Source organism: Salvelinus alpinus, chromosome 28 (assembly GCF_045679555.1).
Source record: "Salvelinus alpinus chromosome 28, SLU_Salpinus.1, whole genome shotgun sequence".
Taxonomy (NCBI): Eukaryota; Metazoa; Chordata; class Actinopteri; order Salmoniformes; family Salmonidae; genus Salvelinus; species Salvelinus alpinus.
The window spans coordinates 1,038,149-1,326,506 of NC_092113.1; the positions used below are offsets into that span (position 1 = coordinate 1,038,149).

At 42.9% G+C, this 288,358-nt stretch overlaps 5 protein-coding genes, 1 long non-coding RNA gene and 2 pseudogenes across 12 annotated transcripts; 3 read left to right on the plus strand and 5 right to left on the minus strand.

The window, feature by feature from the left end:
- Positions 1-6,555: 6,555 nt before the first annotated feature.
- On the minus strand, positions 6,556-9,428 carry LOC139556914 (uncharacterized). Its single transcript, XR_011671306.1, has 4 exons — positions 9,294-9,428; positions 8,829-8,990; positions 8,484-8,723; positions 6,556-8,034 (listed from the first exon to the last, which is right to left on the minus strand). It is a non-coding gene; the product is annotated as an uncharacterized lncRNA (long non-coding RNA).
- Positions 9,429-29,362: 19,934 nt separating this feature from the next.
- On the plus strand, positions 29,363-34,370 carry LOC139556916 (14-3-3 protein beta/alpha-2-like). The gene is made up of 6 exons (XM_071371045.1): positions 29,363-29,704; positions 31,418-31,719; positions 31,814-31,937; positions 32,121-32,284; positions 32,618-32,713; positions 32,917-34,370. Exons 2-6 carry the CDS (start codon positions 31,426-31,428, stop codon positions 32,971-32,973), a joined length of 735 nt encoding a protein of 244 aa, XP_071227146.1. The 5' UTR covers positions 29,363-29,704; positions 31,418-31,425; the 3' UTR covers positions 32,974-34,370.
- Positions 34,371-45,952: 11,582 nt separating this feature from the next.
- Positions 45,953-50,488, plus strand: LOC139557997 (embryonic polyadenylate-binding protein-like; annotated as a pseudogene).
- A 701-nt stretch (positions 50,489-51,189) lies between these two features.
- or90j1 (odorant receptor, family 90, subfamily J, member 1) lies at positions 51,190-52,178 on the minus strand. Its single transcript, XM_071370960.1, has one exon. It carries the CDS (start codon positions 52,176-52,178, stop codon positions 51,246-51,248), a length of 933 nt encoding a protein of 310 aa, XP_071227061.1. The 3' UTR covers positions 51,190-51,245.
- Positions 52,179-53,295: 1,117 nt separating this feature from the next.
- LOC139556931 (RNA-binding protein 39-like) lies at positions 53,296-73,041 on the minus strand. 3 transcript variants are annotated; one of them, XM_071371086.1, is made up of 15 exons: positions 72,626-73,041; positions 70,104-70,160; positions 68,451-68,503; positions 67,634-67,828; positions 62,985-63,038; positions 59,183-59,300; positions 58,879-59,031; positions 58,629-58,766; positions 58,477-58,542; positions 58,193-58,397; positions 57,830-57,931; positions 56,208-56,322; positions 55,951-56,056; positions 54,199-54,277; positions 53,296-53,936 (listed from the first exon to the last, which is right to left on the minus strand). In XM_071371086.1, the coding sequence occupies exons 2-15, from the start codon at positions 70,152-70,154 to the stop codon at positions 53,836-53,838; spliced, it is 1,536 nt and encodes a 511-aa protein (XP_071227187.1). In that variant the 5' UTR covers positions 70,155-70,160; positions 72,626-73,041; the 3' UTR covers positions 53,296-53,835. The 3 variants fall into 3 exon arrangements, with proteins under 3 accessions (XP_071227187.1, XP_071227188.1, XP_071227189.1); XM_071371087.1 differs by having other exon boundaries at positions 70,104-70,174; positions 72,626-72,965; XM_071371088.1 differs by lacking the exon at positions 62,985-63,038.
- Positions 73,042-76,752: 3,711 nt separating this feature from the next.
- LOC139557969 (ammonium transporter Rh type B pseudogene) lies at positions 76,753-99,243 on the minus strand (annotated as a pseudogene).
- A 5,938-nt stretch (positions 99,244-105,181) lies between these two features.
- On the plus strand, positions 105,182-108,908 carry LOC139556917 (myb/SANT-like DNA-binding domain-containing protein 4). Of its 4 annotated transcripts, XM_071371050.1 has the most exons (11): positions 105,182-105,560; positions 105,856-105,926; positions 106,014-106,190; positions 106,281-106,342; positions 106,425-106,511; positions 106,599-106,640; positions 106,709-106,882; positions 106,962-106,997; positions 107,096-107,650; positions 107,932-108,043; positions 108,138-108,908. In XM_071371050.1, the coding sequence occupies exons 1-8, from the start codon at positions 105,403-105,405 to the stop codon at positions 106,995-106,997; spliced, it is 807 nt and encodes a 268-aa protein (XP_071227151.1). In that variant the 5' UTR covers positions 105,182-105,402; the 3' UTR covers positions 107,096-107,650; positions 107,932-108,043; positions 108,138-108,908. The 4 variants fall into 4 exon arrangements, with proteins under 4 accessions (XP_071227151.1, XP_071227148.1, XP_071227149.1 ...); XM_071371047.1 differs by having other exon boundaries at positions 106,709-106,997; XM_071371048.1 differs by lacking the exons at positions 107,932-108,043; positions 108,138-108,908 and adding an exon at positions 107,720-107,869 and having other exon boundaries at positions 106,709-106,997.
- Positions 108,909-126,604: 17,696 nt separating this feature from the next.
- LOC139556932 (solute carrier family 12 member 5-like) lies at positions 126,605-235,941 on the minus strand. 2 transcript variants are annotated; one of them, XM_071371090.1, is made up of 26 exons: positions 235,362-235,941; positions 186,800-186,903; positions 186,411-186,554; positions 182,148-182,294; positions 161,148-161,202; positions 160,496-160,626; positions 159,612-159,859; positions 151,273-151,484; positions 150,953-151,120; positions 150,020-150,118; positions 145,901-145,958; positions 144,861-145,035; positions 143,945-144,063; positions 143,728-143,826; positions 143,236-143,355; positions 142,648-142,752; positions 139,505-139,673; positions 139,192-139,387; positions 138,911-139,080; positions 138,559-138,690; positions 138,330-138,437; positions 137,593-137,715; positions 135,406-135,587; positions 135,119-135,133; positions 134,876-135,009; positions 126,605-134,672 (listed from the first exon to the last, which is right to left on the minus strand). In XM_071371090.1, the coding sequence occupies exons 1-26, from the start codon at positions 235,414-235,416 to the stop codon at positions 134,581-134,583; spliced, it is 3,360 nt and encodes a 1,119-aa protein (XP_071227191.1). In that variant the 5' UTR covers positions 235,417-235,941; the 3' UTR covers positions 126,605-134,580. The 2 variants fall into 2 exon arrangements, with proteins under 2 accessions (XP_071227191.1, XP_071227190.1); XM_071371089.1 differs by having other exon boundaries at positions 135,406-135,614.
- Between the last annotated feature and the right edge of the window lie 52,417 nt (positions 235,942-288,358).

Below are 288,358 nucleotides of genomic sequence, written 5' to 3' on the forward strand. Positions count from 1 at the left end.
TTCTGGTAATCCGTCTGGCCCTGCGGCCTTGTGAATGTTGACTTGTGTCTTACATCGGCTGCAGAGAACGTGATCACACAGTCGTCTGGAACAGCTGATGCTCTCAAGCATGTTTCAGTGTCACTTGCTTCGAAGCAAGCATAGCAGTAATTTAGCTAATCTGGTAGGCTCGTGTCACTGGGAAGCTCTCGGCTGTGCTTCCCTTTGTAGTCTGTAATAGTTTGCAAGCCCTGCCACGTCCGACGAGCGTCGGAGCCGGTGTACTACGATTCGATCTTAGTCCGCTATTGACACTTTACCTGTTTGATAGTTCGTCTGAGGGCATAGTGGGATTTCTTATAAGCTTCCGGGTTAGAGTCTGCTTGGAGCTCTACCCTTTAGCTCAGTGCGGATGTTGCCTGTAATCCATGGCTTCTGTTTGGGGTATGTACGTACAGTCACTGTGGGGACGAAGTCATTGATGCACTTATTGATGAAGCCAGTGACTGGTGTGGTGTACTCCTCAATGCTATCGGAACAAATTCCAGTCTTTGCTAGCAAAAAAGTTCTGTAGCTTAGCATCTGCTTCATCTGACCACTTTTTTATTGACTGAGTCACTGGTGCTTCCTGCTTTAATTTGTGCTTGTAAACAGGAATCAGGAGGATAGAATAATGGTCAGATTTGCCAAATGGAGGGCGAGGGAGAGCTTTGTACGCGTCTCTGTGTGTGGAGTAAAGGTGGTCTAGAGTTTTTTTCCCCTCTGGTTGCACATTTGACATGCTGGTAGAATTTAGGTAAAACGGATTTAAGTTTCCCTGCATTAAAGTCCCCGGCCACTAGGAGCACTGCCTCTGGATGTGTGTTTTCTTGTTTGCTAATGGCTGTATGCAGCTCTTTGAGAACGGTCTTAGTGCCAGCATCGGTTTGTGGTGGTAAATAGACAGCTACAAAGAATATAGATGAAAACGCTCTTGGTAGATAGTGTGGTCTACAGCTTATCATGCGATACTCTACCTCAGGCGAGCAAAACCTTGAGACTTCCTTAGATATTGTGCACCAGCTGTTTACAAATATTCATAGACCGCCACCCCTTGTCTTACCAGAGGCTGCTGTTCTATCCTGCCGATACAGTGTATAACCCGCCAGCTGTATGTTATTCATGTCGTCGTTCAGCCACGACTCTGTGAAACATAAGATATTATAGTTTTTAATTTCCCGTTGGTAGGTTATACGTGCTTGTATGTAGGAAGGAGAGAAGAGGAAGAAGCGGAGAGGAGAGGGGTGAGGAGGAGGAAAGGACAAGAGAGGAAGAGGAAGCATCTCATTTCATGTCACGATTTTCAAGCATGGTGGTGGCTGCATCATGTTATGGGTATGCTTGTCATCGGCAAGGTCTAGTGAGTTTTTTTCCTCTCCTGCAGACACTGGGAGACAAAATCACCTTTCAGCAGGACAATAACCTAAAACGAGGCCAAATATACGCTGGAGTTTACCAAGACGACATTGAATGTTCCTGTGTGGCCTAGTTACAGTTTTGAGTTAAATCGGCTTGAAAATCTAAAGCAGTACTTGAAAATAGCTGTCTAGCAATGATCAAAAAACAACTTGACAGAGCTTGAAGAATTTTAAGAAGAATAATGTGCAAATGTTGTACAATCCATGTGTGCTTAGAGACTTACCCAGAAAGACTCACAGCTGTAATCGCTGACAAAGGTGATTCTAACATGTATTGGCTCAGGGGTGTGAAGTCTTATGTGAATGAGATATTTCCGTATTTCACTTTCAATCAATTTGCTAACATTTCTAATGTTTTCAGTTTGTCATTATGCGGTATTATGTTGAGATTGTAGTGTTCTTAAACTATTTTGAATTCAGGCTGTAACACAACACACTGTGGAATAAGTAAAGGGGTATGAATTCTTTCTGAAGGCACTGTAACCCTGTTTTAATGTTACTCCTGAATCACTATGGTCAATAAAATACTTTCTTGAGTGTACTTTTAACAGAGCTGAGATTTATTTAAAAGTGCGTTTCAAGAAGATGATGGAGAGATGTTCAGCTATATAGAATGAATTAATACTGATCATTTTTGAGAGGTAGTGGACATGTGGTCATAATTTGTGCTCAAGGGGTAATTCTAACTTTCATTGAGAAACTGATTTTAATTAGATCAGTTAGGGGCGTTGTAAATGTTGCCAAATAATGACAAAGATATTGCTAAGAATCGGAGAGTAGTGTGATTCCCCTAGCGGGTCTCGAACTCAGGCCACCAGCACCAATTATGAATGCCCTAACCACTGTCCCAACAAGGGATATCCTTGGGGCATGGCGTATAGACGGGTTGGCTGACAACATCACGAAAATGATGCACTGGCACATCGATGTGGCCGGATGGCATGCACTGTTATGATTGTGAACGGTCAGATAGCTAGCAGCAATGACAAGAAGCTGCCATGTGGGGAATCGTAGGTGTCTTCTTTCAGCTTGTTATATCTTGTTATTGTTATCTGTAAATAGCCCATCCAATCTACCTCATCCCCATACTGTATTTATTTATTTATCTTGCTCCTTTGCACCCCAGTATCTCTACTTCCACATTCATCTTCTGCACATCTACCTTTCCAGTGTTTAATTGCTATATTGTAATTACTTCGCCACCATGGCCTATTTATTGCCTTTACCTCTCTTATCCTACCTCATTTGCACATGCTGTATATAGATTTTTCTACTGTATTATTGATTGTATGTTTGTTTATTCCACGTGTAACTCTGTGTTGTTGTATGTGTCGAACTGCTATGCTTTATCTTGGCCAGGTCGCAGTTGCAAATGAGAACTTGTTCTCAACTAGCCTACCTGGTTAAATAAAGGTGAAATAAAAAATATTTAAAAAATTGATTGTTTTCAGGTGTTTTGACTGATGTCTATGCTAATATGGATCAAATTCGCTAGCTAGCTAACCAACAACTGTAACAATGTATTTGAGAGACAACAAGGGCTCATTGTGCAAATATCTTTATGTTTTCAATAAACATTTGGAAACGAAACATTGTTTACATATTGTCAACAGTCTATGCCAACCCCTGCTATAATAATATACTGCAGTTGATTGACTGGTTCCCCGAGTGACGTCAAAGTCCATTGTTTCAGAACACCAAACGTCCAGAACGTTCAAACTACTTTGCAAACTGTTGGTTTAAACTTCTTGTAGTTTATTTTTGGGGTTCAAATGTTAATAGTGGTCAAAATAATACTATGGTACCTGGTGAAGTGTTTCTCCATGATCCCTTGTTTCATATACACCCTTTAACATTTTATTACATTTATTTCCATTTTTACAAAGTTCGATCGTGAGAAGAAACGTCAGTTGGCCGGAGCGATGTGGATGGGTAGCCAGGCAAGAATCTGATTCGATTTATCTGTATAACATTTTTTGAACAAACTTAAATGTCTTTATTTAAGAGTTTTCAGTGTTGTTTTGAAAGCTCTAGCCTATATTGCATTATCTGACATTTAGAACTATTCGTAAAATATTTTCTAACTATGAAATTTATATTTACACTATGTATACAAAAGTATGTCGACACCCCTTCAAATGAGTGAATTTGGCTATTTCAGCTACACCTGTTGCTGACAGGTGTATAAAATCGAGCACACAGCCATGCAATCTCAATAGATTAACATTGGCAGTAGAATGGCCTTACTGAAGAGCTCAGTGACTTTCAACGTGGCACCGTCATAGGATGCCCCCTTTCCAACAAGTCAGTTGGTCAAATTTCTGCCCTGCTAGAGCTGCCCCGGTCAACTGTAAGTGCTGTTATTGTGAAGTGGAAACGTCTTGGAGCAACAACGGCCCAGCCGCGAAGTAGTAGGCCACACAAGCTCACAGAACGGAACCGCAGAGTGCTGAGGCGCATAGCGTGTACAAATCATCTGTCCTCAGTTGCAACACTCATTACCGAGTTCCAAACTGCCTCTGGGAGCATCGTCAGCACAGAACTGTTCGTCGGGATCTTCTTGAAATGAGTTTTCATGGTCAAGCAGCCGCACACATGCCAAAGATCACCATGCGCAATGCCAAGCGTCGGCTGGAGTGGTGTAATGCTCGCCGCCATTGGACTCTGGAGCAGTGGAAACGCATTCTCTGGAGTGATGAAGTGGTTTGGTGAACCATGTTTGCGTGATGACTAGTAACTTTGCCTGGAACCTAAAGACTTCCGTTAACACGCTTCACCATCTGGCAGTATGACGGACGAATCTGAGTTTGGCGGATTCCAGGAGAATGCTACCTGCCGCAATGCATAGTGCCAACTGTAAAGTTTGGTGGATGAGGAATAATTGTCTTGGTTCCAGTGAAGGGAAATCAAAAAATATATATATGTATTGAATATTTAAAACATACAATCTACTTCCAGTAAAGCCGCTCAACATCTACATCACATTAGTCATCTAACAGGGCACGTCAACCAATGTCCCACAAGGTCAAAAACGGGTACCCGAATGAGCGATCCATGGGACCCGAACCAGTGATTCATCAGCCACCGGCCCAAGCTCCGCGAGGCCTCCAGCCCTCCAAGATCCCTCCCACAGTTCCCCAAGAGCTGCCCTGAACCATCCGAGAACCCCCCCCCACTTCATCTGAGACCCCCCTCGAGAAAAATTCGATAATTCCATTCCCAAGACCCCAAGCCCCCGTCCCCAATACACCAACAACCAACAAAATTAACAAAAGACAAAAAAGAGAAAGACAAAGGAAAACAGAACACAACAATGCAAAAAACAAGACATCAAGGACAACAAAAATCATAACAGCAAGGCCATCTGAATATGTTTGAGTGCATGTGTGGCACTATTTACATGTGTGTGTGTCCGTGTATGTGCATGTGTGTGCATTTGAATGAGAGTGTGTGTATATGCATGTGTATAAACACCTGCACAGCATCAGCCTCAGGCAAACCGGCATTAGCTGTAACAACACTGCCCCCTCAGTGTCATACAAACATACTTTTTGTTCTGTTCTTACTTTTATCTTTGACCGTCATTCTATCCCTCGCACAGCAACTCCACTCCCACTTGTCTCCAATTCCACATCCCAACGTAATATTGTACACTTATCATAATTAGGTTTTAGTCCAAAGAGTCCGGAAGTGGTTTGGTGAACCATGTTTGCGTGATGACTAGTAACTTTGCCTGGAACCTAAAGACTTCCATTAACTCTATGATCTAAAGCCTAGAGAGGCTCACATAGTCTTGTGACACACAGGAGACATGGGTTCAAATCCAGTTGGACACACTAACAGCAATAACTAATAATGATATATACCTAGTTGTCACGACTTCTGCCGAAGTCGATGCCTCCCCTTGTTCGGGCGGTGTTCGGCGGTCGACGTCGCTGGTCTTCTAGCCATCGCCGATCCATTTTCCATTTGTTTTGTCTCGTTTTCCCACACACCTGGTTCTCATTTCCCTCATTATGTGTTGTGTATTTAACCCTCTGTTCCTCCCATGTCTTTGTGTGGTATTGTTTGTAAGTGCTAGTGCACATTATGTTTGACTGGTGCGCTTCGGGTTAATTGTGCCCATACTTTGTATTTCTTATGCCATTAGTTTTACTATTAAACTGCACCGGCTATTATCAAGTTCTGCTCTCCTGCGTCTGACTTCCCTGCCACCAGATACGCACCCCTAACACTAGTGCCGTTCATAAGCTGTCACTATAAGGATATATATTATGACTGTTAAGATATTTGGAAGTACACATCAGGGACAAACTGAATTGGTCCACCCACACAGATAGCGTTGTGAAGAAGGCGCAGCAGCGCCTCTTCAACCTCAGGAGGCTGAAGAAATTCGGCTTGTCACCAAAAGCACTCACAAACTTCTACAGATGCACAATCGAGAGCATCCTGTCGGGCTGTATCACCGCCTGGTACGGCAACTGCTCCGCCCACTACCGTAAGGCTCTCCAGAGGGTAGTGAAGTCTGCACAACGCATCACTGGGGGCAAACTACCTGCCCTCCAGGACACCTACACCACCCGATGTCACAGGAAGGCCATAAAGATCATCAAGGACAACAACCACCCGAGCCACTGCCTGTTCACCCCACTATCATCCAGAAGGCGAGGTCAGTACAGGTGCATCAAAGCGGGGACCGAGAGACTGAAAAACAGCTTCTATCTCAAGGCCATCAGACTGTTAAACAGCCACCACTAACATTTAGTGGCCGCTGCCAACATACTGGCTCAACTCCAGCCACTTTAATAATGGGAATTGATGGAAATTATGTAAAAATGTATCACTAGCCACTTTAAACAATGCCACTTAATATAATGTTTACATATCCTACATTACTCATCTCATATGTATATGTATATACTGTACTCTATATCTACTGCATCTTGCCATCTTTATGTAATACATGTATCACTAGCCACTTTAAACTATGCCACTTTATGTTTACATACCCTACATTACTCATCTCATGTATAGACTGTACACTATACCATCTACTGCATCTTGCCTATGCCGTTCTGTACAATCACTCATATATCTTTATGTACATATTCTTTATTCCTTTATACTTGTGTGTATAAGGTAGTAGTTGTGGAATTGTTAGGTTAGATTACTTGTTGGTTATTACTGCATTGTCGGAACTAGAAGCACAAGCATTTCGCTACACTCGCATTAACATCTGCTAACCATGTGTATGTGACAAATAAAATTTGATTTGATACCAATTTAAATGATAGGCTAACAGCTTTAAATGTGTGCAAATTGTAGTTACACTTTATGTACATTTATCAGCCATTATTACTTAAAATGTTGATCAATGCAATTGATACAATATCCATATGCTATTGGAAATATAAAACAATAGAGGAAAAACAGTGTAAAGAGTATTGTGCATATAGTTATGTCGTTTAAGATAACAATTTAACAAATCATGAACTTGACAAGACATCCTAAGAGACTCAATTGTAACTTACAAAACAAACACATTTCTCATTTCTGGAGAGGTGGAGGAGCGGACGAGAGGATCGGTAACTGACAGACTGAATGAAAGGAGGATGAGAGGATAGGTCACTGAGGTCCTACAGAGGGGGTATAGAGGGTATTGGGTAGATATCAATGAAAGACAGAGGGTAGAGACGGAGTGGGGGAAAGAGGGAGGACAGGAGAGCGGTGACAGACAGAGAGGGAAGAGAGACGGAGTGGGGGAAAGAGGGAGGAGATGAGAGCGGTGACAGACAGAGAGGGAAGAGAGACGGAGTGGGGGAAAGAGGGAGGAGAGGAGAGTGGTGACAGACAGACAGTTCTCTCCTCTAACTCTTTAATCTCTGAGCCACAGGCAGAAGCAAGGACTAGTCAGCACCTCTGCTGCCAACTTCCCCTTTCCCTCTCCCCCTCTCTCTCTCCTATCCTCTCCCTCCCCTATCCTCTCCCCCTCTCTCTCTCCTTTCTGCTCTCATATTCTATCACTCTACATCTGACCTTCTCTCATCCTTTTTCTCACTCAAATGTTTACCCTCTATTTCTACCCTCTGACCCACTCTCACTCTATTTCTCTCTCACTATACCCACTCACTTATTTATTTTGTCTCCCTCTCCACCTTCCTCTCCTTGTCTTCCTTGATGGTAGTCTGGAACCAACAGGACACTGAACAGCTTCTACCCCCAAGCCATAAGACTGCTACACAAGACTAAAATGTATCAAATGGCTATCCGGACTACCTGCATTGACCATTTTTTGCACTAACTAGATATACACACACACTGGACTCTACCCTGCGCTATTATCTATTGACCTGTGTATTACATTAGTTAGCCCTTGCCACAAGGGAACCACTCACTGTAGTATTTTGGTCCTCTATATCCCACTGGTTCAGTGGTACGGTCCAATGGGCATGGCCCTAAGGCAGACAAAGCTGTTGGGATGCTTGGCCAGCATTAGAGGGTTGCCATCCAGTCTCACCTCCTCCATGTTGGCTCTGATGTACTGAGTATTGTTGCCTTGGCAGAAGGTCTCATCCGATAGCGTGGTGATATTACTGTTCTGCAAGGGGAGTGCATTAGAAGACAGATGTTGGCTTGTAATGACTTTTTTGTTCTGTTATATATAATTCTGCATTTACCTGCACATACATGTATACTCTAAAATGTGTTAGGTGAAAGATACATATTTGTCCAAATGTTATTGCTGTGGGAGGGATAGTTGTAAACAGACATATAGGTGCACAATGTGGAGACTCTCTGGAAGTTGTGGTATCGTCTCCAGCTCGTTATTGCCAAGGTAGAGGTACGCCATTTTAGTGAGTTTCAGAGAAAATATGTTTGTTGTATGTTTACATGCTGCAGGGTATTGCAGGTAAGATTAATGTTAGCCATGGAAATTGTTGTTCAAATTATATTGACATTCAAGGCAACCATTACTCAGACTGTACATATTTACTGTATGTAAGAAGAATGTATGCTCCAGGATCTTGGACTGACTTCCTGGCTTACCTTAAAAGCAGTTGATTTTACACCCTTGGTTGTAAGTTGGTTGTTATTGTCATTGAAGGACACGAGTTTGGCAGGTAACATGGGTAGTTTGGCCAGCTTGTTCTGAGATATTGAGCTCTTCAAGGAGTGCAAACTTTGAGAAAGCTCCATCTTCTATCTCAGAGATTAGGTTCCCAATCAGATCGATTCTTCTCAAGGTTGCAGTAAAACGTTAAAGACCATCAACTTTAGAGATGTTCACTGAAAAAGGAAGTGAGAAGTGAATAACATCTTACATTTGGTCAAAGAAATGTCCACAGTGTTACAAAGTTACTCTAATAGATAAAGGGACAGTGTTCCACTAACCAATGTCTGCATAGTCTTTGTTGGTGGTTTTGGTCATTTTGTTGTAGCGTGCGTAGAGATATGCAGTTTCCTTGGGCAGGGATGGAACTGCAGTCATCTCAGGGGAGACCTCACAGTACACCGACCCAGTCAGACATACACACAGCAGGCACGTGGGCAGCTCTGAAAAAAATAGCCATGTCCCTTAAATGCATTCTCCTTAAGGACTTACAGGTTTTCCTATCGATCAGCCAAGTAATCCCTCCCTGTATTCATCTCTCTTCATTCTTATAGAAACCTAACATATGATTGTGCCATGGTAGTCATCAGGACACAACGTTTAACATTCCTGCTGTAATGTGTTTTTTTTATTCTTTTTTTCTGCATTCACAAATTGAATGAAAAAGAAATGGCTCATCAGACCTAGCGTATGGTATTAATAAATAAGTGGTTGTGAATAGCTTGAATTTGAGTAAATAAACTCACCACCCTCTTCTTTAGGAGCTGCTTCTGGGCTTGTATCTGAGTCTCCAGTAGTGTCATAGTCTGGGATGGTCACAACCTCTTTGTGGAATTGTTTAGAGAAAAGGTCTCCAGATCGCCTCACAAGAAAGACATAAGCTGGGTAATTTAATTCACACCAATTATGTTTTACAAACAGTTTCATCATCTGCTGAGCAAGTGTTTTTGTATTCTCAGACTCCCAAGGTATACTCTTCACAAACTAAAAGTACTCTGTTGACACATCATTTATGCAGGGATAGGGTTTGGCACCTTGACACATCATTTATGCAGGGATAGGGTTTGGCACCTTGTACATGGGACTTTCATATGCAAACCTTAAGCTTCAAAATTGTCGAACAAATTCTGCTAAGAAAGTTTAGAGGTATGGGATCGTGCCCCCAAAAAACATGTTCATAAACCCTAAACAAAAAATTGGTACAAACATTTACAAAAGATATTACCTTAGGTTTCCTTGCTTCCATGTATTGCTGCAGAAGAGAGCATCCACGGCACCAGAATGATGGTGAAAAAGAACCTCAGGTTCATCATTGTGTCTAACAGCTGGGAAGGGGGCAGAGCAGTACTGAGGAGAGCGGGCTAGGGCTGTGAGTATAGAGCTGAGATCTGAGTGAGCAGGAGGATCATTTTCCATCCAGTTTTAAAGAGAAGCTGCCACTGTAGTACTGAGGCTACTTTGCTGTCAAAGTAGCCTTCTCATCTCTGTCACGGCTGTTGAAGGAAGAGGACCAAGGCGCAGCGTGGTGAGCGTACATTTTCTATTTCTTTGAAAAGACGCCGAACAAAACAATAAACACTACAACCCGTGACGCTAAAGGCTATGTGCCATAAACAAAGTCAACTTCCCACAAAGACAGGTGGGAAAAAGGGCTACCTAAGTATGGTTCTCAATCAGAGACAACGATAGACAGCTGTCCCTGATTGAGAACCCTACCCGGCCAAAACATAGAAATACAACTAATATAATATAGAATACCCACCCCAACTCACACCCTGACCAAACCAAAATAGAGACATAAACAGGATCTCTAAGGTCAGGGCGTGACAATATCTTCCGTTTTGACAGCTTCGTTGTATAAAATTGTGAAAGCTGACAGTAGGCCGTGGATGCATGTCATTTCAACTAAACCATACTGGTTCATAAAATTTGAAAACAAAAGATTTAACTGTAATGATTTTTATTGTAAAGTACCGTTGAAATTATAAAATGTCATGGAGGAGAACGTTTTAGAATGTGATGAAAAGATGAACATGAGTAAAATGCATATCACACCCACTTGTTTGCCATTTTTTATGCTGTAGCATGCCCAACCTGTTGGCACAGACACCTGCATCCCCATGAAATCAACCATTATGTTGGAAAGGTTCATTTTGAACGAAAAATAAGACCTTTGTCCATATTGGATGGACTGACAAACCCGCTGTGCTATGTATGTCGGAAAAAAGTTAATGGAAAAAGGCTGGCTTTTAAAAATAATAACTGTTTATCTGGAAAATACTGAATGGTGTGGACAGAGTGGAGAGAAATGGAACCTGAAAGTAAAGAGCAATGGGATATGATTACTGGAATTTTGAACAGAACCCTTTTGCATGAAGTGATTATAAAATCTAATGCCAAAGCAAGCAATGAAAATGTCATGTTTTGTCATTGATTATCATGTCTTGTCCCTGTGCTTCCCTTCTATTCGTTTCCCTCTGCTGGTCTTATTAGGTTCTTTCCCTCTTTCTATCCCTCTCTCTCCCTCCCTCTCTCCCTCTCTCGCTCTCTCTCTCTATCGTTCCGTTCCTGCTCCCAGCTGTTCCTCATTCTCCTAACTACCTCATTTACTCTTTCACACCTGTCCCCTATTTTGCCCTCTGATTAGAGTCCCTATTTCTCCCTCTGTTTTCCGCTTCTGTCCTTGTCGGATCCTTGTTTGATGTTTGCTGTTCTGTGTCCTTGTTCCGCCCTGTCGTGTTTTTGCCTTCTTCAGATGCTGCGTGTGAGCAGGTGTCTATGTCAGCTACGGCCTGTGCCTTCCCGAAGCGACCTGCAGTCTGTGGCCGCGTCTCCAGTCGTTCCTCTCTACTGACGAGAGGATTTCAGTTTTCCTGTTTTGGATTTACCTAAGATAATATCCAGGAGTATCGGTTTTTGTTTAAGACTGGAATAAAGACTCTGTTTCTATTAAGTCGCTTTTGGGTCCTCATTCACCAGCATAACAGAAGGATCCGAACAAGAATGGACCCAGCGACTACGGATTCTCGCAACACTGCCGTCGAGTTCCAGGGAGCAATGCTCGGCAGACACGAGCAGGAATTGTCTGCTGCTCGTCATGCCGTTGAGACCCTGGCCGCTCAGGTCTCCGACCTCTCAGGACAGTTTCAGAGTCTTCGTCTCGTGCCACCAGCTACTTCCTGGTCTTCCGAGTCTCCGGAACCTAGGGTTAATAACCCACCATGTTACTCTGGGCAGCCCACTGAGTGTCGCTCCTTTCTCACCCAGTGTGATATTGTGTTCTCTCTCCAGCCTAACACATACTCAAGAGAGAGAGCTCGGATCGCTTACGTCATATCACTCCTTACTGGTCGGGCTCGGGAGTGGGGCACAGCTATCTGGGAGGCAAGGGCTGAGTGTTCTAACGATTATCAGAACTTTAAAGAGGAGATGATACGGGTTTTTGATCGTTCAGTTTTTGGGAAGGAGGCTTCCAGGGCCCTGGCTTCCCTATGTCAAGGTGATCGATCCATAACGGATTACTCTATAGAGTTTCGCACTCTTGCTGCCTCCAGTGACTGGAACGAGCCGGCGTTGCTCGCTCGTTTTCTGGAGGGACTCCACGCTGAGGTTAAGGATGAGATTCTCTCCCGGGAGGTTCCTTCCAGCGTGGACTCTTTGATTGCACTCGCCATCCGCATAGAACGACGGGTAGATCTTCGTCACCGAGCTCGTGGAAGAGAGCTCGCGTTAACGGTGTTCCCCCTCTCCGCATCTCAACCATCTCCTTCCACCGGCTCAGAGACTGAGCCCATGCAGCTGGGAGGTATTCGCATCTCGACTAAGGAGAGGGAACGGAGAATCACCAACCGCCTTTGCCTCTATTGCGGTTCTGCTGGACATTTTGTCATGTCATGTCCAGTAAAAGCCAGAGCTCATCAGTAAGCGGAGGGCTACTGGTGAGCGCTCCTACTCAGGTCTCTCCATCAAGATCCTGTACTACCTTGTCGGTCCATCTACGCTGGACCGGTTCGGCTGCTTCCTGCAGTGCCTTGATAGACTCTGGGGCTGAGGGTTGTTTTATGGACGAAGCATGGGCTCGGAAACATGACATTCCTCTCAGACAGTTAGGGAAGCCCACGCCCATGTTCGCCTTAGATGGTAGTCTTCTCCCCAGTATCAGATGTGAGACACTACCTTTAACCCTCACAGTATCTGGTAACCACAGTGAGACCATTTCCTTTTTGATTTTTCGTTCACCTTTTACACCTGTTGTTTTGGGTCATCCCTGGCTAGTATGTCATAATCCTTCTATTAATTGGTCTAGTAATTCTATCCTATCCTGGAACGTTTCTTGTCATGTGAAGTGTTTAATGTCTGCTATCCCTCCTGTTTCTTCTGTCCCCTCTTCTCAGGAGGAACCTGGTGATTTGACAGGAGTGCCGGAGGAATATCATGATCTGCGCGCGGTCTTCAGTCGGTCCAGAGCCAACTCTCTTCCTCCTCACCGGTCGTATGATTGTTGTATTGATCTCCTTCCGGGGACCACTCCCCCTCGGGGTAGACTATACTCTCTGTCGGCTCCCGAACGTAAGGCTCTCGAGGATTATCTGTCTGTTTCTCTCGACGCCGGTACCGTGGTGCCTTCTTCCTCTCCCGCCGGAGCGGGGTTTTTTTTTGTTAAGAAGAAGGACGGTACTCTGCGCCCCTGCGTGGATTATCGAGGGCTGAATGACATAACGGTTAAGAATCGTTATCCGCTTCCCCTTATGTCGTCAGCCTTCGAGATTCTGCAGGGAGCCAGGTTCTTTACTAAGTTGGACCTTCGTAACGCTTACCATCTCGTGCGCATCAGAGAGGGGGACGAGTGGAAAACGGCGTTTAACACTCCGTTAGGGCATTTTGAATACCGGGTTCTGCCGTTCGGTCTCGCTAATGCTCCAGCTGTCTTTCAGGCATTAGTTAATGATGTACTGAGAGACATGCTGAACATCTTTGTTTTCGTTTACCTTGACGATATCCTGATTTTTTTCACCGTCACTCGAGATTCATGTTCAGCACGTTCGACGTGTACTCCAGCGCCTTTTAGAGAATTGTCTCTACGTGAAGGCTGAGAAGTGCGCCTTTCATGTCTCCTCTGTCACATTTCTCGGTTCTGTTATTTCCGCTGAGGGCATTCAGATGGATCCCGCTAAGGTCCAGGCTGTCAGCGATTGGCCCGTTCCTAAGTCACGTGTCGAGTTGCAGCGCTTTCTCGGTTTCGCTAATTTCTATCGGCGTTTCATTTGTAATTTCGGTCAAGTGGCTGCCCCTCTCACAGCTCTGACTTCTGTCAAGACGTGCTTTAAGTGGTCCGGTTCCGCCCAGGGAGCTTTTGATCTCCTCAAGAAGCGTTTTACATCCGCTCCTATCCTTGTTACTCCTGACGTCACTAAACAATTCATTGTCGAGGTTGACGCTTCAGAGGTGGGCGTGGGAGCCATTCTGTCCCAGCGCTTCCATTCTGACGATAAGGTTCATCCTTGCGCTTATTTTTCTCATCGCCTGTCGCCATCGGAACGCAACTATGATGTGGGTAACCGCGAACTGCTCGCCATCCGCTTAGCCATAGGCGAATGGCGACAGTGGTTGGAGGGGGCGACCGTTCCTTTTGTCGTTTGGACTGACCATAAGAACCTTGAGTACATCCGTTCTGCCAAACGACTTAATGCACGTCAAGCTCGTTGGGCGTTGTTTTTCGCTCGTTTCGAGTTCGTGATTTCTTATCGCCCGGGAAATAAGAACACCAAGCCTGATGCCTTATCCCGTCTCTTTAGTTCTTCTGTGGCTTCTACCGACCCCGAGGGGATTCTCCCTGAAGGGCGTGTTGTCGGGTTGACTGTCTGGGGAATTGAGAGACAGGTAAAGCAAGCACTCACTCACACTGCGTCGCCGCGCGCTTGTCCTAGTAACCTTCTGTTCGTTCCTGTCTCTACTCGTCTGGCTGTTCTTCAGTGGGCTCACTCTGCCAAGTTAGCTGGCCACCCCGGCGTTCGGGGTACGCTTGCTTCTATTCGCCAGCGGTTTTGGTGGCCTACTCAGGAGCGTGACACGCGCCGTTTCGTGGCTGCTTGTTCGGACTGCGCGCAGACTAAGTCAGGTAACTCTCCTCCTGCCGGTCGTCTCAGACCGCTTCCCATTCCTTCTCGACCATGGTCTCACATCGCCTTAGACTTTATTACCGGTCTGCCTTCGTCTGCGGGGAAGACTGTGATTCTTACGGTTGTCGATAGGTTCTCTAAGGCGGCACATTTCATTCCCCTCGCTAAGCTTCCTTCCGCTAAGGAGACGGCACAAATCATCATTGAGAATGTGTTCAGAATTCATGGCCTCCCGTTAGACGCCGTTTCAGACAGAGGCCCGCAATTCACGTCACAGTTTTGGAGGGAGTTCTGTCGTTTGATTGGTGCTTCCGTCAGTCTCTCTTCCGGGTTTCATCCCCAGTCTAACGGTCAAGCAGAAAGGGCCAATCAGTCGATTGGTCGCATATTACGCAGCCTTTCTTTTCGAAACCCTGCGTCTTGGGCAGAACAGCTCCCCTGGGCAGAATACGCTCACAACTCGCTTCCTTCGTCTGCTACCGGGCTATCTCCGTTTCAGAGTAGTCTTGGGTACCAGCCTCCTCTGTTCTCGTCCCAGCTCGCCGAGTCCAGCGTTCCCTCCGCTCAGGCTTTTGTCCAACGTTGTGAGCGCACCTGGAGGAGGGTCAGGTCTGCACTTTGCCGTTACAGGGCGCAGACTGTGAGAGCCGCCAATAAACGTAGGATTAAGAGTCCTAGGTATTGTCGCGGTCAGAGAGTGTGGCTTTCCACTCGTAACCTTCCCCTTACGACAGCTTCTCGCAAGTTGACTCCGCGGTTCATTGGTCCGTTCCGTGTCTCTCAGGTCGTCAATCCTGTCGCTGTGCGACTGCTTCTTCCGTGACATCTTCGTCGCGTCCACCCTGTCTTCCATGTCTCCTGTGTCAAACCTTTTCTTCGCGCCCCCGTTCGTCTTCCCTCCCCCCCCCCCCGTCCTTGTCGAGGGCGCACCTATTTACAAGGTACGGAAGATCATGGACATGCGTTCTCGGGGACGTGGTCACCAGTACTTAGTGGATTGGGAGGGTTACGGTCCTGAGGAGAGGAGTTGGGTTCCATCTCGGGACGTGCTGGACCGTTCGTTGATTGATGATTTCCTCCGTTGCCGCCAGGGTTCCTCCTCGAGTGCGCCAGGAGGCGCTCGGTGAGTGTGGGGGTACTGTCATGTTTTGTCATTGATTATCATGTCTTGTCCCTGTGCTTCCCTTCTATTCGTTTCCCTCTGCTGGTCTTATTAGGTTCTTTCCCTCTTTCTATCCCTCTCTCTCCCTCCCTCTCTCCCTCTCTCGCTCTCTCTCTCTATCGTTCCGTTCCTGCTCCCAGCTGTTCCTCATTCTCCTAACTACCTCATTTACTCTTTCACACCTGTCCCCTATTTTGCCCTCTGATTAGAGTCCCTATTTCTCCCTCTGTTTTCCGCTTCTGTCCTTGTCGGATCCTTGTTTGATGTTTGCTGTTCTGTGTCCTTGTTCCGCCCTGTCGTGTTTTTGCCTTCTTCAGATGCTGCGTGTGAGCAGGTGTTGTTTGATGTTTGCTGTTCTGTGTCCTTGTTCCGCCCTGTCGTGTTTTTGCCTTCTTCAGATGCTGCGTGTGAGCAGGTGTCTATGTCAGCTACGGCCTGTGCCTTCCCGAAGCGACCTGCAGTCTGTGGCCGCGTCTCCAGTCGTTCCTCTCTACTGACGAGAGGATTTCAGTTTTCCTGTTTTGGATTTACCTAAGATAATATCCAGGAGTATCGGTTTTTGTTTAAGACTGGAATAAAGACTCTGTTTCTATTAAGTCGCTTTTGGGTCCTCATTCACCAGCATAACAGAAAAGGGAATGTATTCTTCTTACTAACACCTCCCTTTCTGACTTAAAAAAAAACAATCAAAAAGGTTTCCCCTGGTCTCTTGTGGTTTTATTTGCACGTTTTGTGTAGAAGTGTTTGTTACAAGTCAGCATCTACTGTCTAGCATCTCCTATAATGTTTTCAGACTCTGCAGGTGTCCACATCCAGAGATGCTCATACTTGGTTCATGTGATGATAACAGTTTACTTGAGAGCGTGTCCAACTAAGGGAGAAGCCAATATTAAGACAAATGCGTACCTAAAAGTATATGTAAGGCTTGTTTAAACTGTTGTGCTCAAACTAGGCTGTAGACATAAATGATTCAACTATCTCTCATTTGCTTTAACACAAATTAAAACCATTCCTCATCCTGAGTACCTTGACAGTTTTCCTCCATTTTCCTTGAAAATGTATACAGTACAAGGTTCTCCTCTGGCATGGTTTATGTGGCATGGTTTATATCCTTATTTGTTCTTATGTTTTTCCATGCCTCATTATTCCAATTGGCATGGTTTATGTGAGATATCTAAAATAATTTTTATGCAATAACAAGATGGTGTAATTTCCATTAAGTCACGCTCGTCGTAATGAGTAGACCAAGGCGCAGCGTGAGTAGAGTTCCACATATTTTTAATAAACCGAAACTCAGCAAAGCAAAACAAGCACAAAACTAAACGTGACGCTACTGTTGTGCACTCAGGCAACTACATGTAGACAAGATCCCAAAAACACACATGAGGAAATGGCTAGCTAAATATGATCCCCAATCAGAGACAACGATAAACAGCTGCCTCTGATTGGGAACCATATCAGGCTACCATAGAAATCCAAAAACACCTAGATGACCCACCCAAGCCCAACCAACACAGAGAATAAACAGCTTACTATGGTCAGGGCGTGACACATTATTAGTCATTCATTTATAATATTCATCATACTGTCAGCATACTTTTGCAAATCTCACTTGTACATATTCGAAGGTGATGAGATGAGGTCTTTGGTAAATGTTTTATACAGCAGATGTGTGGTCCTAGAAGTGAAATTCCCAGAGACAATATACACTCACCGGACAGTTTATTAGGTACACCCATCGAGTACCGGGTCGGATGCTCCTTTGCCTCCAGAACAGCCTGAATCCTTCGGGGCATTCTACAAGGTGTCGGAAACATTCCACAGGGATGTTGGTCTATGCTGATACGATGGAATCACACAGTGCTTGCAGATTGGATGGCGGTACATTCATGCTGTGAATAGCCCGTTCCATCCCATCTCAAAGATTCTCTATTGGGTTGAGGTCTGAGGACTGACCAGGCCACTCAAGTAAACTGAACTTACTGTCATGTTCCAGGCAATGTTTTTCCACTCCTCAATTGTCCAGTATTGGAGATCGCGTGCCCACTGGAGTGGCTTCTTGTTTTTAGCTGATAGGAGTGGGAACCGGTATGGTCGTCTGCTGCAATAGCCCATCCGTGACAAGGATCGACAAGTTGTGTGTTCCGAGATGCTGTTTTTTGTTTCAGGACAGTGGATCATTTACAGATGAAATTCACAATAAACTATTTGGGTTTAGGCAGTAATACTAAAATCTTAAATGTCAGAATTAATTACATCAAAATGTTAGGCAGAAATGATACACAAGTGCCCAGGTAAAGCTCTGAACATAAAATAACATGATAACAGCCTGAGACTGTTATCATGTTGAACGACTTGGAGGGACTTGACCTCCCGAATCTAATTTCTTCCTTGCAGCTGATCATGTCTGTTGTGTTGGCATTAGTTGGCACCGGTGGAGTGGACTCGTAGAGGACACAGATGGAGCCATCCTCTCCTATCCGAAAGGACACCTCAAATGGATCGACCCACATTGTCAGTTCACTGGGCAGCAGGGAGATGAGTTGTTCTCGAGTGAGTCCAAGCTGCTTTGCCAATCAACGGGTCCATTTTGTGGTTGATCCTGAGACATCAAATCAAATAAAGATATTGGTCACATACACATGGTCAGCAGATGTTAATGCGAGTGTAGCGAAATGTTTGTGCTTCTAATTCCGACTATGCAGTTTAATATCTAACAATATCTAACAAGTAATCTAACAAATTCACAACAACTACCTTATACACACAAATGTAAAGGGATGAATAGAATATGTACATATAAATATATGGATGTGTTTAGTCCCAGAGTCCTTAGCTTAGTGATGAGCTTCGTGGGCACTATGGTGTTGAACACTGAGTTGTAGTCAATGAACAGCATTCTCATAGATATGTTCCTTTTATCCAGGTGGGAAAGGGCAGTGTGGAGTGCGATTGAGATTGCATCATCTGTGGATCTGTTTGGGCGGTATGTGAATTGGAGTGGGTCTAGGGTGTCCGGGAGGATGCTGTTGATGTGAGCCATGACCAGCCTTTCAAAGCACTTCATGGCTACAAGCATGAGTTCTATGGGGGGGGTAATCATTTAGGCAGGTTACCTTCGCTTCCTTGGGCACAGGGACTATGGTGGTCTGCTTGAAACATTTTGGTATTACAGGCTCGGTCAGGGAGAGGTTGAAAATGTCAGTGAAGACACTTGACAGTTGGTCCACGCATGCTTTGAGTACACGTCCTGGTAATCCGTCTGGCCCTGCGGCTTTGTGAATGTTGACATGTTTAAAGGTTTTGTTCACATCGGCTACCATGAGCGTTATCACACAGTCATCCAGAACAGCTGGTACTCTTGTGCATGCTTCAGTGATGCTTGTCTCGAAGCGAGCATAAAAGGCATTTAGCTCGTCTGGTAGGCTCAAGTCACTGAGCAGCTCGTGTCTGGGTTTCCCTTTGTAGTCCGTAATAGTTTTCAAGCCCTGCCACATCCGACGAACATCAGAGCCGGTGTAGTAGGATTCAATCTTAATCCTGTATTGACGCTTTGCTTGTTTGATGGTTCGTCTGACGGCATAAAGGGATTTCTTATAAGCGTCCGGGATTAGTCTCCCGCTACTTGAAAGCGGCAGCTCTAGCCTTTAGCTCGATGCGGATGTTGCCTGTAATCCATGGCTTCTGGCTGGGAAATGTACGTACGTACGGTCACTGTGGGGACGAAGTCGTCGATGCACTTATTGATGAAGTCGATGACTGAGGTGGTGTACTCCTCAATGTCATTGGATGAATCCCGGAACATATTCCAGTCTGTGCTAGCAAAACAGTCCTGTAGTGTAGCATCCATGTCATCTGACCACTTCCGTATTGAGCGAGTCACTGGTACTTCCTGCTTTAGTTTTTGCTTGTAAGCAGAAATCAGGAGGATAGAATTGTGGTCAGATTTGCCAAATCGAGGACAGAGGAGAGCTTTGTATGCATCTCTTTGCGTGAAGTAAATGTGGTCCAGGATTTTCCTCTAGTTGCACATTTGACATGCTGGTAAAAATTTGGTAAAACTGATTTAAGTTTGCCTGCATTAAAGTCCCTGGCCACTAGGAGCGCTGCTTCTGGGTGAGCATTTTCTTGTTTGCTTAGGGCCTTATAGAGTTGGTTGAGAGCGGTCTTAGTGCCAGGTTCGTTCTGTGGTGGTAAATTGACGGCTACGACTACTATAGATGAGAACTCTCTTGGTAGATAGTGTGGTCTACAGCTTATCATAAGGTACTCTACCTCAGGCGATCAATACCTCGAGACTTCTTTAATATTAGACATTGCGCACCAGCTGTTATTGACAAATAGACACACCCCCACCCCTCACCTTACCAGACGTAGCTTCTCTGTTCTGCCGGTGCATGGAAAATCCCGCCAGCTCTATATTATCCGTATCGTCGTTCAGCCATGTCTCGGTGAAACATAAGATATTACAGTTTTTAATGTCCCGTTGGTAGGATAATCTTAATCGTAGGTCATCAATTTTATTTTCCAATGATTGCACGTTAGCAAGAAGAACGGATGGCAGTGGGAGTTTATTTGCTCACCTACGGATTCTCAGAAGGCAGCCCGATCTGCGGCTCCTTTTCCTGCGTCTTTTCTTCAAGCAAATGACGGGGATCTCGGCATGTTCCAGTGAAAGCAGTATATCATTCTTGTCGGACTTGTTAAAGGAAAAGGTTTCTTCCAGTCCGCGGTGAGTAATCGCTGTTCTGATGTCCAGAAGTTATTTTCGGTCATAAGAGACGCTAGCAGCATCATTATGTACAAAATAAGTAACACAAAACGCAAAACAACTAACAAAATAGCACAATTGGTTGGTAAAACGTCTGCCATGTTCTTCGACACCATCTTTCCAACTTGTTGTGTAATCTTTATGTCCAATGGCCGATGAGCACCGATACGTTTTTTCTATAATTTCTCTACATTATTTCTCTTCATATGACAAGGATTTGCCAGTAGATTGTCGACTTGATTCATGATGATGACTGCTAGCTAAGACTTTGAAAGTAAGATGTTGACATGATCAGTCCAATCAAAGCTACTCTACATATAATGTGATTTGAGTCATTTTATCTGTGGCCAATGACCTTGAGCCTTTTTGAAGGGAACTTGTAATTTAACTCTATGGCAAGACCCAAAGGGCTGAAATTTTGGATGTCTACCCTTACTAAGGATTTAAACTTGGCGATGACGTAGTGTCCCCATGAGTGACGGAACACTGAGCCAATCATGGCGCAATGCTCCTATTTTCTGCTGGCTCGCCCCACCACCATAGAAAGCACTGAACTAGGCTGAAACACCTGCATTTTGGAGCTAGTCCAAAATTACTCAAGAAAACAAAAAATAGACCATGTTTGTACGTGGCTTTATTAACTCAGTTATATTTTTTCCCCCTCATTGTTTGCAAACTGATATGTGACACGTATTAATGCCAAAATGTACATGCAAAACAGGCAAGCCCCCCCCAAAAAATGCATATACATATCTTTTATGATTTAGATATTTTGCTAAAAATGTGGGGCTCAAAACAGGTGGGTCTCTCACATGTCATCAGGACAATAAACTAAAACAAGGCCAAATCTACACTTCTTATCAAGAAGACAGTGATCGTTCCTGAGTGGCCTAGTTACAGTTTTGATTTACACAGAACAAAAATATAAACGCAACATGCATCAATTTCACAGATTTTACTGAGTTACAGTTCATATAACGAAATCAGTCAATTGAAATGAATTCATTAGCCCCTAATCTTTGGATTTAACAAGACTGGGAATACAGATATGCATCTGTTGGTCACAGATACCTTAAAAAAAAAGGTAGGGACCTGCATCAGAAAACCAGTTAGTATCCAGTCTGACCACCATTTGCCTCATGCAGTGCTACACATCTCCTTCGCATAGAGTTGATCAGGCTGTTGATTGTGTCCTGTGGAATGTTGTCCCACTTCTCTTCAATGGCTGTGCGACATTACTGGGTCGTTGGGTCGTCGGCCAGCCTGTCCTCTGGGTTTCATCCTCAATCCAACGGCCAGTCGGAGCATGCCAATCAAGACCTGGAGATGACTCTTCGGTGCCTCATCTCGGCCAACCCCACCACCTGGAGCCAGCAACTCGTGTGCGTGGAGTACGCCCGGAACACACTTCCCTGCTCGTCCACTGGGCTCTCGCACTTCAAGTGCTCCGTGGGTTATCAGCCCCCGCTCTTCCCGGAGCAAGAGGAAGAGGTTGACATACCCTCGGGCCAGATGTTCGTCCGCCACTGTCGGCGTACCTGGCAGAGAGCTCGGTCCGCTCTTCTCAAGACCACCTCCAGGACCGCCACCGGACACCGGCTACCCGCTATCATCTTGGGCAGAGAGTATGGCTGGCCACCTGGGATCTGCCCCTCCAGGTAGAGTCCCGCAAACTTCCCCCCCATTTTATCTTCCCTTTCCCTATCTCCAAGATCCTTAGCCCCTCTGCTGTTCATCTTCTGTTGCCGCCCACCGTCTGTATACATCCCATGTTTCTTGTATCAAGGATTAAACCTTTGTCTCACAGCCCTCTGTTTTCTCTTTCTGTTTGTCTGTTGCAGTCCATCTTGTCTCGTCAAGCCTACCAGCGTTTTTTTCCCCGTAGTCCTGTTTCTCGTCAGTTCCTGTTTTCTAGTTCTCCCGGTTTTTGACAGTTCTGCCTGCCTGACCCTGAGCCTGCCTGCTGTTCTGTATCTCTTGACACTGCCTTGGATTACTGCCCTCTGCCTGCCCTTGGCCTGTCGTTTGCCTGCCCACTATTTTGTAAATAAACTTTTGGTTATTTCGAACTGTCTGCATCTGTGTCTTATCCTGAGGTCTGATATCAATGGGTGACATGTCTGTTGAGTATGCAGCCATGGAAGAACTGGAACATTTTCAGCTTCCAGGAATTGTGTACAGATCCATACAACATGGGGCTGTACATTATCATGATGAGGTGATGGCGGCGGATGAATGGCACAACAACGGGCAAACTGCTCGCCCACACGACGCCATACACGCTGAATGCCATCTGCCCGGTACAGTTGAAACTGGGCTTTATCCATGAAGAGCACAGCTCTCCAGCGTGCCAGTGGCCATCGAAGTTAAGCGTTTGCCCACTGAAGTCGGTTACGATGCCGAATTGCAGTCAGGTCAAGACCCTGATGAGGATGACGAGCACAGAGATTAGCTTCCCTGATACGGCTTCCGAATGTTTGTGCAGAAGCGTTACACCGAGGCCTGTACTCTGGAGCGGGATCGATTTGGAGGTGGAGGGTCCGTCATGGTCTGGGGCGGTGTGTCACAGCATCATCGGACTGAGCTTGTTGTCATTGCAGGCAATCTCAACGGTGTGCGTTAAAGGGAAGACATCCTCCTCCCTCATGTGGTACCCTTCCTGCAGGCTAATCCTGACATGACCCTCAGCATGACAATGCCACCAGCCATATTGCTTGTTCTGTGCGTGATTTCCTGCAAGACAGGAATGTCAGTGTTCTCCCATGGCCAGCAAAGAGCCCGGATCTCAATCCCATTGAGCACATCTGGGACCTGTTGAATTGGAGGGTGAGGGCTAGGGCCATTACCCCCAGAAATGTCAGGGAACTTGCAGGTGCCTTGGTGGAAGAGTGGGGTAACATCTCACAGCAAGACCTGGCAAATCTGGTGCAGTACATGAGGAGGAGATGCATTGCAGTACTTAATGCAGCTGGCGGCCACACCAGATACTGACTGTTACTTTTGATTTAGACCCCCCCTTTGTTCAGGGACACATTATTCCATTTCTGTTAGTCACATGTCTGTGGAACTTGTTCAGTTTATGTCTCAGTTGTTGAATCTTGTTATGTTCATACAAATATTTACACATGTTAAGTTTGCTGAAAATAAACGCAGTTGACAGTGAGAGGATTCTTTTTTTGCTGAGTTAATGTTGCATTCATATTTTTGTTAAGTATAAATCTGCTTAAAAATATATTGAAAATGCCTGTCTAGCAATGATCAACAACCAACTTGATAGAGCTTGAAGATTTTTTTCAACTAATAATGTGCAAATATTGTACAATCCAGGTGTGCAAAGCTCTTATAGACTTACCCAAAAAAGACTCACAGATGTAATCACTGGCAAAGGTTATTGTAACATATATTTACTCAGGGGTGTGAATACATATGTAAATTCATATTTCTGTATTTCATTTTCAAGAAATGTGCTAAAATGTCTAAAACATGTTTTCACTTTGTCATTATGGGGTATTGTGTGTAAATGTGTGAGAGAGAAAAACATATTTAATACATTTTGAATTTCAGGGCTGTAACACAACAAAATGTGGAATAAGTCATGAATACTTTCTGAAGGCACTGTAAATTGAAAACACCATGTTAAAAACTGTGTTTGTGTGAGTATCCCTTGCCAAAAGACAAAAATAGCTATGAATGGATCAGTGATTCACAACTTGATGGGCCTGGCAACTGTAACACGCCGTAATGTGTAATGAAACCATATTCATGAACATCAGGAAACGTCTTGACAACTGGAACACAGAATTGTTCTTGCAACTTTCCAATGAAACATGTCTATAACAATATGTTACATTCTGAGAAAATGGCAACCGTGTTTGGTGGGACGTTTGGTGGGATGTTGATGGAATGTTCTCCTAACCCTCAAAAAAACTGGATGCAGGAATGTTCTCGCAGCGTTCTCATGAAACGTGTCTACAACATTAATATCTAATATTGTGAGAACATGGAAACCATGTCCTGTGTATGTTCGGTGGGACGTTGATTAAATATTCTCCTAACCCTCAGAAAACTGGACACATGAATGTTCTTTCAACGTCCCATGAAACTTGTTTAGAACATTAATATTGTACTGTATATTCGGAGAACATGGCAATCATATTCTGTTTATGTTTGGTGGAACGTTGATGGAATATTCTCCTAACCCTTCAGAAATCTGGAAACATAAATGTTCTTGCAATGAAAACGTGTCTAGAACATTAAAGTACTGCTTGACATTAAGGGAATGTTCTAATAACTTTCACACCTCAACATGCTAAAAGGGTTCTGAGAAGGTTTTTGCTAACATTGATAGAATCTTCCCCTAACTAACTGAATACTGGACTGTCAAACATTAGGGACATTTGGCTTCCGAGTGGCGCAGCGGTCTAAGGCACTGCATCTCAGTGCAAGAGGCGTCACTACAGTACCTGGTTCGAATCCAGGCTGCATCACATCCGGCCGTGATTGGGAGTCCCATAGGGCGGCGCACAATTGGCCCATTGTCGTCCGGGTTTGGCCGGTGTAGGCCGTCATTGCTGGCCTTCACAGCAGAGTTGCAAAGAAAAAGCCATATCTCAGACTGGCCAATAAAAAGAAAAGATTAAGATGGGCAAAAGAACACAGACACTGGACAGAGGAACTCTGCCTAGAAGGCCAGCATCTCGGAGTCGCCTCTTCACTGTTGACGTTGAGACTGGTGTTTTGTGGGTACTATTTAATTAAGCTGCCTGTTGAGGACTTGTCTGTTTCTCAAACTAGACACTCTAATGTACTTGTCCTCTTGCTCAGTTGTGCACCGGGGCCTCCTACTCTTCTTTCTATTCTGGTTAGCGCCAGTTTGCACTGTTCTGTGAAGGGAGTAGTACACAGCGTTGTACGAGATCTTCAGTTTCTTGGCAATTTCTCGCATCTTATAGCCTTCATTTCTCAGAACAAGAATATACTGATGAATTTCAGAAGAAAGTTCTTTGTTTCTAGCCATTTTGAGCCTGTAATCAAACCCACAAATGCTGATGCTCCAGATACTCAACTAGTCTAAAGAAGACCAGTTTTATTGCTTCTTTAATCAGGACAACAGTTTTCAGCTGTGCTAACATGATTGCAAAAGGGTTTTCTAATGATCAATTAGCCTTTTAAAATGATAAACTTGGATTAGCTAACACAATGTGCCATTGGAACACAGGAGTGATGGTTGCTGATAATCGGCCTCTACCCCTCTAGATATTCCATTAAAAATCAGCCATTTCCAGCTACAATAGTCATTTACAACATTAACAGTGTCCACAATGTATTTCTGATACATTTTATGTTATATTTATGGACGAAAAAATTGCTTTTCTTTCAAAAACATGGACATTTCTAAGTGACCCCAAACTTTTGAACGGTAGTGTAAATATTTGGACAAGGAATGTCGGAGCGGCATAGACTAAAATACAGTAGAATAGAGTATATACAGTGAGGGAAAAAAGTATTTGATCCCCTGCTGATTTTGTATGTTTGCCCACTGACAAAGAAATGATCGGTCTATAATTTTAATGGCAGGTTTATTTGAACAGTGAGAGACAGAATAACAACAAAAGAATCCAGAAAAAAGCATGTCAAAAATGTTATAAATTGATTTGCATTTTAATGAGGGAAATAAGTATTTGACCCCTCTGCAAAACATGACTTAGTACTTGGTGGCAAAACCCTTGTTGGCAATCACAGAGGTCAGACGTTTCTTGTAGTTGGCCACCCGGTTTGCACACATATCAGGAGGGATTTTGTCCCACTCCTCTTTGCAGATCTTCTCCAAGTCATTAAGGTTTCGACATTTGGCAACTCGAACCTTCAGCTCCCTCCACAGATTTGCTATGGGATTAAGGTCTGGAGACTGGCTAGGCCACTCCAGGACCTTAATGTGCTTCTTCTTGAGCCACTCCTTTGTTGCCTTGGACGTGTGTTTTGTGTCATTGTCATGCTGGAATACCCATCCACGACCCATTTTCAATGCCCTGGCTGAGGGAAGGAGGTTCTCACCCAAGATTTGACGGTACATGGCCCCGTCCATTGTCCCTTAGCAGAAAAACACCCCCAAAGCATAATGTTTCCACCTCCATGTTTGACGGTGGGGATGGTGTTCTTGGGGTCAAAGGCAGCATTCCTCCTCCTCCAAACACGGCGAGTTGAGTTGATGCCAAAGAGCTCCATTTTGGTCTCATCTGACCACAACACTTTCACCCAGTTGTCCTCTGAATCATTCAGATGTTCATTGGCAAACTTCAGACGGGCATGTATATGTGCTTTCTTGAGCAGGGGGACCTTGCGGGCGCTGCAGGATTTCAGTCCTTCACGGCGTAGTGTGTTACCAATTGTTTTCTTGATGACTATGGTCCCAGCTGCCTTGAGATCATTGACAAGATTCTCCCGTGTAGTTTTGGGCTGATTCCTCACCGTTCTCATGATCAATGCAGCTACATGTTCAACTCTTTTTCCTAACGACATCTCTCCACAGGCACCCCAGCCACTATGAACCAGGTGATGGGCAGCGGAACCTAAGCACGATCAGAGGAAGCAAATGGGATTGGAGGTGTGTGGATCTCAATTTTACTCCTTAACCTGCCTACGTTTTTGGGCATCTAAGTAATAAAACGTATCTAATGTCGTTGATACTTCTGATGGATGCCAATGATGGTACTTTTGCTATTTCTCTTCTCTACAGCTATTCATGGAGTCTGCAATTTTGGTACCATTGGTCTTTTACATGAAGAGAGACAGGTGGTGAGACCAAAATAAGACAACTTCATCCAATGCTTTTGATCCCTCTGGTGGCAACGCTGCACTTTTGATTGACTACCGGAATACTCCTTACTTCAGAATTATTCACATTATTCCTGTTTCTTTAATCTACCCATTTCATCCGCTGATATTTAGCTAAGTATTTCACCCATTGATATTTAGTTTAATATTTGTCTTAAAAAAAAAAAAAATACTGTGATCAATAATTTCAAGCAGTTCTTCCCTCACTGATAATGACTCCTTTTAGGTCAGGCTTCATGATCGACAGCACTATATCAACATGGGGCAGGTGTTAGGAAAACTGGCCCATTATCTCACAAACATTCTGTAGAACTGTTATGTGTAAATACTTGAGTCGTTCCAACAATTCGGTGCCTTTGGAGAAGTGTAAGTTTGCAAAGAAAAAAAAAAAAAATCGAATTCACCAAATTATAACATTGTCATAAAGAGCACATGTTCAAAAAAACTAGTTTTCCCATTTTAAGAAGTTAAATAAATAAAAAAGTGCCTATTAAGTGTCAAATAAAGTAACAGGGTTGACAATTTCATCTTAAATCAGCCATAAATCCCCCTGTGACAGAAAGCTTGTGTGCAACCGGGAGTGGCAATTAAATGCAAGCTTCACAAAAAATGAAATTGTTAAAACAGTTCTAGCCTATCTATGGGTAACAGGGTTGACATGTTATGCTTGACCTGCTCAGTTTTCCTCCACAAAACACCAGAAAATGGCCAAATACAGAACCAGCTCCCCTGCCTTTACACTATGATTTTACTATTAAAAAAAATCAAATTTTATTGGTCACATACACATATTTACCAGATGTTACTGCAGGTGTAGCAAAAAGCATTTCACTATTAGATGTCCAATGTTTCTTTAAAAAAAATCATTTAAAAATGAACCATTTCACCACATTAAAGCAAGCATTCCGTTCATGTAACAGGGTTGAACTTTAAAATAAAGTACAAAACCAATACTGACTGAGGTACTGAGGGCTAAATAAAGGGAGAGTAATCAAGGTGATAATGAGGTCCAGGTGTGTGTAATGATGGGGAGCAGGTGTGCGTAATGATGGTGCCAAGACCGGTGGTTAGTACACCGCTGACAGCTAGCATTGGAGAGGGAGTAGGTGTGACACTTGGAGACATTTTGGGGTTAAGAGGTGACACAAAGTTGATGGAGCGACATATCAAAATGCTGAATTTTGGCACTTCAAGTCTTTATTCATATTAAAAATGAGATTTGTTGAATTCTCCATGTTGTCTAAATTACAGAGCACTTCATATAATATAACAGGCTTTTAAAATGCAATATTGGTGCACAATTTCTACTTAAAATATCAAAGGGACGGAAAAGGAACCCATTTCGTGGAACGACCCACTTAATGTGTAATAAATCCAATGCATTTTCAATGACTAGATGTGTGTTTTTTGGGGGTAAGGAAGGGGAAGGGTGATTAATTACTTTCTTCATAATGTATATGAATGGAAGTTGGGAATTATGGGCCCCTGAAACATGCAATGACTTGGGGCATGTGAATGCATGCACAAAACAAAAAACTGGATGAACAGCACTGCATTAATGCAATGTACATATGTATGAGTCAACTGTATTGTTTGAAAGGAAGTCATTGTAAGATACAGAACACTACTCTCTCTGCTCATCTTCCTACTGGCTCAACATACTCACTGTAAAATGTCCTGATCGTCAACTGCACGTTGCATTGAGTAGAGAAAAAGTATTCCAGTAGCTAGGATTTTGAAAGCAAAGCCCATCTATACTGCAAGTACACACCTGAACTTTGCATATCTTAAAACACTGCCCAAGTGCATTTGTTTTTCACGCTATCTTCAACAATATTTCAACGCTGTGATGAGAATTGTCCCCCAACTATATTAGTAATATTGAAATATAATTGCTTAATATGTTCAGGTGCATCCAACATGCATTGCAATCAGTGCTAATTTGAAGATACTGTATGTGTATAGCTGTTCCTCTTACTACCCAAAACACACTGCATTGTCCTGGTTTAAATAAGGATTTGAATGTCTCGCATTGAGTGTTTTGACAATAAAACATAGTAGGTAGCTGAATATAAATGATTAAACCCAATCGATGTCATGTCTGTTATAGCGTGAAGTATTTTGTTGACATGAAGCTAACTTTAGCTAGCTAAAGGAAACAGAAGTGTCAATGTAGCGGAAGTGGTACTGCCCTGAACGATTCGAGGAGAGAGACGGAGGACGGAGGCTGCATCGTCCAGAGAAAAAGCAGGAATTAGAGCCGTAAAAATTGTGAGTTTGCATACTCGGGGACCCGAGAAAAGTTCATTTATGTCTTATGTTTTTATTTCGTGTGTTCAATATTACACAGTATATCCGTTTCGGTGTAATTATATTCGTTAGCCATCATGCTAGCTCGCTAACTTAAATTATACAACGCTCCTCGGTGAAGTGTGCTGAACAAGGACTTGTTTTCTAGGTGGCTAGTAAACTAACTGAGCTCATGCCAAACTAGCTAGCTAGGCCATGTACGTGAATTGAAAATGGTTAGCTAACTTATCAGCTAACTGATAAAACGGGTAACATTAACTAAATCGTAGTAGAAAATAACCATTGACTTATTCCTACTGAAATGCACATTCGAAAAGTCGATAACCGCAAACATCGTATTTTACAGATAGCTAGCTACTCCTAGCCATTTGACCGACCCTCCACTATTCTGAGGTGGTGTGCTACAGCTAGCTGTCGACTAGCATCTATAGCTAGCTTCTAACAGGCAGAACACAGGCCTTTGCGGCTAATGTAATGTCACAAGCTGACCCGCAACGTTAGCCGGATAATTGTTTCGATTCAATAAGAACACATATGTCTAAGCCAGCTAGTTAACTACTTTAAATTATATCGTTTGACAAGGATAGTAACCAACGTTACCGTTTGCGAGTTAAAGTTAGTTACATCAAGCCTCTTTCCGCAACGTTAACTAGCTAGCAAATGCCCCGCCATTCAACCACCGTTTTAATATCGCATTAAATTGGCTAACGTTAGCTAGTAATAACCAACACGTTAACGTTAGATGGCAAAACAATATACATAACATATGCCCCATAACATAAAGAGCTTAGGTAGCTTATATATATATATACCAATCGACATTAACCTTTCTATATATTTATTTATTGAAATGAGCTACTATATTTATTGATTTCAAACGGGGTAGCTAGCTAGGGGCGGGTGAAGACACATCGAAAGGTTATTAATGTCGATTGATTGTTCTGTCAGAGTTGGATAGCAGTAAAGTTAACTAGCTTCTAGATAACTCAACGATATGTAAAGGTAGCTTGCTAAATTGATTAAATTAACAACCCATTAATATATATCCCTGGTTAGCAATTTTATGCATGTAGTCTTACAAGTTATGTAGTAGGTGGTGCCGCCCTACGGCCCCACAACGCATTACTGCAACTACTATCTAGTACAAGCTTGCGTGCAAAAACACAGGACATGAACACTAATGCCTAGTTGTATGGAACTCGTACAATGGCGGCCATGCACCAGTAAAACATTAAGGCTAAGTGTAGTTCTACATAGCTACCTGTTTTAGCTAACATTCAATTGCAATCATTCAAATTCATAGAAAATTGCATAATCATGGCGCAAATCGCAGAAGTAAATGATTTAGCTATATTTCAAATGGCCTTAGTCCTGGTAATATGAAAGTAGGCAATATCAGAGTCCCCTAGACATTAATTCATAAGAATGGCGTAATCTAACCAATCTATCTAAAAACCAAAAGAAGGAACATGAACATTAATCAGTTAGATTAACCTACTGCCCTGTCACCTCTCAGCAGTTTAAATAAATGCTGTAATTGACTAGTCATATGTAGGGTGCTATAGGTATATCTAATATCAATAGTCCTTTCCTTCATCTGCACAGATATGAGAAAAAGGCCCACCAGACTATTTCGATACACTCCTAACATTCTGCTCTCTTTTCTTCTCACAGACTGAAAAATGGACAAGAACGACCTGGTACAAAAGGCCAAGCTCGCTGAGCAGGCTGAGCGCTATGACGATATGGCTGGGGCCATGAAGTCTGTGACGGAGCAGGGTGGGGAGCTCTCCAATGAGGAGCGCAACCTGCTGTCAGTGGCCTACAAGAACGTTGTGGGGGCACGCCGCTCATCCTGGCGGGTCATCTCCAGCATCGAGCAAAAGACAGAGGGCAACGAGAAGAAGCAAGCCATGGCCAAGGAGTACCGGGAGAAGATTGAAACCGAGCTGCAGGACATCTGCAACGATGTGCTGGTAAGAACTTTTGTGGTCCACCCTCTGAATTATAACTTAAAATTTCTCTCTGGGTAGGTATGCTGATTTCAATCATTTTTGTCTTCTCTTACAGGGACTTCTTGACAAGTACCTGATTGCCAATGCAACTGCAGCTGAGAGCAAGGTGTTCTACCTGAAAATGAAAGGCGATTATTATAGATACCTGTCTGAGGTAGCAGCTGGCGACGCAAAAAAGAGTAAGTAAACAAGACAGAGTTTATTTAGTTATATGAAATACACCAAATCACATCAAATCACTGCTAATGGATCAGATGTGTGGATAGAGGAATATGTTAAAATATTCCCTAAAGATGTGATGAATTGTACTGCTACACACTAAGTGCTCAAATTCATCCTCTCCCTTCTTGTTGCCTTTAAAGCCACCGTGGATAATTCCCAGCAGGCATACCAGGATGCTTTCGACATCAGCAAGAAGGAGATGCAGCCAACACACCCCATCAGGCTCGGCCTGGCCCTCAACTTCTCTGTATTTTACTATGAAATCCTCAACAACCCTGAGAAGGCCTGCACCTTGGCCAAGACGGTGAGAGAGCGACTTCAAGTGCCAAATCATGCCGCCTCAGCTTTCACCCCCAAGACAATCAAAAAGTGCTTCACTCAAAGAATGCAGAGCCATTGTGACATGTCTTATCTTGCCAGTTTCTGCATTTGTAAGAAGGCACTTTGGCTCAGTTTGCAAACATGAAATTGGATCTAAAAATGTACCCATCCTGCAGTTATTTCAGCATACCACTATTTTAACAAATGACTGGCGTGACAATAACTTAATGCATTTGTATAGCAAAGGGATAGCTGTGTACTGGAATAACTGGTGGCAATTTAGCATTCTATTCTTAGTGTAATTTCCTCTTTACAGGCATTTGATGAAGCCATCGCTGAACTCGACACCTTAAATGAGGATTCCTACAAAGACAGCACCTTGATCATGCAACTACTAAGGGACAACCTGACTGTAAGTATTTTCTTTTTCTTTTCTTTTTTGTATAATTATTAAATGGCTTGACACCAATTCTTCTTATTGTAATTTCTTCAAGTCGACCCATTGATGCTTCCAGTTACATGCATGTTTTGTTCATTTATATGGCATGGTGTAGAAGATACCAAATTCAGTTTGGGGAGTATAATGTAACAAACATGATTTAATTTTTTTTGCAGCTGTGGACATCGGAAAACCAGGGAGATGAGGGAGAGACCGGAGAAGGGGAAAACTAATGGAATTGCACTGTTAATCTACCTACACTCTTAAACACAAACAGCTTATAAACATCCCCCTCCACTCCATCAACCCCTCCCCCTCTGTATGACAAGCAGCCGGAATTGTTCCTGACCAACTAGTTTATCCCTCTCAGGTCACTGAGGCGACAGGGTAATGTCCAGTTGTTAGCAGGTTGTCATTTTGTTTGTGAAAATAATGTGGTTGTATTGAGTAGCGAGTCCATGTTGCTGTTATTTTTTGTGTGTGTATGTGTGTGCTAAATTGGGTGTGTGAATGACTGACTGTGTTGGGGGCGGGGGTTGTTAATTCTAATCGTCCTTAATTCCTTTGTCCCACCTAGCTGGTTGTGCATTTTTCATCACTTTTGTTACGGTCATTTTTTTTGTGTGATTTGTCATGGTATTGCAGGTTTAACATGTGGTTATTAAACTGGCAGTTCATTTTCACCAACACTGTGATGCTAAGTGTTATATTTTCTTCCCCACGTCACTATTGCTTGCTTTTGAAATTCAGACACAGTACAATCCTGTATTTAACTAACAGTGCAATTCTGCTGTGGGCTCATACAGAAAGGAGGCAGGCTGTATTGTGACACTGGCATCTGGGTGTTTTGCTCTATAATCACTTTCACAATTTCAAGGTTTGATTAAGAGACCCCTTCGCCATGTTAGATTTCCTCCATTATAAGACATTCCACCAGAATTGTATTAGGCTTTATGAAAGGCAGAACTCTTTTTGAACAAAGTGGATTATTGTCCTAATGGTATAACTCACTGTTCAAGATCAAGCGCTGCTTGAACTCAATACAATGAAAATTGTATGTGCTTAAATGTTGTTCCATGTATTTTGCAAGATTGACTATCTTTCTGTAAAACCTAAAGTAACTGAACCTTTTTTCGAAAATGTCTTATCACACTGTATCAACCCTGCTTGCAAAAATATTCCTCTTAAAGCGGTTGTTTTCTCCAATGAATCTGCCTGGTTTTCTATGAGACACTTCAAAATGGAAGACGGTTTATGTTGCTTGTTTGACTGCCAAGAAGTTGAAATTAAGCTTAGACCGTCTTCTGTTCTCTCTTAGAATCTCAACATATTTGTTATGTTTGTTCTATGGTTTGTAAGGTATGATGTCATAATTTGCTCTCATGCCCCTAAACTCCACTGCTTTGAACATAAGCCTCTGAAGCCATTGCTGTACAATTTATTGTGAAGCAGCACATTGGAGACCCAACCCATACCACAACCCAAGTAAGAAGCGGTGTCACAAATTCACAATATCAACACCACCATTACATCCCACATAGAGTAAGAAACCCATCTACATATAGCGGCCAGTCTGCTTTCTTAGAGTCAATTCTCATCTTTATCTGAATAAATAAAATGTGGAACAGGCTATCTTGCTTTGTTTTTACTGACCAGTATTCTTTCTGGCCAAAAATGTGCTCCTATAACCAGGTTTTTATCAAACCTTTTCATGCGATTTAAAGTACATGTTGGAGAATTGGTTTTAATGACGGGCCTGATGGAAACAGCTGATTTGTTGGTAAACTTTCCAAATTTCGACAAAACAAAATATGCTAGACAAGGAGGGCTCTTTTTGTGTTGGTAAAATATATTATACGAGAAATGCTTTTATACATATCGACATAAGCATTATATCGAAGTAAACTTGCAGTCTCACGATATGCTGTGTGGTACTCCCACTGACTCGGGAAAGATATGGTTGATGCTTGGCTGCCTTTTGACAAATGCAAATTTCATGTAGTATAGGCTATCCTACTTGCACTGTATCTGCGAGCTGTTGTTTAGAGCACACTTGCCAAGAACACAATATAGCTGAAAATGTTTTGTGACAAAATCATCAGTAAAGTTAATCATTCGATGGAAACCCATTTAACTTAGTCATTATTTGGTACATGGGAATTTAACAGCAAAGTCGTTTTTATGTGTACTACGTTATTGTGTACTACGTCATCACGCACGTCAATTTGATGGGAAAATGCACATTGTATTTATGTTTTTTTTATAATATTGTTATGAAAATCTGTGGCCAATTGGATGGAAACCTAGCTTGAGACAGTCTATTTGCACAGTGTGCACATGGTTGTCAAAAGTTAGAATAGCTAAAAGTAGCTATTAATGAAATTGGGAAAACAGGTTATAGATAAAATGTTTGTCTTCCAAAAAACATCCCAGTTTCACTTAGGTAATAATTTGTAAACTGTCAAAGTCCAAGTGAAATAAGGTTGTGTTTAAGATTTTTTTTTAAAGGCAGAATGTCTTCATCTTTATTTTTCAACAGTATTTACAAAGTACATTACTGTACAATTGTACAATCATTGGTTTTTGCCAATTATCAACCTGGTCTCTGAGCATTTCGTATTATTCTGTATGTAAATCCGAGATAACATAGTAAATAGACTATATTTCATATGGCATGTATTAATTTTGTGGATGTCCATCTCCCATTTCGTATGATATGTTATGAATTCTAGCAAGCTGGCTAACATTAGCTAGGCTAGGGTTAAGTTTAGGAGTTACATTAATAAGGGCAAGGGTTAGATAAAGGGTTAGAGTTAGAAAATATAAGTAGTTGCAAAGTACCTACTTGCAACAATTTCAAATATTTTACTAAGTTACAGTTCAAATCAGTCAATTTAAATAAATAAATTAGGCTCTAATCTATGGATTTCACATGACTGGGAATACAGATACTGTATGAATCTGTTGGTCAGATACCTTTAAAAAAATAGGTAGGGGCATGGATCAGAAAACCAGTCAGTATCTGGTGTGACCACCAATTGCCCCATGCAGCACTACAAATCTCTTTCGCATAGAGTTGATGAGGCTGTTATAATTGTGGCCTGTGGAATGTTGTCCCACTCTTCTTCAATGGCTCCGCAAAGTTGCTGGATATTGGCGGGAACTGGAATACGCTGTAGTACACATCAATCCAGAGCATCCCAAACATGCTCAATGGGTGAAATGTCTGGTGAGTATGCAGGGAATGGAAGAATTGGGACATTTTCAGCTTCCAGGAATTGTGCATAGATCCTTGCGACATGGGGCCGGCCACGCATTATCATGCTGAAACATGAGGTGATGGCGTCAGATGAATGGCATGACAATGGACCTCAGGATCTCGTCACGGTTTCTCTATGCATTGAAATTGACATTGATAAAATGCAATTATGTTCATTGTCTGTAGCTTATGCCTGCTCATACCATAACCCCACTGCCACCATGGGACACCAAATTCATAACGTTTACTTCAGCAAACCGCTCGCCCACACAACACAATACACGTGGTCTGCGGTTGTGAGGCCAGTTGGACATACTGCCAAGTTCTCTAAAGCGACGTTGGAGGTGGCTTATGGTATAAAAATGTACACATTTTCTGTCAATAGCTCTGGTGGACATTTCTGCAGTCAGCATGCCAATTGCATGCTCCCTCAAAACTTGAGACATCTGTGGCATTGTGTTGTGTGACAAAACCACATTTTAGAGTGGCCTTTTATTGTGGCCTTATATTTTTGTTCAGTGTAGTTGAAAAGTTGCTAATTAGCTAAAATTATGAGATTCAAACGCTCAACCTTTTATACACCCACCCATCCACCCTACTTTTGTTTTTTGCCTAAAGTAACCATCTGTCTTATGTAACCATACAGTACCAAACATAACATATTCTAATTTAGTATAACGAATTTACATTTACGCTACGTCTAGTATATGAGACGAGGCTGCAGTGATGTATACACCTGTCACTCATTTGTTTTAACAAATGTTGGACTTTTACTAAGTGCATATGATTAACAATGTTCCATTGTACATTTCCTTATCCTTTAACTGTTTGCAAAAACAAGTGTCGGGGACCCAGTTTTCTATTTTTTCGAATCCCAGAATGTAGCTTTTCAATGTACGTGGACTACTTTTTCACGCAGAACATTTAGTCTGGCCGCGTCGACATAGTTTATAATATTGTAGCGAACCGCACAGACAGCAGTGTGTTATGTGGTAGGCTATTAGTGTTGTACTTACCACTTTTCGCTTGGTCCGACATGCCAATCAACCTGCTATCTGCCAATCACGGGGATGCCTGGAATGTTCTGATGCCGGGCATCCTGGTGTTTGGCGGAGTGGTGTGGAGGGGATTTTGGCAGGGGTATGGAGCATTGGAAGTTAATACCAGGTTTAGCCATTGTTCTCTCTCTTACGTTTGGGCTTCACAAGAGAAGGTCGCGGTTGGCTTGTGGGGTATATTTTGTTTATTTGGCGTGGGCTACGGCCAAACAGTAGCCTGTGTAAAGTTGGGTTAATAAACCGTCAATTCAGTAACTCAACCCTCTGTCTGGACAATTGTTCCTTTGTGATCTAGTCAGGTCATTACAATATTCATGGTCACGGAGTGACAAGGTTGGTGATTCACAAGGGAACGCCGTTGGGGTCTTTGAGTGTCAAAAAAGATACACGTCAAAGAACACTATTTGAGGAGTCAATAAGCTTTTAATTTGATACGTCAAATAACACACTTCTATTATAGAATGTTGTGTGTGCTGAATTTGCACTTGCAAGCCAAGTGCTGCCACTACTATTAGTAGCACTGTCAAAGCTGTACAAAAAAAGTCTGCGAACAACACAGGCGAACGATGTGTTTACAATACCGAGTTGGTAAAAATGCCTTATTTGTTCCACCAAATGGGAAAACGTATGTGTGAGCATTTGGAATAAGATCAGGATAAAAAAAGGAAATATATTTGATACAGATGTTATTAGTGTTATGTTTGTTGATAAAACGTTTACAGGAGACAGGAGATCAAGTAGAGACAATAGGACGAGGTGGATAATTTTATAATAAGGCCGTTTTATTTAAGTGTAAAGATATCAGGCAAAAACGTGCACGGCCCCTTTCTGTCTAATTCTTATGGAATCGTCGGAGAAGAGGCCGCTCTACACAGTACATACAGATTATATAGACAACTAGCAAAGTAGGTTGATCTTGAAGTCTGGCCTTCCGATTGGTCGATCTGGGTCGTGGGTAGTCCTGTTCGGCCTGATGTCGACGTTTCCATTGGCCCTTCCCACAGTTCATTGTCTTATAGTCTCATCCTTGAGCATAATGCATATGCCTCTGTTTTAACAGAGTCCTATTCATGGGGGAGGGTTGAGTATGTGGGTCTGTGGTTACTTAACAAGGTACAAAAGTGGGGGTATAGTGGGGGATGGGTGGATGTTGTGTCAAGTTATAGCTTATGTTGAGAAGTGGTTAAAACAAGTTACCAGTATCTTATACAATTTCTTACATTAGCAACATCTGGAGTAGCTAGCTAGCTTTAGCTTGGTAACGTTACCTAGCTAGCGTCAATGCAACCAGCCTGAAACTGCAGTCACTTTCAATATTCTTAGCAATGATGTATGAATCGTTGTAAGTATTAGCTAGGTAGCCACTTGTTGTTCGCCTATTGAAACTGAATTTAAGTTCATGAAAATAACTAGCTAGCCATCTACTTAATCCTGTTGCCCATAGCTAAAATGATAAGCAGCCAGCTAGCTTCGTTCGTGGACGGTGGGTGCTTGTTTGAATAATTTTTTAGTACAGCTTTGACAGTGCTACTGATAGTAATGGTGGCGCTTGGCTTGCACGTGTAAATTCAGCACACACAACATTCTACAATAGAATTGTGTTATTTGACGTGTCAAATTAAAAGCTTATTTGAAGCGTCAAGTGGTGTTATTTGACATATCTTTTTTGACACGCAAAGACCCAAACGGCGTTCCATACTGTAGTTTAATGACAAAAACATGTTTTTTTTTATAGGCCAGCACTTTGTAAATTAAGTAATCTGACTGAGCTCTGTTTCCACCTTGGGCATTTGAATAAGGTCAGTCATTCTCCAATAATATAGATTTATAAATGCTATTTTCTGGAATTTATTTTGATTTCATTAGTGATGCTGGAATTGATTGGCAATCACGAGTCCGCCAACTTGGCTAGTAACCGTACCTAGCTAGCTGACATTAGCCTAACGTTAGGCTTATAACAGTTAGGATCAGCTTGATCTCCCCCTTTAATAAATAAAGGACTAACCGTGGCTGCCTTCCAAGCAATGGGAATCTCCCCAGAGAGAAGACAGGTTAAAAAGGTCAGGGATAGGCTTGGCGATGACAGGGACAGCAACCTTAAAGAAGAAACGGTCTAAACCATCTGACCCAGATGGTTTTTTGGGGTCAAGTTTAAGGAGCTTCTTTAGCACCTTGGACTCAGTGACCGCCTGCAGGGAGAAACTTTGTAGCGCGGCAGGGGAAAAAGAGGGAGCGTCACCTTTGGCACCAGTTGTGAAACTGGGCTGCACTGGTCCGGGTTTCCATCAACCCAGCTCGAATTTCAGAATTCCATTTGAGCCAGCTCAAAACTTGGCCCTAATTTTAAATGCCAATGGAGACAAGGCTTTGGAGTCACGCTATGGCATGTTGTGTGGTCCTCCCACTACAACTCTTCAGGAAAGCGTGCTGTTTATTAGGCTACAGATTAATAAGGGCTAATAAATTATGAACTTCCCAGGGTGCTGAAAGTGCAAGGTGATTTGCTTGATGCTCCTTTCGTATACAAATCTAAAATCTTATTCTGGTGACATGATCATCGATGCTTGGTACGCAGTGAGTTAAATTAACTACTGTAGCTAACTAGCAAATCGGTATTGCTTACTAGTTCGTCGTTGAAACAGATTGCAGATTTCTAGCAGGTAGCATTCAAACGGTCCGGTCATTTGTTTGAAATACAATTTGTTTGCTTAGCTACATGGCTTACTAGCTAGCTATTTAGCTACGTACATAGATAGCTAGTTATCTATTTCTATTTTGCCCTGTTTATCAAACGTGTTGGAAAAAGTTGTAAATAATCAACTGACTGGCTTTCTTGATGTCTAGTTTTCTCTCTGGTATGTAATCTAGTTTCCGCTCAGGTTATGGATGTGTTACCATTGCCCTTGATTCTAAGCAATGTTGTCCTGCTCTTTTTATTGACTTGGCCAAAGCTTTTGATACGGTAGACCATCCCATACTTGTGGGCTGGCTAAGGAGTATTGGTGTCTCTGAAGGGTCTATGGCCTGGATTGCTAACTAACCCTCTGAAAGAGTGCAGTGTATAAAGTCAGAACATCTGCTGTCTCAGCCACTGCCTGTCACCAAGGGTGTACCCCAAGGCTCAATCCTAGGCCCCACGCTCTTCTCAATTTACATCAACAACATAGCTCAGGGAGTAGGAAGCTCTCATCTATTTATATGCAGATGATACAGTGTTATACTCAGTTGGCCCCTCTCCGGATTTTGTGTTAAACTCTCTACAACAAAGCTTTCCTAGTGTCCAACAAGCTTTCTCTGCCGTTAACCTTGTTTTGAACACCTCCAAAATAAAGGTAATGTGGTTTGGTAAAAAGAATGCCCCTCTCCCCACAGATGTGTTTACTTCTTCTGAGGGTTTAGGGCTTGAGGTAGTCAGTCACCTCATACAAGTACTTGGGAGTATAGCTAGACGGTACACTCCTCTCAGCACATTACAAAGCTGCAGGCTAAAGTTAAATCTAGACTTGGTTTCCTCTATCGTAATCGCTCCTCTTTCACCCCAGATGCCAAACTATCCCTGATTCAGATGACCATCCTACCCATGCTAGATTATGGAGACATAATTTATAGACCGGCAGGTAAGGGTGCTCTCGAGCGGCTAGATGTGCTTTACCATTCGGCCATCAGATTTTCCACCAATGCTGTTGCTGCTTTGCGTGATGTATTGTTGTCTCTACCTCCTTGCCACTTGTGCTGTTGTCTGTGCCCAATAATGTTTTGTACCCTGTTTTGTGCTGCAACCATGTTGTGCTGCTGCCATGTTGTGTTGCTACCATGTTGTTGTCATGTTGCTACCAAACGCTATGTTGTTGTCTTAGGTCTCTCTTTATGTAGTGTTGTCTCTTGTCGTGATGTCTGTTTTGTCCTATATTTTATTTAATATGTTTTTATTTTTAATCCCAGCCCCTGTCCCCACAGGAGGCCTTTTGCCTAGTTAAATAAAAAATAAAAGATGCTGTTACTATGCAACCACTATGTTGATCACTGCTGGATGCTGACACAACATTAGCTAGCACGTCTGGGCTTGTTGCTGTTAGCTAGCACATGGACAAGCAGTACTGCGGTAATCCCACATTACACAAATTACCACCATAGCTGTTGGTTCATTTTTGCACTACACAAATGTTTTTGTGAGAACAGTCAGCCCTCAAATGCTAGCTACCTAACATTAGCTAGCAGGAATTTTAGCTGTCCAGGTCATATTGAAAGCTAGCTAGGTACATCATATCAAACCTGTCGTCTGGTTTGCTTGGTTAGCTTGCTAGCTGATAATCAACTCCATGGCAAGCAAGGTAGGAATTAAGATAGCTAGCTTGTAATGCTAGTGAAGACGCTAACCGTTTAGCTAGATAGCTAACGTCAGCAAGCTAAATATATGGCTCTGGCTGGCACCCTGCTGTAATGTTAGTTACAGCATGGTGAGGTTGAATAAAATTCTTCAACATGCTAGCTAGCATCATTAGAGAAGCCGACTGCAGTCACACAATGGCTACTTAGCAACATTACATAATTTGTCATTTCTGGAGGCAGTGGAAATGCAATTTGAGCCAGCCCACCAAGGCCTGCCAAACCTGGTTTGACTTTAAAGTGATAATGGAAACGGGCCTCAGGTTTACTCCAAGTTTACTTCGATATAATGGTTGTTATATTTACAGACACAAAATGAGCTTGTCTACCGTATTTAGTTTTGTCGACATTTGGAAAGTTTATCGGAATTTATAGGCCTGTCATCACTTTTTTTTAAAATCCAGCATGTAAATTACTTTACTTGCATAAAAAGGTTAACATAAACTCACCCCATTCCGTACAAATGTGCGCAACCGCAACATTCAAACGAGGCTACAAAGAAAACTAATGGGACTGTAGCGACTGTGTTGACTTCAAAATCGGGGGTGTGAACTAGGTTTCTATTTAAGCGTTGATCGACATGGTAATGGCTCTATAGTATTGGAGAAAAGTAGAAAAAACGGACCCTCCGTTACATCGTGACGTGTCATGTCGTAACGTACAGCACGCATAAAGCAACTATTTCTGTCTTACAATCTCTCTCTACCAGGTGTAGCACTTCTGTCATAGTTTAAAAACAAGAAATGGACAGTGACGGGAGTAAGGGGGGATACCTAGTCATTTTTTGCGTCATCATTGCATGCGATCATCATTCTCAAAGCCGCTGTTTACTTCTAAGATCACTTTAGCACCGCCCTAAAAACCCGATTCAAATTCGACACAGACCTTAAAATAGGTATGTAATCACACATTATATAAACTCTTTATAGTGTTTTATTTACATTTTAGAGGCGATAAGGTGATAAGTTGGACAGATCGAGTGAAAAAAAGCAATTTTCCCACACAACATCTCTCCTTCTCACTATCACGCATTAGTTTCGCTTCCCCACCCGCCATTTTTAAAAAGACCCGACGGGGCTCATTGAATTATGCTTGAATTATGCAGAAACGGGCAGCGTTTAGGTCATGTAATTGATTCTGTTGGAAAGGGGAGAAATTGTGCTTTACAATGGTATTGACATTACAGTTGATCTGGAAGTATTACGTTTTTGGGGCGCTAAAATAAGGGCAATTGTACGGACCAAGGGGATGTACGAGTTTACGTTAGATGGAAACCTGGTTACTGTGCCAAAATGGATGAACAAATTTTCAAGTCTGACATGTTAAAATGATCTTGGCAACCGGGGCTCTCAAATTATGGATAAAAATATACAGTATCAGTCAATAGTTTGGACACACCTACTCATTCCAGGGTTTTTCTTTATTTTTACTATTTTCTATATTAAAGAATAATAGTGAAGACATCAACACACTGAAATAACACATGGAATCATGTAGTAACCAAAAAAGTGTTAAACAAATCAAAATATACTTTATATTTGAGATTCTTCAAAGTAGCCACCCTTTGCCTTGATGACAGCTTTTCACACTCTTGGCATTCTCTCAACCAGCTTCATGAGGTAATTACCTGGTGTTCTTTGTTAAAAGTTAATATGTGGCATTTCTTTCCTTCTTAATGCGTTAGAGCCAATCAGTTGTATTGTAACAATGTAGAGGTGGTATACAGAAGATAGCCCTATTTGGTAAAAGACCAAGCCCATATTATGGCAAGAACAGCTCAAATAAGCAAAGAGAAACAACATTCCATCATTACTTTAAGACATGAAGGTCAGTCAATCCGGAAAATTTTTATAACTTTGAAAGTTTATTCAAGTGCAGGGGTAAGCCAAGACATAACACTACTGAACAGGTAGACAAATGGCTACCCGGACTATTTGCATTGTGTGCCCCCCCCCAAACCCTCTTTTACGCTGCTGCTACTCTCTGTTTATCATATATGCATAGTCACTTTAACTATACATTCATGTACATACTACCTCAATTGGGCTGACCAACCAGTGCTCCCGCACATGGGCTAACCGGGCTACCTGCATTGTGTCTGGCCACCAACCACCCGCCAACCCCTCTTTTACGCTACTGCTACTTTCTGTTCATCATATATGCATAGTCACTTTAACCATATCTACATGTACATACTACCTCAATCAGCCTGACTAACCGGTGTCTGTATGTAGCCTCTCTACTTTTATAGCCTCGCTACTGTTGATAAAACAAGTTTACTGGAGAACTGAGACGAAGTAGAGACTCTGGACAGGGTGGATTAGGTTTAATTAAAAGCAATTTATTCAGAGGTAAAAATATCTGAAATAGCGTGCACGGACCCTTTCATCAAGCTCAAATGGAACTCTCTGAAAGAAGCCCAGATAACAGAGTGCATATACATTTTATACAGTACAGAAAGTAGGTTGAGTCTGGAAGTTCTGGTCCTCTGGTTGGTTCTGATGAGTTGGGCGAGGTCTCCTTCAGGCCAGTATCACTGTCCCATTGGCTCTGAGTAGAGTTCTTTGTCTTCAGAAATGTTCAGCTAAAACAGGAGATTAGGTGTGTGCGTAGATGTTCCTATTTTGACATTTCTGTGTGTCTCTGTAAAATGTTCAGACTGAAGAGGAGTTTTTGTGTGTGCGTAGATGTTCCTGTCTTATCTGTGTTTATGAAAGGTTTACGTCAGCCCTCTGTCCTTGGGTATGTGTGTGTCTCAGTTTCTCGTGATCTGCAGTACCAGGCACCACTTTTCTTATCAGTCTTTATGAAAAGGCCTGTGTCAGCCATCTGTCTCTGGGTGTGTGGGTCTCCGTATCTGCTATGAGTTTGTGAGAAACCCTGTTTGGAAAGAAGTTAGTTATAACAATGTATTAGCAAATATGCTTGTGTTATAATAAATGATATTTATTACACTACTGGATATAGCCTGTCTTTTTACTGTTGTTTTATTTCTTTACTTACCTATTGTTCACCTAATACCTTTTTTGCACTATTGGTTAGAGCCTGTAAGTAAGCATTTCACTGTAATGTCTACACCTGTTGTATTCGGCGCACGTGACAAATAAACTTTGATTTGATTTGAAAAACCATCAAGCGCTATGATGAAACTGGCTCTCATGAGGAACGCCACAGGAAATGAAATCTGTCCTTTGGTCTGATGAGTCCAAATTTGAGATTTTTGGGTCCATCTGCTGTGTCTTTTTGAGACGCAGAGTAGGTGAACGGATGATCTCCGCATGTGTGGTTCCCACCGTGAAGCATGGAGGAGGAGGTGTGATGGTGTGGGGGTGCTTTGCTGGTGACACTGTTTGTGATTTATTTAGAATTCAAGGCACGCTTAACCAGCATGGCTACCACAGCATTCTGCAGCAGTACGTCGCCCTATCTGGTTTGCGCTTAGTGGGACTATCATTTGTTTTTCAACAGGACAATGACCCAACACATCTCCAGGCTGTGTAAGGGCTATTTGACCAAGAAGGAGATTGATGGAGTGCTGCACAGATGACCTGACCTCCACAATCACCCAACCTCAAGCCATTTGAGATTGTTTGGGATGAGTTGGACCGCAGAGTGAAGGAAAAACAGCCAACAAGTGCTCAGCATATGTGGGAACTCCTTCAAGACTGTTGGAAAAGCATTCCTCATGAAGCTGGTTGAGCGAATACCAAGTGTGTGCAAAGCTATCAAGGCAAAGGGTGGCTACTTTGAAGAATCTAAAATACATTTAGATTTGTTTAACACTTTTTTGGTTACTACATGATTCCATATGTGTTATGTAATAGTTTTGATGTCTTCACTATTATTCTACAATGTAGAAAATAGTAAAACATTAAGAAAAAACCCTTGAATGAGTAGGTGTGTCCAAACTTTTGACTGGTACTGTATATATGATTTGTATTTTTTTTGTATAAGATACAAACAGCCGAGGAAACTGGGGAGGGGGGACTCTTATGACATTGCCAGCAGTAAGATATGAGTTCGACTTCCAAAAAGACAAGGAATGTAGCTTTCAAAAAATGTCACTTTCACCCCAAACTCACTGGAAACAACCACTGAGTTAAATAGGTTAATGAGGTAGTCTTTGGTGATTTGTGAGGTTCAGACATTGTTGTGTAACATGACAAACATTTTTATGGAGGGCAGGTGCTAGCATAGACCTCACACAACCAGTTCAGACGGAACAGAGTTGCCACACTGGGCTTGATAGGCCATTCTGATCCTCAGCTCGTCAATTCCGTTATGTGCCACAGGTGACACCTCCCCTTCCACCCCCACCCAAGAGACAGACCATGTGTCTCAAGTCCCAGGTCAGATAAACTAGCCTAAATCTGTAAGAGACTTGGCAACGTCATAAGATAGCAGTCAATGAAATGGTGCAAAACAATAGTCTCCAACTCAACGTTAGTTTGTATTCTGCTGTCTGCCATTTTCAGTCTCTATCATCTTCACTCTCTCTGTGTTTGCAGGATGAACAGCAGTGGTTAATCATACCCGTTGTCCTCCCAGTACATAGGGGACCTGCACCCTGATGTCACAGAGGCCATACACTACCAGAAGTTCTCTCCTGCTGGGCCCATCATGTCCATCTTCATCTGCCGTGATGTCATCACTCGCAGGTCCCTAGGATAAGCCTACATCAACTTCCAGCAGCCCACTGATGGTAACATTATTTTTGTATTCAGATTTTTACTACGTATCAATCATGGACAAATAGACATAAGCTGATGGTAACTCACACCATATGAGAGCTTTGTCTCTAGAGCCACTCCAAAGGTCAACTACATTGAAGTAGACTTTGCTATTTGCTTTGATCAACTGGATGGCAAGATTAATCCTGCTAATTGATTAATATTCCAATGATTAAACCAATTAAATATATATTAGTTTATTCATGGACATTTGTGTGTTGAGCTGATGTCTGAGTGGATGTCTTTACTCGTAATTTCTTTTCTGCAGGAATGTGCTCTGGATACGATGAACTATGAGGTCCTCAAGGGTCGACCTACCAAGGCTACCGGAAGTCTGGAGCTGGAAACATTTTTATCACGAACATGGACGAGTCCATTGACAACAAGGCCATGTATGACACATTCTCAGCCTTCGGGAATAGTCTCTTGCAAGGTAAGGTAGACAGACATTCTATTCTTGTCTGAGTGTCAGGGTATCATTTTTCTGCACCTAATTTCCAGCATTAACTTTTAAATTTCAGGTTGTGTGTGATGAGAATGGCTCCAAAGGCTACAGCATTGTTCACTTTGAGACTCAAGAGGAAGCCAATCGATACCATGAATGGAATGCTGTTGAATGACCGGAAAGTGTGAGTGAACAAATTCCTACCAAGAGCTATTTATTCTATCCATATGGTACTTCTATTTAATTTTTGACATTTATTTCAACTGGTCTTTAAACCACCTGGAATTTGATGAGATGTAAGTGGGGAAAGTGCAAAGAAAATCTGTAATGGTTAGGGAGGAGGGAATATTGATTTGTTCAACGTTGTATCATATTCAGACCGTGATAAACGTTTTTGCAGATACTATTTTCATGTTCTTTGCTCAGGCTAGAGACAGGCAGTGACTAGCAATGCAGACCCAAAGGCCCATTTCCTGTGGGAAAAATGTCAGTTTGCCACGATTAGGTGAAGGAAGTGGTAGACAGTTGTTCCTGTCCTTTTTTTTCTTTAAATAAGGTTTGGTCTGATGGCCACAAAGTTGAGACTTGCAGTATTTTCTAAATCAAGCATTGAAAACATGCTTATGCTGAATGATAATCAACTGCCTGTCAAGAATTTGTCAAATCAAAGGTTGATGTCAGTCACTTGTCTCTTATCTTGCCATGTGTTCATCAAGGTGAGAGAGTCAATGTAAGTCTCCACACTTAAACTGCTCCACATCCCAGCATATGAGTTTATTCTGTAGTATATTTGCATCATCCTCTGTTTTCTATAAAGATCATTTTCATTTTCTTTCTATTTCTATCGTTCAACTGTCCCTGGTGATGGGTGTGGTGTTCAGTTTTGTTGGCCACTTTTAAGTCCTGAAAGGAATGACAGGCTGAGTTTGGTGCCAAAGCCATGAAGTTCACCAATGTGTACATCAAGAACTTTGGCGAAGAATATAGCGATGACAAACTCAAGGAGGTCTTTTCTGCATTTGGTAAGAACATTGTGAAAGTAGGACTTATGACTAGCTTTGACATTACTTCATATCCCTTTCTTTGGGAACTACTATAAACTGGTGGTTGATGTTGTATTTGTAATCTGATGTGGGGGGTGAATTGGCATGAAAGCTTATGAAATACAGTGTCTTCAGAAAGTATTCAGACCAATTGACTTTTTCCACATTTTGTTACGTTACAGCCTTAATCTAAAAATAATGACATTGTTTTTTCCCACGTCAATCTACACCCTGTAATGACAAAGCAAAAACATTTTTTTTGAAATTGTTGCTCATTTATATATATAAAAAAAAAATGATATCACATTTACATAAGTATTCAGAGCCTTTACTCAGTACTTTGTTGAAGCACCTTTGGCAGCGATTACAGCATCGATTCTTCTTAGGTATGACACTACAAGCTTGCCACACCTGTATTTCGGGAGTTTCTCCCTTTCTTCTCTGCAGATCCTCTCAAGCTCTGTCAGGTTGGATGGGGAGCGTTACTGCACAGCTATTTTCAGGTCTCTCCAGAGATGTTCGATCGGGTTCAAGTCCTGGTTCTGTCTGGGCCAGTCTAGGACATTCAGAGACTTGTCCCGAAGCCACTCCTGTGTCGTCTTGGCTGTGTGCTTAGGGTCGTTGTCCTGTTGGAAGGTGAACCTTTTTTGGTACCCTTCCCCAGAGCTGTGCCTCGACACAATCCTGTCTCTGAGCTCTACGGACAATTCCTTCGACCTCATGGCTTGATTTTTGCTCTGACATGCACTGTCAACTCTGGGACCTTATATAGACAGGTGTGTGCCTTTCCAAATCATGTCCAATCAATTGAATTTACCACAGGTGGATTCCAATCAAGTTGTAGCAACATCTCAAGGATGAACGACGGAAACAGGATGCACCTGAGCTCAATTTCGAATCTCATTGCAATGGGTCTGCAATACTTATGTAAATAAGGTATCTGTTTTTATTTTTAAACATTTGCAAAAACGTCAACCTGTTTTCGCTTTGACGTGATTGGATATTGTGTGTAGTTTGCTGATGATTTTGTTTTATTTAATCCATTTTAGAGTAAGGCTGAAACATAACAAAATGTGGAAAAAGTCAAGAAGTCTGAACAGGCTTCTTGTCTGTTCTTGGTATCCCAGGCAGGACCCTCAGTGTGCGGTTGATGATGTACGAAAGGGGCCGGTCTCTTGGAAACCACTACTACTCTGAAGTTGCTTCCTTATGTGTCATCTCATCAACCAGCATGATGTCATTATAATGTGAACATTTGGGAACATGACATTTAAAATTGGGCTTTTCTGAGTTGACTTTGGCTGCTTTTAGGCAGTTGAGGAGATTAATGGGAAAGAACTCATTCCTGGTCGAGTTTTGTACGCGAGCCGCACTCAGAAGGGGATTCCGCGACAGAGGGAGCTGAAACGGAAGTTTGAGCTGACGAAACAGGAACGCATCCACCGCTATCGGGTACTATGGGGAAATGCACACACCTGTGTCATGAAGAAAAATGTCTTTAACGTAAATTCATTGGAAGAAGTGTTTTGTGTTGTTTCAGTGGGTCAATTTGTACGTCAAGAACTTTGATGATAGGTTAGAAGATGAGAAACTCAGGAAGGAGTTTGCCCCTTACGTCACCATCACAAGTGCCAAGGTAGTAATACCCATACTTTTTCATAAGCCATCCAATGATGTATCACAAAGGTGAACGAGATGAACGGTGACTGAGAAGAACGGCCCCATCATGGCCACCAAGCCGCTGTACGTGGCTCTAGCCCAGTGCAAGGAGGGGAGCAATGCCATCCTCACCAACAAGTACATGAAGAGGCTGGGCACCGTCGGGACCATGCCCAGCCCAGTTATCGACTCCTACCAGCAGGCAGGCTACTACATGTCTGCTGTGCCTCAGGTCCGTAGTACAGTTGGAGGGAGGAGGTAATCACTAGATAGCTCACAGGCTTGCTAATTTTGTCGGTTACCTTTAGTCTTTTATCTTAGGACTGGCCCGGAAGAGGCGACTCTGGGATGCTGGCCTTCGCGGTAGAGTTGCAAAGAAAAAGCCATATCTCAGACTGGCCAATAAAAAAAAAGATTAAGATGGGCAAAAGAACACAGACACTGGACAGAGGAACTCTGCCTAGAAGGCCAGCATCTCGGAAGTCGCCTCTTCACTATTGACGTTTAGGCTGGTGTTTTGCCGGTACTATTTAATGAAGCTGCTAGTTGAGGACTTGTGAGGTGTCTGTTTCTCAAACTAGACACTCTAATGTACTTGTCCTCAGTTGTGCACAGGGGCCTCCCACTCTATCTATTCTGGTTAGACACAGCGTTGTATGATTTCTTCAGTTTCTTGGCAAGTTCTCACATGGAATAGCCTTCATTTCTCAGAACAAGAATAGACTGACGAGTTTCAGAAGAAAGTGCTTTGTTTCTAGCCATTTTGACCCTGTAAGCGAACCCACAAATGCTGATGCTCCAGATACTCAACTAGTCTAAAGAAGGCCAGTTTTATTGCTTCTTTAATTAGCACAACAGTTTTCATCTGTGCTAACATAATTGCAAAAGGGTTTTCTAATTATCAATTAGCCTTTTAAAATTAAACTTGGATTAGCTAACACAACGTGCCATTGGAACACAGGAGTGATGGTTGCTGATAATGGGCCTCTGTACGCCTATGTAGATATTCCATTCAAAATCTGCCGTTTCCAGCTACAATAGTAATTTATAACATTAACAATGTCTACACTGTATTTCTGATAAATTTTGTTATTTTAATGGACAAAATTCTTTGCTTTTCTTTCAAAAACAAGGACATTTCTAAGTGACCCCAAACATTTGAACGGTAGTGCATATGTGAAAATAAAATCATGCTGTTTGCAGTGGGTTATGTTTATTCTACCAGTGTTAAACATTTAAAGGAAAAGAAAAAGTCAGATTTTTGTGCTTTAAACCTGTCTATCACGTCTCATTTGTTATAGATCAATGATTAGTTCAAAACAACAGAATATGAAGTGTGAAATTGTGGTAAGGATTGTGATGTAACTGTAATTCCTTGGAGAAGTAGTTAATGTTGATAATAGCCTAATACCCCAATGGGATCTTTGAAAGGTGAAAACAAACTAGAGGCAAGAGGGGATCATATTGAGATGGGAATAGTTTCTGAATGTTCCAATAATAACAACATATTATGATGGAGACATTCAAACTAACCGGTAGGTACAGGTACCAATTGAAACATCTTGGCTCATGCTGAATTTAAAACTAATACATAGTACATTAATGGTCAGTAACACAATTTAATCAAATGTTCTATATGTAAGCAATAAGCATTACCTGCTGTGCTTGAGAAAGGGCAATACCAGATTGCAGAGCAGATGGTTTATTACTTAGATGTGCAGTATAGCAAATAATTGCTGTTATTGTACACGTTTAAGCTCAGACTACGTTATTTCACCATTGGCTCTTTCAACTGCAGGTATCATGCAACAAGTGTAGCACTGCACCTGACAACATTCATGTAAGTGCAGTAGAAATTTCTAGTAGCAATGTTCTACATGTTGCACTGGTTTACCCCACTGAAAATTCCCCCAGTGCTTTACGTTTCAGTTAGGTTTCACTACCGGATTGGTTTTCATAGAAAGAAGAGAACCCTTCATGTACTTCTTAAACTTCTGATCTCTCAGACCGTAGATGAGAGGGCTGAGCAGCTGGGGTAACATGTTAGTTATGATGTTATTGCAGAACAGTATGATGGAGCGGAACTTGGGGAAGAGGATGATGAGGGTAGTGTCCATGACAGGAGTGATGTAGGACAGCATACAGAGCAGCAGCTGCACCCCATGCAGTAGTATAGTAATCCGGGCTTTTCTGGCTGAAACTGGATCTGAGGTTGCAGCTTTGGCTGAAAGCATCACTCTAAAGTAAGTGTAGATCAATGTGATCCACACAAAGCACATGTAAAGGATATTGGTGGCATAGTTGTTGTTGTAATTGTGAACTGAGTCAAAGACATTCTGATGATAGCACATCCTACCGGTAGAGAAAAATGACAAAGGCTTAAAGACAAAGGCGATAATGACATCTATGAACCCAGGGATGGCCCCTACAACCCAAATACAGGCGATGAGCACATAGGTCCTACTCACTGTGCAGATCAGAGGGTGCTGTAAAGGATGACAGATGGCTACAAAGCGTTCAATAGACATGATTGCCAAGTTCAGAGGAGTGTTCTTATGAGTGTTGCCTCCTATTAGAATCAGAATTATACACACAGACACATTTAGGAAAGGGCAGACATAGGACATGACAAGCAAGAGCACAATGAAAGACATCTTGATGCTGTCATTGATGATCAGCTGCATGTACAGGATGTACCTGGAGTCGCTGTGGAAGGTCACATTGGTGAAGAAGGTGTACAACAGGGTCCCATTGATATAGTTAATAACAAGGCCTAACAGAACCACTGTGAGGTTCTTGAACAAAGCCTCCTCAAAGAAGTCTCTTCGCCCGCTGGGGGAGGAGAAGTTGCTAGTCATCCCTGTGGCCTCTGGTGCAGAATCAAACACCAACGATGAACCTGTTATCTATCTCTCACTGCTACCGCTAAGGTGTGTGAAGAGCAGACACTATAGTAGCTTTGTCTCCAAAACACGACAAAGGAAGATGCATTAAGTACAGATGTGCTATGAAATGAATCAAGAAAAAGATAAGGAACACATGGCTACTGTTAACCATTGCAGTTCCTTGAAAATGGATACATTCAGTACTGAATATCTGTTCTGTTGAATGGATGAGAGATGTCTTACCCCTCTTTGAAGGGGGCTAGAAGAGTTTCTTATAGTCACTGGTGTGGAAAACAAGTCACCCACTGGTGATAGAACATAGGATGATGTACTCAAGGGTCCCAGCCTAATGTCAAGAACCAAGGTACAGTAAAGGGACCAACGTTTGGGTATGAGTTCATGTTTATTGGTGAAGTCTGCAGGCTCTCAACAGATCACTGCTGACTTGGGACTTGTAGAGTTCTACAGATAAACATCTTGTCATGGGGGCTTAGGGGACCCAGTGACATTTCACATTCTCCTCAGAGTCAAGCCCAAGCGATTCCTAAAAAGGTTATTACCAGAATGCATCACTGTCAAGCAATTCTCATGAGATGCTGATGACACAAGTTAGGAATGATTTGATGCAGGTTTCATAATTGGCATTCATGGGAGTTAGTGCTGTCCTAAGGGATTGAATTGTGAGTTCGAGAAAAGTCAAGACTATCTGAAGCGCAAAACTTCTAAATCTATTGACCAGTTCTGTACTGCTAAATGTATTGATTTATCAAATCAGTACCATACCCATGGTGTAACTGTGTAGGATTACAATTTCTACAGATGCAGGCTTACTGCATATTTAAACAGTATAATTATAAAGCAGGACATGGGGTTGCGTAAACACCAACTCAGAGAATAAGACCAGCTGTTGTAAACCAGGTTATGACAAATGCATATGACTTTGGATTGTTTCATCTGGAATGGAGGGCAAAGTCATTAAGATGACAAAATGCATCACATTGACCCACCCGAATCAAGTTGATTACAAAATGTTAACGTAAAGTAGTCTCAAAACAATGAATATCTTGGAGTTGTAAAAAAGAAAAAACTATTAGTAGGCATCGTTTTTTTATTTAACACATTAACTGACAAAAAAAACGTACATGGCAAATGAACATTTCTAAAGCACAACGGAATGACTAAATGTACAATATAAATGCCCTAATGGGATGACAGCATAGGGCAAACTGCAATTCGAGTCACAGGTTAATTTGGTTGGGCTGTCCAAAAAGGGGTCGTTCTTCTGGGGTCAGTTTCAACAGAAATATACGCAGACTTCCCACTGTAAAACAACTCCGTACCCTACGTTCCCCTCCCCCACCAAAACCCCAAAAGGTAGTATTTTCACAATGCAGGTTGAAACAACGTAATTTGCTCAAGTGCAGCTACAGAAATGTGTGGCTACAGAGGAACTCAAGCTTAGCCTCTAATAGCTGTCAGACTGAACAAGAAAACATTGCGTGATGAAGATAGGGTGGAACTGGTACAGTAATTTGCTACTGCGTTCAATAAGATCCCAACATATTGGCAAAAATGATGTACATTATTGAAGCCAACGGGCATTGTGACATCTACTCCATGCATGGTAGAATCATTGCCGCACAGGCATCAATAACTGGGCTGCCGTTAACGAATCAGGGAAAAGGTTATGGTAGGTCGGGAAAGGTACGTACGCTGCAGTGATCATTTTACCTACAGAGAGAAAAAAAAACATTTAATCAATACTTGTCAAATACATATGCATTAGTCATGTATTAAATGTAGAAACCTGAGTTCTAAAGAACACAATCTAGCTACAGATGACAAATCAGCAGCACAAATTCCCTAAACATGGTACTATTTCATTTTGGTTAATTCCCACCATCCCTAACCACAAACATAACTGATTTAAAATGCAAGGTATATAAATATCAAATAATGACCATACATAATCCATTGGTAGAAGGATACACACCTGCAAACCACCGCCCATGTAGCGCATTCACTGCAGCCATTGCTGTTGGGATTGTGGGGCATTTTATGTACACTTTGCCCTATAAAGGAAAGGAAGAAGTAATAAGGTAAGGGTAAACTATCAATCTGCAACAGACCATTTGATGGGTAAAAAGGTAGAAACATATACATTTGTACATTAAACCATAATAGAAAACAAAGAAATGGTAACTGCATTTATAATTTATTTGCAAAGTGCACAATTTCCTGGACCACCTTAGACCTATCCACTTCTATAAAGTTGTCATGAAGTTGCCCTGTTGTAGGAGGTTTATGACCCCCATACATACATTTCTCCCTTTTCTCTCCACCCTACAGAATGGACACTTGGAAAGCCCTTTGTTAACAACGTATGGTAACATCAAAAGGTTGGGGAAAGGTACAATATTTCTGTAATCCAACCAGTTGAAAGTGTCCGTTGGTACGACAAATTGTCGGATCTGGGAAAGTCTACACGTTCCTAGTTAACAGATTCACATGGAATTGTGCAATTTAAAATGTTTAAATATGAAACTATTTGTGAAAAGATTAAATGTAATTTTAAGATTCTAAATGAGAGAATTGTTTTCCTAAGTAAACTATGCTCAGTGGCCACGCCCAAGTGAACAGACATTGGTTGAGAACTATGAAACACACCCCCTTCTCTCCCCCAATACAAAAGCCCGTTGATGGAAGTCAACTTGGGTTCGACGACTTGAGGACTGGTGTTCATACGTTTAAAACTTGTAAGTCGCTCTGGATAAGAGCGTCTGCTAAATGACTTAAATGTAAATGTTAAATGTAAAACGGCTAATTTCAACGTGGAGGTGACGATCACCACGCTGGAAGGATGAATTTCTACTAGAATTCAGCGTGAGCTAATTATGGCAAAATGAACTTTGAACTCTTATTCACTAAAGAAGTGATGCATCCTAGAAGTCGAGTTATCAGCTGCAGCTGTAAACGTACGTGGCCTAGGAAGGGACAGAATCTCTTAGTAAGAACGACAGGGTACAACGTATCCGCTCTACAACCAGAAATATTCTTCAAAGGACAAGGGCGATCTCTGCTGGGCAAACCAGTCTTCCATCTATCGAAGCGCAGTTCAGTGTAAATATATATCTTGCATTTTCCTTATCTGAATGGGCGGTTAATAGAATTCATAAGATTCTGTATTTATGGCAGCATAGCTTCTCAAGGACCAATAGAGACCCAATCCTTTTGTTCCTCAGTCTTCCCGCTCTTTCATTCAAACCCAACCCCCTTTATTTGTGTAATCAGCTGTCATATCGGTTTCGTCCGCTAGGGACTTTCTTTTATGACATGATTTGAAATCAATGTATGATCCATCCTGTGTATATGTAATTCTGTGTGATCATTTAGGTATTTAGTAAATAAACAATTAAGCCAATTTTTGTAATGCTGATTCAACTTGTTAGCCAGGGTTCAATAACCAAGGATTTTACGACGTTCAGATGAGACTGAATAAGGTGACGATTAATAATTGACTGCTATTGATATATAAGATCTTCAGATGTTTAAGAGTTTATTCAGGAAGCCAGCAGCTCTATAATCATTCTTATGTGGTGCAGAAGGTTATTAACGAGTTAATTGTTGCATGGTTTAATTCAATCACGTAATCAATAAAACGTTAGGTAATCGATTTGATAAAGTAGCCTGTCATATAATTTAATCAGTCAGAGACACAACAAAGTGCATTTCAAAAGTTGTTTACCTGAGGGGAGTCCTTGTCGAGGTATATGTGGACAATTCCACCGTGTTTGTTGCACTCCTCAATGACGTCATCTTGAATCTCAACATCCCAGCCGGGTTCATTTTCCCTGGAAAAGAGGCAGGTAATTTCAAGCCATTCATCATTCATTCATTCCCTAACCCAGCTTAAGGAAATGATCAGTTACATTCATTTAATTAAAGATCAAAAACAATGCTTCCTTTCATCATGAAACGAAAAGGTTAAAAGTAGTGTCTCACAACTGTGGGTTGAACATGTTGGACAGCTGTAGGCAGAGAGTAGCCAGTGGCTGCGTTGAGAGGTTCATGGCTTGGTTCCTGCTTGGAGCCAGGTTCAGTGAATGGGTGGCAGGAGCTGTAAAAGGAGATGACAGTATCATTAACAGAGGTCCTTCTCACCAGAGCTGCTGTCAAGTGCAGATTAATTCCTGTCTGTTGAATTGAACATCGGTTCCCGAACTGACTGGAATTTCAAATGGCATTAATTGACCCCAACCCTGCTTCCAACTGAGAACATCAGACTGACAATCCTTTCCATTCCCTCCCCCCAATGAATACATCTCAAAGTACAGGACTAGTTTTTCATGTGTTGTTTCAATGCACATTTAGACACAATGTAGTTACACACACAAGAAAACCAGAGAAGATGAAAACGGACAGCTTGAGAATCTTATCATTTGGCTTAAACCAAAATAAAATGTGGGTATGCATGACGGCAATGATTTCAAACCAATACAAGAAAAAAGGACCATTGGAGAGCTCTTTCCGGTTTGAAACATGAGAAATTTAAACAAAAGGATTTATTTTAGATGAGCATTAAATAATGTGCAGATTTGAGAAGCTGTACACTTTCACGTTCACCTTCAGGGGGTGGGTTCAGGCTGGCTTGTATGTCTAAAAGATTAGAAGAAGAGAAATTAAAGACGCACTTCAGTTAGAAAAGGTTGTGAGGATGGAACGATGCACAATGGATGAAGACCATTGACTTACTACACTGCAGTGCACATTAAGCCTATGTGCTAGAGGGGGGACAGCCATAGCATTAGCCACACAATATGAGAGAAGCAATGGTTATCTGCATGCTAGTTCAATATCAGCATTCACATCTAACATGGTACTGTGATATTGAAGTGTGTTACAAAAGTTTGAAGAGTCCCTTCACCTAGCAAGACAAACTGCTGGCTTTGGCAAGGCAAAACACACAGGTTGACTTGAATGATGTTAACTCATTTCTGGGTTTCGTACCAGTTGCCCATGATATTCAATGTGCTCTTTTCAAGCAGGGCCATAGTGAGTGAAAAAACAGCTTTCACATAGACATCTCAGAGACCGGCAGGTTGTTGAAGTGATTAACATACCTCATAATGAGTGTTGGTGGCAATGCCAGATTGGCCTTTAGTGTTTACATGTGGATCTATTGGATAAATGTGGAAGAGATCATTAAAAGGAGAAATGATAGTGAGAAAAGAGAAGTCTTACGGCGGTTCATTTGAGATTATCATATACTGGTGGTCATGGATGCAGATCATGTTAACACATTTAATCTCCAGATAATGTTCGCCCTCTTTGCACTGTTTTCTGACATCACAGACCAAATTAAGGGAGGAGCAAAAAGGTAACTGTAAATCATCCTGCCAAAGCAGGTGTGACAGCTTTCCTTTGCTACCTACCTTTGGCTATTGATCATGAAACTCATTCTAAAGGAAACGTAGTGGTGAATTTTACATTTGCACGAGGTATCAAAAAGCTCAAACTTCAAATGCCTCTCCTTTGAGGAGTCTGCAGTGTTCTTAGATGAGGCCAGTGAGTAGTTCATTCCACAATATGTAGTATGATACGTTACACATGGATAATGAGCCTACCTGTACCAGCTGCCATGTTGACGAAGTGGATTTGAGTCGAGTGGATGGATCCACTCATCTGTAGAGCCTGCTGTGCAGCCGGGGGGATCTGAAGACCAGTACCTGAGGGAAACAAACTATTCATTAGCATCAAGTCTGTTCAAAGCTATTCAAAACAACTCGAGCACACACTGGAGCGATTCTAGAAGTCAACTGGGGTAACACCTTGGTTGACCAAATCAGTTTTAGATTTCAGCACAAAAGTAGACATATCGAATACTAAGCTCAACTTTCCCTTACTGCTGACAAATAAACCTAAATGGCAATTTTGAGCACCAAAAAGACCAAACTACATTCACTCAAAAACAGCAGCTAATATCTCACCCTCTGCCAGCCGGGCCATGAGCTGCAGGCGCCCGGTGGTGCCCAGGTCAATGCCTGTCCTCTCCAGCTCGTCGTTGTCCAGGAAGGAGCTGGCGTTGGAGGGGTCGGTGCGTTCCGTCACGTGACCAACCTTCATGGGCCGTCCGGCCAGCTCAAAGCCATTCAGCTGCTCCATGGCCTTCTTAGCGCACTCTGCATCTGCAAACTACAATAATACAGTGTGAATCAGCTAACTAAAATGGCACATACCCTAATCTATTGTAAGTCTAAAATCAGGAACTTACTGAGATGAAACCATATCCTTTGGATCGTCCAGTTTCACTGTCATTCATCAGTTGTATGCTCTCAATCTGTTAAGGAAAACAGTTAGATACAAGAGAGTTAGTGTAAAAGGAAGTTAAAATGTAATTGATAAGTGATGGTGTTTCCTCCTTACCCTTCCGAAAGGCTCGAAGACACCTCGCAGCATCTCCTCTGTGATGTTGAAGTGCAGAGAGCCCACATACAGCCGCATAGGGCCAGCATTACCCTTCTGAAGGTTGTGGGCCATTGCTGCAGCTCTGTTCTTCTCAGCCTGCACACACACACAAAATGGTGAGTCTATGCCATCTGCCAAGTAAGCGGTGAAAGGTGACATCACATTTACTGATTCCATCAATGCTAAATATTATAGTTAAATCAACTACCTGAGGGGCCTGTACGATGATGGGCACTCCTAGAAGTCTCTGACCAGTTAAGCCAATAGCCAGCGGGACTGAATTCACTTCCAGAAACTCAATGTAGGCAATGCCCTTTGACTTCCTGGAGTTTCTGTCAGAGATCATCCTCACGTCTCTCACCTACAGGGGATAAAATAGTAATAGTGTGTCAAGAGTGAGCACCTTCCTAATGACCATGAGCTAAATTCTGTCACAATAAAGTCTGTTGAATTATTTCATACGGCAAAGATAATGCAATCTACTTTTATGTTTGTAAACTGCGAATACTGACTTTCCCCACGGCTGAGAAGAAGTCCTCCAGGTCTCGTGGTTTGATTCTGGCTGCCAGCTGCATACAAAAAACAGTGCGGGTATCCCTCTCCTCTGGGGTCAGGTTGTCAATTGGTTTCCTTGAAAAAAAAGTGCAAACAGAGTTTAACACATATCATTTTCAGGGATGGTGAGCAAAGAGTCCAGTTCACAAAACCGAAACCACGATAGAGCTTATAAATCACATCAAAGTTTATTGGTCGCATACACAGATTTGCAGAAGTTATCGTAGGTGCAGCAAAATGCTTATGTCCAGCTCCAACAATCTAGCAATACAACACACAAGTAAAAATAACAACGAGCAGTATCTGAACGATCAATGTCCAGAATATAAATATACAGTATATGAATAGAAAAGGTGTGTACAGCAGTAGTTATATAGGATAAGCCATGACTAGAATACTATATATATATATATATATATACACACACACACACACAAACACAGTCGTGGCCAAAAGTTGAGAATTACACAAATATTAATTTTCTGCTGCCTGCTGTCTGCTGCCTCAGTTTGTATGATGGCAATTTGCATATACTCCAGAATGTTATGAAGAGTGATTAGATGAATTGCAATTGCCTGCAAAGTCCCTCTTTGCCATGCAAATGAACTGAATCCCCCAAAAACATTTCCACTGCATTTAAACCCTGCCACAAAAGGACCAGCTGACATGTCAGTGATTCTCTCTCTCGTTAACACAGGTGCCAGTGTTGACGAGGACAAGGCTGGAGATCACTCTGTCATGCTGATTGAGTTCGAATAACAGACTGGAAGCTTCAAAAGGAGGGTGGTGCTTGGAATCATTGTTCTTCCTCTGTCAACCATGGTTACCTGGAAGGAAACACGTGCCATCATCATTACTTTGCACAAAAAGGGCTTCACAGGCAAGGATATTGCTGCTAGTAAGATTGCACCTAAATCGGATTATCAAGAACTTCAAGGAGAGTGGTTCAATTGTTGTGAAGAAGGCTTCAGGGCGTCTAAGAAAGTCCAGCAAGCGCCAGGACCGTCTCCTAAAGTTGATTCAGCTGCGGGATCGTGGCACCAGCACTACAGAGCTTGCTCAGGAATGGCAGCAGGCAGGTGTGAGTGCATCTGCACGCACAGTGAGGCGAAGACTTTTGGAGGATGGCCTGGTGTCAAGAAGGGCAGCAAAGAAGCCACTTCTCTCCAGGAAAAACATCAGGGACAGACTGATATTCTGCAAAAGGTACAGGGATTGGACTGCTGAGGACTGGGGTAAAGTCATTTTCTCTGATGAATCCCCTTTCCGATTGTTTGGGGCATCTGGAAAAAAGCTTGTCCGGAGAAGACAAGATGAGCGCTACCATCAGTCCTGTGTCATGCCAACGGTAAAGCATCCTGAGACCATTCATGTGTGGGGTTGCTTCTCAGCCAAGGGAGTGGGCTCACTCACAATTTTGCCTAAGAACACAGCCATCAATAAAGAATGGTACCAATACATCCTCTGAGAGCAACTTCTCCCAACCATCCAGGAACAGTTTGGTGATGAACAATGCCTTTTCCAGCATGATGGAGCACCTTGCCATAATGCAAAAGTGATAACTAAGTGGCTCGGGGAACAAAACATCGATATTTTGGGTCCATGGACAGGAAACTCCCCAGACCTTAATCACATTGAGAACTTGTGGTCAATCCTCAAGAGGCGGGTGGACAAACAAAAACCCACAAATTCTGACAAACTCCAAGCATTGATTATGCAAGAATGGACTGCCATCAGTCAGGATGTGGCCCAGAAGTTAATTGACAGCATGCCAGGGCATATTGTAGAGGTCTTGAAAAAGGGTCAACACTGTAAATATTGACTCTGCATCAACTTCATGTAATTGTCAATTTGACACTTGTAATTATACTTCAGTATTCCATAGTAACATCTGACAAAAATATCTAGACACTGAGGCAGCAGACTGAAAATTTATATTTGTGCCATTCAAAACTTTTGGCCACGACTGTGTGTGTGTGTGTGTGGCCAGGTGGTGCCAGAACAACAACTTATCCATCAACGTAACCAAGACTAAAGGAGATGATTGTGGACTACAGGAAAAGGAGGACGGAGCACGCCGCCATTCTTATCGACGGGGCTGTAGTGGAGCAGGTTGAGAGCTTCAAGTTCCTTGGTGTCCACATCAACAACAAACTAGAAAGGTCCAAACACACCAAGACAGTTGTGAAGAGGGCACGACAAAGCCTATTCCCCCTCAGGAAACTAAAAAGATTTGGCATGGGTCCTGAGATCCTCAAAAGTTTCTACGGCTGCAACATCAAGAGCATCCTGACTGGTTGCATCACTGCCTGGTACGGCAATTACTCGGCCTCTGACCACAAGGCACTACAAAGGGTAGTGCGTACGGCCCAGTACATCACTGGGGGACCTCTACACCAGGCGGTGTCAGAGGAAGGCCCTAAAAATTGACGAAGACCCCCGCCACAGACTGTTCTCTATTACCGCATGGCAAGCGGTACCAGGGGCCCAAGTCTAGGACAAAAAGGCTTTTCAACAGTTTTTACCCCCAAGCCATAAGACTCCTGAACAGGTAATCAAATGGCTACCCAGACTATTTGCATTGTGAGCTCCCCCCCCCCCCTCCCCGAAAACCCCTCTTTTTACGCTGCTGCAACTCTGTTTATCATATATGCATAGTCACTTTAACTATACACACTACCTAAATTGGGCCGACCAACCAGCGCTCCCGCACATTGGCTAACCGGGCTATCTGCATTGTGTCCCACCACCAACCCCTCTTTTACGCTACTGCTACTCTCTGTTCCATCATATACGCATAGTCACTTTAACCATATCTACATACTACCTCAATCAGCCTGACTAACCGGTGTCTGCATGTAGCCTCACTACTGTATATAGCCTGTCTTTTTATTTCTTTACCTACCCACTGTTCACCTAATACCTTTTTTGCACTATTGGTTAGAGCCTGTAAGTAAGCATATCATTGTAAGGTCTACACCTGTTGTATTCGGCGCACGTGACAAATAAACTTTGATTTCTCACACAGACAAACGTGGTTAGAGCGTTGGGCTAGTTACCGAAAGGTTGCTAGATCAAATCCCTGAGCTGACAAGGTAAAAAAATCTGTCATTCTGCCCCTGAAAAAGGCAGTTAACCCACTGTTCCTAGGCCGTCATTGTAAATAAGAATTTGTTCTTAACTGACTTGCCTAGTTAAATGAAGGTGAATTTTCACATATATATATATAAAGTGGGTTAAAACAGTATGTAAACATTATTAAAGTGACCAGTGTTCAATGACTATGTACATAGGGCAGCAGTCTAAGGTTCAGGGCAGGGTACCAGCTGGCTAGTGAAGGCTGTTTATCAGTCTCTCAGTCCAGCTTTGATGCACCTGTACTATCTCCACCTTCTTAATGATCTTTCTTGCCTTCCTGTGACACCGGGTGCTGTAGATGTTCTGGAGGACAGGAAGTGTGCCCCCGATAATGCACTGGCTGACCGCGCCACCCTATGGTTGCGGTCGGTGAAGTTGTTGCGGCCGTACCAGTCGTTGAGACAGCCCGACAGAATGCTCTCGATGGTGTATCTGTTGAAGTTTGTGAGGGTCTTGGGGGCAAACGCCAAATTTCTTCAGCCTCCAGAGGTTGAACCTTCTTCACCCCGCTGTCGGTGTGCAGGAACCATTTCAGGTCCTCTGTGATGTGCATGCTAAGGAACTTGAAGCTTTTGACCCGCCCCACTGTGGCTTCTAAGACAATCCGGCTGTGTATCTCACCTTACTGGACTCTTGTCTTTCTTGAAGGGGCTACGACTTCTTGAGCGTTTCCGACTGAAAAAAGGAACAATCACAAGGTTTAGTTCTTACCCAGACTTTACATACATACTTTATTGACAAGACATCCAACAGGCAAACACCAACACATGATAAAAAACTTAGTTTGTTGGCATGTTGTGGACCAACCTTCCCTCCCGGAACACCACAACATTTCATCTCCAAACTAGGGTGTAAAACAAGGTTCAGCTCAGTATGTATGCCTACTATGCCAAACTGTATGTTTTTTTTAATACATAAGTATTATTCTATTCAACTTAGTTTCCTTCCCTCATTTGGGCCTACTTTGTGTACTCAGCCCGGTCATCAGCCCGGTCACAAACAGGGAGGGGATTGACCTGAGGACACAAAACCAGGGCTATGGCTTCAGTTATCCGTCTCATCCGTGAACTTCAACATAGAACATAGGCCAAGCACGCCTCCAACTCAATCATCAAGTTCAGGCGACAACAGTAGTAGGCTTGATTACCAACGATGACTAGACAGCCTACAGGGAGGAGGGGATGTCTCTGGGAGTGTGGTGCCTGGAAAACAACGTCAACAAAACAAAAAGGAGATGATCATGGACTTCAGGAAACAGCAGAGGGTGCACCCCCCTATCTACATCGACGGGACCGCAGTAGAGAAGGTGGAAAACTTCCAAGTTCCTTGGCGTACACATCACTGACAAAGTGAAATGGACCATCCACACAGACAGTATGGTGAAGAAGGCACAACAGAGCCTGTTCAATCTCAGGAGGTTAAGAAATTTGGCTTGTCACCTAAAACCCTCAAGCTTTTACAGATGCACAATTGAAAGCATCCTGTCGGGCTGTATCACTGCCTGCTATGGCAACTGCACCGCCCGCAACTGCAAGGATCTCCAGAGGGTGGTGCGGTCTGCCCAACTCACTACAAGGGGGAAACTACCCGCCCTCCAGGACACCTACACCACCCAATGTCACAGCAAGGCCAAAAAGATCATCAAGGACATCAACCACCCGAGCCAATGTCTGTTCACCCCGCAACCATCCAGAAGGCGAGGTCAGTACAGGTGCATCAAAGCTGGGACTGAGAGACTGAAAAACAGCTTCTATCTCAAGGCCATCAGACTGTTAAACAGCCATCACTAGCAGATTAGAGGCTGCTGCCTATAGGCAGAGACTAGAAATCACTGGCCACTAAGGAATGGAACACAAGTCACTTTAATAATGTTTACATAACTTGCATTACTCAGCTCATATGTATACACTGTATTCTATACCATCTTTACCAGAAACAAGTCTCTCACCGTTGCTGCTTGTTATAGACCCCCTTCAGCCCCAGCTGTGCCCTGGACACCATATGTGAATTGATCGCCCCCCATCTATCTTCAGAGTTCGTACTGTTAGGTGACCTAAACTGTGACATGATTAACACCCCGGCCGTCCTACAATCTTAAGCTAGATGCCCTCAATCTCACAAATGATCAAGGAACCTACCAGGTACAACCCTAAATCCGTAACCATGGGCACCCTCTTAGATATCATCCTGACCAACTTGCCCTCTAAATACACATCTGCTGTCTTAAACGAGGATCTCAGCCTCATTACCTGCGTGTGTAATGGGTCCGCGGTCAAACGACCACCCCTCATCACGGTCAAACGCTCCCCAAAACACTTCAGATAGCAGGCCTTTCTAATCGACCTGGGCCGGGTCCCCTGGAAGGATATTGACCTCATCCCGTCAGTAGAAGATGACAGGTTGCTCTTCAAAAGTGCTTTCCTCACCATCTTAAATAAGCATGCCCCATTCAAAAAAAAATGTAGAACTAAGAACAGATATAGCCCTTGGTTCACCCCAGACCTGACTGCCCTTGACCAGCACAAAAACATCCTGTGGCATTCTACATTAGCATCGAATAGCTCTCGCGATATGCAACTTTTCAGGGAAGTCAGTACCCAATATACTCATTTAGTTAAGCTAAAGTTAGCTTTTTCAAACATAAATTTGCTTCCTGGGACACTAAAGTCCATGGAAAATAAGAGCACCTCCACCCAGCTGCCCACTGCACTTAGGATAGAAAAAACTCACCACCGATAAATCTATGATAATCAATAATTTCATTAAGCATTTTTCTACAGCTGACCATGCTTTCCACCTGGCTACCCCTACCCCGGCCAACATCTCAGCACCCCCTGCAGCAACTTGCCCAAGCCACCCTCCACCACTTCTCCTTCACCCAAATCCAGACAGCTGATGTTCTGAAAGAGCTGTAAAATCTGGATCCCTACAAATCAGCTGGGCAAAACAATCTGGACCCTCTCTTTCTAAAATTATCTGCCGAAATTATTGCAACCCCTATTACTAGCCTATTCACCTCTTTCGTATCGTCTGAGATCCCCAAAGATTGGAAAGCTGCCGCGGTCATCACTCTAGACCCAAACTGTTATAGACCTATATCCATCCTGCCCTGCCATTCTAAAATCTTCGAAAGCCAAGTTAACAAACAGATCAACGACCATTTCGAATCCCACCGTACCTTCTCCACTATGCAATCTGGTTTCCGAGCTGGTCATGGGTGCACCTCAGCCACGCTCAAGGTCCTAAACGATATCATAACCGCCATCGATAAAAGACAGTACTGTGCAGCCGTCTTTTTCGACCTGGCCATGGCTTTCGACTGCCAATCACCGCATTTTTTTAAATCGGCACTCAATAGCCTTCACTTCTCAAATGACTGCCTCGCCTGGTTCACCAACTACTTCTCAGATTTCAGTGTCAAATCGGAGGGCCTGTTGTCCGGACCTCTGGCAGTCTCTATGGGGGTGCCACAGGGTTCAATTCTCGGGCCGACTCTTTTCTCTATATATATATATATATATCAATGATGTCGCTCTTGCTGCTGGTGATTCTCTGATCCACTTCTACGCAGACGACACCATTCTGTATACATCTGGCCCTTCTTTGGACACTGTGCTAACAAACCTCCAAAACGAGCTTCAACGCCATACAACACTCCTTCCGTGGCCTCCAACTGCTCTTAAATGCTAGTAAAGCTAAGTTCATGCTCTTCAACCGATTGCTGCCCGCACCCTCCTGCCAGACTAGCATCACTAAGCTGGACTGTTCTGACCTAGAATATGTGGACAACTACAAATACCTAGGTGTCTGGTTAGACTAAACTCTCATTCCAAACTCACATTAATCATCTCCAATCCAAAATGAAATCTAGAAACGGCTTCCTATTTCGCAACAAAGCCTCCTTCACTCATGCTGACAAACATACCATCCTACCGATCCTTGACTTCGACGATGTCATTTACAAAATAGCCCCCAACACTCTACTCAGCAAACTGAATGTAGTCTATCACAGTGCCATCCGGTGTCACCAAAGCCCCATACACTACCCACCACTGCGACCTGTATGCTCTCGCTGGCTGGCCCTCACTACATATTCGTCGCCAAACCCACTGGCTCCAGGTCATCTATAAATCTTTGCTAGGTAAAGCCCCGCCTTATCTCAGCTCACTGATCACCATAGCAACACCCACCCATACCGCACGCTCCAGCAGGTATAATTCATATTTCACTTGTCATCCCCAAAGCCAACACTTCCGTTGGCCACCTTTCCTTCCAGTTCTCTGCTGCCAATGACTGGAACGAATTGCAAAAAAAAACGTATAAACAAAAAGCACTGAAGCTGGAGTCTTATATCTCCCTCTCTAACTTTAAGCATCAGCTGTCAGAGCAGCTTACCGATCACTGTACACAGCCAATCTGTAAATAGCACACCCAACTACCTCATCCCCATATTATTACTTACCCTCTTGCTCTTTCACATCCCTGTATCTCTTCTTGCACATCATCATCTGCACATCTATCACTCCAGTGTTATGGCTAAATCGTAATTATTTCACCTCTATGGCCGATTTATTGCCTACCTCCATACTCTTCTACATTTGCACACAATGTACATAGATGTTTCTACTCTGTTATTGACTGTATGTTTGTTTATGGGTAACTCGTGTTGTTTATGTCGCACTGCTTTGCTTTATCTTGGCCAGGTCGCAGTTGTAAATGAGAACTTGTTCTCAACAGGCCTACCAGGTTAAATAAAATACTAATAAAATTCTACTGTATCTTAGTCCGTTCCGCTCTGACATCGCTTGTCCATATGTATATAGTCTTAATTCATTTTGCTACACCCGCAATAACATCTGCTAATCACGTATGTGACCAATACAATTTGATTAGAAAGGCAACAAACTAAACCACTTTTAAAAACAAAACCAGGTTTCATTTCATCATCAACAGAAAGTTTCTATAGACAACAGCTTTCACAGTGGAAAACACGAATTATGTTCAAGGAGGAGATATAGCAGATTATTCCAACCCATTTGTCTGTAGACAAAATAAGGAAGCCCAAAAATTGTGACACAGGAAAAAAAATACATAAGCGTTTCCCAAACTCAGTCCTCAGGAACCAAAGAGGTGCCCGTTTTGGTTTTTACCCTAAACAGCTGACTAAAATGATCAAAGCTTGATGATCAGTTGATTATTTGAATCAGCTGTGTAGTGCTTGGGCAAAGAATTCAACGTGCACAGAGTTTGGAAAACCCTGCAATACGTACAAGGGGCTCCGGCGTCCTCTGTAGCGTCCAGCATGTTCCCTGCTACGGGAAGCACTGCGCCGGCGCTCTTTACTGCGGCTCCGTTTCTTCTCCGGACTCTTGCTCCTTTTCCGATCCTGGCTCTTCTTCCCAACTTTGCTCTTGCACTTGTCAGAGCTCGGGCTCCGACTACTCCTAATGTGGCTCCTCTTTTTCCTGGAACACAGGATGACATTACCACGGTGCAGTCACAGAATACAATTGTAAACGGATACTTTAGACATCTATCCATCACTGATGCAGTTTCCAAAAGGTTACACGATTGAAACATGACTAGTAGCAACTGACAAGATAAATCAAAATTTATTTTTCACATGCGCCAAATACAACAGGTGTAGACCTTACAGTGAAACGCTTACTTACAAGCTAACCAACAACGCAGTTAAGAAAAATAAACAAAATAAATAAATAAAAGTAACAAATAATTAAAGAGCATGAGTAAAATAACAATAGCGAGGCTATATACATGTGGTACCGGTACGGAGTCAATGTGCGGGGACAACGGTCAAGGTAATATGTACATGTAGGTAGAGTTATTAAAGTGACTATGCATAGATAATAACAGAGTAGCAGCAGCGTAAGGGGGGGGGGGGGGCAATGCAAATAGTCTGGGTAGCCATTTGATTAGATGTTCAGGAGTCTTCTGGCTTGGGGGTAGAAGCTGTTTAGAAGCCTCTTTGACCTAGACTTAGCGCTCCCGTACCGCTTGCTGTGCGGTAGCAGAGAGAACAGTCTGTGTGGAGATGGTTTAGCAAAGAGTTTAAAAATCAGTACTTACTTCTTACTACTGCGCTCTTCGTGTCCATTAGCACTAGAGGACTTTATCTCATCCTAAGCAGGGTTGATAGAAGAACATCATGAGGATGTAGAGGAAACATTGCAAGTCGTCAGGGGTGAGGGAGGGAACAAGAAAATACGGAACATAGCCATTAGGTTAAAATACTGTTAACATTAATATGTTTGGACAAGTATGTAAGGGGGTCCTTCTACAGCCCATGTAGAGTTCCACTCCAATTACTCCCCCTGCTGTTATAACTACATATTATACAGTACTCAATCCAACCAAAAGTCAAAGTCTATTGGAAAAATATATACTATTTTGGCATGATACAGTTTGGTCATCTCAACCCCACCCCTCCTTTGTCGTACCCGTACCACTATCTGTTCCTAAGCCCACTGAGACCATGCTTGGCCCACAGCCGCTAAAAGAGATCCTGTGGTTGATGTCAGTCCAGTGATCTTCACCCATTTTCCTTCTTGGACTGTAAGAGTTCGATGCCACCTCTGTCACACATCTCGCCCTGAAGCAAACAGGGAGTCACACTGCTTAGTAATATGGACTCCCAAGTAAAACTGAAGCAAAAAAAATTCTACTAGTTTAGCCTCATGTTAAATGTCCTATATATTTTTTTGTGCCAGCTGAATGGAGATGTTTGTATTTGAATGGTTTGAATTTTATGAGGGGAAAAATACTCATACTGGTGAAATCATTAACTAAATGTATAATAGAAATTAAATCTTGAAATAAATCTTACAAATAAATTGTGGTAAGAAAATAAACGTAAAGTATTACTGGTGTTAAAAGGCATGCAAAGTCAAGATGCTGATTTACAAAATCAGAAACCATCACAATAGACTTGGGCAGGGAGACAGTATTCATATTTTAAAATAATCAATAGCTTGTTTTGTTGACCGTGGCAAAATCATGACTACACATTTAAGCCTTATTTGTTAAAGTATACTATAGAGAAGGCTAATCTACTAAAGCCAAATGTAAGGGTAAAATAGGTACTAACACATGTAAGGCCTATTTTAGGTCAGACTTACTTGATTGACACTGACGCATAACAAAAGAATATGTGCTACTGGTACCACAGTAATTATATTTCTATGGGTCGATCCAACTGTAACATTAGGTGTAAACATTGTGAAAATGCCTTTAGCTACCATATCAACAGAAAATGTGAATATTGTCTCCTTTGCATGTGGGGTAAAATGTGCTGATTATCATCCATTTGCATTCACCTTGTTGCAACCAAACAGGTGATAGGATGTTCTAAGATGAAGCTCTTTTTGTCCTAGGGGATCACAGTACATCAATACATTGCGCAATTACTACCTTAACCTCCCTCCCTCCCTCCCCCCCCCCCCCCCCCCACCCCCCACAGTTCACACTCGAATCAAAAGGTGAGAGAAGAGGGGAGATATCGTTAGGCAAGTCTACAAAGAGAGAGATGGGTGTTTATTCAGAATTTTTGATTATGTCAATGCATCACACACCTCATTCAAACATTGAGAGGCACAACAACCATTTAACTATAAATAATAGCAACATATCTCTGAGCAGCAAGATGATACAAGACCAGCAAATAGAGAATGCGCAAAAAAAAAAAATAACATAGCTACAAGGCTGGCAATTCTAGCTACCCACCTTTCTGTATGGAGCCTCTAGCATAGCCTCAACATCAAAGTCGTCTGCCATGGTCTCCTGAAAGAGAAAACCTGATACAATCAAGTCAGAACATCAGTCATGAGATAAAAGCAGAAATATGTCTAATATAGATAGCTAGATACTACAACTGGCACAGAATATTGGGGTTAGCTGACAACATCACGAAAACGATGTGCACACTTCATTGGGGCAGAAGTCTGTGCTGTTGTGATTCTGGACAGCCAGATAGCTAGCAACAATGACAAGAACCTGCCATGTGGGGAATCGTAGGTGGCTTGTTTCAGCTTGTCCTTGATACCATGTCTTGTTTTGACTGGTGTCACGTCTATGTTAATATTGCTAAAATTCGCTAACCAACTAACGATGTATGAGAGACAAGTGCTCATTGTGAAAATGTATTTATGTTTTCAATAAACATTGGAGACAAAATATTGTTGACATGTTGTCAATCTAAGCCAACCCTGTCTGTTTTGCGCCATAGTTGTGCACGCGTCGGTTTTATTGCTCAACACCCAACCCATCTATATACCTAGTAAATTAGCACTAGCTACTTAACGTTAGCCAAGCCGATAGCTTGCCTAGCCTGTTGGTCTAATTTGAATAATATACTAGCCAAAATAGATTCCGACCCTGCTTGCTTACAGCTGCACCGAGTTGGACAGGCTTCCTGTTTAAATTAAGACACCACGGAGCCGGTGTTGTGCCGAAAATCCCCCCCACCCTTCACGTGAACGCGCACACACTTCATTTCAGTGATCTTGGTAGCAGAAAGCATGTTTTATTTGTGTCCTTCAAGGCAGCTGTCAATGATCACGTTAGGCTGCCTTTCATTTTATTTTTTTATAGCGGTTTGATCACGGGGGAGGCACTAGTAATGTCTGCAGTTTTCAGTTTGGCTATTTGTTTAATGTTTATTAGTCTATAAATACATATTGGCCAAAATTCATTCTCTCTTCCATGTCTTATTCGACTAGTATAATGAGTGGCACCTTACTCCTCAGTGTAAACTCCCAGTTCTGCATAAATATGTAAACAATATGGCCACCTTACTTTATATGAATGGGCGTAACATGCGGTAATTTTTTATTCCGTAGACGAATTACCACATTACTTATCTGATTTGCATAAAGTAGTATAATTTTTTTAATTCTAATTTCATAAATGGTTACAAACTCAGTTTTGCATAAAACATTTTGATTTGTTAATATGACCACCCTACCTTAAATTGGGCTTAAATTACTGTAATTGTGTATTCCATACTGCCTAATTTGTGTAACAGTATAACTTACGTCCGTCCCCTCACCCCGACCCCTCTGCACACATCGACAACTGACACCCACGAAGCATCGTTACCCATTGCGCCACAAAAGCTGCGGTCCTTGCAGAGCAATGGGAACAACTACTTCAAGGTCTCAGAGCGAGTGACGTCACCGATTAAAACACTATTAGCACGCACTAGATGTGAAACTAGCTATTTCACATCGGTTACATTTGTATAATATTGCATTTTACTTTATTTGAATAATCTGTGTTCTACATTAGCTCTGAAAATGGCAAAACAATATGACCACCCTATCTTGAGATATTGGACAAAACGTGTTGAATTTTTGAACCCAGACAAGTGATTTGGTGCCATTGTTGACTAGGGATTAACATTGACCTGTCCGCAACCTTTTTGACCTTTTCTGATCATTTGAAAATAAGATCTCAGCAATGGTAAATCCTATTCTCATGGAATAAACTGTTCTGTGTTACCATAACATGGAATATAAAGTATAACACCAGAACCAAAGTTTAATTTTGTCCCCCAACACCCTAGGAAGCCTGTCCGACCCCAGTGCAGCTGTAAACAAGCATAGGGTCAGAATCTATTCTGGTTAAAATTATACCAAACAGTACAGTATGAAGACAGGCCAAAACTGCTTCTCCAATAGAAATCCCCGATCATACTTGTAGGCGAATCCATGGCGAAGCTAAGCTCATATTTAGTAACACGTCACCGGGTATAACAGTCGTCATGTGCAAGCCGTTAACTGTCAGTCTTTCAATAGAAAATAGTTTGACAAATTAAAACGTGTCAGTATGTCACTTTCACGAGGTTGGAGTAATAACACGTTCAACTACTTAAGACATTGGCTCATATCTATGTTGTGCATTTTAAGATTTCGAGAAGAACTAAGGAAGAATTTCAATGTCTTCTCAATCCCCGGTCTGTGTCGCAAGCGTTCCCGGAAGTCTCGCCTCTAGGTTTAGAAACTATGACAGTACGGAGCCTCTCATTACATTAGCCCTTTACAATCTGCTAGCTAGCGCATTACTGTCCCTTTTATAGACCAACACTCCTGCAGCTTCCAACTAGCTTGAGCAAGAACCACATGGAACTTAACTAGCTTACTACCAATATGTTTTCTAGTAACGCTAGCTAGCTAGACAACGTTAGCCAAACTCTGTGAGGAAGATGTGCCTGTGGCGATTTGTAATGGTAACGTTATCTAACTTACCGCAGGGATTTGTCCCAACGTCTGCTTCTTCTGTGACCAGAAACAATTAAGTTAGCTTGCAAACTTATCAAATCAGCCAGTGAACTACCGTTAGCCAACTACGCCTTCAGGATAAAATTGGCCCAATTTGACCTCGGATTCGCCTGCTGCTGTTCTTCCCAACAACACACAACAGCTTAAAAAGAAATGCTCTCGTTCCGCGCTACTGTACAGTAGTATGCAAACGAAATTATTAACAGCAGCCAGTAATGAATTCAGCCTTATATTAGCTAGCTATAACGTGTATAACTTTTTTTGTTGCGTTTAACAACTTCATTAGCGTCTCTAAAATGGCGTTCTCTCGTTTTATCAACACGCGACTTGCGATGAGCGTGGTCCTATCCAGTGTTGCCAACTCCTCAGTAAGGAAAGCAGCTATTGGCTGTCCTAGAAGTCGCTAAAAGACGTCATCACCAATTTGCATAAGTGGCCATGTACTTGTAATTGTGATGGACGCTGTAGGAGAGATAACGAGAGACAAAAAGTGAGTAAAAAACACCCTAAATATGTTTAGAACTACAAATGAACTTTCTTCTGTCGATTCTTGTCTTTTTTATGTCACAATTCCGACCCTCTTCCTTTATCTGAGCTTGGGACCGGCAAAAGTAACCCAAAAGAGAAACTCTGGCGGAGTCACTTAGTTTTTTATTACATTTTTAGTTTTTTAGTTTAGTTTTCTTAATTTGGTTTGGTTTTTAACCTTATGGTCCACTTAGGAGCCTACAACAAGTCACAGTAAAACATGAACATTTTTAATCATAACGTTTTTTCATTTTTTTTGTATACAATCTACATTAACAATCTAAATGGACCAAAAAGAGACAATAGAAAAAACTGTCAATAGCAATGTGAGAGAATTATGGTAACTAGTCTGGCCCTAATTCAGGTTAATTGTTAAAAAAAAAAATGTAAGCCAGGGTGGGATCAGCCAGCAGCAGCTTCCCACATGCGTGATTCATTTGCAGTCTGGACGCGGAGGGGTGAACATCTCCTGCTCTGACTGCAGCTAGGAGGGACTGCTGTGCGAGGACTGGGCCGCCTACGTGCTTTCAAGTCAGAGTCTCCAATAACTCCAGAAAAAGTCCCTAGATTTGTCGCTAGAGGGGTCTGAATACTCGCTAAATATAGCGACAAAGTCACTAAATTGGCAACACTGGTCCTATCTAAAAACGGATTAGTGCAATCCGGGATCCTTTTAATTTACCTTAACCCCCTACTACTTATTCTATGGTATATTGGCGATCACACAATGTAATATGCATCCCGCCACCTACTTTGCGGGATGGAAACAGGATTCCCTCAAACTGAACTACCAAAAAATAAAACATATCTGATCCCTACACAGGCTCAAGGGGAACCTGGGAAGGCGGGTCTTCCAGTACCCCTTGCAAGTCTTCCAAGGTTAAGTCTTGAGTCCCGAAAACTTTTCTGCTGCAGCCACAATAATGTCTAGTTTCTTCGAATTCTGCTGTACAATTTATAACTGTGGCAATGAACACAAAACCCCCCTTTTTGAGGCATAGGGTGTCTTTTGTCTGTCAGCGAACATTTACAACAGGCTGTGGGGTATCCACTACCATCTCTTCACTAGCATTACTTGTTTTCTCAAACCTTTTAATCGCCTCTGCATAGGAGATTCGATTGACCGCTCTAACTTTTGCCACCTCAATTTCCTTCACCCTTACAGGGCACTCCAGGAACTCAGGATCATGATCCCCACCACAATTGCAACACCGTCGTCCTCTACATACCTTTCTTCAGTATACACTTTTCGTCTGCACGCGCTTGAAACATGGCCAAATTCTTTACAATTCTTACACTGCAGTGGTTTGGGGACGAAAGCTCGTACGTCGTATCTTACACAACCAAGCTTCACATGCATAGGTATTTGCTCTTTATTTAAAAAACAACAGGACTGACAGACTTTCGTCTTTTTCTCCACTCACCCAGCGGGTCAGACGCCGGGCACCAACCACACCAGGAATTCTCTTCAAGTATTCAACCTGAACATCCGTCGGCACCCCTGAGATGACTCCTTTGACCGGTGCTCTACTCCAAAGTTCAAAACACAAAACTTCTGTTCTCCGGATCCTTTTGAGGCCCACAGCAATCTTCCTCTGCTCTTCAGAAATACAATTAATTAAAATAAGACTACTCCTGGTCACTCTGAAAGACTCTTCCAAGCGCGTACTTCACAATTTGACACCTGAAACGGGTTTCCCACATATGCATCCCAACAAGAAGCGATTCATTATCATTTACACACGTATTCTTCACTCCAATTTTACACAGACTAGGGATCAACTCCTGGAGCTCCAGAAGCTTAGGGTCTCCTTCCATAGGTGCCCTGTGGCTAAAGATCTCATACATACTGGGTCCATACACCTCCTCAGTGGCTGTCACGATGGCACATATGCCCACAGCGCTTTTTTGCCATTCTCATTGCAGGAGGTACATAAAACCCTGAAGTCCTTAGATGAGAGAAAGCCTGCAGGTCCTGATCTTCTTGATCCCTGCTTTTTAAAACTGGCAGCTGATTTCATAGCTGAACCACTTACCTACCTGTTCAATCTAACCCTGGAATTTAATGAAATTCCAAAGATCTGGAAATCAGCATTTGTCCTACCACTTTTAAAGGGGACTATCCAACTCTTTGAAATAATTATAGGCCAATCTCAAAGCTGTCACCCCTGGCGAAAATACTTGAAACCCTTTAGTCTATAGTCTATAAAAACTATTTTTATCTGTTCACTAACTCTCTTTTATCAACGTACCAATCGGGCTTCAGAAAGAAGCATAGCACAATTACAGCAGCCATGAAGGTTTTAAATGATATCACTGAAGCCCTTGACAAAAAAACAGCACAGTGTCTCACTTTTTATTGATCTCTAAGGCTTTTGATACAGTTGATCATGCTATACTGAGGCAGAGATTGTCGAGTGTAGGTCTTCCGGAGCATGCCGTTGCATGGTTTGCTAACTATGTGTCTGATAGAATAACTCAATTTGATGGGCTCATGTCTGTTAAATTGTCTGTCTAATGGTGTGCCCCAGGGCTCTGTACTTGGTCCCCTCTCTTATTCACTATTTATATAAGTAATTTAGTCAAAAATGTGCAACTTCACTTTTATGCTGATAATACTGTTATTTATTGTTGTGCCTCATCTCTCACAAAAGCTTTCCAGAACTTGCAAACTGCTTTTTATACTTTTCAACATACCTTGTGTCAATTGAAGCTTATCCTCGATACTGACACCTAAACTAATGGTGTTTGTTTCCTAAGGCAAGAAATAGACCTCTGAACCTTTCACCTATTACTACCTGTCAGGGCAATGAGATTGAGACTGTAACCTCATATAAATATATTGGAATTGAATTGATGATGGCCTCTTTTAAATTGCATATTCAACAACTTACAAAACAATTTGAACCTTTGTTGGGATTTTATTTTAGGAATAAGGCCTGTTTTTCTTTTGAAGCCAGAAGGAGCCTAGTATCAGCTACATTTATGCCTTTACTAGACTATGGGGATATGTTATATATGAATGCTTCCGCACGGAGCATTGAGATCTATTTTAAACTGCAAAACCCTTACGTCCAATGCACTTTATATACAAGGGTTGGCTGACCTTTTCTAGTCAATCGTAGTCACTGGTATACTTTTATTTAAAAAGCCATTTTGGGTTTACTACCATTTTATTTGGGAATTTTTATTGTTCAGAAATGTGGTACTCTTCGTTAGCAGGACTTTATCCTGCTAACTGTTCCAAATGTCCGAACTGAGTTTGGTAAAAGGGCTTTTATGTACTCTTGGAACACCTTACAAAATACTTTTAAATTGGAAGAACTTGTCCCAATTGGTGTTTTTAAATCATTGATGAAGGATTTTGAGACGGATTCCCTGACATGTCAATGTTTTTAATTTGCTGTTTAATGATTTTGAAATACTCTTGTGAATTCTATGGTTTCTTCCTAGGTTACCTGTAGTTGTTCATGTTGTCTGTCTGTAATTGTGTAATGACTTTGTCTGTAATTGTGTAATGACTTGGTGCTGCCTATTTTGGCCAGCACGCTCTTGAAAAAGAGATTTCAAATCTCAATGAGCCCTTCCTGGTTAAATAAATCAAATATGAGTCCTGTGAGGCCATGCAGGTTATGGACACCACACTGGTCCTGGATCCGGAAGTGGCGGGCCAGAAAGGGGCTGAGATAGTTGTATCCCAAGCGGTGCAGCCCATCACACCCAGCACGTATGCTGCTGCAGGAGTGATCATCATGTCCACCGACAACTCCACCGCCACCCCGCCTGCCAGTGTCACGTTCTGGATGTCGGCCATGGTGATCTTGCCGTTCTTGTTGAGCATGGTGGATAGGGCAAACGCCGTGAGGATGGAGGAGCTGAAGCCTATGAAGGTGTGCAGGATGGCCCTGTGCTGATCATCTCCCTTCAGTGTTAGAGCAAAGTTCAAGGAGGGCCAGAACACCCAGAGGAATAAGGTGTCCATAACTGACAGGATGTCTGACTGGTAACTGGTGTACTCCTTGCCGTGGCCCTCGTTCAGATGTGGCCTTTACAGGACAAATGTTACACCCAGGCCGAAATAGCAGGCTAACAGGTGGATGAGGATGGATCCCCCTGCGTCGTTGATCTTCAGGTACTTGAGCACAGCCCATTCATTGACTGAAAACACTAGGATCTCCAGCAGGGCTTTGACTAGGAGCTGCACTAGGCTGGTCTTCCCCAGGACGGCCCCCGAAGGAGATTAGCACCACGGCACAGGTAAACTCTGCATTGATCAGGTTGATGACCCCCAGGTTGATATTCCCATCATGGCTGAACTGGAAGTAGCCCTGCACCAGGATGTCCCACTGGATGGTGAAGGTGGCTGTCAGAAAGTTGAAGACCGTCCCACTGAAGCCGTAGAGGCAAAAGAAGGCCAGAAGGCACCCGAAACCGATTAATATCACCTGAATGTCAGCAAAGAATGGGTAATATCTGTAAAGTGCGTTGTCCATGGGTTTGATCTCATTGTTCTGCAGTTTAGCATCATCGTCATAGCTGACAAAGGCAGCATAGAGGGATAGGAAGAGCACCTCCAGGACCAGGACAGGCATTCTCACCCTCAGATTGGTGGAATGCTTCTTCACGCTGACCGCTGTTTCACAAATATGACCAGCATTACTTTTTCTTGCCATTATATTATCTCTCCCTAGATAAGAAAAGCATAGAAACACTGCTACTTGTACTTTGGCTTTTACAATAAGCCATCTCAGGGTCAGTGTTGGAGAAGCTACTCTATAAAATATATCTACCAATTACTTCACATTGGAAGAAGTTGAGCTACAGTAAAGCTACCCTGAAAATAGATATAAACGCAACATGCAACAATTTCAAAGATTTACAGTTTATATAAGAAAATAAGTCAAATTAAATAAATTCATTAGGCCCTAATCTACGGATTCCACAGGACTGGGACAACAGATATGCATCTGTTGGTCAGATACCTTAAAAAAAGTTAGGGGTGTGTGTCAGAACCAGTCGGTATCTGGTGTGACCACCATTTGCCTCATGCAGATCTCCTTCGCATAGACTTGATCAGGCTGTTGGTTGTGGCCTGTGGAATGTTGTCCCACCCCTCTTCAATGGCTCTGAAAAGTTGCCTGATATTGGCGGGAACTGAAACATGCTGTCATACACGTTGATCCAGAGCATCCCAGATGTGCTCAAGGGGTGACATGTCTGGTATGCAGGCCATGAAAGAACTGGGACATTTTCAGCTTTCAGGAATTGTGTACAGATCCTGGTGACATGGGGCAATGCATTATCAGACTGAAACATGAGGTGATGGCGATGTATGACTGGCACGACAATGGTCCTCAGGATCTCGTCACGGTATCTCTGTGCATTTAAATTGCCATTGATAAAATGCAATTGTGCTCGTTGTCTGTAGCTTATGCCTAACCATACCATAACCTCCCCTGCCAAAATGGGGCACTCTGTCACAACGTTGACATCAGCAAACCGCTCGCCCACACAACACCATACACGTGGTCTGCGGTTGTGAGGCCGGTTGGACACATTGCTAATTACGGTGTAGTTCGGTTCAGCGTAGTTTTAGGTTTTCGCTCCAACCATAAAAATTAGCTGGTTGATAAGATAAATCAGGTTAGTTACAACTGGGGCTGTAGTGAAAACCTACAGGAGGGTAGCACTCCAGGAACAGGGTTGGAGAGCCCTGGACTAGACCTTGTCTGGTGAGTGGCACTTATTTTTTATGTTTTTTGTTGTTGCAGCTAACCAGTGCTCCCGCATGTTGACTCTCTGTACCGGTACCCCCCTGTATATAGTCTCGCTATTGTTATTTTCAGGGGTGGAAAGAGTACTGTAAAATCCTACTCAAGTAGAAGTACTGTTACTTTTAATGAAATTGTAATCAAGTACTGGTGTAAAAAACTACTCAAGTAAAAAGCACATTTAAAAAGTTACTTTTACTCTGAGTACTGTTACTTCTAAAATTTGCTATTTAAAATTTGATGGTTATTTTTACTCTCCTTTTACAATAATGGAAGTTTGAATGCAAGCTTCACAAACAAATGAATATCAAAAACATTTACTTTTCTATATACTACTGTATATTGTGGCGTACAGCAGGTCAGCCACCAGGGGGAGACTCGTCGAGGCCTGGTGACAGACGGAGTATACATCACGAGGCGATGGCTCCATCTGCTGGACGTGCCAGGTTTCGACGGGCTCTCCGGCCAGGACTAATTGGGGTTTGGTGAGTAATCAAGGGCTGATTACTCAAGTCCCATAAAGCTGCCAGAAGGGCAGCACACAGGGGAGAGACTGGGGGAGGAAAGGACTCCTGTATAGTTGGGGACAGTACCAGAGGTAACAGGAGGGAGTTCAGTTTTTGTTTCCCACAGGATACACCAAGACCCGGAGCCCAGAAGACGGTATCCCAGAGAGGGTCTCTTGGGGGAGACCTATTTTCTTTTGGACTTTTATTTTAATAAACACCTTTGAAACTGAGCTAATCCTACTCTGTCCGTGTCTGATCTGTGTAAACGTTTTGACCCAACCCCCTGGTCTGCCACAATATGTAATATTGTTTACATGTAATGCTTGACAGGCTAAATTTTCCATGAAACACCAGAAAATAACCAACAAGATAAAATCCAGCACAGCTGATTTTAATATTAAATCTTCAACTTCACATATACAAATGTTCAAAAGGCATATTTTCTTTGTGGAACTACCTATCGAGCACTTAACTCACTTCACTTCTCTCTGAATTTGCCATTCAGTTTCAGTAGGAGCTGATTTTCTAACTTAATTGAGTCTGCCCTGGCTCGCTTTGCAGTGAAGAGTAGTCCAGCACAGATAAAAAGACGCTCGCAGGCGACAGATGCAGGCAGGTCTGTGTTGAGTTTGAGGGACAACTTCTTTATGTACGGAAACAAATGAAGTAAATCTATTTTGTCCGATGGACTAGCAAGATACCCATCCAGCTCACCTGTACCGTCTGACCGTTTGGTTGTCAGTGATGAGAAGAAATCCTCTTCATCAGATGAATTCTGCCTTAGATGCTCAGTCTCGTCCTGTGTAACTGTGTCAAAATTATTCTTCAGGTACGCCAAACTTGTACATTGGAAACAGCACAAAATTCACATATTCAGTGCTTCAGCAAACTGTTGTATGTGGCTGGCAACACAATCATATTATTGGCATTGCAGTAGCTCTAACACAGACTTACACACTTGTTATTCTCAGATACTGAGATTGATTTGAGTTGTTCAAATGCATTCAGACCTAACACATTCTCTAATGTTGAGTTGAGGCCATGTCTGGCTGTACCCAAACATAGTTATACGCAAAGGTTATTGTCCAGCACCTGTAATGAAACTTAAACAGAAACATAACAAAAAACAATTAAAGAAAAGACTCAAATATATCATATGGACAATGAGGTTAAAACCTTTTGGAGTAAAGAAATCATACCGCCTGTGATGACATCAGCTTTGTCAGTCCAAGACGTCTTGAACTTTGGCAGAAGGATTGCAGCAGCAAAAAGCTGTGGCTCCTCCATCATTTCTCCAAAGAACCTTTGGAGACCGTTCTGAATGGCTCTGATAAATGGTTGGCACATTTGGCAAGATGCTTCCGGCCTTTGAAGTTTTGTTTTTTGAAAGAAATCACTGGCAGCAGCCACCCCATATGCGTGTTGGTCTCGGACTGTAGAATGTTCAAAGCTGCATGTTCAAGGCTTCATCACTTTGCAGTACTCATTCAAGAAGGACGTTTCTGCCGGGCTCAGCCTGAAAGGTAAGGTAAATGTAATACCTCTTAGAATTCTAACATCTCATGGACAATAAATATTACTGTAATAGGAAAACATTACAATGATTCAAAGAATTGCTACTCACATTTTCACTTTTAATTCTTCACACACATTTCTTATGGCATCCTCCCCCTTCTCTTGTATGATACGCGTGATCCTCTCCACAGCCAGGTAAGTTGAGTTCCAACATGTCTGATTTGGACGGATCAACTGCAGATTGCACTCGTTCTCTACAACTTCAGCAGCTAAGGTTGACCGGCCCGTTTCATTCCGCTTGGCATTTGGCAAAAGACGACCCTTTGTAGCCATTACTATTTGTTTCTGCCAACGCAGAACCTGTTGTTGCAATGAGGTTCAGCAGGTGACATGCACACCGTTGATGCTGAGGGAGTTGATATTCTAGGCCACTGTCATTTTCTAGGATGGAATAGGTTTCTTGGTATTCAACCTGCTCTGCTGGCTCTTCAGCATCCGAGTCTCGGTCTGCTGACTCGACTGCCTGGCTCTGCTCACCAAAAACATTGAATGCTTTGATGAAGTTTGATCCACTCTCTGTTGTGGTTCTTACCACTTTCCCCCTGATCCTGTATGCACAATGGATGTCATCGAGGGCATCTGCAAGCACATCAAATGTGTGGGAACCTCTCAATCTCTTGCATGCGAGTGCAGCAGAACGTCTCACCAGAGTTTCTTCATATATCCTTTGATGAGCTGTCCAACAATCAGTGGTGGTGGCAACATAATTTACCCTGCCAAGGTGTGCCATAACTCTCTTCTTCATGTGATTGGCAGCTTCATGTATTCTTGAATGAACAGTAGATCTGGAGATCACTTTACATTGAGGATGCAGGGTGGTTACCAACTATTTAAAAGCTGGTTGTTTGACCAGAGAATAGCTGATGGCCCTCACAGATCAAATTATTGACAAGCTTGTCAACGGTTGCCTGTGAGACGCACCTGGCTCCTCCCACTGCCATTATTTCAGACATCTTTGTTTTCTTGCAAGTTGAAGAGGTGTTTGATAGTTCCTTGGTTCGCTTGTTTGTGGTTGCAGAGGTGAGCATATTGTAGTTTGTCATCTTTAAATGGATGTTTCCTCTGTGGACAAAATTATTGCATCAATATGGGCAAAATGTATATAGCCTGACCAGTTTGGTTTTATACAAATTAACTTAAACCAGCACATAAAGTGCAATCTGTAAGTATTTGGGCAATGACAACATTTTTGTTTTGGCTCTGTAGTCCAGCACATTGGATTTTAAAAGATACAATGACAATGGGGTTAAAGTGCAGACTGTCAGCTATAAGGTGTTTTTATTCATATCAAATGAACCATTTAGAAATTACAGCATGTTTTGAACATTGTCACTGTCCAAATACATACGGATATTGGGGAATATTGTTCTTTCTTTTCCCCAGTTATAAGAACTATAGTTTTACCAAACATGATTTTTGGCTATTATTCGAAACAATGATCCAAACAGATATAGCTAGGTAATAAGCAAGCAAAAAAAGATAATGTACAAACCTAAAAATCCCAGGTCTCAAAATGATTTATTTATTTTATCTTCACAAGTTCATTAATTTCACTTTTAGCTATCCCCAACAACTTACATTATGGGGATGGCTAACGTAAACTCACCCCATTTCGTACAAATGTGCGTAACCGCGACATTCAAACGAGGCTACAAAGAAAACTAATGGGACTGTAGCGACTGTGTTGACTTCAAAATCGGGGGTGTGAACTAGGTTTCTATTAAAGCGTTGATCGACATGGTAATGGCTCTATAGTATTGGAGAAAAGTTTAAAATATTGACCCTCCGTTACATCTTGACGTGTCATGTCGTAACGTACAGCACGCATAAAGCAACTATTTCTGTCTTACAATCTCTCTCCACCAGGTGTAGCACTTCTCTCATCGTTTAAAAACAAGAAATGGACAGTGACGGGGGTAAGGGGGGATACCTTGTCATTTTTTTCGTCATCATTGCATGCGATCATCATTTTCAAAGCCGCTGTTTACTTCTAAGATCACTTTAGCACCGCTCTAAAAACCCGATTCGAATAGGTATGTAATCACACATTATATGAACTCTTTATAGTGTTTTATTTACATTTTAGAGGCGATAAGGTGATAAGTTGGACAGATCGAGTGAAAAAAGCCATTTTCCCACACGACATCTGTCCTTCTCATTACCACGCATTAGTTTCGCTTCCCCACTTTTAAAAAGACCCGACATGGCTCATTGCCTGCTTGAATTATGCAGAAACGGGCAGTGTTTAGGTCATGTAATCGATTTTGTTGGAAAGGGGAGAAATTGTGCTTTACAATGGTATTGACATTACAGTTGATCTGGAAGTATTACGTTTTTGGGGCGCTAAAATAAGGGCAATTGTACGGACCAAGGCGATGTACGAGTTTACGTTAGCTACTAGCCACCATAATGTCAATGCGGTAATAGCCCGCACTACAGTTTATAGTTCCTTCAGCTTAATAAAGACGTTGGTCAGGGTTAGCTTCTAACTAGCTAGCAACAGGATTAGCTAGCTAACGTTAGCATTATGCTACAGATTGAATGCAGCTGGCTAGTAGCAACACTTTGTTAGCTACATTACATAGCCTACACAACAAACGCCATTCATGGCGATAAAATATATTTATAACTTTACTTTTTGTACCACTACATGTTTTCTCAAGTTTGACGCAGAGTTTTTGTAGGCAGCCACCTCCACCATCTTTGGTAAGCAGAGTTTACATTCCATAATTAAACTGATTCCTCTTTTCTGCTTGAGGCTGAAGTGTTCTTTGAGATGCGGCCAGGGATTTCCTTCTTCATGGTCTTCAGAAGATCTGCCACTGGCTCTGTCTGTATTGTGTATTGTCTCCTGAACCTGCTTAATCTCGTTAGGCTCCATTTATTTTTCAAGTTGATTAGGAAACCTTTTTTTTTCATGGCATGTAGCTACCTTTTTTGTACTGTTAGAAAATCCTGCTACCGATCATCATTTGGTTTGCATACACAGCTATGATTGGGCCATTTTGGCGCGATGCGTGAAATTGTATTGGTCCATCTGGTCACGTTACTTGTCACTGACAAACAAGTGAACAGTTCTAGCCGCTACAAAATGCTCACTTTATGTGCTTGCCATGATGATGTGTATCCCTTTTCTAGATTGTACTCTGTGTAACGTGTGGCAGCCCACTTTCCAGCTCCAGATCCCATTCACAGGAATTCTAATCACCTGTTCACAGACCTGCATGTCATCATCCCACACTATTTAGTTCAGTTCCTTGCACCCCATCACTGTGAGGTATTGTTTGTTTTGATAGACACTTTTTCGGAGCACAGGGTTTTCCCCGTCTGTCTCTCCTCCCATCTATGATAGTTTTTGCCTGCCTACCTGCCTCACTCACGACGCCTTTTGCCTATTCCCTGCCTGTACTGTTGCCATTTTTGGACCTACCTTGTATGACCTTCTGCCTGCCCCTGGACCCAGCTACCTGCCTCCTCCTAAAGGAGGAGATTTTCTCAATTTTTTAGTTTGATACAATGTATTGGAAGATTTTTTGTCCCTCTGAAGGCCTAGGTCCTATAGTCACGATTTGCCACTGTGACTACCGCATCTCTGTACCCCACACCTACAATTATCTGTAAGGTCTCAGTCAAAATTTCAAACACAGATTCAACCACAAAGACCAGGGAGGTTTTCCAATTCCTCACAAAGAAGGGCACCAATTGGTAGATTTCAAATGATAGCCATGTGCTCAATAATCAGTTTAAAACTTTTACTTTGATTTATATAACACTGAAGCCTCTGGAGATTCCCAGTTGACAGACACTTTCCCCTCAAGTTTACCAATACAGAAGCTAAACGACAAAGTGAGAATGGATCTTAATAAACCACTTACCTCTTCAGAAATTTTACAAGCCATAAAGTCCTGAAAGAATGGCAAAGCACCGGGACCAGACAGGTTCTCAGCTGAATTTTTTAAAGAGATTTGCTAAACAACTCGTACCGCTTTTAGCCTCAGCCTTCTCCCACCCGTTTGATACCAAATCTCTACCCCAGACTTTTTACCAAGCCACTATATCAATAATTCTAAAGAAAGATAAGGATCCCATTGAGTGTGCCTCCTATAGACCTATTAAGCTATAACATATTGTATAAAACCCTATCACCTCTCCTTGAGACTGCCTTACCTTCTATAATCAACCCCGATCAGACAGGGTTTATTTAAAAACAGGGTTTATTTAAAAACAGACACACTTTTTTTTTGTTTTTTTTGATAAGGCTGTTTAATATTATATATATATATACTCCACCCTCTGCAAACTCAGAAATAGTTATTTCGATGGATGCAGAAAAAACATTTGACCATATAGAATGGGATTATTTATTCCAAGCATTAAAGGGCTTTGGTTTTGGAGATGCATTTATTTAATGGAGTAAATGTAACGATCTTCGTTGGGAGAAAGAGAGGAGGACCAAAGCGCAGCGTGGTAAGTGTTCATGATGAAACTTTAATAGAACAAATTGAACACTGAAATACAAAACAATAAAGTGAACGAACTAAAACCGAAACAGTTCCGTGTGGAACACACAGACACGGAAGACAACCACCCACGAAACCCAGGTGAAAAAAGGCTACCTAAGTATGATTCTCAATCAGAGACAACTAACGACACCTGCCTCTAATTGAGAATCATACCAGGCCAAACAAAAAAACCAACATAGAAAAACGGCGTCCTTGGCGGCGACCCTCGCCGCCGACCTTGTCCTGGCAACCCTACTAAAGGACCCCACTGGACTGAGGAGCGCCTCTGGACTGAGGGGCGTTTCTGGACTGAGGGGCAGCTCCGGACTGAGGGGCAGCTCCGGACTGAGGGGCAGCTCCGGACTGAGGGGCAGCTCCGGACTGAGGGGCAGCTCCGGACTGAGGGGCAGCTCAGGACTGAGGGGCAGCTCAGGACTGAGGGGCAACTCCGGACTGAAGGGCAGCTCCGGACTGACGGGCAGCTCCGGACTGACGGGCAGCTCCGGACTGAGGGGCAGCTCCGGACTGAGGGGCAGCTCCGGACTGAGGGGCAGCTCCGGACTGAGGGGCAGCTCCGGACTGAAGGGCAGCTCTGGACTGAAAGGCAGCTCCTGACTGGCGGGCGGCTCTGAAGTTCCTGACTGGCGGGCGGCTCTGGCAGTTCCTGACTGACGGGCGGCTCTGGCAGCTCCTGACTGACGGGCGGCGCTGGCAGCTCAGGACAGACGGACGGCTCAGGCGGCGCTGGACAGACGGACGGCTCAGGCGGCGCTGGACAGACGGACGGCTCAGGCGGCGCTAGACAGACGGACGGCTCAGGCGGCGCTGGACAGACGGACGGCTCAGGCGGCGCTGGACAGACGGACGGCTCAGGCGGCGCTGGACAGACGGACGGCTCAGGCGGTGCTGGACTGGAGGAAGACTCTGGCAGCGCTGAGCAGGCGGGAGCACCTGTAGTGCGGAGATGGAGAGACAGCCTGGTGCGGGGGGCTGCCACCGGAGGGCTGGTGCGTGGAGGTGGCACCGGATAGACCGGACCGTGAAGGCACACTACAGGTCTCGAGCCCCGAGCCTGCCCAACCCTACCTGGCTGAATGCTCCCCGTAGCCAAGCCAGTGCGGCGCGGTGGAATAGGCCGCACTGGGCTGTGCTGGCGAACCGGGGACACCATACGTAGGGCTGGTGCCATGTACCCCGGCCCGAGGAGACGCACTGGAGACCAGATGCGTTGAGCCGGCTTCATGGCACCTGGCTCGATGCCCACTCTAGTCCAGCCAATAGGAGGCGCTGCTATGTACCGCACCGGGCTATGCCTGCTCACCGGGGACACCGTGCGCCTCACGGCATAACACGGTGCCTGCCCGGTACCTCTCTCTCCACGGTAAGCACGGGGAGCTGGCTCAGGTCTCCTACCTGACTTAGCTATACTCCCCGTGTGCCGCCCCCCAATAATTTCTTGGGGCTGCCTCTCGTGCCTGTTGCGCTGCCGTGTGCGTGTCGCCAACTCCATTCTCCTGTAACCCTCCTCGCACTGCTTCAGAGAATCCCAGGCGGGCTCCGGCACTCTCCCTGGGTCGACCGACCACCTTTCTATTTCGTCCCAAGTTGTCATATAGTCCAGATCACGCTGCTGCCCGATACCACGCTGCTTGGTCCTTTGGTGGTGGGTGGTTCTGTAACGATCTTCGTTGGGAGAAAGAGAGGAGGACCAAAGCTCAGCATGGTAAGTGTTCATGATGAATATTTAATGGAACAAAACTGAACACTGAAATTCAAAACAATAAAGTGAACGAACTAAAACCGAAACAGTTCCGTGTGGAACACACAGACACGGAAGACAACCACCCACGAAACCCAGGTGAAAAAAGGCTACCTAAGTATGATTCTCAATCAGAGACAACTAACGACACCTGCCTCTGATTGAGAATCATACCAGGCCAAACGAAAAAACCAACATAGAAAAACCAACATAGATAACCCACCCAACTCACGCCCTGACCATACTAAAACAAAGAAATAACAAAAGAACTAAGGTCAGAACGTGACAGTCAAATAATATACAAATTTCCACTGGCTTCTGTTCGAAGTAATGCCATCCTTTCTGAATACTTTCCTTTACAACGTTCAACTAGGCAGGGCTGTTCAGTGTCTCCATTACTTTTTCTTTAGCCAAAGAGCCACTAGCCATCGCTCTACGTAGCAGTGAGGTTGTGAAAGGGTGATAAGAGGTCTCAAACACAAAATCTCACTTTAGCTGATTATATACTTTTATTTATCTCTGATCCAATGTTATCTGCACCAATGGTTTTGAATACTCTTGAAACCTTTGGGGAAATATCTGGGTATAAACTGTGTTTCCTATTCTCCCGCATGATGGATCCACCAGTTTGGCTACACTTCCATTCAAAAGAGTCACAAGCAAATTTACGTATCCAGGTGTTTCAGTTACCCGCCATTTGAAAGACTTCCGAAAGGCAAACTTTACAAAGCTACTAGAACATATTAAACTTGACTTTGAGCGTTGGTCTCTTCTCCCCCTTTCACTATCTGGATGCATAAACACTGTGAAAATGAATGTCTTGCCCATGTTTACCCACCTATTTCAATGTGTTTTTGGGGATATTTTTTTCAGCTCATGAAACATGGGACCAGCACTTTACATGTTGCGTTTATTATATTTTATCTATCTATCAATAAAAAAGTGGTCAGATGAAGCGGATGCTAAGCTACAGGACTGTTTTGCTAGCACAGAATGAAATATGTTCAGAGATTCTTCCGATGGCATTGAGGAGTACACCACATCAGTCACTGGCTTCATCAATAAGTGCATCGATGACGTCGTCGATGACGTCGTCCCTACAGTGACTGTACATACATACCCCAACCAGAAGCCATGGATTACAGGCAACATCTGCTCTGAGCTACAGGGTAGAGCTGCCGCTTTCAAGGAGCGGGACCAGGAAGTCTATAAGAAATCCCACTATGCCCTCCGATGAATCATCAAACAGGAAAAGCGTCAATACAGGACTAAGATTGAATCATTCTACTGTACATTGGCTACGACACTTGTTGGATGTGGCAGGGCTTGCAAACTATTACAGACTACAAAGGGAAGCACAGCCGAGAGCTGCCCAGTGACACGAGCCTACCAGACGAGCTAAATTACTTCTATGATCACTTCGAGGCAGGTAACACTGAAACATGCATATGAGAGCATCAGCTGTTCCAGACAACTGTGTGATCACGCTCTCCGTAGCCAATGTGAGTAAGACCTTTAAACAGGTCAACATTCACAAGGTCGCAGGGCCAGACGGATTACCAGGACGTGTACTCAGAGCATGCGCTGACCAACTGTCAAGTGTCTTCACTGACATTTTCAACCTGTCCCTGACTGAGTCTGTAATACCATACCAACACATTCAAGCAGACCACCATAGTCCCTGTGCCCAAGAACACTAAGGTAACCTGCATAAATGACTACTGACGACCTGTAGCACTCACATCTGTAGCCATGAAGTGCTTTGAAAGGCTGGTCATTGCTCACATCAACACCATCATCCCAGAAATCCTAGACCCACTCCAATTTGCATACCGCCCCAACAGATCCACAGATGATGCAATCTCTATTGCACTCCACACTGCCCTTTCCCACCTGGACAAAAGGAAAACCTATGTGAGAATGCTATTCATTGACTACAGCTCAGCATTCAACACCATAGTGCCCTACAAAGCTCATCACTAAGCTAAGAACCCTAGAACTAAACACCCCCTCAGGAGACTGAAAAGATTTGGCATGGGTCCTCAGATCCTCAAAAGGTTTTACAGCTGCACCATCGAGAGCATCCTGACAGGTTGCATCACTGCCTGGTATGGCAACTGCTCGGCCTCCGACCACAAGGCACTAAAGCGGGTAGTGCGTACGGCCCAGTACATCACTGGGGCCAAGCTTCCTGCCATCTAGGACCTCTTACCAGGCGGTGTCAGAGTAAGGCCCTAAAAATTGTCAAAGACTCCAGCCACCCTAGTCATAGACTGTTCTCTCTGCTACCGCACGACAAGCGGTACCGGAGCGCCAAGTCTACGTCCAAGAGGCTTCTGAAACAGCTTTTACCCCCAAGCTATAAGACTCCTGAACATCTAATCAAATGGCTACCCAGACTTTTGCACCCCCCTACGCTGCTGCTACTTTCTGTTATTATCTATGCATAGGCACTTTAATAACTCTATCTACATGTAAATAATTATGTCAATTACCTCGACACCGGTGCCCCCCGCATATTGACACATTGACTCTGTACTGGTACTCCCTGTATATAGCTCCGCTGTTGTTATTTACTGCTGCTCTTTAATTATTTGTTATTCTTATCTCTTACTTTTTGGGGGGGATTTTCTTAAAACTGCATTGTTGGTTAAGGGCTTGTAAGTAATCATTTCACTGTAAGGTCTACACCTGTTGTATTCGGCGCATGTGACAAATAAAATGTGAATTGATTACCCCCAAGCCATAAGACTTCTGAACAGCTAATCAAGTGGCTACCCTGACTATTTGCATTGTCCCCCCCCCCCTTTATGCTGCTGCTACTCTCTGTTATTATCTATGCATAGTCACTTTAACTCTACCTACATGTACATATTACCTCAATTACCTCTACTAACTGGTGCCACCGCACATTGACTCTGTACCGGTACACCCTGTATATAGCCTCGCTATTATTATTTTACTGCTGCCCTTTAATTATTTGTTACTTTTATTTAACATTTTTTACTTAACACTTATTTTTCTTAAAACTGCATTGTTGGTTAAGGGCTTGTAAGTAAGAGTTTCACTGTATGGTATTCTGTTGTATTCGGCGCATGTGACAAATAACATTTGATTTGACCTATCTAGCTATCTATCTATCTATCTATCTATCTATCTATCTATCTATCTATCTATCTATCTATCTATCTATCTATCTATCTATCTATAAAGCAGGCATTGAATATCCCTTTAAGCATAGCAAGGCTATTAATTACACTTTGGATGGTGTATCAATATACCCAGTCACTACAAAGATACAGGCATGCTTCCTAACTCAGTTGTCGGAGAGGAAGGAAACAGCTCAGGGATTTCAGCATGAGGCCAATGGTGACTTTAAAACAGTTACAGAGTTGAATGGCTGTGAGAGGAGAAAACTGAGGATGGATCAACAACATTGTAGTTACTCCACAATACTAACTTAATTGACAGAGTGAAAAGAAGGAAGCTTGTATAGAATAAAAAAATTCCAAAACATGCATCCTGTTTGCAATAAACAAATAAAGTAAAACTGCAAAAGAATGTGGCAAAAAATATAAAGATGAATACAAGGCTTTATGTTTGGGGCAAATCCAACACAACACATCACTCTTCATGTTTTAGCAATGATCAACAACCAACTTGACAGAGCTTGAAGAATTTATTGTACTATATATTCATTCAGCAAACACATGCTCTCAATATAATTAACACAAGTCATCACAACCTAAACTCAAAGAGCACAACTTTCTCCAGGTGCAAACACTAAGCCTCAAAATTGTTAACACACCAATCAGAATTGCAGGATCAATAAATAGGGCCTAGAGGCATGTCCATGTGCTTTGGAACAATGGATCCTTACAGTGCTGAAGTTGCAAGACAATAGCGAGGATGAAGACGAGGACAACAACGACAACAACAACAAAGACAAGTAATCTCAGATGAAAACCGTGCGACCCTAGTTCATCATGTGCTCATACATGGGAGGACTATGAGAGAAGCTGGACAGCTAGTGCAACCCAACCTAAGCCGTTACACGGTTGCATCCATTGTCCATACTTTCAGAAAGGAAAACAGGTCATTTGCCTTGTTGTTACTGTGATCCATGTAATGTTGTAGTGCATATACACTGAATCTCCACTTTGTTCTCAGTGTAGTTTTTACCACAGTAAAGGATGACCACAGGTCAGTAATGGTCAAATTTCATTTTTGCAGAACTAAGAGGCGGCCATCAATTGGAGGTGGGCGGAGACTTCTCACAGCTGAGCAGGAGACTGCCCTAGTGAATATGGTAATTGCCAATACTGCCATCCGTTTGAGGGAAATTCAAACCCAAATAGTTGAAGACCAGGTAATCTTCCAAGGAATTGACAGCATCAGCATTTCCACCATTGACCAGATCATTCAGAAGAACCACATAAGGACAAAGCAGCTATACCGTGTGCCTTTTGAAAGGAATTCAATCAGAGTTCAGGCGCAACGACTCCAATATGTGCAGGTAATTGCTATAATGCACAGCATTTTTACAGTATGTAGAGTATGGCCCATCTCTCCAGCATATCAATACAGTACTGTGTACTGCAGTTACTGTAACACATTACTATAAATCTTTCATTCCAGTACAGTAGTACACTACAGTACTGTATTTGTGGTACAGTAAAATGTGTGTTTTCTTTACTTCTGTAGATACTATTTGAACTGGATGCCATGGTTGACCCACTGTAGTACGTCTTCATCGACGAGGCAGGGTTCAACCTAACAAAAAGGCGCGAAAGGGGGCGCAACATCATTGGTCACAGTGCCATCATACAAGTTCCTGGCCAGAGGGGAGGCAACGTCACCCTATGTGCAGCCATCAGCAATCGTGGCGTCCTCCACCGCCATGTCAAAGTGAGTCCATACAACACGGCACAACTCCTTCAATTTCTAGATCCGCTACACAATAACATTCTTCAACAGGAAGGGGAGCCAGGGCAACCAGAGCAAGCCCAATATGTTGTCATTTGGGATAACATGAGTTTCCATCGGGCTGCTCTGGTTCGCGACTGGTTCAATGACCACCCCAGGTTCACCGTTCTTTTTTTGCCAGCATATTCCCCATTTCTGAATCTGATTGAGGAATGTTTTCTCAGCATGCCGGTGGAAAGTGTATGACTGCAACCCCTACGCACAGCAAAACCTCCTGGAGGCAATGGTGGATGCCTGTGGTGATGTGCCAGTGGAGTCTATCCAGAGTTTTCTAAGGCATTTTTCCCACGCTGTCTGGTAAGAGCAAACATAATGTGTGATGTTGATGGCCTGACCTGAGACAAGATGATGAGAACGCTGATGCTGAGTAACCTGTACAGTTGCTGCATTTGGAAATAAAGCTTTTGGAAATGTGGTATTTTACTGTGCATGGACTCTTCCTTGCATGTTTTGTCAGTGTGACATTTCAAAGGTCAGGTTTTTGACCAAAACAGCATATACAGTAGTATTCCCTCATCCACTCATGTAAGAGGTATTTATTACAGTGCTGTTTTGAATTTCTCTCGCCAGGGTGTTCCTGAAAGGGTTATCTGGATAGTCAGTGCTGTGATTTTACAAAGTTCCAAATTATTTATCTGAAAACCTATTCTAAACATTTTGATAGCAGTGTTTTGAATGAATCCCTTCACTGTGTAGCAAACAGTCATGTAGTCTGTGTTTTTGACAGCTTGTGTGTGTTGTCTGAGGGCAAAGTTAGATGTTTGTGCCGGGTGTGAGTTTTTAAAATTGTGTGTGAAGATTTGAGAAAATGGTGAGTTGTTCCAGGAATTGTTTCTAAGCAATTGAGAAACTGTAATCCATTTTGAATTCAGGCTGTAACAACAATGTGCAATAAGTCAAGGGGTATAAATACTTTCTGAAGGCACTGTAGTTTAATTACTCGCTGAATTACATGTAGTGGAACTTCTCCTCACAATCAGCATCTTTGTTGCAAATTTACAACACAAGCTCCAATAAAATGATATCCTATCATGAGAACAGTGTATACACCTGACTTCAGGATGATCGTTGAACTCCAGAGAAGACGGGTCTCGTTGTTGGATCTCAGTGTATGTGTGAGAGAGAATATAGTAGACGGCATGTGTCAAAGTGATTGATCATCTATTTTTAGTGTCATGTGTTTATGCCCTTTTATGGTCATATCCTGTCCCGTGAGCGCTTATGTAACATGATAGTGCAGCTGTTCCTTTGAAGTAAAGCAAATGTTTGCAATAAAAATGTCCTGGTGATTGATGTGTAGTGACCTTGTTGAATGTGTTTGAACATCTGAAACAGTAGGGAATTTTTGTAGTGAAGGTCTGCCTGAATATAAGTAAGTGTAAGACTTGTCCTATGACAAAACTACAGAAAACATGTCTCCTAGACCAATTCTAGGTGCATTGTGATTTACCTTCAATGAATGACATCTCTGTCTCTCTACCCCCTTGGGGTGTGTGTGACGCCTGGTTGCATGGGTGTTGTCAGGTTACAATCTGTGGGGTTACAAGCAGAGTTTGTGTCGGGGGGCTAGGGTCAGTCTGTTATATCTGGAGTATTTCTCCTGTCTCATCCGGTGTCCTGTGTGAATTTAAGTATGCTCCCTCTAATTCTCTCTTTTCTTTCTCTCTCCTCTCTCGGAGGACCTGAGCCCTAGGACCATGCCTCAGGACTACCTGGCCTGATGACTCCTTGCTGTCCCCAGTCCACCTGGTCATGCTGCTGCTCCAGTTTCAGCTGTTTTGCCTGTGGCTATGGAACCCTGACCTGTTCACTGGACATGCTACCTTGTCTCGGACCTGCTGTTTTGGACTCTCTCCTACCGCACCTGGTGTCTCTAACTCTGAATGATCGGCTATGAAAAGCCAACTGACATTTACTCCTGAGGTGCTGTCCTGTTGCACCCTCTACAACCACTGTGATTATTATCTGACCCTGCTGGTCATTTATGAACGTTTGAACATCTTGGCCATGTTCTGTTATAATCTCCACCCGGCACAGCCAGAAGAGGACTGGCCACCGCTCATAGCCTGGTTCCTCTCTAGGTTTCTTCCTAGGTTCTGGCCTTTCTAGGGAGTTTTTCCTAGCCACCGTGCTTCTACATCTGCATTGCTTGCTGTTTGGGGTTTTAGGCTGGGTTTCTGTACAGCTCTTTGTGAGATCGGCTGATGTAAAAAGGACTTTATAAATACATTTGATTCATTGATTCATTGCCAGTAGTCATGTTAAGTTTTTCAATGTTTTATTGGTGGAGTTTATGGATTTGCATGTGGCTGTGCATTATATGATGCCTGAAAAAGAAAGAGGATCTGATCATGCCTATTAGTATTCTTGATCCAAAAAGGCACATCTGTTTGCATTGCTGGTAGTGTATCAGCATGGTATGAGACAACATAAATAATACAATTTAAGTGAGAACAAAAAGAAACAGTATTATCCTAAATTGAGACATGAATAAAAATTGTTATCACATCAACAACAAAATATTTCAGAATGTACCTTCTCAGTATAGAATGACATGTACACAGTTTATATTACAACTTTTTGTGTTTTGTCTTAATGGTTGTTCTTTAGTAAATAGGAAACTCAACAGTGCGTTAGCCCGAGAAACATTAACTAGATAGTTGTTTTATGTTTGTGAAACCTTGAAATGTACACAGTGAGAAGTGATTTTGTAACATCAGTTTTGAATGGGTAATTGTATCAAATATATATCATTGTATGTTTGAATTAGTTCTCATATAAAATCATTTCATCACTGCCTTGTAAACCCATTTTTGTAAGTTGGAGATACTCTACATGATTGTCTGGGGATGCTGTACAGATTTGAGCACTTGACAAGACGTTGACATTTCTGGGTATGTCTCACCTGTAACATAATACAGACTATGATAATAATACTATTGTTATATTATTTTTTATAATAATACAAATCTGTCAATCAACCAAATGTATTTCTTAAAACCCCTTTTAGCATCAGCAGTTGTCACAAAGTGTTTTACAGATACCCAGTCTAAAAATCTAAGACCCATCAATGCATAAAGCAAAGCATCTAGGAAACACGTCCTAGAAGTTATAAACCTAGGATTAAAATTAGAGAGGAACCATGCTCCGAGGGCTCTGCTGAGAGGACATTTAAGAGTACATGAGCTCCTTATTGTTATTCAAGATGTTCCAACATCCGTAGATGACCATCAGGGTCAGATAATAACCAGGGTGGCTATAGAGTGGGCAAACACTCAGTGGTCAATGTCATGTCTTTTGTCTTTTTCATAGCCAGAGAGTGAGAGAGAGGATATATTACATACAGTTATGTCATTGTCTTTCATACCTGTTGTAAAACATTGAAACGTTGTTAAATATTTGTTACTCTGGCATACACTACCATTCAAAAGTTTGCGGTCACTTAGAAATGTTCTTGTTTTTGAAAGAAAAGCATTTTTTTGGTCCATTAAAATAACATCAAATTGATCAGAAATACAGTGTAGACATTGATAAATGTATTGTTTGTTTTTAATATTAATAAAAATAAAAAATAAACAGAAAGGCTTAAGTATTCAGACCCTTTGCTATGACACTCAAAATTGAGCTCAGGTGCATCCTGTTTCCGTTGATCATCCTTGAGATGGTTCTATAACTTGATTGGAGTCCACCTGTGGTAAATTAAATTGATTGGACACGATTTGGAAAGGCACACACCTGTCTATATAAGGTCTCATAGTTGACAGTGCATGTCAGAGCAAAAACCAAGCCATGAAGTCGAAGGAATTGTCTGTAGAGGTCTGAGACAAGATTGTGTCGAAGCACAGATCTGGGGAAGGGTACAAAGAATGTCCCCAATAACACAGTGGCCTCCATCATTCTTAAATGGAAGACGTTTGGAACCACCAAGACTCTTCCTAGAGCTGGTCACCTGGCAAACTGAGCAATCAGGGGAGAAGGGCCTTGGTCAGGGAGGTGACCAAGAACTAGATGGTCAGTCTGACAGAGCTCCAGAGTTCCTCTGTGGAGATGGGAAAACCTTCTCTACAGCGCTCCATCAATCAGTCCTTTACGGTAGAGTGGGTAGACGGAAGCCACTCCTCAGTAAAAGGCTCATGACTGTCACATCTGGAGGAAACCTGGCACCATCCCTACGGTGAAGCATGTTGGTGGCAGCATCATGTTGTGGGGATGTTTTTCAGCGGCAGACAGGATCGAGGGAAAGATGAACGGAGCCAAGTACAGAGAGATCCGTGATGAAAACCTGTTCCAGAGCACTAAGGAGCTCAGACTGGGGCGAAGGTTCACGTTCCAACAGGACAACGACCCTAAGAACACAGCCAAGACAACGAATTAGTGGCTTTGGGACAAGTCTCTGAATGTCCTTGATTGGCTCAGCCAGAACACAGACTTGAATCCAATTGAACATCTCTGGAGAAACCTGAAAATAGCTGTGCAGCGACGCTCCCCATACAACCTGACAGAGCTTGAGAAGATCTGCAGAGAAGAATGGGAGAAACTCCCCAAATACAGGTGTGCCAAGCCTTTAGCATCATACCCAAGAAGACTCGAGGCTGTAATTGCTGCCAAAGGTGCTTCAACAAAGTACTGAGTAAATGGTCTGAATACTTATGTAAATATGATATTTCCGGCGTTTTCGAAAAACCTGTTTTCATGGGGCATCGTGTGTAGATTGGTGAGGGGAAAAACTATTTCATCCATTTTAGAATAATGCTGTAACGTAACAAAATGTGGGAAAAAGTCAAGGGGTCTGAATTCTTTCCGAATGCACGATAGATAGATAGCGGAAAAAATATAAACGCAACATGTAAATTGTTGGTCCCATGTTTCATGAGCTGAAATAAAAGATCCCAGAAATTTTCTATCATGATTTGTGCACACATTTTTTTACATCCCTGTAGGTGAGCATTTCTCATTTTCCAAGATAATCAATCCACCTGACGGGTGTGGCGTATCAAGAAGCTGATTAAACAACATGATCATTACACAGGTGCACCTTGTGCTTGGGACAATAAAAGGCCTCTCTAAAATGTGCAGGTTTGTCACACAACACAATGCCACAGATGTCTCAAGTTTTAAGGAGCGTGCAATTGGTATGCTGACTGCAGGAATGTCCACCGGAGCTGTTGCCAGATAATGGAATGCTCATTTCTCTACCATAAGCTTCCTCCAACCGCAGACCACATGTAACCATGCCAGCCCCGTAACCTCGACATCCTGCTTCTTCACCTGCGGGATCGTCTGAAACCAGCCATCCGAACAGCTGATGAAACTGAGGAGAATTTCTATCTGTAATAAAGCTCTTTTGTGGTGAAAAACAAATTCTGATTGGCTGGTCCTGCCTCCCCAGTGGCTGGGCCTATAACCTCCCAGGTCCACCCATGACTGCACCCCTACCCAGTCATGTAAAATCCATAGATTAGGGCCTAATGAATTTATTTAAATTGACTGATTTCCTTAAATGAACTGTAACTCAGTAAAATCATTGAAATCGTTGAAATCGTTTCATGTTCGTTTATATTTTTGTTCAGTATATATGGCCTAACATAGAGGCAGAGTAGAATCCTAGCAGATTGAATAGAGATTAACCCAAATGATGGCAAAGGCTTTGTGCTGAATTCAAGTAGCCACCAAACTGGAAAATCGTTAAAGACTCCAACCACTCAAGCCTTAAACTGTTCTCTCTTCTTCCTCACGGCAAGCGGTACCAGAGCTCCAAGTCTGACACCAACTGGCTCCTGAACAGCTTCTATCCCCATGCCATAAGACTGCTAAATAGCTAACAAAATGCCTACACTGACTATCTAAGTTGACCTGTAATTTATTATACACTTATTATACACTATACACGTATGCACTGTCTCTACACACACTAACACTCCAACACACACAGACACACACAAACACTCACTCTATCATTTGCTCACACACACACACACACACACACACATACATGTATACTCACTCTACACACTCTACACACACGCACGCACGCACGCACGCACGCACGCACGCACGCACGCACGCACGCACACACACACACACACACACACATTCAGTCTCCATATAAGCTGCTGCTATTCTGTTTATCATATGTCCTGATGCCTAGTCACCTTCCCATTATACATACAGTATCTACCTCTATCGATCCAGTTTCCTGCATATTGTAAATATGGCACTGGAACTGACCCTGTATATAGTATGCTTACTTACTTTATCGTGTTCTTCTTATTTCTATTTGATTTTGTTCTACATAGTTTTTGTGTAATACCTTGTTATTGATTACTGCATTGTTGGGTTTAGAGCGTGCAAGAAAGGGATTTCACTGCATGTGACATTAACTTGGAACTTGAAACTAACATGTTAAGGTTTTCCTATCAATCTTCCAAATGTTTCACGATGGTACTGAGCTGTGGACTGAAGAGGCCAACGGACCTTGCGTTCCTAGAGGACACGGTGGTTGACCAAGCTGAGATCTTGGCAAATAGCCTGGACTACGGAGGGACGAACATCCAAATAACGGTTCAATGCTTTGTGTGTAATGCGCCAGCAAGATCCATGGTCAAGAATACCAAATGTTATTCTGGGTACTATGGGTGTGAAAGATGTACCCAAAGAGAGGACTGGTTCAACTGAGTGACATACCAGGAGACAACTAACCTAATCTTGCGCACAGATGCGTCATTCCGCGCTCACACGCAGCCAGAGGACCACCATGGCAACACACCACTGTCTGACCTCCCGGGTGACAAGGTGCTGTGTTTCCCCATCGATTACATGCACCAGCCCTGCCTGGGGTCACCAAGAAACTCCTGATGGCCTGGTGTGGCGGGGAGAAAGGCATGAGAATTTCTGCCGTCCCTGTGCAGGAGGTGAGCAGCAGATTCCTACATTTGAGGTCGTCGATCCCCTCCATCTTTCCTCGCACCCCCAGAGGCCTTGATGAGCTTGAGAGATGAAAGGCAAGAGAGTTCTGTCAGTTTCTCCTGTACATGGTAGAAACTGGTGCTGAAGGGAACATTTTCATGTTTGAAAACCACCTGCAGACAATCAAGAAGATGGTGCTATCTGTGAAGAGACAGAATACCATTTTTATTGCAGTACTACATCTGAAGATGCCTGCTGTGGAGACTAACACACTGACACAAACACAAACAAACATGGTGGCTGACCTAGCTGAGATCTTGACACATGGAAGATGTTCCACTGCCACTAGTGGCACAAACATTTGGTGAGAACACAAAAACCGTATGTCACAGTGCCATGGTAGTGGTCATTGATCTAAGTTATCTTTCAAATCAAATCAAATCACATTTTATTTGTCACATACATATGGTTCGCAGATGTTAATGCGAGTGTGGCGAAATTCTTGTGCTTCTAGTTCCGACCGTGCAGTAATATCTAACAAGTAATCTAACAATTCCCAACAACTACCTAATACACACAAATCTAAAGGGGTGAATGAGAATATGTACATATAAGTGTATGGATGAACGATGGCCGAGCGGCATCGGCAAGGTGCAGTAGGTGGTATAAAATATAGCATACAGTTGAAGTCGGAAGTTTACATACACTTAGGTTGGAGTCATTAAAACTCGTTTTTCAATCACTCCACAAATTTCTTGTTAACAAACTATTGTTTTGGCAAGTCGGTTAGGACATTTACTTTGTGCATGACACAAGTAATTTTTACAACAATTGTTTACAGACAGATTATTTCACTTATAATTCACTGTATCACAATTCCAGTGGGTCAGAAGTTTACATACACTAAGTTGACTGTGCCTTTAAAAAGCTTGGAAAATTCCAGAAAATTATGTCATGGCTTTAGAAGCTTCTGATAGGCTAATTTACATCATTTGAGTCTATTGGAGGTGTACCTGTTGATGTATTTCAAGGCCTACCTTCAAAGTCAGTGCCTCTTTGCTTGACATCATGGGGAAATCAATAGAAATCAGCCAAGACCTCAGAAAAAAATGGTAGGCCTCCACAAGTCTGGTTCATCCTTGGGAGCAATTTCCAAATGCCTGAAGGTACTACGTTCATCTGTACAAAGAATAGTACGCAAATATTAACACAATGGGACCATGCAGTCGTCATACCGCTCAGGAAGGAGACGCGTTCTGTCTCCTAGAGATGAACGTACTTTGGTGCGAAAAGCGCAAATCAATCCCAGAACAACAGCAAAGGACCTTGTGAATATGTTGGAGAAAACAGGTACAAATGTATCTATATCCACAGTAAAACTAGTCCTTTATTGATATAACCTGAAAGGCTGCTCAGCAAGGAAGAAGCCACTGCTCCAAAACCACCATAAAAAAATCCAGACTACGGTTTGCAACTGAACATGGGGACAAACATCGTACTTTTTGGAGAAATGTCCTCTGGAAATGTCCATCGTGACCATAGGTTATGTTTGGAGGAAAAAGGGGAAGGCTTGCAAGCCGAAAAACACCATCCCAACAGTGAAGCATGGGGGTGGCAGCATCATGTTGTGGGGGTGCTTTGCTGCAGGAGGGCCTGGTGCACTTCACAAAATAGATGACATCATGAGGGAGGAAAATTATGTGGATATATTGAAGCCACAGCTCAAGACATCAGTCAGGAAGGTAAAGCTTCGTCGCAAATGGGTCTTCCAAATGGACAATGACCCCAAGCATACTTCCAAAGTTGTGTCAAAATGGCTTAAGGATAACAAAGTCAAGGTATTGGAGTGGCCATCACAGAGCCCTGACCTCAGTCACATAGAACATTTGTGGGCAGAACTGAAAAAGCGTGTGCGAGCAAGGAGGCCTACAAACTTGACTCAGTTACACCAGCTCTGTCAGGATGAATGGGCCAAAATTCACCCAACTTATTGTGGGAAGCTTGTGGAAGGCTACCCGAAACATTTGACCCAAGTTAAACAATTTAAAGGCAATGCTACCAAATACTAATTGAGTGTATGTAAACTTCTGACCCACTGGGAATGTGATGAAAGAAATAAAAGCTGAAATAAATCATTCTCTCTACTATCATTCTGACATTTCACATTCTTAAAATAAAGTGGTGATCCTAACTGACCTAAGACAGGGACTTTTTACTCTGATTAAATGTCAGGAATTGTGAAAAACTGAGTTTAAATGTATTTGGCTAAGGTCTATCTATGTAAACTGCCGACTTCAAGTGTGCATGTGATATGAGTAATGTAAGATATGTAAACATTATTAAAGGTGCATTATTTAAAGTGACATTGTTTAAGTGATCCATTTATTAAAGTGTCCAGTGATTGGGTCGCAATGTGGGCAACAGCCACTCTGAGTTAGTGATTGCTGTTTAGCAGTCTGATGGCCTTGAGATTGGATCTGTTTCTCCATATCTCGGTCCCAGCTTTGATGCCCCTGTACTGACCTCACCTTCGGTATGATAGCGGCGTGAACAGGCAGTGGTTCGGGTGGTTGTTGTCCTTGATGATCTTTTTGGCCTTCCTGTGTCATCGGGTGCTGTAGGTGTTGTGTCATGGAGGGCAGGTAGTTTGCCCCCGGTGATGCATTGTGCAGACCGCACCACCCTCTGGAGAGCCTTGCGGTTGAGGGTGGTGCAGTTGCCGTACCAGGCTGTGATACAGCCCGACAGGATGCTCTCGATTGTTCATCTGTAAAAGTTTGTCAGGGTTTTGGGTGTCAAGCCAAATTTCTTCAGCCTCCTGAGGTTGAAGAGGCAATGTTGCGCCTTCTTCACCACACTGTCTATGTGGGTGGACCATTTCAGTTTGTCTGTGAATTGTACGCCCAGGAACTTGAAACTTTCCACCTTCTCCAATGCTGACCCTTCGATGTGGATAGCGGTTGCTCCCTCTGCTGTTTCCTGAAGTCCACGATCATCTCCTTTGTTTTGTTGATGTTGAGTAAGAGGTTGTTTTCCTGACAACACACTCCGAGTGCCCTCACCTCTTCCCTGTAGGCTGTCTCGTCGTTGTTGGTGATCAAGCCCACTACTATTGTGTCATCTACAAACTTGATGATTGAGTTGGAGGCGTGCATGGCCACGCAGTCGTGGGTGAACACGGAGTACAGGAGAGGGCTGAACACACACCCTTGTGGGGCCCCAGTGTTGAGGGTCAGTGAAGTGGAGATGTTGTTTCCTACCTTCACCACCTGGGGGCGGTCCGTCAGAAAGTCCAGGACCCAGTTGCACAGGAAGGGGACGCGACCTATGGCTTCCAGCTTGATGATGAGCTTGGAGGGTACTATGGTGTTGAATGCTGAGATGTAGTCAATGAACAGCAATCTTACATAGGTATTCTTTTAGTCCGGATGGGATAGGGCAGTGTGCAGTGCGATGGCGATTGCGTCATATGTGGACCTATTGGGGCGGTGTGCAAACTGAAGAGGCTCTAGGGTGGCCGGTAAGGTGGCGGTGATATGATCGTTGACTAGCCTCTCAAAGCACTTCATGATGACAGAAGTGAGTGCTATGGGGCGGAAGTCATTTAGTTCAGTTATCTTTGCCTTCTTGGGTACAGGAACAATGGTAGCCATCTTGAAGCATATGGAGACAACAGACTGGGATAGAGAGCGATTAAATATGTCTGTAAACACACCAGCCAGCTGGTCTGCGCATGCTCTGAGGACGCGGCTAGGGATGCCATCAGGGCCAGCAGCCTTGCGAGGGTTAACATGTTTAAATGTTTTACTCACATCAGCCACTGAGAAGAGGGGGGGGGGGGGCACACTCTTTGCTAGCGAGCTGCGACGGTGGCACTGTATTATCCTCAAAGAAGGGAAAGAAAGTGTTTTGTTTGCCTGGAAGCGTGACGTCTGTGTTTTTGTTTTTGTAGTCCGTGATTTCCTGTAGACCCTGCCACATACTTCTCGTGTCTGAGCCGTTGAATTGCGACTCCACCTTGTCCCTGTTCCGGCATTTCGCTTGTTTGATTGCCTTGCGGAGGGAATAACTACTCTTTAATATTCAGCCATATCACCAGACCTCTTTCCATGGTTAAATGCGGTGGATTGCGCTTTCAGTTTTTCGCGAATGCCGGCATCCATCCACAGTTTCTGGGTAGGGTAGGTTTTAACAGTCACAGTGGGTACGACACCTCCAATGCACTTATTTATAAACGAACTCACCGAGCCAGCGTATAGATCAATGTTGTTCTCTGAGGTTGACTGGAACCTGTTTGAGTTTCTGCCTGTTCGAGAGTATTAGCCCTACGTGTCGTGCAATCAATACGCTGATAAAATTTAGGTAACATTGATCTCAAATTTGCTTTGTTAAAATCCCCAGCTACAATAAATGCAGCCTCCGGGTATATAGTTTACAGTTTACATAGAGTCGAGTGAAGTTCCTTGAGTGCCGTCTTGGTGTTCGCTTGATGGGGGGGGACGAGAATTCTCTTGGTAGATAGAATGGCCGGCATTAGATTGTAAGGAATTCTAGGTCGGGTGGGCAGTAGGACTTGAGTTCCTGTGTGTTGTTATGATCACACCATGAGTTGTTAATTATGAAGCATACACCCCCGCCCTTCCTCTTCCCAGAGAGGTATTTATCTCTGTTGGCGTGATGCATGGAGAAGCCCAGTGGCTGGACCGATTCCGACAACATATCCCGAGAGAGCCATGTTTCTGTGAAACAGAGAATGTTACAATCTCTGATGTCTCTCTGGAAGGCAACCCTTGCTCGAATTTCGTCTACATTGTTGTCAAGAGACTGGACATTGGCGAGTAGTATACTCGGGAGCGGTGAGCGATGTACCCGTTTACGAAGCCTGACCAGAAGACCGCTTGTCTGCCCCTTCTGCGTCGCTGTTGTTTTCGGTCAGCTGCTGGGATTAGATCCATTTTCCTGGGTGGTGGTCCGAAGAGAGGATCTGCTTCGGGAAAGTCGTATTCCTGGTCGTAATGTTGGTAAATTGACATTGCTCTTATATCCAATGTCTTGTATTTCACCTGTGTTCGATTTAGGGTAATTAAGGGTGTATTTTAATCTCGCCATACCCTCTGGGTTTTGTGCGGGATTGTTACGTTGGCTGTCATTTTGTTTGGGTTGCGTTTTCTTGTGTTCCGTTGAACAGGTGTTTTTTTCTGGACGGTGTCCGGTTGTTTTGAGGCTACTGTTGTAGTCCTGTTCCTGTTCTTTGGACTTGTATAATAAAACGCCTTTTTTCGAAGTTTGCTCTCTCCTGCGCCTGACTCCACACCCACTTCTCCTTGGGAGATACTTGACACGTGTGGATTTTCTGGGTGAGGAAAGTGTTGGATTAGTGGCAGAATATTGGCTATATCAGAAAAAGTAGGTATTGTATTCTCTCATCATATTTCTTAGTGCAATTAAAATGTGTTTGTTTACATGGCCTTACATTAGATGTAGTGTGTTAACTTATATTTACGTACTTCACATGTCACAAATGCTGTTGAAATGACAACTGTGATATCTTTGAGTACATTTCGTCAAAAGTTTTGTTACTGGCCACGGTAAAACCCGACTAGCAAAGCCAAGAAAATGGAGGTGCCTGATGAGGAAGCTGGAGTGTGAGGAGAATCAAGAGCTTTGCCTGGACAGTTACTGGACCCATTTGTTGTCATTTTGGCCTCCATTTAATGAATTAACAGTGCCCCTGAAACAATCCTAGTCATGTAGAAAGCTTATGAATTTGCACATTTTACTAGCTATTTAATGTTCTTCTATCTTTTTAGATGAATTTACAAAAAATGTGAAGTGGTCTAAGGTTGTGGAAGTGAAGTCAGCAGTTGAAAGTGTGGACGAAACATTGTGAAAAGACAGAGGAAATTACAGAGACAGCAGCTGTGATGAGGGTATGACACAGACTCATCTGGAAACAGATCAACAAACCCACTAAATCTGATCTGGGGCCTGTTGCACAAAAGTAGAATTAAGACATCCGGGATAAATGACTCAGCTGAGCTCAATGAAGCCAAAACATGTGCGTCCAGGCTTAATTGGTTGCACAAAGACCAAGCCAGGATGAGCAGACACGGATTCATTAAGCCAGGTGAAACCAATCCTGGATAGGTGCGCGCTCACGGCTCACTCAAATAGACCCCGCCACAGATCACAGATTAACTGATTTACCATGGCAACTAGAGCCGCGTACTTTTCCCCGTCGGAAGCACAAATCCTCATGGAGGCATACGAGGAGGTAAAAGATATAATTAAGAAGAAAGGCAACACCGCCACAGTGATAAAGCAAAGAGAAAAAGCGTGGCAAAGTATTGCAGACCGCCTGAATGCGTAAGTAGTGCACAATTACACACTCACCGCTCCGCTGAAACATCACAATTACAATTCAAATATTTAATTCACATCTCCAAAAATGCAGTTGTACTGTAATTATGAAACGGTTAAATTTTTTATTGAAATGCACTGCAGATATGAGTGAAATTGTGTAAAGTAACTCCATCACACTGTATAAAGCTATGATACATTTTTTGATATTTTTACTGAAAACAAGACAAAAATACCAAGTAATTTTTTGCAGTGTGACTCCATTAAATGTGTGTGTGTGTGTGTGTGTGTGTGTGTGTAGATTAAACATGAACGGGCCAAAACGGACATGGCAGCAGGTCAAAATCAAATACAAGAACATTCTGCAGAATGGTATGGTCCCTGACTAATATTTAACAAAGCACAAGCATATATTGTACCCAGAAGGTGCCTGCTCACACATTGTCTGTACTGTTTTAGCAGTGAAAAAGAATACCCACAGACAAGGCACGGGTGGTGGGTCACCAAAGGCTGACCTTACCCCAGCAGAGGACATGGCCTTGGAGCTAAATAAAGGCAGGCCCGTCTTAGAGGGGATCCCTGGGGGGAAAGAGACGAGCATAGGTTCCTCCCAAGATGCCACCCGCTTCATTCAAGGTATGTCCTTCCATCTCTACATGGGATACAACCACATTCATATTGAATCAATTTGGACTGTCTGACTTTGGTTTACCTATTGCCTTGCAGTGTCTGGCAGCACTGTGTTCCTGTTAGAGCCACCAGCACAAGCACCAGACGATGCTGATCCAGTGAGTACTCCATCAAAGGCATACTGTAGGCCTGGCATGTCTTGTCTACTAGCTTCAATATGAATCCGATTAAATGTGATAGGGTGAAGGCCCCAGTGCAGCAGCAACAGCACATGATGGAGACGATGATGAGGAGGAGACCATCTCTCTGGATTCCAGAAGGCATGAGGTATCATGTTAAGACTGTGAAAGTACTATTTACTCTACAATGGTGAGGAGTCCTCATCAAAATCAAAAAATCTAATTTCTTTTACAGGACCCAGATGCTATACAGTGGGAAAACCAGCCTGGCAACATAGTGCGTATTAATAAAAGGACACCACATCCTGCCAAATTCCAGCTGCGCTAATTGTATTGTGTTCACAGAGCTCACAAGCTATCAGAAAGTTGTATGGCAACCACCTCCGGCGCCAAATAGAACTGGCAGACATAGACATTCAGTACAAGAAGAAAAAGATGGAAAATCTTGCACTGGAGTCCGAAATAAAAAAGAGGACAATTAGGAAACTGGACCTTGAAATAAAAAAACTTGAGAGGGAGGTGAGATATGCCTTCAATGTACACTGTATGCTAACTGTAACACAAATGTATTAATCATTATTTTTCTTTCCTCCCCCAGCTCCAAGAAGATGACACAGCTCAAAATAAAAATTAGGTATATTCTCGTAAAGTCAAGTGAGCCATGACATATGAGCTCTTATTGTGAGCACACAGGACGGTGGCATCTTTCTAAGTTTTCTTTTATTTTCCCAGCAATCAGTACAACCAAGTCATCGTTATAAGGCATCGCCCTCTTTTGCCCACCCCCCCAGCACCAGGTGTGGCCACTAGCCTATATGAAGGCCCAAAATTGTGTGTTCCTTTCTGCTCTGACAATGGCATGCCCATTCGTGCGAGATGTGGTGGATGAAGAAGCACTTGTGCTGAGGAGAGCCTTCAGGCGAGAAAGGGTCTTCAGGGACCGGTTGGACCCACTGGCCTTCCCTGATGACCATCTATATGAAAGATACAGGTTTTCTGCAGATGGCATCAGGTATCTATGCAGACTACTGGGTCCCAGGATTAAGCACCGCACTGCACGGAGCCATGCACTGAGTGTGGAGCAAATGGTTTGTGTGGCCTTGCGCTTTTTTGCTAGTGGAGCCTTCCTGTACTCAGTGGGGGATGCAGAACAGCTGAACAAGGCCACAATTTGCCGCACAATAAGGAGTGTGTGTCTGGCTATCAAAGCATTAGCAGATGTCTTCATCTCCTTCCCTGGCCACAGAAGACTCTGTGACATCAAAGAGGAGTTCTATAGGATTGCAGGTAAGAGGATCTACAAATTACAGGACAACTGTTAACACATAGTAGGATACTCATTACTTTGTGTGACAGGTTTCCCCAATGTCATTGGTGCAGTGGACTGCACACACATAAGGATAAAAGCCCCCTCAGGTGCCCATGAGGCCGATTTTGTGAATAGGAAATCCTTTCACAGCATTAATGTTCAGGTGAACATAACTTTTTGATATTGTCCATTGACGAACACTCTGCATTGCCAGTGATGTGCATTGATTGGTGTAATATTCCTCATCTTATGATTTCAGATGGTCTGCAATGCTGACTGTGTGATCAGCAATGTTATGGCAAAATGGCCTGGCTCAGTCCATGACTCCAGAATCTTTCGGGCCTCTGAAATCTATCAGTGCCTATCACAAGGTAAGCCACACAACCCCTATTTATAACCATCATGGCTGTGTCAAGAATATCACTGTGTTTATGAGGTAGTAATGATGAGATTTTGTGTTGACAGGTGAATTCTCTGGTGTGTTGCTGGGAGACAGGGGGTATGGCTGCCAGCCTTTTCTCCTGACACCTTTCACAGACCCCCAGGAAGCACAGCAGGCCTACAACCATGCCCATGCCAGGACCAGGGCCAGAGTTGAAATGACCTTTGGCCTCCTGAAGGCACGCTTTCACTGCCTTCACAAATTAAGGGTCAGCCCTGTTAGGGCATGTGATATTACTGTGGCTTGTGCTGTCCTCCACAATGTGGCCTGCCTGAGGAAGGAGAGGGCCCCCAGAGTGCCACCAGCCATGGACTGGGACAATCCGGCAATCTTCCCTGATGACGACAGTGGTCGGCTGCTGAGGGACCAATATGTGTTGAATTATTTTAGTTAGTATGTGTGCTTTCAATTTTGGTTAAATATGTCCTGCGGTGGCAGAGGAATTTGGTTTTTTTGGGGTTCGTTTTTTGACGAATTTGGCCTCTTATGATGTTTGTGCGGTATACTGTGTGTAATACAAGGCTGCAGGGAGGCTACTGCATCCATTCATTTGTCTGTTCAGTTGATGTGTATGGATTTGTCCTGCATTTATTTTAGTGTGCAGACATGCAGGGTGTGTTATATACAGACCTTTGAATGTGTATGTATCATTTTGTATAATATGCTTGGATTCTGTGCTTTCCATCTTGTAGAGTCACTGTGACTTCAGTTTCGAAAGGAGCTGATGGTTTACCTGCTTTGTTTTGTCCTTATTCAATAAAGGAACATAATGTTACACATTGTGTTTTTATATTCATATGGAATGTGTATTTGTTTATATGACAGAGTACTAGGGCCACACTGAAGAAAAAGGATAAAGTCATAAATTTATGAGGCTGGTTCTTTCTGCAGAAAAGCTACATATTGTTTTTACAGTTTTGATACTTATGACAATGTGATACTTAATATTCTGGCACATCAGCATGTCTTTGTTTATGAAACCATACTGAAGTACAATTTCACGAAATGCCCCACATCTGTCATTTTAACAACTGTCCTCCTTTAAAACAACTGGTTACAATATTATGACTTGTGTTTTTTTCCCCTCTGTGGCCCTAATATTCTATAATTTTATATATAGCCTTATAGTCTATGGGAAACTGTAAATTATCTAATGATAGCAACATCATCTAAAAATCATTTTTTATCCAAAATCATTGAAATTAATGATCACAAACGTTTAAATAATAACAGTGGGTCTAGTTATATGTGATAACAATGTATAGTGAGCAGTGAAATAACTATTGGTTTCCATTTGTGGTGACTGCTGACTGACATTAGGGATGAGATTAAATAGATCCTGGAATTTAGCCTGGTCTGGAGCAGGCTAGCTCCACAGAATAAATCTCCATGGTAATTTATACCATAACATATCCTCCTGCCCCCTATCCATCTTTAGTGCAACCGGATTACGGATCAATTGAGCCAGGATCACCAAGATATCCTGGCTTAATCCCTTATCCTAGTTTTGTGCAACAGGCCCCTGGTCTCTGTAACCCTTAACCCTGACTGCCTTTTTGACCACAGTATATTGTATGCTATTTAGATGAGGGCTCTGAACTGAGCACAAAAGCAAAGGCCACAATGGAACCCTACTGCAAAAAGACAAAAAAAAACTAGAGGTATGATTGTAAACATTTATCTTCAACATTTCTAAACGCATCGTTGGTGTTAATCACAGCTAATTTTTTTAATTTTATTTTTTTAAATTTTATTTCACCTTTATTTAACCAGGTAGGCTCATGCTTCAGTGGAGACTGTCACAGTTTAAGAAAATAACGTACACAAACATGAAATATTGCATTTTAAATATCAGATTAAATGAAAGAGGACCCATTGCCTTTAATTCGATGTACACATACTTATGACCTAACAGCAAAATGGGTAGATCTGGGCTTAAAAATAATCCACGCTTCCCTAGTGGAATCAGAACATGATTTTGTGCATATGTGTGTCACGGTTTGGGGTTTAGCTTGCTCAAAGCCTGATGAATTTCTAATGAGCTTATATGAACATATTCTTCATAAACATTGAGACACCTCACCAGTGATCACATATAACCTAAGGATCTTCACTATGAACTCACCAAAAGGGATTCACCTTGACATTAGATACAATTCTGAAAGTAATCAAATGATCATGAAATAATGGAAATGCACACTCATTTATTTTGATTGTCCATGATCAGGCGCAGTGGGTCCTGGAGGCGGAGGAAGGCGGGCACCATCAGCCAGAGACTGACAACACACTCGTCTTGTTCCAGGACAGAGAAGAGAGTGACTAAATGCCACCAATCGAGGAGTTTTTGTATGGAGGTCAATGAGAGAGTATTGAATTTGGTCAGCAAAAAAATGTAATTGCTTATTTACTACATGAGGTGAGGCTTATTTGATGTTTAAGTTTTACGAATGTACTGATACAAGTAGACAAGGTTGGAATTCTGCCATTATCTACTGTAAGTGTCATGTGTGTAGCTGGTGTAGAGAGTCAGGAGCAGGACAGCAGATATGAGTAATCAACGTACTTTACTCAAAAAGACAAATTTACAAAGTAACATCACAAGCCCACAAAGACGGACCGAATTACAATAAACAATCACTCACAAACACAACGTGGGGAACAGAGGGTTAAGTAATAAACAAGTAATTGGTTGAGTGAAGCCAGGTGTGTAAGACAAAGACAGAACAAATGGAAAATGAAAAGTGGATCGGCGGTGGCTAGAAAGCCTGTGAAGTCGACCGCCAAACGCTGCCCGAACAAGGAGAGGGACCGACTTCGGCGGAAGTCGTGACATCTACCTGTCACAGTGGATAATGACTTGATCTCAAACTTTAAAGTGTGGAACTTCACAGCTTGCATTTTGTCTACTTGTATACTGTATGTGCTCACAGATAATGACAAACCCTCAACACCATTCTCAGATGGAGTGTACACAGCCGCCCAGCAAACAGCTCCCTCCCTGGCACCAGAGATTAAATTAATTCATGGTATTTTAACCTTTTATTTTAGGTTTATTTTAACCTGAAACATTTATTTTTTACTTCTCAATTACTGTATTTTTATTAATGTGACTTGCAACATTGAAAATGTGACTCTACATCCACCTCCTTTCACGTGCCTTCCATATTTTTCAAAGTTTGAGGACATGTATATCCGTTGTTAAGGCTAAGTTCGTTGTTAGAACCTTTGTAGGATGGCATCTTTAAATCTCCAAGCTGTTTCCAAGCTATTTCCAAAAACCATCGTTACTAATGTTGCACTTGAAAATGCTCTTTATTTACCGACTGCCTCTGTGTGTAGTGACCTTGTTGAACTGTTGAATGTGTTTTAACATTTGAAACAGTTGGGAACTTATGTAGTGAATGGGGGAGGCCTGAGTTTGAACATTTGAAACAGTTGGGAATTTTTGTAGTGAACTTAAGGAGCTGCTGTTTAGGGAGCTTGTGAAATGAAAAAGTATATTCCGGGTAGGTCTGCCTGAGTATAAGTAGGTGTTAGGCATTCTAGGCAGAGTTGCAAAGAAAAAGCCATATCTCAGACTGGCCAATAAAAAGAAAAGATTAAGATGGGCAAAAGAACACAGATACTGGACAGATGAACTCTGCCTAGAAGGCCAGCATCCCGGAGTCGCCTCTTCACTGTTGACTTTGAGACTGGTGTTTTGTGGGTACTATTTAATGAAGCTGCCAGTTGAAGACTTGTGAGGCATCTGTTTCTCAAACTAGACACTCTAATGTACTTGTCCTCTTGCGCAGTTGTGCACAGGAGCCTCCCACTCCTCTTTCTATTCTGGTTAGAGACAGTTTGCATTGTTCTGTGAAGGGAGTAGTAGACAGCGTTGTATGAGATCTTCTGTTTCTTGGCAATTTCTCGCATGTAATACCCTTCATTTCTCAGAATAAGAATAGACAAGGTAAAGTGGTAGGTAAAGTGACTATGCATAGATAATAAAAAGAGAGTATAAGCAGCGTAAAAATGGGGGGAGGGGGCAATGCAAATAGTCCGAGAGTCCATTTGATTAGCTGTTCAGGAGTCTTATGGCTTGGGGGTAGATGCTGTAAAGAAGCCTTTTGGACCTAGTCTTGGCGCTCCGGTCCCACTTGCCATGCGGTAGCAGAGAGAACACTCTATGACTAGGGTGGCTGGAGTCTTTGGCAATTTTTAGGACCTTCCTCTGACACCGCCTGGTATAGAGGTCCTGGATGGCAGGAAGCTTGGCCCCAGGGATGTACTGAGCCGTACACGCTACACTCTGTAGTGTCTTGCGGTCGGAAGCCGAGCATTTCCCATACCAGGCGGTGATGCAACCAGTCAGGATGCCCTCAATGGTGCAGCTGTAGAACCTTTTGAGGATCTCAGCACCCATGCCAAATCTTTTTAGTCTCCTGAGGGGGAATAGGCGTTGTCGTGCCCTCTTCACGACTGTCTTGGTGTGTTTGGACCAATATAGTTTGTTGGGTATGTGGACACCAAGGAACTTGAAGCTCTCAACCTGCTCCACTACAGCCCTGTCGATGAGAATGGGGACGTGCTCGGTCCTCCTTTTCCTGTAGTCCACAATCATCTCCTTAGTCTTGATCATGTTGAGGGAGAGGTTGTTATTCTGGCTCCACACTGCCAGACCTCCTCCCTATAGGCTGACTCATTGTTGTCAGTGACACTGTTGTGTCGTCGGCAAACTTAAGGATGGTGTTGGATGCATGGTGCTTGGCCATGCAGTCATGGGTGAACAGGGAGTACAGGAGTGGACTGAGCAACAGGGAGTACAGGAGGGGACTGAGCATGCACCCCTGAGGGGCCCCCGTATTGAGGATCCGCATGGCAGATGTGTTGTTACCTACCCTTACTACCTGGGGGTGGCCCGTCATGAAGTCCAGGATCCAGTTGCAGAGGGAGGTGTTTGGTTCCAGGGTCCTTAGCTTAGTGATGAGCTTTGAGGGCACTATGGTGTAGAATGCTGAGCTGTAGTCAATGAATAGCGTTCTCACATAGGTGTTCCTTTTGTCCAGGTGGGAAAGGGCAGTGTGGAGTGCAATAGAGACTGCATCATCTGTGGATCTGTTGGGGCGGTATGCAAATTGGAGTGGGTCTAGGGTTTCTGGGATCACGGTGTTGATGTGAGCGATGACCAGGCTTTCAAAGCATTTCTGAGAATGGTGTGAACATGCATATTCCACACATTGGGCCCTATAACACCCAACTTCTCCTGGCCTTCCTAAATACACTTTTCCTTGCTCGAGACCTAATACCAGAACGTGAAAGAGGTTTAGTTAGACCAGATTTGCCAAATTATGTAATTGTGTGGGATAATGTCAGCTTCCAATGATCCAACATTGTTAGAGAATGGTTTGCTGCGCATGAAAGGATAACAATGGAGTTCCTTCCACTATACTCCCCATTCCTGAATCCAATAGAAGAGTTTTGTTCAGCATGGAGGTGGAAAGTATATGACTATCAGGCACAAGATCAGATGTCTCTGTTAGATGTCATGAATGCTGCTTGTGAGGACATCACAGAAGATCATTGCAGAGGATGGTTGCGCCACGCAAGGAGATTTTTCCCCCGGTGCATCGCAAGGGAAAACATCCGATGTGATTCTGACGAAAATCTCTGGCCAGACCAACAAGAGCGACAGGATGTCCACCAAGAAGATGGGAACTTGTAGTGTTACGTAGTGTGAGGAGGTACAATTGATTGTTTTTTACAGAACTACCGCATGTTTTTTCAATGTTGCGGGTTTCTTTTTTGTTGTTGCATAGATGTGAATTTGTAGCAAATTTTCTGTTCAATATATATGACTTTACATGTAAGAAATATGTAAAAATGGACATGCAAATGTGAATTTTCTGTTTACATGTAACACATTGCTATAAAAATAAATGTACTGTATACATACAAATGTGCATATCCTTTTTGTACTACAGTATTGTACAGTATTGACTTTTCCCAGTAAACTTTGACCTACTGTTGAGATCGGTATCTAAACAGCTCAGTGTGATACACCATAGCATTCAGCGAGACACAACTGACATTCTGGTAAGCAGTCAGTGTCAACAAAAAAGTAGAACAAAACTGAAATGTGTATATAACAAATATTTCCAGGGTTGACTGCCATGGTGAAAAAACATCTAAACATTTTGACCAGTACGGCTCACACGATGACAAAAAAAGTTTTATTTTGGTGGTGTTGGTCAATTTACTGACACAATAACTAGGTTTTGAAGCACAAATTAAATATTTTGGGTGAGTTACTACATTTTGCAGACATGCAATAGAGTTGTGATGTCCCATAAAACAGTTGTGACAATTGCACTTATAGTTTAGAGAATGTTAATAAGACTGTTTCAAAAAATGAGCCAAAGCAATTGAGGAACAACTGTAATTATTTATATATATATTAACTTGTTTATACACTAGGGGGCACTATATGTTAGGGTCATTGGTCACTAGGCAACTACAGTTGCCTGGCCCATTGTACAGTATGCTGTTACAATCAAAATGTTTAAGGCTATACAAGTTATAGCAGAGCTAACATGTATAAAGTAGTTCTTCATCTATGTTATTTTTGTGTTTCATATTTATCATCATTGCTTGGTATGCTATTTCTCTGTCTCTCTGCAGAAAACCATACATGCAAGACAAGGATCACAGACAAATTCCAACAGAACTGTCAACTCAATCATGTTATCTAACGCTAATGTACTGTGATTCATTTAGAACAACACAAATGTCCCAACACAAAAAAACACATTTCCCTGACAGATGGACAAAATAATGGATGACTAGTTGATAGCATTGAGCCCTGGGCTGAAGTTTTGTAAGGGCTACTGTTTTAGAGAGTAGCACTCTATTAGACGACCATAAGAGTGTTTTAACCTTTCCAACTAGTGCTCCCAGTCTCTGGCAAGGTCTTTCAGAACATGCAAGGTTCTCCCCATTCATTTCTGACAAGGTGGTGCTGATGTAAAGCATGGGGAGGGGGGAAGCTGGAGTAAATGCCATTTCTTGAAATGTAGAGCATCAAATTATGGGTGCGTTTGTAAATCCACTCTGGCTATCTATTCCGATTTCAGAGCACTCTCGTCTGTGAGCGCAGAATAATTTGAGAATTTATGAACATGCAAAACCATATATGATCTGTCAGCTAAAAAATGTATTAAATTGTTGCCAGCTGCACAGTTACAGTCACCAACGCTCTAGATAACATGAAAACAGCCTAACCAGCTCTGCTAGGGTCAGTAAAATGTGTGTGATGTGATGTGTTCTCTCATTTGTGTCTGGAAGTAACTAGTAAGCTAGCCAACTTTAGCCGTTAGCTTGGGTGCTTCACTGCCGTTGTGAGGTCAGAACGCTCAAATCTATCCTACTCCTCTGCCAGAGGGTCCAGTGCGCGTTCTGAACGCCCCGAGAGCAAAACGCTCAGAATTTACAAAGGGACAATCTGACAACGCTCTAAATTTACGAACGCCCAGAGCACACTGAGCGCACAAGAATTTATGGACACACCCAATATAAAACAATGTAGCTAATATAAACTCAGCAAAAAAAGAAACTTCCCTTTTTCAGGACCCTGTCTTTCAAAGATAATTCTTAGAAATCCAAATAACTTCACAGATCTTCATTGTAAAGTGTTTAAACACTGTTTCCCATGCTTGTTCAATGAACCATAAACAATTAATGAACATGCACCTGTGGAACGGTCGTTAAGACACTAACAGCTTACAGACGGTAGGCAATTAAGGTCACAGTTATGAAAACTTAGGACACTAAAGAGGCCTTTTTACAGACTCTGAAAAACACCAAAAGAAAGATGCCCAGGGTCCCTGCTCATCTGCATAAATGTGCCTTAGGCATGCTGCAAGGAGGCATGAGGACTGCAGATGTGGCCAGGGAAATAAATTGCAATGTCCATACTGTGAGATGCCTAAGACAGCGTTACAGGGACACAGGACGTACAGCTGATCGTCCTCGCAGTGGCAGACCACGTGTAACAACACCTGCACAGGATCGGAACATCCGAACATCACACCTGCGGGACAGGTACAGGATGGCAACAACAACTGCCCGAGTTACACCAGGAACGCACAATCCCTCCATCAGTGCTCAGACTGTCCGCAATAGGCTGAGAGAGGCTGGTCTGAGGGCTTGTAGGCCTGTTGTCAGGCAGGTCCTCACCAGACATCACCGGCAACAATGTTGCCTATGGGCACAAACCCAGCGTCGCTGGACCAGACAAGACTGGCAAAAAGTGCTCTTCACTGACGAGTCGCGGTTTTGTTTCACATGGGGTGATGGTTGGATTCGCGTTTATCGTCGAAGGAATGAGCGTTACACCGAGGTCTGTACTCTCGATTTGGAGGTGGATGGTCTGTCGTGGTCTGGGGCGAGGTGTCACAGCATCATCGGACTGAGCTTGTTGTCATTGCAGGCAATCTCAACGCTGTGCGTTACAGGGAAGACATCCTCCTCTCTCTCTACCCTTCCTGCAGGCTAATCCTGACATGACCCTCCAGCATGACAATGCCACCAGCCATACTACTCGTTCTGTGCGTGATTTCCTGCAAGACAGGAATCCCATTGAGCACGTCTGGGACCTGTTGGATCAGAGGGTGAGGGCTAGGGCCATTCCCCCCAGAAATATCCGGGAACTTGCAGGTGCCTTGGTGGAAGAGTGGGGTAACATCTCACAGCAAGGACTGGCAAATCTGGTGCAGTCCATGAGGAGGAGATGCACTGCAGTACTTAATGCAGCTGGTGGCCACACCAGATACTGACTGTTTCTTTTGATTTTGACCCCCTTTTGTTCAGGGACACATTATTCAATTTCTGTTAGTCACATGTCTGTGGAACTTGTTCAGTTTATGTCTCAGTTGTTGAATCTTGTTATGTTCATACAAATATTTACACATATTAAGTTTGCTGAAAACAAACGCAGTTGACAGTGAGAGGACGTTTCTTTTTTTGCTGAGTCACTAGTTGCCTAATTGACAGTGTTTTATCCTGAAATAACTAGGCCAATTATTGACTCCAAACTGGATGTTGAGATAAAGGAGCGATAGTTTTAAAATTTCACATGGTGGCGAAGCAAAGAGAACATGGTGGTGCAGTGCTGCTATTGGATTCTTTGGGGAGAACACCAGTGGAGGCCAATCCTCCTCAGTGAATTTCATTTAAAAAAATAATAGTGAAACATTCAAAAAGTTATCCTTTTTAGATAAAACTATACTAAATATATTCACTGATTATTGATTAAAACATAGCACTCTGTAGGGAGGCACCATGTCGTAGCCGGAGGACAACTACCTTCCTCTGGATACATTGACTTCAATATAAAACCTAGGAGGATCATGGTTCTCAAACCCTTCTATAGACTTACACACTAATTACGACAACTTCTGGAGGACATCCTCCAACCTATCAGAGCTCTTGCAGCATGAACTGACATGCCTAGTTAAATAAATAAAAACTGACATGTTGTCCACCCATCAAGTTGTCCACCCATCAAGGATCAGAGAATAAATATAGTACTGGAAGCATAAGCTACAGCTAGTTAGCACTGCAGTCCATAAGATGTGGTAAGTAGTTGACTCAAAGAGAGAGAAAGACAATAGTTGAACAGTTTTGAATAAATAAATGTATTCAAAAATGAAGGATTAGCAAAAGAGAGTGAAAGAAAGAGCAAGCTAAGAAGAGCCCTCACTGCTGCTCGATCAGCCTACTTTTCCAACCTGATTGAGGAGAATAAAAACAATCCCACATTTATTTTGGATACTGTCAGAAAGCTAACTAAAATGCAGGATTCTGTAATGAGTCCTGTGTGTAGCTGGTGTAGAGAGTCAGGCGCAGGACAGCAGATACGAGTAAATAAACGTGCTTTACTCAAAAAAGATAAATATACAAAGTAACATCTAGAGCATACACAGACGTACCGAAATTACAATAAACAATCACTTACAAAACCCATGGGGGGAACAGAGGGTTAAATAATAAACAAGTGACTGTGAGATTGAAAACATGTGTGAAATACACAGACAAAACAAATGGAAAAATGAAAAGTGGAACGTCGCCCGAACAAGGAGAAGGACCGACTTTGGCGGAAGTCGTGACACATTCCCCAATAGAGGATGGCCTTCACTTCAGCAGTGATGAATTCATTAATTTATTTGATGAAAATATCATGATCATTAGAAAGCAAATTATAGACTCCTCCTTGAATCTGTATATTTCTCCAAAACTCAGTTGTCCTGAATCTGCACAGAACTGCCAGGACCTAAGATCAATGGAGACACACATTTTTTAATCCTGTATCTCTCAAAACATACACGAAAATAGTCAGGGCTTATCTGTCGAAAAGATATCAGTTCGTCTCTGTGGATGGTTTGTCCTCTGACAAATCAATTGTATACTTCGGTGATCGCCAAGGTTCCATTTTAGGACCACTATTGTTTTCACTATATACAATGCATTTGAAAAGTATTCAGAACACTTGATTTTTCCCAATTTATTACGTTACAGCTACACACAATGCCACATAATGGCAAAGCAAAAACATTTTTTTACAGATTCTTGCTGATTTATTGAAAATAAAAAACAGAAACACCTTATTTACATAAGTATTCAGACCCTTTGCAATGAGACTCGAAATTGATCTCAGGTGCATCCTGTTTCCATTAATCATCCTTGAGATGTTTCTACAACTTAATTGGAGTCCACCTGTGGTAAAATCAATTGATTGGACATGATTTGGAAAGGCACACACCTGTCTATATAAGGTCCCAGAGTTGACAGTGCATGTCAGAGCAAAAACCAAGCCATGAGGTCGAAGGATTTCTCCGTAGAGCTCCGAGACAGGATTTTATTTTTGTATTTGTATTTATTATTGATCCCTATTACCTGCTGCCAAAGCAGCAGCTACTCTTCCTGGGGTCCAGCAAAATTAACCTGTTTGGGATAGGGGGAAGCATTTTTACGTTCGGATGAAAAGCGTGCCCAGAGTAAACTTCCTGCTACTCAGGCCCAGAAGCTAATATATGCATATTATTAGTAGCATTGGATAGAAAACACTCTGAAGTTTCTAAAACTGTTTGAATGATGTCCGTGAGTATAACAGAACTCATATGGCAGGCAAAAACCTGAGAAAAATCCAACCAGGAAGTGGGAAATCTGAGGTTTGTAGTTTTTCAACTCATTGCCTATCGAATATACAGTGTCTACGGGGTCATATTGCACTTCCTAAGGCTTCCACTAGATGTCAACAGTCTTTAGAACGTTGTTTGAGGCTTCTACTGTGAAGTGGGGGTGAATGAGAGCTGATTGAGTCAGGGGTCTGCCAGAGTGCCATGAGCTGATCATGCGCGAACACGTGAGAGCGACCTGCGTTCCATTGCAATTCTAAAGACAAAGGAATTCTCCGGTTGGAACATTATTGAAGATTTATGTTAAAAACATCCTAAAACTTCCTCTATACATCGTTTGACATGTTTCTACGAACTGTAATATAACCTTTTGAACTTTTCGTCTGAACTTTCGCCTGGACTTGCCCGCGCCTCGTGAGTTTGGATTTGTTTACAAAACGCGCTAACTAAAGGAGGTATTTGGACATAATTGATGGACTTTATCGAACAAAACAAACATTTATTGTGGAACTGGGATTCCTGGGAGTGCATTCTGATGAAGATCATCAAAGGTAAGTGAATATTTATAACGTTATTTCTGACTTTTACTGACTCCACAACATGGCGGGTATCTGCATGGCTTGTTTTTGTGTCTGAGCGCCGTACTCAGATTATTGCATGGTTTGCTTTTTCCGTAAAGCTTTTTGAAATCTGACACAGCGGTTGCATTAAGGAGAAGTATATCTATAATTCTGTGCATAATACTTGTATCTTTTATCAACGTTTATTATGAGTATTTCTGTAAATTGATGTGGCTCTCTGAAAATTCGCCGGATGTTTTCGAGGCACAACATTACTGAACGTATAGCGCCAATGTAAACTGAGATTTTTGGATATAAATATTTACTTTATCGAACAAAACATACACGTATTCTGTAACATGAAGTCCTATGAGTGCCATCTGATGAAGATCATCAAAGGTTAGTGATTAATTTTATCTCTATTTCTGCTTTTTGTGACTCCTCTCGTTGGCTGGAAAATGGATGTGTGTGTTTTTGTGACCAGGCTCTGACCTAACATAATCCTATGGTGTGCTTTCGCTGTAAAGCCTTTTTGAAATCGGACACGATGGGTAGATTAACAAGAAGTTAAGCTTTAATTTGGTGTATTGCACTTGTGAATGTATGAAAGTTACATATTTCAAAACAATATTTTTTAATTTCGCCCTCTGCCTTTTCAGCAGAATGTTGTCGAGGGGTTCCGCAATAAGAAGTTTTAAGTCAGTTTATACAATTTTAAAACATTGCAATATATTCACAGATTTCACAACACACCGTGTGCCCTCAGGCCCCTACTCCACCATTAGCACATATCCTACAGTACTAAATCCATGTGTATGTATATTGCGTATGTTATTGTGTGTGTGTGTGTGTGTGTGTGTGTGTGTGTGTGTGTGTGTGTGTGTGTGTGTGTGTGTGTGTGTGTGTGTGTGTGTGTGTGTGTGTGTGTGTGTGTGTGTGTGTGTGTGTGTGTGTGTCTGTGTGTCTGTGCCAATGTTTGTGTTGCTTCACAGTCCCCGCTGTTCCATAAGGTGCTTTCTTATCTGTTTTTTAAATCAAATTTTACTGCTTGCGTCAGTTACTTGATGTGGAATTTGAGTTCCATGTTGTCATGGCTCTATGTAGTACTGTGTGCCTCCCATAGTCTGTTCTGGACATGGGGACTGTGAAGAGACCTCTTGTGGCATGTCTTGTGAGGTAGACATGGGTGTCCGAGCTGTGTGCCAGTAGTTTAGACAGACAGCTCGGTGCATTCAGCAACTCTCATAAATAAAAGTAGTGATGAAGTCAGTCTCTCCTTCACTTTCTGCCAGGAGAGATTGACATGCATATTATTAATATTAGCTATCTGTGTATATCCAAGGGCCAGCTGTGCTGCCCTGTTCTAAGCCAATTGCAACTTTTGCAACTTTCCTTCTAAGCCAATTGCAACTTTCCTTTCCTTCTAAGTCCTTTTAACACTTTTTCTTTGGTTACTATACGATTCCATATGTGTTATTTCATAATTTTGATTTCTTCACTATTATTCTACAATGTAGAAACATTTTAAAATAAATAAAAACCCTTTAATAAGTAGGTATTCTAAAACCTTTGACCGGCAGTGTATATACAGTTGAAGTCCTGAAGTTAATCCCATACAAAATCCCTGTCTTAGGTCAGTTAGGATCACCACTTTATTTTAAGAATGTGAAATGTCAGAATGATAGTAGAGAGAATGATTTACAGCTTTTATTTCTTTCATCACATTCCCAGTGGGTCAGAAGTTTACATACACTCAATTAGTGTTTGGTAGCATTGCCTTTAAATTGCTTAACTTGGGTCAAACGTTTCAAACGGCTCATGGTTCTCACCCCCTTCCATAGACTTACAAAGTAATTATGACAACTTCCGGAGGACGTTCTCCAACCTAGCAGGGCTCTTGCAGCATGAACTGACATGTTGTCCACCCAATCAAAGGATCAGCGAATTCATCTAGTACTGAAAGCATTATCTACAGCTAGCTAGCGCCGCAGTGCATAAAATGTAGTGAGTAGTTGGCTCAAAGAGAGAGAAATAAAATAGTTCAACAGTTTTGAACAAATTAATTTCTTCCTAAATGAAGGAGAAGCAAGAGAGAAATAGTTTTTTTCACTTTCACTTAAAAAAAATGTCACTTTCAGTATAATTTACTTAGCTAGCAAATGCAGCTAGCTAGTTTAGCCTACTGAAACACCCTGCTCAAACAGAGGGATGCTATGTTAGCTAGCCAGCTATTACTATCCAATACAACACTGGATTTCTTCCAAGTCAAGGTAAGCTTTTGGTTTGACTAATTTATTGCCAATGTGGCCCACCTATGAAACTGCTTACTGACTACACTGTAATATTACTGCATGATGTTAGCTGGTTTACTAAGTTCTATTAGCTATGCTGACTCTGACATTAATTTAGCTAATATGGTGACAATGGTTTGGCTTGGAAATGTTTTTTTAGCCTTGTCACATACAGCTGATGTGTTGTGCATTGAAGTCCAGAATCGAAGGGAAGAGGTGAAGGGAGGAGACTGCATAACGTAGATGCGTGAACTATGAACTGTGTTTATGCGTGATCAGAGGTGTATTCATTCCCCCAATTCTGTTGAAAAACATTTCTAAAACAGAAGCAAATGGAACATAACGGGGATAAACATACCTGAATTTGTTTCATAGAAACTCTCTTTTGCAACTGTTGGACTAATGATTACATCTAGATGCAGGCAACAGTGTGCAAAGCGGTATTGAATGCCACTGTCTGTCCATGTGTCACTGTGTGTAACATCAAATTTGTCTCTCGACCTGTGTGCACCTACGTTGAAAACTTTCATTCATAGGCTAGGTTGTAGCAACCTCACGATGGGTATAGGGAACATTTGAGTATCATATAGTAGCCTAAAGCTATCGCTGTTACATTTATCTGGGTGAATGGAATATAAATGACAGTCATCCAATATGCTGTAATAGAAATAAGGCTATGCTCATGAAAAAAAAATTTGTCCTCTCTCATTTGAAACGGCACTGACCGCCACTGATATATAAACAGTGCCTTCGGAAAGTATTCAGACCCCTTGATTTTTTCTACATTTTGTTACGTTACAGCCTTATTCTAATATTAATTAAATTGTTTGTTTTCCCCCCTCATCAATCTACCCCACAATGACAAAGAAAAAACAGTTTTTTAGAAATATTTGTTAATTTATTTTTAAAAAATTATATCACATTTACATAAGTATTCAGACCCTTTACTCAGTACTTTGTTGAAGCACCTTTGGCAGCAATTACACCATCGAGTCTTCTTGGGTATGACGCTACAAGCTTGGCACACCTGTATTTTGGGAGTTTCTCCCATTCTTCTCTGCAGATCCTCTCAAGCTCTCTCAGGTTGGATGGGGAGTATTGCTGCACGGCTATTTTCAGGTCTCTCCAGAGATGTTCGATCGGGTTGAAGTCAGGGCTCTGGCTGGGCCACTCAAGGAATTTCAGAGACTTGTCCCGAAGCCACTCCTGCATTGTCTTGGCTGTGTGCTTAGGACTGTTGTCCTGTTGGAAGGTGAACAATCGCCCCAGTCTGAGGTCCTGAGCGCTCTGGAGCAGGTTTTCATCAAGGATCTCTCTTTACTTTGCTGCGTTCATCTTTCCCTTGATCCTGACTAGTCTCCCAGTCCCTGCTGCTGAAAAACATCCCCACACCATGATGCTGCCACCACCATGCTTCTCCCATCTCCACAGACGACATCTAGAGCTCTGTCAGAGTGACCATTGGGTTCTTGGTCACTTCCCTGACCAAGACCCTTCACCCCTGATTGCTCAGTTAGGCCAGGCGGCCAGCTCTTGGAAGAGTCTTCGTGGATACAAACTTCTTCCATTTAAGAATGATGTGTGCCTTTCCAAATCATGTCCAATCAATTGAATTTACCACAGTTAGAAACATCTCAAGGATGATCAATGGAAACAGGATGCACCTGAGCTAAATTTTGAGTCTCATAGCAAATAGACTGAATACTTATGTAAATAAGGTATTTCTGTTTTTATTTTTAATACATATGCAAAAAAAACTAAAAAAATGTTTTCGCTTTATCATTATGGGGATTGTGTGTAGATAAACAACTATGTTTTAGAATCTGTCTGTCTGTCTGTCTGTCTGTCTGTCTGTCTGTCTGTCTGTCTGTCTGTCTGTCTGTCTGTCTGTCTGTCTGTCTGTCTGTCTGTCTGTCTGTCTGTCTGTCTGTCTGTCTGTCTGTCTGTCTGTCTGTCTGTCTGTCTGTCTGTCTGTCTGTCTGTCTGTCTGTCTGTCTGTAGTTAGTCGATTAGTTGATTTCGATCAGTTGATCCGCTAATAGTATACAGGTCTCAGGGGAAAAAATATAATATTTGAAAGTATTTTAAATACTTCTCAGAAAAAGCAATGGAAATAACAGATCACATACTATTTCACTGTCCATTCACTTTTAATAGGAAAAACATCTACGTTTTATAATTATAGTTGCAAAGGGAGGGTATGATGAACATGTCATCTTCAGATTGCAAAGATATACATATGCTTATACATAGTACAGACCTGAGATGGCACATAGAGAAAAAAAACGTTCTCTGTCTGAAGAATTGCATTGTGCGCATGCAGTAGAAAAACTCAGAACATCCCCCCTCTACTGGTAGCATATTTGTCTTTTCAATATAGTGTTTAATATAGCTAGTGTCGTTGTATATTGTGTAGTTTTTAAGCTGTGGTTAACATTTACTTTTAACAAATTGTGCAGTTAACAAATTTCTATAGTTTTACAAATAGGTCGTTTTAACAAATTGTGTATTTGTTAGAGTAATTTAATTGTGCAAGTTAAAGTTAGATACCAAATTGTGTTGGCTAGGGTTGTGAAGTTGAAGTGAAGTTTACATTAGCTAGCTAACAAATAGTGCAACTAAATGTCACTGTTGGTCTAGAGTAGTTAGCTAGCTAACGTTAGCTGGTTAGCACCACCAGCTAGGCCGAGTCACCGGCATAATTTCTGTATAAAGAAACACAGGTGTGCTAACCTCAACCGTACGCAAACGTTAGCTCAGCTAGTTAGCTACTAGACAGCTCCTAGCTAGCTAACGTATGCTGCTAGTTTACACTCACTGAATGTTAAGTTCTCAACAGAAAATATAAGGTCTCAGAGCTAGCTAACTTTAGCTACACATTTTGTATTTAGCGCGGGAAAGAGTCAATGAACTTCTGACCTAACTACCCCTTTTCAGACTGCTGGTAAAGTGTTTGTAGCTGGTGCTGTTGGCAGAATTCCATAAGCATGTTGTCATTGCTCGTTGTCCATTCATGTCACGTTCAAAACACCTCGGAAATCTCTATCTTCCGTGCGTTCAAGACAACTAGGAAATTGTGGGAAAAAAACTAGCTTAGACTGGGAAAAATTGTGTTGAATTTAGTATTTTGTTTTATGTAACCTTTATTCAACCAGGAAAAGCCCATTGAGACACAGAGTCTCTTTTTCAAGGGAGACCTGGCCAAGAAGGCAGCAACAAAAATACAACACTTTCACGATTTAATTTCAAATGTCAAATGTGTAGCCTACAGTTTAAAAAAAAAAGTTTTATTTATTTATTTCAGATTTTGCAGGATGAAATCTCTTGAGATGCACCATCTAGTTATCAAGAGGTTCCAAATGAAAAAACGAAAAATAAACAAACAAGGCTACCTATACAAATATGGCAACTACTGTCTAATAATAATAACAAATAAATAATAATAATTAATAACAAAAACTTACATTAACAGCAAAAATATACAACTCTGGTACTCGACCAATGGTTGCCATCGCCACAGTTAATTTTTTAGTTTCCTCATTCCTTGTAGGTCCTGTTGGTTAAGGGCTTGTAAATTAGCATTTCACGGTAAGGTCTACACATGTTATATTCGGCACATGTGACAAATAAAGAATGACTTGATTTGATTTGTATTCCTTCATTTTCAGAATTTTCTTCTAATCCTTCACTTTATCCATTTCAGAAGTTTCTGCAATTTATCATTCTCTGCACATTTGTAATAATGTACACACTGTGTTACGTTTCCTCTTTCGTCTTTTTAATTTTTACAATATTTCTCCGCTGAGATCGCCTATTTTCAATGGGTTCAAGGAAAGTTCTTACTTTATCTACCAGCGGGCAGTGTCGCTATTCTGGACTCCAATAGGCTTGCTACTTGGCAGCTCCTCGAACACTGTGCCTGCTAGCAGCGCTTAGAATAAGCAGTCTTCTACTGACGGAAAAAAAACAACTGACGATTTACATAATGATATTGAGTTTCATTACTCTCGCAACATTCTTCCCTTCAAGCAATGTTCGCTTAAGAAGCTTAATCAACTCGTCGTCACTGTAATATGTGTGTTGTGGAGAAAATTACCAGGCAGGAGACGGGAGTACAGTTAGTGCAGTTTAGTAAGAACCACTCGTGTCCCACAGCCTCTGGCCCTTAAAAATGCCTTACAAGTATTGTATACCAAACAAATTTAAGGAAGTGCACTTTAAAATTTTACATAAGATATATCCATGTAATTATATGTTGTCCAAATTTGTGGCTATTGATGCGTTTTCTGCGTTTTCTGTGAAAAAGAATGTGAAAATCTGACTCATTTGTTCTATGAATATAGATCTGTGATGGAATTTTGGGATAACCTTGCAGAATAATTATTTTCCATTTTGAACACTACCCATGTTTTGACATGAAGGATATAATATGTTATTATTGCAATGATAACAAGACCATTGAAAGGATTGTGAATTGTTTTATTCTTGTTGCCAAATACTTTATACACAAACAAAGATTTCAGAATTCTTTACCAAAATTACAAATATTTTTGATGGAATTTAATCATCTTAAGACATTATCCCAAGTGAATAACAAAAAGAATAACAGAATCATTATAATGAGATTTTTCAGAGTGAATACAATTGCACTAGAATTGTGGTTATTGTTTCTTTATTTTTTAATATATTTAATTTTTCGTATTTAATATTTTCTTGTTCATACCTGTGTTTTGTTTTGTTAGACATGTTTGATGTAAAGTTGTTGATAATTTTGTATTATAAAAAAAACAAAAAACAATTTAACAAATTAAACAAAAAATAAATGAATCAAAAAGGGAAATACGGCCCCCAGCCCAATAGTGCGCATGTGCACTTCCTATTCGGTGTTGTAACATAACACTTTTGTAATACATTACTGCTTAGTAACAGCATAGTAACTAATATAGACAGATATAGATCACCGATACTGCACATAGCACAAGTCAAAGTATTTCTCTGTCTACGAAATGTCACTGGACTAAAGATGAGCATTTTTTGTGTTTAGTGAGATTATAGTTTGATAATAAACAAAGAATATACCTGCAAGCAAAGTTGTAATAAAATTACTTTAGTTTATTGCATTTTGTACAGACAAATCTATAAAATGGTTTGAGGAAACCATTAACCATTGTTGATGTATAAGCCTTTGACATGGTAAAACAACATGGTAAAACAACTGTTTATATATCCTTATTGAACACAATAGATAATACATATGTCTATATCTGTAAAATATTCAACTTGCATTGACACACAAATTAAACATCTAAGTTCTACTTTGATAGTTATTGATGTATTTACAGATGTTATGTCTTTATCCTTTCCTTACAGGTACATACACCGTCATCTCTAACACACACACACACACACACACACACACGCACACACACACACACGCACGCACGCACGCACGCACGCACGCACACACACACACACACACTACATTTTTACTCTACATCATCACTTTTTTTGCTAGGAGTGTGAACATAAAATTGTGAACACAAAACACCTACTAATCAATATATCTATCTTTAGAACTACATCAATTTCTACATTTAAAAATGCATTACAATGCTCCTATGGACCAAGTATAAATACAGTATCATAAGTGAAGATTTAGAAACACTAGTTCTTGTTTTTTCTTTTCTTGCTCGCATTAAGTGCTCACACTTCTCGAGATGATGAAGGAGTCATGAGGGTTGCACAAAAAAATCTACCTTCTAAAAAAAGGAGGCTTATTCAACATTAATACAACGTGGTGAGGTTTACTTTACTGTCATGAAAACGACACACCTACATGCATATACTAGGTTCTAAAGTCTGAGGGAACTAGAATACTGAACACACAGTAGTGCATTCTCAGTAAAAGCTACCAAATCCCCCTCACACTATGTATCATCCTCAGTGAAAAAAACAACAAAAAAGTTCCTTGCTTAAATCAAGAATCGGTCTGTATGCTATTTTAGAAGAATATGGGGTGGTTGTGCAGTACAGCAGTTGGAATTAGTACATAAAATGGGAGCATGGGGTATATTTCAAAAGTCCAAATATGCACATAATTGCAAATAAAGGGTGTCATTTGAGACACAGATATGGAGGAACGTTCTCCCAAAATAATTATGTTACTAGATTTCCTTGGACTGAATAGCCCTTCAAATGTTATTGTTGATTTAAGTTTTATTTCCCTTGTGGCTTTAATGATTACACTACACTGGAAGTAGCTGACGTATGCAACCTAACATAATTGTTTTGGTGGGGCAAATTATCTGTGTTGTAGTTAAATAATTGCATAATAATACATGTTCAATCTAAATCAACATGTATAAACAGGTAGGCCTACTGAGAAAATATTCTCAGGAGGACCATTCTATTTATATGACCCCTGTGATTAGTTTCACCCTGTTAATGAAATACTTGTGGCCAAATTCTTTATCTAAATTGTAAAATAAATAAATGAATATTACATTGCAGAAACAAACTGTAGAATGCACTGAGTGGACAAAACATTAAGAACACCTGCTCTTTCCATGACATAGAGTGACCAGGTGAATCCAGGTGAAAGCTATGATCCCTTATTGATTTCACTTCAATCAGTGTAGATGAAGGGGAGGACACAGGCTAAAGTATGATTTTTAAGCCTTAGGACAATTGATACATGGATTGTGTATGTGTGCCATTTCAGTGGGTGAATGGACAAGACAAAATATTTAAGTGCCTTTGAACAGGGTATGGTAGAAGGTACCAGGCACACCGGTTTGTGTCAAGAACTGCAACACTGCTGGGTTTATCACGCTAAACAGTTTCCTGTGTGTTTCGAAAATGGTCCACCACCCAAAGGACATCCAGCCAACTTAACATAACTGTGGGAAGCATTGGTGTCAACGTGGGCCAGCATCCTTGTGGAACACTTTCGACACCTTGTAGAGTCTATGCCCTGCCGCATATTCTTTATGTTTTGTACACTCAGTGTACATTACTTGCATGCATTGAACAAATCACAGTTATTCACATTTGTGCACATATGCGCTAGAACTATCACAGTGCAATGCCTGTATCTGCTTTGGACTGACACAAATAGCCTCGCAGCAATATAACATGTTGGATTCTACATTAATTAAGCGGTGGTCTAATTAAATTGGTCAAGTTATTTTACAGGGTTGTAAACAGAAGTGCATTCCTGATTAACACTTTCATATCTCACGGTTTCAATGTAGTCAGCAAGGCAAGGTCCAATGTAACATGGTAAGAATACATGGATTCGAGAGCCCTTTTCACACCATGTTAAAAAATGGATGTAAATTCTCTGACATCTTTGTTGCTGTAGGGAAGGATTCTAATGTATATTGGGACATGATACTTTGGAAACACCTGAAGGACGGCAGCTTTACTGCAACAATTCTGTCACTGAAATCCCTTTCACTTCTAGAGATAGAGTCATCAAACATGGGAATGTGATACCGTTCTGTAAAGGTCTCTCTGACCGCTGCCAATGGTGGAAGCCATTGTTTTGTTGTCTTTGATAATATTGATAACTACCACAGTCACACTGCTTGCTGGTGGATCAGTAGATTGGGGGTTATAGGGGAAATCTTATGTGTCTTTAGAAACCACATATCTAAGAGCCATGCTGTAGCCAAACATACACAGTATCTGCACAACATACATCCGTGTGCCAACACACAGTCATTTTCCGACCATAGGTATTTAAGCTCTATAGTTCTACGGCTCCAGCACTTGCCATCTCATGTACCCAATAACCCCACGCACAAAAATGGATAGATCTACTTGATTCAGAAGAATGAGGCAATTTAAACATCGTCCTCACGCAATAACAGTAGGCTCATTAGTGTACTCCCAAGGCCGGACAACATTTTTCGTCCATGTCAAACTGTTGATATGGGGATGGACACAGCTGAACTCCTATTCTGACAAAATATACATTTCCAATAAATATATACACTACCGTTAAAACATTTGGGGTCACTTCGAAATGTCCTTGTTTTTGAAAGAAAAGCAAAAAAAATTGTCCATTAAAATTACATAAAATTGATCAGAAATACAGTGTAGACATTGTTAATGTTGTAAATTACTATTGTAGCTGGAAACAGCAGATTTTGTATGGAATATCTACATAGGCGTACAGAGGCCCATTATCAGCAACCATCACTCCTGTGTTCCAATGGCACATTGTGTTAGCTAATCCAAGTTTATCATTTTAAAAGGCTAATTGATCATTAGAAATCCCTTTTGCAATTATGTTAGCACAGCGCAAAACTATTGTCCTGACTAAAGAAGCAATAAAACGGTCCTTCTTTAGAGTAGTTTAGAATCTGGAGCATCAGCATTTGTGGGTTCGATTACAGTATCAAAGTGGCCAGAAACAAGTAACTTTCTTCTGAAACTTGTCAGTCTATTCTTCTTCTGAGAAATGAATGCTATTCCATGCGAGAAATTGCCAAGAAACAGAAGTTCTCGTACAACGCTGTGTACTACTCCCTTCACAGAACAGCGCAAACTGTCTCTAACCAGAATAGAAAGAGGAGTGGGAGGCCCCGGTGCACAACTGAGCAAGAGGACAAGTACATTAGAGTGTCTGGAATGATGGTTTCTGATAATGGGCCTCTGTACGCCTATGTAGATATTCCATAAAAAATCCGCCATATCCAGCTTCAATAGTTATTTACAACATTAACAATGTCTACACTGTATTTAGATCAATTTTATGTTATTTTAATGGACAAAAAAAATTGCATTTCTTTCAAAAACAGACATTTCTTAGTGACCCCAAACTTTTTAACGGCAGTGTATGTCCAAGAAATGTCTTGTGTTTTAGGTTTACAGTAGGTTTGTATTGCATATATACCAGAGTTTTAACACTCAAATCGTATTCCACAGTTCCAAATCTCCACATCTTTTCATGTTTTCTGTAGTTAAATGATGACTGAGGCCAAACATATTGACTCAATTACTAGTTTCCCTAGAAAGACAATGTTCCAGCTCTTGCCCTAGGTCTGGGATATCTGAGACATATCAACTACCTATTTTGAACTCAAAAGATAAACTTTGGACAATTTTCTTCATGCATTAATTTATCCGAAAAAAAAACAGTTGAGTGAGAAGAAAAGTGACACAACTGTATGCTAAGTGTCTTGTCCTCCATGACAACTAACCAACTCCTGTCTAAAAGGATACCATATGAAACTACTGTTACAAACACCATGCCAACAGTAATATAAATAAATACATTGTTTTCAACCATCAACTTTTAAACAAGTCATATCATATTCATATGTCCAGTTACTGTATATACGTTATAGTATTTATATATTACTTCAATACTATTATAGATTGTATAGTTAAATATTTCCAAGATTATATTATTTTGTATTTTCTGTAGTATTTGTGTGCCACTTAAAAAGTGTGCTGACTGAAGATAACTATCTACCACTATCTAACCCCAGACCTCATCACCTCTCCCTCAGCTTAGAGCTGTCAACAAATCCAGAGTGTCTTACTGGTATCTATGGGACCTGTCAAACACCTAAATAGGTCTGTCCCCTCACTGATTTCAGCATACTTTGAAGTATATTTGGGTAACAACTGAATATTTAATAATATCTCAAATAAACTCCATGAAGGATTGTATATATTTTCATCTGCCCTTAGACCTGCCCTTCAATTTTAAGTTCAAAATATCGTTTTGTGGCTTGAATCTACATTTTCTCCAACTAAACAATGCTCAGTGGAGATGTTGATTGACTAATGTCAGCTATGAATTCTTTCATGTTTTTTTCACAAAGAAAACAGTGTCATGTCCAGGTCAATAACTTCATGAACTATGTGATTTGCTGGAGCAAACTGTAGCTGATTGTTGAACCTCAAGGACAGTGTTGAAAACCACTGACTAGTGTCAAACATCCCTGCCTTGCTACCCAAGTAACTCGAACCCTGTATACCCTTCCTAGTCCCCAATCTGATTTATAGATTTCTTTACATTTTTGTTTTTGGTTCAATATTTACACATCAATCAGAATAGCAGCTTTTAAAATTTTTGAACATCTATAATATGTCATAATATGTTAGATAAAGAATATCCTTCACAGAATACAGTGTACATCACACACAAAATATATTGTTTTTACGTAAACTATTCAATAAATTTAATTCAATAATTTTCTTCTGAAAACAATATCATACAAATGTATATCATATATCCTATGTTTCTATCACATGTTCAACAGTGCCATCCAGTGCACAGAAACGAACATGTTAAATATTTGCAAATATGAGGTCTACCTGTATGTACATATATCTGTATAATATTTGTTTACAAAAATAATTAATACGATTCATGTATTATTCCAGGGTTGATTCTTTAGACATACCTTTGTAAATATGCAGAACATAGGGATTCATTTACATTTACATTACATTTAAGTCATTTAGCAGACGCTCTTATCCAGAGCGACTTACAAATTGGTGCATTCACCTTATGATATCCAGTGGAACAACCACTTTACAATAGTGCATCTAACTCTTTTAAGGGGGGGGGGGTTAGAAGGATTACTTTATCCTATCCTAGGTATTCCTTAAAGAGGTGGGGTTTCAGGTGTCTCCGGAAGGTGGTGATTCACAGTCATATTCTATTTAGCAAATAAATAGGTGTGCCACACTGAAAATAAATTGTTTCTTCCCATTCTAGTCCAAGGTTGTGAAGATTTCCGATGGGTTCAAAACTACTCATTCAAACCAGTTGTAATTTCACTGCTAATTTCCATCTAAAGCATAGTTTGTCTATTCACTACACCGTTTTGCCTTTGTACTAAAAAGAGGTTTGTATCAAAAAGTTATTTATTGTCCTATGGCACGATTTGTATATTTGTATTTGGCAAGAATTGTAGAATTCACATTTCTAGACTGGAATTAGTGTAAACCAAATGATGATAAAGAAAAACAGAGGTATTTACTCAAATATATCAGTGTATCACAAACATTATATATTTATGAGTGTCTCTAAATTAGAAATTTACATTTTCTAATGTAGACTACATGGTAATATATTCAAATTGTTGCCATGGTATTATAGTTTCAAACACATGGACTTTTGTTTTAGATTATAACACAGTAGTTTCTTGACATCTACTTTATATCAATACATTTTCAGGGTTTCTCCTTACAGTTGTATAACTGTAATAACAATAGTTTATGCCACCTAAAAGTCTTGTCAGCACTAGTCACTGATCAGGAGGAGCATCAGGTGCAGCTGGTAACAGTATGTATTAAATGATAGGACAAAGCACACTATTTACGGTAAACAACACCAACCATCAGTATTCAGTGAGTTCAGTGAGAAATGTAATTCATTCGATTAATCGATTACATTTCAACTCCCGTCTGTGAACGGACTGGTATGAAGTTGACCTTGACAACAGCATCCTAGTAGCAGTTTGCCTGTCTCCTCCACACGTCACTGTGTGCTGTGCCTATGCATGCAGTTATCCTTCCTTCCTTCAAATTGATATAGACTGTGCTGCTGCTCAGGATTCGTCGACTGACCTTGTCCCCGAGGTGAAAATCCATAGGAAGACATGTTGATGATGATTGATGAATTCTCAACCCATCCCCTTCCCTCAACACATCATGCCGTACATTACATTTAAAATAAGCTAATGCGCAACAACAAAAAGAGAAAAAGATATGAAGTGTATCCTCTAAATACATGAACAGATGAATAAATCAAAGTGCAAAATCAAATAGACCAGCAATGAGAAGATATCAATCCCTCTCTTGCAAGTAACCCACATCCCTACAAAAAGAAGAAGAAAAGCAACAATATTGACAGACAGGTCAAATAAAACACAAGGACAAACAGAACAAAAACATTGGGTCTACCAAACAGAAATTATTTGTCTTTGGGATATGTTCACTCCTCAGCATAAGAAGAAAGTCATGTGCCATTTGGCATCTAGTGATCTGATAGCCATAAAATAACCTAAACAGGTTGATGCCACAGCTTTCTAGATGATGGGAGGAGCAGCCATAATGCTGGTAGGGGTGACTCGGGGAGAATTTAGCCAGTGCGTTTAGGGGGCTCGGGGGGGGGGGGGGTACTAACTACATGGTGCAAAGTGAGCTGATATGTTGTGTGTGTGTGTGTGTGTGTGTGTGTGTGTGTGTGTGTGTGTGTGTGTGTGTGTGTGTGTGTGTGTGTGTGTGTGTGTGTGTGTGTGTGTGTGTGTGTGTGTGTGTGTGTGTGTGTGTGTCTGGGGAGGGGTGTTAGTGGGATGTGAGGGATGTGACGGGAGTAAAAGTGTAGAGGGAATAGAAGCAGGGGCCATAAACCATTAAGATGCTAGGTGAGTGGGTGGTGGGGGGTTGATGTTTTGATTTGAGGTTGTTTTCTCAGGAGTAGATGGTGATGACCTCACGTCCACCCCCACGTACTAGGAGGACCCGGTTGAGACCCTCGGTGAGGACCTCGAGGAACTCCATATCTGACAGATGATTAGATTTAAGGAATATGCAAGTTTTCACAACTGGCGTTCATAGCCTATTCATGAAAGCTATTTGCTATCTTGTATAGCTCTTTGGTTTCACTTACTTAAATGACAGTATAAGCCACATAATGTTATAATATAATATCATATAATACGGTAGGCTATAATATGATACATCATGCCAAGAAGTGATAGGATACAGTTTTCCTCTCCCATGCGGTTCTTGGGTGGTCCGGGCATGTTCAGCAGAACCAGTTTGGCATCCTTGGACTTCTTCATGATGACCTCGTTGAGCCTCAGAGCTGTGTGCATGCGCCTCACGTTGGACTGGTTTCTAATGGGACAGACAGGCGAGGAAGGAATACAGTACAGGGTGGATGTTGAGTCATTACTGCTATTTTTGCATGAAAGAAATGTAAACCTCATGACAATGTAATACTTACAGGCTCTCCCACTCCCTGCAGCATGGTAAGAAGAGAATGACAATGCAAAGAGGACTCTTTACAATACTGAAGATACATTGAGAAGTTGTGCTGTGCGAATGACACTAAAAGCCTTTCAAACTTTTGGGCCATTACTCCTGAAACTAGCTTTTAAACCACTGCCACTCCCCAACAGCAACAACCTATAAATACTTTCTCCTTATCTTCTGTTTACTTTGGAAGTAGCTGATGTCCACATAAGCCTTTGGACACAATGTGATTGAAAGTGAAAGTGAAAGCAGACTCACGGCTTCATGTTGAAGATGTCTTTGACCCCGCCCTGCTCTGGGTGGGCTGCCGCGGCCTGGTGCTCAGCCTTGTCTGTCCAGGTCATCTGCACCCCCGACCCGGGGGTGGCAACTCCCCCTGCAGGCGTGATGGGAGACGTGGGGCTGGTGGGGGTAGCGTTCTTATTGTGGATCAGCTGCACCTGTTTAGGGCGGGAGACAGCCACAGACTAAGAGGAGGGCACCGCACGACAACGTGAGAGGGTGAAGGAAAGAAAGAGACATCTGTCGGTTGGGGTGACACATCAAAAACACCAGACCGCCACTAGGCAGTGAGTTGAAAGCACAATTGGGTCATTTATAGCAAAGCAAGTATGTAAGATGCTGCTCTGTCATATCCCTTCTTTATGCTGCGGAGGAAAAGGTCCCCTTAAAATGCTACACGCCGGAGGACAATGTCAAAGTGAGAGAATTGGCATTTTGACAGAGGACAGAGGATTAGGTAATGCAGTAGGCCTAGAGATGAGAAAGAGGATAGACTGTAGAACAAAGAAAAATGCAGTGGATGTGAAAGATGGTGTGAAATAAGAAGAAAGTTTAAACAGCAGAATGAAGGACTGATAGAGTCATCTTCTGCACCTCAGTTGGCTGAGCATGGCACTTACAACACCAGGATAGCAGGTTTGATTCCCAGGACCACCCATATGTAAAATGTATCCACGCATGGATGTAAGTCGATTTGGATAAAAGTGCCTGCTAAATGGCATATATTATTAAATTATATTATTATACTACAAAGGGTTATCAAAGAGCAGTGGAAGCTCCTCAGAGGAGAAAGGGGAGGGCCATCCTCCTCGGTGAATTTAATAAAAAGAAAATTAATTAAATTACTTTTTAGATAAAACTATACTAAATTTATTCACATCACTAAATAATTGATTAAAACACACTGTTTTGCAATGAAGGTCTACATTAGCATCAACAGCACTCTGTAGGGTAGCACCATGGTGTAGAGACGAAGGTCAGCTAGTTTCCGCCCTCCTCTGGGTACATTGGTTCTCAACCCCTACCATAGACTTATACAGTAATTATGTCAACTTCCGTAGGACGTCCTCCAACCTATCAGAGCTCTTGCAGCATGAACTGACCCAATCCACCCAATCAAAGGATCAGAGAATGAATCTAGAACTGAAAGCATAAGCTACAGCTAGCTAGCAGTGCAGTGCAGAAAACGTGGTGAGTAGTTGACTCAAAGATAGAGAAAGAAAATAGTTGAACAGTTAGGAACTAATTCATTTATTCCAAAATGATAGCTAAACTAGCTAGCAAAATGCAACTAGCTAGTTTAGCCTACTCAAACACTCTGCTCAAAGAGAGGGATGTTATGTTAGCTAGCTGGCTATGACTATCCAACACAACACTGGAACTCTTCCAAGTCAAGGTAAGCTTTTAGTTTTACTAATTTATTGCCACCAGGGCCCGCCGGTGTAAGGGCTAAACTTCTTACTGAATGTAAACTGTAATATTGCTTCATGATTGTAGCGGGTTTACTAATGCATTCGTTCTATTAGCTATGTTGACTATAACGTTACTTTAGCTAATATGGTGACAACGATCTAGGCTGTGTGTAGCGGATATGGTTTGGCTTGGAAAGGTTGTTCACCTGGTCACATACAGCTGATGTGTTGTGCATTGAAGTCAACAAGCAAAGGGAAAAGGTGAGAGGAGGAGAGTGCATAGATGCGAGAAGGAACACGACGTGGCTAATATGAAAGTGAAACGTGTTTACGCGTGTATTCATTCCACCGATTCTGTTAAAAAACTTTTCTTAAATGGAAGCAAATGGAACGAAACAGGGATAAATTTGAACAATAGAAACTCTCGTTTGCAACTGTTGGACTAATGATTACACCCTAGATCAGCTAGAAACAGGCAAATGTTTCTCTTGACCTGTGTGCACCTAAGTTGCAAACTTTCACTCATAGGTTTGGTTGTAGCAACCTTATGATAGGGAAAATTTGAGCATCGTGTAGTAGCCTTAACCTATCGCTGTTACATTGAACTGGGAGAATGGAATATGAATGAAAGTCATCCAATATGCTGCAATAGAAACAAGGGCATGCTCATGAAAAAAAGTATAATCTTCTCTAATCTTAAACGGCACCGACCGCCACTGTCAGTGAGTTAGGTAAGATGACACTGCTGTACCTCCTCCTCCGGTTTCTCCACCACGCTGACTCCAGCCGGCTCCTCACTGCTCTGCTGAGACCGCAGGTTAGACGGGTTCTTACGACGGATAGAACCACGGGATGAATCAGTGATGCTCTGGATCTGCGGTAGTCAAAGCAACAAGGGATTTGAACTTTTAACAGATACAATGAGTTCAAACATGAGCGTTTGAGTCGAGATATGAGGGTGCTGTTGCAACACTTCAGGAAATCACATAAAAGAAATGTGTCAACACTTGACATATTATAATTTGCTCAACACAAAGCAGATTTGATGCATATTTTAAGTCGATTTTCTAGAAATGGATGACATTATAGAATGAAGACTTCTTTGTAAGATCACACAGGTTTGTTCTGTAAATCCTCGCGGGGTATCTTAGATTCCCTGATATGTTATTGTTGCTTAGTCTGCTTTCTTGATTAACGAGACAGATCAAACTGGGCAAGTGCAGACGCACAGATTACATTTTAAAACCAGCTCAGTAATTATAATCATTCACACGCTGCATTGCTCTGTTGCTGGCATTTAAAATTGGGTGAGTGATGATGGCTGGTAATGAAGGGTGTTAGAGAAACTACTTAGGAGCTTTTTTTGGACACTATGGGCTTTGTTTGGTGATCGCTAACAACTACACTGATCATATAAAATCATATTCAGTTACCTATGTATGAGTTATACTGTACATATTACATGGGATGTGTCAGGGCTTTACCTACCTCTCTCTCCATCTCGTTTTTGGTGAGGTGCATCTGTTTGAGGATCTGTGAGCGCTGCTCCATCACTAAAGTCTTCTCATATGTATAAGCCGAGATGTCACTGTCATGCTAAAAAGGGACATGGGTGTTAAAACACATATCCATGCACAGTATTCGACTGAAATGCTATTTCTCTCACCAATAAATCAATTTATAGAGCATATAATAGTTTTTCGTTTTTGTCTCTCACCATTTCCACCACCTCGACCTCAGCATCGATACGCAGGTGATACAGGAAGGTGATCAGGTCTTTCTTCATCTGGATGCTGTTGTCGTCCATCTGGGCCACGGTGAAGATACGCATCTTACACTTCCTCCACACCTGTCAACACATGGAAGTCTACGACTGATATCTCAATAACCAACACTGAAAAACATCCCAATGGGCACACACTGGTTGAATCAACATTGTTTCCACGTTATTGCAATGAAATTCAGTTGAAACAACGTGGAATAGACGTTGAATTGATGTCTGTGCCAGGTGGCATGTGCTATCTCTCCAAATCCCCAAATGGGGTCCAAATAGGGCCGTTGGTTCCCACCTTGTGCTGGCGCAGAAGGAAGGGCAGCAGCATCAGCATGCCTCCGTCATGGACGATCCACCACACGTCAATATGGCCTTCAGTGAAGCGCTCTCCATTGGACGGGTAGGCCGCAATGTTCTTAGGGACCAGCAGGGCCATGCTGGCTGCAGTCGTCTCCCTAACCACCTCTTCAAATAGATTGAACAGGAGTTGGCATATAATGATGATAACACACAAAACCATCCAAAGCATAGTTAGCCTATGGAAAAACTTCTCCTCTGACCACTTCTTTAACTCACCAATGAAGTTCCTGAAGCGCAGGTTGTCCTCAGCCTGTTTCCAGGTGCGTGGCCAGCTGACCAGCACAGTGTTGTGCTTCAAGCCTCCCAGCCCCCCGACCTGGATCAGGTGGGAGGTTCCGTCCCTCAGGTTGGAGGAGATCACCACCTGGGAGAAACCCTTCACCTTCTCGGTCTCCATCAGCTTCCTCAGAACCTGGAGCACACAGTGGGAGAGGGGGCAGGGCCAGAGACCAGGGTGTTATAAATTATTAATCAATGATTCATCAGTGTATGTGTCTGTGTCTGTGTGTTTGTCTCAGACAATACTGACCTGGTCTGCCTGCTGGGCCTCTGCATGGTTGTTGAGGTATGTGCCCACCACCGAGGTGCCCACAATGGTCAGGCCTTTTCCTGCTTTCAGCTGATTGGTCAGGGACAGCAGACGGGGCTGCTCTACATTATGTTCTGCATCCATGCTCACCAGGACCATGATCTGAGGCCTAACCAGGAGGAATATCAAATCACATTCAGACTTACAGAGAAAGTAACTAAAGCTGGAAACCGACAGAAAACATGGGATAGACATGGCCTGTTGATGTAATGTCTGTTTTTGAACACACTTGAAAATGCATGTGTTACCTACAAAACAAATACAGTACCAATCGAAAGTTTAGACACCTACTCATTCAAGGGTTTTTGTTTATTTGTAATATTTTCTACCATGTAGAATAATAGTGAAGACATCAAAACTATGATATAACACATATGGAATCATGTAGTAAGCAAAAAAGTGTATTTTATATTTGAGATTCTTCAAAGTAGCCACCCTTTGCCTTGATGACAGCTTTTCACATTCTTGACATTCTCTCAACCAGCTTCATGAGGTAATTACCTGGTATTCTTTGTTACAAGTTAATATGTGGCATTTCCTTCCTTCTTAACAGACGCGTTCTGTCTCCTAGAGATGAATGTAATTTGGTGCAAAAAGTGCAAATCAATCCCAGAACAACAGCAACGGACCTTGTGAAGATGCTGGAGGAAACGGGTACAAAAGTATCTATATCCACAGTAAAACGAGTCCTATATCGACATAACCTGAAAGGCCGCTCAGCAAGGAAGAAGCCACTGCTCCAAAACCGCCATAAAAAAGCCAGACTACAGATTGCAACTGCACGTGTGGACAAAGATCATACTTTTTGGCAAAATGTCCTCTGGTCTGATGAAACAAAAATAGAACTGTTTGGCCATAATGACCATTGTTATGTTTGGAGGAAAAAGGGGGAGGCTAGCAAGCCGAAGAACACCATCCCAACCGTGAAGCACGGGGGTGGCAGCATCATGTTGTGGGGTTGCTTTGCTGCAGGAGGGACTGGTGCACTTCACAAAATAGATGGCATCATGAGGGAGGAAAACTATGTGGATATATTGAAGCAACATCTCAATACATCGCAAATGGGTCTTCCAAATGGACAATGACCCCAAGCTTACTTCCAAAGTTGTGGCAAAATGTCTTAAGGACAACAAAGTCAAGGTATTGGAGTGGCCATCACAAAGTCCTGACCTCAATCCTATAGAACATTTGTGGGCAGAACTGAAAAAGCATGTGCGAGCAAGGAGGCCTACAAACCTGACTCAGTTACACCATCTCTGTCAGGAGGAATGGGCCAAAATTCACCCAACTTATTGTGGGAAGCTTGTGGAAGGCTAGCCGAAACAATTTAAAGGCAATGCTACCAAATACTAATTGAGTGTATGTAAACTTCTGACCCACTGGGAATGTGATGAAAGAAATAAAAGCAGAAATTAATAATTCTGTCTACTATTATTCTGACATTTCACATTCTTAAAATAAAGTGTTGATCCTAACTGACCTAAGACATGGAATATTTACTAGGATTAAATGTCTTGAATTGTGAAAAACGGAGTTTAAATGTATTTGGCTAAGGTGTATGTAAACTTCCGACTTCAAACTGCATATCGTTATTACATGTTCGTTGCGCAGAACTGTCAATGTGATAATGGCCCTGTCATTGTCAGTTACAATCGGGTAATTACCACACCTGAAGATGTTACGCAATTGGGTAGCTTTGACAATCAAATGGGTGGGTATAAAATGGCATGCAATTACAATGTGTAATGATGCACAATGGCTGCTTTGGCACTGTTGGAAGATTTGGCGAATGGAAGAATTTGGAGAGAGCGAATTTTCAGACACCAATGATGATAAGTGGCTTATGAGCCGTGCTTCTACACCTGCATTGCTTGCTGTTTGGGGTTTTATAATGGGTTTCTGTACAGCACTTTGATATATCAGCTGATGTAAGAAAGGCTATATAAATACATTTGATTTGATTCCGATTACCAAGAGCTGTTCTCTTGGATCTCTGTGCTGTAGTGGGCCCAGCTTCACAGAGAAGCACCCACAGAAACCAAGCCTTGCTTGTCCCACTTCAACTCCTTGGAAACCTCGTTAAGAGCGTTGACGGTGCCTCTTTTTGGCCTCCACTTTTATGTCAGGATCACGTCTTTTTTTATTTCTGAGATGGTCCGACCTTCTGAGCCAGCAGTATTCACAGCGCCTGCCACATGCTGCCGCTCTAACGCCTTTTTGGCTTTTGTAATGCCCACACTGTGTCCACCAAGCAACATATTTTTCCTTGCTTCAACCTCCCCTACAATAACTTCTATTTCACACTGGGTGAAATTTCTTTTTTTTAGCTGTCATTGTTGTCATGCAGTCAGTATGGAGGAATATTAATTGGGGGTGTTTCACTGACTATTCATAGGCAACTATGGGCGTTAAAAGTGTGGGACAAGACGCTCGCTCACGTGCACCAAATTTCGAGTTGATTGTGGTTTATAAAGGGAAACCGGCGTGGGATGTGTTATAAATCAGAATATTTTTGTGCGTAAGCACTTTCTGTGTTTCTTTTGACGTGAATGACGTGAATCCTCCGTACAGTTTTATAACAGTTCCTCCACAATCACCCAACCTCAACCCAACTGAGATGGTTTGGGATGAGTTGGATGGCAGAGTGAAGGAAAAGCAGCCAACAAGTGCTCAGCATATGTGAGAACTCCGGCAAGACTGTTGGAAAAGCATTCCAGGTGAAGCTGGTTGAGAGAATGCCAAGAGTGTGCAAAGCTGGCATCAAGGCAAAGGGTGGCTACTTAGAAGAATCTCAAATATAAAATATATTTTGATTTGTTCAACGCTTTTTTGGTTGCTACATGATTCCATATGTGTTATTTCATAGTTTTGATGTCTTCACTCTTATTCTACAATGTAGAAAATAGTAAAAAAGAAATAAAAACCCTTGAATGAGTAGGTGTGTCCAAACGTTTGACTGTAACTGTACTGTAATCTCCCTTGAGTTCAGTATGGTACAGATGATGAATAAAGCTTGTGCAATAATAGAAGTCTATTTTATAGATGTGAGTAGATGGCATTTAGCCTCTCTGTGAGTCACTGACCTCCAGTTCTTGGTGTGAGGCGGTCCCTCCTCCAGCCTCATGAGGGCAAAGCGAGCAGCGCTGAGCGAGATGCCACGTATACCATCTCCCCATTCCTTCTCCGCCCTGTCACACACCACCACGCAGAGAGTTCGATTCAATCAACCATTAATAAACTGAAATGTTCACTGATACTAAGTGTGTGGGTTTAATAACCTGCGAGTGTGAGTTACTAATGAATATAAGGACATCCCAACAGTGTTTAACCATTGTATTTGAAAATCTCCAGTTTGATTTATATTTCATTCAAATTTATTTTTGGATGGCCCATGTGTGAGAATAACATAAGTGCTGGTACATCAATATAGACTCCCTGTTTTTCTCAAGCAGCCACATTAATCAGTGTGACTAAGTTAATACAACTTGATAACCCTCTGAACAGAATCAGGATAAATTGCTAAGAAAACAGAGAAAGACAACTTTTCTCTCTAGACTCAGCCAAGTCTGTTATGGGTCTTGGCTCTGGGAAAAACCCATTTGAAGGGATTTATTATTTCTTAGTTGCAATTTTTCTCTGCTTTGTAGTCCAAGGACTGGAAGCTCACTCACCCAGCGAACTCAATGTATTTGTAGATGCAGGTAGCGATCACCATGGCAACAATGGCGTAGTACCAGGAACAGATGAACATGAGTGACAGACACAAGCTCATGCCCAGGAAGGAGAGAGCCCTGTGGGGGGCAGAAGAACAGGAAGTCACATCCTCAGTCTGTTGTTTGTTGCTGCTAGAGTCACACCACTTACTGATCATAATAATGGCCAGAGATTAGAGACAGGAAATCTTGTCTGCTGTTGTTGTGGTCTTGCCAACAGAGGATTAATATAGGCTAAGACAGGCTCCGGATTCCCACAGTGTCTCTGGCAGACTACTCAGGTAAGTAACAGCTTCCTAACAGAAACCTACTTGGCCTGACCAGATATCCGGTGCCAGACATAAATGCTATAGTAGACTGTTTCACACCTGGGAATATTAACACTCTTTGGTGATGATCCCACAGCTAAGATCTAGAGCTATGCTTGCTATGTTGAGTTGTTCAATTCACCAGTGGTAGAACTTGAAGCGAGGCCTCCAGTTGGGGGTTCTCAGTAGAGTCTGCAGGGCACAGGCCAGGTTGACAAACATGTAGCACATCAAGAAGAACCTACACAGACAGAAATGAGAACTCAGTCAGAACAGCTGTACTTGCTACCAAGACATAACCATCTCCACAGTGTGTTTAAGGTGAAGCAAAATTAATATTAGATGTGGGATTGTCTTACATGGAGAGGATGGGGGCAACAGCGTCCAGAGAGGCGATGATTATGCCAATCTCACAGATACCAGCTGTGAGAAGCAGGGCCCAGGTAGGCTCTCCGTTGGCCTTGCCATGCCCAAACACCTACAGACAACACACAACAGTGAGATACAATGAACTATTAACTATCCCGAGTGGTGCAGCGGGCTAAGGCACTGCATCTCAGTGCTAGAGGTGTCACTACAGAGCCTGGTTTGATTCCAGGCTGTTTCACAACCGGCTGTGATTGGGAGTCCCATAGGGCGGTGCACAATTGGGTTTGGCCGGGGTAGGCTGTCATTGTAAATAAGAATTTGTTCTTAACTGACTTGCCTAGTAAAATAAAGGTTAAATAAAATTAAAAAATAACACACATGCATGCACACACACACACACACCTGAACCTAAATCACAGCACATTGTAGTATAAAATTGAGTGGACAGTAGGAGTTTCAGTGTCTCCTTTTCTCTCATTCAGGTCACACTGGTCCCTGCTGCAGGGTGATTAATCACTATCTACCCACAAGCTGCAGACGGTGGGTTTGGCAGGGGGGGTAAAGACAGCTTCCATCACAGCAAGTCAACCTGAGCCTGGACTATAGTAGGGCCATGCATAAGTAATCACTGCTAGCTCCTACACACTTGAGAGGTATTTGAATAGAGTGGACTTACATTGCTCGGAACAAACAGATACAATCTCTATGTGGTATTAAAACAGTAGTAGCTGTGGTTCTGGTAATAGTATACAGTAAATTTACTATACAGATCATTACCAATGTTGTGTGTGCGTGTTCGCTGATTGACCACTCCAAGAAATAGCTGTGCTAGCGTGGTTGTGAAAGAGTGTTTTATTTGCCTTTATATGAATGTGTGTGTGTGTGTGTGTGTGTGTATGTACTCACTTTAAGGAAAGGGATGACGCTATCGCGAGAAATGGCCTGCAGGAGGCGTGGCGCTCCAGTCAAACTCTGAAGCCCAGCCCCACAGGTGGAGAAGAAGGATCCAATCACGATGACCCATGGAGATGGCCAAGCCAACGTACCAATCACAAGGTTACCGTTCACCCCCTCACCGAACCTGAGGTCAGAGTGATAGATTTCTAAGTTGCCTTTTTCAATTCATGTTTTTGCTATAACAACTGGCCTCTTCCATTGCATAATACATTCAGTGTACACAACTGTTTTTTGGATTCTCAGTGTTTTGAAAGTTATTTGTTGTTCTATGTTTTGTATCTGATTACATAGACAATTAGTGGGAGTATGTTAGTTACAGTCGCTAGTGAAAGTCTACACACCCCTTGCGCAGTCTTCACATTCTGCTGCCTGAAAATTACATCTAAAAAGGGATTGATGTATTGATTGCGTATGTCTTCATGCCCCAGAGTTAATATGGAGCAAAGCCCAGGTAATAACTTACCTAACCCTGGGACAGAGTTTTATTTTTCAGCAAGACAACTGTACACATTTTAATGCCAATGTCACACCAGAATGGCTTTCCAAGAGGTGGTGAGGTTTCCTGAATGGTCCAGTCTCAGTCCTCACTTTAATCTACTTGACAATCAGAGACAAGGTTTGAATATTGCTGTCCATCAATTATTCACAACCAAGTTTACTGAGCTTGATCAATTTAAATAAAAGCAATGGATACATTGCACTTAGAGTTGTGCAAGGTTGATAAAATCTTATTCAAAATGATTCACATCTGTAATGGCTGCCAAAGCTGCTTCTATCAAGTATTTACTCTACGGTGTGAAAACGCATGCAATCAAGACATTTATTATTATCTTTATTATTCATAATTTGGAGGAAAAAAGTAGGTTGTGTAGATCTGTAAAAAAAAGGCAGAAAAATGGGAAGACTGTGCAAGAGGTTGTAGACTTTCACTAGGCACTGTATAGTAATAATGAAGGCAATGGATGTATAGGAGAATACTAATGACTCACTTGTCCCTCAGGACCACCCCTTCAATACAGGCCCCGAACAGGACCACTGCAGACATGTCTGAGAGAAGCAGTGAAGGAATACACCTGCAGACTGTCTCCCAAACAAAGTTAGCTGAGCATTTACAAAAGCTCAAAGAAATATAAACCTAAATAAAGGATCAAATGCTTCATATTGTTTATTCAAACATTCAAACAAAGTATAGTTACTATTCCAGCGTATTATCGTCAGCAGTCCCTGAGAAAGTACAAATCAGATTTCAGCACAATGGACAGCATTGCTTCAGTAATACTGGCAGTGGACCATGTTTCAGAACCATGGACAGCTCCGCTTCCAGTAGAACTGCCAGGGGTAGTACAGTGCATTCAGAAAGTATTCAGACCCCTTGACTTTTTCCTCATTTTGTTACATTACCGCCTTATTCTAAAATGGATTAAATAAAAATGTTTCATCAAGCTACACACAATGCCCCATAATGACAAAGCGGAAACAGGTTTTTAGAAATTTTAGCAAATGTATTACAAATAAAAAACTTAAGAATTAACATATTATTCAGACCCTTTCCTATGAGACCCAAAATTGAGCTCAAGTGCATCCTGTTTCCATTGATCATCCTTGGAATGTTATGTTTCTATAACTTGATTGGAGTCAACCTGTGGTAAATTCAATTGATTGGACATGATTTGGAAAGGCACACACCTGTCTATATAAGGTCCCAAAGTTGACAGAGACAGGATTTGCTCGAGGCACAGATCTGGGGAAGGGTACCAAAAAATTTAGGCAACATTGAAGGTCCCCAAGAACACATTGGCCTCCATCATTCTTTAATGGAAGACGTTTGGAACCACCAAGACTCTTCCAATAGCTGTCCGCCCGGCCAAACTGAGCAATCGGGGGAGAAGGGCTTTGGTCAAGGAGGTGACCAAGAACCTGATGGTCACTCTGACAGACCTCCAGTGTCCCTCTGTGGAGATGGGATAACCTTCCAGAAAGACAACCTGCAGCACTCCACCAATCAGGTTTTTATGATAGAGTGGCCAGACGGAAGCCACTCCTCAGTAAAAGGCACATTACAGGCTGCTTGGAGTTTGCCAAAAGGACTCTCAGACTATAAGAAACAAGATTCTCTGGTCGGATGAAACCAAAATGAACTCTTTGGCCTGAATGACAAGCGTCACATCTGGAGGAAACCTGGCACCATCCCTACGGTGAAGCATGGTGCTGGCAGTATCATGCTGTTGGGATATTTTTCAGCGGCAGGGACTGGGAGACTAGGCAGGATCGTGGGAAAGATAAATGGAGCAAAGTAAAGAGAGATCCTTGATGAAAATCTGCTCCAGAGCGCTCAGGACCTCAGACTGGGGCGATGGTTCACCTTCCAATAGGATAATGATCCTAAACACACAGTCAAGACAACGCAGGAGTGGCTTCGGGAACGGTCTCTGAATGTCCTTGAGTGGCCCAGCCAGAGCCCAGACTTGAAGCCGATCGAACATCTCTGGAGAGACCTAAAAATAGCTGTGCAGCGACGCTCCCCAACCAACCTGACAGGTTTTGAGAGGATCTTCAGAGAAGAATGGGAGAAACTCCCCAAATACAGGTCTGCCAAGCTTGTAGCGTCATACCCAAGAAGACTCGAGGCTGTAATCGCTGCCAAACGTTCTTTAAAACCTTTTCTCAATAGGGGGGGGCGCTGTTTTCACTTTGTAAAAAATCGTTCCCAAATTAAACTGCCTCGTACTCAATTCTTGCTCGTACAATATGCATATTATTATTACTATTGGATAGAAAACACTCTCTAGTTTCTAAAACCGTTTGAATTATATCTGTGAGTAAAACAGAACTCATTTTGCAGCAAACTTCCTGTCAGGAACTGAAAAATCTGAAGTCGGGGGCTCTGTTCCAGGGCCATCCTATTCATTTGCATGAAATCTATGGGTCTACATGCACTGCATACGCCTTCCACTAGATGTCAATAGGCAGTGAGAGGTGGAATGGGGTGTATAGCTTTATCTGAGGCCGAACAAGACCTGTTGGAATGACGTGACCAGTTTTTTCATTGTTCAGCATGGCGCGAGAAGGACCTCTGGATTGCGTTCTGAAAAGCTTTCGTTATAGACGTTAGATATCTCCGGCTCTGGTTTTATTTGATATATGTGTTAAAAACATCATAAAGTAGTTATTTTAAACCGAGTTATATCAGTTTATATCAGTTTATTGCGATTTTCGGTATTTTCTTTGTTTTGCGTTATGGTGAGTTGGACTCTCCTGCGCCACATGGCTAGCTTTGGTTGCTAATTCGACAGATGAAGAGGACATTCTACAACCGAACAACGATTATTCTGGACAAAGGACACCTTGTACAAGATTCTGATGGAAGCTCATCAAATAGTAGGAACCATTTATGATGTTATTTTGTATTTCTGTCGAAAATGTTTAGACGTATTTTCTGCCCTGATTTTGGGCGCTGTCTCGCTATAACGTAAGCTGTATGTCGTACTAAACTTATTTTTAAAAATCTAACAGCGGTTGCATTAAGAACTAGTGTATCTTTCATTTGCTGTCCAACATGTATTTTTTAGTAAAGTTTATGATTAGTTATTTGATTAGATTAGGTGCCTCTCCAAGATTTCTCCGGACAATATTTCTGCATTTTGACTACGTATTCACATTGTAAAACCACGATTTGTGCCGCTAAATATGCACATTTTCGAACAAACCATATATGTATTGTGTAATATGATGTTATAGGACTGTCATCTGATGAAGATTGTGAAGGTTAGTGAAAAAATGTATATCTTTTGCTGGTTTATTCGCTATCGCTAACATTGCGTTGAATGAATGCGGTTGTGTGGTAGGCTATTGTAGTAAGCTAATATAATGCTATATTGTGTTTTCGCTGTAAAACACTTAAAAAATCCGAAATATTGTCTTGATTCACAAAATGTTTGTCTTTCATTTGCTGTACACCATGTATTTTTCATAAATGTTTTATGATGAGTATTTAGGTATTTCACGTTGGTCTCTGTAGTTATTCTAGCTGCTTTGGTGAGATTTGTGATGGTGGCTGCAATGTAAAACTATGATATATACCTGAAATATGAACATTTTTCGAATAAAACATATGCTATACAATAAATATGTTATAAGACTGTCATCTGATGAAGTTGTTTCTTGGTTAGTGACTATTTATATCTTTATTTGGTCGAATTTGTGATAGCTACCTATGCGGTAAATTTTTTTTGAAAATATGCGGTTGAGTCTTTTGCTATCGTGGTTAGCTAATAGAAATACATATTGTGTTTTCGCTGTAAAACATTTTAAAAATCGGAAATGATGGCTGGATTCACAAGATGTGTATCTTTCATCTGGTGTCTTGGACTTGTGATTTCATGATATTTAGATGCTAGTATTTACTTGTGGCGCTATGCTAGGCTATGCTAGTCAGCTTTTTTACTGATGAGGGTGCTCCCGGATCCGGGATTGTGACCAAGTAGAAGTTTTAACAAAGTACTGATCGGGTCTGAATACTTATGTAAATGTAATATTTATGTTTTTTATTTGTAATAAACTTGCAAAATTGTCTAAAAACCTGTTTTTGCTTTGTCATTATTGGGTATTGTGTGGAGATTGATGAGGGGAAAAACTATTGAATCAATTTTCGAATAAGGATGTCGTGTAACAAAATGTGGAAAAAGTCAAGGTGTCTGAATACTTTCCGAATACACTGTATATACTGTATTATAAACCGGGTGGTTCGAACCCTGCATGCTGATTGGCTGACAGCCGTGGTATATCAGACCGTATACCACAGGTATGACAAAACACTTATTTTTACTGCTCTAATTATGTTGGTAAACAGTTTATAATAGCAATACGGCACCTCTGGGGTTTGTGATATATGGCCAATATACCATAGGCTAAGGGCTGTGTCCAGGCACTCTGCGCTGCGTCGTGCTTTAGAAGAGCCCTTAGCCTTGGTATGTTGGCCATATACTACACCCCCTCGGGATTTATTGCTTAATTATAAACCGGGTGGTTCGAGCCCTGAATGCTGATTGGCTGAAAGGCGTGGCCATCTACCACACCCCCTCACGCATTATGGCTTAAGTAAAGGATACACACTATAGAAGTTGTGGTGATGGCTGCTATGGTGCCTATGGGGATGGACTTCTGGGCATCACGCAGGTCTCCAGAGCGGTTGGAGCCAGCCATGATGCCTGGGAGGCAGAGGAACAGATATAAACAGGATTAAACAGGACCAATTCCCATCCTTCACACTTGATGTGAAATGGCTTGTCCTCTGTTTCACACGTTTTACTTTTTTCATTATACTGTGCTAGGGAGTGCTTTTTGGAAAGTGAAAAAGTGGAGGCACAACAAAAAAAAACATAGAATTTTCGATAAAAGACCTTAACAAAACGTATTCTTTACTTGTAGCAACTGTGTTTATAAAAATGATCCAGCAAACTGGTGCTGTGTTCAACAAACCAGGAGCAGCTCTCACAAAACATGAGTACTGATAATACTATACTGTATGTCACAGAGCAAATGTTCATACACAATGGGCATTTTATTCAGCTGTTATGCCATTGGGATGATAGTGGGAATGTGACTCATGTATTCCCCAGAATTTCTGCTGATGTGGTTTTTGGCAGAAAATCTACTTCCTCTCATTTCGCCCTATTCAGCTCCTTTTGTGTCATCAGTTGTGGAATGTATTTCTCTCTCTCTCGCTCTGCATTTGGGCCTGTGGAGAGACTCTCACGGCACTATTTGTCACCATGAAGTGGATATTACAACAGGAATAATGTTTCTCGCTGGTTTCCTTGGGTCTAGGAGTGGTGCTTTTGATCTGGTATTTACTTTGAATTCATAAGGTAAGATCTTTAAATGTAATTATAATAACTTAATATACGTTATTAGATAAATCAGGTTACTGCTTGGCTGACACAAAAGCCTGTCTTTTTGGGATAAGCTTGACCTAGTCGGTCCCCAGCAGTGACTCCTGACCCTTGACCCAGTGACTGACCTGTTTCCCAGTAGTGACTAACCTGTGACGGAGGGGAAGTAGATCCCCACCAGCAGGGTGAAGAAGCTGGTGATGTCAGCCAGGACGTAACGGTTGGAGTTGGTGACGATAGCTTCAGGATCCTGCATGGCAGAGATCCCCCGCTTCTCCAAGAAATCTCCCTTCTCCAGGTAGTAACCAAACAGATTCTCTGTGTGAGAGAGAGAGAGAGTAGAGAGAGAGAATAGAGAGAGAGAGAGAGACAGAGAGAGTAGAGAGATAATTACATACCTCTTGTGGAGTACCAGTACATCGCTCTACTACAGACTACATTCGATTACGTTCTGAATGGGCACCTCTTACCAGCCAGTATACCACTGCTGACCCCTGGGATACCCTGGATCTCAGAAACGTTGTTGTTTACAAAGTATTCGTCACAGGTAGCATTGAGGAACTCGGAGTCACAGAAAATCTTCCACAGTTTGGTGGTGACTGTGCCGTTGTCCCGCTCAATGACCTTGGCACAAACGTCAAAACCCTTGGAGATCAGAGTGCGGTTCCCCAGGATACACACGCTGTAGCGGGTAGGACAGACATGACATAATCATTAGCTCCTTATTTATTTAGAGGTTGGGGACAGCACAACATAAATCAACATAACTATGCAAGGCACATGGCTTGATTGAGTGAATGGAGTAAACATTAAACAAACAAATCAAAATCCGCTGGTTGCTTTGTGCTTATGGCTAGAGACAAGGTCATCGTGGTTTTGTTTGTTTGGTTTGTAAAGCTCCGAAAGCTTTAAAGCTGGAATCCTTAACAGCGAATATTGTTTTTTCCCCCTCAGACATCATTGCACGAGGACAGCAGGATATGCACTGCAATTTATTTTACCACGCTGCCGAATGCTCCTCTCGTCCGTTTTCATAAACAAAACAAAAATAATAACAAATACACTGGGGTGAACAGTGGCACTGTTTCCCCTAATGCGGATTCGATCTTTAAGGGACAGTTTGAAAATTACTGGGGTGAGGGGGGAGTCAGAGACCACTCAGAGGTCAGAGAAGTAAGTGAACGTAATGGTCATCTCGTTTTTGGCATGCTGGATGCCCTAAGCCACAGTGGCCTGGTACATCTTTACCAATCAAGGAACCAACTGCAGCCCTGTCATGATGACCATCCCAACCTTCTTTGCCAAGAGTGCTGTCCTCTACAACCCAGTCATCTATACTGAGTGTACAAAACGTTTTGAATCTGCTCTTTCCATCACATAGACTGACCAGGTGAATCCAGGTGAAAACTATTATCCCTTATTGATGTCACTTGTTAAATTCACTTCAATCAACACAGATGAAGGGGAGGAGACATGATAAAGAAGGATGTTTTAACCTTGAGATAATTGAGAGATTGATTGTGTCTGTGTGCCATTCCGTGGGTGATTGAGCAAGACAAAAGATTTAAGGGCCTTTGAATGGGGTATGGTACGTAGTAGGTGCAAAACGCACCGGTTTGTATCAAGAACTGCAACGCTGCTGGGTTTTTGTCTTTCCCATGAGTATCAAGAATGGTTCACCACCAAAAGGACATCCAGCCAACTTGACACAACTGTGGGAAGCATTGGAATCAACATGGGCCAAAAAAAGGGTGCAACTCAATATTAGGAATGTGTTTCCTAATGTTTTGTACACTCAGGTGTTCTTAATGTGTTTTATACTCAGTTACTAGGGTGGAGGGTGGTCCAAAATAGGTGGGTTTTCTTTTAGCTTTTGGGAGTATTGAGTGTGTTTTTTATTAGGCACGGGAGGGTAGTGCATTTTCCTCCTGGTTTACATTCACTATTTTGCAGGCGTTACTATATAATAGATTCCATCTTTGGCAAATTTCCTTCGTCTGCTTCCCTTATGCACTATGCTAACCATACCACATGTCAATATAGTCTACCTTGTCCTCTATCCACCATTCATAGTGGCAGAAGTGGTAGGTGGATTGTTTGTCCAGATCTGCAATAGGTTAACTAGCAATCATACCACACGTAAAATAATTTAAGCTGCGCCAATTTTATATATACTGTAAATCCACAAGAACGAGAAGGAATTGCTGATAAGCAGGGAAGAGGCCAGGTGTGTCATGATGCACGAAAGAACAACGAGACATGCAGCTCAAAAAGCTCCCCTATTGATTTTGTTTATGGACAATAAAATGATATAGACAACACCACAATGAAAATGAATAATTCCATTATTGTTTTCAAGTGAGTACAAAATCCCGACACTAGGCTGTAAACTGCAATGAAAATGTCATTTGAGTAATGGCGCAAAAGCGCTGTCATTTGAACGTTTCATTCCATTCCTTCCATTTGGATCAGTCGTGGGTCTACTCCCGATAGTTGATACAACATAGAAATGCACAGTGGAAGGCCAGTCTGGCTGTATTTTTTATGATGATACTGAGATGAGCTGTCTGTTGCGGTTCACCATTCTTCCAAGTCATCCTATAATAATGTGGCCACATATGATCCCGGCAGGCCCAGTTATACAGCAAAGTTTAACACGCACTCTGCCTCTTCTCCAATTCCGAGTGGCTATTCCTCGGCACCTAGAACCTAACGCTTCAACACAGCCTACATATTTGTCTATTAACTTTATGTTAAGTCACAATGTTTTAATCTGATTAGGCTACTTCAAATGAGTCCTGTAGGCTACCTGCGCACGTTTGTCCAAAATATAATTCCAGCATCCAAACTGTGCACCGGCCACTCCATTTGATGAACGTATATCTGCTACAAAACACCAAAAAGTGTAATGACATTCGAAGACTGTCAAGCCTAAACTTAGATACCGGGTACAAGGTAGGGACGGATTTATTTTCTGTTTGTCGATATTGACATAGTCTATTTGATTATGATGTTGAAAATGCAAACCATGACATGGGAAGCACCCGAAGTTGGTAACACACAGGTTAAAATATCAAAATCAATTTAATTAATTTGGGGGCATGTCGAACACACATGAAACATTCATTGACATTTTGCTAGCTTGCAATTGCTAGCTAATTGTTCCTGGGAGATGAACATTGGGTTATTTCACCAGAAATGCATATGATCCTTTTTTTCTGGATCTTTGAAGAACTCGCTGTCACGACTTCCGCCGAAGTCGGCTCCTCTCCTTGTCCGAGCGGCGTTTGACGGTCGACGTCACCGATCTTCTAGCCATCGCCGCTCCAATTTTTTTGTTCCATTTGTTTTGTCTTGTTCCCCGTACACCTGGTTTACATTCCCTAATCACACTGCATATATATATTCCTCTGTTCCCCCCATGTTTAGTGTGGAATTGTTTTTGTATTGTGTTTATTGTATCACGCCAGTCTGTTTTTTTCACCCTGGGCATTGCCTGTACCCTATTGAGGAACTTTTGGTGAAACTTATAGTTGTATTCTTGACGGTATTTTGCGCTTGTCACTTTTGCTGGTTGGCTGGAGTTGTGTAGCTGTTTGCGCCCGTCTGTTATTGCTCTCCTGCACTTGACTTGAATGACCAGCAGCGAAAACCCCGACACTCGTATGTTTCTCTATTCTGACTATTAACTCTAGAAAAGCTGGGCATCGAGCAATGCGTTCTGAGCCAAAGTCAAAACAGTCAAATTAATACGTCATACATACATTATGAAGGTTAGAATATTAGAATACATTAGAATACGAAAAAAACTTTCTTTAGTTTAAGTTACTGTAAAAAAACTAAAAACACCACAATTCAAGTGTTATACAACATCACAAAGAAATGAATTTTAATTTTGTTACGGGAGGACTTTAGAAGCATAAAAAATGAATACATTTTATTTCAAATGAACATAATATTATAGTTTTATTATGTTACTAGTCTGTGCTTAGTGGCCTATGGCTATGCTGCTGCAAGTTCTCACTTGTAGAATGCATGGAACAACGGACGTAATATTCTACAAAAAATGACATTTTGAAATAGAGCGCATCCCTTAATTTTAAGAGTTGTTTGGCAAATGAACAGTACCAGTCAAAAGTTTGGACACACCTACTCATTCAAGGGTTTTTCTTAATTTTTTACTATTTTCTACATTGTAGAATAATAGTGAAGACATAAACACTATGAAATAACACATATGGAATCATGTAGTAACCAAAAAAAGTGCTGAACAAATAAAGATATATTTTATATTTGAGTTTCTTCGAAGTAGCCATCCTTTTGCCTTGATGACAGCTTTTCACAGTCTTGGCATTCTCTCAACCAGCTTAATGAGGTAGTCTCCTGGAATGCATTTCAATTAACAGGTGTGCCTTGTTAAAAGTTAATTTGTGGAATTGTTTTCCTTCTTAATGCATTTGAGCCAATCAGTTGTGTTGTGACAAGGTAGGGGTGGTATACAGAAGAAAGCCATATTTGGTAAAAGACCAAGTCCATATTATGGCAAGAACAGCTCAAACAAGCAAAGAGAAACGACAGTCCATCATTACTTTAAGACATGAAGGTCAGTCAATATGGAAAATTTCAAGACATTTGAAAGTTTCTTCAAGCGCAGTCGCAAAAACCATTCAGCGCTATGATGAAACTGTCTCTCATGAGGACCGCCACGGGAAAGGACAACCCATCCTCTGCTGCAGAGGATAAGTTCATTAGAATTACCAGCCTCAGAAATTGCAGCACACTTAACCAGCATGGCTACCACAGCATTCTGCAGCGATACGTCATTCCATCTGGTTTGCGTTTAGTGGGATTATCAACTGTTTTTCAACAGGACAATGACTCAACACACCTCCCGGCTTTGTAAGGGATATTTGAACAAGAAGGGGAGTGATGGAGTGCTTTATCAGATGACCTTGCCTCCACAATCACCCGACCTCAACCCAGTTGATATGGTTTGGTGTGAGTTGGACCGCAGAGTGAAGGAAAGGCTAGCCAACAATTGCTGAGCATATTTTGGAACTCCTTCAAGACTGTTGGAAATGAATTCCAGGTGAAGCTGGTTGAGATAATGCCAAGAGTGTGCAAAGCTGTCATCAAGGCAAAGGGTGACTACTTTGAAGAATCTCAAATATAAAATATATTTTGAGTTGTTTAACACTATTTCTACTATTTTCTACATTGTAGAATAATAGTGAAGACATCATAACTATGAAATACGACAAATGGAATCATGTAGTAACCAAAAAAAAGAACATTCCTTGAATGAGTAGGTGTGTCTGTCACACCCTGATCTGTTTAACCTGTCTTTGTGCTTGTCTCCACCCCCCTCCAGGTGTCACCCATCTTCCTCATTATCCCCAGTGTATTTATACCTGTGTTCTCGGTTTGTCTGTTGCCAGTTCGTCTTGTCTTGTCAGATCTTACCAGTGTGTTTTCCCGGCTCCCTGCTTTCTCAAGTTCTGTTCCCTAGTTTCCCTGGTTCTGACCATTCTGCCTGACCTGACCCCGAGCCTGCCTGTTGAGCTCTACCTGCCTGACTGACCCGTTTACGAACTTCTGCCTGTCCTGACCCCGAACCTGCCTGCTGTTCTGTACCTTTTTGACTCTGCCCTGGATTACGGACCTCTGCCTGCCTTTGACCTATCTTTTGCCTGCCCCCTGTTTGGGTCAATACATCTGTGACTCTAGCTGTCTGCATCTGGGTCTTATTGTGAGTTCTGATAGTGTCCAAACTTTTGACTTGTACTGTATGTGTTTTAGAAACCTTGTAAGAACCTGCTCTTTCCGTTATGAAATCAAAACGTCTTACCTCCATGAAGGATAATTTTAAAAAGTTGCTTCTTGGTAAGCTCTGTTCCCTTCTTTGTCAATTACCCATGCTTTTCTGCTGTCTCTGTCACGCCCTGACCGTAGAGAGCTTTTTATGTCTCTATTTTGGTTTGGTCAGGGTGTGATTTGGGTGGGCATTCTATGTTCATTTTCTATGTTTTCTATTTCTTTGTGTTTGGCCGGGTGTGGTTCTCAATCAGAGGCAGCTGTCTATCGTTGTCTCTGATTGAGAACCATACTTAGGTAGCCTTTTCCCACCTGTGTTTTGTGTGTAGTTATTTTCTGTTTAGTGTTTTGCAGATGACAGGACTGTTTCGGTTTCGGTTATTCTCTTTGTTATTTTGTTATTATTGTTCAGTTTCAATAAAAAGCATGAACACTTACCACGCTGCGCTTTGGTCCGATTTCTGTTCTTCAGACGAAGAAAACCGTTACAGAACTACCCACCACAAGCGGACCAAGCAGCGCGGTATGGAGGAGCAGAGGGTTCAGGACTCCTGGACATGGGAGGAGATATTAGACGGACAGGGACCCTGAAGACAGGCTGGGGAATATCGCCGCCTGAAAGAAGAACTGGAGGCAGCTAAAGCTGAGAGGCGGCGATATGAGGCAAGGCAGCAGGCACGAGAGGCAGCCCCCAATTCTTTTGGGGGGGGGGCACACGGGGCGATTGGCGGAGTCAGGCGATAGACCTAAGCCAACTCCCCGTGCTTACCGGAAGCAGCGTGGTACTGGTCAGGCACCGTGTAATGCGGTAAAACGCACGGTGTCTCCAGTGCGTGCGCATAGCCCGGAGCGCAATATGCCAGCCCCCCGCAAGTGCCATGCGAGAGTGGGCATCCAGCCAGGGCGGATTGTGCCAGCTCAGCGCGCTTGGTCTCCGGTGCGCCGTTTCGGCCCAGGGTATCCTGCGCCGGCTCTGCGTACTGTGTCTCCGGGGCACTGGGACGGTTCAGTTCGTCCTATGCCTGTGCTCCGCCCGTGCCGGGCTAAAGTGGGCACTGAGCCAAGTAGAGAGGTGCAAGTGGTAAGCACCAGATCTCCAGTGCTCCCCCACAGCCCGGTTCGACCTGTGCCTGCAGTCTGGAGCGGCCGGGCTAAGGTGGGCATTCAGCCTGGAGGAGTGGTGCCAAGGCTGCGCACCAGAGCTCCAGTGCTCCCCCACAGCCCGGTTCATCCTGTGCCTCCTCTACGCACCAGGCCTCCTGTAGGTCTCCCTAGCCTGGTGGGCCCTGTGGCAGCCCCACGCACCAGGCTGTCTCTGCGTCTCCTCCCTCCAGCGACGCCCTCCAGTCCGGAGCCTCCAGCGACGCCCTCCAGTCCGGAGCCTCCAGCGACGCCCTCCAGTCCGGAGCCTCCAGCGACGCCCTCCAGTCCGGAGCCTCCAGCGACGCCGTCCAGTCCGGAGCCTCCAACGAGGGTGCCCAGTCCGGGTCCCGCTACTAGGGTCCCCAGTCCGGGGCCCGCTACGAGGGTGCCCAGTCCGGGCCCGCTACGAGGGTCCCCAGTCCGGGGTCGGCGGCGAGGGTCCCCGCTCTAGAGGCACCACCTAAGTGGGCCAAGCCAGAGGTGTGGGTAGTTATTTTCTGTTTAGTGTTTTGCACCTGACAGGACTGTTTCGGTTTCGGTTATTCTCTATGTTATTTTGTTATTAGTGTTCAGTTTCAATAAAAAGCATGAACACTTACCACGCTGCGCTTTGGTCTGATTCCTGTTCTTCAGACGAAGAAAACCGTTACAGTCTCTTCATTCACATTTTAGCGCCGGGCTCTGCAGATGCGCGCAAGGAGTGTGGATGAAATGATTGAATAACATGTACAAGTCAATTTATTTTGGAACGCTCGCACAAGCAACATGTCGCTGAAATCCAAACAAATAAAATGTTATTTGTCTCATGCTTCGTAAACAACAGGTGTAGACTAACAGTGAAATGCTTACTTACGGGCCCTTCCCAACAACGCAGAGAGACATTTTTTAAATAATAGCAAATTAATAACATGAGGGATAAATACACAATGAGTAACGATAACTTGGCAATATACACGCGTTCGAGTAACGAGTCAATGTGCATGGGTACGAGGTGTTTGAGGTAGATATGTACACAGGTAGGGATAAGGCGACTAGGCAACAGGGTAGATGATAAACATTAGCAGCAGCAGCATATGTGATGAGTTAAAAGAGTTAGTGCAAAAGGGTCAATGCAGATAGTCTGGGTAGCTATATTTGGTGAACTATTTGACAGTCTTATGGCTTGGGGGTGGAAGCTGTTGAGGGTCCTGTTGATTCCGGACTTGGTGCATCGGTACCGCTTGCCGTGCAGTAGCAGAAAGAACAGACTATGACTTGGGTAGCTGGAGACAGGTCTTTCTCTGATGGTGCAGCTGTATAACTTGCTGAATTTTTTCAGTCCTCCTGAGTGGGAAGAGCCTTTGTCGTGCCTTCTTCACGACTGTGTTGGGGTGTGTGGACCTTAGTGATATGGACTCTGAGGGACTTGAAGCTCTCAACATGCTCCACTACAGCCCATCAATGTGGATGGGGGTGTGCTCGGCCCTCCGTTTCCTTTAGTCCACGATCAGTTCCTTTGTGTTGCTGATGTTAATGGTGAGGTTGTTGTCCTGGCACCACACTGCCAGGTCACTAACCTTCTCTGTATAGGCCGTCTCATCGTCGTTGGTGATCAGCTCAACCACCGTTGTGTCGTCAGCAAACTTAATGATGGTGTTGGAGTCGTGTGCGGCCATGCAGTCGTGAGTGAACAGCGAGTACAGGATGGGACTTTGCACGCACCCCTGAGGGGCCCCCATGTTGAGGGTCATTGTCTGGTTTGGGTGTAAGTGAGCAACAGCAGGAAAAGGTTTTGGAAGCACCAATGTGTATGGGAGAGCATGTAAAGGACACCAGCATGCACCAGCACAAGGCTCAGTCAGGTCAAACTTACGGGAAAACAGGGGGTTCAAAGGCCGTCTTGATGACCCCAGCATAGACAGCCAGGATGGACAGAATGACGCAGGCCAGGAAGACCAGAGCCAGCTTGTTGACATATTTGACCCCCACAAACACCACCGTGGCCATGAAACTGAGCACAATGGTGCCGTATACACGCATGTTGTTCAGCATCGCTGCCTCCATATCAGCCCCCTCCAGACCCTCCATCTTAAAAATGGCTGCCTGGGGGAGGATGTAGATCTGGAGAAGGGAAAGATGGAGGGAGAGAGAGAAAGGGAGGTGGAGGGAAAAGGAGAGAGGAAGAGAAAAGAGAGTAAGAATAGGATGGAGGGAGAGAAAGGGTGTGTTAAAAATGACAGATGGTGGGACGAGGATGGAGGGAAAGTGGGAGCGAGCGACAGAAAAGGATGAGGAGAAAAAAGGAAGCAGGGAGTGAGTGAGAGGGTGTGGGAATAGAAATCAGATATTATCTCAAACATTGTCGAAATCATATAAATGTAGTGGATAATGGATTTCTTTTATATCATTATAATGGCAGAGACAAGGCACTAACAAATGAACAGTTTGCTGTGAGTGTGACAGCTTGCTGGATTAATCAATTATAATTGAGATATTATCAGGAATTGCAACAACGTTTCAAATTTGTCTAAAATGAAAAGATATCAACATAATTGATTGTATTTAATGGATAATTTTTGGCATAATCTATTGCACCACAATCTGTAGGCAGAAGAACAAACATCCTCCTAGGGTCCTGCATTCATCAATGTTGCATGTGGTCTCGCCCCCAAAATAAAACGCCGGACACAAGGCACGGGGGGAAAGAAAAAAGATAGCAAATAAAACAATAAAATAATAGCAATCATCTTTCCTTACCAGCAGAAGTTCGATGGCACCAAGGATGTACATTGCACCTGCAAAAGTAGTTCCCAGATAGAAGCAAATTCCGACAGCTCCGCCAAACTCAGGGCCAAGGGAACGGGAGATCATGTAGTAGGAGCCTCCGGCTGAAAGACACAAACACAAACACAACCATTGGCATTCCTCTTTCGGCTCTATCTCAGCAATATTGTTTTCAATGATAAACCCCAGGTCTGCACATAAGTCTAAAGACTTCGGGCTTGAATATGCAGAAGTAGTAGTTTGTCAACAGAAACATAGTGCTGCATAAACATTGCTTAGGCATGTTAGATAGAGCTTATCAGGAAAAAAGCCCTAGCCTTTCTATACAGTATCATGCCTCTATGGATAGGCACAGAATAGTTTGAGTTTCCGAATAGAAATAGAAAGGTTTCTGATGTTTCACACTTTCCCACTTCAACACTTTCATACTTTGTACAGACGATAGAAGGGGTGCTAGTACAGTGTGGTTCTGATTTAGCCATGCTAGCATTAACTGTCCTATCACAGACCAGAGCCATATCAGATGTGAAAACCTAACTGGTTGGAAAAAACAACAAGATTGCCATGCGTCACCCAGACCTTCCATTCATGCACGCACCAAGGTGTGCCTGTGATACACACTCACCTGGCACCACTCCGTTTGTTGCGATAGCACTCATGGAGATAGCTGTCAGCATGGTCTGAGAGGAGACAGAGGGGAGAGAACACTATTATAAAATGGAGCAGTTACATCTATTTTAGCCCTCAGCTGCAGAGTGATGATTCTTAGTTAAATAGTTTAAGGCAAGGCACCACACCCTCATAGGGTAATTACACCCCTTTAATCATATCACAGTCAACTTTTACCAGTTGAATGTGGACACAAATGTAATACTTTTTTGCATTACAAATTCTTCTGAAATATTGTATTAAAATAGGAAATGACATCTCATGAAATATGCATCTACAGTATTTGCACAGCACTCAAATAAATGTTTCAGCCTTTTGGTTTCATTTTGTTAAGACACTCCAGGACTTACACATAGCAGATTGTGGATAATTACGTTTTTTCATCTTTCTAATTGTAAAATACAAAAGAAAGGTATGTAAATTGCACTTTGGGTGCTTTAAAAAAAAAGAAAATGTAATCTAGAATAAAACTTTGACATCATATCAACAAATCAAATACATTTTTATTTGTCACATACACATGGTTAGCAGATGTTAATGCGAGTGTAGCGAAATGCTTGTGCTTCTAGTTCCGACAATGCAGTAATAACCAACGAGTAATCTAACCGAACAATTTCACAACAACTACCTTATACACACAAGTGTAAAGTGATGAAGAATATGTACATGAAAATATATGAATGAGTGATGGTACAGAACGGCATAGGCAAGATGCAGTAGATGGTATAGAGTACAGTATATACATATGAGATGAGTAATGTAGGGTATGTAAACATATAAAAGTGGCATTGTTTAAGTGGCTAGTGATACATGTATTACATAAAGATGGCAAGATGCAGTAGATGGTATAGAGTACAGTATATACATATAAGATGAGTGATGTAGGGTATGTAAACATTATATAAGTGGCATTGTGGCTAGTGATACATTTTTTTCATCAATTTTCCATTATTAAAGTGGCTGGAGTTGAGTCAGTATGTTGACAGCAGCCACTCAATGTTAGTGGTGGCTGTTTAACAGTCTGATGGCCTTGAGATAGAAGCTGTTTTTCAGTCTCTCGGTCCCTGCTTTGATGCACCTGTACTGACCTCGCCTTCTGGATGATAGCAGGGTGAACAGTCAGTGGCTCGGGTGGCTGTTGTCCTTGATGATCTTTATGGCCTTCCTGTGACATCGGGTGGTGTAGGTGTCCTGGAGGGCAGGTAGTTTGCCCCCGGTGATGCATTGTGCAGACCTCACTACCCTCTGGAGAGCCTTACGGTTGTGGGCGGAGCAGTTGCCATACCAGGCGGTGATACAGCCCGACAGGATGCTCTCTATTGTGCATCTGTAAAAGTTTGTGAGTGTTTTTGATGACAAGCCACATTTCTTCAGCCTCCTGAGGTTGAAGAGGCGTTGTTGAGCCTTCTTCACAACGCTGCCTGTGTGGTTGGACCATTTCAGTTTGTCCGTGATGTGTACGCCGAGGAACTTAAAACTTTCTACTCTCTCCACTACTATCCCGTCGATGTGGATAGCGGGGTGCTCCCTCTGCTGTTTCCTGAAGTCCACGATCATCGCCTTTGTTTTGTTGACGTTGAGTGAGAGGTTATTTTCCTGACACCACACTCCGAGGGCCCTCACCTCCTCCCTGTAGGCCGTCTCGTCGTTGTTGGTAATCAAGTCTACCACTACCATCTGCAAACTTGATGATTGAGTTGGAGGCGTGCATGGCCACGCAGTCGTGGGTGAACAGGGAGTACAGGAGAGGGCTCAGAACGCACCCTTGTGGGGCCCCAGTGTTGAGGATCAGCGGGGTGGAGATGTTGTTACCTACTCTCACCACCTGGTGGCGGCCCATCAGGAAGTCCAGTACCCAGTTGCACAGGGCGGGGTCGAGACCTAGGGTCTTGAGCTTGATGACGAGTTTGGAGGGTACTATGGTGTTAAATGCTGAGCTGTAGTCGATGAACAGCATTCTCACATAGGTATTCCTCTTGTCCAGATGGGTTAGGGTAGTGTGCAGTGTGGTTGCGATTGCGTCGACTCTGCTTTGTCTCTATACTGACGCTTAGCTTGTTTGATTGCCTTGCGGAGGGAATAGCTACACTGTTTGTATTCGGTCATGTTTCCGGTCACCTTGCCCTGGTTAAAAGCAGTGGTTCGCGCTTTCAGGTTCGCGCGAATGCTGCCATCTATCCACGGTTTCTGGTTTGGGAATGTTTTAATAGTTGCTGTGGGTACGACATCGCCGATGCACTTGCTATTAAACTCGCTCACCGAATCAGCGTATTCGTCAATGTTGTTGTTTGACGCAGTGCGGAACATATCCCAGTCCACGTGATCGAAGCAATCTTGAAGCGTGGAATCAGATTGGTCGGACCAGCGTTGAACAGACCTGAGAGCGGGAGCTTCCTGTTTTAGTCTCTATCTATAGGCTGGGAGCAACAAAATGGAGTCGTGGTCAGCTTTTCCAAAAGGAGGGCAGGGGAGGGCCTTATATGCGTCGCGGAAGTTAGAATAACAATGATCTAGGGTTTTACCAGCCCTGGTAGCACAATTGATATGCTGATAGAATTTAGGGAGTCTTGTTTTCAGATTAGCCTTGTTAAAATTCCCAGCTACAATGAATGCAGCCTCAGGATACGTGGTTTCCAGTTTACATAGAGTCAAATAAAGTTCGTTCAGGGCCATCGATGTGTCTGCTTGGGGGGGAAAATATGCGGCTGTGATTATAATCAAAGAGAATTCTCTTGGTAGATAATGCGGTCGACATTTGATTGCGAGGAATTCTAAGTCAGGTGAACAGAAGGACTTGAGTTCCTGTATGTTGTTATGATCACACCACGTCTCGTTAATTATAAGGCATACCCCCCCCGCCCCTCTTCTTACCAGAAAGATGCTTGTTTCTGTCGGCGCGATGCATGAAGAAACCAGCTGGCTGTACCGACTCCGATAGCGTGTCTCGAGTGAGCTATGTTTCCGTGAAGCAAAGAACGTTACAGTCTCTTATGTCTCTCTGGAATGCTACCCTTGCTCGGATTTCATCAACCTTGTTGTCAAGAGACTGGACATTGGCGAGTAGTGTGCTCGGGAGCGGTGTGCGATGTGCCTGTCTCCGGAGCCTGACCAGAAGACCGCTTCGTCTGCCCCTTTTACGGCGATGTTGTTTTGGTTCGCCGGCTGGGATCCGATCCATTGTCCTGGGTGGTGGGCAAAACAGAGGAACCGCTTCGGGAAAGTCTTATTCCTGGAATGATGGTAAGTTGCTCTTATATCCAGTAGTTCCTCCCGACTGTATGTAATAAAACCTAAGATTACCTGGGGTACCAATGTTTTTTATTTATTTTTATTTAACCTTTATTTAACCAGGTAGGCAAATTGAGAACACGTTCTCATTTACAATTGCGACCTGGCCAAGATAAAGCAAAGCAGTTCGACACATACAACAACACATAGTTACACATGGAGTAAAACAAACATATAGTCAATAATACAGTGAAAAAAAAATAAGTCTATATACAATGTGAGCAAGTGAGGTGAGATAAGGGAGGTGAAGGCAAACAAATATATGTATAAATAAATAAAAATATAAAAAGGCCATGGAGGCGAAGTGAGTACAACACAGCAAGTAAAATAAAAACTAAAAAACACTGGAATGGTTGGTTTGCAGTGGAAGAAAGTGCAAAGTAGAGACAGAAATAATGGGGTGCAAAGGAGCAAAATAAATTAATAAATAAATACAGTAGGTAAAGAGGTAGTTGTTTGGGCTAAATTGTAGATGGGTTATGTACAGGTGCAGTAATCTATGAGCTGCTCTGACAGCTGGTGCTTAAAGCTAGTGAGGGAGATAGGTGTTTCCAGTTTCAGAGATTTTTGTAGTTCGTTCCAGTCATTGGCAGCAGAGAACTGGAAGGAGAGGCGTCCAAAGGAAGAATTGGTTTTGGGGGTGACTAGAGAGATATACCTGCTGGAGCGCGTGCTACAGGTAGGTGCTGCTATGGTGACCAGCGAGCTGAGATAAGGGGGGACTTTACCTAGCAGGGTCTTGTAGATGACCTGGAACCAGTGGGTTTGGCGACGAGTATGAAGCGAGGGCCAGCCAACGAGAGTGTACAGGTCGCAGTGGTGGGTAGTATATGGGGCTTTGGTGACAAAACGGATGGCACTGTGATAGACTGCATCCAATTTATTGAGTAGGGTTTTGGAGGCTATTTTGTAAATGACATCACCGAAGTCGAGGATTGGTAGGATGGTCAGTTTTACAAGGGTATGTTTGGCAGCATGAGTAAAGGATGCTTTGTTGCGGAATAGGAAGCCAATTCTAGATTTGACTTTGGATTGGAGATGTTTGATGTGGGTCTGGAAGGAGAGTTTACAGTCTAACCAGACACCTAGGTATTTGTAGTTGTCCACATATTCTAAGTCAGAGCCGTCCAAAGTAGTGATGTTGGACAGGCGGGCAGGAGCAGGCAGCGATCGGTTGAAGAGCATGCATTTGGTTTTACTTGTATTTAAGAGCAGTTGGAGGCCACGGAAGGAGAGTTGTATGGCATTGAAGCTCGCCTGGAGGGTTGTTAACACAGTGTCAAAAGAAGGGCCAGAAGTATACAGAATAGTGTCGTCTGCGTAGAGGTGGATCAGAGAATCACCAGCAGCAAGAGCGACATCATTGATGTAAACAGAGAAGAGAGTCGGTCCAAGAATTGAACCCTGTGGCACCCCCATAGAGACTGCCAGAGGCCCGGACAACAGACCCTCCGATTTGACACACTGAACTCGATCAGAGAAGTAGTTGGTGAACCAGGCGAGGCAATCATTAGAGAAACCAAGGCTGTCGAGTCTGCCAATGAGGATGTGGTGATTGACAGAGTCAAAAGCCTTGGCCAGGTCAATGAATACGGCTGCACAGTATTGTTTCCTATCGATGGCGGTTACGATATCGTTTATGACCTTGAGCGTGGCTGAGGTGCACCCATGACCAGCTCTGAAACCAGATTGCATAGCGGAGAAGGTGTGGTGTGATTCGAAATGGTCGGTAATCTGTTTGTTGACTTGGCTTTCGAAGACCTTAGAAAGGCAGGGTAGGATAGATATAGGTCTGTAGCAGTTAGGGTCAAGGGTGTCCCCCCCTTTGAAGAGCGGGATAACCGCAGCTGCTTTCCAATCTTTGGGGATCTCAGACGACACGAAAGAGAGGTTGAAGAGGCTAGTAATAGGGGTGGCAACAATTTCAGCAGATAGTTTTAGAAAGAAAGGGTCCAGATTATCTAGCCCGGCTGATTTGTAAGGGTCCAGATTTTGCAGCTCATTTAGAACATCAGCTGACTGTATTTGGGAGAAAGAGAAATGGGGAAGGCTTGGGCGAGTAGCAGAGGGGAGGGCAGTGCTGTTGTCCGGGGTAGGGGTAGCCAGGTGGAAAGCATGGCCAGCCGTAGAAAAATGCTTATTGAAATTCTCAATTATAGTGGATTTGTCGGTGGTGACAGTGTTTCCTATCTTCAGAGCGGTTGGAAGCTGGGAGGAGGTGTTCTTATTCTCCATGGACTTTACGGTGTCCCAGAACCTTTTTGAATTTGTGTTGCAGGAAGCAAATTTCTGCTTGAAAAAGCTAGCCTTGGCTGTTCTAACTGCCTGTGTATATTGGTTTCTGGCTTCCCTGAAAAGTTGCATATCACGGGGGCTGTTCGATGCTAATGCAGAACGCCATAGGATGTTTTTCTGTTGGTTAAGGGCAGTCAGGTCAGGAGAGAACCAAGGGCTATATCTGTTCCTGGTTCTAAATTTCTTGAATGGGGCATGCTTATTCAAGATGGTGAGGAAGGCATTTAAAAAAAATGACCAGGCATCCTCTACTGACGGGATGAGATCAATATCCTTCCAGGATACCCCGGCCAGGTCGATTAGAAAGGCCTGCTCGCTGAAGTGTTTCAGGGAGCGTTTGACAGTGATGAGTGGAGGTCGTTTGACCGCTGACCCATTACGGATGCAGGCAATGAGGCAGTGATCGCTGAGATCTTGGTTGAAAACAGCAGAGGTGTATTTGGAGGGCAAGTTTGTTAGGATGATATCTATGAGGGTACCCGTGTTTACGGAATTGGGGTGGTACCTGGTAGGTTCATTGATAATTTGTGTGAGATTGAGGGCATCAAGCTTAGATTGTAGGGTGGCTGGGGTGTTGAGCATGTTCAAATTTAGGTCGCCTAGCAGCACGAGCTCTGAAGATAGATGGGGGGCAATCAGTTCACATATAGTGTCCAGAGCACAGCTGGGGGCAGAGGGTGGTCTATAGCAGGCGGCAACGGTGAGAGACTTGTTTTTAGAGAGGTGGATTTTTAAAAGTAGAAGTTCAAATTGTTTGGGAACAGACCTGGATAGTATAACAGAACTCTGCAGGCAGTCTTTGCAGTAGATTGCAACACCGCCCCCTTTGGCCGTTCTATCTTGTCTGAAAATCTTGTAATTGGGGATGAAAATGTCTGAATTTTTGGTGGTCTTTCTAAGCCAGGATTCAGACACGGCTAAAACATCCGGGTTGGTAGAGTGTGCTAAAGCAGTGAACAAAGCAAACTTAGGGAGGAGGCTTCTAATGTTAACATGCATGAAGCCAAGGCTATTACGGTTACAGAAGTCATCAAAAGAGAGCGCCTGGGGAATAGGAGTGGAGCCAGGTACTGCAGGGCCTGGATTCACCTCTACATCACCAGAGGAACAGAGGAGGAGTAGGATAAGGGTACGGCTAAAAGCTATGAGAATTGGTCGCCTAGAGCTACTAGAGCAGAGAGTAAAAGGAAGTTTCTGGGGGCGATAAAATAGTTTAAAGGAATAATGTACAGACAAAGGTATGGTAGGATGTGAATACAGTGGAGGTAAACCTAGGTATTGAGTGATGATGAGAGAGATATTGTCTCTAGAAACATCATTGAAACCAGGTGATGTCATCGCATATGTGGGTGGTGGAACTGAGAGGTTGGATATGGTATAGAGAGCAGGGCTAGAATCTCTACAGTGAAATAAGCCAATAAACACTAACCAGAACAGCAATGGACAAGGCATATTTACATTAAGGAGAGGCATGCTTAATCGAGTGATCAATAAGGGTCCAGTGAGTAGAGGTTGGTTGGGGTCGTGGCGATCCAGACAGCTGGCCGGGTATATGGCTATCGGTAGCAGCATAGGATGGAGGTCTGTTTGTAGATACCTCGTGCGTTTCCGTCGGTAGGTTAGTGGGGTTCCGTGTAGTGGGGTTTTGTTCAGATAGCAGCCGATAAGACAGCTAACGATTAGCGGGCCTCAGATGAGCGTTCAGGTAACGTCGGGACGGAGGTGCCGGTTGGATAAATCCCTCGGGCAGATAACGTCGGCAGTCAGTCGCGGCAGTCAGTCGTGAAGGCCCGGTGGGGTTCCGTATCTGCAGCAGCAACAAAAGAAACGGGTCCGGATGGTGATGGAACTCCTCAGCTGGCTAGCTCCAGCATGATTTGAGTTTGCTCCGGGGTCGACGTAAGCCAAAAGTTCACACGGTTTGCAGCTAGCTAGCTGCGAAATCAAGGTGCAAGTGTCCAGAGCCTGCGGCTGGAATCCGGGGAAACTGAGAGAAAAAAGTCCCGGAATGCTCCGGTCCGAGTCGCGTTGCACAAAAGTGCCGGTAGATTATCGAGCTAAAGGAATAGCTGATGACCACAAAACGTGGGCAGCTGAAACACCAACGCTAGCCAGCAAACCGGCTAATTTCGGGGCAGCTACAGATTAGCTTCTGGCTAGCTATCGGAGTAGCTTCTGGTTAGCTTTCAGGCTAGCTTCTGAATTAGCCCCTGGCTAGCTTCCACGATGGATTTTCAGATTGAGGTAAATAATACTTTTTGTAATTGGTGAAGCGGGTTGCAGGAAAGTTTTTGCAGGAAAGCGTTTGTAGTTGAGTTCTTGGATAATAAAATAAATAAAAGATATGCGAAGAAAAGGTGTAAATATATATATATACAGGACACGACACGACAATACGGAAAAAGACGTCTGAACTGCTAAGCCACCTTGGATGATGTAAGAAATAACACGTAAAAAAACAAAATACTGCATAGTTTCCTAGGAACGCGAAGCGAGGCGGCCATCTCTGTCGGCGCCGGAACAATTCCCTAAGTGTAAGTCTGGAGAACATGTCTAATGAGAAATACACAACATTTGATGAATGCAGATGGTTCTGAGGCTGAGAAAAATTTGTTGGCATGTGGGAAGAGTCTGCCTTTTGGAAAATGGCAGTTAAAGATAAGTACACTGAATTTAGACTACCAAATGATAAACACCTATTTAGACCCAATCACCATCTCTCCAAACTAAGTTACTACATAATGAGTTCGTAACATTCTCTATGAAATGATGTGTGATTCAATGTAGTGAGCTTTGAAATTATGCATGTATGTCCATTTACAGGTGGTGACACTTCAATAAATTTTTTTGAGAGTAGTATAATTAAGCAACAAAAGTATACACTTTCATAAATTTTTGACATTTTTACTTCTACTTTTTGAAAATACTAATATTAATGGACCAAAATATCCCAAAATCTCAAAATTGTAATTTTAGCATGTGGTGCCTGATCTTAATAATATATTGTTTGTGATGCTCCATCCTTATGCCAAACTTCCGTATGAATATGAACTTTGGGAGGATGGTTCCAAACAGTTTCTTAGCTATTTGGCTGATGATCGATCATGACAACATACACAATGCAACCTTGAACTAAACTGACGCCTCATCAATCTAATCAACATCCTTGATGAAGATCACAGCAATCAATAGTTTCAATATTTATATCTAAGGTGTGAATAATCTGCAGGCTTGACATAGAAGTTTCCCTTAACCACAGATCTAGGATCAGATGACACTACCTCCAAATAACCATACCCGTTCGATGGGTGAAAAAATAGCTGACCCTGGATCAGTGGTTTATGTATACCCAATCTGTGTTGCTTATTTAATCTGCCCTTTCAGCTGGGTGCCAAAGCCCCAGAGGAGAAAAGGGCATCAGCTAAATAAAGGATTAATCATTTATATGTTTGGGCAGGCAGACCAACCATCTCTGCTAAAGCTCATTGCAGGTAGGGCATTTCACAAAACCACAAGGCAGAATGACAATGAGGAGAGAGAGAGGGGGAGAGGCAGGAAGACAGAGAGGGCAGGAAGGGGGGTGAGAATGGAGAGTGGAGAGAGAATGAAAGGGACAGATATGGAGAGAGGTGGGAAAAGAAGGAGGGGGAATTACGCTCGTAAGAATGGAATCATGAGAGATAGAGAATGAGAGGAGTAGAAGGGTGCCTGTGAGAGGGGAAGGGGACAGTAAATAAACAAGACAGAAGAGAGAGAAAGTTGTGGGGTGTCAGGAAGAAGGCGAGAAGGACAAAGTAAAAAAAAGGAGGTAGAGCATGAGGGATGGTATTAGAGAGAGGCAATCATTAAAAGAGAGAGGGGTAGTTAGCCAAAGAAAGATAGAGCTAGTCATGGGGAGAGAGAGAGATGGCTAGATAGAGACAAATACTGAACAGATCAGGGAAGAGTTGAACGGAGAGAGAACAAGATATCTGGAGAAAGGGAAAGAGATGGATACAGAGAGACACTGAAGAAAATAGATCTCAGGACAGAGGGAGAGAGAAGAAGTCACGGAGAGACAAAAAAAGTGTGACATAACAAAAAAGAGAGATGATTGAGCTCAAACAATAAATCAAATCAAATGTTATTTGGCACATGCGCCGAAAACCGTGAAATGCTTACTTACAAGCCCTTAACCAACAATGCAGTTGAAGAAATAGAGTTAAGATAATATATACAAAATAAACTAAAGTATAAAATAAAAGTAACACAATAAAATAACAATAAAGAGGCTACAGTGCATTTGGAAAGTATTCAGACCCCTGGTATTTTCCCACATTTTGTTACGCTACAGCCTTATTATAAAATCGATCAAATAAAAATAAATCCTCATCAATCAACACACAATAAATACCCCACAATGACAAAGTGAAAACAGAAATTCCTTATTTACATAAGTATTCAGACTCTTTGCTATGAGACTCGCAATTGAGCTCAGGTGCATCCTGTTTCCATTGATCATCCTTGAGATTTTTCTAAAACTTGATTGGAGTCCACCTGTGGTAAATTCAATTGATTGGACATGATTTGAAAAGTTACACACCTGTCTATATAAGGTCACACAGTTGACAGTGCATGTCAAAGCAAAAACCAAGCCACGAGGTTCAAGGAATTGTACATAGAGCTCTGAAACAGGGTTGTGTTGAGACACAGATCTGAGGAAGGGTACTAAATAATGTCTGCAGCATTGAAGGTCCCCAAGAACACAGTGGCCGCCATCATTCTTAAATGGAAGAAGTTTGGAATCACCAAGAATGTTCCTAGAGCTGGCCGACTGGCAAAACTGAGCAATCGGGGGAGAAGGGCCTTGGTCAGGGAGGTGACCAAGAACCCGATGGTCAGTCTGACAGAGTTCCAGCGTTCCTCTGTGGAGATTGGTGGAGTGCTGTCCTTCTGGAAGGTTCTCCCATCAGGCCTTTATGGTCGAGTGGCCAGACGGAAGCCACTTCTCAGTAAAAGGCCCATGACAGCCCGTTTGGAGTTCGCCAAAAGGCACCGAAAGACTCTGACTATGAGAAACAAGATTCTCTGGTCTGATGAAACCAAGATTAAACAATTTGGCCTGAATGCCAAGCGTCACATCTGGAGGAAACCTGGCACCATCCCTACAGTGAAGTATGGTGGTGGCAGCATCATGCTGTGGGGATATTCTTCAGCGGCAGGGAAGACTAGTCAGGAATGAGGGAAAGATTAACAATTTAGAATAAGGCTGTAACGTAACAAAACGTTGAAAAAGTCAATGTGCAGGGGTACAGGTTAGTCGAGATAATTTGTACATGTAGGTAGGGGTAAAGTGACTCTTCCGTTTGTGTTTCCAGTGTATATGCCTGGAGCTGTGCGTGTGCGTGTGCGTGTGCGTGTGCGTAATCTGGTGAGTAGTAAGTGCAGAGGGGACCCTCTCAGGGCCCAACAGTAGTGAAGGGAAATTCGTCTCTCTGACAACTAATCGTCTCTCGTTCACATGTCGTTAACCATAGGGTGCTTACTGGATTTGTCATTTGTGTATGAGACTTGTAAAAGTGTGCTTTAAACAATGTACATTTGTTGATTGCTCGGCATACAAATAAGATGATGTATTGATCTATTTCAAACAAGATCTAGTTGTGGCCGCAACTAGACTAGATTGCGAATGACTTTTGGCGGAATGCATTTCTTGCCGTGAGGGTGATAGGTACAATATCATTTGTAGCCCCCCAAACAATTTGTTCCCAAGTTCAAGTTTGTTGAGCAGAGGCTATATATGTTTTTGTTCTACAAAGCTATGTCCATAACATTCAATAATCAATTAATTGCATACATTCATGCACCATGGGATCAATTATTAGTTTTAAACATGTATTTTTGTTCTCTATGCTCAGTTGTTGGTCAGAGCACGTCTCTGGAGCCGCTAAGCCGGAGGAGCGTGTGCGGCCAGCAGGTCAAACGAACGACTAAAATGAACAAATCACTCAGAAAAACAAATCATGACTCTCGAGTCAGTGAAAAGAGTAGTTCAAAAAGAAGGAATCGTTTGATAACTGCACATCACTATCCAAAAGGCGTGGTGGCGTGGCACTGCTCAGTGACTCCTAATCAGTTGGTAATGCTACCTGAGGACCACAGATAAGGCCCTAATTAATGGGACTTGTGACAGCAAACGTCCCACTTTAAATCTACATCATACTTCTTCTTATTATTTGGAACGCTACTCCTCTTACACCGTTTTAGCTAGAAACTCTGTGCAGACTTTAAAACTTGTAGACCGGTTGTCACGCCCTGGCTATAGAGAGGCTTTTTATTCTCTATTTTGGTTAGTGTTAGGATTTATGTTTATGCACTATAGCCTGCTACCATATTGTATGAAGATGAATATTGTTTTGTTATACACACACACAAACAATGCAGATGTGTGTGTGTGTGTAAAGACTGAGCAACAGAGTGACTTGCTACAAAAGCTGTGGTCAATCTGGAGAGGGGAGGGGTGCATATCTCTAAGCCAACCAGGGAGGGTAGGGCACTGGACAATACCATATTAGGAACTGTTTGAGTGTAGAATCGACGGGGAGACACAAGACGGATCTAATCTACCCAACAACCAGATGTGGACAGATGTGAGCACCAAGGGACTTGGACAAGTCTGAGTGCCAGCGATAGGCTGAGCAAAGTTTAAACCGCGCTCAGCCTCTACTATGATAGGCCAACGGACGGGTTGGAACTAAAGCTGTCATAGTATAAAAACTGTTGTTTGAGCACATTCCACAGTTCTCTGATCTACCCTGCGCGGTGATACAGTGAACCCGTATATACGAAAATTGCATTTACCATTTATCACTTGAGTTTAATTAAAATACTTAAAGTATATTCGGTGACTCTGAATCACATTTTGTCCTGATACCAGATTTGAACAGACACAAATCTCTTTCATTAGGCCAGGGTGTGACTAGGGTGGGGAGTCAATGTTCTTTTTTCTATGTTGTTGTGTTTCTATGTGTTTGGCCTGGTGTGGTTCCCAATCAGAGGCAGCTGTCTATCGTTGTCTCTGATTGGGAGCTATACTTAGGTAGCCTGTTTTCCCATTTTGAGTGGTGGGTGATTATTTTCTGTTTAGTGTTTTTCGTCACCTTACAGGACTGTTCGTTTGACGTTTTGTTGTTTTGTTCAGTGTTCAGTTGTTTTATAAAAAATATGAACACTTACCATGCTGCACCTTGGTCCTCCTCCCTTTCTCCAGACGACGTTCGTGACACCGTTCTGGATTAAGTTGCTTGTATACAATTTATTGATTTATTATCAACTTTTTAAACTATTAAGCTTTTTGTCAATCTTTCATGGGATTTCCTCAACATTGTACAGGGCTCATTGTGACATTGTGTCTCCCAGCATTCTATTCTATTGTCACGTTCCTGACCTGTTTTCTCTTGTTTTGTATGTGTTTATTGGTCAGGGCGTGAGCGGGGTGGGCATTTCTATGTGTTGTGTTTCTATGTTGGGTTAAAGGGTTGCCTGGTATGGCTCTCAATTAGAGGCAGGTGTTTGGCATTTCCTCTGATTGAGAGTCATATTAAGGTAGGTTGTTCTCAATGTTTGTTTGTGGGTGATTGTCTCCTGTGTCTTTCGTGTCTGTGTATGTGCACCACACGGGACTGTCTTGGCTGTTCGTTCGTTTGATGTAGTCTGTTCCTGTTCGTGAGTTCTGCGTGTAGTTATGTAAGTTCCATGTTCAGGTCTGTCTACGTCGTGTTTGTTATTTTGTAATTTCCAAGTGTTTTCGTATTTCGTCTTCGTGTTTCAATAAATATCATTTATGTCTAATTACCTCGCTGCGTATTGGTCCACCGATCCTTCTCTCCTCTCCTCGTCCGAGGAGGAGGAGGAAGACGACAGCCGTAACAGAATCACCCACCTAACTAGGACCAAGCGGCGGGGGAGAGCTCAACAGAGCAACCAGGACTCATGGACATGGGAGGAGATCCTGGACGGCAAAGGACCCTGGGCTCAGCCAGGGGAATATCGCCGTCCCAAGGCGGAGCTGGAGGCAGCGAAGGCAGAGAGGCGCTGGTATGAGGAGGCAGCGCGGCGACGCGGTTGGGAGCCCGAGAGTCAGACCCAAAAATTTCTTGGGGGGGGGCACACGAGGAGTGTGGCAAAGCCGGGTAGGATACCTGAGCCAACTCCCCGTGCTTACCGTGGAGTGAGAGGGCGTCGTACTGGTCAGACACCGTGTTATGCGGTAAAGCGCACGGTGTCCCCAGTACGCGTGCTTAGCCCAGTGCGGGCTATTCCACCTTGCCGCACTGGGAGGGCTAGGTTGGGCATCGAGCCGGATGTCATGAAGCCGGCCCAACGTATCTGGCCTCCAGTACGTCTCCTCGGGCCGGCGTACATGGCACCAGCCTTACAGGTGGTGTCCCCGGTTCGCCTGCATAGCCCAGTGCGGGTTATTCCACCTCGCCGCACTGGCAGGGCTACGGGGACCATTCAACCTGGTAAGGTTGGGGAGGCTTGGTGCTCAAGAGCACGTGTCCTCCTTCACGGTCCGGTATACCCGGTGCCACCTCCAAGTACCAGTCCACCGGTGGCAGCCCCCCGCACCAGGCTGTCTCTCCGGGTTCTCTCTCCAGCTGCTCCCACCTGTCCAGCGCTGTCAGAGCTTTCCTCCTCTCCAGCGCAGCCAGTGCCTATACCACGCACCAGGCTGTCTCTCCGTCTCCTCCCTACAGGTGTGCCCGTCTGCCCAGCGGCGCCTGAACTGCCCGTCTGCCCAGCGGCGCCTGAACTGCCCGTCTGCCCAGCGGCGCCTGAACTGCCAGTCTGCCCAACGCAGCATGAACTGCTCGTCTGGACTGAGCCGTCGTCCAGCCAGGACCAGCCAGAGCCGTCCAGCCAGGACCAGCCAGAGCCGTCCAGCCAGGACCAGCCAGAGCCGTCCAGCCAGGACCTGCCAGAGCGGTCCAGCCAGGACCTGCCAGAGCCGTCCAGCCAGGACCTGCCAGAGCCGTCCAGCCAGGACCTGCCAGAGCCGTCCAGCCAGGACCTGCCAGAGCCGTCCAGCCAGGACCAGCCAGAGCCGTCCAGCCAGGACCAGCCAGAGCCGTCCAGCCAGGACCTGCCAGAGCCGTCCAGCCAGGACCTGCCAGAGCCGTCCAGCCAGGACCTGCCAGAGCCGTCCAGCCAGGACCTGCCAGAGCCGTCCAGCCAGGACCTGCCAGAGTCCGTCCAGCCAGGACCTGCCAGAGTCCGTCCAGCCAGGACCTGCCAGAGTCCGTCCAGCCAGGACCTGCCAGAGTCCGTCCAGCCAGGACCTGCCAGAGTCCCTCAGCCCGGACCTGCCAGAGTCCCTCAGCCCGGACCTGCCAGAGTCCCTCAGCCCGGAGCTGCCGCCCCTTATCCCGGAGCTGCCCCTTATCCCGGTGCTGCCCCTTATCCCGGTGCTGGCCCTTATCCCGGTGCTGCCCCTTCATTTAGGTGGGTTTAGTTGGAGGGTGGTCATTGGGAGGGGGATACAGAAGCGGGGAGTGACTATGGTGGTGTGGGGACAGCGTCCGGAGCCTGAGCCACCACCGTGGTCAGATGCCCACCCAGACCCTCCCCTAGACTTTGTGCTGGTGCGCCCGGCGTTTGCACCTTAAGGGGGGGGTTATGTCACGTTCCTGACCTGTTTTCTCTTGTTTTGTATGTGTTTATTGGTCAGGGCGTGAGCGGGGTGGGCATTTCTATGTGTTGTGTTTCTATGTTGGGTTAAAGGGTTGCCTGGTATGGCTCTCAATTAGAGGCAGGTGTTTGGCATTTCCTCTGATTGAGAGTCATATTAAGGTAGGTTGTTCTCAATGTTTGTTTGTGGGTGATTGTCTCCTGTGTCTTTCGTGTCTGTGTATGTGCACCACACGGGACTGTCTTGGCTGTTCGTTCGTTTGATGTAGTCTGTTCCTGTTCGTGAGTTCTGCGTGTAGTTATGTAAGTTCCATGTTCAGGTCTGTCTACGTCGTGTTTGTTATTTTGTAATTTCCAAGTGTTTTCGTATTTCGTCTTCGTGTTTCAATAAATATCATTTATGTCTAATTACCTCGCTGCGTATTGGTCCACCGATCCTTCTCTCCTCTCCTCGTCCGAGGAGGAGGAGGAAGACGACAGCCGTAACATCTATTCACTCTAAACAACGTAACTTTTGACACAAATCAGCTATTTTGACCACTTTCCCAACGACTTCGATAAAAGGTAGAGTATATGAAATATTCCTCTACTTCTCTGCTATTCATATCCGAAATGAGAACAAAAATATATTCTACTAATCTGTTGATACAGCTGTTTTAGTAACCACATTAACTACCCCCCCTAACTTTTTACGACTTTCCCAGCACTTTAGACAACAATATTAGTTTAAAAAAAAAAAATTTGGGGGGGGTTGCGGTGGATCAGCTTTAATATTGCAGATAGATTGTAGCTTCCATCAATGTAATTATCTCCATTTCCAATCCCCCATATATTTTTGGGGTAAATATATCTATCTATCTACATACAGTTGAAGTCGGATGTTTACATACACTTAGGTTGGAGTAATTAAAACTCGTTTTACAACCACTCCACAAATTTCTTGTTAACGAACTATAGTTTGGGAAGTCAGTTAGGACATCTACTTCGTGCATGACACAAGTAATTTTTCCAACAATTGTTTACAGACAGATTATTTCGAGTGGGTCAGAAGTTTAAATTCCAGAAAACGATGTCATGGCTTTAGAAGCTTCTGATAGGCTAATAGACATACTTTGAGTCAATTGGAGGTGTACCTGTGGATGTATTTCAAGGCTTACCTTCAAACTCAGTGCCTCTTTGATTGACATCAAGGGAAAATCAAGAGAAATCAGCCAAGACCTCAGAAAAAAACCTCCTCAAGTCTGGTTCATCCTTGGGAGCAATTTCCAAATGCCTGAAGGTACCACGTTCATCTGTACAAACAACAGTACGCAAGTATAAACATCATGGGACCACGCAGCCGTCATACCGCTCAGGAAGGAGACGCGTTCTGTCTCCTAGAGATGAATGTACTTTGGTGCGAAAAGTGCAAATCAATCCCAGAACAACAGCAAAGGACCTTGTGAAGATGCTGGAGGAAACAGCTACAAAAGTATCTATATCCACAGTAAAACGAGTCCTATATCGACATAACCTGAAAGGCCGCTCAGCAAGGAAGAAGCCACTGCTCCAAAACTGCCATAAAAAAAGCCAGACTACAGATTGCAACTGCACATGGGGACAAAGATCATACTTTTTGGAGAAATGTCCTCTGGTCTGATGAAACAAAGATAGAACTGTTTGGCCATAATGACCATCGTTATGTTTGGAGGAAAAAGGGTGAGGCTTGCAAGCCAAAGAACACCATCCCAACCGTGAAGCATGGGGGTGGTAGCATCAGCACCGAGACCGCGAAACGTTCCCAAAGCTAGAAAGTGCACGACAAATAAATTCCTCAGAATCGCACTAAACGGATATAAATTGCTATAAAACGGTTCAAATTAACTACATTATGATGTTTTTAACAACTATAACGACTGAAAACATGACCGGAGAAATATCACTCTCTAAAAAACGATTTGGAAGGAGGCAGGTCTGATGTCCATTTGGCGCATGACGCATGCAGGGAGAGAGCGGTACTTCTACGTTTTCGTGTGTTATAGTGGCTGTGATTGTGCAATCGACTCCATTCAAAACGTGATGACGTACAGACACCCAGAGGAAGACGTAGGCAGTGTCGGTTTCTTCATAGCATTCACTGTCGCCTTAAAAACAGACTCCAGATCAGGGGTAAAAATTTCTGAAATCTGACCCCTGTCATGAAAAGTGCTGTAGATATTGTTCTGTACCACTCAGAGACAAAATTCCAACTTCTATAGAAACTAGAAAGTGTTTTCTATCCAATAATAACAATAATATGCATATTGTACGATCAAGAATTTAGCACGAGGCAGTTTAATTTGGAGACCCAAATATGCTAATGCAGAACAGCACCCCCTATAGTTCCAAGAAGTTAAAGCTTGGTCGCAAATGGGTCAACAATTTAAAGGCAATGCTGCCAAATACTAATTGAGTGTATGTAAACTTCTGACCCACTGGGAATGTGATTACAAAATAAAAGCTGATATAAATAATTTTCTCTACTATTATTCTGACATTTCACATTCTTAAAATAAAGTGGTGATCCTAACTGACCTAAAACAGGGAATATTTACTAGGATTAAATGTCAGGAATTGTGAAAAACTGAGTTGAAATGTATTTGGCTAAGGTGTATGTAAACTTCCGACTTTAACTGTATATGCACACACATACATACAGTGGGGCAAAAAAGTATTTAGTCAGCCATCAATTGTGCAAGTTCTCCCACTTAAAAAGATGAGAGAGGCCTGTAATTTTCATCATAGGTACACTTCAACTATGACAGACAAAATGAGAAAAAGAAATCTAGAAAATCACATTGTAGGATTTTTTATGAATTTATTTGCAAATTATGGTGGAAAATTTGGCCACCTACAAACAAGCAAGATTTCTGGCTCTCACAGACCTGTAACTTCTTCTTTAAGAGGCTCCTCTGTCCTCCACTCGTTACCTGTATTAATGGCAACTGTTTGAACTTGTTATCAGTATAAAAGACACCTGTCCACAACCTCAAACAGTCACACTCCAAACTCCACTATGGCCAAGACCAAAGAGCTGTCAAAGGACACCAGAAACAAAATTGTAGACCTGCACCAGGCTGGGAAGACTGAATCTGCAATAGTTAAGCAGCTTGGTTTGAAGAAATCAACTGTTGGGAGCAATTATTAGGAAATGGAAGACATACAAGACCACTGATAATCTCCCTCGATCTGGGGCTCCACGCAAGATCTCACCCCATGGGGTCAAAATGATCACAAGAACGGTGAGCAAAAATCCCAGAACCACACGGGGGGACCTAGTGAACGACCTGCAGAGAGCTGGGACCAAAGTAACAAAGCCTACCATCAGTAACACACTACGCCGCCAGGGACTCAAATCCTGCAGTGCCAGACGTGTCCCCCTGCTTAAGCCAGTACATGTCCAGTCCCGTCTGAAGTTTGCTAGAGAGCATTTGGATGATCCAGAAGAAAATTGGGAGAATGTCATATGGTCAGATGAAACCAAAATATAACTTTTTGGTAAAAACTCAACTCGTCGTGTTTGGAGGACAAAGAATGCTGAGTTGCATCCAAAGAACACCATACCTACTGTGAAGCATGGGGGTGGAAACATCATGCTTTGCGGCTGTTTTTCTGCAAAGGGACCAGGACGACTGATCCGTGTAAAGGAAAGAATGAATGGGGCCATGTATCGTGAGATTCTGAGTGAAAACCTTCCATCAGCAAGGGCATTGAAGATGAAACGTGGCTGGGTCTTTCAGCATGACAATGATCCCAAACACACCGCCCGGGCAACAAAGGAGTGGCTTCGTAAGACGCATTTCAAGGTCCTGGAGTGGCCTAGCCAGTCTCCAGATCTCAACCCCATAGAAAATCTTTGGAGGGAGTTGAAAGTCTGTGTTGCCCAGCAACAGCCCCAAAACATCACTGCTCTAGAGGAGATCTGCATGGATGAATGGGCCAAAATACCAGCAACAGTGTGTGAAAACCTTGTGAAGACTTACAGAAAACGTTTGACCTCTGTCATTGCCAACAAAGGTTATATAACAAAGTATTGAGATCAACTTTTGTTATTGACCAAATACTTATTTTCCACCATAATTTGCAAATAAATTCATAAAAAATCCTACAATGTAATTTTCTGGATTTTTTTTTCTCATTTTGTCTGTCATAGTTGAAGTGTACCTATGATGAAAATTACAGGCCTCTCATCTTTTTAAGTGGGAGAACTTGCACAATTGGTGGCTGACTAAATACTTTTTTGCCCCACTGTATATACACATACACACTGTTTTTAGAATATACCTTTATTATTCCCCACAAACCCTACCACCCCTCCCCCAATTGGAGTGAACTAAATAACAATAACACTTAGACTTCTACCTTCAGTTTATACATACTATACACATTTTACAGAAACAATATATTTTAAAATAATTATATTTTGTTTGTTGTTAGTCCTGGCCTTCCTCTATTTCTGATGTCCATCCAGTTGATTTATATTTGTAACTGTGCTATTTCAAAAATGTTCTGAACCTATACACATTTTACAGACCCAGTGTGTTTTACATTTGTTATCTTGTTGTTATTAGTCTCACCCTTCAGCTCCATTCAACCACTCCCATCTATTGCTTAACACCATCCATTTTGGATATTTTTCAACTGTGCTGTGATGCTTCACAAAAGTACTGAACCTTTCTCATCTCATAGTTTCTACAGATTGTAAATTAAAGAAAAAATATATATGTATTATACAAAATTCTTGTTTAAGTTTTGAATCCGGTGTTGTTTTGTGTGTCAATTCATAAACCATGTGCCATGGAATCGGTACATCTCTTCCCAAATTAGCAATTTAGATGGCACCTCTGTCAATATTTTGGTCCTTAAATGAAACTGGTATATATTTTTTTTATCACAAATTTCTTTAACCATTTTTGGTCTTTAATGCAGGGACGACAGACAAGTTCCTTACTTTTTCCCCCTTCCACTTGCCTCTTCCATTTTTGTGGTAATGCTGCAATTAGTTGGTTGTAATTTTGGGTAACAACAATTTAGAGTGCATGACATTTTGGTCTATGCTGCTATTTAAGTCATGCTCTTTGGCACAGAACTGAGATCAGGTTACCCCTTATCAAGTGAGGATAAATTATATGTGTAAATTGATGGTGATGTGAACTGATCACCATGTACAAAGCATAACAAGACATGAAATACATGAAGTGGCAAATCAGTGTTGGGTTGGGAAGCACACACACACGCGCTGAAAATATACAACACTTTAAAAAAAGAAGCTATTTATGTAAGTACGTTAAGGGATGAATAGTACATGTATTCTGTAAAGCTTTCAGGGCTACCTCAGGTCAAAATAGGATTAAGCTAGGATTTACTCAACTGGGAGAGCTTTGGGACATCAAACATAATTCAAATTGAAGTGGCGTTGAGTATATCCCTATCAGTGCTGCAAACGTGCCTCTCTTTCTGCTCTGGCTGGCACAGTGCCCATACTTACAATGATGGAGAGAGGATAGAGGGGAGGGGAGAGACAAAGTGGAAGGAAGGGCCAAAGAGAAAAAGAGCTTTCACATGGAAAGGGAAACATGGAGGGTGATATAAAGAGAGAGAGAGTTTGAGGGGAAGAAAAAAAAGAAGGAGGAGAACAGGAGAGAGAGAGAGAGTGAAAATAATATGGTCCAGAGCTGTGACTCACCGTGGAGCAGCACATGAAGACGATGATGAAGGAGCCAAAGACCCCTCCGATGCCCACCATCCAGGTCATCCGCAGGAACAAGATCACACCAAAGATATTCTGGATGCAGGGCAGGTACACCCCCATCAGAGTGCCCAGCGATGGTGCCTGGAGAACAAACACAAATCAATACTGATTAAATATGAAAATGTTTAACTGTGGCATGGCAGTACAAGCTTTATACAAGTACAGTAATGTACCCCACACCATGAGTGGAACAAATCAAATTCCTCTAGTGACCGGCTCCGGCATCTGAGTTGAGTGGATACAGTACCGATTCATACTGCACTCATCATTCTCATATACAGTACAGACTCATTAGAAACTCACAAGCCCTCCTCTATCCCATCACAAAAAGACAGTAATCATATGAGGAGAGAATGACAAGCTCTTTGTTCAGTCAAAATGGGGACATTTCCTCCCTCATTAACCTATTTCAATGGCAGCCGAAAGATAACACTTTCTCCTCCTTTTCCTCATTCTTTTGGGCTGGCGATACGTTTGTGGCACTCCATGATTGAAGGCTTTTTTGCTTCTGAGGCATAAAGCTGAAATTCAGGCAACAGAGATTCCTCGGTGTCTCACTACATGGAGTTAAAATAATCCAGATGTGTGATATCATGTTAGTGGACACTTACTTTCACGCTACTATTCACACAGGTGGAGGTGGCTCTAGGATACTGGCTGAGGTTGCACAAATCCTCTATCTTTGTCAGCTCAATTAGCTAATGACCAGCAATTGTCCTGTTACCAGGGAGAAGGACCATCTAATTATTTTATTAATGTGGGCCTGTCTGTCTAGATACTGTATGTATAGAGGAGAAAATGTACTTCTCAAACTCTTCAATTGATTAGACATGGCTTTCAGCTATTGAGTTATATGGGATTGGATCTCCCATAGGACTTCACTTAGTCGACATTTTACAGACCTTGTAACATTCAAATGAAGTGTCCAGTCATCCAGTATAATACATGTATGGCTCATTAATAAAACATTATGGTAGTGCAGGATTCACAATTTCTTTGACTAAATTCATTACTTTTAAATGCAAATTATTCCCGGATAAGATGTCCGTTTTATTTCCAGTTGCCTAAAAAATATTTTTTTATCCATCTCCAACAGAAACATCAACGACAATGTCTAATAATACAGTACAGGTAGAGGTACAAGCAACCCTTTGTAGTCTTAGTCCTTGCTTGTCTCCCTGACTCTCCAATTAATTGTCTAAAGGAGATGAGACATGGGAAAGAAAATTAAATCGGTATCTTACTCAAATACCTCGTACCCCTACACATTGATATTACTTCCTGTGTATTTTATTCCTCTTTTGTTACAATTTTTGATATACACTGCATTTGGAAAGTATTCAGACTGCTTCAGTTTTTCCACATTTTGTTGCATTACAGCCTTATTCTAAAATTGATTGAAATGTTTTTTCCCCCATCATCAATCTACACACATTACCCCATAATGACAAAGCAAAAACAGTTTGTTTTAATTGTAGCAATTTTATAAAAAAATAAAAAACGGAAATATCACATTTACATAAGCATACAGACCATTTACTCAGTACTTTGTTGAAGCACCTTTGGCAGTGATTACAGTCTCAAGTGTTTTTGGGTAGGATGCTACACCTGTATTTGGGGAGTTTCTCTCAATCTTCTCTGCAGATCTATCCACATCGACGGGACAGTAGTGGAGAAGGTGGAAAGTTTTAAGTTCCTCGGTGTACACATCACGGACAAACTGAATTGGTCCACCCACCCATCCACCCACACAGACAGCGTTGTGAAGAAGGCGCAGCAGCGCCTCTTCAACCTCAGGAGGCTGAAGCACTCACAAACTTCTACAGATGCACAATCGAGAGCATCCTGTCGGGCTGTATCACCGCCTGGTACGGCAACTGCTCCGCCCACAACCGCAAGGCTCTCCAGAGGGTAGTGAGGTCTGCACAACGCATCACCGGGGGCAAACTACCTGCCCTCCAGGACACCTACACCACCCGATGTCACAGGAAGGCCATAAAGATCATCAAGGACAACAACCACCCGAGCCACTGCCTGTTCACCCCGCTATCATCCAGAAGGCGAGGTCAGTACAGGTCAGTACAGGTGCATCAAAGCAGGGACCGAGAGACTGAAAAACAGCTTCTATCTCAAGGCCATCAGACTGTTAAACAGCCACCACTAACATTTAGTGGCCGCTGCCAACATACTGACTCAATTCCAGCCACTTTAATAATGGGAATTGATGGAAATGATGTAAAAATGTATCACTAGCCACTTTAAACAATGCCACTTAATATAATGTTTACATACCCTACATTACTCATCTCATATGTATATGTATATGTATATACTGTACTCTATATCATCTACTGCATCTTGCCATCTTTATGTAATACATGTATCACTAGCCACTTTAAACTATGCCACTTTATGTTTATATACCCTACATTACTCATCTCATATGTATAGACTGTACTCTATACCATCTACTGCATCTTGCCTATGCCGTTCTGTACCGTTCTGTACCATCACTCATTCATATATCTTTATGTACATATTCTTTATCCCTTTACACTTGTGTGTATAAGGTAGTAGTTGTGGAATTGTTAGGTTAGATTACTTGTTGTTTATTACTGCATTGTCGGAACTAGAAGCACAAGCATTTCGCTACACTCGCATTAACATCTGCTAACCATGTGTATGTGACAAATACATTTGATTTGATTTGATTTGAGATCCTCTCAAGCTCTGTCAGGTTGGATGGGGAGCAACGCTGCACAGCTATTTTCAGGTCTCTCCAGAGATGTTCGATTGGGTTCTAGTACGGGCTGTGGCTGGGCCACTCAAGGGTATTCAGAGACTTGTCCCGAAGCCACTCTTGCATTGTCTTGGCTGTGTGCTTAGGGTCGTTGTCCTGTTGGAAGGTGAACCTTCGCCTCAGTCTGAGGTCCTGAGCGCTCTGGAGCAGGTTTTCATCAAGGATCTCTCTGTACTTTGCTCCGTTCATCTTTCCCTTGATCCTGACTAGTCTCCCAGTCAATGCCGCTGAAAAACATCCCCACCATATGATACTGCCACCACAATGTTTCCCCGTAGGGATGGTGCCAGGTTTCCTCCAGACGTGACGCTTGGCATTCAGGCCAAAGAGTTCAATCTTGTTTTCATCAGACCAGAGAATCTTGTTTCTTATGGTCTGAGAGTCCTTTAGGTGCCATTTGGAAAACTCCAAGCGGGCTGTCATGTGCGTTTTACTGAGGAGTGGCAGTCCTCATGAAAGCCAGTTCCATCATAGTGCTTGATGGTTTTAGCGACTGCAATTGAATAAACTTTCAAAGTTCTTGAAATGTTCCGTATTGACTTACCTTCCTGTCTTAAAGTAATGATGGACTGTTGTTTCTCTTTGCTTATTTGAGCTGTTCTTGCCATAATATGGACTTGGTCTTTTACCAAATATGGCTTTCTTCTGTATACCACCCCTACCAGGTCATAACACAACTGATTGGCTCATACACATTAAGAAGGAAATACATTCCCCAAATTAACTTTTAACAAGGCACACCTGTTAATTGAAATGCATTCCAGGAGACTACCTCATGAAGCAGGTTGAGAGAATGTCAAGAGTGTACAAAGCTGTCATCCGTGCCAGGGGTGTCTACTTTGAAGAATCTCAAATATAAAATAAAACATAACTTTTTTGGTTACTAAAACTTTTTTGGTTACTACATGATTCCATATGTGTTATTTCATAATACCACATCCTAATATTCTCTCATGATACCAGCCTCCTGTGGCCTCTTGGCTGGAAGGAGCTGTCAAATTAGGATGTGGATAACAAGAAAAGGAGTGGAAGTGAATGATACAGTAATCTGACTCAGACCAGTGTAACAAGACAGGCCTAGAGAGTAGCTTCTTGTATCCGGATTATGCTCCGCTGCACACATCCTGGATAACAGGGCTAATGTGGCCCTGCTCAGGTCCTATAAATGACCAAACTGATGTGTAACGTCAGGGAAGGAAAAGGACAGCACGCAAAGCCATCAATAACGTCCTGTCCAGGCCTAAACATGGCTGACAGCGTCATCAGTATCCCTCCTGTCCGTTCTTAACCAGCTTAATCCTCCACCTTGTCAGGTGGACAACGGTGGCCTGGAAGGGACATACTCCAGCTAATGTTTATGTTTAAGACCAGACTTTAGTTGAGATTAGATGAGGTACCTTGACAGCAGTTTTTTTTTTGGATGGAGCCGCCCCCTCCTCGTTCTCGGCCTCCTCGTGCTCTTTGCTGCCCTGAGGCAGGTTGGAGTAGTTGGCCAGACTGCTGAGTATGGATGACACCATGGGACTGTTGTCCATCTCCTCCTACAGTACACAGGGACAGGTGGACAGACATCATACCAGCCCTCATTTTACAGCCCTCTAAGCTGTATTGACAACCGAGAAACCAGTACTTATTTCAAAGAATTCAAACCACCTGGTGCCTGAGCAAGCAAGGCGTCGTATATACGGCAGGTGGTTGTTTCAAACGAATGGAACAAAGTAATTACAGTATTTAATGATTGTGTAATTATAGGTAAGCAGTGTTAAGGGAGCCCTGTGTTACAGACCTCAAACAGGGCCATATTCTTGCCATTGTACTGCTGGCTCTTCTCCACGTCGCTGGCACTGCTGCTGTTGATGAAGGGACTGCTCTCCTTGGGGTTCCCATCACCTGCAACAAACAGACAAGCACAACAACAGTTAACAGAGAAACACACATTACACGAAATATAATCATTAAAGGAGAGATGTTGATTAAAATGGGGGCGAGGGGTTTTAAATTTGTTTCTTTCTATGAATATAAATGTTTGCAAAACACAGACATTAGCCACACTGAAAATGTACTTTCTCATTTACTTTTAAAATGAGAGACCCAGTTTGTTTTAACAGGAGGAGAGAAATGATTGGATTTCAATGAGTATGAATGTGTTGTTTGTAAAAAAAATGATGTCAGCTTGGAGAAATGATTCATTGTTCAGGATTTGATTACGTTAGCACTCGTAGTTGCTAGAGCCAGGAAACGCTCTGTTTAGATGGACCTATACAGGGTTTGTGTGGGGAGGGTCTGTGCTGGCAATGACAAATGGAACCAGACATTCCAAATTGTGTGTATTCATTATCTTGGTAAATAAGTATCATATCACACAGAGAACCTCATAGAAATGAAAACAAATCAGTGTTTCTGACACACAGAGAGGCCCAGTTGTCCAATCAAGACTTTTTGGATTGCCTGCCCTGTTCCCCCTACAGCCTGGCCAGGCGCTCTGATTGTGTCCCCTGCACGGCCCTGTCTGCTGCCTGCCACAGACTCTGTGCGCAGGGCTTATTAATAGTGTGTATGGAGGGCGGTAGGGAGCGGTGGCCGAGATGGGCACTGGCTGCATCTCTTCCCCGCCACTACACGCCAGTCCCAGAGGAGACCCTTCTCAGACGGCAGGAGAGGAATACTAAAGAGCCACTGCAGTGCATTAGCGCCAGGCAGCCAGGTAGCACAGAACAACCAACCACACCAACCAAAACTAAAACACGCAGCACGTCACTGCACAGTCAAACCAGCACATCACTGCACAGCAAAACTGAGAGTCTACACACTCTTCGAAAAAAGGGTTCCATAAGGATTCTTCGGCTGTACCCTTTTTCATTCCAGGTAGAACTCTTTCGGGTTCTATGTAGAACCCTCTGTGGAAAGGGTTTTACATGGATCCTAAAGAGGTTATACCTGGAACCAGATCAAACTCTTGGAAGGCAATCTCTAACAAAGCATTTGCAGCACACTATGATCTTGCATGGTAGAACCCCTATACTGTATGGGTCTGGATAGCACCATGCTACTGGAGCTATAACATGTCAGCTTAATATGCCCGTATACAAACCTGAACATCATCCTGATCTCATTCCTGAGAGACGCCCATTAGGGAGCAGATGGAGTGGCTCATATCATTAACAATAGCCCGGCTCTTTTAATCAACAGGCATGGCCTCGCAATGTGCACAGCAGTTTATTCTGCTTTATACGTTTCTATGGCTCTATCCATGTGCATGTGCTTCAACATTGAATTAGTCCTTATCTGCATGCTTTATAGAAATGGGCCATGAAATGGGCTAACTTTTCTCACGAGGTCTCAAAGCGCTTTTAAGATGTATTTCATCTATCTGCATGCTCTGTTTGCAATTCAAATGGCTCACTGAACATATTCTCACCGTAGTAATTGATTATTCATTACAATTATTGTAAACTAAATAGATTGTTATTGAGTCGAGAAATCGAGAACAAGAGAGGATGTTGTAAGGGAGCGTCGGCATGCCTGTGCCATCTGTGAGTGTGTTTTGTGTGTGTGTGTGTGTGTGTGTGTGTGTGTGTGTGTGTGTGTGTGTGTGTGTGTGTGTGTGTGTGTGTGTGTGTGTGTGTGTGTGTGTGTGTGTTTGTGTGTGTTTGTGTGTGCGGTAGATCGATTTGACCTCCGTTAGATTTACATACAGCTCTCTTCGCCCTTTACCTGCCATATTGATCGTGACAGGCAAGGACGTCCACACACTTTAGTTGTGAACTGATTCTCCCGCCCAGCTATCCTGCACCATCTTAACTGCTTTGGTCCCGCATACCTCACTCTCTACCTCCACAGTGATACCAGTTGGAGGGAGATAGGGTAGAACATTGAGAGGGACAAAGTGAAAACACAGATCTAAGCCTAGATTCAATCATGTCACGCGTTAACCAGTGGTAGCTGGACCCGCACAGCTGGTGTTTTGCGTTAAGAGCTGTCAAATCAGAGTGGCTGCTCGTGTGGTCATTGTCACGAAGCCACACACATCCCATTTGCATAAGAAGAAGTTCAGAACGAGAAAGCGTAGACTATATAGAAGTAATGGCACTGACATTTAAAATCTTTCAACAAAATAATAGTGATTAATATCAGCCTAATCGAGGTGTAGATTCCAACACACATTCCAGTGTTCCAACTTGTAACAAGGCTGCATGGGATTATTACTAATCCAACTCGGCACATCCAATGGCAATGTCCGCAATAGGTATAATGCCAGGAGCCGCTTGCTGATTTGACAGCTCCAATGCAGTTACACCTGCGACACGCCTAAATAAAAACAATGAAACTTCTAGGCAGTTGTCGGTTATTGCGAACTAAGGCAGAACTGATTGAATTTCTGGACATGTGGAGAAGGGGGCCATTTAGTGAGGGTAGGTGGTGGTGTGTGTGTGTGTGTCAGCGTGTGTGTGTGTATGTGTGTGCCTGTGTGTGGGTGTTTGTGTGACTATGCTCTATATACATTCTCTTTAATTAAGACCACAGTGTGTGCGCTCATGATAAAGGTCGCCTCATACAGCGTGTCCACTGAGTCCTTGGTGCCACAGAAAATGTTGCTTGATGCCTCAGGATAAGGCTCTATTTAGACCACTCCCCTTTCCTCTGCCTCTACAGGTACCTGTACAGGTACACTGTAAAAATATAAAAAGTTGATTCAACGTACAATGTAACTCTTTATGACAATACTTTACATATATCCTAAGGCCTTTCTTTGAGGGCCTAGTTACACCCTAACGCAGTGATCTGAAATTCCTGGTTTTCAGGCCACGGCAAGCCTGCAAGTCACATTATGCTGGCTTGCAAAGGGCAGTGTAATTCCTATTGGAATCAAGCCAGAGTGAGGATATCCAACAACTGGGACTTTTAATCACCCGCAACCTACATTGAGAATAACTGCCATAGTAATGAAGACTGATTATTGAGAGTACTTAAATCCTATAAACTTGAACAGCCATTTCAGTCATGGGTGCAAAAGTCAAACTACTAACAGATTGGATTAGTTCAGAAAGATTTATGTTAATTATGTTTGTGTAGCCTAAAATTAATCAACCAATCAATGTACTGTAATTGCAAAAACACAGTTATTGAAACAAACAATTCTAAAAATTCTGAAAAAAGAGCTAGCTGGGAAATATGATATTGATGGGTGTGGTTTTGAGTGGTTTTGAGCAAACATGTTTGTGTTTTTACTCAAGAAGCTTGTTCAAATTCAGCTCATTTCGATCAGAGTTTGTTGATTCAACGTACAATCGTAAGGCAACAAGCTACAATAGGATTGTGAGTTAGCTCAACATTTGTGCAAATAGCTAAACCAGCATACAGTGTTGCCTTCCAAAGGCAAACATGAATTTGTAATTCGACACAACACGTTTTTATACATTCAGCTCACTGTGTGCAAAGTCTGTTTAGCTCAATTTCTTGTCTTTCTGAAGTCCACCCAACTCACAGAATAACTATGATTAAGTAATTGGTTAAGTTGGCATTTTTACAGTGCTACAATGTACTGCCTAGAAGGCCAGCATCCCGGAGTCGCCTCTTCACTGTTGACATTGAGCCTGATGTTTTGCGGGTACTATTTAATGAAGCTGCCAGTTGAGGACTTGTGAGGCATCTGTTTCTCAAACTAGACACTCTAATGCACTTGTCCTCTTGCTCAGTTGTGCACCGGGGCCTCCCACTCCTCTTTCTATTCTGGTTAGAGACAGTTTGCGCTGTTCTGTGAAGGGAGTAGTACACAGCTTTGTACGAGAACTTCTGTTCCTTGGCAATTTCTCGCATGGAATAGCATTCATTTCTCAGAACAAGAATAGACTGATATGTTTCAGAAGAAAGGTCTTTGTTTCTAGTCATTTTGAGCCTGTAATCGAACGCACAAATGCATGATGCTCCAGATACTCAACTAGACGAAAGGACAGTTTTATTGCTTCTTTAATCAGAACAACAGTTTTCAGCTGTGCTAACATAACGGCAAAAGGTTTTTCTAATGATCAATTAGCCTTTTAAAATGATTAACTTGGATTAGCTAACACAACGTGCCATTGGAACACAGGAGTGATGGTTGCTGATAATGGGCCTCTGTACGCCTATGTAGATATTCCGTTTCCAGCTACAATAGTAATTTACAACATTAACAATGTCTACGTTGTATTTCTGATCAATTTGATGTTATTTTAATGGACAAAAAATGTGCATTTCTTTCAAAAACAAGGACATTTCTTAGCGACCCCAAACTTTTGAACGGTAGTGTATGTGTGGCTGTGGGTCCTAAACTAGCTTGCTGACACTATCCAATCCTCTCTCCCAAGCGGATCAATGACGTTCAAGGCATTAACTATTCACACACAAACTGACTGAAATAACATAAACAGGAAATCCATGACTTTCATCATCAGCTTGAGCCATAGGTCTGACATGAATATAATGCAAACATCAACACTGATTGTGACACCGCATCACGGCGATTGTCCTTTCATTGTAATCTGTGTAATGTCTCCGGTGCAGATAATCAAACCAGTATACAGACAAGTAGAAAACCACACAAACACAAGGCCTTAATCCCTGTGGCATTTTAAAACACTGATACACTACAGCACCTGAGTGGATAAGCCAAAACACTTGGGGAGAGTGCCAGGCAATGGAAGAGACAAAGCCCTTTAATTGATTGGATGGAGAGTGAAGAGAGGTGGCTAGGGGATAGGGCTGTGATAGGGCTGGGAAACCTGCTGTAAATCATCTGTCTCTCTCATAAGTTCCACTGGTGGTGTCTGTGGAGAGATATGTTAACTCCTCAGCTAACTAAAAGACCAGCCATTCACATTACAACACTCTTAGTTAAATTAGCTACATAAGGAATTTACTTGAACTGTATAGCTAGAACAGAACCATATAGACCTAGAATGGGAGCATTACAAATCCTGCTCAGTACCAGTGGGCTTCCTTCTTTCTTTACATGCAACGCCTGCCTCACTGTTTAACAGTCAAACCTGTGCTCAACACTGACGTGATCAGGCAGCTGCAAAATCACTATTCATGTGCATCAGAAGTGGAGCATCTTTTCTTCAGCTTTTTCTCAGATATTATGATGCGCTGAATGAGTGACCCGTAGAGGTTAAGTGTTTCTCATCCATATTCATGAGCTACAGTTGGGCTGGGGTAAGGCAGGGTGCTGCATGCATTCGGAAACAGTTTGGACTGAGAGACACTACAATTTTAAGCGCGTCATTGGAACAGCAACATGCTGTACCCTTTCCCGTGAGCCAAGTTAGCGCCCGCAGCAGGGACATGCAGAGACAACGTGCACTTCCTCTTCAGAGTCTGACACTTCCTCTAATTGTCTCATAGTATGAGCCAAGACAAGCATTTCTGATGATGAACATGTAGCGGTAGCTACAGGCTGGTCATAATAGCTCATAGTCAGTCAGTCAGTTGTGTGTTTTGTATCGAGTGTTATACTCTAATCTTAAAAGCAAGGACAAAAAGGCAAATAGCAGCCAAATTGCTCTCACACAGCACAGTAATCCTTTGAAACTTGGAACATTACCCTAAAGACTCATTACCTGTCAAATTTGATTGGCAAACATTTAATGTGATGTAGTTTGAGCTTGTACAGAGGATTACAGCATTTAGCCGCATTGGTGAGCTTATCCATACTTGATCTCAATGCTCCCTCATCTCAGTGCTATACCTGAATGTAAAGCAGGGCTCTCTTTTACATCGATGTAATGAGACCAAAAACATGTCCCAAAATCACAGCTTTTATGCAGATGTCAATATTCGAATGAACCTATCACTTCACATCATGTGGAATTGTATTCTGAGCTTTTTATTCCCTTCGTAAAATAACACCAATGGCCAACCACCTGAATATACAATAATCCACAGCAGTTTTCAAATCTGCACATAAACCCATGTTTTTTGCTTTCGGTTTAGAATGTAATCTGCTTGGATTTTTTTGTACTTTTTCCAGGTTTTCTAAAACGTCTTTATTTGTGTGCATGTATGTGTATGTGTGTGTATATTTTTCATCTTCTCTGGTGCATTACTTTCCCTCTACACTTTGAGCAGTGCACTTTGAGTCCCAGTCACCCAACATCAGAGCCATGTATCTGAAATGTCTAATCTTTGGTAGGATGGTAGAGGCATGAAGATTATCTGCTGGCTGCTGATTTAACCTCCGCCGATACTTTTTCAAACACTAGACACACAATTAAAAACGGTTGTATCTCTCTCTCTCTTGCGCTCTCTCTGTCTCTTTGTCTCTTTCTCTGTCTCTTTGTCTCTTTCTGTCTCTCTGTGTCTCTCTCAGGCCTCTAAACCATGTCGACACTATTGCTTCTTGTCACACCCTGATCTGTTTCACCTGTCTTTGTGATTGTCTCCATCCCCCTCCAGGTGTCGCCCATCTTCCCCATTATCCCCTGTGTATTTATACCTGTGTTCTCTGTTTGTCTGTTGCCAGTTCGTTTTGTTTGTGAAACCTACCAGCGTTTGTTCCCCTTCTCCTGCCTGTTTCTTGCTCCTGTTTTCTAACCCTTCCCAGTTTTGACCTTCTGCCTGCCCTGAGCTTTTATGCCGTTTTGTACCTTACCCCACTTTACTGGAATATTGACCCCTGCCTCCCCTGACCCTGAGACTGACTGCCTGCTGTTCTGGTACGTTTGCACCCTCTCTGGATTATGGACCCCTGCCTGCCTTTGACCTGTTGTGTGCCTGCCCCTGTTATAAATTTAAAAAAAAATATTCGACACTGTCTGCATCTGGGTCATACCTTAAACCTGATACTTCTCACGTAATGACGTGGCCTGTCAGCGTCAATAAATGAACAGTGATGTATCCTTGCTGTGGCCCTGAGATACTGTATTACCCTGGGACCGCTGTAAATATCTTCCATTACAGAACATGAAGTTAACACAGAAAAAATGGGCCATATTTCCTGGGCAGGGATGTCTGGAGGCCACATTTGCTATATTTCCGCATCTGTGCAAAGTTTGCACCTGTTATTTCTCTAACAATTGGTGTGATGTTAAAAAAGACTACCTAGCAATATCACTGGTGTCGTGTCGTGTCTGGACTATCATTAAATGTGAAGACTGTTAATTTATCAAATCAATTCTCTGTGTAATTATTATTACGTGATTAAAATAATCATGTAAACTTTAATTGACTAGGAAGTAGGTGCACCATGGAAAATGTTGCTTAGAAAGTTATAATTTTCAGAATATAACTCTTCAGATATTTTAATATCTGATCAATTAGTCTTCTATTAATGAATTATTAGTCATTACCTCATTAGTCTCATTTCAAACATCGTAAAACTCTTGGACAAAGCCTAGTTTCCATAATGAATCAGCAATATGTAAATTGGCTTAATTATTTATTTACTAACTAACTAAATAATCACAGAAATACATAACAAACAAACAGTAGATATTGGTTACTAACAATGATAGAAAAGTCCCTAGTGGGCTAAGCCAATATGAAGGCTTGGTAGACATAAGGAAAAGGGTTGGGACTGAGAAAGAGCGGGAAAGACAAAATGGATTCACTACACACAGTCTATAATTATATTCATTGAAATGCTAATCCTTTGCACATGAATGGCCACTCATTCGAGAATAATTGCAATTTATATATTTACGCACGTTGTTGTCTTCTCTGTTGAAATCCTCGATCGTCCTGTAGAGTTCATCAGTCTCTGGTTCACTTTCCCAGAAGTCACGATGTCTTTCCTGGTTGTAGGTGGTTAGAATGGATACTTCAGAGTCCAATTCGGAAAAGTTCCCATAGAATAGATTATTCGGCGGTTTTCGGTATTCTTGTTCTAGACTTAGGTAATTTGTAGCTGCAGACTAGTAATTATAGTCTAAGATTTACTCTTATTCTGTAGTGATCGATAGTCTCAGAGTTTAACCATTTGCAACCTTAGTGTCACGCCCTGACCTTAGAGAGCCGTTTTATTTCTCAATTTGGTTAGGTCAGGGTGTGATTAGGGTGGGCATTCTATGTTTCTTATTTCCTTGTTTTTGGTCGAGTGAGGTTCCCAATCAGAGGCAGATGTCTATCGTTGTCTCTGATTGGAAATCATACTTAGGCGGCCTTTTTCCCACCTGTGTTTTGTGGGTAGTTATATTCTGTTTAGTCTCTGTTACCTGACAGAACTGTTCGCTTTCGTTTTGTTACTTTGTTCGAGTGTTTTTTGATAATAAATAAAATCATGAACACTTTTCACGCTGCGCTTTGGTCCACTCCTTCCGACGACAGGTGTTACACTTAGCTTACACCGTGGTTTGCGTGGTCTTAACCACTCGAGACCTCCGGCTTACCGTGGGTCTCTTTGGCATGAAATGTAAATTTCGTCACGGGTGGTTTTATATATTTCAGTAGAAAAGGGCGGTTCCATGACGCCAACGTAATGGCTATGCTCACGTTGGCGTGGCCACTGACTAGGTAATCTTTATATGAAAATCCATACTCTCATTTAGAAGGTTAACATCACAGTTTCATGTTTCATGTTTAAAAACATAAGTTTCACAATATTTAGATGTAAACCTGACAGCTGGGAAATGTACACTTTAAGAGATACAGTTATGTGTTTCCTGTCCTTCCTGAGATCACCAAATTCTCAAAAGTGGAAATATTGTTCAATTCTCCCATTTTGGGGATTAGGAGTTTCTAAAGAGAAACTCTTTGTTCTCCATAGGCTCTCTCCCTCTCTTTCTGCATGACCAGGAATTTATGACCTGAGATAATAAAACCTGAGTTAGGAGAGAGAGTGAGAGGGGGGGGCACGACCTACACCCAGAGAGGGCCATGTCATGACACTGGTTTCATGCATAGTATAACATCAGATAATCATCAATAACCCCACTGGCAGATGGGTCCATCCATAGCCTCTTCTCCTTCATAAAGATTAAAGATGAAGCCTAAGAGCCTAAGAAATCATGAATCATAACCGATGATTAAGTATTTCCTGACCATAATCCACAGGGTTTTAGCTGCATGTACATCCCTCCATACTGTACCTCTCCTTCATTCCAATCTACCAAATTAGCCTTACCAATGAACCCTCACCTTTGACCTTGTTCTGACATCACTCTGAATTCCTCCCTCACTACTTTCTATTGAAATCTGAACTTTTACAATATGTAAAATGTTTTCGACACCTATCATGGATTCTGAAGTGTGCAGCTTATACTAGTGTATAAAATCCTACCATCCTACCAAAGTACAACGCATCCAAACAATTTCCCTTGCTCCATGCCAAGCTGCTATAATAGGCCCAGTCCCATCTATACCTACAGTAGATGGGTTATTGCTATTGGGGCCATTACCTCTTGTATTCCCTTCCTTCCCCACAACCTTTAAATCAAACAGCTACAATATAGCCTCACATTTAGACTGCCCTGGCCATGACGTGAAAGGCTGCAATAGCATCAAGCCTCCCTGAACAACAATAAAGGAACAGAGAGAGAACAAGCAATGTAACAGTCTGCTCAGTGCCACAAGGTCAGCTTCGGAGTCTGCTCCAATCAAACTTGTCTATCTCCCAGTGAGTTCCTCCCAATTAGACTTTTTTCTCTCCGTGGGCTTACCTGCCCAGAGGGCTGAGGTTAAGGCTACCTGCTGCTCTGCTGCTCGTTTGAGGAGGGGATCAGATATGAGAAGCTTTGGGGTTGCACTCTCCTCTTCAGTCCCTCAACTGCAACTGACATCTCTAAATTGACCCTTCTTCGTCTTCTCTACCATACTCACTCTCTCTCCCTACCCTGTGACACTTGTTGAATTCCTTTCCTCCCTTAGGGCCAAATTATGGTCTGTTCAAACAGACCCTGTATTGATCTCACCATTGACATGCTGTGTAAATCAGAACCTTCTGATATTCCTGTGTTAGCCTGGTGCCATTAGTTATAGAGTAAACAATGCCAATACAAATGGTGACTGATTGATTACTTATGGCTGTGTGGTTAACACTGTGAATTATTCATTTACACACTAATTATATGCATCCAAGCCTCAAGGTTGAACTTATGCCAAGACAGTGCAAGTAAATAAATAGTGCAAGTAATGTTGAATAATTAATGATAAGAAATGTTTGGTCAACTTTATCACTCCTCTGTTTTCCTGTTTTCTTTCAAAACATTTCTCCTCTCATTATCCAGTATCTGCTATGCTGTGAAAGGTTGAGCAGTGCAGTGGCTTGGGGGGGGGGGGGGTCTGAATGAATGGGCCAGTTTTCACATGGGCATACTGTAACGATTTTCGTCGTCGGATGAAGAGTAGTCGGACCAACGCGCAGCGTCGTAAGTGTTCATGTTATATTTATTAAAACAGAACACTAAACAAAATAACAAAGAGAAAGAACGAAAACGAAACCCTAGACAAGACAAAAACCCCTAGGAAATACAAAAACTAAACAAACCACCCTTGTCACACCCTGACCTAACCAAACAATAAAGAAAACAACATATAACTAAAGTCAAGGCGTGACACATACAGTACCAGTCAACAGTTTGGTCACCCCTACTGATTCAAGAAATAAAAACTATAAAATAACGCGTTATGTTGTAACCAAATTAAACAAATCCAAATATATTTTATATTTGAGATTCTTCAAAGTAGCCACCCATTGCCATGATGACAGTTTTGCACACTCTTGGCATTCTCTCATCCACCTTCACCTGGAATGCTTTTCCAACAGTCTTGAAGGAGTTCCCACATATGCTGAGCAGTTGTTGGTTGCTTTTCCAACTCATCCCAAACCATCCCAATTGGTTTGAGGTTGGGTGATTGTAGAGGCTAGGTCATCTGATGCAGCACTCAATCCACTCTCCTTCTTGGTCAAATAGCCCTAACACAGCCCAGCGGTTTGTTGGGTCATTGTCCTGTTGAAAAACAAATGATAGTCCCACTAAGCGCAAATGAGATGGGATGGCGTATTGCTGCAGAAAGCTATGGTAGCCATGCTGTCATGCCCTGACCGTAAAGATCTTTTTATGTCTCTATTTTGGTTTGGTCAGGGTGTGATTTGGGTGGGCATTCTATGTTCATTTTCTATGTTTTGTATTTCTTTGGTTTTGGCCGGGTGTGGTTCTCAATCAGAGGCAGCTATCGTTGTCTCTGATTGAGAACCATACTTAGGTAGCCTTTTCCCACCTGTGTTTTGTGGGTAGTTGTTTTCTGTTTTGTGTTTCTGCACCTGAGAGAACTGTTTCGGTTTCGTTCGTTCTCTTTGTTGTTTTGTTATTTAGTGTTCCGTTTTATTAATAAATCATGAACACTTACCACGCTGCGCTTTGGTCCACTCCTTCTTCTTCAGACGGCCGTTACACATGCTGGTTAAGTGTGCCTTGAATTCTAAATAAATCACTGACAGTGTCAACAGCAAAGCACCATCACACCTCCTCCTCCATGCTTTATGGTGGGAATCACACATGCGGAGGTCATCTGTTCACCTACTCTGCATCTCAAAAAGACACGGCAGTTGGAACCAAAAAATCTCAAATTTGGACTCATCAGACCAAACGACAGATTTCCATCATTCTAATGTCCATTGCTCATGTTTCTTGGCCCAAGCAAGTCTCTTCTTCTTATTGGTGTCCTTTAGTAGTGGTTTCTTTGCAGCAATTCGACCATGAAGGCCTGATTCATGCGGTCTCCTCTGAACAGTTGATGTGTCTATTACTTAAACTCCGTGAAGCATTTATTTGGGCTGCAATTTCTGAGGCTGGTAACTCTAATGAACTTATCCTCTGCAGCAGAGATAGCTTTGGGTCTTCCTTGCCTGTGGAGAGCCAGTTTCATCATAGCACTTGATGGTTTTTGCGACTACAATTGAAGAAAGTTTCAAAGTTCTAATTTTCCGTATTGACTGACCTTCATGTCTTATGGACTGTCATTTCTCTTTGCTTATTTGAGCAGTTGTTGCCATAATATGGACTTGGTCTTTTACCAAATAGGACTATCTTCTGTATACCAACCCCACTTTGTCACAACACAACTGATTGGCTCAAAAGAAGGAATCATTAAGAAGGAAAGAAATTCCACAAATATACTTTTAACAAGGCACACCTGTTAATAATTTAAATGGATTCCTCATGAAGCTGGTTGAGAGAATTCCAAGAGTGTGCAAAGCTGTCATCAATGCACAAAGGGTGGCTACTTTGAAGAATCTCAAATATACTATATATCTTTTTTTTAACACTTTAGTAGGAGTAGGTGCGTCCAAGCTTTTAACTGGTACTTTATGTCAAGCAATGGCTGGATGTGCAGACTCACTGGGCACTAGCCCTGTTACTGGTTGAGGAAAAAATCATGAGAGGAATTGTAAAATAACCAAAGAAAATTGACTTTGTTATATTAGTGTAAAAACAATGCTTGGGCTGTTACATTCACAGAAAGAGGATCTTAACTGGTGTGTTTTGCGAAAGCTCAAACATTTAAAGCTCAAACACTTAAAAACGGATTTAAAAAAAAAAAAGATGCATTGTATGCTCTCTAGCACTCGCCACTCGTCAAAATATGTATATCTGGGTAAGAGTTACATACAATTAAGTAGCAAACAAACTGCCAATCGTAAAAAGTAACGACACAAATAGGCATGGCAGAAAAAAGTTTCCACTTTAATCGTCAAGGATTCAGAAAATACCCAAATATTTCCTTCTCTAGATTGTAATATTATCACTAGATTATGTAATCGCTGTATATTCTTACAATCTATTAAATAATAACATAGCACTAAACCAACCTAATATATTCACTAATGGTCCTCATCCAAGGTGGAGGTCTACAGTGCAGAGCCAATGCAGGAGGACCAGTCTCACCTGGCGATTAACTTTCATTGGCTGACTGAGCCTGCCATGTTTGTGGGGGTAATATGGACATGTGTAGGAGCACAGAGCTACCGTAAACCCTGCTATCCCTCATTTTGTAGGTCAGACATCACGAGGAAGAAGAGTCGCTTCATCTGACCCATTTTGGCCTGCCCATGGTGAAACGCTGGTCAAAGATGGGTGTAGTACACACACATACAAACACTATCGCTTACAGCACCGACTTAAGTGAAGAAACACACAAGGTAGTGCACAAAGACCTACATGCCCGCACTTGCATGCATGCACAGAGCGCCAAACAGTGAGCCTCCACATACCTCTGTCCGCACTAGCATATCATCCACAGTCGAAAAGAGGGAGAACAAAAACCACACTCCAGTGGCTCAATGACTCGGCTTATGAATTTCGATATGCAGGGCTGGAGGTTAAAGGCTTAAGGTTGTTCAACTCCGATTCTAAAATTGGACATGGCCTGTCAGAGCACACTGTTGACCCCCAGGAGTGTAGTGTGCGCACGGCTCTCAGAGTTCGTTAGCTGACGGGATAAGTCCCTGTGCCTCTGTGGCCCAGTCCGGCCTCGACATTTAGGAGAGAGGGGTGCTGCATAGCAGATAAGCTGCCATTCTCTACCAGGCCTAATTGCCACAGCCGCCCCATTTACAAATGTACAAAATGTACTTGTCATGCTGGTGGCACATTTGGAGGCAACAGCATTATCATGTCTCAGTGACGCAGCCTCGTCAAGATAATTATCTGTCAAAAAAATAAAATTTGCAAAATGAATCGTGCCTCCTTTTTTGTAGAGAACAAACTCTCTCTCTCTCTCTCCCTCACACATGCGCTCTTTTGAACAGCTTAGATATGGGTTAACAGTGACGTACAGTAAAGACGCTTTTTCATCTCAATGATGTGATTCGTGTTCCATGCTGTTTAGTAATCTCCTGATGACCATGTGTATTTATCCAACCATTCAGCCACAACACAACAGACATTATCCCCATAGAATTATGAGAATTAAAAAGGCCTGATATAGTGATGGTTTTGTCATCATCAGACATTAACAAACACTCATAAAGAGTACGAGACGTCTGTCTGTAAGCTGATGTCATACAACTCTGCCACAGAAACAGCAGGAGCCTCTGGCTGGCTGCGACCGACCGCTGCTGCAGCGGAGTTGAAAAGCTGCGGGTGGTGCATATTGTATCTTTGATGTGACATGGATATTACAAAATGGACAGTTTATACCGGCTTTTAAAAGCTTAATAGAAGGCTGGCTCAAGGGGATTATCCAACAGCTGCTGGAGGCCACAGTGGAGGGAAGGAATTAACCCCTGCATGTGAGAGAAAGATCTCTCTCTGTCACTCTCAGTCCATCTGACACAGGCACACATACACACACATCACACACACGCACAAGAACACACACACATGCACAAATCTATCCGAGAAGGTAAAGGTCATTGCTCTCGGTCTGCTGCCTTTATGACACCTATCTCTGTTTTGTTTTAGGATAGTGTTTTGTCTCTGAGTGACAGCATTGCCTGCTTGCCTGCTTGCTTGCCTGCCTACCTGTCGGTCCATCTGCAGTGCTGCTCACATCCCCATCCCCAGCCAGATGACTATGAAATGTAGCTCAATCTGCCAACAACACATCCACTTTAAATGTCAAATGTGCATTTCATTGCCACTTGTCATCAAAACAGATGTATTGCTGTGTAAAAAGTGACTACCCCTGGCGGCAGTGTGGAGGGAATACCAAATGGAGGAATTACACTGCATTTTATGGGATGGTGGGATTTCAATGTCACACAGTTGAGATTTGCCCTTGGCAGGCAGGGTAGATATGGGGTGAATTACAGTATGATCAAGTTGAATTAACTAAACAGGGTATCATTTTGCTTACTTGCTTATGGCAGGCAGCCCATTGTGCCAACTGATGGCATGCCATAGCTCTGTGTCCTTGATAGAAGCTGGGGCACCTGGCACTCTGTAACAGTGATGCTTAACTATTGCACGCTCCTGATTACTCTGTTGCATAATCCTGACGCCCTTTATTAAGTTAACTCTCTGTATTGTTCATGTAACAAGGGAGACAAGTGAATATTGCAAAATATCAGTCAATTAAAATAGCATGCATCATTGGGTTTCTGATTAAAGATGCCCCGTGCAGTGTTATTCTAATAAAATGCTGTGCATCGTTTCTACCGACAGGTATAGTGCCTTGCAAACCTGTCAGTCAAAACTGGCAACTGAGCTGCTCTACATTGTGGAGAACATCATTAATAAACACACTCCTCCTTCCATTTAACTGCACTTAAGACCCATAGGCAAGTCAGATCCTTAGTAATCCCCACTTTTCTTTCCTCCCCTCCCCCTCTTTCCTCTGTCACCCTCGGCGAGGCAGTGGCGGCTGCTGTGAGCTAGAGAGATAAGATGGCGTGGGGATGATACGATAAGAGAGAGAGGGTTATAGAGCGTTGAGTTGGCCCGATCTGTCCAAATGAAATGACGTCCCTGTTGCCATCTACAGCTATTTACAGGGGTTCCAGGTATTAATGAAATTGAAGGCTGTTTGGTATGCAGGCTGGCTGCGGCTGACAGGGCTGAGATGGGTGCTGAAAGGGGTCATCCATTGTCCGGGCCCTGCTTTTAATTTAGATTAATGCTCCGCCTGGCACGGGATCTCTCTCTCTCTCTCCCTCTCTCTCTCCCTCCCTCTCTCTCTCCCTCTCTCTCTCTCTCTCTCCCTCTCTCTCTCCCTCTCTCTCTCTCTCCCTCTCTCTCTTATTACATGCTCTCTCTATTTTTGCTCTCTCTCCCCCACTCTCCCTTCCTCTCTATTTCTTTCTCTCTTTACCTGTCTTTCTCTCTACTTCTTTACCTCTACCTCTACTTCTCTACCTCTACTTCTCTACCTCTACTTCTCTACCTCTACTTCTCTACCTCTCTCTCTCTCTCTCTCTCTCTCTCTCTCTCTCTCTCTCTCTCTCTCTCTCTCTCTCTCTCTCTCTCTGCACCTTGGCCAATGGGTACATATCAGTGCCATCATGCAGAGGCTTCGGACGGGCCTGACTGTAGGAGATGATGTTATGGATGGATGGATGTATAGAGAGAGAAAGAGGAAGACATAAAGAGGTAGAGAGAGCGAACGAGAGAAAATGAAGGTACTTTACTTGCGTTGGCAAAGTTAACATGTGTTTTCCATGCCAATAAAGCCCTTGAATTGAGAGAGAGAGCAGTGATTCTTGTGGTTGCTGGTTATATAACTTTGACTTTCTCTGTGTTCTCACTCAGCCCAGGTATCTGCCTGTGGATGGGGTTATAAATAAATCGGCAGAGTGTCTTCCAAACGAGACTGTGAGAAGAGAACATAGAGCACGGAGATGGATCCTCGGTAGAAGCTGCCATGTTTGTGTGTGCGGAGGGGGACGTGACATGACCTAGATAGAGACTGTTCAAAATCACTGTCTACAGGTGAATCCACATCACCAGCATGTCAATGATTACACCTAGGGCATAGCTACCAGTCAGAGATTCTCATTAACCAGCTCTTCACCTAACCAAGCTTGTGACGGAAAAGAACAACTGAGATCTCAGAAGCACATATAACACCTTACATAAGAGCACAGTACATATTATCTCTAGTAACAGTACAAAGTATATGTCCAGAGCTGTATAGTATGAGAAAACCAACAAATAAGGAATACAAAATCCCAGCTTTTTTTCTCACTTCTAAAACAATGTTCTCACCACCGAGGCATCCTTTCAGCATCATCTCTTACATCCATGAAATCACCTAAGGCCAACACCTCCATAAGCATGTGGTGCTGCAGCTTGCAACATGACTCTCCCCTGAGGGTGGCAGTGAGCCGCTGAGCTCCTGGTGACAATACTCTGGGGAGATGGATTTTCTGTGGAGCACAGGCGGTAATGAGCGCACTCTGCTCCGCTGTTTGCTGACACGTTAGCAGCCGATGGAGAGGGTGAGGGAATGCCCGTCCATGACAGTCATGGACCTGTGGAGGCAGTCCCTCTCTCGTTCTCTGCCTCTCATTGTCACCCTCACTCGCGCTCTGTCTCTCTCTCTCTCTGTCTCTCTCGTTCTTTCTCTCTCTTCATCTCTCTCCCTCTGCCTGCCTGCAGTTTGACCTATATACAGTAGTCGAGTGTAGACGGAGACAGAGAGAGTCCGATGGTTCAGGCAGCTGCACAGTCAGCCCTGCTACAGATTGTGTCTCTGTGCAACGGAATGAGCTCACACTGCAGGGGAATACAGTGTACAGTGTACAGGTCGATACAGTTGACAGTTGTACACATACACCCACAAAAGCCCCCCCCATACACACTCACACACACCGAGTTGGGGAGTAAAGTAGTGCCCGGGGCTGAGGCTAAGAGGAGTCCTCTAGACACTTGGCTTATAGTGGGCTTCAGACCGTGACACGTGCCATCCCCAGCTGTGTGAGACAGAAAGGCCTGATCTGAGGCTGGCATATGTCTGAGACTGCTGTCCAGTTCTTCTGCTATTGCTCAGTCAACCGCAATGCAGCCACATGGGCCTGCTCTTTACACAAGCGACCATGCGACGGTGATGTCATTCCGAACCCTACTGCCATTCCGGAACTCACCCTATGGGACGTGTTCACGGCAGCCAAATCACACAGGGCTCCTCCTCCAATTCCTGCTAGGACAATTGGCCCTGTGACTGTGGGTGGAGATGTTCAAAAGAACATCCTTTTGTTGTGCAACAAAATGTCAAAGGGCCTATTCCCTCTGAAAAGAGAGGCTAGCTACCTTTTTTTTTGCTGTGCTGATAGTAATCCTCTGTTTGCTAGTCCTAATCCTGGTCCTCTAGTCCCCGGAGCACTACGTTAAAAAAAGATTAGTGTCCTTCCTGTTTGGGCTTAGTCAGGCCTAACAACAAGAGCACAGCAGGACAGCAGGAAGGCAGGACGGCGAGACAGCATGACAGTGGTTCAGAGCCATGTTACTGGGCAGTTGGCAGGTACTGCTCACACTGGAGACAAGGAGAACCATTCTGACAGAGATATTGTACTTGGCATGGCACTTCGCTTTATAGTATTGTGTAACATCTCTGCATCCCAGCTTCATTTCCAAAAGCAGGGTTGGGGGTGAGTTCCATTTCAGGATATTAATGTCCACCTGTTTTTCCTGGAAATGTAATTCAACTGAAATTGAACAGAAATGTATTCTCAGCTCTACGTCATGAAGCAGGGATGAGAAATGTCACTGTCTGTGAATGAACAAAAACACTTTGGAGGCAGTCTGTTTATTCTGTAAAACAAGACTGTTCTGCAGAGAGAGGCAGTTCTCATTTTCCACTAGGGAGGAATGAGACAGAACCACTAGGGGGAATTGGCCACCAACCATCAGCAGGACTTAAATGACTGATTGGATCCCATGAGGGTCTAAGGCCAGTTCCTGCCTGCATAAGAGAGATGATCGTTAGCAGGAAAAGTAGGGGAGGAGGGGAGACAAAGCTTTGGCTTCTGCACAAGGTAAAGGTAAATTTCAACTGAGAGTGATTTTCATCCATGCAATCATTTGCCAAACCACACCTCTTAAAAATCCCAGTTTACTCTAATAATGGATTCAAAACATGCCGGTTCTGGCTTCCAGATAACAATAAAGACAGTTTTTTAACGCTTTCAAATGCTTTTTCCAAAATCAAATAACTGGAAGCCTAGCCTAGTGCTAGAGACTTAGAGTATCTTGCCTGTTTGCAAGCAGAGGCAGCGTTCAGCACAAACCAAATTGACTATATGGTTTACCCCTAATTGAGGACAATAGTGTATTTAATTATAATTTTTGGGCTGAAGCTCAAGATTAAAGTGGTTATTCAGTATTTGTTTACAGGCCTGAGGGCTGCTTCCAAATTTGGATGCCACTATACGCCTTCAAAACTGAATCTCAACACCGAACCTTAAACCATGTATTGACTGTTCCAGAGTGTTCCAGAGCAGTACACTCTTAGAAAAAAAAGATGCCATATAGAACATAAAATTGTTCTTCGGTGGTCCCCATAGGAGAAGTATCCTTTTGGTTCCAGGTAAAACCTTTTTGCGTTCCATGTAGAACCCTTTCCACAGAGGGTTCTACTGGGACAGCCGAAGAACCCTTTTGGAACCCTTTTTTCTAAGAGTGTAAAGTATCAGAGAGTAGGGGGAGATGAGCTAGCTAGCGAGACACTGTAGAGGAAACATGTCTACAATAGCAAGCAGACCTCAGATATGCTTAATTCAACCTGCTGACCATAACTGTGCCTTTATTTGTTTTTGCACAAAGAGTGAAAAAGCGACCTCTACCCAGCACCAGCCGAGACTGTGATGATGAGTCAGATGGGCTTTCTGGAAGAAAACACGCGCCATCATGCAAACAGCCCTCCAAAGCCCATCCACCTTTTCTCAGGTGCATCCATTGCTTGAGATCTTCAAAGTTGTGTGACATAGCCTCTAAGGTGGGTATTCGGATGCAGGTAGCCTAGCATTGGGCCAGTAACTGAATGGTTGTTGGTTCCCTTCCCTCCCTGTTGATGATCAAACCTAAGCCAGCTCTTGAACTTCATTACCCACTGGAAACATTTAACCAGCCGCTGTGATCACACCTTGCCTGCGTATCATCAACCTGCGCTGCTGACAGGCACAGCTAATCAGTATGGTACGCCACAGTAAGGCAATGCCACGGTACGCTGCAGCAGGACTGAAGCATTGTTCCACTTATTTCATGTTCCACCTCTCACCGGGACCCCTTTAAGGGCTTTACTCACATATAGACACATGCCAATAGTAACAGCTATCAGGTAAATATTTAGCCAGCTACCTTAAGTATGGTATATTCAGATTGGTGTATCTACACTGGTGTGTTTAGCCTGGTACCAGATCTCTATGTACTTTAGCCAACTACTCAATCAATGGCATGACAACGACAGTCAAAGTTACAATTTATTCCAGTTGTATACAACATAATGGTCGGCTATGGGGAGGGCTGCCTGCCAATGAACATGAAATGGTGAATAATGTTCAGATAATTCCTCTGTGTTCTATGGAGCCTGTGTATTCAATGGCTAGCTGCTAGCTTTTCTCATAGGCCAACCTGGCACAATTAGCCATGATGCTGAAGACGACCAAAGGTTTGCGAGTTTGGCCCCTTAGTCTTTAGGGTTTACTCTTCTGTTTTATTTTGTTTTGACAGCACTTTGCGCAGCGCAGAGAAATAGAGAAAGGAGGGAGAGAACGAAAGCGGGGAGGGGGAGAGAGAGGGAGAGAGACACAACACTAATCCTCGAGCTAAGATAATACAACTGCCTTTTTAGATGGGAGATTATGAAATATAGTTCTCATCTAATCCCCTTCTCCTCCTGTTTGCCTTCCTCGTCATTTCTTCTCTCGCAACCAGCTCACACTGTTCCAGTGTCACACCACATTAGCTGCTTGCCAACTCCATCACACACATTTGAATCTGCTTATTGACAATGCTCTCTCTCCACAGGAATTAGTTGCACAGTTTATCTAGTTGTAGTTATTCAGCATATTCTGTATATCTCAGCATTTCTAGATCCTTGCGATGGGAAAGAGGATACTGAGTTGAAATTCTTTAGGCATGCACAGTAACTAGGGAGAAGGAGAGAGAGAGGAATAAACAGGCTCCACGGAATAGACACAGGTATAAACCTTGGTTCTAAGCAAAAGTTTACGAGTATGGCACCCATAGGTCTTTCTCCCCGAAAAGACAAGTGGCAGAGCATTACTACCCATTATTTAGGCAGACAGGCCCTAGTTGTGAAAGATCTGTTCGAGGTTTCTTTTACCACAGAAAACAGAAGCCGATTTAAAGCTCCAGCTCTGCTCTGCTGGCATCCTGATGATCCCTGTGATCAAAGTTAAAGAACAGGGACATAATACAGCTCCAATCAGCAGCAGGAGAGGCAACAAGCCTCCTGATTGCATCAATAGATAAGTGCGACTTTCCAACAAGATCTCCCGGTTTACCAATTTGACTATAGATTCTGACATTTATCCACGTTTCTCCGAATGTCCAATTTCTAAATGTTTTTAAGTTAAGGGTTAAGGTTTGGGATAGGGTTAAACCCCCAAAAATTAAAAACAAGTGTCTACCACTGGGATTGAACGTGTGACCTTCCAATCTAGAGTCATGGGATTATGCATATCCGCCAGACCCATCCACAATGTCCTTGCAAAACTAAAGTCTACTTGATGGAAATAGTGCTTACTGTTGCCTCTAGTGGTCGGTTTTGAAGGCATTTCCCAATGTACTCAGGACATGGACAGATGTCCGATTTCAAAGTCAATCTTGAACGATCTCCCTGGATTTTTCGATCAATATGTGTGATCGTTTGAAATGCTGGTGCTATTTGATGATACTTATGTGTAATACAATGCTGCAATATACTAATGACTAATACTAAATGCAGTATAACACTAGAAATAGAGGAGATGGCAAGGCCATGTTTGTTTTGGAGTGGATCTACATCAATCACCATTTTTTAAATCTGATCACTGCATCTACATTAATGCGTACAAGATGTTCAAGCATTTTTTTTTTTATCTGAACAAGATATTATGATCTTTTCACTCGCTATAGATTAATGACAGCTTCTGACACCCAAGTATGAGAGTGGGCACAGGCACTGCTAAACTAAGCAACTAAACTAAGCAAGCATAGCACATGATTTTAAACAACCCTCAACCTCCCTATTGATATTCCAGTTCTTCCAAGATCAGATCAGTTGGCCGTCCTTCACCTGCTGGGATGTAGGAGCAGGTCTGAGATATTTAACCATCACCACCATCGTTATGACACGAATAGTTGGCTAGTATCCTATCATCCAAACCAGCCAGAAACAGCAGGCAATTTCCAAAAGCCGTAAATCAACTGAGACACCAGTGGAATTACCAGGAAGCAGCAGCGGTATTAAAACCCTGTATATGGTAATACGAGGAGGAATGCCTTACATAATGCATCACTCTACTGCAATGACATAATACCCAACACACTCCACAATTATATAATGACTGCTCAGCTCTCTCACTAAAACCTGCCGACAAATACACAACTGAATGAATGAACACACTATTGAATAGATAGTTAAATGAATAGACATTGTAAAGAAGGAAGAGAGGACATTCACAAACATTACTGCACTGCATGCACTGTTTTCCCTTTTCTGCTTCTTGCAGCAATTTTGGTCCACCGAATAAATATAATGGTCTCCCATATCTACTGTGAACCTGTTTTTGCAAGCAAACCACATCACACCACACCACTCTTCATGACTAGTTTTCCAACACAATATTTCCATACAATATTCACCTTGGATACAATAGGCAAGGAACAGACTGTGAGAACCTGAAAAATCTGATGGGTAATGGAACCCACTGTACATTACGATATTGGTTGAAGCAGCACCATGAAGCACAGACCTGAAATCGGTTTAATTTCTGCCTCCCTGCTGGTTGAGGTGAGGATTGGGATGGGGTAATCGGACTGTAGACTGTGGGAGAGCACCTGACCACAGTTGACCTCTGCCAGGTTGGCCAATGAGATGCTGCCTGCATTGCAGTGGAATGACAGAGTATGCTGCACTTTTGCTGCTTCCCAAAGACCAGACAGGTCGAAAGACAGAAAAGACTGACAGCAAAGACATCAGGATCAGATGAGTCTGAAGACAACCGGCCGTCTCTCTCACTCTCTCTCTATTACTATAATTACAGTGGGGTCATTCTGCATTAGTGTATGGGCAATCACACACATTGATTCAGATCCAAAACACTGTGATGGGCTGGTGACATCTGGCAAGCAGATTACGCCAATTCAGAGAGAGAGCAATGGGGGAGAGAGAGAGAGAGAGAGAGAGAGAGAGAGAGAGAGAGAGAGAGAGACACAAACAAAGACAGATAGACAGACAGACAGGGACAAAGGTAAAGAGTCAGGGACAGAGTCTGAGAGACAGAGAAGGACAGGCAGATGCCTCTGGTCAGGCCCACTAACCTTGGGATGGAAATGTTTCATTTATTTTCATTATCCAACCTAATACTCTAATACCTAATGATGCCACCGTTCATCATTTACCTTGGAGTGTGCAGAGATGACGTATTGGGGAGCAATTTCAAGTATGGGTAGCTGCAGCCCAATACGGCGACTGGAGTATGGGCAAGTGGGTGTGTCGAAAGTGAGTGGGCGTATGGAAAGCGAATCAGATAATTGGGCAGATTTGTTGCCACTCAAGATCGTTTTGCATGGCTAAGTGGTCTGCACGACGAGACGATAAGTGCACCGGTGTATCGACCTATCTGCCGACTTGCTTCTTACTGGGTGTCACGGTCGTGTCACCAGCGGTAGCGCGAATGTGGATTTTTTTGTTGTTGATCTCACAGAATTTTTATTCAAGTAGGATAGCAGCCTACACAAGAAAATACTAACATTGATAACCATCTAGATGTCACCTTGATATATACACTACATAACGTACATTAAAAACCTAGATGGGTATGGACAGAAATTGCTTCTACCTTTCCAGTCACCCATTGTCTGTCAATAGAAGTTCCTAATTTGTCCACTAGATGTCAACTAAAAGTATGTGGACACCTGCTCGGCGAACATCTCATTCCAAAATCATGGGCATTAATATGGAGGTTTAATATGGTGGTGGTCCCCCCGTTACTGCTATAACAGCCTCCACTCTTCTGGGAAGGCTTTCCACTAGATGTTGGAACATTGCTGTGGAGGCTTTCTTCCACTCAGTCACAAGAGCATTAATGAGGTCGGGCACTGATGTTGGGCGATTAAGCATGGCTCGCAGTCCAATTCATCCCAAAGGTGTTCGATGGAGTTGAGGTCAGGTCCTGTGCAGGTCAGTCAAGTTCTTCCACACCGATCTCAACAAACCATTTCTTTATGGACCTCGCTTTGTGCACGGGGCCATTGTCATGCTGAAACAGGAAAGGGCCTTCCCCAAACTGTTGTCACAAAGTTGGAAGCACAGAATCATCTAGAATGTTAATTGTATGCTGTAGCATTAAGATTTCCCTTCACTGGAACTAAGGGGCCTAGCCTGAACCATAAAAAACAGCCACAGACCATTATTCATCCTCCACCAAACTTAACAGTTGGCACTATGTAATGCGTCAGGTAGTATTTTCCTGGTATAGGCTAAACCCAGATTCGTCCGTCGGACTGCCAGATGGTGAAGCGTGATTTATCACTCCAGAGAACGCGTTTCCACTGCTCCAGAGTCTAATGGCAGCAAGCTTTACACCCCTCCAGCCAATGCTTGGCATTGCACATGGTGATCTTAGACTTGGCTGCTCGGCCACGGAAACCCATTTCATGAAGCTCCCGACGAACAGTTATTGTGCTGATGTTGCTTCCAGAGGCAGTTTGGAACTCGGTAGTGAGTGTTCAACCGAGGACAGGCGATTTTTACGCTCTACGCGCTTCAGCACTCAGCGGTCCCATTCTGTGAGCTTTTGTGAACTACCACTTAGCGGCTGAGCAGTTGTTGCTCCTAGACGTTCACACTTCACAATAACAGCACTTACAGTTGACAGCTCTAGCAGGGCAGAAACATGATGAACTGATTGTTGGAAAGGTGGCATCTCATGACGGCGCAACGTTAAAAGTCACTGAGCTCTTCAGTAAGGCCATTCTGCTGCCAATGTTTGTCTATGGTGATTGCATTGCTGTATGCTCGATTTTAAACACCTGTCAGCAACAGGTGTGGCTGCAATAGCCGAATCCACTCATTTGAAGTGGTGTCCACATACTTCTGTATATGTTGTGTACATACAGTCTACTGCTCAATGGGGAGGGCAGGAAAGGCAAGAACACAGGGACACAGTACCCTTCGCTCCAGCTTGACAAGTACTACTATCTGGCAACGCCATGGGAAGTAGCTACCTTCGTAGCCAATATCAGGGTGACAGTCACAGTACAACGCTTGAAGCAATAGTACACAAACAATAATCAGTTTAATAATGGAAAATGATTTGTGTAAAACTAACTGTGAAAAACCACACAGACTCATTCTGTGGCTTAAAAACAGAAGTCCAAACTCTCGTTTTACGGTATCTCAATGTACAGTAGTTTCCTGGTAAGAAACGAAAGACAAAAAAACACTACTCAATCAAAACCGTCCAACCTATAATAGCAGGGCACTTGACACACCCACTCCTTTCCACACACCCACTACTTTCCTTTTGACACACCCACTCACCCATACTCAGGTCACCATATTGTGATGCAGCTACCCTCTTTTCAGCAATTTCATTAAAGAAATCCTCTTGAACATCCTGGCCTCAGAGCATTACAAAATATAATTTGCGTGTTTTTGAGCACCTCCAAGACAAATGATAACTACTAATGGTCTACTTACTTGAGACAGAAGCAAAAGTAGTTAGGTTGTTCGGGGAGGATGGGTGGGTGTAATTCATGACAGTCTAGCAATCCAAAGGTTGCATGTTCAAGTCGCATCGGGGACAACTGTAGCATTTTAGCTAACCATTACTCTAAACCTAATCCAATTCACCTAACCTGCTACGTAAATTCAACATTTGACGTTTTAGTTCTCTTAATCTTTGTGGTTAATTCTCCTAACCATCAACATAAATTCTCCTTTGTTGTTACGGCAAAACAAGAAACTTGGTCTCAGACAATGACGCACAATACTATCCCACTGGTCACACCACATCATTTCAACGTGGATAATTGGGTAATATTTGGTTGAGATGTTGATAATCAATGAGATTACAACTTATATGTGTAACGTCTGCTTCCAACTCATACTCTCATACATGTAGATCCCCTGAACGCAGCTCACTTTCCAGCCAACTTTCCAGCTCACACTCTCACACACATCTGGACCCTCTCTTTCTAAAATTATCAGCCAAAAATGTTGAAACCCCTATTACTAGCCTATTCAAACTCTCTTTCGTATCGTCTGAGATCCCCAAAGATTGGATCTCATCCCCCTCTTCAAAAAGGAGACACTCTAGACCCAAACTGTTATAGACCTATATCCATCCTGCCCTGCCTTTCTAAAATCTCAGAAAGCCAAGTTAATAAACAGATCACTGACCATTTTGAATCCCACCGTACCGTCTCCGCTATGCAATCTGGTTTCCGAGCTGGCCAAGGGTGCACCTCAGACACACTCAAGGTCTTAAACGATATCATAACCACCATCGATAAAAGACAGTACTGTGCAGCCATCTTCGTCGACCTGGCCAAGGCCTTTGACTCCGTCAATCATCACATTCTTATCGGCAGACTCAATAGCCTTGGTTTCTCAAATGACTGCCTCACCTGGTTCACCAACTACCACTCAGCTAGAGTTCAGTGTGTCAAATCGGAGGGCCTGTTGTACGGACTTCTGGCAGTCTCTATGGGGGTGCCACAGGGTTCAATTCTCGTGCCGACTCTTTTCTCTATATATATCAATGATGTCGCTCTTGCTGCTGGTGATTCTCTGATCCACCTCTACGCAGACGACACCATTCTGTATACATCTGGCCCTTCTTTGGACACTGTGCTAACAAACCTCCCAATGAGCTTCAACGCCATACAACACTCCTTCCGTTGCCTCCAACTGCTTTTAAATGCTAGTAAAACTAAGTGCATGCTCTTCAACCGATTGCTGCCCGCACCCTCCTGCCCGACTAGCATCACTACGCTGGACGGTTCTGACCTAGAATATGTGGACAATTACAAATACCTAGGTGTCTGGTTAGACTGTAAACTCTCCTTCCAGACTCACATTAAGCATCTCCAATCTAAAATTATATCTAGAATTGGCTTCCTATTTCGCAAAAAGCCTCCTTCACTCATGCGGCCAAACACACCCTCGTAAAACTGACTATCCTACCGATCCTTGACTTTGGCGATGTCATTTAAAAAATAGCCCCCAACACTCTACTCAGCAAACTGGATGCAGTCTATCACAGTGCCATCCGTTTTATCACCAAAGCACCATATACTACCCACCACTGCGACCTGTATGCTCTTTTTGGCTGGCCCTCACTACATATCCGTCGCCAAACTCACTGGCTCCAGGTCATCTATAAGTCTTTGCTAGGTAAAGCCCCGCCTTATCTCAGCTCACTGGTCACCAAGGCAAAACCCACTCGTAGCACGCGCTCCAGCAGGTATATTGCACTGGTCATCCTCACAGCCTACACTTCCTTTGGCCGCCTTTCCTTCCAGTTCTCTGCTGCCAATGACTGGACTGAACTGCAAAAATCTCTGAAGCTGGAGTCTTATATCTCCCTCCCTAACTTTAAGCATCAGCTGTCTGAGCAGCTTACCGATCACTGTACCTGTACACAGCCAATCTGTAAATAGCACACCCGACTACCTCATCCCCATATTATTACTTACCCTCTTGCTCTTTTGCACCCCAGTATCTCTACTTGCACATTCATCATCTGCACATCTATCACTCCAGTATTAATGCTAAATTGTAATTATTTTCGCATCTAGGGCCTATGTATTGCCTCACTGATAAAGGAATTTATATGTTTAAAGTAATGATTAAAGTATTCCACCCTGAAATCATATAATTGTATGAAATGTGTTAGAGTCATAATTTAATAATGTGTGTGACTAGACCATTGTGTTACTATTTCACAATATGAGCTGGGTAGAGTTGAGATATTCAAGGCCAACTGAACTGTCGACTTGTGATAACTCTGAAACCTGACAACAGGAAAGAGGGCCCTTCCAAGGCTCCTATAATCTAGGGAGGAGAGGAACAGCTAGAAACTACCAGGCTGGTAGAAAAGTGATAAACTGTGTGTGTGTGTGTGTGTGTGTGTGTGTGTGTGTGTGTGTGTGTGTGTGTGTGTGTGTGTGTGTGTGTGTGTGTGTGTGTGTGTGTGTGTGTGTGTGTGTGTGTGTGTGTGTGTGTGTGTGTGTGTGTGTGTGTGTGTGTGTGTGTGTGTGTGTGTGTGTGTGTGTGTGTGTGTGTGTGTGTGTGTGCGTGTGTATGTAGGTGGGGGTGGGAATTATAAAATAACTGTGTTCTCATTTTTGACTTCAGAGTACTCTTTGAATAAAGGATTGATCTATTGCAGACTGGGGGCTTTGTCTAATTCTTCATTAACCAGGGTCTTACTAACTTCTGGGAATTGGTCAAAGCTATAGTGATAGTTGAGTCCAACCATTGGGATAAAAATTATCGTGACACTCAACCGCCCTACTTTTCTACATTTGCACATACTGTACATAGATTTTTCTATTTTTCTTTTTTTTGTGTTATTGACTGTACATTTGTTTATGTGTAACTCTGTGTTGTTGTTTTTGTTGCACTGCTTTGCTTTATCTTGGCCAGGTCGCAGTTGTAAATGAGAACTTGTTCTCAACTGGCCAACCTGGTTAAATAAAGGTGAAATAAGTAAATAAATAAACACAGATCCCCTGAACGCAGCTCACTCTCCAGATCCCAATCACCCAAATTCTGATCACCTGCTCACACACCTGTATGTCATTATCACACTATTTAGTTCAGTTCTTTGCACCCCATCATTGTAAGGTATTGTTTGTTTTTTGACACACTTCTCTTCGGAGCTCTTCGGAGCACTTCTCTTCGGAGTTTTTCCCGTAAAGTACTCCTCCCGTGTATGATAGTTTTTGCTTGCCTCACTAATGATGCCTTTTGCCTATTCCCTGCCTGTACCTTAGCCTGTCGGATATCCTGTTACTCACCTATTGCCTGATCTCCCGGACAACGTTACTAGCCTTTTCCCTGCCAGTACTGTTGCCTTTTGGACGCCCTGTGTATGACCTGCTGCCTGCCCCTGGAACCAGCTACTTGCCTCCTCCTGTGGTACTTTACATTAAACTCCCTCGTGTTCATTACAATATGGACCACTCAAAAAGACAGCCAAAAATGTGTTGAATTTCCAATGTGCTATCACTATGATCTTAAAGAAAATTTGATGGAAAAATCTAAATCCAATGTTAGAAAAAAAACATTTTAAAAGTACAGCAAAGTTCAAATGTCAGATGTTGTTTATTTATACAACAGGTTACTGTGTTATCACTGTGCTTCATCTAATAGCAGAACCAAATGACCTGGATTGCAGTTGAGATTACATTCAAAGTAAATGGTGAAAGTGATCAATGCCATTCTAGATTCTGCACAGATTCTTACAGCAATTAAAAATGTGAAGATCTCCACAGACCTGCGACAACCTGTGCATGCTATCTTGAACATGCATGCGTTATACAGTATGATTACATAATAAGAAATGTATAGTTACAGTAACCTCAAAATGTGGCCTTGGATGTGCTAATCATTTTAAGGTTGAATGTTTCCTGCACTCCCCATTTTAAATACGTTTGATTTAGTCCTATTCTCTAACTTAGATTTTTGGTTGAGTTGGAGACGTGAATCCAACATATTATTTACTCATTTGTAAACAAACTGGAATTTAACCCAGACTAAGTTAGTGGTACAGATACAACTATCCACGCAGAAGATGCCTCTCCTTCAAAAGTTGATATTTGGTTGTGTTGACCACCAGCTGTAGATATATCAACTCTCCAGTAGGAGGTGCTGCCCAGCCTATAGTTTTTTTCTGATAGTGGATTTAACGTTGAAGATCTGACGTTGTTTTAAATTGAACATACTTTATACAAGGTTTGTCTATGTCTATGTCTGTTAATCCTACAAGTATTGTAAGCAGTAATCATGAGCCTATAAACCAGTTACACTGTTAGCACTGAGGCATGATCCAAGACAGCGTAGCAGCAAGACGTTTTTGTCCCTTGTTTTGCCTCTTGTAGATATTCAGCTTTTTTTTTTGACCACCAAACACAGTTAAATATCACAAAATATGATTTGAAATCAACCAGAGCTTGAAACCCTAGGCCTGTTGTATATTTATTTGTTGATCTCTGGGTTGAATTGAAACAATGGCTGTTTATGACTATGCAAATGCTATATAGGCCTAAATAGCGGAATTGATTATAGATGAATGATTTTTTTTTACTCTGTTAAACCTACCATTTGGAATGACTTTAATTGCAACAGTGAATCTATTCAGTTTTTAGGTGTGGTTCTCTCAACAATCATTCTCATGATAGCACAGTGACAAATATCATAGCTACTGTATGAGGGCTGGGCTTGATTAAACCCTGGATGGTAGACCAAATGGATAGCTGTAGATATATCAACTCTCCAGTAGGAGGTGCTGCCCAGCCTATAGTTTTTCTTCTGATAGTGGATTTAACATTGAAGATCTGACGTTGTTTTAAATTGAACATACTTTATACAAGGTTTGTCTATGTTGACATTTGGTTACCGTGGTGACACAATCCTGTGGTTGAAATTTCACCCTCAGAACAACAGTTGATTCTACGTCACAATACGTTAACAAATTACGTTTAAACAACGTTGATTCAACCAGTTTGTTCCCAGTGGGATACGTCCTCAAATATACAGTACTATAAATGACAATCCAATTCGCATGCTATTGCACAACCGGGTTAGATGTATGATACTATACTCAAATTCGCATGATATTGTACGCCCGCTACTCCATAATGTAACATAACGTAACATATCATACTAAATGGAGTGTCACAGATTGACGAGGGAGACTCAACATTAGGGGGGTGAATGAATGCTAGCCCATAGCGTGTTCTTATCTACATTCCATGGTTCCATGGTTCCAGCCCCTGTTTAATCTGTCAGTTCCAACAGACCCAACAACAGGTGTGTACCATCTGCCTGGTGATCATTCTGACCCACTCCACCTAGACAAGGACAGGCAGACAGGAGACTAGCGACACCTGCAACACAACTGTGATACCATCTGTCTGTCACCAGCTCACAAAATACAATTTTGAGGGTATCCATAACTGCAAATATATGAACGTTTGGCATTTAAAATATGTATAAACATGTAGACCTACAAATACATGTTGTAAAGACCATAAGTACACCATAAGGTAGCGAGGCTTCATGTCATCTATTATACATGTTGATAAACTTAGATGAACCTACAGTTGAAGTCGGAAGTTTACATACACCTTAGCCAAATACATTTAAACTCAGTTTTTCACAATTCCTGACATTTAATCCTGTTAAAAATTCCCTGTCTTAGGTCAGTTAGGATGACCATTTTATTTGAAGAATGTGAAATATCAGAACAATAGTGGATAGAATTATTTATTTCAGCTATTATTTCTTTCATCACATTCCCAGTGGGTCAGAAGTTTACATACACTCAATTAGTATTTGGTAGCATTGCCTTTAAATTGTTTAACTTGGGTCAAACATTTCGGCTAGCCTTCCACAAGCTTCCCACAATAAGTTGGGTGAATTTTGACCCGTTCCTCCTGATAGAGCTGGTGTAACTGAGTCAGGTTTGTAGGCCTCCTTTCACACGCTTTTTCAGTTCTACCCATACATTTACTATAGGATTGAGGTCAGGGCTTTGTGATGGCCACTCCAATACCTTGACTTTGTTGTCCTTAAGCCATTTTGCCACAACTTTGGAAATATGCTTGGGGTCATTGTCCATTTGGAAGACCCATTTGCGACCAAGCTTTAACTTCCTGACTGATGTCTTGAGATGTTGCTTCAATATATCCACATCATTTTCCTGCCTCATGATGACATCTATTTTGTGAAGTGCACCAGTCCCTCCTGCAGCATAGCACCCCCACAACATGATGCTGCCACCCCCGTGCTTCACGGTTGGGATGGTGTCCTTCGGGCTTGCAAGCCTCCCCCTTTTTCCTCCAAACAAAATTATGGTCATTATGGCCAAACAGTTCTATTTCTGTTTCATCAGACCAAAGGACATTTCTCAAAAGTACGATCTTTGTCCCCATGTGCAGTTGCAAACCGTAGTCTGGATTTTTTATGGCAGTTTTGGAGCAGTGGCTTCTTCCTTGCGGAGCGGCCCTTCAGGTTATGTCGATATAGGACTCATTTTACTGTGGATATAGATACTTTTGTACCTGTTTCCTCCAGCATCTTCCCAAGGTCCTTTGCTGTTGTTCTGGGATTGATTTGCACTTTTCGCACCAAAGTACGTTAATCTCTAGGAGACAGAACGCGTCTCTTTCCTGAGCGGTATGATGGCTGCATGGTCCCATGGTGTTTATACATGCGTACTATTGTTTGTACAGATGAACGTGGTCCCTTCAGGCATTTGGAAATTGCTCCCAAGGATGAATCAGACTTGTGGAGGTCTACAATTTTTTTGGGAGGTCTTGGCTGATTTCTTTTGATTTTCCCATGATGTCAAGCAGAGGCACTGAGTTTGAAGGTAGGCCTTGAAATACATCCACAGGTACACCTCCAATTGACTCAAATGATGTCAATTAACCTTTCAGAAGCTTCTAAAGCCATGACATAATTTGGGGGAATTTTCAAAGCTGTTTAAAGGCATAGTCAACTTAGTGTATGTAAACTTCTGACCCACTGGAATTGTGATACAGTGAATTATAAGTTAAATAATCTGTCTGTAAACAATTGTTGGAAAAATGACTGTGGCATGCCGACTTGCCAAAACTCTAGTTTGTTAACAAGAAATTAGTGGAGTATTTGAAAAACAAGTTTGATGACTCCAACCTAAGTGTATGTAAACTTCCGGCTTCAACTGTATGTTTTGTAACTGCTTACTGTTTCTGCAGAGAAGAATGACGCGGGCTTGAACTCAGAACTTTAAAATCACATCTACATTTCCAAGACAACTTGTCTTTCCTGTGTAATCTTTGGATAATAATATTCCGTCTTTATCAACAACAAAAATTCATTCCACAGCCTTTGAAGTAATGTAGTATTCTGCATGCTTAAAGCAATTTAAGGGCATGTTTAGTTGATTTGGCAGTGCTGTGCTTGTGTTTTATTTTTAGCAGGCTTCTGTCTATCCATCATAATAATATCCTAACCTCTGACCTATGTCGTGCTCAGACATGCCAACATGCTGTCTCCACATGCTGTTGTTACGTAAGCAGAGCCCAAATGTTTCTGTGCCATGCCATGTGACCCAGCTTTCAAGCGTAAAGCCTTTTAGATGTTCTTCAGGATTGATTAGAACAGGGATGGAGAACTTTGATGGTTGTGGGGGCCACAAAAAAACTGAAGTCATCATGAGGGACCACAGATTTTCGCAGGTCTGGGTACCAACATCAGCATTTATCTCCTATATCAGATATACTGTAGGTATTGGTCCAGTGCATCCATAACTAACTAAAACCAGATAGAAATGATAATGGACCTGTCATGACTTTACTTTCATTAATCTGATGACTGTTATTTATTTAATTCACTAACAATTAAATTAATCATGTAACAATTAACTCATTAGGATTTGGGGCACCATGGAATAAGTTGTTTAGAGAGTTATCATCTCCCGAATTAAACTCTATAAGGTCTTTACCTATAACATCAATAATCATTATCAAATACTCATTCTAAACGATCAGAACCTCCTTGTATCTGCAAAAACCCCAGCCTTGCGCATTATTCCGAACTACACAAATTGGTTTAATCATTTACTTACTAGCTAACTAAATAATAACACAGAATACACACACACACACTTACATGAGACTAAGGTCCCTAGTGGACTGACAAGATATGACGGCTTGTTACAACATAGATGGAGAGGGGGAAAAGAGAGGGGAAAAGACACACTTATCGTCGAGACATTTCAGAGTTGTTCTCACAGTTACGTTAATCATATAGTTTTCACACGAACCGCTGCCCGTTTGGAATAAGAAATCATAAATGTATTTACGTGTGAGTTTTATCTCTGTCGGAACAGCCCTCCTTTGGAAGGTTGTTGGCCTTCCAGCTGTATGGCTCTGATTGTCCGAAAGGGGTCTCCCCTTTCCCCTCTTCAGCTGTTGTTCACTCTGGAAGATAACCAGCCATGTCGACGGTTCCCATTGGTGATGAGAGTAGTAAGGATAGTCTCACTAAGATTCGATTTTCTCGATATCTGACTTAAGACAGCTAATCAGCTGTACCAGTGATTGTCTGATATGAGCTTCTCGCCTCTTCCTCCTCGTGTTGGTATTCAAGATTCGGACCACGATGGACATGAGCTGCAGCTCTTTGTCTCTCTGGTCTAAAGGAAGGTGAGTTTATTTCTACACCTCGGGTTGAGGTTCAGAGTTTAAACCATTTAAAACATCACATTTCCTGGTCTAATGTTAATTTCGTCGGCAATGTTTTTTATGCACTCTTGGTCAAAAGGGGCATTCCGTCATGCTGACAAGCTCTCTGATATCACTTGGGGCGTGGCTACTTAATGTACAAAGGATATGGGAGATAGATTCTCTTATCCCTCCTAAAATCACATTATTATCTTAACAAACATACTTTCATCATTTTCATATTGTATTCACAACATATTGGATGAACATTTGACAGATAAAGGGGGTATCCTTTCCAAGTTACAGCATTTGGTTCATACGGTTTTTAATAACATTACAAAATGAAAAATAATATGACATTCATTTTCTACATCTCCCCACTGACCATTTCCCACATCGTTAAGTTAGAAATATTGTCCCATTATTAACTTTTTGGGCGGGCAAAAGTCTCTCTAGACAAAGGCATCCTTTGGTTGATACTATTGTGACAATGAGCCATCATAATGCTGCATCAAATGTACATTATCTTAGGGGCATTGGCAAACACAATGTAAGTAATTCAATTTATGTACCCCTAATTGCACTGAATACATCTGTTAATCCTACAGGTATTGTAAGCAGTAATCATGAGCCTATAAACCAGTTACACTGTTAGCACTGAGGCATGATCCAAGACGGCGTAGCAGCAAGACGTTTTTGTCCCTTGTTTTGCCTCTTGTAAATATTCAGCTTTTTTTTCATTTTTCTGTATACATTTCAATCTCTTTTTTCATTTTCAAATTATATATACCTTCCTGCAACCTGCCTCAGCCAACGTGGTACGGATCTACCATGTTTTTAGACCTTATAACTGGAACCTCCATCAGAAGCTAGCCTTCAGAAGCTAGCCAGCTAATTAGCTACTAGCTATTTAGTCTTTGTTAGCCACTGCTATCAGTCTTTACCTTTAGCACAGACATGTTCTTTCAACCGGCCCCTGCGCCGTTGATGTCGGTGAGGACCCAGCTACTAGCCCCGGCCCGCTAACTCGCTGAGCACCGTGTCTCCCGCTCGCCTAGCGTAGTGACGACTGCCGAGCGTCTCCCTGTTTCATCCATTGCAGCTTATTGGACCCTATGATCAATCGGCTACACAGCTGATGCCTACTGGACTGTTCATTAACACGGTACTTCATTTTGTTTATCTGTCGGCCCCAGCCTCGAACTCAGGCCCTGTTTGTAGCTAACTGACCCTCTCTGCCCATTCATCGTCATTTACCCGTTGTTGTTGTCTTAGCTTTTTACCCGTTGTTGTCTTAGCCCTCCCAATCAACACCCGTGATTGCTTTAAGCCTCCCTCTAATGTCAATATGCCTTGTGTACTGTTGTTTAGGGTAGCTCTCATTGTTTTGTTTTACTGCGGAGCCCCTAGTCCCGCTCTACATGCCTCAGTTAGTTCCCTTGCCCCACCCCCCACACATGCGGAGTCCGCACCTAGCTTAACTGGCGCTTTCAGAGATGCAGCCTCTCTCATCGTCACTCAATGCCTAGGTTTACCTCCACTGTACTCACTCCCTACCATGCCCTTGTCTGTGCATTATGCCCTGAATCTATCCTACCACGCCCAGAAGTCTACTCCCTTTCTCTCTGTTCCGAATGCACTAGACGGCCAGTTCTTATAGCCTTTAGCCGTACCCTCATCCGACTCCTCCTCTGTTCCTCTGGTGATGTAGAGGTTAACCCAGGCCCTGTGTTTCCCCAGGCGCTCTCATTTGTTGACTTGTGTAATCGAAAAAGCCTTGGGTTCATGCATGTTAACATCAGAAGCCTCCTCCCTAAGTTTGCTTTATTTACTGCTTTAGCACACTCCGCCAACCCTGATGGCCTAGCTGTGTCTGAATCCTGGTTTAGGAAGGCCACCATAAACCCTGAAATCTCCATCCTCAATTACATCATTTTCCGTCAAGATAGAACTGCTAAAGGGGGTGGAGTTGCAATCTACTGTAGATACAGTGGGGAGAACAAGTATTTGAGACACTACATGCTTTGTAAGTAGGAAAACCTGCAAAATCGGCAGAGGTCTGTAATTTGTATCATAGGTACACTTCAACTGTGAGAGACGGAATCTAAAACAAAAATCCAGAAAATCACATTGTATGATTTTTAAGTAATTAATTAGCATTTTATTATGTGAAATATGTGAAATGCTTGATAACATATGTGATATTAACAGAGAAGTATATTTTCTGGGTGATTTAAAAACTTCTTATGGGTACCTGGGACGGTAGCGTCCCACCTGGCCAACATCCGGTCAAATTGCAGAGCGCCAAATTCAAGTAAATATTTAACTTTCATGAAATCACAAGTGTAATACATCAAAATAAAGCTTAACTTGTTGTTAATCCAGCCGCCATGTCAGATTTCAAAAAGGCTTTACGGCGAAAGCAAACCATGCGATTATCTGAGGACAGCGCTCAGCACACAAAACATTACATACAGTTACCAGCCAAGTAGATTAGTCACGAAAGTCAGAAATAGCAATACAATTTATCACTTACCTTTGAAGATCTTTGTATGGTTGCACGCACAAGACTCCCAGTTACACAATAAATGTTTGTTTTGTTCGATAAAGTCCTTCTTTTTATCCAAAAACCTCCATTTTCTTTGCGCGTTTTGTTCAGTAATCCAATGGCTCAAATGCGGTCACAACAGGCAGATGGAAATTCCAAATAGTACCGGTAAAGTTTGTAGAAACATGTCAAACGATGTTTATAATCAATCCTCAGGTTGTTTTTAGCCTAATAATCGATAATATTTCACCTGGACAATAGCGTCGTCAATATAAAAGAAAAACAAGAAAGGCGCGCTCTCGGTCGTGCGCAGGAAACAGCTCTGGGGACATCCCACTATCCACTGACTCAAAGTTGTCATTCTCCCTCGATTTTCAGAATAAAAGCCTCAAACAATGTCTAAAGACTGTTCCTAACTAGTGGAAGCCATAGGGAACTGACTCTGGGTCCTATCCCTTTAAATGGTGGATAGGCATTCATTGGAAAAACAACCATTTCAAAATAATAACTTTGGAGTGTTTTCTATCCAAATCTACTAATTACATGCATATCCTAGCTTCTGGGCCTGAGTAGCAGGCAGTTTACTTTGGGCACGCTTTTCATCCGGAGGTGAAAATAGTGCCCCCTACCCTAGTGAGGTTAAATATTGACGGGCTATCATCAAGCTGCCCACTTCAAACCTTCATTCATTGAATCAGATGGCTCATTCATCACAAAGCCCACTGATATTGCAAACTACTTTAATATATTTTTCATTGCCAAGCGTGTGCCCTCAGGCCTGGAGGGAAGCTAAAGGCATTCCGCTACCCATGATTAGTAAAGCCCCCTTTACTGGCTCAAATAGCCAACCAATCAGCCTTTTAGCAACCCTTAGTAAACTTCTGGAAAAAATTGTGTTTGACCAGATACAATGCTATTTCACCGTAAATAAATTAACAACAGAATTTCAGCATGCTTATAGGAAAGGACACTCAACAAGCTCAGCACTTACACAAATGACTGATGATTGGCTGAGAGAAATTGATTGCAAAATGATTGTGGGGGCAGTTTTGTTAGACTTCAGTGCAGCTTTTTACATTATCGATCATAGTCTGCTGCTGGAAAAATGTATGTGTTATGGCTTTACACCCCCTGCCATAATGTGGATAAAGAGTTACTTTACAGAGGGTGTTCTTTAATGGAAGCCTCTCAAATATAATCCAGTTAGTGTCAGGAATTCCCCAGGGTAACTGTTTAGGACCCTTGCTTTTTCAAATTTTACTAACGACATACCACTGACTGAGTAAAGCCAGTGTCTATGTATGCGGATGACTCAACACAATACACGTCAGCTACTACAGCGACTGAAATTACTGCAACACTTAACAAAGAGCTGCAGTTAGTTTCAGAGTGGGTGGCAAGGAATAAGTTAGCCCTAAATATGTCTAAAACTAAAGCATTGTATGTTGAACAAAACACTCACTAAACCCTTAACCTCAACCAAATCTTGTAATAAATGATGTGGAAATTGAGCAAGTTGAGATGACTAAACTGCTTGGAGTAACCATGGATTGTAAACTGTCATGGTCAAAACATATTGACGCAGTAGTAGCTAAGATGGGGAGAAGTCTGTCTATAATAAAGTGATGCTCAACAACACTATCAACAAGGCAAGTCCTACAGGCCCTAGTTTTGTCGCATCTTGACTACTGTTCAGTTGTGTGGTCAGGTGCCACAAAAAAGGACTTAGGAAAATTGCAATTGGCTCAGAACAGGGCAGCACGGCTGACGCTTGGATGTACACAGAGAGCTAATATTAATAATATGTATGTCAATCTCTCTTGGCTGAAAATGGAGGAAAGATTGACTTCATCACTACTTTTATTTATGAGAGGTATTGACATGTTGAACGCACCGAGCTAAACTACTGGCACACAGCTCGGACACCCATGCATACCCCACAAGACATGCCACAAGAGGTCTCTTCACAGTCCCCAAGTCCAGAACAGACTATGGGAGGCACACAGTAGTACATAGAGCCATGACAACATGGAACTCTATTCCACATCAAGCAGTAACATTTTATTTAAAAAACAGATTAAACATTGGCACAGACATATGCATACACGCACACACACACACACACACACACACACACACACACACACACACACACACACACACACACACACACACACACACACACACACACACACACACACACACACACACACACACACACACACACACACACACACACACACACACACACACACACACAGTATACATACACATGGATTTAGTTCTGTAGATATTTGGTAGTGGTGGAGTAGGGGACTGAGGGCACACAGTGTGTTGTAAAATCTGTGAATGAATTGTAATGTTCTTAAAATTTTATAATTTGCCTTAATTTTGCTGGACCCCATGAAAAGTAGCTGCTGCTTTGGCAAATACAAATGCAAATACTAAAGGGTACAGAGAGAGTTCTCTCCTGCCTAAATTTGTGTGTTGGAGAGGGTCTGGTTATTGTCAGCCATTGCCAAGCTGGTCTGACACGTTTTGATCCTCACAGGACAGTCATGACAGACCTATAACCTATATTTTAAAATAACTGCCCTTTTAACCAAATCATTTCGTCAATTAGCTTCAGCCAGCCGGTGTGCGACCGTGGCAAAGTTGGTTTGACTTTGGTTATCTCTGGGGATAGTTAGGAACCGTCAATATATTACACAATGTAAATTGGACAATATTTTTCATGCTGCACATTTTTTTTGTCTCATTAAATGCTTTAAATATTTGTATCTGGATTTCTACAATTTATAGTTGGTTTGGGGTTTTTAAGTCATTGACATTTGGAGATATTGATATTTTAAAATATGGCCCCATGTACATTGTACAATTTACTGATGGTCTCCATCTAGCCCCATAGGGATATCGAATGTCAAACTAAATTGACCATGGGCATGACGATTGTGTCACATGCAGCTGAGCTCCGAATTGATGATTGCCTGGGTGCTGCCAACCCACATACCCTTTTTTCCTACCATCTCTGACTTTATGGCGAAATGATCCTTTTTACACATTGTCGTCAATTTAATAAATGTCTCTGACTTGTATTGACGCCACATAGGCCATTTTAGAAATTAAAAGTTGCTTTTTAGGGGCAGTCACTCTTTAAATAGACATGGGGGCCTCAGACTGGGCTCTGCCTGGGGCCTCCAAGTCACGTCCAAGTCCACCTGTGTGTGTGTGTGTGTGTGTGTGTGTGCGTGTGTGTGTGTTTGCGGGTGTTTGTGTTTGTGTTTCCGGTGTTTGTGTTTGTGTGTTTGCGGGTGGGGTGGTGATGTGTAATATTTAGATCACTGCAGATAGAAAGGTGATGTATACTGTGAAGAACATATAGTTCACATTCCGTATCCTGAATCAGAGTAAAAGGGAGAAAAATGTTGAAAAAGAGGGAGAGTGAGAGTAAGCGAGGAGAGGATAATAAACTTTCCATCTGACCGTAATTGGTGAAAATCAATGTGTATCAAGACCGAAAGATGTTTGAGGGAATTAAATCTCAGAGGTTACGAGAAGTGAGATTGATAAACCCCCCAAAAATACACTTGGCCTTCAGATGGATGCACATAGCTTGGATTTATGAGTTTACATAATTTATTCTGTAGAGATAGGCAATTAGGTTCCTTAAAAACCTGATTGGATGTTTTGCTATGTGGTTCACTGCGCCAGTATAAGATCATCTATTGAGTTCTTTAGTAATGCATACTCTCATAAATTCAAAGCTGCAAACATGTAACACAATGCTGTTTAATTAGCCAATGACGGGTGTTGCTAGGTACATCAGACCTCTGTTACGTGGGATGGGAGAGGGAAGATCTTGTACTAGAGCAGTCGATACAGAAATGGAGTGAATTAAAGTGTGTCTGATGTGCAAGCACATTCCAGAAGAGAGCCTCCCGTCCTCTCTCCTCACCTTAGCGCCAGTCCCATTGATAGACTATTGATTAGCCCCCAACGCGTCAATTTGTATTGCTGCTTGGCAGGCAGTGAGCTGAGGCTCTGGGGACTCTGTAGCCTCAGTTCCCCTTGGAATGGACTCCGTTTCCCTTGGACTTTTGTTTTATGTAGTTTGTCTTTGAAGACGATCAGAGTATGTTCCAAGGCCTATTTCATTATTATGTTCCCGTTCTGTCTGTCTCTATGGGGCCGATGATCACTCTCCTGCGTGTGTGTCTGTGCGTGTGTGTGCGTGTGTGTGTGTGTGTGTGTGTGTATGTGTGTGTGTGTGTGTGTGTGTGTGTGTGTGTGTGTGTGTGTGTGTGTGTGTGTGTGTGTGTGTGTGTGTGTGTGTGTGTGTGTGTGTGTGTGTGTGTGTGTGTGTGCGCATGTGCGTGTGCGCGTGTGCGTGTCTGCATGTGTGTTTTATATATTAAGACTGCAGACTGCCTCATTATCACTCTGTTTGGCATAATGATGTATCTCAAATGTTGGATTGAAAACAAAAGGTCACGCTCCACCTGTGAGCCGTGTCTGACACCCAAACAATTAGAGTTTGGTGCATTTCCCAGTCTCGTATCTGCACAGGAAACAATGGACAATTCTGGTGTGGGTGGGCAGTGAAAATCACGTGGATTCAAGGACTATGTCCTGTACTGACTTTGTTTCACTGTATATTGTGGGTGGAGTATGCGATGCACATATATCTTCTGCACTGTACATTCAAATGCATATGCTGCACTCTAAATGTTGAGACATGAGTGTTGAGACACAAACTTGAAGACCTATCCTCAATTGTGGGGGGGAGGACCTTTGAGGGGTATTTCAACTTTCAATTTCACAGTTGCCCTTCTAGATTGTGTATCAGCCAGCTAGCTGTGTCTTTCCCAGGCCTGTTTGTGCTGATGTCTGGCTCAATGTACAGAATCATAATAGAGAAGTAATTATCTGGGATCACACGCAGGGGACAAATGGAGCCACATGCAGTCAGACTGTGACATAACCAAAGCATAGATCAGAGTACAGGAGGAGAAGGTAGGTGAAGAAAGGAGTGACTCAGGTTCCTCTCTCTCTCTCCCTCCCTCGCATCCCATTTCTGTTTCTGTGTTCCTTTCATCTGCCTGTCTGTCTTACTCTTATTCTATACCCGTTTCTCTCTTCATCTCTATGAGAAGATGTATAAAATACTAACTGAACAATCTGAGGTATGTCTGTATGTTCTTCAATGGCCTCAAGTACATTACCATTACCATTAAACAGTGGCACAATTCGCTCCTGTATTGAGATTCGTGTGTATTTCTCCACCGGACCCTGAATGCTGGTGAGACGCAGCTGAACAATCCTTTACCCCCAGAGATAACAATCTGTCTGCTGGTCTGACAGCAGGCCAAGGCTTATTTGTGTATCAATTTCCAATTGTCTTGCCATTACACTCCTCTGTGGCTGTCCACTTACTCCCTAGTCATTTTAACAAACGTGTAAAATTAAACCCGTGTCATCAGATTTTGCCTCTCTCTCTATCTCTCTCTCTGTGTCTCTATGAAACATATTTCAGAGCTGATTGTAAGAAATAAAACTCAGAAACAAGGATCTGGACCTCTCTAGTCACAGTTCCTCACCTTCCATTAGTATTAAGCTCAGAGCTACAAAAACATTTTTAATCACTGCTAAATAAATAAAATACATTTCACTCTTTCACCAGGGAGGGACTCGCATCAGCTGTTTTCGTCAAATAGAATAAGTACAGGTTGGAACCGAAGTAATGACTAGTTATATATTTAAACAGTCGCCAAGCAATTACAAGGAAGTAGATGGCAGAGCCTGCTGTATAATTAAGATGTTTTTCTATATATATATATTTTCCCTCCATATTCTACCTTTATTGGCAATATACTGTGGGGCAGACTGACTTAAGCATTTGCGTCAGAGCAAAGCTTGCACCTGCTCTTTTCACAGTTTATATTATTGTGATGCCTGTTATTGTTCCTTTCTGAAAATAGCAGGTGCCAACATTTAATTGTGAATAAGCCTTTCCAACAACATTGCATGCAAACGGGTGATAATATTGCATGACACCTATGGCAGTAAAGCTAACGGGCCAACTTTGTCCTGAAGCTCTATTTGAAGTTTAGATGTTTGAATGATGTTTGCTCTACTGAGGTGGGTGTTTAGTGTATACGCTGGCTATTAACAGTTTGATTTGTCGTCTTTGTGTCACAGCGGTGCAAATTAGCACCTTCTCTTGGAACATTCATCTTATGCTGTGTCAGTCCCGTAACTCAGACTATTAACCATAACCCCTTAACTCATCAGAGGGACCAGTGTGTGTGTGAGTGTGTGAGTGCACGTGTGGGAATGTGTCAGTGTTCTCAGCAACTCCAGGAGACCGCAGCAGGGTCAATGCTCACTGAGTTTCAAGTCAATAAACAGACAGCACATCTTCGCCGTTAATCCAATTTCAATCTTAGGGCTCTATTCCATCCGTATCGTGGAAGTTCAGCGTTAGAGCCAGTGGCAACTCCTCAGAGGAGGAGGAAGCAGGGGACCATGCCTTTTTAGATAAAACTATACTAAATATATTCACATCACTAAATACCTGATTAAACCAAACTGTTATGCAATAAAGGTCCACAGTAGCCTCAGCATCACCTTCTAGGGTAGCACCGTGGTGTAGATGAAGGTCAGCTAGTTTCCGTCCTCCTCTGGGTACATTGATTTCAACACAAAACCTAAGAGGTCGTGCTCCTCACCCCTTTCCATAGACCTATTGTACATGGTAATTATGATGACTTCTGGAGGAAGTCCTCCTACAAATCAAAGATTTTGCACTATGAACTAACATGTTGTCCATCCAATCAAAGGATCAGCAAATGAGCCTAGTACTACACATTTATGATTTTGAAGCTTGGTGATTTGGTAACATTGTTGGATAGATTAAGATTGAAATTGAGGTCGTGAATAATGACAGTTGAGAATTTTTAGGATATTATTAATTTGTTTCTTCAATCTACAGGAGATGGATTATATATTGCTTGCTTGTTTTTATTTTTGTGTTGTGTTAGTGTAATTTATTTCAATATGCTTTGCTAACTTCAGTAGCAATTCGATAGATACCTACCAGAGTGCCATTTTCTCTGCCAGAATGGCTAACTCTAACGACAATGTCGTGGATTTTAGGTTGAAGAAGCCCTTTCATTGACCACCTCAGATTCCAGCTTCTGGGAAAAAGCTGTATAGTTCATATAATGGACGAAGGTCTGTGTATTCAAACTGCGCAACACAACGAGAAGTTAAGAAGGAACAGGGATGTTCTCAAGCAGCTTATCGACACTACTGCATTTTTGGTCATGCAAGAGTTCGCTTTTACTTAGGGGCACGATGAGAGGGAAAGTTTTGCTAACAAGGGCAACTACAAAAGAGCTTGCAGAGGTAATTGCATGTTACAATGCTTTACTTGCTGAGCATATGGACGTTTCTACTGTCGTCTCTGGGATGTAGAAATCCATTCTGAATGATTTGATCGCTTTCATCGCATCATCCATTAAAAGTGAGATTAAAAGAAAGGTTGATGCAGTATGTTTTTTGGCACAACACGTGCTCAAGTGCACTTTCCACTTTCCTCCAGTATTTATTTAGCAAACCTGATAACATGACCGACACAAGTAAACATTTTAGGCGGGCGCCAGGTAGCCTAGTGGTTAGAGCATTGAGCCAGTAACCGCAAGGTTGCTTGATTGAATCCCCGAGCTGACAAGGTAAAAATCTGTCGTTCTGCCCCTGAACAAGACAGTTAACAAACTATTCCCCGATAGGCCGTCATTTTAAATAAGTATTTGTTCTTAACTGACTTGCCTAGTTAAATTAAGGTTCAAATGTAAATTTGATATATATAAATGTTGCAGCAGTCGAGGCTACAGCTAAACATTAGTGATCTGACATGCTGTATGGGATGAAAAGAACATTTGAATCAACTGTATGATGTGATGACATCATCAACACAATAGTGATGACATAGACTGTGAGTAAATTCTTTATTAGGCCTACAGTTGCATAGGCCTACATGAGGCAAACACGCATAAAGCAAGCTCAGCCCTGTAATTTCTATTGTCGATCAATTGTTGTCTGTGTGGAGGAAACCACCCTTTTAGTCTAGTCTAAATATAATTACAAGGTAGGTGCAGTTTGACAGGGTTTCATCCTGCCCAGGACCAGGAGTTTTTTTTAAACCATGTGACCTGATTAGGAAAAGCTGGTACCATCATAGCCATTATAAAACCTTTTAACAACTGATTAATCACTGTCATACCCTATAGGGTCCAGAGTTTTACCTGGTTAGTTTACCAAATAAGCAGAAACTGCAGGCCCCAGGGGAAAACAATTGCCCCACCACTCTGGGACCTGTGGTGCCACCTGTCTTTTCGCAGTTGTCAGTTATCGTCAGGTATGTGGATGATTTTTATTCAGGACCATTTCTTGGGCTACTTTGACGTGTCGAGTGAGCGAGATGCACAGTCTGTTAGACTTTGTGAATTCTGAGATGTCTGAGTTCAACTTCATGGAGAAACTTGTCCAAACCTATGATGACGCCACTGTAATGGAATGTTTCTGCTATTTGTAGTCCCCTCCTGTTCCTGATTAAGAGGTGATGACAACTCCACTCTACTACCAGCGTCAACTTTCTCCTGACATGAACTGAAGCCATGTCTCATGTACCGTACCCTCTCATCCACTGGCACATCGAGATCATCCTGACGGGTTGCATCACTGCCTTGTATGGCAACTGCTCGGCCTCCGACCGCAAGGCACTACAAAGGGTAGTGCGTACGGCCCAGTACATCACCGGGGTCAAGCTTCCTGCCATCTAGCACCTCTAAACCAGGTGGTGTCAGAGGAAGGCCCTAAAAATAGTCAAAGACTCCAGCCACCCTATTCATAGACTGTTCTCTCTGCTACCGCACGGCAAGCGGTTCCAGAGCACCAAGTCTAGGTCCAAGAGGCTTCTAAACAGCTTCTACCCCCAAGCCATAAGACTCCTGGACATCTAGTCTATCTACCCAGACTATTTGCAAACTGCAGGCCTTGAGACAAATGCCAAGTCAGGCAGTCAATCCAAAATATTACAGACCAGATCAACCCTTCATTGACAAAGACATGAGTTGGACAGGGATTACGGCAACACTTTTTATAACCCACCTGTGTGGAATTATGAATTCATTTATAGTTCCCTCTATCACACATGGTGCATTATAAGACTTGCTATAAGCATTCATAAAAAGGTCACAACGTATTTTAACAGCCTTTAGGCTCTGCATTCATAATGCATCACATAGCATTATGCATTATAAAACAAAAAAATCCTTTAGAAATACATCAACGTTTATAATGCAGAAGGCTCATATGCTGATATATGCATGTTGCTGCAGTCGTTTTAATTGCCTAATGTTTTATTCCCTGTGCAACACACATTCGGGCTCTCTGCCCATTCTATGCAACACTGGGTCATAATTTAACTTCAGACAATGACCAATGACAAGCCAAAAACCAGCCAGGACCACTGTACCACAAGAGTCCAATGAGAAACCCAGGAGAATTCAGAATGAGTTTAAAATGTGCACACACTCCTACACACACACAAAAAAAAACACATGGACGCAAGAATGTGCACGCAAATGCGCACACTCTAGGAAAGATAGTTTAGCAGGAATTGTACTATTCCTTGGTAACGTGAGATCCTAAAATCCCACACAGCTGGGGATTGAACACGAAGCAGAGTTTGAGCATTTGCAGCAGACTGGGGGCAGGAGTAGATAGAGAGAGAGAGATTTCCGCACAGCCTCATTTCAGCACCATGGACAGAGTCTAATCCCAGCAATGTGTGCAGTCCACTGTATTAACAAATGCAGTAGACTGGAACAGCATTGCATAGTTCCAGAGAACAACAGTATTCAGAACCACGGACAGCGACTGTGTGAATACCAAGATTAATGCTTGCACCATGGAGATAAGACTGCAGTGGCTTTGAAAGTGTTGCCTCACATTTTTAAATGTATGTAGTTCAAAAGCATAATTGAAGTGTTCAGAAATAACATCAGCTTAATACATTTTGGGAAATCCCTGTGATTCATAATTAATTTGTCTTATCAGCACATAATTAATCCTGCCTTTACAGCAGTGGTGAGCTGTAGAGCACACACAAATACGCATGCATGCACATACAAAAACACGCGCATGCATACACAGGTGGAGCACAAACAAGCCTGTCATGGAAAGTCTGTTTTTGCCCACATATGCATACTGTCAACCTCCATCAAAAGGCTTTTCAATATGATCCAAGATGACTGAAGCGTGAGCTCAATGTGAACACACACACACACACACACACACACACACACACACACACACACACACACACACACACACACACACACACACACACACACACACACACACACACACACACACACACACACACACACACACACACACACAAAAACAGGGGCTATCATGCTATCGTAATTCACACCATTGTGAATGGCTCATCATGCCCCCTTGAGACAATATCCTTGATGGGGTGAGCCATCAGCATGAATGAGTTCTGTAGATCCCTGGAGTTGAATCTAAAGACAGGATTCCCCAGACACTCTGTAGGGGTTGACTTTCTGCTCTGATCACTCTATGCCTTATCATAGAGCAGAGAAAATGGCTATGACAAGAATACAAGAATCTACAAGCAGAGGCTCAGAGCACTGCAAGCCACATCTGAAGGAAAGAAGTTTCTATGCAGGTACACAGAAACGTTACTGCACCGCTCTGGTGCAAAGACGCAGGGGTCGAGGGACATCCGTCCTGCCACTGTATTTACTCAAGTTCAGAAAAAACGTAGGGATTATAGTCAAGAAAAAAAGGAAATGGTCTGAACGCTTGGCAAATGGACTGTGGTTGACATATGCATCCCCAGGCAGTCCCTTTACCCAAACATGACTCTGCCTGGGAGCCAAGTGACAGTGACAGTGCCATGAAGCAGACTGGTCCTCTGGCTACAGGAATACAATAGATCTGCTGCTCCTCTCCTCTTCTTCCCACTGAAACATCATTATTATTCCTGTCACAGCAGCCTTGCAGTAACAGCTACAGCTGAACACTGTAAATGCCGGTGGAGGAAGAGGAGTGCAGAGATACAGATACATTCCTCTGTCCACCCCCCCCCCTCTCTCTGTCTCTCTCTCTCTGCCTCTCGCTCTATCTCTCTGCCTCTCTCTCTATCTCTCTCTCTCTCTCACTCTCTGTCTGTCTGTCTCTCTGTCTGTCTGTCTCTCTCTCTGTCTCTCTCTCTGTCTCTCTCTCTCTCTGTCTGTCTGTCTGTCTGTCTGTCTGTCTGTCTGTCTGTCTGTCTGTCTGTCTGTCTGTCTGTCTGTCTGTCTGTCTGTCTGTCTGTCTGTCTGTCTGTCTGTCTGTCTGTCTGTCTGTCTGTCTCTCTCTCTCTGTCTGTCTCTGTCGTGGAGTGACATACACATGAGTGTTTGCACAACCCCACATATCCCTGAAAACAGACACACACTCACTCCCACAAACTGTATACTGTAACTTGCAAAGACAAGCACTGTACTCACATGCACACATTCATGAGCACATGCACACTCATACACCTCCCCCCAAAATAATGTTGCCATAAACACCTTATACTCCCCCTCACAAACACACGTATTAACCTCCCTCCCCTTCCACCTTCCAACACAAACACAGTCACCCCCACACACCCACTCACACCCCCTCACATCTATGTGATAGATTTCATCACTCACCCTGGCAGTTGGGTCCCCCCTCTCCCTCCTCGGTGTCTGTCAAGTTGTTTAGCATCCTCTCTTCCTCAGGCTGCTTTCTGTGGAGAGAGAGACACTGCTACTGCTCTAGCGCTCTGCTCTTTGCTGGCTGACAACCAGAGCTCTGTGGGTTGGAGCCACGGCAGGGAAAGAAGCACGAATGACAAGAAGCACTTTTTTATTTCTGCGGCTCACTGCCTTCCTGTCTCTCCCTCTTCCCTTCCCTCTCACGCTCAGAAAAAGAGCAGTGTAGAGAGGAGAGAGTCTTTGCCTCTGCAGATTTTTTTCTCTCCTACACTTCTTGTCGTCTTTTCCCTGGCGTGTTGCGTGATCTCTCTCTTTTCAGGAGGAGGATAAGGAGAGTGAGAGAGGCTGCAGGGTATAGCTGATGATGGAGTGCCTGTGAGCACGGTCTCTCACTCACACGCACGATCCGTGCACTGCACAGCTACGATCGGCCCTCAGTCGGCCTAAGCTGTTGACTAAATTCCTCATGCATTCAAAACACATTATCTCTCTCTCTCTTTCTCTCATTCTCTCACACACACACTCATCACCATCCACCATCTCATCATGAGAGAGGAAGGAAGGGATAGAGGGAGGGAGAGAGAGAGAGAGAGAGAGAAAAAGAGAGAGAGCGAGCACGAGAGCGAGAATGCACATCAAATAGAGTTCTGTCTTCTGTGATTAAGAATCTCTTTTTATGTTATTTTCAAATGCAAGACAAGATTCCATTTCATTATTGATTATTTATCCCTCTTTTTGTATATTCTTTCTACTTCTCCCTTTAATTTTACTCCTGTATAGTTACTGTCAGTTATCTGCAGTAGGGCTGCAGGGTTTGTATAGCATTCTCTGAACCTAATAATTTGAAACTGAAAGCTTTCACCGTCAACAAGCTGTGGATGCACTGGTCTAACTGCTAATAGCCTGACAAGGTTAAGTTGAAAGACTACATTGGTTCACCAACAGCTTCAGTCAAAGGGTCATGACTTTTCCAAAGAAGCACTCACAGCATATTACTTTTGTATCTGTTCACAATGAGAAATGTACAGTTGAGATTCTAAATGACCTATGGAGGGAAACTCTTAGCCCTTACAGGAAAAACACATGATTTCACATGATGAAAACATATGGTTTTTGGAACACTTCACACGTGACATTTCACATATGTGGTTCACATATGTCTTGAGGTCGACATCAATTCTTACTGACCTCCAGGCATTGACCTGGAAATGATCTGATGACGTCAGACTCATTCTGAACAGGTTGCAGCCTACCAGGATACTTGGTGTTCTTTCCCTTGGCAAATTAAGATGTATGCTAGGATCACTTAAGGTTTCGAGCAAAATACCAGCCTTAGTCAAATTACTCTAAGGCCTTTTGACTCTACAGCTACATTTCTCACCGGTTTCTCCACAGAGGTCCAATAAGTCATCCCTGTAGACTACCCAAAGCTGGCGCCTTACAGCTGTAGACTTATCATGTAGTTATCAATTTAGGATAGTGCCCGAAGCAACACACCGCGAATTAGGAACACCCTAGATATGACATTAGACAATGCCATGACAGGGTCATTTTGCCAAGACCTTGGATATACTGTATATATATAGAATGCAGTAAAATTAGATGATTAAGGTGTGATAACTATATTATGTATATATTTTGTTTATGCTTTTATACCTTTTCGTTTCATTTTATTTGATACTTAGAAAGTGATGGAGCCATAATCAAGTTCCCAATAGAACCATCAGTTAGTGCCACGATTCCGCTCATTTGGGAAGAAATGTATTTATATATTTTGTGAGTGTGTGTACGTTCTTAACATCTGCCCAGATCTACTGCCCAGATCTACCAGCCTGGATGACCAGACGACGGGTCCGGAACGCCGATCCCATACCCGGACAGCCGCTGCCCATTCTTGTGGTAGACTGCTCTGTTGGCAGAAGCCTACCAGGGTAAACCACCAGAGGTAAACCAAAGGTTTTGGCCTTTCTAGGGAGTTTTTCCTAGCCGCCGTGCTTCTACACCTTTATTGCTTGCTGTTTGGGGTTTTAGGCTGGGTTTCTGTACAGCACTTCGAGATATTAGCTGATGTACGAAGGGCTATATAAAATAAACTTGATTTGATTTGATCATTTTCCTAAACAACCGCTGAATTGCAGGGCGCCAAATATTACTACAAATATTTATAATCATGCAATCACAAGTGAAATATACCAAAACACAGCTTAGCTTGTTGTTAATCCACCTATCGTGTCAGATTTTGAAAATATGCTTTACAGCGAAAGCAATCCAAGCTTTTGTGAGTGTATCAATCAATGCTAGAACAGCTTGCCTCAAATTAGCATGGTCACGAAAGTCAGAAAAGCAATAAAATGAATCGCTTACCTTTGATAATCTTCGGATGTTTGCACTCACGAGACCCCCAGTTCCACAATAAATGTTATTTTTGTACGATAAATATTACTTTTAAAACAAAAAAACACCATTTGGGTTGCACGTTATGTTCAGAAAACCACAGCCTTGTTCCGTTCGACGGAAATTCCAAAAGGTATCCGTAATGTTCGTAGAAACATGTCAAATGTTTTTATAATCAATCCTCAGGTTGTTTTTAACATACATAATCAATAATATTTCAACCGGACCGTAACCTATTCAATAAAAGAGAGAAAGAAAATGGAGAGCTACCCTCTCGCGCGCAGGAACTAATCAAAGGACACCTGACTAGTTTTGAAAAATCGTGCTCATTTTTCAAAATTAAAGCCTGAAACTATGTCTAAAGCCTGGTCACAGCCTGAGGAAGCCATTGCTAAAAGGAATCTGGTTGATACCCCTTTAAATGGAAGAAAGATGGGCAATGAAACACAGATAAAAAAAAAAAAATCACTTCCGGGTTAGATTTCCTCAGGTTTTTGCCTGCAAAATCAGTTTTGTTATACTCACAGACAATATTTTGACAGTTTTGGAAACGTTGGAGTGTAATCTGTAAATTATATGCATATTCTACGATCTGGACCTGAGAAATAGTCCGTTTACCCTGGGAACGTTATTTAAAAAATAATAATAATAATCTGACCCCTAGCGTAAAGAAGTTAAACATATTGCAAATGGACAAAAGTCAGCCAGCAAGTCACCGTCCATCAGTCAATTAGATATCATTCTTACACCAAACTGATACAAACTGACACCACACCCACTTTTTCAAACTCATTTAGAAGCCAACTATCACATATTTCAGAGCAGGCCCAAAATTCACAGCGCCTTCTGTTTAACTTCTTATGGCTGCAGGGTCAGTATTGAGTAACTTGGAAAAAGGTGCCCATTTCAAACGGCCTCGTACTCAATTCTTGCTCGTACAATATGCATATTATTATTACTATTGGATAGAAAACACTCTCTAGTTTCTAAAACCGTTTTAATTATTTCTCTGAGTGAAACAGAACTCATTCTGCAGCCCACTTCCTGACAGGAAGTGAGATTTCTGAAATCGAGGTCTCTGTTCAAAGGCTTGCCTATAAATGGGCATGATACGTATTGGTATACATACACGTCATACACCTTCCCCTAGATGTCAAGAGGAAGTGAGAGAAGAAATGAATGGATTATCTTGGTCTGAAGTGGAATAAATCCTCTTGGAATGACGTGTCCGCCATTTCCTGTTTTTTCGAAAGCGCGAAGTTGGACCTGGAATCGCATTCTGGAAAGCCGTCGTTATAGGCGAATACTATCTCCGGCTTTGATTTTATTTGATACATGTTACAATACCATCGTAAAGTATGTTTTTTCAATATAGTTTTATTAGATTATTGAAATTTATTCGGGACGTTAGGCGTGTTGCGTTGTTTGACTTTGTTCACGAAGGAGAGCTTCGCGCCACTGGGCCAGTGTGCTTGCTAATTCAAGAGGGAAAGAGGTCGTTCTAAACCCAAACAAAGACGGTTCTGGACAAAGGACCCCTTGTACAACATTCTGATGGAAGATCACCAAAAGTAGGACCCATTTTGGGATGCTATTTCATATATCTGTCGAACTGTGCTATCGCTACCGGTTGCCTTGAATCAATGCTGTTGTGTGTTAGCTATTGTAGTAAGCTAATATAACGCTATATTGTGTTTTCGCTGTAAAACACTTAAAAAATCGGAAATATTGGCTGTATTCACAAGATCTTTGTCTTTCATTTGCTATACACCATATATTTTTCAGAAATGTTTTATGATGAGTATTTAGGTATTTGACGTTGGTGTCTGTAATTACTCTGGTTGCTTCGGTGCTATTTCTGACGGTAGCTGTGATGGTAGCATCAATGTAAAACTGATTTATACCTCAAATATGCACATTTTTCGAACAAAACATAGATTTATTGTGTAACATGTTATAGGACTGTCATCTGATGAAGTTGTTTCTTGGTTAGTTTGGTTGGATCTTGGTTAGTTAGGTTGGCTTTGTGCATGCTACCTGTGCTGTGAAAAATGTCTGTCCTTTTTTCTATTTGGTGGTGAGCTAACATAAATATACGTGGTGTTTTCGCTGTAAAACATTTAAAAAATCGGACATGTTGGCTGGATTCACAAGATGTTTATCTTTCAAATGCTGTATTGGACTTGTTAAGTGTGAAAGTTAAATATTTCAAAAAAATATATTTTGAATTTCGCGCCCTGCACTTGAGCTGGATGTTGTCATAAGCTGAGGCGACCTCAAATCCCAAGTTTCGGCTCGATAGGTCATTTGGAGCCCGAGCAGCGACCTTAATTGGTGCTGAAATCCACTTTTTCCAGGCGTTGCTAAGGGGTCCTTGAATGAGCTATCGGACAGAAACTTTGGGGTCCGTGTCTATGGGCCGAGGCAGTTTCAACGCACCTAGTCTTGCGACTCTGGGACTTTTCTAAATGTCGTAATTTTCGTAATGGTCAAAATGAATTGAAGTCACTGCAAATGTATGAGGCTGTTTCTCGGTCTGAGAACCTTCTAGAGCCACATATCTCACCGTGCACTATCGACTTGAGCTCTATAACAGGTTTCTAAAGTTTCAGAGCTCTAGGTCTGACGGTTCTTTGATAGTTGGAACAAAGGTAACTATTGCAGACTCTGTGTGTCTCTAAGCCCCACACTGTGTCACTCCATCCTTGCTGTGTGTGAGTGTGAGTTTTTCTTGGAAATCTGATGGGATGAATGACTGATTTACAGTTCATGACGGTTGCCTAATCACACATATGACGTTTTGTAAAGATCTGACTTTTTAACCCTTCCGAAACAGCCCCTTTGAGCCCAATTATGGCACTTCCGGTTGGCACAGGAAGCTATAAGTAAACACATATCCTGATTGGGGTATGCTTTTACAGAATCCTGAGTTTTAAGTCTTTACGTTAAGAACTGACTGATTTACACAGGGTTGAATGCACTATTTATCACAAACTGCTGGTTGGGTATGGAAAAACACTTTTAGGGTGATTTTAACCACTTCCGGTTGCTCCAGGAAGCTTAGAATCAACACAGGTAGACCTCATAGTGGCCTGATGGATTTTCATCGAAGACAGGTTCATAAGACATTCATAACCCACATAGGCTTCAGGTTAAATTTAGGGGAGCAGGCAATGTATTCCTATGGGGAGAGAAGTCATTGAAAACTGTTTGATGTAAACAACTTCTTTTCACTGTTAAGGGTTAATGCCACATGGTCAAGGTTTGCACAGATCGGGACGACTTCAGGAATGTTCCTGAGGTCGAAATGTCCTTCTAACCCTAACTGTTCTCCCGCTGTCACCCAAAAGCACCTGCAATGTAGGGCCAGGCTTCATTATGGGCCTACTTTTTTCATGGTCGCTGAGCTCAGACCGAACAAGCTACGGTCAAGCGGGGCATCTCGTTGAACTCGGCACAGCCTAGAGATTATGGTAATGCCATTGCAGGCTCTGTGTGTCTTTAAACCCCGCACTGTGTCACTCCATCCTTGCTCTGTGTATGTGTATGTGTGTGTGTGTGTAAGAGCTTTTATTTTACATCTGTTGGGAGAAATTATTGATTTTCAGTTCATAAGGGTTGCCTAATCACACATATGAAGTTTAGAAAAGATCTAGCCACTATGACACCATTTTAAGGTACTTCCGGTTGACACAGGAAGCTGAAAGTGAACACATATCCTCCTTGGAGTAGGCTCTTATAGAATTATGAGTTTTAAGTCTTTATGTTAAGAATTGACTTATTTACAGAGGGTTGAATGAGTGTGTTATTTCAGAAAATCACAGAAAATCACAGAAATCTCCAAAACCCTCTTAAAAAAGATTTGTCTGAACACGCTGCAACTGGATCTGTATCTTTTTGGGGAAAAAACACTTTTTTTTTAACATCACCAATTGTACATTGTACGATTTCTCTTAAATTACGATATATAAATGGCTGGTTCTTTTTTTCCTGACACCGTAGGTTCATGTACTTTGACGTGAAGCGGTCAAATTAGCGCTCTATTTTCGTTTTTGACCTTTAATCCCAGAAAAATGGCCATAACTCAAAAAGCGTTGAGGCCTCGACGCCATCTTGTTCGGGGCCAACTGCACTTTATGCCAAACCTATGCTCACCAAGTTTCGTCTTCGAAGTCTTTTCCGTTTAGGAGAAAAGGCCACGTCGTGATTGGTGATGTTTTGTACGTTTGCAATATGATTCCACTTACTAGACGTCCGCAAATTTTACAAACATTCGCGGATGTCTAGTAAGGGACCATACATTTGCAATATGGAGTTTCTCATCAACCATACAGCAAATGTCAAAATGTTCCCTTCATGTATGGAAGGGTAAGTGATATTGAACAGAGAGATCTATAAATAAATGTAGATATACTTGTACATGTATTAAGATATACCATATGCCACACCCCTAGCCTGACGACTCACACTAAATTATTTTGCTGCTCTGTCGGTCGCTACATACTTTAGTCTGAGTCTGCCATCATTGAAGTTGTTTGTGTTGACGAGGGACACAAGGGGCGTTGTACAAAACAAAGTCATCAGCGATTAGATCGTCTCTAACAATTCAGAGTATTACCCATGTGTATTCTGGCTCTGGCCCAACCCATCGGTTTCTGGACCAATCAGACAGCGCCAAATGTGTTCGCATTCGGTGAATCGTAGGGGAGGTGCTCAGATCCAGACTCATTGCGGAGAAGAAACTAAGTTTGTGGGTGTTGTGTAGCACGGAAAGGGGATACCTACTCAGTTGCACAACTGAATGCATTCAACCGAAGTGTGTCTTACGCATTTAACCCAACCCCTCTGAATCAGTGAGGAGTGGTGGGCTACCTTAATCGACTTACATGTCATCGATGCCCAGGGAGCAGTTGTTGGTGGTTAACTGCCTTGCTCAAGGGCAGAACGGCAGACACCTTGTCAGTTCAGGGATTTAAACCAGCAAAGTTTTGTTTACTGGCCAAATGCTCTTAAAACCTTTTGTCAATAGGGAGCTGTTAGCATTATTAATTTTTTTACATTTCCAAATTAAACTGCCTCGTACTCAATTCTTGCTCGTACAATATGCATATTATTATTACTATTGGATAGAAAACAATCTCTAGTTTCTAAAACCGTTTGAATTATGTCTGTGGGTGAACCAGAACTCTTTCTATAGCGAAACTCATGATAGGACATGCGAAGCTCTGAAAAATAGTCTCTGATCTCGGATCAGTTTAAAACTCTGTGTGTGCCCTATGGCTTGACATGAACTGCACCCGCCTTCCCCTGGATGTCAGTAACCAATGAGAAGTGGAATGGTGTCTCTACGTGTTTCTCAGAGTATTTAAAAGGGAATGGAGTGAGATGTCCCTTCTTTTCGACGCTCGCCAGGACGCAAGGGAGGACATCAGAATCGCATGCTCAAAAGCTCTCGTTATTGATCAAAGATATATCCGTCTGTGATTTAATTCGATATAGGTGTTAGAAACATCATAACGAAGTTATTTGAAACCGATTTATATCAGTTTATGCGAGTATATTGCTATTTTTCTGAATTTCCTTAGTATTGCGTTTGAGGATTTGGGCATGTGTGTGCCGTGTAGCTATCGTTAGCTGCTAGTTCCGAAGTTGAGGAGGTCGTTTTACAACAAAGCAACGATTATTTTGGACAAAGGACACATTGCCCAAGTTACTGATGGAATCTCGTCCAAAAGTAAGAGTTATTTATGATTTTATTCCGTATTTATGTGGAAAAATGTAAACGCAGTGTCAGGCATTTTTTGCGGCACTAGTCTGGCTGTAACTCACAATGTACAGTGGGGAGAACAAGTATTTGATACACTGCCGATTTTGCAGGTTTTCTTACTTACAAAGCATGTAGAGGTCTGTAATTTTTATCATAGGTACACTTCAACTGTGAGAGACGGAATCTAAAACAAAAATCCAGAAAATCACATTGTATGATTTTTAAGTAATTAATTAGCATTTTATTGCATGACATAAGTATTTGATCACCTACCAACCAGTAAGAATTCTGGCTCTCACAGACCTGTTAGTTTTTCTTTAAGAAGCCCTCCTGTTCTCCACTCATTACCTGTATTAACTGCACCTGTTTGAACTCGTTACCTGTATAAAAGACACCTGTCCACACACTCAATCAAACAGACTCCAACCTCTCCATGGCCAAGACCAGAGAGCTGTGTAAGGACATCAGGGATAAAATTGTAGACCTGCACAAGGCTGGGATGGGCTACAGGACAATAGGCAAGCAGCTTGGTAAGAAGGCAACAACTGTTGGCGCAATTATTAGAAAATGGAAGAAGTTCAAGATGACGGTCAATCACCCTCGGTCTGGGGCTCCATGCAGGATCTCACCTCGTGGGGCATCAATGATCATGAGGAATGTGAGGGATCAGCCCAGAACTACACGGCAGGACCTGGTCAATGACCTGAAGAGAGCTGGGACCACAGTCTCAAAGAAATCCATTAGTAACACACTACTCCGTCATGGATTAAAATCCTGCAGCGCACGCAAGGTCCCCCTGCTCAAGCCAGCGCATGTCCAGGCCCGTCTGAAGTTTGCCAATGACCATCTGGATGATCCAGAGGAGGAATGGGAGAAGGTCATGTGGTCTGATGAGACAAAAATAGAGCTTTTTGGGCTAAACTCCACTCGCCGTGTTTGGAGGAAGAAGAAGGATGAGTACAACCCCAAGAACACCATCCCAACCGTGAAGCATGGAGGTGGAAACATCATTCTTTGGGGATGCTTTTCTGCAAAGGGGACAGGACGACTGCACCGTATTGAGGGGAGGATGGATGGGGCCATGTATCGCGAGATCTTGGCCAACAACCTCCTTCCCTCAGTAAGAGCATTGAAGATGGGTCGTGGCTGGGTCTTCCAGCATGACAACGACCCGAAACACACAGCCAGGGCAACTAAGGAGTGGCTCCTTAAGAAGCATCTCAAGGTCCTGGAGTGGCCTAGCCAGTCTCCAGACCTGAACCCAATAGAAAATATTTGAAGGGAGCTGAAAGTCCGTATTGCCCAGCAACAGCCCCGAAACCTGAAGGATCTGGAGAAGGTCTGTATGGAGGAGTGGGCCAAAATCCCTGCTGCAGTGTGTGCAAACCTGGTCAAGAACTACAGGAAACGTATGATCTCTGTAATTGCAAACAAAGGTTTCTGTACCAAATATTAAGTTCTGCTTTTCTGATGTATCAAATACTTATGTCATGCAATAAAATGCAAATTAATTACTTAAAAATCATACAATGTGATTTTCTGGATTTTTGTTTTAGATTCCGTCTCTCACAGTTGAAGTGTACCTATGATAAAAATTACAGACCTCTAAATGCTTTGTAAGTAGGAAAACCTGCCAAATCGGCAGTGTATCAAATACTTGTTCTCCCCACTGTATGTCTAGTAACGTAAATTTAAAAAATCTAAATCAGCGGTTGCATTAATAACCAATGCATCTTTCATTAGCTGTCCAACCTGTATTTTTTTAGTCAATCTAATCGATAAATAATCGTAAACATAGGTGCCTTTCCAAGATGGCGCCGGCCCGAATGCATGCCATGTTTTGACAGATTACATAGCATAACCAAGATTTGTGATGCTAAATATGCACATTTTCGAACAAACTCTATATGCATTGTGTAATATGATGTTACAGGACTGTCATCTGAAGAATTCTGAGAAGGTTAGTGAAAAAATTAATATATTTTGGTGGCGATAACGTTATCGCCCCTTTTGCCTTGATTTAATGCTGGTGTGATGTTAGCTCATGTGGTATGCTAATATAACGATATATTGTGTTTTCGCTGTAAAACACTTAGAAAATCTGAAATATTGTCTGGATTCACAAGATCTGTGTCTTTCGATTGCTGTAGGCTGTGTATTTTTCAGAAATGTTTTAGGATGAGTATTTTGGTAATTGACGTCGGTCTCTGTAATTATTCCGGCTGCTTCCAACGCTATTTCAGATTGCAGCTGCAATGTAGAACTGTGATTTATACCTGAAATATGCAAATTTTTCTAAAAAAACATATCCTATACCATAAATATGTTATCAGACTGTCATCTTATGAAGTTGTTTCTTGGTTAGTGGCTATATATATCTTTATTTAGTTGAATTAGTGATAGCTACTGATGCAGGAAAAAAATGGTGGAGAAAAAAAGTTGTCTTTTGCTAACGTGGTTAGCTAGTAGATTTACATATTGTGTCTTCCCTGTAAAACATTTTAAAAATCAGAAATGATGGCTGGATTCACAAGATCTGTATCTTTCATCTGGTGTCTTGGACTTGTGATTTAATGATATTTAGATGCTAGTATTTACTTGTGGCGCTATGCTAGGCTATGCTAGTCAGCTTTTTTACTGTGGGGGGTGCTCCCGGATCCGGGATGAGTACCAAGTAAAAGTTAACTGCTAGGCTACCTACCGTCACACCCCCATACCACACCTCTGTCCCATGAATGAGTTTACAATTCCACATATGGAATTGCAAATGATGTAATGCTATTCTGTAAGAAGGAAACAGTATAGAAACATATTGCGATGTCAAAACAAATTGACTTTGATTTATCAATTTACCTGATTTTGCTAACCGTTACTTTGGACACAATCAAAACGACAATATTCTTGAAATTATTTTTATTCCTAGGTTGCACCTCTGTCACTCGATCGCGTCATGCCATTGTTATGAACGTTCTCAAGCCGCCCTCTATCGGCGGCACCATAGTGGTGCCCTTAAGTCGTGATAAGCCCATTCATACTGGACGGAGGCTAACGACTGTTTAGTCTAAATTACACTATACTGCCTGGAAATACAAAGACATTGCTGAAGTTGTCAAATGTTTAGTAGGAAACAATTTTGTCCAAAATATCTAGCAATGCTAACAGTAGCTAGCTAAAATCCAGTGTCCTCCCAACAATCTTAGGATAACTAGCTAACGTTATACTGCATCTAAAGTAAATCTTCAAAATGATGACAAAAAGGTTATCCTACTAATTATTTGCTTCCTTTTGAATGGTATTGTATTTCCAAGCCACTGTAATGCACTTTTGATGAAATCTTCATCAGCGCTCATTGACGATGCATTGAGTAAAATACACAGTTGGGCATCAGTCCAAAATGGAAGTTCAAAAGAATATTGTGACGAAACATGCAAACCATGAATATTAAAAACCTTAAATTACAGCTCAATTTGAGCAAATTAGGAATTTGCGATTAATCATGATAAATCACATGCAACAAATCCTGCGATAAACTCAGTTACATTTTTGAAAAATTTACATAATGTTAACTTTCACTGCTATGCGGTAGACACACAGCTGTACATTTCAATGAAACATGGTGAAGCCCCAAAATTGCCCTCGCTAGAAGCCTGTGTTTCAGACATAAGGAAGTGGATGGCTGAAAACTTTCTACTTTTAAACTCGGACAAAACAGAGATGCTTGTTCTAGGTCCCAAGAAATAAAGAGATCTTCTGTTAAATCTGACAATTAATCTTGATGGTTGTAAAGTCGTCTCAAATAAAACTGTGAAGGACCTCGGCGTTACTCTGGACCCTGATCTCTCTTTTGACGAACATATCAAGACTGTTTCAAGGACAGCTTTTTTCCATCTACGTAACATTGCAAAAATCAGAAATCTTCTGTCCAAAGATTATGCAGAAAAATTAATCCATGCTTTTGTTACTTCTAGGTTAGACTACTGCAATGCTCTACTTTCCGGCTACCCGGATAAAGCAGTAAATAAACTTCAGTTAGTGCTAAATACGGCTGCTAGAATCCTGACTAGAACCCAAAAAATGTGATCATATTACTCCAGTGCTAGCTTCCCTACACTTGCTTCCTGTTAAGGCAAGGGCTGATTTCAAGGTTTTACTGTTAACCTATAAAGCGTTACATGGGCTTGCTCCTACCTATCTTTCCGAGTTGGTCCTGCCGTACATACCTACACGTACGCTACGGTCACAAGACGCAGGCCTCATAATTGTCCCTAGAATTTCTAAGCAAACAGCTGGAGGCAGGTCTTTCTCCTATAGATCTCAATTTTTATGGAATGGTCTGCCTACCCATGTGAGAGACGCAGACTCTGTCTCAACCTTTAAGTCTTTACTGAAGACTTATCTCTTCAGTAGGTCATATGATTGAGTGTAGTCTGGCCCAGGAGTGTGAAGGTGAACGGAAAGGCTCTGGAGCAACGAACCGCCCTTGCTGCCTCTGCCTGGCCGGTTCCCCTCTCTCCACTGGGATTCTCTGCCTCTAACCCTATTACAGGGGCTGAGTCACTGGCTTACTGGTGCTCTTTCATGCCGTCCCTGGGAGGGGTGCGTCACTTGAGTGGGTTGAGTTACTGACGTGATCTTCCTGTCTGGGTTGGCGCCCCCCCCTGGTTTGTGCTGTGGTGGAGATCTTTGTGGGCTATACTCGGCCTTGTCTCAGGATTGTAAGTTGGTGGTTGAAGATATCCCTCTAGTGGTGCGGGGGCTGTGCTTTGGCAAAGTGGGTGGGGTTATATCCTTCCTGTTTGGCCCTGTCCTGGGGTATCATCGGATGGGGCCACAGTGTCTCCTGACCCCTCCTGTCTCAGCCTCCAGTATTTATGCTGCAGTAGTTTATGTGTAGGGGGGCTAGGGTCAGTTGGTTATATCTGGAGTACTTCTCCTGTCTGGTGTCCTGTGTGAATTTAAGTATGCTCTCTAATTCTCTCCTTCTCTCTTTCTTTCTCTCTCTCTCTCGGAGGACCTGAGCCCTAGGACCATGCGTCAGGACTACCGGGCATGATGACTCCTTGCTGTCCCCAGTCCACCTGGCCTTGCTGCTGTTCCAGTTTCAACTGTTCTGCCTGCGGCTATGGAACCCTGACCTGTCCACCGGACGTGCTACCTGTCCCAGTCCTGCTGTTTTCAACTCTCTAGAGACCGCAGGAGCGGTAGAGATACTCTTAATGATCGGCTATGAAAAGCCAACTGACATTTACTCCTGATTATTATTTGACCATGCTGGTCATTTATGAACATTTGAACATCTTGGCCATGTTCTGTTATAATCTATTATAGTTTTTCCTAGCTATAATCTCCACCCAGCACAGCCAGAAGAGGACTGGCCACCCCTCATAGCCTGGTTCCTCTCTAGGTTTCTTCCTAGGTTTTGGCCTTTCTAGGGAGTTTTTCCTAGCCACCGTGCTTCTACACCTGCATTGCTTGCTGTTTGGGGTTTTAGGCTGGGTTTCTGTACAGCACTTCGAGATATTAGCTGATATAAGAAGGGCTATATAAAATAAACTTGATTTGATGATTTGATTTGATTTGACAGCCCGTAGTTTACCTTAATTGTGAAAATGCACTTGAAAGTGTCGCGGACATCAGTCGGTCATAGTTGCTCATATGTTGAAGTCAGCTGCACACCAATGGTCACGTGATGTTGTGCAACTGTCTTCAAAATTTGTGTTGGCCCAATTGTCAAGACATTGGCTTCTCCCGTGGGAGACTCAGGTTCTAATCTCGGGTTACACATGTGAAACGTATAACATCACGTGAAATGTTGGGAAACCACGTGTCCGAGTCATATCAAAAATGTATGTGAATCTTCACACGTGTCTGTTTTTCCCTCGTGACATTTTTCACATGTGATTTGTTCCCATTTGGAACATTTACAGTGCATTCGGTAAGTATTCAGACCCCTTCCCTTTTCCACATTTTGCTACGTTACAGCCTTATTCTAAATAAAACTCAAATACCTTATTTACATAAGCATTCAGACCCTTGCATCCTGTTTCCATTCATCATCCTTGAGATGTTTCTACAACTTGATTGGAGTCCACCTGTGGTAAATTCAATTGATTGGACATGATTTGGAAAGGCACACACCTGTCTATATAAGGTCCCACAGTTGACAGTGCATGTCAGAGCAAAAACCAAGCCATAAGGTATAAGCAATGGTCCGTAGAGCTCTGATACAGGATTGTGTCGAGGCACAGATCTGGGGAAGGGTACCAACACATTTCTGCAGCATTGGAGGTCCCCAAGAACACAGTGGCCTCCATCATTCTTAAATAGAATAAGTTTGGAACCAGCAAGACTCTTCCTAGAGCTGGCTGCCCGGCGAAACTGAGCAATCGGGGGAGAATGGCCTTGGTCAGAGAGGTGACCAAGAAGCCGATGGTCTCTCTGATAGAGCTCCAGAGTTCCTCTGTGTAGATGGGAGAACCATCCAGAAGGACAGCAATGCTTTGCAGCACTCCACCAATCAGGCCTTTATGGTAGAGTGGCCAGACGGAAGCCACTTCTCAGTTAAAGGCACACGACAGCCCACTTGGAGTTTTCTTAAAGGCACCTAAAGGACTCTCACACCCTGAGAAACAAGACTCTTTGGTCTGATGAAACCAAGTTGAACTCTTTGGCCTGAATGCCAAGAGCCACATCTGGAGGAAACCACGCACCACTCATCACCTGGCCAATACCATCCCTACGGTGAAGCATGGTGGTGGCAGCATTTTGCTGTGGGGATGTTTTCAGCGGCAGGGACTGGGAGACTAGTCAGGATTGAGGGAAAGATGATCAAAGCAAGGTACAGAGTGATCCTTGATGTAAACCTGCCCCAGTGGCTTCGGGACAAGTCTCTGAATGTCCTTGAGTGGCCCAGCCAGAGCACGGACTTAAACCTGATCGAACATCTCTGGAGAGACCTGAAAATTGCTGTGCAGCAACACTCCCCATCCAACCTGACAGAGCTTGAGAGGATATGCAGAGAAGAATGTGAGAAGCTCCCCAAATGGCACACCTGCAATCTTGTAGCTCCATACCCAAGAAGACTCGAGGCTGTAATCACAGCCAGTTGTGATACAGCCTGGAATTGAACCAGGTTATGTAGTGATGCTTCTAGCATTGAGATGCAGTGCCTTAGACCGCTGCGCCACTCGGGAGACCGTGTTCAAACATTTTTTTATGTTTTTTTTTGTAAGGGTGGCTGGTAATTCCTGCTGGCGTTATATCTAGCACCCAAACTATCCCCCCTAACTCGCTATCCGTTAGCTTACTTTAGCCATCTCACCAATATACCCTATCATATCCCAACTCCACACCTTCCCATCTATCGCCCTATCTTCTCCCCGATCACGGCCCACTATACCCCCTCCACTAACCAGCAAAGCAATCAGCAAAGCAACCACCACCCTCCTCTCTCCTGACTCTGAGGTCCTACGGGGTTGGCTATCTCACACAGAGAGTAGTAATTGCATTCTCCTCATTGCATTCTCCTCGCTGCTGGGTCATTGTTACAATATTTCACCTAATAGTCTTTCTCTGACTGGGGGCTGTGTGGAACTCAAAAGTCAATATAATATCCTTTGTATTCAGTTTACTGTCATTTAACTGTTATTTGTACAGTTTGTACTTTTGTACAAATGTATGTTTTTCTTTTCTTTTTTTTTTACAGAGGGACAATGTAGAAAATAATCCATGTTGGTGTATTTTTCAACGGGCTCCAGAAAAGACATACCTGCCCGGTTCATTGTGTTGTCATGTCACACTGACATTGTCTTTACTTAACTCAGGGGCACAGTAATAAAATGTGATGTTTAGTTACACTCCACTGAACCACTGAGCCACTGATCTTAGTCTGAAGTGGTTGGGTCTAACATCCCCTGACAGTTAGAATAACCAGCTGTGAAGATGTGGTTTTGAGTGGACACTGATGTTGTTGCTTTCTGTGAGGACAACATACTCCAATGTTAGGACAATATAATCATCCTAACAGATGTGGTCGCACAGGGCACTATGGCTAGAATGGCAAACATACAGTATGTGTACTACATGTTCATCCCTAAAGTGCTAATTGTGTCGTTTTTTCTCTCCATCTATCTCACTCTCTCTCTGGTGCCTGATCACATGTACAGTATTTGTAAGTGTTATGTGCACCACAGGAAGAGTAGCTGCTGCATGTGCAGTAGCTAATGGGGATCCTAATAAACTAACTCCACTGCTGCACTGTGCACACCCAAGGTAGCACACCCATCTGAGAAGAATCTATAATCCACGAACATAGCTGCTGTCTTCACTACTCTCCCTCTCTCATCCCTCTTCTTCTAGTTTCCCTTTCTTTCCCATTTTCTCCCCTCCTCTCCCCATACTGTACTGTTCTTCTCTTTGCTCTCCTCTTCCACTCCCCCATACTCACCCACACTCCCTTACTCTCCCCTTCTCCTTGACTCTCTCCCTTCACTTCCACACCTCTCTCTAGCCCCTCCTCTTCTCCCCCCATCCCCTTATTACCACTCTCCCCTATTCTTCCCAACTCTCTCCCTTCCTTCCATCTCTACCCTTCTCTCCTATCTTCCACTCTCTTTCTCCATTCTCTCCTCTTCTCTTTCCCTCTGTGTTGAGTGGCTTTACCCTCCTGGTCGGTTACATTTCCACTGGAAACTCAGGCTCTTTTCCAAGGCCCTTTTTTTGCTCTTTCAGGAGCACCCTTTTCACATTCACCCCATCTCTGTCATTCATTTTTAGAAGGTGCTCCTTCTCTCTCTCTCATGGGTACTCAGTCATGGTTAAAGCATTAAGGTTAAAGTTAAAGTTTAAAGTTACCACTGGAGTTGACATGGTGTTCTAGAAAAAGCTTCAGTGAGAGGCCATTGACATTACTTCTTAATTAAGGATCCGCCCCTTTTTTCAATTTAGCCTAAAATTACATACCCAAATCTGACTGCCTGTAGCTCAGGACCTGAAGCAAGAAAAGACATATGTTAAGGGGCCCTATAGTAGCTTTACTACACGTCACTGTGTCTTACACCATTGTAGTGGTGATAGGTATGAAGGAGTCTATTTCATAGCTATGTTATCCACAGAGGAGCAAAGCTCACGACGGAAGTACTCTATAGGCACTGAACCAGTCGTGGGCATGGTGATCATGGATCATGACTTCTAATAACTTTCCTCCTGAATGGAGGGTTCTATTTATTATTGGCATGTGTGTTAACCATCAGAGAGTGTTCTGGAGATTCCCTTACACGTGTTGCAATCTAAATGACTACTAACTCCTCTGTCACTGTTATCAATCACAATTTAACGTGTTAGGTCTCTAACCTTTTTACTGATTGTGGCTGGACTGTGCTGGCATTGGTACTGGTACTCAAGGGGACCAGTTATCCTACCGATTTATTATGAAATGTTATCCTACCGGAACACAAATTTTACTATTTGCATTCTAGTTGAAATTACACATGGCAAGGAGTGATTATTGTTGCCATTTGTTTTGGAGGAGGAAAGTCCACTGGACTTATTTTACGACCAGTGGAGTACACCTCAGTGATATCTTAGATGTGTTCTAAGGTTATCCCCGTCGAGGGTCCTGTCTGCTCCTCACTGTTCTCATAGGGGAGGTTACAACGAGATTTGTTTTCTGGTCTGGTGGCCTCGTCAGTGTTGCACGTAGTCTCGACCCCCCAGGCTCATCGTGGGTCTGGGCTAGTATTCCCCCCTTTGTGTCTCAGGACCCCTCCACCAGCGGTTGGTGTTGGTTTTCGATGCACAAATGAAAAGGTCGGACCCTTTGTACGAGTTGTCAGCAGCCGCATTGTTATTAGATTGGCTGAAACCTTTCAACTAAATCTCCTGGTGTTTGTGCTTCAAAACGATCAGCGGCAGTCGATACCTCTTCAGTACCTGCGAATTGAGACGAGGATATCTGTCTGTGATATCACAAAGTGTTTCACCAGTGGGAGTCATCGGGTCAGTTGCGGGACTGACGCCGTTAGTGTCATTGTAAGGGGTTTCAGTCCCCCACAAAGCGTTAAATGTATCATCGGAAGTAGAGTACACTCTGCACGTTGATGCTTTTATTGCTTGAGACAGCCGCAGTGCTTGCGGAAGTGTCCATAGGACAGGAGAAGTTTATCTCAGATACAGCATTGCACGACTCCAAGGAGGAGGGAAGTTGCTCCTTCGAAGAGACTGCTGCCTCAAAATCATGAAAATAATGGTCAATCAGATTTGTTGATTGAATGTGATGAGATATCAAACAATCTCCTTGGGTCAGATTTTGCACCACAAGGTTTTGAAATGCCTTTTTCCCAATGGGTGCTCTCAACAGATACCTTTCATGGATGACTGCACTGCAGCTAGCGTTAGGAGAAGACCGTGTGGTCAGTGGAGATGGCACTGTGACCTGTGACCATACGTGATTGGTTTTCCAATCCATCAGTTGGAGTAAACGATCCATCAAGTCTGCTCTGAGTAGCAGGGGTACAGATTTGAGGCTAGTAACATACACACAACAAGCGATACATCCTGGAAGTGTAGTTTCAGCATGAGTCTCAATGTGAGATGCGAGGTAGTCTGAGTGAAACCTCGAAGTATAGTGGCGCATCGTTCCCTTTAAACCAACGTTTCGTTGGCTTCAAAACCCTTTTGAGATCATTGAACAACGTTTGAGAGATGATCGATAATGTCAAGCCCGAAACAATTAGCGCATGGCATGTTAAGCAGTCCACCAGGACTGTTTCCAGGTATGGCCTTTTTGAGTGGCATGTACTGGACATATTCCCCACAAAGTGGAACGGTTGTTCACAGCAACGTGATGTGTCGTTTCTGTTCATGGTGAAAGCAGATCGACTTATCGGGTTTTGAGTGGACTTGGCTTTTGCGAAGCTTTTGACCTTTTTCTTTTCAACAATTGTGTCAGAGTCTATAGATCTCTTGATCGAGCGGGCCCTGGATAGGGTCTCAAGTAAGAGCGGGAGTCATTTGATTGTTAACATTCTTGTTAAGGGTGTTAATTCCGGCGGATCTGTTGTCCGGCAATTCCACATCTAGTCCTAGTGACTTATCTTTTTCCCTTTTCTCAAATTGTTATCGCTTTAGTTTTCCACGTAGTAGAACTTCTAGAGAACATTGGTCTACGTTTTGATCGTCCTTGAACCCTTTGCTACCCTTGTGCTCTGACACTTTGTGTGGGTTGGGTGCAGGAACGTAGCAATCAGGTAGTTTGTAGTGGTAGTTATTTCGAAGGCAACGTTTTTTAAAGTTATGTGCTTGCAAGATAGGAAAGCCAACGTGGGCTGTAGGGCCCAAATAGGTAATGAAGGTGGGATATATGTTCAACAGAAACTATCATGACGCAACCCAGCACCTCTCCTCTGGGCCGTAACCCTCCCAGTCAACCAGGTACTGGAAACACCTGCCCCGTGGTCGAACACCCAGGAGACGTTTCACCGTGTATGCCGGATGGCCATCAATGACACGGGGAGGGGGGGTGGGCCTGGGGACAAAAGACTGAGACACAGGCTTAATTCTAGACATGGAACTTCGGGCGAAAATGGAGGGTGTGGGGTAACAAGAGACAGACAGCAGTGGAACTAAGGATTCTAGGAAAAGCACCAATAAAATGGTTGGAGTTCAGCCTATGTGAGCGTTCCCCAACCAATAACCTTGCTCTTCCCAATTGCATATGCTCAGGAGAATTCAAGTCACCCATCATTGATAATTCACGAAGGAGCTCGGGTGGCTTCGGACCCTCTCTAGAAAACTGATTCCTTCGAAGGTGAGTGAGCCATAACGGGTGAACGAGTGTGCCTGAGGCCAGACCTCCTCTCACTCCTACGTTCCCTTAAGCGTCCATCAATTGTAATGGTTAGGGCGATGAGGGAGTCGAGATCCACCGGCCATTCCCGAGCAGCTAGCTCATCCTTCACCACCTCGGATAATCGATGAAGAAAAGTATCGAAGAGAGACTCCGGATTCCAGGCACTCTCGGCGGCCAACGTGCGAAAATCAACCGCGTAGTCTGCCACATTATGGGAGTTTTGACGTAAATCCAGAAGTTTACTGGCCGCCTCTCTCCCGGATACCGGAGACTCGAATACCTTCCTCACCTCTGCCATGAATTCCTCCAGATGACAGCAAAGGGTGGATTGTTGCTTCCAAACAGCCGTGGCCCAGGAGAGCGCCCTTCTCAACATTTGCATAATAATATACGCCATCTTCGATCAGTCCGAAGGGAATGAAGATGGCTGTAGCCCAAAAATAAGCAAGCACTGAGAAAGAATACCCCGACAGGTACCAGGATCTCCAGAATATTGCTCCAGAGGAGGTAAGCGGGGTTCTTGGGGTAGGCTGTACCAACTCACCACTAAAAGGATAACATGTACTGGGAGGTTGGGGTCTCTCAGGGATGGCAGACAGCCTATGAGTTAACTTCTTAATTAGCTCCATAGTAGCCTTAAACCCTTGGTCGTGGCGGTCGATCAGAGAATGAAGCCTTTCCAGAAGGTCCTGTAACAGCTCCTCATGTCTCCGAATGGTGGCTCCCTGCAGGGAGACAGAGTGGCGAAGCTGGTCCAAGACTGCTGGATCTGTCATTGCCAGTTCGTACTATCATGACACAAGGCGAGACCCAAATGCAGACACAGGAGGCAGATGGTTGGAGTTTAAGATGGTAAATAATCCAAAAAGGAGTAGGCAAGAGAATGGTCATGGACAGGCAAAAGGTCAAAACCAGTTCAGAGTCCAGGAGGTATCGAAGGGCAGGCAGGCTCGAGGTCAGGGCAGGCAGAATGGTCAGGAAAGTGGGCATGGAGTCCAGAAAACAGGCAAGGGTCAGAACCGGGAGGACTAGTAAAAGGAGAATAGTAAAGGCAGGAGAATGGGAAAAAACGCTGGTTGACTTGGACAAACATACAAGACGAACTGGCACAGAGAGACAGGAAACACAGGAATAAATACACTGGGGAAATAAGCGACACCTGGAAGGGGTGGAGACAATAACGAGGACAGGTGAAACAGATCAGGGTGTGACAGAAATATTTGTTTGAATGGTAACAGCTCTTCCATTCCTGTTTCAGTGAGTAGGTCAAAGTAAGCTGAACGAAGCCTATGATAGTAAGCTTGTAGGTGTTAATTCAGAGCTTGTTTGATGGTGTTAGCCATTGAGCTGTTGTGTTTGCGAGTCACAGAACCACTGAATTCTAATTTCAAAGCTGTGGCAAGTTTAGCGTAGTCGTTTAGCACGTTGCTGTTGTAGACGAATGAACCTGATCACCTGTCTATTCGACGTTCGCTTCAACAGGTAAAGCCTGTCAGAACCCGTAGTGTTTGGGTAGCCATCCAAAGCGTCCTCTATGTCCGCTAGGAATGTCTCAGTGTCGTTTGGCTGACCTGGAACGGGGTCAAAGGTGGGGAAGGTTTTAACAAGTTTATCAAGGGGTTCCGTGTCAAGCGGGCGGAGAGGGTTGGCTTCATCCTGTGGGGAAATTGGGGCCAAAAGGCCAAGAGGAAAAGCCAAGGTTTGGCTTTGTTGGTGAGGAGGCGCCATATTACTCTGTGCCAAACGGCCAAGAGGAGAAAACTGAGGTACACATGAGGGAGCCAAAGTCTGAAACCTTCTTTCATCTTCACTCCTTTCAGTACCGAGCTCCGGTTGCTTGGTTTGGTAGTCACGCTGTAGCTCGTGAGTGTTCTGGACTTCCTCCAGATGGTACCTAAGGGTGGTATTCCATTGCATAGCAGAGTCCACTTGGGCGCTTAGAGTACTGATTTTAGACATGTGAGTGTCGCACTTGCTCCGTTCGGTCTCAAACTTATCTGTCATGGTTTGCAGATAGAGGTCTTGAGTACGGAACTAAAAATTCAGTGATGAGATTTCCTCCGCTTACTTAGAAATCAATATTTCCATCTTGATGAGTTCTCTCATCATTCATTTGGTCAGCGACTTCAATGAGTTCTGCTGATATGTCATCCAACTTAGTCATTGTGTTGGTCTGCAGCATTACGCCTAGAACATTATTGCTTTGAGTAGTTCCCAGTCCAGAGCTTCCGGCGACCGTTCCCAGTCCAGAGCTTCCGGCGACAGTTCCCAGTCCAGAGCTTCCGGCGACAGTTCCCACTCCAGAGCTTCGACGGGCCACAGTCCGGAACCTCCTGAGACGGGCCACAGTCCGGAACCTCCTGAGACGGGCCACAGTCCGGAACCTCCTGAGACGGGCCACAGTCCGGAACCTCCTGAGACGGTCTACAGTCCGGAACCTCCTGAGCTGGTCGACAGTCCGGAACCTCCTGAGACGGTCGACAGTCCGGAACCTCCTGAGACGGTCGACAGTCCGGAACCTCCTGAGACGGTCGACAGTCCGGAACCTCCTGAGACGGTCGACAGTCCGGAACCTCCCGAGACGGTCTACAGTCCGGAACATCCTGAGACGGTCCACAGTCCGGAACCTCCTGAGACAATCTGCAGTCCGGAGCCTCCAGTTGTGGTTCACAGTTCAGATGAAGCCTCCATCGACGGCCGGCGGTCCAGAGCCTCCAGCGACGATCTGCAGTCCAGAGCTTTCAGCAGGGGTTCTCAGTCCGGACCCTCCGGTGACGATCCACGCCCTGACCACAGTAAGCTGTTTTTTCTCTGTGTTGGTTGGGGCGTGATAGTGACTTGGGTGGGTCATCTAGGTGTTTTTGTATTTCTATGTTGGCCTGATATGGTTCCCAATCAGAGGCAGCTGTTTATCGTTGTCTCTGATTGGGGATCATATTTAGGTAGCCATTTCCTCATTTGTGTTTGTGGGATCTTGACTATGTGTAGTTGCCTGTCAGCACTATTTTGTATAGCCTCACGTTTCGTTTGTTCATTTTGGTGGTTTGTTCGGTGTTCATTCATTAAAAGAGAATGTACGCATACCACGCTGCGCCTTGGTCTCATTCTAACGACGGATGTGACAGAGGGTTTGTCCTCGGAGTTTCGCGGGCCATTTCAGTTCTGTTATACAGACATTATTTACAGACATTTGTAATTATTATTTATTATTTAACAGTTTTAGAAACTTTAGAGTGTTTTCTATCCAAATCTACCAATTATATGCATATCCTATCTTCTGGGCCTGAGTAGCAGGCAGTTTACTTTGGGCACGCTTTTCATCCGGACGTCAAAATACCGCCACTTATCCCAAAGAAGTTAACTGATCGTCTTTGGTCTGCAGCATTTTGAGTAGAACCGTGTTACTTTCAGTAACGTTCAACAAAACTGCATGCATGTTATCAAGTTGAGCGCGCCTGTTTGTAGATAACTTGTCAGATTTATCTAGTTTGGTGTGGACATCATCGTATTTACTTTTGGCTAAATCGAGTTGTTCCTGAAGCATATGATTTTGTTCCTGTAGAAGACGATTTTGTTGAAGATTTTGTGCTTGTTCATCGTCTACAGCTGGTCTACAGCTTATCATGTTGTACTCTACCTCAGGCGAGCAATACCTTGAGACTACCTTAATAGAGACCCCGACTGATATTCAAGACAATTTTAAAACTATCTAATTTAGTGTAGATACAATCATCATGAAACATAATACAATCAATGAATTTGAATTTGTGAAAATCAGTTTTTTGGACCTAACTTGCTTACCACTTTTGCCATGTGGTTTCTTCCTTCAAAGACTCCATGAAATGATGACCTCTTCCTAAATATTTGCTCCAATGATTCATTTTGTGTATGGTTTCCAAGAAACAAGGGGTGGCTCAACTAACCTTTTGGCTTGTCTTACCTCCCTCTCCCCTCCAATTTACGTGTTTCTTATGTTTGATACTTTATCCTCAAACCTTTAAACTCCCTGGCATCTCAGCAGCAAAGGACTTATCCAGTACACTATATATGGCACACTAGGATCTCCAAGGGAGTATTGAAATCTGGGTCACACAGACAGTGTTTTGTATGGCTGTGCTGTGCTGTGAGCTAGAGAAGACTCACCGGCAGTCTAATTAAAAGCATCACTAATGAGGAACATCTTTAATCAAGCAGAGAGAAACTTCCTGACCATTAAGCTTCAAACATAAATCATAAAATCCTCCAGATGCTTCCGTCTCCTTTGACCCGTTGTGGAAGCGGGACCCCCTGCTTTTGCCCCTCTGCAAAATCAAATGTTTGTTTACATTATGTAACAGGTATGTTGTCAGGGAGATGGATCCAATATCAAAACCACTTCAATAAGGAGACTTTCATCTTCGTGCAGATGGGGGGGGGGGGGGGGGATGATATAGCATTTGATTTGTCCTCAGAGAATGCTGGTGGAAGATGAATGGCGAACAGTCACGGTGGGTTTCTTCCTGGCAATCATAGTGGAAAATTATGTTTAAAGCATTTGAGAGTTGACTATTTTTAGGAGCTGCGATTGAGAGCAAACCTTCCTATGTATTCTCCCATAGGGGAAGTGAAGGAGAGATTGAGTCAGGGAAGGGAAGGCACTCTCCCTTCTCTTACTCCAAGCTCAGGCTTCTACTTGCATACTTGAGACATGCTAAATCATATCCAGCATGACAGAACCTGATATGGCTAAATTGCTCTTGTAAAACTGAGCAAATGAAGATGGATTCAAACCCCAGGGAATGTTGTTCAGTACAATTGATCATGGCTTTTTTCCCTATTGCTTATTCATCCTTTCTACACTCCTATAGAGCCCAGGATCACCAATTCAGTGATACACTGTCTCATCCAAAGAAGACAACAATCTACTCTTTACCAGAATGCCTCAATTCAATATACACTACATGACCAAAAGTATGTGGACACCTGCTTGTCGAACATCTCATTCCAAAATCAAGGGGCATTAATATGGAGTTGGTCCCCATTTTGCTCCCATAACAGCCTCCACTCTTCTGGGAAGGCTGTCCACTCAATGTTGAAACATTGCTGCTGGGACTTGCTTCCGTTCAGCCACAAGAGCATTAGTGATGTCGGGCACTGATGTTGGGCGATTAGGCCTGGCTCGCAGTCGGCGTTCCAATTTATCCCAAAGGTGTTTGATGGGGTTAGGGTCAGGGATCTGTCAAGTTCTTCCACACCGATCTCGACAAACCATTTCTGTATGGACCTCGCTTTGTGCACAGGGATATTGTCATGCTGAAACAGTAAAGGGCCTTCCCCAAACTGTTGCCACAAAGTTGGAAGCACAGAATCATCTAGAATGTCATTGTATGCTAAGGCATCAAGATTTCCCCTCCAGACCATTATTCCTCCTTCACCAAACTTTACAGTTGGCACTATGCATTCGGGCAGGTAGCGTTCTCCCGGCATCCGCCAAACCCAGATTTGTCCGTCGGACTGCCAGATGGTGAAGTGTGATTCATCACTCCAGCGAATACGTTTCCACTGCTCCAGAGTCCAATGGCGGCTAGCTTTACACCACTTCAGCCGACGCTTGGCATTGCGCATGATGATCTTCGGCTGCTCGGCCATGGAAATACATTTCATGAAGCTCCCAACAAACAGTTATTGTGCTGACTGCTTCCAGAGGAAGTTAAGAACTTGTTAGTGAGTGTTACAACAGAGGATAGACAATTTTTACGAGCTACGCACATCAGCACCCGGCGGTCCCATTCTGTGAGCTTGTGTGGTCTACCACTTCACGGCTGAGCCGTTGTTGCTCCTAGACGTTTCCACTTCACAAAAACTGTACTTCAAGTTGACAGGGGCAGCTCGAGCAGGGCAGAAATTTGACGACCTGGCTTATTGGAAATGTGGCATTCTATGACGGTACCACATCGAAAGTGACTGAGCTCTTCAGTAAGGCCATTATACTTCCAATGTTTGTCTATGGAGATTGCATGGCCGTGTGCTCGATTTTATGCACCTGTAAGCAACGAGTGTGGCTTAAATAGCCGAATCCACTAATTTGAAGGGGTGTACATATTGTATATATTAGTGTATCTTAAATGCACAGTGCACAAATTGCATTCTTTTGAAACAACAACACTATATTAGTAACAGAGCATGCAAGATTGCACTGACATATTCAGTGAACCAGGCCTGAACGCAAAACATTGCAATGTAATTGCATTTGAGAAAAAAAAACACACCGCTCTTGATAGTATCACTGCTCTTCAATGAATAAGCTTTACGTATCGGACACACGGCCTTTGTCAGAGCTTTTGTGATTTTTTTAAATTAGCACCCTTATGTAGACATAGCCCCACCCACATTCCACGCTTCGAATGGGGTTGGAGTCGAGGGAAAACATATAAGTGCTACCAAATATAACAATGTGCATTTCATAAATATTCTAATAGTGTGTCTACATAAAACTTATTAAACATGTCTGTAAAACCACAATGAGGACATCGACCTACCAAGCAAGTTTTCATAAATCAGTGCAAGAAAAGTAATTTGAAATGGGGGCATAATTAATGTTCACATTTACAACATAACATACATAGGCATTTCATCATTAAGACAAAACATTATATTTTACTCAGAGTAATATTTATATCGCTTCCCCTGTCTGATATCTTAACTTTGTCTATGTCACAAAATCTAAACGGTAGAAATGTCATGTTTTAGGTCATTAAAATGTACTGCGACTGGATAATCCCTGTCGTTTCTCCGTTTCTCCTGTTCACAAATTATCTGTTTGAGAGAACGAGAGGTTTTACCTACATAACACAGCCCACATGGACAATTAATCATGTACCTAGCATGGGTGGTGGAGCACGTAATAATGTCATTTATTTGGAACCGTTTTCCTGTATGTGGGTGGTAGAAATATTCACACTTCATCATATTGTTGCACTTTGTGCATCCTCTGCATGTATAGCTACCATTTGGAAGAGGGCATGAAAGAGCCTGGCTGATTTTCTTTTGTAGCTGGCAGTTGGCATGGACCGATTTTATTGCGTTAATTGCGACCTCTCCTATACAAGTGGTGGATTCTTAAATTCAGATGGCAAAACTGGCTCCGATGATAAAACATGCCAGTGTTTCTTGACAGTATCTCCCACTTTTCACAAGTATATGTGGTGGTGAACATCACAGAGTGTTCTTTAGCTCTAGTGGGTCTTTAATGTAGCAGTTCATCTCATGTTTTCACCAATGCCAAATTAAGAGCTTCATCCACACAGCCTCTTCTTAGAAACCTATTGCACATCTCTGCTTCTTTTTCTAGATAGTCCTTATTTTACCTTTATTTCATTAGGCAAGTCAGTTAAGAACAAATTCTTATTTACAATGACGGCCGAGGAACAGTGAGTTAACTGCCTTGTTCAGGGGCAGAACGACAGATTTTTACCTTGTCAGCTCGGGGATTTGATCTTGCAACTTTTCGGTTACTAGTCCAACACTCTAACCACTAGGCTACCTGCCGCCCCATATACAGTGCAGTTTGAAAAACGTACTTCTTGGAAGTCCTTTTTTAATCACTCAGGGTGGAAGCTATCCACCTGTAATAGAGTATTTTTGTCTGTTTTATTTCGATACAGAGTTGTAAACAGGGTTCCATTTGATTTCTCAATCCTCATATCGAGGTAATGAACACGTTTAGTGTCACATTCAATAGTGAATTTGAGATTGGGGTCAATGTCATTGAGTAATGCCATAAAGTCTGACAGCTCTTCTCCCGTTCCTCCCCATATGCAAACATTGTTGTCAATATATCGATACCACTTCAGGATTTTATTAAAAAATAGATTTTTGTTTTCATTGTTAAGAAAACATTATTCAAAAAGACCCACATAAAGGTTAGCATAGCTCGGGGGGATTGTGGAGCCCATCGATGTTCCATTCGTTTGGAGGTAGTATTCATCATCAAATCTGAAATAGTTATACGTCAAAACTTATTCAGCAAGCTCTAGAATAAAGTTTGTTGGTCTGTATTTGTTAGCACCTCTATCTCTCAAATGGTGAGCTAGGGCTGCCAGCCCCTCGTATGGGGAATGATGTTATATAGACTCCCGACATCTAATGTGATCAAAATGCAGTCTTCTGTTAATCCTGTTACTGGTGAAATCTTGTTAACGATGTCTATAGAGTCTTTCACATATGATGGCAATTCTTGCACATGAGATTTAATGAAAGAGTCTACGATGGTTGACAACGGCTCTAGCATTGAGCCTACTCCTGCAACCACTGGTCTGCCTGGATAATTGCCTTGTTTTTTAGGTTTGTGTAATTTCAACAAAATGTACAGGCATGGACATATGGCACATTTGCAGCAAAGATATTCATCTTCAATTTTTGTGATAAGGTTATTTAATAGGGCTTGCTCCAGAATAGAGCATATACTGTATCCTTTTGGAACACCTGTGTGGGATCATCTCTCAATTTTCTATAGACACGTTCATAACTGAGTTGTCTCTGAATCAATTCTTTGTATTTTTCATAGTCTAAAATGACCACAGCACCCCCCTTGTCAGCAGGTTTGATAACCAAAGCTGAATCTTTCATTAGTTCATTAAGTGCCTGTTGTTCTGTCCTAGTGAGATTCTTCTGAATGTGGTTTGTTTTTATCCTATATACTGACATGGTTTCTTGTTCAACTAACCAACAAATAGGTATTAATCGAGGAGATGTTAACTATAGGACAGAATTAGCTTTTGTGCTTAAAATGGGTAACAGTCTTTGTCGGGTTTCTAGGCCCGAAACAGTGTTTTGAAAAGACATGTCCTTTTTATTTCACTAGGCAAGTCAGTTAAGAACAAATTATTATTTTCAATGACAGCCTAGGAACAATGGGTTAACTGCCTTGTTCAGGGGCAGAATGACACACTTTTACCTTGTCAGGTCAGGGATTCAATCTTGCAACCGTCCAACGCTCTAACCACTAGGCTACCCTGCTGTCCTAAAATGTAATCTTGTAATCTTGTGAAATAATTTAAACAGATCTATTTTCCTATTAAATAGTTTGTCTGTTGATGTACACTACGGTTCAACAGTTTAGGATCAATTAGCCTTTTAAAATTATAAACTTGGATTAGCTAACACAACGTGCCAATTGGAACACAGGAGTGATGGTTGCTGATAATGGGCCTCTGTAGATATTCCATAAAAAATCTGCCTTTTCCAGCTACAATAGTCATTTACCACATTAACAATGTCTACACTGTATTTATGATCAATTCAATGTTATTTTAATGGCCAAAAACTTTTATTTATAAAACAAGGACATTTCTAAGTGACCCCAAACATTTGAACGGTAGTGTAGGTACAAAAGAGAGGCCCTTAGATAAGACTGAGACTTGCGTGTCCTGCTGTAGCTCCGTAGCTCTGTGAACACAGGGTGTGGACAAGGAGCTACAGCAGGACTCGGTAACTAAACTCTCCAAAAAAGAGCTCACTGACGTGCAAGTCTCAGTCTTATCTAAGGGCCTCTCTTTTGTACCTACATGTACAGACAAACCATTTGATACAAAATAAATTCTGTTTTCAATTATTTCGCAAGATTAAATTTAAGCACATGTACAAAAACTCTGACGAAGGCCGTGTGGCCGATACTTAAAGCTTATTAAAGAACAGTGATACTATCAAGAATGCCCTCGCTACCTATTCGTCGCCAGACCCACTGGCTCCTGGTCATCTATAAGTCTATGCTAGGTAAAGCTCCGCCTTATCTCAGCTCACTGGTCACAATAACAACACCCACCCGTACATAGCACGCGCTCCAGCAGGTATATCTCACTGGTCATCCCCAAAGCCAACACCTACTTTGGCCGCCTTTCTTTCCAGTTCTCTGCTGCCAATGACTGGAACGAATTGCAAAAATCGCTGAAGCTGGAGACTTATATTTCTCTCACTAACTTTAAACATCAGCTATCTGAGCAGCTAACCGATCGCTGCAGCTGTACATAGCCCATCTGTAAATAGCCCATCCAATCTACCTACCTCATCCCCATATTGTTTTTATTACTTTTCTGCTCTTTTGCACACCATTATTTCTACTTGCACATCATCATCTGCACATCTATCACTCCAGTGTTAATTTGCTAAATTATAATTACTTCGCTACTATGGCCTGATTATTGCCTTACCTCCTCACGCCATTTGCACAAAATGTATATACACTTTCTTTTTTCTATTGTGTTATTGACTGTACGCTTGTTTATTCCATGTGTAACTCTGTGTTGTTGTTTGTGTCGCACTGCTTTGCTTTATCTTGGCCAGGTCGCACTTGTAAATGAGAACTTGTTCTGTCACGTTCGTCGTAATGTGGAAGAGAGGAGGACCAAGGCGCAGCGTGAAGTGAATACATTCTTCTAATTTATTTAAGAAGAAACACTAACCAAACTAATACAAAACAACAAAACGAACGTGGCGCTATATATAACAGTGCAGACACAGGCAGCTAACACATAGACAATCACCCACAACCCACAACCCACAATGACAAAACAGTCTACCTAAATATGGTTCCCAATCAGAGACAACGACTAACACCTGCCTCTGATTGAGAACCATATCAGGCCAAACACAGAAACAGACAAACTAGACATACAACATAGAATGCCCACTCAGATCACACCCTGACCAAACAAAACATATAAACATACAAAGCAAACTATGGTCAGGGCGTGACATGTTCTCAACTAGCCTACCTGGTTAAATAAAGGTGAAATATATATATATATATACAGTGGGGAGAACAAGTATTTGATACATTGCCGATTTTGCAGGTTTTCCTACTTACAAAGCATGTAGAGGTCTGCAATTTGTATCATAGGTACACTTCAACTGTGAGAGACGGAATCTAAAACAAAAATCCAGAAAATCACATTGTATGATTTTTAAGTAATTAATTTGCATTTTATTGCATGACATAAGTATTTGATACATCAGAAAAGCAGAACTTAATATTTGGTAGAGAAACCTTTGTTTGAAATTACAGAGATCATACGTTTCCTGTAGTTCTTGACCAGGTTTGCAAACACTGCAGCAGGGATTTTGGCCCACTCCTCCATACAGACCTTCTCCAGATCCTTCAGGTTTCGGGGCTGTCGCTGGGCAATACTGACTTTCAGCTCCCTCCAAAGATTTTCTATTGGGTTCGGGTCTGGAGACTGGCTAGGCCACTCGAGGACCTTGAGATGCTTCTTACGGAGCCACTCCTTAGTTGCCCTGGCTGTGTGTTTCGTTGTCATGCTGGAAGACCCAGCCACGACCCATATTCAATGCTCTTACTGAGGGAAGGAGGTTGTTGGCCAAGATCGCGATACATGGCCCCATCCTCCCCTCAATACGGTGCAGTTGTCCTGTCCCCTTTGCAGAAAAGCATCCCCAAAGAATGATGTTTCCACCTCCATGCTTCACGGTTGGGATGGTGTTCTTGGGGTTGTACTCATCCTTCTTCTTCCTCCAAACACGACGAGTGGAGTTTAGACCAAAAAGCTATATTTTTGTCTCATCAGACCACATGACCTTCTCCCATTCCTCCTCTGGATCATCCAGATGGTCATTGGCAAACTTCAGACGGGCCTGAACATGCGCTGGCTTGAGCAGGGGGACCTTGCGTGCGCTGCAGGATTTTAATCCATGACGGCGTAGTGTGTTACTAATGGTTTTCTTTGAGACTGTGGTCCCAGCTCTCTTCAGGTCATTGACCAGGTCCTGCCGTGTAGTTCTGGGCTGATCCCTCACCTTCTTCATGATCATTGACGCCCCACGAGGTGAGATCTTGCATGGAGCCCCAGACCGAGGTTGATTGACTGTCATCTTGAACTTCTTCCATTTTCTAATAATTGCGCCAACAGTTGTTGCCTTCTCACCAAGCTGCTTGCCTATTGTCCTGTAGCCCATCCCAGCCTTGTGCAGGTCTACAATTTTATCCCTGATCTCCTTACACAGCTCTCTGGTCTTGGCCATTGTGGAGAGGTTGGAGTCTGTTTGATTGAGTGTGTGGACAGGTGTCTTTTATACAGGTAACGAGTTCAAACAGGTGCAGTTAATACAGGTAATGAGTGGAGAACAGGAGGGCTTCATAAAGAAAAACTAACAGGTCTGTGAGAGCCGGAATTCTTACTGGTTGGTAGGTGATCAAATACTTATGTCATGCAATAAAATGCAAATTAATTACTTAAAAATCATACAATGTGATTTTCTGGATTTTTGTTTTAGATTCCGTCTCTCACAGTTGAAGTTTACCTATGATAAAAATTACAGACCTCTACATGCTTTGTAAGTAGGAAAACCTGCAAAATCGGCAGTGTATCAAATACTTGTTCTCCCCACTGTATATATATATATATATATATATATATATTTAAATGGTGTGTGGGTTTCTTCATTGTATTCAACTGTTACCATGCACCTGCGAAAAAGATAGCTCAGATGTGGGAGTGCCTGTTGAGTTTGAAAGTAATTACATTTGAAATGGTGTTGCAGGCTTTTCTACCAGCCCAGCACTAACACATCTGATTTAACCAATCAGGCGAGAAAGTGAATGCAGTGGTTGAGAGAGAGAATGCTTAAGTATGCCATTCATTGCTGTGTGGGTGTGTCCTAGCTCACCGTCAGTGAGAGTGGGTTGCTGGCTGTATTTGGATTGTTAGGGAGCCTGAGAGCCATATTCATCTGGGCCAAGCGGCTTTAGTTCTTAACCTGTGGGCACATCCCTGCCTGCCTGTCTGCCTGCCTGATGCACATGCAACACAATCTCACACACACAAACACACATGCATGCACAAGTATACACATACGCATGCCCATACACACACTCACACATATACACGTGCGAGCATGCGCAGACATGGATTCAATCGCAAGTATACACAGGTGCACATGCATGCATGCACACAGACACGCACTTCCACGTGCACACACACACAGTCACAGCAGCATTTCTGATGCCCTAATCCCTCAGATTAAGGCCGTAGAGCCCTGGGCTTGGCTGATTAACTTTTTCAGGCACACTCTTTTTAAATAGTGTTGTTTTTTATCTCCTTCCCTAACATGCCAGTGATCTGATCAGTTTTTCCTAGTCTGGTCACATGGTCAGGATATCGCCTGGCCATGGGCGTGAATCCCCAAAAAATTCACGCCAGGAGGTTTTCCCTGATGCCTTGACCAGACCAGGTCCTACCCATGTCCCACTCATAAGGTTTCCTCCAGGCTAGTTGCTGATTATGCTGACTTGCAGATGGCATGTCTTCCCTGACTGCTCGGGGCCTGCCTTGGGAAGACCTTGGGCCCAGTCAGATCTTTAATGGGGCTTGTTATTAAGAGCACTGTATAGATGAAATCTCTCCAAACTGCTCCACAAACAACTTGATGCTCCACGGTGCATGTCATGTTAGATGTTGTTAGCCATATTTCTATGTTTCTGTTCAATAATGCATGTTAACTGAACATTGTTCACAGTATATAATGTAAGTTTCAATATCATGAATTTTTCCCTGTGTGATATATGGATATACCACAAATGTGTATAGCGTGTCAGTTGCTATACTGTTGCTTCTCAAGGTTTTTTCCCCCCTATTCTACCAGCAGAAATTGTCTTATGCTCGCAGTGCAGTGCTGAAGTTGATACAGTGAGGTGTGCTAAATTCATTTAAGCCAATGTGGTCGACTCTGTCATTATTGGAAATGCAGTCCATATGGTTTTGAGATTTACGACTGATATGGGACTCTGAGAGCAGTGTGAAAAAGGAGTGAGAGATTGAGCTGTCCTGAATCTGTCCCCAGGGCTATTCAAGGGCAACCAAAGGTAGACGTGATGGTATATGAGCTCTGGGGCTGTGCTGCCCTGACCTCCAAACCATATTTCTGCCAGCTGTAGTGCTCTCATAAAACTTCTGAGAGAGTCACACGCCTCACCACCCCCCGCACACACACAAACACACACATACACAGTGATGTGGCAACCGTACAGAGGTTGAGTCACACTATTTAGGCTTGATGGAGCACATATATTGTGTATGTTTGTCATAAAAAAAATGTGTAAAAAAAAACACGCGGTGAGTTAATGAGGTGAACTGACTTTTTTCAAAGCCAAAAGAAAACGCACTACAAAAACATCCTACTTCAGACAGCCACATACAGGTCGAAAAATCTCTGTTAGGGGTATCATCTCATGCAAGACCAAGGGAGTAATCTATCTCACCACCTGTTCATGTGGAAAAGCCTACGTAGGATAAACAAAAAGACAATTAAAACAACGCATAGCTGAACACCGCAGCTCAATCAAGTGTAAGAACACTGACTATCCAGGAGAAGCTCACTTTGTTGAAGCTAACCATCCCATCTCCTCCCTCAAATACACAGGCATTGAGCATGTTGCTCTTCCAAGGAGAGGATGTAACATCGAGATCCTACTACTACAGAGGGAGGCCTACAGGATATCCTATTTAAAAAACATTGACCCCTAGTGTCTGAATATTGACTTTGATTTCAGGCCCTTCTTATGAACAATTATATTTTCTTATAAAGTCTTATAAATTAATATATTATTTCTACAACTTATCAGCGTACACCCAATATGTTCCCCCCGTTGATTATGTTTATTATGCATTACGGTTGAACCAAAATATTACATGTAACAAAAATGTTATGAAATTGGAAATAATTAAATATACAGTACCATTCAAAAGTTTGGACACACCTACTCATTCAAGGGTTTTTCTTAAAAAAGTGTAAAACAAATCAAAACATATTTATATTTCAGATTCTTCAAAGTAGCCACCCTTTGCCTTGATGACAGCTTTGCACACTATTGGCATTCTCTCAACCAGCTTCACCTGGAATGCTTTTCCAACAGTCTTGAAGGACTTCCCAAACATGCTGAGCACTTGTTGGCTGCTTTTCCTTCACTCTGCGGTCCAACTCTTCCCAAACCATCTCAATTGTGTTGAGTTTGGGGGATTGTGGAGGCCAGATCATCTGATGCAGCACGTCATCACTCTCCTTCTTAGTCAAATAGCCCTTACACAGCACCATTACAATTATACAATGAATTATTTGGAGCACCCATTCCTACCACCCACTGTTTACCATCTGAAAGAAGATTTTACGATAAAACAAGAGATATGAGAAAGATGTGGAATACAGAGTAGGAAACTGCAATCTGCAGAATTCCAATGCAGCTTTTTAACAATGGCACTTCTTTTGAAGGGTCAAGGATGGAGCGAGTACCACCTGTCAACATGAGGACTAAGTTTTTATTGCACCAGACAGACAGCAGGCCTGTACTCATTTACCCTTTTTCCATATCAGCTGAGTCCATACTTTCACTTGTCTAAGGGGCTGTCATGCAAAAAAGTCAGCCCCATTGAAATGGAGGGCCCACGTGTCAATTCAATGTTATCCATTTGTTGGATAAAAATATAAAATACATAATTTCTTACAGACATACTGTACTTGGGCCATCAGTGCCCTCACTAAAACATGTGTTGAATGACTCCATAAGGTCATTGACACTGACAGATGAAGGTGAAGACGAAATCTTGTATCCATTACTTAATCACCTCTCCTCCACTTTGTCCTTGCCTGTGGAGAGGGACACCCAGTGATGAGGAGATCCGACTGGTTCAAAGGTCCACTCTCTCTTTAAAGGGATTTGATCCTCATTAGTAATTCAGTGTTTGATGGCTTAGCTACAACAGCTGTGGTTTGTTGATGGCCGGGAGATGCAACTGTATGTGGTTTACACTGTTGTCAGTGAATCCCCACGTAAACAGCACAATAGTCAAGTAGCAAAGATTAATGCATAAAAAATGTATAGCATTTTTAATAGTATTTTTTTGTATTTTTGGACAGATTTCTAAACATCATCTAAATGTCATGCTCAGCTAATATTACTACATATCATGAGCATCATTTCTGTTGTTTCTCGTACTATGGCGCATCACACAATTTGGGAAGGGCATTGAATAATGCTACATTATTAATGTTCTATATGTGTAAATCCTGGTTCCATTAAATATATATTACCTTTTATATTCAAATTCTGTATAACCATTAAAATCATAATCATGTCATCTCCATGGAGACTACCCCTGGTCATATCTCTATAGGCTAACTCATATGTAAGGGGTAACGCCTAGAGGAGTGGAACTGACCTTCCACGGAGTTCAATTGTTTTCCAGAGAACACATAGAGCCCCGAGTTGATTATCCCTTTTATACCATGGATATAATTGAACACAGTTGCCGCTAGAAATGTGTTCATTTGCCATTAAGAAATGTGTTCAACATCCACTGAAGTGACTAGCAAGTTTACTTAGATAGCTACAGTAGTTGCCGTGGTAACCAAACAAACAGACTTGCTAGAATAGCTAACCAAACCATCAGTCCTAACTTGCCATTATGAAAATCGTGTTCAACAATGGCAAAGTTATCAGTTCGACTTTTGCTATCAAAAGCAGCTAAAACGTAGAACATGTAAGAATGAACTATAGCAATTGAATTCTACCTTGCAAATATACCGTGTGTTATAGGGTAATAATGCACGCTCTAGAATGCCCTTCAAGCCAATCACAAACGAGTATTTCCACAACAACATGGTATAATATCTAGATAAATCATCAAGCATGTATGATAACACATTAATCATGCACTTCCTTCATTTACATAGTCATAATTATCATGGAAATCCTATGGAGATTCATACAGAAACATTTTTATTTATCCAATTATGCTTGCATAAAAAATCTATTGCCACCGTCAATGAGGATGAAATATGGGAAAGTCAATAAAGAGCAAAAGGAGTGATCTCAGGACATATTTTCAGACTGTATGTCTAGGAATAGGATGAACTTGCCCCTACTTATCTATGGTCAGTTTTGTGTATCCTCCCTAATGGCTAGATCGGAAGGGTAAATTGATTCTAGATCTGTGTCTACGACCAACTTCTACCTAGAACGCCTGTATATACTACAGGTCCCTCATCTCCTTGCTGAAAGGAGAGGAGGGTTAAGTTCCTGCCTTCCAAGAGGACAGTAGCGAGACAGCAGAGACAGCACCAAGCCCCCACACTGAGTCATCCTCCAGGCCTTGGAAGAATAGGAACATCTCTGAAGAGTTTGGCTCTCTCGTTAACGCATCTCTTTACCTTGACTAATTTACCTTCCACTCTGAAGCCCTTTCCATTTTAAAGTGCCTGTATGCCTTTGTATAAGCCCTTGAGATGCTTCCAAAGTACACCGTGTTACAGGCAAATTAGATAGATGTGTAAAGAGAGAGAGAGACAGAGAGAGAGAGAGGTAGGAGGAATCAGATTAATCAAAATGTAGTAGGCAGGCATTTTGTTCGAGTGTGATATTACAAGCCTGATGACGTTAAAGTGCGTAAGATTAAACCGCAGAGCTTTTGTAGGGTGGTAATGAGCTGAGCTGCGCATAATGAAAGAGATGCAGAGAGAGGAATAAGAATCAGGGACTCTGGATTTGATTTCAGAAACCTCAGAGACATGGCAGCAGTCAGAGGGGCCATGTAGGTGTAATAATGTAATGGCATTGTTCATTCTCTCAGATCTAGATCCTTGTTTGTTCTATGGCATTGTAGAATGTCAAGTGTTGAAGATTAACCTCGCACTTCTCAGCCAGGACAGTTTGGAGAAGAAATGCCGATAACCAGATTTGTCAGATTATAAAAAGTTTGACTTTCTCATTTGTGGAAGAGCAGATGCTCATAAATGTTAATATATTAATAGGGGTCTAAAGACACTCGTAATCTGGAGTATGAATTATGAATGCTGACATTTCAAGCCTTTCCAGACATGATAGGTGGCTACTGAGTGAGTGTAATCTGCATGCATACTGTATGTGAAATCCTGCTTCACTCTGCCATAGTCACAGGGAAATCTGACAGCGAGATGCAGTATCTCCATCTCTCAAGGAACACCAGGGTTCTCTCTCTTTTTCCCGCCGAGGCCTAGAGGAAGTGGATAGGAAGAGACTCAACCCTAACCCTAACCCTAACCCTAACCCTAACCCATTCTAAGATCCCTCCCAATGTGTTCTCCAATCTCATAAAACATTTTAGATAAAGGTTGTGTCATTATCCTTGTAAGGGTAGGCTGCTAGGGTACTGAAAACAGGAGTGCCGATAATATTCTCTGAGCAATTGTGTTCATATAAAATCACATAATTTTCTTTTTTTTTTAGCATGCAATATTTATTTATATACAGTATTATTTTATACAGTATTCATTTGCTGATCTTTATCAAGGGTGCCAATAATTATGGAACTGACTTGATATACTCATACACACTTACCACATGCTGAGACACAAGAATGTGCACGCACTCATGCACCATGGATGCACGCAACCACCCGCATGCACACACACCAGCATGCTCACTCTCTCTCTCTTTCACTCTCCTAACAACTTTATGATCCCTCATCTTTTCCACGTATAGTAAACAGCAGGATTCACCTTTTGGGGGGAGGGGGGTGGCAATTACTTTATAACAGCAGCACCGGTAATACAACTGACAAGACGAATGCATGCAAAATGTAATGTGTTACATAACTGTTCATAGCTGCACATTTTAATCTGTTTAATTGATTAATCTGCCAGCTAGTTAGCGATTAATTCTCGGCCCGAGAACTGAACCCTGTGGCACCCCCATAGACACTGCCTCGCCTGGTTCACCAACTACTTCTCAGACAGAGTTCAGTGTGTCAAATCGGAGGGCCTGTTGTCCCGACCTCTGGCAGTCTCTATGGGGGTGCCACAGGGTTCAATTCTCAGGCCGACTCTTTTCTCTGTATCCATCAATGATGTCGCTCTTGCTGCTGGTGATTCTCTGATCCACCTCTACGCAGACAACACCATTTGTTATACTTCTGGCCCTTCTTTGGACACTGTGTTAACAAACCTCCAGACGAGCTTCAATGCCATACAACTCTCCTTCCATGGCCTCCAACTGCTCTTAAATACAAGCAAAACTAAATGCATGCTCTTCAACCGATCACTGCCTGCACCTGCCCGCCCGTCTAGCATAACTATGAGTCAACCTATTCCTCCGGTGGCGTCCGGCTCCGGCGCACTTCGCCTTGCGCCCCCGAGGGAGTACGATGGAGCGGCGGCTGGGTGCCAGGGGTTTTTACTCCAGCTCTAGTTGTACCTGGCTACCGTGAGGCCGACTCCCTCGGGGGAGGAGAGTGTGAGCGTCCTCGTCTCCTGCCTGACGGGCCGAGCTCTGGAGTGGGCCAACGCTATCTGGAATGAACCAGACTCGGCGAGGGATCACTATCCTGAGTTCAGCGACTATTCCACCTTAGGCAGGAGACGAGGAGCGCACAGGACTTTGCGTTGGAGTTCCGGACCTTGGCCGCTGGGGCCGGGTGGAATGACAGGGCCCTGATGGACCATTACCGGTGCAGCCTCCGGGAGGACGTCCGCAGGGAGCTAGCTTGTCGGGACGCCACTCTCTCCCTCGACGAACTGATAGACATGTCAATCCGGCTGGACAATCTGCTAGCTGCCTGCGGGCGTTCAGAAAGGGTCCTGTCAGTTCCACCTCCCAGCCCTCCAGCTCCTACTCCTATGGAGTTAGGGGGGGCTGCTTCGAGGGGTACCGGAGGAGGTGGCTCCTCCTGCACCAGCTGTGGTCGGAGAGGACACATGGCCGACCGGTGCTGGGAGTCGAGAGGGCAGGCAGAACACTTCTCGGTCACCCCAGGTGAGTCAGTATCAAACTCACCCAGAGCCCCCTGTTGGTCACATGTTTGTCTTCATTTTTTTTCTTGAATTTTCTCCCTCTTTCCAGCATAAGGCGCTAGTCGATTCAGGCGCAGCTGGGAAGCTGGGAATTCCGCTGGTGCCGATAGATCCCCCCTTCCCCGTGCACTCCTTAGATAGCCAACCATTAGGGTCAGGGCTAGTCAGGGAGGCCACGGTTCCACTGGACATGGTAACGCAGGGGAATCATAAGGAGCGGATTAGTCTCTTCCTTATCGATTCACCTGCGTTTCCAGTGGTGCTGGGGGTTCCCTGGCTGGCCAGTCACAATCCCAGGATTTCGTGGAAACAGGGGGTTCTCCAGGGGTGGTCAGAGGAGTGTTCAGGTAGGTGTCTGGGAGTTTCCATCGGTGCCACGTCGGTGGAGAGTCCAGACCAGGTGTCCACTGTGCGCATTCCCTCTGAGTATGCCGATTTGGCTATCGCCTTCTGTAAGAAGAGGGCGACTAAATTACCACCCCATCGACAGGGGGATTGTGCGATAAACCTCCAGGTAAACGCTGCGCTGCCCAGGAGTCACGTGTACCCATTGTCGCAGGAGGAGACGTTGGCTATGGAGACATATGTCACGGAATCTCTGCGACAGGGGTACATTCGGCCCTCCACGTCACCCGTCTCCTCGAGTTTCTTTTTCGTGAAGAAAAAGGAGGGAGGTCTGCGTCCGTGCATTGATTATCGAGGTCTCAATTCCATCACAGTGGGGTTTAGTTACCCGCTACCTCTCATCGCCACTGCGGTGGAAACATTTCACGGAGCGTGGTTTTTCACAAAACTGGACCTCAGGAGCGCGTATAATCTGGTGCGTATTCGGGGGGGAGACGAGTGGAAAACCGCATTTAGTACTACATCGGGCCATTATGAGTACCTCGTCATGCCGTATGGGTTAAAGAATGCTCCAGACGTTTTTTAATCGTTTGTAGATGAGATTCTCAGGGACCTGCACGGGCAGGGCGTGGTTGTATATATCGATGATATTCTGATCTAATCCGCCACACACATGGCCGACCGGTGCTGGGAGTCGAGAGGGCAGGCAGAACACTTCTCGGTCACCCCAGGTGAGTCAGTATCAAACTCACCCAGAGCCCCCTGTTGGTCACATGTTTGTCTTCATTTTTTTTCTTGAATTTTCTCCCTCTTTCCAGCATAAGGCGCTAGTCGATTCAGGCGCAGCTGGGAAGCTGGGTGCGCAAGGTGCTTGGAAGACTGCTGGAGCATGACCTATACGTTAAGGCTGAGAAGTGTGTGTTCTCCAAACGAGCCGTCTCCTTCCTGGGTTATCGCATTTCCACCTCGGGGGTGGTGATGGAGTGTGACCGCGTTAAGGCCGTGCGTAATTGGCCGACTCCGACCACGGTGAAGGAGGTGCAGCGGTTTTTAGGGTTTGCCAATTAATACCGGAGGTTTATCCGAGGTTTTGGTCAGGTGGCGGCCCCCATTACCTCACTGCTGTAAGGGGGGCCGGTGCGTTTACGGTGGTCGGCAGAGGCTGACGGAGCCTTCAATTGGTTGAAGGCGCTGTTCACTGATGCGCCCGTGTTGGCGCACCCGGACCCCTCTTTGGCGTTCATGGTGGAGTTGGACGCATCCGAGGCTGGGGTTGGGGCCGTGCTATCACAGCGCTCCGGTACGCCACCGAAATTCCCCCCATGCGCTTTCTTTTCGAGGAAGCTCGGTCCGACGGAGTGTAACTATGATGTGGGGGACCGGGAGTTGTTAGCTGTAGTCAAGGCCCTGAAGGTGTGGAGACACTGGCTTGAGGGGGCTAAGCACCCTTTCCTCATCTGGACTGACCACCGTAATCTGGAGTATATCCGGGCAGCTAGGAGACTGAATCCTCGTCAGGCAAGGTGGGCCATGTTCTACACCCGGTTTAGGTTTACTATCTCGTATAGACCGGGTTCCCATAACACGAAGGCCGACACGCTGTCCCGTTTCTATGACACGGAGGATCGGCCCATCGATCCCACTCCCATCCTTCCAGCTTCTAAGCTGGTGGCACCGGTGGTATGGGAGGTGTACGCGGACAATGAGCTGGGGTTACGGGTGGAACCTGCGCCTCCTAAATGTCCTACAGGTCGCAAGTATGTGCCGCTTGGTGTCCGTGATCAATTGATTCGGTGGGCTCACAAACTATCCTCTTCGGGTCATCCTGGGGTGGCGAGGACAGCGCGGGGTCTTAGGGGGAAGTACTGGTGGCCCACCTTGGTTAGGGACGTGAGGTTCTATGTCTCTTCCTGTTCGGTGTGCGCCCAGAGTAAGGCTCCTAGGCATCCTCCTAGAGGGAAGTTACAGCCCCTTCCCGTTCCACAGCGGTCGTGGTCTCACCTGTCAGTGGACTTCCTGACCGATCTTCCCCCATCTCAGGGGAACACTACGGTCCTGGTTGTTGTGGATCGGTTTTCTAAGTCCTGCCGTCTCCTCCCATTGCCCGGTCTCCCTACGGCCCTACATACTGCGGCGGTCCTATTTACCCACGTCTTCCGGCACTACGGGGTGCCGGAGGACATCGTCTCTGATCGGGGTCCCCAGTTCACGTCCCGAGTGTGGAGGGCATTGATGGAGAGGCTGGGGGTCTCGGTCAGCTTGACCTCTGGTTATCACCCCGAGAGTAATGGGCAGGTGGAGAGAGTGAACCAGGAGGTGGGTAGGTTTCTGAGGTCGTATTGCCAGGACTGGCCAGGGGGGTGGTCAAGGTATGTCCCATGGGCGGAGTTGGCCCAGAATTCACTCCGCCACTCCTCCACGAACATGTCACCATTCCAATGCATGTTGGGCTACCAGCCGGTCCTGGCACCGTGGCATCAGAGTTAGACCGAGGCTCCTGCGGTGGAGGAGTGGGTGCAGCTCTCCAAGGAGAACTGGAGGGCTGTCCAGGAATCCCTCAAGCAAGACGGTGAATGGCAGAAGAGGTGCGCTGATCCCAGTGAGGCCCCCGTGTTTGTACCGGGGGACAGGGTCTGGCTCTCAACCCGAAACCTACCCCTCCCCTTGCCCTGCCGGAAGCTGGGGCAGCAGTGTGTGGGGCCTTTCAAAGTCCTGAGGAGGATAAACGAGGTGTGTTATCGATTACAACTCCCTTCCTATTATCGTATTAACCCCTTGTTTCATGTGTCTCTCCTCAGGCCGGTGGTAGCTGGTCCCCCACAAGTACAATGTAATTGCTAGGTGTTACACAGGATGTAGCTAGTTAAGTGTATCTTGAGGTGTACTTACTTGTAAATATTGTGTACCTACAAAGTGTGTTACCCATTGTGACAATCTAATCGTCAGCTTCTGAAAGCGCCATCCAAGTGAGAGAAGAAACACACTAATACACCACAGAGTACATATCTGTAATATCTGCATAAGTACAAGGTTGTCGCTAGTTCTTACACAGGATTTAGCTATTTAAAGTAAAGAGTAACTTATAGTTTACCTATGAGCACTTTCTATATTTACTGAACAAAAATATAAATGCAACATGTAAAGTGTTGGTCCCATGTTTCTTAAGCTGAAATAAAAGATCCCAGAAATGTTCCATATGAACAAAATGCATATTTCTCTCAAATTAGTGTACTAATTTGTTTACATCCCGGTTAGTGAGCATTTCTTCTTTGCCAAGATAATCCATCCACCTGACAGGTGTGGCATATCAAGAAGCATGATCATTACACAGGTGCATCTTGTACAGGCTACAATAAAAGGCCACTCTAAAATGTGCAGTTTTGTCACACAATACAATGCCACAGATGTCTCACGTTTTGAGGGAGCGTACAATTGGCATGCTGACTGCAGGAATGTCCACCAGAGCTGTTGCCAGAGAATTGAATGTTAATTTCTCTACCATAAGCCGCCTCCAACGTTGCTTTAGAGAATTTGGCAGTACATCCAACCATCTCACAACCGCAGACCACATGTAACCATGCCAACCAAGGACCTCCACATCCAGCTTCTTCAGCCTGGATCATCTGAGACCAGCCACCCGGACTGCTGATGAAACTGAGGAGTATTTATGTCTGTAATAAAGTGATTTTGTGGGGAAAGCTCATTCTGATTGGTTGGGCCTGGCTCCCCAGTGGGTGGGCGGGCCTATGCCCTCCCATGCTCACCCATGGCTGCGCCCCTGCCCAGTCATGTGAAATCCATAGATTAGGGCCTAATGAATTTATTTCAATTGACTGATTTCCTTATATGAACTGTAACTCCGTAAAATTGTTGAAATTGTTACATGTTGCGTTTATATTTTTGTTCAGTACTTATTACTCATTACCAGGTGAAAATACCTACAAACAAAAGATGAGCTTCTACTTTAGTCAACTTTATTGCAACACATAAAAATAAGTTTTGCGAAGGCCATTTCCTATTTCAGCATGACAATGCCCCCGTGCACAAAGCGAGGTCCATACAAAAATGGTTTGTCGAGATTGGTGTGGAAGAACTTGACTGGCCTGCACAGAACCCTGACCTCAACCCCATCGAACACTTTTGGGATGAATTGCCCAACATCAGTGCCCGACCTCACTAATGTTCTTGTGGCTGAATGGAAGCAAATCCCTGCAGCAATGTTCCAACATATATTGGAAAGCCTTCTCAGAAGAGTGGAGGCTGTTATAGCAGCAAAGGGGGGACCAACTCCACATTAATGCCCTTGATTTTGGAATGAGATGTTCGACGAGTAGGTGTCCACATACTTTTGGTCATGTAGTAGATTTTATGTTCAATAAATTTAGTTCTATTTTGGTACTTGTAGGCTACTGTCTGTAATTTGTCTCAATATATTTCAGAATCATTTGCGGTCTGTGTCGTTTAAGATGAGGGAGCACAATAATTTTTTTTATGAGCATGGCTATTACAGCTTATTGGATGAATGTCGTTCATATTCCATTCACCCAGCTCAATGTAACATCGATAGGTTTAGGTTACTACATGATACTTGACTTTTCCCTAAACCCATCATGAGGGTTGCTTCAACCTCGCCTATGAATGAAAGTTTACAACTTGGGTGCACAGGTCGAGAGAAACATTTGAATAATCAAGGCACTTTCAATACTGCCTTGCACACTCTTGCCTGCATATAGCTAATCTATCTTATATAATCATAAATTCAACAGTTGCAAACAAGTTTCAATTGGACAAATTCAGGTATGTTTATCCCCGTTTCGTTCCGTTTGCTTTCGTTTAAGAAAAAAAAATTCAACAGAATTGAATGAATACACCCCTGATCACACGCAAACACTGTTCACTTTCATAGCTGCCACACAAAATAGACTGATCACTTTGCTCGTTAATTAATTCTCGCATCTACAAATTCTCCTCCTCTCACCTTTTCCATTCGCTTGTGGACTTCAGTGCACTACACGTTAGCTGTCTTTGACCAGGCGAAAAAACCTTTCCAACCAAACATTCCTATCATAACTGCTACACACAACCTACATCATTGTCACCATATTAGTTAACGTCATAGTCAACATAGTTACTAGAACTAACACTTTAGTAAACCCGCTACAATCATGCATTACAGTGTACAGTCATCAAGCAGTTTAGCAGTTACACCAGCTGGCCCCGGTGACAATACAGGAATTAAACCAAAAGCTTACCTTGACTTGGAAAAGTTCCAGTGTTGGATAGCCATAGCCAGCTAACATGGCATCCCTCTCTGTTTGAGCCGGATGTTTGTGTAGGCTAAACTAGCTAGCTGCATTCGCTAGATAAGTAATGTGAAACTGAAAAAAAATACAACAAAATATATCTATCTCTTTCTCTCCCTCTCTTGCTTCTCCTGTATTTTGGAAGAAGTTAAGTTGTTAAAAACTGTTCAACAAAAAACTGTTCAACTATTGTCTTTCTCTCTCTTTGAGTCAACTATTCACCACATTTTAGGCACTGCATCGCTAGCTAGGTGTAGCTTTTGCTTTCAGTACTAGATCCATTCTCCGATCCTTTGATTGGGTGGACATGTTAGTTCATGCTGCAAGAGCTCTGATTGGTTGGAGGATGTCCTCCGGAAGTTGTCATAATTCCTGTGTATGTCTGTGGAAGGGGGTGAGAACCATGAGCCTCCTAGGTTTTGTATTAAAGTCAATGTACCCAAAGGAGGACGGAAACTAGCTGTCCTCTGGATGCATCATGGTGCTACCCTACAGAGTGCTATTGAGGCTACTGTAGACCATTGCAAAACAGTGTGTTTTAATCAATTATTTAGTGACGTGAATATATTTAGTATAATTCTATCTAAAAAGGATAACTTTATTAATGTTTCACAATAAATAAAAAAAATGAAATTCACTGAGGAGGATGGTCCTCCCCTTCCTCCTCTGAAGAGCCTCCACTGTTCAGAATGTGTAGCCTAACATGTGTGGAATGATGTGCCAAATCAGTGATTTTGTGAATTTTTTGGAGGTAAGCATAAGCCATCTCAACATTTGCAGCCATAGGTGGTAATATCTCTCTAGGATCTGATCCATCATCAGTATTGTGAAATAATTCTAACGTTAAGGTAAGATTTGAAAGGAGTAAGCTGACCCGAGAGAAGCGCTCCCTTTCTTTCAATCGTATCAGTATCGACACATGCTCTAACGACGCACTTTGGCGGTTGTAGGAAAGATTCATAGTTAAAACACTCATAGGCCTAAGTTCCATCGCTATCAGGAAACTGAACCCTAGTCTCAGAGCAAAACATATTATATTTTACTAACATCCGTGCCACTCCATTTAGTATGATACATTAGGTTATATTACATTGGCCTACCAATGTAATAGCGGTCGGTTGTACAATATAATACAAAATGTAGACTATAGCGTCCTACGTCTTGATCTCACCAGTTTGCTTTGACCCATTTAGTATGATATATTATGTTCTTCTGCTTTAGTATGATATGCTACGCTGGACTGCTTTAGTATGATATGCTACGTTAGGTTAGTGGTTAAGGTTAGGGTTAAGGTTAAAGGGTTAAGGGAAGGGTTAGCTAACATGCTAAGTAGATGCAAAGTAGCTAAAAAGTAGTAAGTAGTTGCAAAGTTGATGAGGTTCAAACACAAAACTTTTGGGTAGCTAGAAGTTTGTGTTTTACCGCCACCCATCCATCCCGACCAACCGCCCTCCTTTTGTTTTTCTGTTAAGAAATTGTAGTAAAATATTATACGTTTTGCTCTGAAATAAGGCTGTATGCTGCCCATCATCTACCTCTGATTCAACCACATTAATCCCAGGCGGTCAGGATCGAGGTCAAAAATCTGATCTGCCTCCATCATCAAAAATGTTAAGCAGTTTAATCCATTTTAGATCTCCAATCCTCTCAGCATGACAACGTATTCTATTCAGTGGATCAGTGACGAGTAGCATCTCCAGAGTTCACTCCATGTCTCATAAAACAAACAGGGGCCTGACAGCCGCCCTTCAGTCCAGAGTCGCCTGAGCCGCCCTTCAGTCCAGAGTCGCCTGAGCCGCCCTTCAGTCCAGAGGCGCCTGAGCCGCCCCTCAGTCCGGAGCTGCCCCTCAGTACAGAGGCGCCCCTCAGTACAGAGGCGCCCCTCAGTACAGAGGCGCCCCTCAGTCCAGTGGTGCCCTTTATTGGGGTCCCCAGTCCAGGGTCGGCGGCGAGGGTCGCCGCGCCAAAAGACGCCACTTAAGTGGGCTAAGACGATGGTGGAGTGGGGTCCACGTCTCGCACCAGAGCCGCCACCGCGGACAGACACCCACCCAGACCCTCCCCTATAGGTTCAGGTTTTGCGGCCGGAGTCCGCACCTTTGGGGGGGGGGGGGTACTGTCACGTTCTGACCTTAGTTCTTTTGTTATGTCTTTGTTTTAGTATGGTCAGGGCGTGAGTTGGGTGGGTTGTCTATGTTCGTTTTTCTATGTTGTGTTTTGCGTTTGGCCTGGTATGGTTCTCAATCAGAGGCAGGTGTCGTTAGTTGTCTCTGATTGAGAATCATACTTAGGTAGCCTTTTTCCACCTGTGTTTCGTGGGTGATTATTTTCTGTTCTGGGTTTTGTATTTTCACCGTTCAGGACTGTTTCGTTTCGTTCTCGTGTTATGTTGTTTTTGTTCGAGTATTCGTTTTCATTAAAAGAGATAATAAATACTTACCACGTTGCACCTTGGTCCTCCTCTCTTTCTCCCAACGACGAACGTTACAGAGAGAGAAGCCCTTTGGAATGCAGGTTGACGTCAGTTAAACAATCAGATAGTAATCAGCGTAGTTATTTTCACCAGATCCATGTTAATTGTAACCTTCCATCAAAGGGAAAACGGACTTTGCAAAACAGACAGTTCTGCAGGATACAGGGTCAACTCAGTGAAACAACAAAAATGCAGTCATCAGCGTACTGTAGCTCTCTCCAGCAGTATCCCAGAGCTCCATCCCTGGGCAAATAGAGTCAGTATAACAACACAACCGTCACAACAAGAGGGACCTGGTCCCAACACTAGGCAGCATCCCAAAACAAGTCTCCTCTCATGGGACCTAATTATCCCGACACCTTGGGCCCTAAAATGAGTCATCATGGGCATGGTTAAAGTCATGGAAGTCTGCTGCATCTGTGAGATCTCTTTGTTTTTGTTCTAGTTTATTGATAATCTGTCTATTAACAGTTTAGCACAACCAGAGTCACATATTAAGGAAGTCATGTTGCTGCCACTGATCAACCCACTGGTTGAGGTTGCCCTGGATTCCAATGTCATCTAAAACATCAAAATGCTGGTCTGTTCCAAGTCGTAATGGCCAAGTTCTCTATCTGATTGTGGCTCCAGGCACCACACAACCACATCAGAAACACAGCAGAAGGTCAAGGTAATGGACTTGTGTTGAAGTCAATGACAGTGTGACATGTCGCACTAAACAGGTGCCAGTCTTTCCACCCTGGGTCCGGTGGGACCTTTTTATCTGTGTGTAGTGAACTGACGATCGATGCTGCCTGTAATGGATATAGTATTCCCAAACCAGCCTTACTTCCATCCAGAAAAGGCATTATCTTGACAGCCAGGAAAATACCTGTCCTAGACCTGTTCTAGTCAAGAGAGCTGCTTGATGAGATCCACTCAGTTCACCTTGTTATGAAAGAACAGCTCAACTGATGTCTGTGGCTTCCCTTGTTCAACAATCTACCAACGAAGAAGTGCACATGTAACTCCTCTCCTTCTACTGCACTTTGATTAAATGATAACCTAACCACTGTAAGAGCTCCAAACCTGATTCCCCATCATTTTCTGGGGACCAATACACCAAATCCACATAAGATCATATCATCTATGTAATAATGCATTGCAGAATAAGTGGTGTATAACATTACAGTGTGCAGATATGTTAGCAATTTATGTTAGTCTTCAATAACACAAACGCCAAAGCAAATCAGGGGGAGAAAAATAGGTTTATTCAGAGGACAAATCAAGACGTTGTGTTGGTAGTCAGATGTTCAGTCTCCCCTGTCCTCAGCTTTCTCCCCCCGAACAAAGGAACAGGATGCCATTTATAACCCCTCACCCTAGCCTAGGGTTGACCAATCAGAAGTCCTTGCAGTACAACTTGGCCAATGGCCAAATAACCAGTATCTTGCATCCCGATTCAATGTACAGACCAATTAAAACATGGCGCACACGTAGCACACTTCGCTCTGAGTACAGGAGTGACATTCCCCAGATTCTAACAGATGTTGAACTGAAACCCAACTCCTATTTACAATTTGCTATTGACCATTAGTACTCTAGTTTTTAGTCCTCTCATCCTCTGCGTTGTGTATATATATTCAAAATATTCTTATAGATTCAAAAGAATCTGGACTATCGAACGAGCCATGGAAATGTTAACGCCATGTCTTGCGTCTTGTCTTTGGCTATGCCGGATTAAGTGATATGACATGCTATTCTAACAAATTATTTCCCTGTAATTCATATTATCTGATTAAGCTAATCAGGTAAATGTAATTAACTAGAAAGTCGGGGCACCATGAAATAATGTTTATAGAGCTGTTATCTTCCGAATAAACTCTTAAAGACCTAGTAATCTTTTACATCTGTCAGATCTCCCCAAGGAGATGTGGGTGTGGAGTCAGGCGCAGGAGAAACAAGTTCTGAAGAAAAGGGCGTTTTATCAACCAGCTCAAAAATTAACAGAACACCGGACTACAGCAGTAGCCACGAAACCCCACTCAGACACAGTCCAGGGAAAAACCACCTGTGAAACATGAACTAATGAAAACGAAACCCAAACTCACTGACAGTCAAAAACAATCCCGCACAAAACCCCAAAGGAAATGTTGATATAAATACCCCACCTAATTAACCAAAATGAAACCAGGTGAAACACAAAACAGACATAACCAAAAGAAAAGGAAAAAGGATCGGTGGCAGCTAGTAGACCGGCAGCTAGTAGACCGACAGCCGAGCGCCGCCCGAATAGGGAGAGGAACCTCCTTCGGTGGAAGTCGTGACAACATCAGTAGCAGTCAATATTTTATCGTCACTTTATTCAGTCTCATCTGAAAGTTGTAAATTCTTGGTTGTCTTCACGAACCCTGGCTAACAAGTTCAATCAGCAATACGAAATTTGGTTTAATAAAAATACCTAAATAATCACACAGAATTACATCTACACAGAATGGATCATACATTGATTACAAATTATGTCATAAAGGAAAACGTCCCTAGCGGACGGAACAGATATGACGGCTGGTTACACAAAGAAAGGGGGTTGGGTTTTGAATGAAAGAGCGGGAAGACAGAGGAACAAAAAGATTTTGTGTCTCTATCGGGCCGTAGGCAGCTATGCTATCGTAAATACAGTATCTTATGCATTCTAAATAACCGCCCATTTGAAAAAGGAAAATGCAATAAATATTTACTCTGAGCTGCGCTTCGGTAGATTGGTCGTAGATAGAAGGCCGGGTTGTCCAGCATGGATCTCTTGTCCTCTGAAGAATGTCTCTGGTGGTAAACTGGATACGTTGTAGTATCGTTGTGTGTGTTAGACTGGTTACGTCATCCGTCCTTTCCTATCCCACGTTTACATCGGCTGCTGCTAACTCAACGGCTAGGAGGTATCACTTCTGGAGTGAATAAGAGTTCAAAGTTCATACCAAGTTGCCATACTTTTAAGCTCGTGCTACATTCTGGCTGGTATAGTTGAAATTCATCCTTTCGGCGTGCCGATCGTCACCTTCACATTGAACAACATGCTAATTTCGTTAGGTTATTATCTGAGCCCTTTGAACGTAGGACCGTCGTCCTCATGTCCTCGGAACAGAAAGTTGAATTTTCGTCAACGGGTTGATATAGTGGTGAAAGAAGGGCGTGTTTCATAGTTTACAACCAATGTCTGTTCACTTGGGCGGGGCCTCTGAGTGAGCAGAGTTTCTCTATGACAAACTGTTCTCTCATTTAAGAAGCTAAAATGACATTTCATCTTTTCACAAACAGTTTCATATTTAAACATTTAAATTGCACAAGAAGTCCATGTGAATCTGATAACTAGAATGTGTCGACTTTCCAAGATACAGTTTATGTCATCCTGTCATTAGTAGTAATGTCTCAGACAACAACTGATCTGAGATCATATTCATTTAAGTACCAACGCATATTTTCAACTGGTTGGATTACCGAAATATGCTTCCGTTTCCCACCTTTTGATGTTACCAGACTCTCTATGTTACAAAGGCTTTACAAGAGTCAACTCTATAAAGTAGAGAGAGGAAAAAGGGGAAAGGTATTTATGGGGGTTATAAACCTCCCCAACAGGCCAACGTTATGACAGTCCCCCCATGTTGGGTTGAATCGTGCGATTAACCTGCACGTTGCAAACCAAAATAAAAAATGACGTGGGTTGTGCTGGTTGTGGACCATCGTTGTGGTCCCCCTCTGGTGGTCGAACTGGGTAGGGTTTCTGCGAATGAAGAAGTCCGCTCCAAGGCTGGGCAGCAGATGTCCAGTCGGTGATCGCTGTTGAAGTCCCCCCTCGGGTGGTCGACCCGGTTAGGGTGTCTGCAAATGAAGAAGTCCGCTCCAAGGCTGGGCAGCAGATGTCCAGTTGGTGATCGCTGTTGCAGTCCCCCCTCTGGTGGTCGACCCGGGTAGGGTGTCTGCAAATGAAGAAGTCCGCTCCAAGGCTGGGCAGCGGATGTCCAGTTGGTGATCGCTGTTGCAGTCCCCCCTCTGGTGGTCGATCCGGGTAGGGTGTCTGCAAATGAAGAAGTCCGCTCCAAGGCTGGGCAGCGGATGTCCGGATTGGGATCGCCGTTCCGGACCCGTCGTCTGGTCGTCCAGACTGGAAGATCTGGGCAGTAACTTAGGCAGATGTTAACAACGCACACACACTCATGAAATATATCATTACATTTCCTCCCAAATGAACAGCGTTGTGGCACTAACTGATGGTTGTATGGGGAAGTTGTTTATGGCTCTATCACTTTCTACGTGCCGAAGAAAAGGAAACAAAATGAAAGCATAAACAAAACAAAATGTAGTTATGCCACCTTAATCATCTAATTGGACTGTATTCTATATATGTCCATGGTCTTGGCAAAATGACCCTGTCATGGCATTGTCTAATGTCATATCTAGGGCTTTCCTAATTTGCGGTGTGTTGCTTAGGGTACTAAGTTGATAACTACATGATAAGTTTACAGCTGTAAGGCACTAGTTTTTGGCAGTCTACAGGGATGACCTATGGACTTCTGAGAAGAAAACTGGTGAGTACTGTAGCAGTAGAGTCAAATGCCTCAAAATAAATGTTCAACTTTACTAAGGCTGGTATTTTGCTCGATCCCTTAAGTGATCCTAGCATAAATCCAAATTGGATGTTCCGTTGTGCATGTGCTTACACAAGCGCACATGTCAAGGGAAGAAAACCAAGTATCCTGGCAGATTACAACTTGTCCAGAATGAATCTGACGTAGTCAGGTAATTTTCAGGTCAATGCCTGGAGGTCAGTCAGAATTGGTGTCGAGGGTGTCTGTAGTGATTTTACTACCAGTCACTGTCTTCCACTATTGTAGTGGTGGTAGGTATGAAGAAGTCTACTTCATAGCTATGTTATCCACGGAGGAGCTAACCTCACAGCGGAAGTACTCTCTAAGCAGGGAACCAGTCGTACGCGGTGTGATCATGGTTCATGACTTCTAATAACTTTTCTCCTGAACG

Coding starts and splice junctions, on each gene's coding strand:
- LOC139556916 (XM_071371045.1), top strand. CDS start 31,426: ATGGACAAGAACGACCTGGTACAAAAGGCCAAGCTCGCTGAGCAGGCT. Junction 31,720..31,813: donor ACATCTGCAACGATGTGCTG/GTAAGAACTTTT, acceptor CTTCTCTTACAG/GGACTTCTTGACAAGTACCT. Junction 32,285..32,617: donor CCTGCACCTTGGCCAAGACG/GTGAGAGAGCGA, acceptor TCCTCTTTACAG/GCATTTGATGAAGCCATCGC.
- or90j1 (XM_071370960.1), bottom strand. CDS start 52,178: ATGACTAGCAACTTCTCCTCCCCCAGCGGGCGAAGAGACTTCTTTGAG.
- LOC139556931 (XM_071371086.1), bottom strand. CDS start 70,154: ATGGCAGACGACTTTGATGTTGAGGCTATGCTAGAGGCTCCATACAGA. Junction 58,767..58,878: donor TCATCGTACAGGCCCCTCAG/GTAGTTGATTTA, acceptor GTGTGTGTGCAG/GCTGAGAAGAACAGAGCTGC. Junction 58,398..58,476: donor AAGGATATGGTTTCATCTCA/GTAAGTTCCTGA, acceptor GTATTATTGTAG/TTTGCAGATGCAGAGTGCGC.
- LOC139556917 (XM_071371047.1), top strand. CDS start 105,403: ATGGCAACTAGAGCCGCGTACTTTTCCCCGTCGGAAGCACAAATCCTC. Junction 106,343..106,424: donor CACCAGACGATGCTGATCCA/GTGAGTACTCCA, acceptor TAAATGTGATAG/GGTGAAGGCCCCAGTGCAGC. Junction 106,641..106,708: donor AAAACCAGCCTGGCAACATA/GTGCGTATTAAT, acceptor TTGTGTTCACAG/AGCTCACAAGCTATCAGAAA.
- LOC139556932 (XM_071371089.1), bottom strand. CDS start 235,416: ATGCTAAACAACTTGACAGACACCGAGGAGGGAGAGGGGGGACCCAAC. Junction 160,627..161,147: donor AACAAACGGAGTGGTGCCAG/GTGAGTGTGTAT, acceptor TGTGTCTTTCAG/CCGGAGGCTCCTACTACATG. Junction 151,121..151,272: donor CAGCAGTGGTATACTGGCTG/GTAAGAGGTGCC, acceptor TCTCTCACACAG/AGAATCTGTTTGGTTACTAC.